The 245,583-nt window shown below is 37.9% G+C and overlaps 9 protein-coding genes, 3 long non-coding RNA genes, 2 other non-coding genes and 1 pseudogene across 30 annotated transcripts; 4 read left to right on the top strand and 11 right to left on the bottom strand.

Annotated features, from left to right (window-relative positions):
* Window positions 1-6,143: 6,143 nt before the first annotated feature.
* mapk8ip3 (mitogen-activated protein kinase 8 interacting protein 3) lies at window positions 6,144-62,535 on the top strand. Of its 13 annotated transcripts, XM_052139120.1 has the most exons (35): window positions 6,144-6,241; window positions 6,355-7,102; window positions 26,074-26,194; window positions 26,317-26,387; window positions 27,018-27,106; window positions 31,172-31,195; window positions 31,484-31,535; window positions 34,015-34,243; window positions 34,517-34,619; window positions 34,967-35,085; window positions 36,213-36,224; window positions 36,943-36,960; window positions 37,439-37,496; window positions 37,618-37,770; window positions 38,048-38,105; window positions 40,188-40,336; window positions 43,351-43,407; window positions 43,698-43,868; window positions 44,791-44,950; window positions 45,698-45,748; window positions 51,755-51,841; window positions 51,926-52,078; window positions 52,623-52,788; window positions 53,315-53,509; window positions 53,701-53,857; window positions 55,521-55,640; window positions 55,840-55,920; window positions 56,095-56,162; window positions 56,304-56,452; window positions 56,668-56,839; window positions 57,245-57,358; window positions 58,154-58,192; window positions 58,675-58,836; window positions 61,239-61,388; window positions 61,466-62,533. In XM_052139120.1, the coding sequence occupies exons 2-35, from the start codon at window positions 6,803-6,805 to the stop codon at window positions 61,579-61,581; spliced, it is 3,924 nt and encodes a 1,307-aa protein (XP_051995080.1). In that variant the 5' UTR covers window positions 6,144-6,241; window positions 6,355-6,802; the 3' UTR covers window positions 61,582-62,533. The 13 variants fall into 13 exon arrangements, with proteins under 13 accessions (XP_051995080.1, XP_051995081.1, XP_051995084.1 ...); XM_052139121.1 differs by having other exon boundaries at window positions 6,151-7,102; window positions 40,206-40,336; window positions 61,466-62,534; XM_052139124.1 differs by having other exon boundaries at window positions 6,151-7,102; window positions 44,824-44,950.
* A 78-nt stretch (window positions 62,536-62,613) lies between these two features.
* Window positions 62,614-67,705, bottom strand: LOC127652767 (nucleoside diphosphate kinase 3-like). Of its 2 annotated transcripts, none has more exons than XM_052139133.1 (5): window positions 66,908-67,029; window positions 64,904-65,034; window positions 64,575-64,676; window positions 64,328-64,440; window positions 62,614-63,305 (listed from the first exon to the last, which is right to left on the bottom strand). In XM_052139133.1, the coding sequence occupies exons 1-5, from the start codon at window positions 66,984-66,986 to the stop codon at window positions 63,188-63,190; spliced, it is 543 nt and encodes a 180-aa protein (XP_051995093.1). In that variant the 5' UTR covers window positions 66,987-67,029; the 3' UTR covers window positions 62,614-63,187. The 2 variants fall into 2 exon arrangements, with proteins under 2 accessions (XP_051995093.1, XP_051995094.1); XM_052139134.1 differs by lacking the exon at window positions 66,908-67,029 and adding an exon at window positions 67,546-67,705 and having other exon boundaries at window positions 62,619-63,305.
* Window positions 67,706-68,658: 953 nt separating this feature from the next.
* On the bottom strand, window positions 68,659-70,594 carry LOC127652351 (28S ribosomal protein S34, mitochondrial-like; annotated as a pseudogene).
* A 4,722-nt stretch (window positions 70,595-75,316) lies between these two features.
* Window positions 75,317-86,107, bottom strand: LOC127652824 (SPRY domain-containing SOCS box protein 3-like). The gene is made up of 7 exons (XM_052139226.1): window positions 85,942-86,107; window positions 84,961-85,107; window positions 80,614-80,791; window positions 80,314-80,501; window positions 79,384-79,486; window positions 79,157-79,282; window positions 75,317-76,905 (listed from the first exon to the last, which is right to left on the bottom strand). Exons 2-7 carry the CDS (start codon window positions 85,084-85,086, stop codon window positions 76,544-76,546), a joined length of 1,083 nt encoding a protein of 360 aa, XP_051995186.1. The 5' UTR covers window positions 85,087-85,107; window positions 85,942-86,107; the 3' UTR covers window positions 75,317-76,543.
* Window positions 86,108-87,993: 1,886 nt separating this feature from the next.
* On the bottom strand, window positions 87,994-91,813 carry LOC127652851 (V-type proton ATPase 16 kDa proteolipid subunit c-like). The gene is made up of 3 exons (XM_052139260.1): window positions 91,554-91,813; window positions 89,302-89,485; window positions 87,994-89,044 (listed from the first exon to the last, which is right to left on the bottom strand). The coding sequence occupies exons 1-3, from the start codon at window positions 91,624-91,626 to the stop codon at window positions 88,837-88,839; spliced, it is 465 nt and encodes a 154-aa protein (XP_051995220.1). The 5' UTR covers window positions 91,627-91,813; the 3' UTR covers window positions 87,994-88,836.
* Window positions 91,814-93,780: 1,967 nt separating this feature from the next.
* Window positions 93,781-97,767, bottom strand: LOC127653261 (uncharacterized). Its single transcript, XR_007971787.1, has 3 exons — window positions 96,229-97,767; window positions 96,025-96,088; window positions 93,781-94,930 (listed from the first exon to the last, which is right to left on the bottom strand). It is a non-coding gene; the product is annotated as an uncharacterized LOC127653261 (long non-coding RNA).
* trnac-gca (transfer RNA cysteine (anticodon GCA)) lies at window positions 93,865-93,936 on the bottom strand. Its single transcript has one exon. It is a non-coding gene; the product is annotated as a tRNA-Cys (tRNA).
* Window positions 97,768-98,102: 335 nt separating the features above from the next.
* Window positions 98,103-120,267, bottom strand: LOC127653260 (LIM and SH3 domain protein 1-like). The gene is made up of 7 exons (XM_052139888.1): window positions 120,055-120,267; window positions 114,989-115,083; window positions 110,878-110,962; window positions 107,533-107,640; window positions 106,365-106,455; window positions 106,156-106,244; window positions 98,103-100,252 (listed from the first exon to the last, which is right to left on the bottom strand). Exons 1-7 carry the CDS (start codon window positions 120,121-120,123, stop codon window positions 100,079-100,081), a joined length of 711 nt encoding a protein of 236 aa, XP_051995848.1. The 5' UTR covers window positions 120,124-120,267; the 3' UTR covers window positions 98,103-100,078.
* Window positions 120,268-124,842: 4,575 nt separating this feature from the next.
* Window positions 124,843-124,914, top strand: trnac-gca (transfer RNA cysteine (anticodon GCA)). Its single transcript has one exon. It is a non-coding gene; the product is annotated as a tRNA-Cys (tRNA).
* A 7,957-nt stretch (window positions 124,915-132,871) lies between these two features.
* Window positions 132,872-137,415, bottom strand: arl5c (ADP-ribosylation factor-like 5C). Its single transcript, XM_052139765.1, has 6 exons — window positions 137,025-137,415; window positions 136,434-136,494; window positions 135,008-135,155; window positions 134,726-134,809; window positions 134,414-134,565; window positions 132,872-133,691 (listed from the first exon to the last, which is right to left on the bottom strand). Exons 1-6 carry the CDS (start codon window positions 137,068-137,070, stop codon window positions 133,643-133,645), a joined length of 540 nt encoding a protein of 179 aa, XP_051995725.1. The 5' UTR covers window positions 137,071-137,415; the 3' UTR covers window positions 132,872-133,642.
* Window positions 137,416-139,783: 2,368 nt separating this feature from the next.
* On the bottom strand, window positions 139,784-210,485 carry cacnb1 (calcium channel, voltage-dependent, beta 1 subunit). 4 transcript variants are annotated; one of them, XM_052138412.1, is made up of 14 exons: window positions 210,219-210,485; window positions 201,236-201,322; window positions 171,621-171,740; window positions 169,705-169,827; window positions 169,374-169,510; window positions 166,108-166,175; window positions 163,912-164,057; window positions 157,011-157,091; window positions 155,291-155,349; window positions 155,056-155,165; window positions 150,255-150,406; window positions 150,038-150,133; window positions 147,372-147,557; window positions 139,784-145,098 (listed from the first exon to the last, which is right to left on the bottom strand). In XM_052138412.1, the coding sequence occupies exons 1-14, from the start codon at window positions 210,309-210,311 to the stop codon at window positions 144,631-144,633; spliced, it is 1,926 nt and encodes a 641-aa protein (XP_051994372.1). In that variant the 5' UTR covers window positions 210,312-210,485; the 3' UTR covers window positions 139,784-144,630. The 4 variants fall into 4 exon arrangements, with proteins under 4 accessions (XP_051994372.1, XP_051994373.1, XP_051994374.1 ...); XM_052138413.1 differs by lacking the exon at window positions 163,912-164,057 and adding an exon at window positions 161,230-161,258; XM_052138414.1 differs by lacking the exon at window positions 139,784-145,098 and having other exon boundaries at window positions 145,106-147,557.
* Window positions 210,486-212,089: 1,604 nt separating this feature from the next.
* On the top strand, window positions 212,090-218,896 carry LOC127652273 (60S ribosomal protein L19-like). The gene is made up of 6 exons (XM_052138420.1): window positions 212,090-212,137; window positions 212,965-213,071; window positions 214,979-215,101; window positions 217,658-217,778; window positions 218,233-218,343; window positions 218,507-218,896. The coding sequence occupies exons 1-6, from the start codon at window positions 212,133-212,135 to the stop codon at window positions 218,628-218,630; spliced, it is 591 nt and encodes a 196-aa protein (XP_051994380.1). The 5' UTR covers window positions 212,090-212,132; the 3' UTR covers window positions 218,631-218,896.
* Window positions 218,897-221,003: 2,107 nt separating this feature from the next.
* On the top strand, window positions 221,004-226,435 carry LOC127652274 (uncharacterized). The gene is made up of 4 exons (XR_007971693.1): window positions 221,004-221,343; window positions 221,816-222,014; window positions 225,130-225,331; window positions 226,145-226,435. It is a non-coding gene; the product is annotated as an uncharacterized LOC127652274 (long non-coding RNA).
* Window positions 223,660-227,808, bottom strand: bckdhbl (branched chain keto acid dehydrogenase E1 subunit beta, like). The gene is made up of 7 exons (XM_052138418.1): window positions 226,959-227,808; window positions 226,444-226,544; window positions 226,013-226,336; window positions 225,481-225,759; window positions 225,108-225,386; window positions 224,723-224,813; window positions 223,660-224,582 (listed from the first exon to the last, which is right to left on the bottom strand). Exons 1-7 carry the CDS (start codon window positions 226,964-226,966, stop codon window positions 224,489-224,491), a joined length of 1,176 nt encoding a protein of 391 aa, XP_051994378.1. The 5' UTR covers window positions 226,967-227,808; the 3' UTR covers window positions 223,660-224,488.
* A 13,813-nt stretch (window positions 227,809-241,621) lies between these two features.
* On the bottom strand, window positions 241,622-242,940 carry LOC127652275 (uncharacterized). Its single transcript, XR_007971694.1, has 3 exons — window positions 242,846-242,940; window positions 242,535-242,753; window positions 241,622-241,883 (listed from the first exon to the last, which is right to left on the bottom strand). It is a non-coding gene; the product is annotated as an uncharacterized LOC127652275 (long non-coding RNA).
* Between the last annotated feature and the right edge of the window lie 2,643 nt (window positions 242,941-245,583).

Here is a 245,583-nt window from a genome sequence, read left to right as displayed (position 1 = left end):
ACATTTATGCATTTGGCAGACACTTTTATCCAAAGCGACTTACAGTGCATTTATTACAGGGACAATCCCCCCGGAGCAACCTGGAGTTAAGTGCCTTGCTCAAGGACACAATGGTGGTGGCTGTGGGGATCAAACCGACAACCTTCTGCTTACCAGTTATGTGCTTTAGCCCACTACGCACCACCGCTCCAGTCCAGTTATGCAGGTTTAATTTAAAGGAATATTCCAGTTTTAACTAATTTAAAGGAATATTCCAGGTTTAATACAAGTTAAGCTCAGTTGACTGCATTTTGAGGCATATGGTATAACGGGGCTAAAGGCACTCCTTAAAGAAAATGTGCTTATTTTTCTGGTCCTCAAGATTGAAAAAATTAATTTCTTATTGTAGAAAATTAGTTTTTTTTTCTAAAATAAAGGTGGCGAGGGAGCGTTTTACCCCACATTTGGGGTAAAAGGCCCCAGGGTATAGGGACAATAGTTATAGGGCAAATGCAGAAAGATGCATTTTGAGTAACAAAGATTTTTTTTTTTTTCATTCAAAATATATTTCATATATTTCTTTAAATATTTTTCATTCATTTTCTATTCATTTAAATCACATTTGGCATTTCATAACATCTGAAGTATTCTATAAACAAATTAATCTCCATTGTGATTGGATCAGTCAATGTAAGCTCACTTTGAACATTTTCACAATGTGCTTTATAAGGACCTTTAGCTCCGTAAACAGGTAGGCTTTTTACCCCAAAAACTACCCTTTCCCTGATTGGTCCTTTAAGTTATTAAAAAACTTTGAATCACCTTGAACAAAACTGAAAATTATAAGTATTTTGTCCAAAAATAAATGTGATAAATTCAGAGATAGAGAAAGCCCAGCAGCAGCTCTACTTTCTTCGAAGGCTGAGGAAAGCACATCTCCCACTCCCCATCCTCACTACATTCTATAGAGGGACTATTGAGAGCATCCTGAGCAGCTGCATCACTGCCTGGTTTGGGACTTGCACCGTTTCGGACCGCAAAGCCCTGCAGAGGATAGTGAGGACAACTGAGATGATCATCGGGGTCACTCTTCCATCTATCAAAGACATTTACAAAAAACACTGTATCCGCAAAGCAACCAGCATTGTGGACGACCCCACACACCCCTCACACAAACTCTTTACCTTCCTGCCGTCTGGCAAGAGGTACCGAAGCATTCGGGCCCTCACGGCCAGACTGTGTAACAGCTTCTTCCCCCAAGCCATCAGACTCCTCAATACTCAGAGACTGGTTTGACACACACACACACACACACACACACACACACACACACACACACACACACGTGTCCTGAGTTGCACTTTAATTACTGTCACTTTATAACTTTCTGCTACCTCAATAACTGCTATGTGCATAGAACACTATCTCATAGTATGTTATGTTTTCAGAAACTCATCTTTTTGCACTACTGTGTACTGGTCGGCGCTGCACTGTCTCTCACTGTGTCTATTGTCCTGTTCATTGTTAGAAATGTCTTGTTCTGTCCCGTACTTTTTGCACGTTTTCACGTGCACTTTATATAGGTATATATAGGTATTTTATTTAGTTGTGTAGTCTCATGTGGTTCTGTGTTTGTCCTATGTTGTTTTTATGTAGCACCATGGTCCTGGAGGAACGTTGTCTTGTTTCGCTGTGTACTGTACTAACTGTATATGGTTGAAACGACAATAAAAACCACTTGACTTGAGATTCTCATTAGCAACATAAATTTGCAACATTTTAAAAATGATCAAAAATTACATCAAATTACCTCGAAATCAAACTTTAGACACCGCACACATTGATCTCATGGATCAGGAATATTTTGCAGTATATAGAGACAAACAGGTGTTAAAGGGGGTAGTTCACAGAAAAATGAAAATTCTCTCATCGTATACTCACCCTCATGCCATCCCAGATGTGTATGACTTTCTTCTGTTGAACACAAAGTAATATTTTAGAAGAATATTTCAGCTCTGTTGGTCCTTACAATGCAAATGAATGGTGACCTGAACTTTGAAGGTCCAAAAAGCACATAAAGGACACATAAAAGTAATCCATATCTTCAGAAGCGACATGAAAGGTGTGGGTGAGAAAAATAACAATATTTAAGTCCTTTTTTACTGTAAATCTCAATTTTCGCTTTCAGATGTGAAAATGAAAATGAAAAGTGCCTGTTACCCTGCAGGACCTTTAGTCCTGTTGTAACATAATGTTTATTATCACACCAAAAATGTATTTTTTTTAAAGCAAAAAGCAAGTTTACAGTGAGGCACTTATAATGGAAGTGAATAGGGGCAATTTTTTGGAGGGATTAAAGGTAAAAATGTGAAGCTTATAATTTTATAAAAGCACTTACATAATTTTTTGTCAAAACTTGTTTATTATTTGAGCTGTAAAGTTGTTCAAAACGCTTTTACTGTCGTTGTAGGGTTTACAGCATTATGTTGTCATGGTAACAAGTTGTAAAGTTGGATATACTTTAGAAAGATAAGGTTAGTAAGCGATTTTATCACACTAAAATCATATTAACATGCATGTGGTTTAGGTCTTGTGATTATATATATATATATATATATTTTTTTTAAGTGGGTATTTTAACATTTTAGAATTGGCCCCCATTCATTGAACCAGGAATATTCTTGCAAGTGCGGCATGTGCAATCCCTATTCGAGACGCGTGGGGGTTAGCATATACTACATATACACTCACCTAAAGGATTATTAGGAACACCATACTAATACTGTGTTTGACCCCCTTTTGCCTTCAGAACTGCCTTAATTCTACGTGGCATTGATTCAACAAGGTGCTGAAAGCATTCTTTAGAAATGTTGGCCCATATTGATAGGATAGCATCTTGCAGTTGATGGAGATTTGTGGGATGCACATCCAGGGCACGAAGCTCCCGTTCCACCACATCTCAAAGATGCTCTATTGGGTTGAGATCTGGTGACTGTGGGGGCCATTTTAGTAAAGTGAACTCATTGTCATGTTCAAGAAACCAATTTGAAATGATTCGAGCTTTGTGACATGGTGCATTATCCTGCTGGAAGTAGCCATCAGAGGATGGATACATGGTGGCCATAAAGGGATGGACATGGTCAGAAACAATGCTCAGGTAGGCCGTGGCATTTAAACGATGCCCAATTGGCACTAAGGGGCCTAAAGTGTGCCAAGAAAACATCCCCCACACCATTACACCACCACCACCAGCCTGCACAGTGGTAACAAGGCATGATGGATCCATGTTCTCATTCTGTTTACGCCAAATTCTGACTCTACCATCTGAATGTCTCAACAGAAATGGAGACTCATCAGACCAGGCAACATTTTTCCAGTCTTCAACTGTCCAATTTTGGTGAGCTCTTGCAAATTGTAGCCTCTTTTTTCCTATTTGTAGTGGAGATGAGTGGTACCCGGTGGGGTCTTCTGCTGTTGTAGCCCATCTGCCTCAAGGTTGTGCGTGTTGTGGCTTCACAAATGCTTTGCTGCATACCTCGGTTGTAACAAGTGGTTATTTCAGGCAAAGTTGCTCTTCTATCAGCTTGAATCAGTCGGCCCATTCTCCTCAACAAGGCATTTTCACCCACAGGACTGCAGCATACTGGATGTTTTTCCCTTTTCACACCATTCTTTGTAAACCCTAGAAATGGTTGTGCGTGAAAATCCCAGTAACTGAACAGATTGTGAAATACTCAGACTGGCCCGTCTCGCACCAACAACCATGCCACGCTCAAAATTGCTTAAATCACCTTTCTTTCCCATTCTGACATTCAGTTTGGAGTTCAGGAGATTGTCTTGACCAGGACCACACCCCTAAATGCATTGAAGCAACTGCCATGTGATTGGTTGATTTTATAATTGCATTAATGAGAAATTGAACAGGTGTTCCTAATAATCCTTTAGGTGAGTGTATAATGTTGGGTATTTGCTAGAACCTTTGCGGTTGCCTCTGAAAAATGTCCTCTGATTATCCTCAGTTGGGAAGAGTAAAGTGTGATTCCCAGGGTGCCCCTGATTTCTCCTCGCATTCTGTTTATACAGTAGCCTATTGAAAGCTCGAATATAAATTAGCTATTGTAAAAACATTATTTTTTAACGCATTTCATTATTTAGCCTATCCCGTTGTCTTCATGGGTAAAACAATGAACGTAAACAATATCTAATTAATGTATGAATTCGCATTAATTAGATATTGTTTACGTTCATTGTTTTACCCATGAAGACAACGTAATAGGCTAAATAATGAAAACAGTGGTTAAAAGGAGGTTCAGGGCCTTAGATAAAACTTTAAAATACTCTAAACGCCATAATTCCCGTCGTTTCTGGTGCTCGTATCGAAGCCCTTTGAGTGCCATAAAGTCGGCTTGACGCAAATTTAGGGACTGTCTATAAAGTTGCATACGACGTTGGTGAACACATTTCTAACTTCATTAGCATTTGAAGTATATCACCTACAGTCACAAAACCAACTCCAACGTTTTCAGCAAGCCTATGTGTCAGCAATAATGCACACATTTTATATATTTTTTTATATTTATTCAAATTAACTGTCGAATAAACATTGCTGTACATCCCTACTGTATAGGCTCATACACAAAATATACCATAATTTGAAGCCCAATAGCATTTAAAGAGAATGACTTAAAGTACAACCAACTCCAGTGTTCATCTAGATGTCAGCAATAATGCACACATTTTAGATTTGTTATATCTATTAAAATAAACAGTCAAAATCATATGTAACAATGCTATGAACACGTTGTCTATTTGAACCATGTAGAACATGTTCTAAAAGACGTAACAGCCGTTCGTTCTTCGATTTCATAAGAAGTCGCCTATATGCAGGCCATGAGCGAGGAGGACATATGGAGTTAATTTTGTGCCATAATTAAACAAACAAATGCAGCATTTTGCAAACAAACTCAATCTGCTTTGCAAAGGAAAAACCGACTCGCAAACAAATGCGATCTGCTTTGCAAAGGAAAACTCGACTCGCAAACAAACAGAAAGCAATGTGCAAATACAAAGGTCAATTGGAGTGAAAATGAGCAGAGGAGTAACAAATATGTATAGTGTTTTACAAATATAAATCAACGAGCCAAGATCATATTTTACAAATAAATACAAACCATCCTACAAATTGCTTGTAACCTTTAAACAAATACCAAACCTATTGCATACAAATGCATACCTGTCTGTTACGACTGTGCAGATGGCTTTTTATGAGATCCCTCGGCTCGATTTTCTCACAAATGCATCCAGGCAGATTTTCTCACAAATGCATCCAGGCAGATTTTCTCACAAATGCGTCCAGGCAGATTTTCTCACAAATGCAGTAGATCCTCTTCCAAAACAGTAGATGAGCTATCGCGATTAATTTAGAGTTAGTCTCCGGTATGGAAGCATATGGGTAGCAATATTCAATTTGACATTTAATATGCAAAATGACAATGCAATATGTAAAATGGCAATGCATTCTGTATTTAAATTTACATTTTACATTACCATTCTAGCAACGTTTGGTGCAAAATGAAAATGAAAATGAAATTACATAATTTACATTTGCCATTTCATACACTCGTTTTAATATGCATTATTGAAACGCTTTATAAGTTGCAAAATTAAAATGAAAATGTATTACAGAAATGATTAGATATGTGTAACATGTTCAAGCAAAAACTGTGGCAAAATTATCATTCAAATGTTATTTTTCTTAATTGCATTTACACTCACAGTCAAGACACTGGCGATTGCTTTTTCATTAAATGTCCCGCAATGAATGTAGCAAAATTCAATGTGCACATTGAAAATGCATTCCGAGCCGATCATGCCCCTGCCCCGCCCTCTCCCGCTTGGCTCGTTGATTTATATTTGTAAAACACTATACATATTTGTTACTCCTCTGCTCATTTTCACTCCAATTGACCTTTGTATTTGCACATTGCTTTCTGTTTGTTTGCGAGTCGGTTTTTCCTTTGCAAAGCAGATTGAGTTTGTTTGCAAAATGCTGCATTTGTTTGTTTAATTATGGCACAAAATTAACTCCATAAGGACAGCGCGATGAGACGTGCGGGCGTTGTGACGTCAGCTGGCCCCTCCGTCAGCCTGCGCGAGTCACCACCGCTCGAGCAGCAACGGAAACAGCATCACGAAATCCCATGCTCTGTCATCCACTGTATTCAACGGCAAAAATGATCAATCTGCCATAATGCTCAAAAAAGTAATTGCCGATTTTCAATGACAGCGATCGTCCATTGGCAAAGAGTACGGTAGCTATTTATTTCCATATTTATTTATTTATTTTCCATTTTCTTCGTTGTTTTTTCTGTAAAGGCTGGGCTCGCGGACTGCGGCTGTTGAGAGGCAGGTGCAACGTTGTGCGTGATGGGATGTAATGGATTCCGCTCGAGCGCAGCGATGAGAGCAACGGAACCGAGATCAGCTTTTCCCGTCAACTGATTCAGCGGGGAATCAGCGAGGCGCGTCTGTTTGTGTTGCCGACACTGTGGCGCACGAGCACGGGCGGGGGAAGAGGGCTCGTCCCCTCGCGAGCGCTCAGTGTGTGTTGAACACATTGAACCAAATTTCAACGGTTTTTCAACCCCAAATCCGGCTGATGCTGGTGGCATCGGGCCATGGAGTGAAGTAGCGCCATGTACACCTGATGACATTCTCATTAATTCGTGGAAACCTTTGCCTTTGGGTGAGAAAACACCGCGAGTCGTGTCATCGCATCATTTAGCCTTTTTCAAATAACGAGCGTCGATCAAGCGCCGCCAAGATGATGGAGCTGGATGAGGTGGTGTATCAGGACGATTATGGGTCCGTTTCTGTCATGTCAGAGCGGGTGTCGGGCCTGGCCAGCAGCATTTACCGGGAGTTCGAGCGCCTCATCAAGAGCTACGATGAGGAGGTGGTGAAGGAGCTGATGCCGCTGGTGGTGAACGTTCTGGAGAACCTCGACTCGGTGCTGACGGAGAACCAGGAGCACGAGGTGGAACTGGAACTTCTCAAGGAGGACAACGAGCAGCTCATCACACAGTATGAACGGGAGAAATCCCTGCGCAAACAGGCAGAGGAGGTGAGATTGCCGCTGGCCCGCTGCTCTGTTTGTCTATTTGGTCATATGATGATAATGATATTATGACCGCATCTCCCAATCCCTCATCTTCGCTTTATATCTGTCCTATTCAACCAGGAGAGTTTTATTACACTATTTAAACGTAACTGGGTTCTGTAAACGTTTAACAAGAGCCCTGTAAACATTTACACTGGCTCTCTAATCTCTCTCTCTACACACACCAGTATTAAACGCTACCGTCTTGCTTTGAATGACATCATCTCATTTTGTAAACAGTCATGACTGGTCTTTCTGAATGAATAATGCCATGATTGTGCCAGTCTGCTTTCAAATATCTTTGCTCATCTAACTTATTTTTCTTAAAAGTTCGTAGACTAAAGATTTTAAAGGGATAGTTCACCCAAAAATGAAAATTCTCTTGTCATTTACTTCACCCTCCTGCCATCCCAGATGTGTATGATTTTGTCTTCTTCTACAGAACACAAATAAAGATCTTTAGGTCTATACAATGCAAGTGAATTGTGGCCAGAACTTTGAAGCACCAAAACACACATAAAGGCAGCATAAAATTAATCCATATGAATCCAGCAGTTAAATCTATATCTTTAGAAGCGATATGATAGTTGTGGGTGAGAAACATATCAATATTTAAGTCCTTTTTTTACTATAAATTCTTCTCCCTGCCCAGAAGTTGGAGATATGCACAAAAAATGTGAATTGCCAAAAACAAAAGAAGAAGAAGGTAAAAGTTAAAGTAAAATTTTAGATTTTTTTATGGAGAGGTTCTGGTAACCATTCACTTGTCTTGTATGGACCTACAGAGCTGAATTTTCATCTAAATTTTTTTTTTTTTGTGATCTGCAGAAGAAGGAAAGTCATACACACCTGAGTTGGTATGAGGGAGAGAAAATGTTGAGAGAATTTTCATTTTTGGGTGAACTATTCCTTTAAGCGTTAATAATTCAAATTATTGAGTACAAGATTGAGACAATGGGGAATACCCATAATACTTTGCGCTTGAATTATGTAATTATTATTTTTTTTGTCAAAGGGAGCATATAAATAGTTGTTATTAAGAATTTGTAGAGGTTTCAGCTCGTTTGTAGTATTATCTATGTTGTTATGTTGCAAATAGATGTTTCATGTGATGTCACCATAGGGTGATCTGTGTTCCCTTTTGGGGAAGATGGACCCTGTTAACATTATGTCAGTTGCTATTGTGCATGTGCAAATACGGTACAGGTGTCTATGCATTTCTGTGGAGAAGTAAGTTTATTTAACTATAGACCTAGAATCAGTTATAATCTTCTGTATTTATGCTGTGTTATTGTATGACCTAAAATTGAGTCCATTTAATTAAAATGAAGTATAAACAACAATAGTTCAATAGCATATCTCAGTTAAGTCTACTTGCACCTTAACTTAAATATAGTTAAGTTCGTTCATATGATCACCAAGTTAAGTGAACTTAATTAAACACGTTTTGGAGATTCTATTACTCAATTCACTTGATGGAACAAGTTTACTCAACCAACTGAGAAGAGTCAACTTAGTAGGGTTTTCAGTGCAGTAACAGCGAAGTAAGAAACTTCCCTCAATATAGTCACGTTTTTATAAAATGGGCATGAAATTAATTCAGTCCTGCAATGTGCACTCTTATACATTTAGAAACTGCTATGTGAAAGAGAAAGAGAGGGGTGAGAGAGAGAGAAAAGCAAAGAAAAAAAAACTCTGGTTCGCAGGGGCATGCTGCCCACCCGGTCCTCAGCTGCTCCTCCTCCATCTGGCAGCTGGCAGCATTTCCGTCGCCTCCCAGCAGATGGCAATGGGTCCTCCACTTCCTGCCGGATGGCAACGGTTCCTCCATCCCCTGGCGGATGGTAACGGATCCTCCATCCAATGGCGGCGGATGGTAACGGCTCCTCTGCCTCCTGACGGACAGCAGCTTCGAGGACTCCTGACAGCGTGCTCTTCCTCCCTTCCCAGTTTCGGCACCAGTGTAACAAGGTTCGCGAAAGGAGAAAAAGGGAACTGGATTAACAATTAACAAGACTTTAATCAACACAAACGCTGAACTGAAACGTAACAACAGACGTCGTTACGCACACGCACACTCTCCTGCACCCCCGGCTCCTCCTTTATCTCTCTCTCACTGATTGGGCAACTCAACACCGGCATGCATCCTCGTGGACCGGCCACACCCTCCTCCTCATCGCAGAGTAATACAGAAAGAGAAACCTGACATTTTTGGCCATATTTGATATCTAACAGCTATGAACAGGCAGCAGCTAATAGATAAGACTAATTTAAGACTAGTGGTTGACCAATACAGGTTTTTTTAAATGGCTGGGGCAGATCGATAGGGTCAATATACTGCAGATATATAGATAATACAATTTAATGATAACAAATCATGTGTACAGCAGATTTGACACCAAATTAAAATCTGAAATGTAATGAATGTACATTTTTTACAAAATGTACCTAAAATTGACTAAAAAGTATTTGAATACAGAGAGAGTCAATACACTAACTCTATCCATTGACAAGTCCGTTGCTAGATTTTAAAAGTGATAATATGCAAAATCACCACTAATATTAATCAGCCAATCAGCATGCTATCTCAAAATAATCTCAAAAATGCCAAATATCGACAGATTAATCAGACTGGCCTATCAGTGTATCAATGTTTAAGACCCTTCACCAATCACTGCATGCTAGCATTGCCAAAACTTTCTCCAAACATTGTAACTACATCAACACTATTGTGATTCTTGTTGTGTTTAGCATTGTATAAGAGTTCAAACAGTTGTACATAAGTAGACTGCAATCAAAAGGTTAGTGTGTTTCCTCTTTAGGTGTAAGTTACTGTTGTAATTGTACAAATTTAGTGTGTTAATTTTAAATGGAAAGGGTGAAAACCATTTTAAAAACCAAACAAAGTTAACTTGAAGAGACAGAGTGCAGTAAGTTTTGTTTATTTCAACTGGATACAGGAAATAGAAATATAGAAAATAGAGGCTCTTTCAGGTTTATTGTTAGTCATTGTAACTGCAGAGATGCTCCTCATAGCCTACCTCTCTTGATTACTTCTTTTTCCTCCTGGAATTTCAGTATGAAAGCCGGCCAAAGTATTTGCTGGCCATAAATTAATGCTGGGATTAGCTGCCATGATCCGCACATGTGTCTGTTGGTTTGGTATTGTTTGTGTTTTAATGCTGAGAGAAAGTGATGGAAAGCATTGGCCCATAAAAGTCTGTGTTTTTGAGGAGACAGATCAGCTGATTTTCTATGTTATACTGTACCATTTAATTTGTCAAAAAATTTTAAATGTTGTCTTTTTTTCTACCTCTATATATTAGAGGTAGAGTGATATATCAGTTTTACCAATTAATATGTGGCAATAGTTGCTTTGTGGAACTAGTTGCCAATGTTTTTTTTCCCCGTCCATGATCGTCAGTGGCTGGCTATGTAATCAAGTAATCTAAATTTAAGCAAGGACATACAAAGAAAAATGCGACTATATGGAAACATGCCCTATCAGCACATACATTGTATCTCCAACTTCATATCTTGTGAATAATAGTAAACCTTATTCCTCATGAAGTCTCATCTAGTGAAATATATATATATATATATATATATATATATATATATATATATATATATATATATATATATATATATATATATATATATACAAACTCTTCAACTGGTGAATATATATAGGCTATAAAAATCTTTGGTAACTTTTTAATGATTTTAACCCCATCATGTCAAAATAAGAAGTTTTGGGCTTGTTTACATTTAATTGTCCCACATTATGAATTATGTCATATATATATATATATATATATATATATATATATATATATATATATATATATATATATATATATATATATATATATATATATATATATATATAGGCAATCTGATTGGACGAGAGACATTCCATGAGTACTGATGGTCTGACACCATCAGCACTCAGTTGCTTCACTGTGTGTATCATTCCGCTTGTGTTCATGCCGTTCTAAACTAAAGTGTAAGAAAAGTGCAGATGTGTTAAGAGCCATCTGTCTCTTAATTTTTAATTTTGTGACATTACATATTTTGGCAGCAAAATAATTTTTGGTGTGTAATATGAGCCAGTTGGTGACGTGAAGTGGGTCAGCGTCACTCAGTTTTTATATTCAACAGCACTCTGTGATCGCTTGTATTAATACTACACTACTTAAACTAGGAAATAGCTTTAAACGGCTTTAACATCTTCAAAATTAAGGCTCATCACAACTGAGAGACACAGCAGACTGATTAATTACAAAAAAGGTGCTTACATTTTACCAGACTTTCCAAATTGGAGAGGACGTGCTGTTTAAAATAGTGGAGGAGACTGCAGTTTCTATAGTGTAAAACTCTTGCGCACCGGTTACTGTGAAATAGAGAGAAATACTCCCGCTTGGATGGTTACTTTTCCACTTTGAAATCTGATCTTCAGAAAGCTGACAGCATCTCTGCTTGGGTGTAGCAACAGGTGATCACACATGTTCCGTCTCTCACTCTCTCTCTCTCTCACACACACACACACTTCTCAGTCTCATAGTAACATAAAATAAAAGGTTGTGTTTTGCGCCAAACTCACGCAAATATAAACAAGGTATAAACGTATTAATTTTGTGAACGCAAAGCGCTCCAGTTTCAATTAACGTTTATGTAATAGCAAATGCTCATGGTCATTGTGGGTTTATTCATGCAAGGTTAAAGTGTAGCAGTGAGACAGAGGAGATGCCCTGCTTTATTTCTGTGGAGATGATAAAATATAAGAAACAGAATCTCAAAGAGAAATTCATGAGAAATAAGGGCTTGTGAGTTAATCAGAGAGCCTTAAAATAATGTGTGAAAGTGAAGAATTTATGGCAGAAATATTTTACTATTGCATAATATAATATAATAGCTATACACGTTGGCTGTGTTACAAAAGAAAACAAAACATTAAAAGTCCAATGGATCAAAAGTAAATCAGACAAATAAGAGATATATTTTAGTTATTTAGACATAATTTTATAATTAAAATATTATTTTAAATTGTACACTTTTATATTTGATTGTTATGTGTTTTTGAAGCCTGAAAAGGAAATCATATACCTTTATTTTGTGACCCAAGCTAAATTTGTATAAATTACTTTGGTGTGGTTGTGTGCATGAAGCACGCATAGTGAGTTTGTATGGTAATTAATCATCATATTCGTGAAACACATAAAACAGACAATTAATCATCATAGAAGAAAAAAACATTCTATATAAACATGGTGTCTAAGTTAAATGAGGCCCTGTGAGAGATTAGTTAGCACCACAGATTCTAGCTCTGAGTGAAAATTGTGGGTTGTGTAGTGTCAATCCAGCTTATTTTAGCAAATCACTTCCGGCGAGGCAGGCCTTGGCACTGTGAACTGTCAATTAAACCCTGGCTGGGGGTGAAGAGCATCATGTATTTGGGTAAGAATTGTTTAAAAGAGCACAACACTAGCCTCTGAATTTTGCTCTTAAAGTGCACCAGATGGAAGTGTTTAACTTTAAATAGATAAAATGTTCCTACGGGGGAGCATGCCCCGGACCCCCCTAGAGGATCGGAGGTCCACCTCCCATAGTATCACAAAATCCTGTGGGAAACACTGCACATACATCCTCGTTTATCCAATAACTTGTTAGAAACAGCCCAAGCCTTGATACTAGTTCTAAAGTGACATTTTGAATTACTAACGGAGGTTTGGATGCATCATTTGGTTTGAACCAGCAACGTCAGATTCTAATCCGTCGCATAAGAAAGTAGTTCCATGCACAAATCCGTTTTTATGACTGTACTCAGTTTTTCCCAATTGTTTTAAATTACTTGTTCATTGAACTGTTGTATATAAGCAATATCACACTCACAATCATGCTATATGGCACTACAGCCTACAGAACTTGGCCTGCTGTTGAATCACAGCAGTGCTGATGTAGGGCCATATCGCACTCTTGCTCATGTGATATTGCTTAAATATATATTCTATTCTATTCTAAAGAAACAGAATTTACAACTTGCAAGTAACCTTTTTTCAAACTTTTTTTATTCCAAGCTAAAAGTATTTAGGCACATGCTTAAAATTTGTATAAATAATTCTTGGAAATAACATGCCAATACTGTAAACAATGTACATTTCAGACTAAACTCTTTAATGAAACTCAAAAGTCCAAGGGTAATGTGAGGGAATTTTGCATGTCTACAGGCTTGTTTCTAATGTTGAAAGAAATAAGTAATGGTTTAAAATAGCTATTTTATAACAAATCAGTGTTATATGTTAGGTTTTCATTTGAGACATTTCATGTTAGCACAACACAAAAAATGTGAAAAAGACAATTTCACATTGCTGCATAATGTTTATGATTTCACGGTGAAGATGGGTCTACAGGTATCCTAAGTTTGTTTGGGGTACCGAAGACAAATGTGGGGGGAGGATGGGCAGGGCGGGTGTTTATGGGTAATCAATTTTCTCATAGAAGGAGGCTGGGTGATGCTGTAACCTAAATCTTATATTATGAGACAGACAGAAAGCACAGAGCGAGGGAGAGAGACTTTAAGGGATGGAGAGAGGGAGTAAACAGCATTCTCCAATTTCGTGTCCTGAGGGATTATGGCAGAAGACTATAATGGACACAGTGAAGACATCAATCCTCTCCGTTTCACTCTTGCTTCCTTTCATTCAGACCTCACTGTATTATAACAGACATTGTGTATATAAAACGACTTGATATAATACAAAAGTTATCAGTCCTCATGAGATAAATCACATTGCCTGGTGACTCTCAAATTGAACACCATTAAAATGGAACTTGAAGGCCCTAAGTGCAAACAAAAGTAATTTTAGCCATAGTATGCCTTTAGGATGACTGAAAACAGTACAACAGCATAATAAATATACCCTAGATCTTTTATGACATGCACGAGGCATAAGATTTGGGCAAGACAGGTGCACTTTGGTTTGGCCCAACTTGTCACGTGATTTAAAGGTGATGTGTGTAATTATTTTCTGTCAAAATATCCCAGCTTAATATGCAGAAACAACCACATGTCAGCCATTAGTAGTTTGCTTCGCCTGAAATTGCTATGGATTTTTCTGAGGATCCTGCCTTTGAGTACCTGCCCAGCATAACAAAACCTTTACATGCCTTTTAAAAGTTCGATTTCATTTGGCCTATGACACTTAAGTCAAAATTATATCTGTCCAATTTTTGCAAAGTCAGACTAACAGACCTAGATAATGGGATTTTAGCTTGGCTTCATCTAGCATGAATACAGTTAAATTAGATCATATCTTGCCTCAGTGTTTGGCGCATGCTTCGAAAGACAGAAGTGACGAACAATGTGTATTTAACAGCTGAAATATTCAATTAAGTATTGTGTCATGTATACTTGGATAGACAGACTAAGACTATAGCCAGTGCTAAACTCGTCAACAAAATCAATGATGAAAACATTAGTTGACGAGGGGCATCATGGCGATAATAAAACTATTTTATTAAAGCATACTGCTGACGAAAAAATTACAAGACAAAAATGACACTGCAAGATATTAACAGTGCAAGAAATAAACAGAAGAAGAAACATCTGGAGAATCTATATATAGAAGAAGATATTAGATATGGATTCATCTAATCCAATAATCCAGTATGTTGGGGATTTCTCCATTTGAGCTGCATGAGTTGAACGCTCTGAACACCGGTGAAATGAACGGCTTCAAAATGTGGTAAATACCTCTTTGAAACCCATCCTATTTATACATGAGATTATATCCACAACATACAGTATATGTAATATTATAACTTACATCTGCACACTGAAGCAAATGAACAGGTGAATGTGAACTAAGTGATGCACTAGTCAGAAAATTTGTAATTTGCACTGCGGAACTGTTTCAGTAAGAAACACGCTACACGCAATTCAATAGATCTCAACAGTGCCGGCCCACTTTTTAATCTGTATAGGTTCCAGAAGTATTTTTTCCATTAATTTTTTCCATAGCCTTTTAATAAAATCCTTCAGAAAAGAGTTTTAAGCCATGAACCAAACCAACCAGCTCTGAGGAGAATCGCAACATCATTAAACTTTGTTTTGAGGCAAAAAATATTTGAAAATCAGACATAAAGACAAAGGTACAAGGCTGTGTGCGCTTGCTGTCTTTCATGAGGGCACAAACTACAATCCCATGAAGCTTTGTGAATGATGTATTTGAATATATAAAACTATTGTTCCCCTTCTGTCGCTCTCTCCACGTTGTGTCGGAGAAGCGACACTAGGGGTCTCTCTTGAGCGCCGATATCCACCTCTGATCTATGAAAAAAGGCCAATGAGAGTTGGCAGCCAGTATTTGCATGTCCCGCCCCCGGACATACGGGTATTTAAGCGGCGCAAATACGGGAGTTCATTCAGAAAATTTCTTCGGAGCCGATGGTCTGTCTGCAGTTTGCTGCGAGTTACACGCCACTTAAATGTTCCTGTTTTCCTCTGACGATCTGCATGCTGTAGGATCTTGACGGCGCACAACAGCGGCTTTCTCCTTCTCAGTGCACGGCGTGCATTGTTGCCCCTGAGCACTTCGACAGCGCAGACACGTACACACACACACTGTGTATTAAAAGAGTTTTTACTAAAAGAGTAATTTTCTCTAAAAGAGCAAACACAGCAGCGTTGAACGTCCTTTTAAGGACGCGTCTTTTTCAAGATGCCTTTCCGCCCCTGTGTCGTTCCTGGATGCGGTAGAGTGCTCTCCGCTTCAGACGGCCACAGGCGCTGTCTTGTGTGTTTGGGCCGCGATCTCACCGAGGCGGCGTTTGTGGATGGTTCATGTTCTCACTGCGAGAACATGACCATGACCACGTTGCGGTCGCGGCTTGCTTTCAACAGAAAGCAAGCCACCCCAGCTGCACCCCGCATTGCTCTTTCTTCCCACGGGATTAAGGACGGTGCGGTTGGCGCTGAGGGCGATTTGAGGCGGCAGCGGGTGCAGTTTCGCCGGGTAACCCCCTCGAACCTCCCGTTCCCGACACGCTCGCTGGTCTCCGTCCACGCTCAGCGGCGATAGCGGCTTGCCTCACGGCCCAGCTGTCTATCCTCCCGAGTCCGAAGCAGATGAGCTCGCCGCTGCATCGGAGAGTCGCGGTGTCTGATGCCGAGGACTCCCTGGACTGCCGCCTCGGGCCAGCAGGCCCAGGCTGAGGCCGACAGCTCAGATGTCCGACATGCTTGCCCGGGCCGCCTTGTGCATGGGGTTGGACTGGAACCCTCCATCCTCCCCACAGCCTTCTCGGTTGGATGATTGGTTCCTGGGGACTGCGGCGCCGTTCAGCGGCCTCGCATCCCCGGTCCCTTTCTTCCCGGAGGTGCATGATGAGCTGACGTCTACGTGGAGAGCCCCACTCTCCGGCTCGTCTAGGTGCCACCCGCTCCACTCTCTCCACCCTCGACGGCGAGAGCGCCACGGGTACGACGCGATTCCCCAGGTTGATAGGGCAGTTGCGCACCATCTGTGCCCCGGTAGCCCTACCTCCTGGCGGGGTCGCCCGTACTCCCATCCAAGCCCTGTAGGACAACATCCTCGCTTAACGCGAAGGCCTACACTACGGCTGGACTCGCTGCCTCCGCCCTGCATGCGATGGCCCTCCTGCAAGTCCACCAGGCCAAAGCTCTCAGAAACATGCACGGGGGTGGACCTGATCCTGATGTGCTGCAGGAACTGCGCTCAGCGACCGACCTCGCCCTGAGAGCGACGAAGGCCACAGCGCAGGCACTCGGACAGACGATGGCCACCCTAGTGGTCCAGGAACGCCATCTTTGGCTCAGCCTGGTCGAGATGCGTGAGGCTGACAAAAATCACTTCCTGGATGCACCTGTCTCCCAGATTGGCCTTTTCGGTGACACCGTCGAGGACTTCGCCCAACAGTTCTCCGCGGTGAAGAAGCAGACGGAGGCCATTTCGCACATCATGCCCCGCCGCAGACCTGCCGCCCACGGGCCCTGCCCGTCTGCCCGCCGAGGCGTCCCCCTGCGAGGAAACCAGCTCCTGCTCCGCCTCAACCCGGACCCAGCTCTCAGCCCCAGCGTCGAGCACTCCGCAGGCGGCGCACGCCCCTGTCTCACGAACCCCTCCAGGACCCGGAAGGCTCCCAAGCGTTCCTGAGACAGCCGACCCAGAGCCGAAGACGTTAGCTCCGGAGGTGGTAAGACCGCTCCGTCCCCGGTGGAGAGCCGGGAGGAGAATCCTTTGTTTTTTAATTTGCCACACCCCCTGACGGGGGCTGTGGTACCCACGTTCTCAATAAAACAGCTATTTCCTTTGCCTCTGGGTCACCTGGCCCGCAAATGCCGTTTTCACGGCAATGTGCTTTCAGATCACAACAGTCCCGGTACACCGGACGCGGCGATCCCACCTTCCGCCTGCCCACGACTGTCCCCCAGTCGGCCGGTTCAGACGAGTCCAGAGGACGCCAACATCAGACCTCCTCCTCAGTCAAGAACCCGCCCCCTGCCAGGCGCGCGGAGCAAGGTAAGTGCTTTGAGTCTATTCTCAGCACCTCAGGCCGCAATGAAGCCGCCCGAAGCTGCATTACCTGTTCCGCCCCGCTGCGAGGCCCCGCCGGGTACGTCCAAAATACTCGTCCCTTTGGTGCCCCTAGTGCAGAGCTGGGAAGCGCGGCTTTCGCTTCCCAACGCATCACGCTGGCTGCACCGGACCATTCGACTTCGATTACGCCAATTCAGTTTGCCCGGCTCCGCCCCCTTCAGGGGCGTCCGCTTTCCGCAGTACACGGCGAGCACGGCAGTTCCCTGCGCACGGAAATCGCGACCCTCTTAGCCAAGGGCGCGGTAGAGCCCGTCCCTCCAACCGACATGAGGAAGGGTTTCTACAGCCCTTACTTCATTGTACCCAAGAAAGGCGGCGGCTTACGACCAATCCTGGACTTGCGAGTTTTCAATCGGGCCTTGTTAAAACTCCCGTTCAAAATGCTTACGCAGAGAAATATTCTGGCTGGCATTCAGCATCTAGATTGGTTCGCAGCGGTGGACCTGAAGGATGCGTACTTCCACGTCTCAATTCTGCCACGACACCGACCCTTCTTACGGTTCGCGTTCGACGGCCAGGCGTTTCAGTACAAAGTCCTCCCCTTCGGCCTGTCTCTGTCCCCTCACGTCTTCACGAAAGTCGCAGAGGCGGCCCTTGCCCCGCTACGAGTAGCCGGCATCCGCATTCTCAACTACCTCAACGACTGGCTCATCCTAGCACACTCTCGAGAATTACTATGCACACACAGAGACCAGGTGCTCCGGCACCTCAGCCGCTTGGGGCTTCAGGTCAACTGGGAAAAGAGCAAGCTCACTCCGGTTCAGAGCATCTCTTTTCTCGGGTTGGAGTTAGACTCAGTCTCAATGACAGCACGTCTCACGAGCGAGCGTGCTCAGTCGGTGCTGGACTGCTTCGCTTCCTTCAAGCCAGGCACAGTGGTCCCTCTAAAACGTTTCCAGAGGCTCCTGGGGCATATGGCGTCCTCCGCGGCGGTCGCGCCGCTGGGGTTGATGCATATGAGACCACTCCAGCACTGGCTCCAGACTCGAGTCCCGAGACAAGCATGGCACCGCGGCACGCATCGGGTAAGGATCACCCCCGCCTGCCTCAAAACACTCCGACCCTGGACAGACCTCTGCTTTTTACGGGCAGGAGTGCCCCTGCAGCAGGTGTCCCGACTCGTCGTGGTCACAACCGACACCTCCTGGTCCGGGTGGGGTGCCGTGTGCAGCGGGCACGCAGCAGCGGGCCGTTGGAAAGGGGCCCCGCTGCGTTGGCACATCAATTGCCTGGAGTTGCTGACCGTCCTTCTTGCTCTCAGGAAGTTCCTCCCGTTAGTTCGGGACAAACATGTCCTCGTGAGATCGGACAGCAACACGGTGGTGGCGTACATAAGTCGCCAAGGCAGCGTACGCTCCCGCCACATGTCACAACTCGCCCGCCGACTCAAGTCGCTGCGTGACACTCACATCCCCGGCAAGCTCAACGTCGTAGCGGACGTGCTATCACGACAACGCCTGCCCGGCTGGGAGTGAAGGCTTCACCCCCAGTCGGTCCAGCTGATTTGGGAACGGTTTGGCAAGGCCCAGGTAGACCTGTTCGCCACCCAGGAAACCTCCCACTGCCCGCTCTGGTACGCCCTAACAGAGGCTCCCCTCGGGACAGACGCGCTGGCACACAGCTGGCCCTTGGGGCTGCGCAAGTACGCATTTCCCCCAGTGAGCCTTCTTGCACCGGTGCTGTGCAAGGTCAGGGAGGACGAGGAGCAAGTCACGTTGGTGGCCCCCTACTGGCCCACTCGGACTTGGTTCTCGGAACTCAGGCTCCTCGCGACAGCTCCTCCCTGGCGAATTCCCCTGAGAAAGGACCTCCTCTCTCAGGGACGGGGCACGCTCTGGCACCCGCGCCCAGACCTCTGGAACCTCCACGTCTGGTCCCTGGACGGGACGCGGAAGAGCTAGCCGGCTTACCGGCGACCGTTGTGAATACCATCAACCAAGCCAGAGCCCCTCTACCAGGCACCTTTATGCCCTAAAGTGGCACTTGTTCGCAGATTGGTGTTCTTCCCGAGCCGAAGACCCGCAGAGATGCGCGATTAGGTCAGTGCTTCTGTTCCTACAGGAGAGGCTGGACAGGAGGCTGTCCCCGTCCACCCTCAAGGTGTATGTTGCCGCTATCGCCGCCCACCACGATCCTGTAGACGGCAAGTCTTTGGGTAAGCACGACCTGATCCTCAGGTTCCTGAGAGGCGCCCGGAGGTTGAATCCCTCCCGGCCAGGCCTAGTTCCCTCCTGGGATCTCTCGGTAGTCTTGGCAGGACTCCAGAGACCTCCCTTCGAGCCACTCGAATCAGTTGGACTCAGGGCCCTCTCTCTTAAGACGGCCCTGCTGATCGCGCTCACCTCCATTAAGAGGGTCAGGGACCTGCAAGCGTTCTCTGTCAGCGACACTTGCCTGGAGTTCGGTCCAGCAGATACGTCTGTGATCCTAAGACCGTGACCGGGCTATGTGCCCAAGGTTCCTACCACACCATTTCGAGATCAGGTAGTGAACCTGCAAGCGCTGCCCCGGGAGGAGGCAGACCCAGCCCTTTCGTTGCTGTGTCCAGTGCGCGCCCTGCGCATTTACCTGGACCGCACACAGAGCACCAGACGCTCTGAGCAGCTCTTTGTTTGCTTTGGGGGACGGCAGAAAGGGAATGCCATCTCCAAGCAGAGGCTCGCCCACTGGGTTGTCGACGCCATCACACTGGCTTATCACACCCAGGCCGTGCCCCTACCCTTGCGGGTCCGAGCTCACTCAACAAGGGGTGTTGCGTCCTCGTGGGCACTGGCCAAGGGCACCTCCCTAGCAGACATCTGTAGAGCCGCGGGTTGGGCACCACCCAACACCTTCGCGAGGTTTTACAACCTCCGCGTTGAGTCGGTTGCGTCTCGTGTTTTCTCAGGTCCAAGCCCGTAGAACTCGGTAACACGTAGACCGACCGGCCGGGTGGATCGCTTGCGCCCAGCGCCCTTTTCCTGACGTCAAGGTAAAGTCCGAGTCGGGCCCCTGGTCGATTCCTCCCCAGCCCTCCTGGTCCGCGGTTCAGTGGAGGAACTCGCCGACCCAAGCCACTGCGGGTACCCTGATGGCTACCCTGTACTGGTATAGGTGCTCCACAGGTAAGGCCTCCTGCTCGGACTCCCCCTTTGTGTAATTCCAAGGTTCTGTCCCCTTACGAGCGGACCCCCGTGTCTCCCTTAGGCAGTTACAGCTGCCTCGGTCGCCGTGCTGTAGCAACTCCCCCCTTTCGAGGCTGGATCTACCACTGCACCATACTTTCCACACGAGCCCTAAGACGGCCGTGTGACGTGTCTACCACTTTTCCTCCCCAAGAAAAAGGGCAGGTGTGGTCTCCGCAGGGTCTGGGTAAGACCCCCTTCCCTATATGCGTGTAAGGACCCCGGCCATGATTGCTCTATGCAAGAAACATAGAGAGAAAAGAGGCCCAGCCAGGCTGGCCCGTTCCCATGTTGGCAAACATCGCCTTGTTCCCCTCCCAGGGTAACTAGAAGGATCCCGATGTTCTTATGGGGCATTGGGGAAGGGTACGTGCAGCCAGGTACAGACGATGCGCGGCACTGGATGAAATCCCTGCCCGCCTCTGTATCGGCGGTTCACGTACACGGTTCAGCGCATGGCAAGATTGGAATGGGTCCCCTAGTGTCGCTTCTCCGACACAACGTGGAGAGAGCGACAGAAGGGGAACGTTTGGTTACGTATGTAACCTCCGTTCCCCGAGGGAGGGAACGACACGTTGTGTCTTTCCTCCGCCATGTCGCTGAACCGAGCCACTGTTGTGGCTGGACCATTTCCGGCTCCTCAGAAAAATCCTGAATGAACTCCCGTATTTGTGCCGCTTAAATACCCGTATGTCCGGGGGCGGGACATGCAAATACTGGCTGCCAACTCTCATTGGCCTTTTTTCATAGATCAGAGGTGGATATCGGCGCTCAAGAGAGACCCCTAGTGTCGCTTCTCCGACACAACGTGTCGTTCCCTCCCTCGGGGAACGGAGGTTACATACGTAACCAAACGATAATGGGTTGTCGATTATAAGTTTAGAAACAATATATTTTGTGCTTATTGCATAATATTCAGATATGTACAAATATATAACTAGTTTACGGGTGAAGGGAGACCGACTCAATTATGTAATTCACAGTGTGTCATGTAAGTGGGCAGTCGCACCGATGCATGTTTTGTAGGTTTCGTTGGCCGTGGTTCTCTAATTGGTGGATCTTCTCTGCTGTACCAAGTAGGGCTCCAGACTAAATAAATTACCTTAGAACTGAAACATTAAGGAGCCAAATGGCTGTTTTAGTAGCCAAATCACAGATTTTCTCGATTTAGATTGCTGTTTAGAAACAAGATAGAAAGCCAAAGAAAAAGGAAGTCAGATTCATCTAAGGTTTAATAAACAATATATATAATTGAGACGATAAGTTTTCATTCCCTTTTGTCTCATACACCCCTTTCATAATTTTGTCTCATAACCCCTTTCAAAAGCTTGATCTTATATATATATATATTAGGGCTGTCGATTTAAAAAAAATGTATGCAATTAATCGCAGCATAATAAGGAAGATTCCTGAGAAATGCAAGCTTGTAGTACCACCTGTTTACTCCAGAGGGCAGTAAGTGAAATTTCAGCTGTATGATATTTACATTTATGCATTTGGCAGATGCTTTTTATCCAAAGCGACTTACAGTGCCCTTACTAAAGGGACAATCTGGAACCTGGAGTTAAGTGCCTTGCTCAAGGACACACTGGTGGTGGCTGTGGGGATTGAACCAACAACCTTCTGCTTAGCAGTGCAGTGCTTTAGCCCACTACGCCACACCACTCCATGAGCAACGCACAGTTTATACAGTGAAGAAAACAACCCACAACACAAACATGTGTTACGTTCTTGCATTCAAAAAACTTGGAGTTTATATATATAATATATATAATATATATATAATTTTAATTGTTTTAAAATATTGCCTTATTCTTTCTTTACTGTTACTGGATGGCCCCAGGCACAGAGACTACAAGAGTGCAAATTGAATGAAATCCCAGATGCAGTTTATTGTGCTACTCCAATCTCAATCAATTAAAATGTGGTACACAATACCGGACTTTTAATTATAAAGAAGCCCGCAATACACATGGGACTCTTATTTTGAAATGTCTGCACTCCCAGTTGTGAGTTCACTGATGGATGATTCGCTGAGAAAGTGAGTCTGATTCAAACTGCTAAACTGAGCAGCTGGGCAGAGTTGCACTAGCTGTGCATAAGGTCTCACTTAAGTTGGGACGTAAAGTTCACACTACAAGCTTAGTAAATACTAGTTAGTTTGTTACTAAGTCAGTGCTTAATTTGGTTGCACCACCTGTTCTTGAGGCAAGACTTAACTAGTAGGTCGTAAACTCTCCGTAAAGTAATGCGTATTCTTATAAAATTATGTTTACCTGTATTGAGCCAATAAACAGCCTTCAAATTTGTGGACAGAAGTGTTAAAAAGTTTGAATTTCAATTTGATCTTGTTATGGTTGATGTTCAATCCTTGTTTGCTCACGTAACTGTCAGCTGTAATAAAGTATATCCCCATAAATATATGATACATAATAAAAGTAGACTTTATAGTATATTTGCCCTGTGTAAAAAACAATATATAGGAACTGTATGTGATAAATAAATACTAATACAACAGGCTGTAAAAATAGACTTTAATAGATTTTAATATCCTATATATATTTTGAATGTGTTGAAACTTGACACCAGATGACGCACCCTTAAAACTGCACAGTTAGAACAGTTTCATGCTGAAGAGCCACTTAAAATATTTTTTTTCTCTCTCGTAAATGTAAATGAGTGTAAAACTCAACATCGTACTGTATGTCGAAAGGATTGAAGCCTGTCATGCAAAACATGAGCTCATTGATTTTTTAGCTTTTTTTATTCCAACCTTTACTCCTGGTCGAAGGCTGCCGTAAATATTTAGTTTATATTTAGGTTTACGTCCTACCTAAGTTTAATAGTGCAATGCTCAAATATTTAGTAGTTCGTAAATTGTGACTTAGTGCCCATTTACGCCACAACTAGGCTAAGTTGTAACTTACACTTACTGCTGGTAAATTACTGCTTAAATTTCTTTTCAGGTGATTCATGAAAAAGATCTAGTTCAAAAGATTAATTTGTTCACGACTCTCTCGCACTGGGTTTGTTGTTGTGTGTGGTGCAACAATCTCGTCAGAAACAGAACAAGTGAAAAGTGGCACGAAACATACTGGATGTCTCGTGAGACATACTAAAAATGTATTCAATAACTCACGAGATGATATCTAATGAAACCGCATATTAATGCTCAGTGGCGACTAGATTTTAAAGTGTTGTCGCAATCAATTATTTTTGGTTGCATTTGCGACCATTTTAGTCGCAGTCTGGAGCCCTGCCATGGGTAATGTAGTTGTTTACCAGTAATTCTGCTATCAAACATAATTTTTAAACAATGAAATTTGAAATACGGATGGTTTCAATGGAAGCATATACCATCGATGAACAAACTTGTAGCTCACAATAGGTCTGTCTTTAATTTACTTTAAGTTACTTTAAGTTATCATCGAAAATCAATTAGTCGATGGGATAAATTAATGGGATTCTTACTTCTGGAACCAGACTGTTGCACTCTATATCCTTTCACAGAAAATGAATAAGCCTCTAACGCATGAAGAATTCAGAATACAGTAGGCTAACTTATAAAAAGTAGCTAATAGTTAGACTATTTATTATTATTTCAGGATTTCAGGTTTTTCACAACAAGGACAGTATATTTAAATGTTTGACATGTTTAAATTAGAAAATGTTTATAATAGTTTTTCTGAATGTTTGAAAATTTCATTATCATTTGGTCAGTTACAGTTTGACACACATTTTGCCCATTTTGCACTTCATCAACTAAAATATATTTTTGTTGACTAAAATTATGTCATTTTTTATCAGAGTAAAACTGACTAAAATTAATGAATATGACATGTTGAAATTTTGACTTATTTTAAAGGAAAGTTTTGTCAAAATTCTAAAAGAAAAACTGTATAAACATTAACACTGACTGTTGCGTTACTATGCAAAAACCCTCTGTAGCTCGATTATAACTGCATTTGTAAGTGTACTGATTGGCTCAACCAATGGCATAAATTTGGGGCTGGACTACCTGTTTGTAGTATCAGCCAATGGCAGAGAGTGGGAGTATTTGGGAAACCTGTTTGGAAACAATAATTATTTTTGCAATTTCAAAAGTGGAAACTGTGGAGCAAAAATGATACACTTTATTGACTGTTGATTATATTATTTAATCACAAAATTAGTATTGAATCAGGGATTCTATTGGTTGGAACAGAGCAATTGTTTGGACTGGCTATTTTCACTTATTAGCTAGCCACTGTTCTGTTGAGGTATGGTAAGAACTCTAGCATTTTGGTATTTTTTGTCATAATTACATTATGAAAAACATTACATAATGTCTTAATTTCTTAAAAATTCTAAATGTATATTTGCTGCTGCTTTGGGGTATGTACAGTTCTCTGTAAATTACTCTATATATCAAAACACTCATTGGAATGACATAATCAGTCCATTGCAATGTTTTAAATGAAGAGGTATTTAAAGTTTACATTATGTTAGATAGAGTGTTTTTGGCTGCTGGGTTTGCAGTGTTGAGATTACTGAATTCCAGGAGGCTGTCTGTGGCTGGGCCGCAATGCAGAAAGAGCTTATTGTGTTCTACTTAAATCCCTGCTGCTCAAAGTCACCATACTCGCCACTTGGAGTGTGTGTGATCGTGTGTGTGATCGTGTGTGTGATTGTGTGTGTGATGTGTGTGTGTGTGTGTGTGTGTGTGTGTGTGTGTGTGTGTGTGTGTGTGTGTGTGTGTGTGTGTGTGTGTGTGTGTGAAGTACCCGGGGTGACTGTTTGTGTTTCAAAATGTGAATGAATTGTATTCAAAGAACAATCCCTTCTCCAAACATCTCTTGTCTTTGACCTTGTACTATTCTGCTTCATGATGTGGCTATAGATTACATAGCACTGAGAGTCAGCACAGTTATATATACACACGCACACTGCAGTGTTATATTGTACATCTGAGAACACACACACAGTACACAGAGCTATATATATCCATCCACACATACATACATAGAATATGATGACTGTGCATATTGTTCTAATAATATTAAACATTGCCACAAGTACAAATTACCACTTCTTTCATTCCTGCTGTCACCTTATTCAGTCTGCAAGATAAAAGATCTGACCTTGTGTGAATGTGTGTTTGTGTTAACAGAAATTCATTGAATTTGAAGACGCTTTGGAGGCAGAGAAGAAGGAGCTGCAGTCCATGGTTGAGACTTTAGAGTTACAATCAAAACAGATGGAACTGAAGACAAAGAACTATGCTGACCAGAGTGAGTCCGACTGATGTTTTTACTCAAGCTCAGGCATGCATTTTACACAAGTAGACTTTTGAGTGCCTTGCTTTATGAAAACATATATGAATACACATAGAGTATGTGTTTTACCTCTATAGTTTCTCGTCTGGAAGAGCGAGAATCAGACATGAAGAAAGAGTATAATGCTCTTCACCAGCGCCATACAGAGGTTAGTGAAACTCCCAAAACACATTCAAAACACCTATTAACGAAGTCTCAGACATGTCAACATATATGGGTGTAGCTTTAATTTCAGGCACTTTTATGTCCCAGGAGTTGGTTTTTAACTAAAAAACGAACAAATGTTAGTCAAATTTGACTTTTTATTTAAAGATCTCAACTGTCTTGGAAATGTTATTCCATGATTTATATTTGCTGATTTTCAAATGCCTTAAATTTACAGTTTTGTCCCAGAGCCAGACTTTCAATCTTAAAATATGATAATCCAGCAAACAAATATTGTACATTTTAATATATATATATATATATATATATATATATATATATATATATATATATATATATAATATACAATATACAGTTTTAAAACGGTTGTAATCTAAAGAAATAATTAAATGAACTTAAACCATTTCAATATTGTGTGAAAATGATTTGTATAGATTTTTACACATTTCTGGTGTCATTTCTATCATGATCAACAGTCTTTTCCCTAATCAAGTGTTTTCAAAATTTAACCCCACAGAGTCGAAGTCAGTCTGGGATTGCATTATAAGTATATATGTATGTATATATGTTTATTAATTTTTTATTAATTTTCATGTATTGTAATTTTCTCTAGATGATACAGACATATGTGGAACACATTGAACGGTCCAAGATGCAACAGGCAAGCAGCAACCAGTCAGAGTCCAAAGGCTGCGGACGAACGTGAGTAACTTGTCAGATGTGTGTGTTTATAATTACCACAATATAGCCATTCCAAGCTCTTGCGTAAAGGTGAATGATGGAATGTGCATGTGGGATTTATTTCCTAAAATGTTGCATATTACTTTCATGTTGTGAAATATTGTTTTATGGGTAACAAGTTGAAAAATTCCCCTAAAATTCTGTGAATCTTGAAAAATTTCAGTTGTGAATTAAATAACCCATATTCACTGAAACATTTTAAGTGTTAATATTAACTTTATAAGAACTAGTGATGCACTGATGTATCAGCCACCAATATTTATCGGCCAATTATTGACCAAATTAAAACCATCAGCAAAATGGTTTTAAGGATAAAATGCTGATATGAAAAAACTTACCTATAAATGATAAGTTAAAATCATTCAAAACGCTTTGAAACCAGCAAACACTGACTTCTTAGACACTAGTATGGTATCCATTAAGGCTAATCGATTGAAAAAGATTGAAAAAGATTGATTGAGTTAAGATTGAAATGACAAAATGGTCTAGCATGATTACTAAACCCTGAAAGTTTAAAAATAGACCTTTTTCACACTCTTAGAAAAAAATCTACTATTACATTTGAATGTTCTTTTTTCTCGGCATGGAGTTCTCAATGACAGCACGCCTCACGAACGAGCACGCGCAGTCGGTGCTCAAGTGCCCGCTCTCTTGCCCGGCACAGTGGTTCCTCTAAAACAGTTCCAGAGGCTCCTGGGGCATATGGCATCCGCGGTCGTGCTGCTCGGGTTGATGCATATGAGACCGCTTCAGCACCGGCTTCAGGCTCGAGTTCCGAGATGGGCATGGCGCCAGGGCACATACCGTGTGTTAATCACCCCTTCCTGCCATCAGACTTTCAACTCTTGGACAGACCTCTGTTTTCTGTGGACTGGAGTCCCTCTACAGCAGGTGTCCAGATGTGTCGTGGTCACCACAGACGCCTCTCAACTGGGTTGTGGCGCCGTGTGCAATGGGCACGCAGTGGCTGGCTCCTGGATAGGGCCCCGGCTGCATTGGCACATCAACAGCCTAGAGTTGCCTGCGGAGGTTTCTCCCACTGATTCGGGCAAGCACGTCTTGATCCATTCTGACAGCACCGCGCCGGTAGAGTACATAAATCGCCAAGGCGGCTTGCGCTCTCGTCATATGTCACAACTCGCCCGACATCTCCTCCTTTGGAGTCAACAGCTACTCAGGTCGGTGCATGCCACTCATATCCCCGGCAGCCTCTACACGACAGTGGACGCACTGGCGTGACAGGTTCCTCCCCGGCCAAGCCTGTTCCCCTCCTGGGATCTCTCAGTGGTCCTCTAGGGCCTTCAGAGACCCCCCTCCGAGCTGCTTGACTCAGATGAGCTCAAGGCCCTCTCCTTGAAGACGGCCCTCCTGATAGCGCTAGCTTCCATCTGTGATCGTTTGTTTTCAAGTTTCCGTCATTTTTAATGCTGCGTTAGTACATAACATAACAATTGTTTATGCTTAACCAGATGTTCTGCCCACATCACCAGTAAAGCATCATGGGACTCAGGATTGTGGTTAGACTGCATTCAGCCATTCAGTCAGCACTTCAGTCAGCTTTGTGTAAGCAAGCGGCACCCTCTAGCAGTCTGGATGGCATTATCTATTATCCATTATACTGCAATAGAACTTAAAAAGCCTTTTTTAACTTTTTATTTTTCCATGATGTGGGTGGCATGTTGTAGAACTGCCCAACATATGCATAATATGAATTTGTGATGTTGTACTATATGCAGTACAAACATTTAAAAAGTGTGTTTTGTTGTTTTGATCTGCAAAAACAGTTGCAGTTGAATACAAAATGATTTTTTACATCAATCATCATGCTTTGATATTTAATGATTTTTCAATATTTTTTTATCTTCTTTTTATATTTTGGCTTGTCATGTGTTCAACAGATCCAATATATGTTCAATGGAAATTATTTATTTTTAGAATAATACAAATATTTTGTACTTCTTTTAAAACATAAATTCTGAGCAAAACAGTGATCTGATGACAAAATAAAGTAAGTGGCAAAATACTGCTATCGACTAATAGGTTTTTGTTAAAATTTGTATCTGCCAAAAATGTTCATAATGGTGGATCCCTAACTAGTATTCTCTTATTTACTGTTCTGATACTTGTATTAGGCTGTAGATGATGCAAAATGGCTCATTATTGGAACAGTTGGAGATGCTGTTGCTAGGCACTGGGTGATGATGCTCAGTGACAGTTTGTCATGTCTTGCTTAGTCAGAGCTAGTTGTGTCTGGCTTAGACTCACACCCAATTTTTTACATAACTGCACATATTCCATTCCATTTTCATTTCAATAGAAAGTCAGTAGATTTGAATGTGTATACACATTTCATAAATATACTTAAAGGAATATTCGAGGTTCAGTGCTAGCTAAACTAACACTTCAGATGCTGTCAACCACCATAGAACATTTTGTAATTGACTCAAAATATGCTGTAAATATTACATTATTAATTGATCAAGTAAGGACAGGCAGTGCAGTTTAAATAGCTTTTGAATGGGTCTTAAATACATCTTATGGATTGAATTGGAGTCTAATAGGAGTTTAAACTTGTAATTCAGTATCTGAGCTGAATGAGATTGCAGTGCAACTGAGTTCTCATTTACCCACAGAATATTACTAATTGGTTTGTAAAATAATATTTCACTGTTAAATATGATGGTAACACTTTACAATAAGGTTCTGTTTGTTAATGTAGAAGGTATTGTGAACTAAAATTCAACCATATTTTTAAAACATTTATTATTCTTAATGTTAATGAGTGTGTGGCAGGGTGGAGGGCGGGGCCGGGTCGTGATCATACACACCCGGTCCCTTATCAGGCAAATTAAGCCTCCGAGATGGATAAAGGCCGATGACAGACGGTGGTGAGATGAGAGAGAGATAGGTTACAGACATGTCCGTCATGTGTGTGTTTGTCTTCTCTAATGGCCCGACGAGATCGATTCCAATTCTGTCGCATGGTCCTCGATCACTCCTCCACCCTCTCAGGCGGACGACAGCCGCTTCTCCCCTGGCGGACCGGAGTCAGACTCACGACCCCCGGCGGTCAGAACACCCCTCCGTATTCTCTGCGACTCGTGGGGACACTCCTTCGCCCCTGGCAGCGCCCTACCGCTCCAGGCGGTCGGGGAACTCTTCCCTCTTCCCCTCGCGGACGGCGGTCTTCCTCTGACCCCTCCGCGTTTCTGGGGGATGGCAGGGCTCTCCTCCGCCCCTGGCAGCAGCTCCATCGCTCCAGGCGGTCGGGGAGTCCAGTCCCCACTCGCCTGGCGGACGGCGGCCGTTCACCGTGTCCGGGCAGTCCGTTTACTCCCTCCCCTGGTGGATGGCAGCGGCGCTCTCCTGGGTGGACGGCAGTGTCGAGGACTCTGCGATGGGCATCCCTCCTCCTTCCCGGGTTTCGGCACCAGTGTAAAGCAGTTAATGGAAAGGAGGAGGCGAGAACCGGCTTGACAATATAAATAATAGTTTTAATGATAAACTTAAAAGACAAACACACACATGACGGACATGTCCGTAAACTATCTCTCTCTCCGCCCTGCCACAGAGTGAAAATGCAATTGTTCATTGTGCATTGTATTAGTTTATATTAAAACTAACATTAACCAAGATTAACAAATGCTGTAAAAGTGCATTGTTAGTTCGTGTTAACTAATGTAGTTGACTAATGTTAACAAATGCAACCTTATTGTGAAGTGTTACCAATATGATTTATAAAAATTTAAAATCTAGTTAAAGTTATAACCTTTTAAACACATTCCCTCATCATTATTATTGTGCTTGATCAATTCGTTCTTTGCCATTTTATCATGTTTTCACTACCAACATGAGCTAATGACATGAATTCCATCTGTTTGTCAGTAATTTTTAACACAGTTTATAGATATAATGTATGTTCTCTGTAGGTATAGTGTGACTGTTATGTGTATGAGTGGATGTGTGTGTTCACTTTCTTTTTGTCTCTTTCTTTCTGTGCTTGTGCCGCTGTGTGTGTTTCTGAAGTCAACGACACACCTGGAGGAAAAGGTAAAAATTCCCCAGAATCTCTGACAGTCCTCCAATCCATTTTTCTCCTTTTACTTCTATAAGAAATTATTCTGAATTTTATCTCCCGCTCCATGCAAAAACCCTGCCCAATTTAGCAGTCTTAGAGTCAGAGACTGAGAAACCTATACCTCTTTCTCCTCTGTTGGTTTGTGTCTTTGTGTATATTCACCCTGTCCACAGAGTTTGAGTGTCCATTTTGGTGTGCCAGTGTTGGGTTAGTTTAATGTGGAAAATATTAACCTTCTCTCTCTCTCTCCCTCCCTGCAGTAAAACAGACCGACCCCCATCACTGAGCTTGTTTCCTGGTGGAGATGGCATGGTACGTTGGGATCCTGGGGGGGCTAGAATAGTTCTGTCAGATGTCTGGTATTCCAGTGATCTCAGCAGACGTGGTTATGGCTCTGGCTACCAGGTGTAACAGAATGAATTCATCCCCATAAGTTCTAGGGGAGGAGTCATGATAATCATCATTCTGTCAGCCACTCCCCCTTATGCCTGCATGTGTCAAGGTCTGGGCAATGGGTGGGTGTTTGCTGGACACCAAGCAGGCCTACAAGGGTCCATGATTTTGGTTTGGGCATTCATTCTTGGCTTTGTTTTGACATTTGTTTTTAATGGATTCAACAATCAAACATTTTGTTGTCTTATTTTAGCCATCTGATATGAACAGATGTGTTCTAAACAAGCTTATTTAATAATAATGTAATGACATCAAACCCACATGAAGCATCTGTCAGCTGTATACAAGTAACAAGAAACATCTGTTCTTTAGAGGAAGAGAAGAAATGTTATTCTTCACTTCTATTTTTCCAAGTGCCTCAAGACACATGAGGATGTGTAAGGCAGTTTGAGTTACATTCTGTTTGACAAAGGTTTTTATCTATGGCACTTTTCATTTCAGAGTTTTTTGTCCCAAATTTAAAATCTTCATAATGGAAGGATAAAGTGAATCTGCACTTTAATCTTTGTAAATGTAGACATTTATGGGTTAGCCTTTTTCTGAGAAGATCTTTTTTTTTCTGATCATGACTTGCGAAAAATTGTAAATAATTAATATGTTTCGTAAGTGTAATTTTACATTACATTTTTATAAATATAATTTTTTAATATAACATATTATATATATATATATATATATTAGTTTTGTTTATTATGCTTTAAAAAATTATATTTTGTTTTATATGTTATATATTATTTATATTATATATTTATACATACTTGTATAAATTTAGGTATTTGTTTTGTTGAAAACAATTACAACCCCAATTCCAAAAAGTTGGGACAGTATGAAAAATGCTAATTATATTCACCCTTTGCTATATTGAAAGCACTACAACTACACATTATATTGTTTTTCCTTGTGAAATTCATTGTTTTTTGAAAATGTATACTCATTTCAAATCAGATGATTGCAACACGCTCCAAAGAAATATAGACAGTCAAGGGTTTACCACTGTGAAACATCACCATTTAATCTAATAACACTTATTTAGCATTGGGGCATTGAAGATGCAAGTTTGTTAAGTTTAGAAAGTGGAATTTTCCTCCATTCATCCATTATGTTGGTCTTTAGCTGCACAATTGTACAGGGTCTTCGTTGCTGTATGGTGTGCTTCATAATGCGCCACACATTCTCAGTTGGTGACAGGTCAGGACTGCTTACACATCCATGCACTTTAAATCTGGGCAGTATGTGGTTTCAAGTTGTCCTGTTGAGAAATGAAGGGACATCCCTGTACAGACAGCATCTGGATGGTTGAAAATGTTGCTCCAAAATATTTGGTGTTCTCACAGATGTGCTAGTTACCCATGTCATGGGCACTGACACACTCCTGGCCCATACAGACACTGGCTTTTGGACCTGATACTAATAACAGCTTGGGTGGTCCTTTTCCTCTTTGGCCCGGATAACACGACGGCTGTGTTTTTCAAAAACGTTTTTAAATGTGGACTCAAAAAACAGTTCCACTGTTCTACTTTCCATCTAAGATGAGACAGAGCCCAGAGAAGTTAGCAGCGCTTCAGGACAGTGTTGATGCAGTGGCGAGTGGTATTGACTAACAAAGTTTTACCCAAGTTTTAAGTTATCCCAAGCCCATGTTCATTATATCCATTACAGATGAATGCCGTTTTTTTAAGACAGTGACATCTAAGGGATCAGAGATCATGCGCATTCAGAAGTGGTTCCTTGAATCTTTCTCAACGTTTTTGGAGTGTTAGATTACTGTACATAAAAAAACATAACAAATGAACAATGAAATTCACAAGGAAAAACATCATAATGTGTAGTTGTAGTGCTTTCAATATAGCAAAGGGTGAATATATTTTATTAGCATTTTTCATACTCCCAACTTTCTCGGAAATGAGGTTTGAATGGGGTTAAAACGTTCTTTAACTCTTCAGGGAATGAGGAAGTGGGAGATGGCACTCTCAGTCCAAATAACTTTTTATTAACAAAGATTTTCGCATTTCAGCGAACGAACGGACAGAGAATTTGGTTCTCTCTCCCTTCTGAGCTTGTTGTCTCCCCTTTTATCTCCCCAACGCCGCTCACTGAAACACAGAACAGCTGGTAGGGAAATTATACACAGGTCACGAGTCCTTACAATTAATTTCTCCCGGCCTCGCTCTCCATTCACAAACCAGCGCTTGGCCATGCCCCCGCTTCCACTGGGTTGTAGAACATTACCAACTGTACTGGTTTTGAAGATGATGAATATTGTGGAAATGTATATGAATGCAAAAACACATTTATTAAGATATGTTTGTGTGTGATATTTTAATCTCTCTGTTTTAAGGAGGATGGCTCAGATTCAGACTCTGTTGCAGCCACGCCCAGCAGCACAGGCAGCAAATCAAACACTCCCACTTCGTCTGTTCCCTCTGCAACAGTTACCCCTCTAAATGATGGGCTGGTGTCTGTTGGAGAGTTTGACATGTCCCGGGGGCGGGGCCGCAAGAATGCAAAACGTCTTAGCAGAAACATGGAGGTCCAGGTCTCTCAGGAAACCAGGAACGTCAGCATTGGTGAGAGAAAGAGAGTAACTAGAAAATGTCATTCAATTGAATAAAAGGAATAAAAAAAATCCCCTGGAAACCCTGTCAGGAAAAAGCAGACAATCGCATTCCATACAAAGAAACAAGTATGTTCTAACATTTCATGTTTTGAAAAACATATTGATCTGAAAATTCCAACATCAATAAAATCCAACATATTTTCAGATGACATTTCAAATATGTCATATTCGTCATTTAAATTTGGACAAAACAATGTATGTGTTTGTGTGTGTGCGTGTGTAGGTATGGGCAGTAGTGATGAGTGGTCAGAGTTTCAGGAAATTATAGATTCAACACCAGAGCTGGACATGTGCTTGGACCCTCGAATCTACGGAGGAGGAAACAGGTAAACAGATACACATCATACAATCCTCTCAAACACTCAATACACACAGAACACAAACAATAAACTATATAAAAACTTGCTTTATTCTAATTTAATATTGCACAATCATTAGAAAAGGGCCATCAAATTTAAAGTAATGTTTTACATTAAATAGAGTAAATTTAGGTAAATTTTGTCAATGTCATCTCAGTGTGTAAAAGTGACCCAATTTACTTGAATTACTAAAAAAATACTTTCGAGAAATTTTTTTTTCAAGTAGTGCAGTATAAAGTGGATTCAGCATCATTCAAGTAAGGAAGTGAAAAAAGTGACACAAATAATTACAGAAAAATCTTTACTCTTTGAAGTCCTTCTCAGGGCATTGTGAATGAGGCATTCGGCATCAACACAGACTCTCTGTACCACGAGATTAAAGACGCCAAATCTGACATAATTGGAGATGTGGACGCAGGAGCAGAACTTCTCGGTAAGACAGTTGGAATCATACATTTTTATTGAACATTTTACCTCTGACATTAAAGGAATAGTTCCCCCCAAAATGAAAATGTTGCCATCATTTACTCACCCTCATGTTGTTTCAAACTATTTCTTTCCTCCGTGGAACACAAATGTGATGTTAGGCAGAATTTGTGGGACTAATAGCCTTGGTCACCATTCACTTTCATTGTATGGAAAAAAGATGCAATGACAGCGAATAGCCACATTCCCACCTACAGTTATGGTAATTTACTCTAACAAACTAATTCTAGATGAGAACTCTTAAGATGAATGGGACTTTTTCACCCTTGCATTCACACTCACAAAAGTAACCACCGTAGTGATGTCATATAGTATCCAACATTTCTGATGTTGTTCTGATGAACAACAACAAAATCAACAACACCGATTGAGGATGCCAGGATCGGAGCTACACTTTTGTTAGGGCTGTTTTACACAAACTTTGGCTGTATTGCAGAAAAGTTCTAGTCCTGGGAAAAAAACGGGCTTTAGTCCCTGCAGTGGGAAAGGGCCTAGAAGTGACTGAGGTTGTTAGTCCCTAATATCTGCCTAACGTCTTAATTTATTTTCCACGGTTTTGGGTCATACAAGTTTGGGTGAGTAAATGATGCAGCCTTTTATGGACAGTTTCTTAGAAATACAGGGGTTACCATGTTTCAAATGTAACCTACTCATGATTTTTCATTGACTTTTTCACATTTAAGCATCATAGCTAAGTGTATGTTGGCTTAGGGGCTGTATGGCTTTTGATCTTTGCACTTTCAGCAGCATGCTCTTTGCCAGGGTACCCACACTGCAGGATATATTCCCAAAGCAAGGTCTTTTGCTTGCTTCATTGCTTCATCTCCACACATTTTGGTCTGATCAAGTGAAATTGTTTTATTTATTTGTTGTCCTGTTTATTTAGAATATTTCCAGTTATTCATTTCAGTGGTTTTCTAATTTTTTTGTTTCATTATCAAGGTAGAGCTTCAGTTGATTTGTTTATCTCAGTGTGAAGGTGGATCTTTCTTTTGATTGGCCGTCTCACTCACTGACCCTTGACCCCTCTCTGTGTTTCCTTCCTGTGTGTGCTTCTCTCGTCCATGCCCCTAGGGGAATTCTCAGGTGTGTATCTGATCTGATTGGTTGGTATTTTTTTATTTTTCTTTCTTTTTTGCTCCATACTCTTCTTGACCTTTGCATGGATTTAAAATTGACAAATGAATGTAGCACAGTTTAGAAAACAGAATTAGTCACATTACTTTAAAGACCACTATATTCAATTATAATAATACATAGTATTATTGATCTGCTGTGTCAGAACAAAACAGGGAACACTTGGAAATAACACTTGGATAACTAAATAACTAAAACACATACAAAGTAAAATAAAAACAAAAAGAAGATATTAATGGCAACATTTAAAAAATGTGAGTTGCTATTTTATTTATTAATGGCTAATTCTTTTTTAAATGTTCCATTTAAATGCTGGTACGTGTCTAAATAAAAAAATATAATTACTATAATTAATTACTATATATAACATAATAGTTAGAGTTGAAGAAATGTTTTTGATAGTTTTACTTTATGTTAGTGTTTTAGCAAATGAGTGCGTATATGTGTGTGTGATTAAAATGTATTTGTCTCCTATATCTAACATGTGCCTATCCATCTGTTTTCCTCTCTTCTTCTCTCAATCTCTATTGACCACCATTATCTCTCTCTTTTAATATTCTCTTCTGTCTTAACATTTAAACCTTATTCCTCCTCTCCTGTTTTTCATACATCTCCACTATCTTGCATCTCTCCATCCCCCTGTTTCCTCCTCGACTCTCTATTTCAGTCCGGGATGATTTCTTTGGTAAGGTTCATGGCCTTGTTTTTCCCTCATGTAGCTTTCAACAGAACATTGTGACAATTTACTGTGATGTCATTAACTTAGTTAAGCTTTGGTGAGATGTTCTCCTGTGCTTCTGCTGTTCTAACCCTATTAACTAAGGCTGCTCAGTGCTTTGCTTCAGATGCTTTAATGCTCATAATTATACTTTTTGTTTTTCTTCATTAAAGTCTTGAGTCAATGTAAATGTTTACAAATCCACTGACAAAGTAAGACTGTGCCCCTTAGAGTTCCCTTACACGAACCCTCAACAAGTAATTACATAATGTTGCTATCATGGACTGATTCCCCTGAAAAATCTACTACTAAAAATGTGTAACATTTCTTTGTGATTGTTGTGTAATTTTGAACAATCAATGGAACTTCCTCTTAGTATGGTCACATAAGACTTGAAAACAGTTCATGGTAGTCTGTGATCTGACTAATAGTGTGTATCTCACAGGAATGGGGAAAGAGGTGGAAAATCTACTAACAGAGAACAAACAGCTACTGGAGACCAAGTAAGGCATAGAGAGTGCTTATTTAAATGTGCGTACAACTATGCATCTCTGTGTATTTGCACATGTACATTATATACAGTATGCCTCTGCGTATATTGATGGAGTGATGTGCCGTGTATAGGAATGCCCTGAACATTGTAAAGAATGACCTAATTGCAAAGGTGGATGAGCTATCGAGCGAACAGGAAGTTCTTCGGGAAGAGCTGGAGACAGTGAAACAGTCCAAGATCAAAGTGGACCAGAGAGTTAAAGAACTAGAGGAAGAACTAAAGAGGTACAACCTGTGTCTGTAACTTTAAACACTAGCAATTATGTGCTTGTATTTGTTTCCTATGAATTTATAGACACATGTAAAGATGGGTGCGTAGCTACATGGATATTTGTAATCACCATTAATTCACTAACCCCTGATTATACACTTATATCCCCCAGACTTCTAATTGATGTGTGTTTTTATATCTTGAAAACGTTTGTTTACTCATCTGCAATATGCAATATGTAATTTCTGTGACAGTACTCCACTTTGAGTCTGTATTTCTCTTTAATTAAAGATTGAGAGCTGAAGCATTAGGAGCATCTCAGGACTCTAAAGATGAGGGTGGAGAGGACGTAAGTACAATATTTTATTCACATTTCAAACACTATGGTAGGGCTAGGCAATCAAACAATCGCAATATTGATTTAAAAAAAACTTTGATATCGATGATAAATTTGAGAGTAATTTTCTATATTTAGGCTATGTTCTACATCTAGACAATCAAGTTTGTTTTGCTAAAAACTAGAGCTGTCAATCGATTAAAATTTGTAATCGAATTAATTACATGATGTCCAGATTAATTAATTCCGATTAATCGCATTTAATCGCATATACAAATATTTGCTGAGAAAGCCCTCATATAATAATAATTAAATATATATTGATGACATTATACATAGTTATCTTTAAATATTTAAAAAATAATATATATAAATAAAAAATATTCATATAATTAAAATGCATTATATTCTTGTGGCAGAAGAGTTGATCAGTGATAAGACATTAGAAATACAATGTATTGTTTACTACCATATTATTGAACATAAGTCAATCATTGGCATACAGTTCACAGCAAACCATTTCACAAGTGAATTTGTCAATCAGTTCGAGATTTATTATGAGGGTAAGGACCCGTCAATGTACACCTGCATCAGACATGATTGTGTAGCGTCTCGGGTGCGTTGCGTCATAAACATAAACTATTTAGGTCACTGTGTCAAGTTAAATATAATTTAATACTTATAACACATGTAGTGGTCTAAAGCACATTACTGGTAATCTGGTAATCAGAAAGTCGCTGGTTCGATCCCCACAGCCACCACCATTGTGTCCTTGAGCAAGGCACTTAACTCCAGGTTGCTCCGGGGGGATTGTCCCTGTAATAAGTGCTCTGTAAGTCGCTTTGGATAAAAGCGTCTGCCATATGCATAAATGTAAATATAAATAACACATCTTGAGATTCCTTCGAATCGAATTTGCACTCCAACAACTGTTTTGAATGCAAGAACGTAACGCATGTTTTTTTTGTGCTGTCTGCTGGATGGTTGTTTTCTTCACTGTGCAAACTGCACGTTGCCCATACAGCTGAAATTTCAATTACTGCCCTCTGGAGTATACAGGTGGTACTACAAGCTTGCATTTCTCAGAAATGTTCCTTATTACGGTCCGGTGTCATTGCGATTAATTGCGTAAAAAATTGTACGCGTTATTTTTAATAAAATTAATCGCACTGAATTAACGCGTTAAATCGACAGCCGATAAAAACATAAGTAGTTCGGCAAAGTTATACACACAACAATCTAACTGAATCACAGTAATGGAATAAGGTGGTTAGGAAATATTAGCTGGCTAACAGCAGAGCTGGGGAGTAATGGAATACGTGTCCATATTATCCATAGCACTGTCACATCTGCTAATTTTTTGTTACAGGCAAAAAAAAATGTCTTTCAGTGGACGTGAAAACTTCTAGACTACAAACATTTCGTAATGTGCTGGTTGTCGGAAACTTTAAAATTAATGACCATGAGGAAAGTCAAAGTCTGCTGAAGACAATGAAATTGTGTCGAAAAGAGGTCACACACCTTATGTAGGATTAAATCTTAAACTGAGTATTTTTGAACTTCAAATTAAATGATAGCTTACTCTGTGAACAAACAAGTTATGTTTACATTCATTCTTGAGGTCTACCAAACATGTGGAATGCATTTCCTTCCTCATTAATGGAATGAAATATATATAGCAATAATTATTGATATTGAACTATATGAAAAAAACAATCATTTGCATGTTTGTGCCATTTGCACTGAAATACAATGCATCAAATTAGTGTAACTGTTAAGTGAATTTACCCCTTAATGTCTCAAATAACCCCACTACATCCACTTGCTGCTTTTTTTAAATATCATTAATATCATTAATATAATTTATAAAAAATATTTTACATGAAAATATTAAATTGCCAATAACATCTGTAATTCTTGCTGTGTTGTGCTCTAACGATTTTCTATTTAAAATATTACAGTCAATAAAGCTTAAATCTTCTTATCACAATGCTTCAATAGCCTCTTATTTCATGCTGTGTAATGTACTAACCTCTGCTCCACCGCTGCTGTGTTTTGTGGTGCTTCTCTGTTCTGTGTGGCTCTATGGTTCAGTACTCATCTCCGCTGCAGGATGATGTTACCATGACGCAGAGGCGACGGTTCACGCGTGTAGAGATGGCACGTGTACTGATGGAGCGGAACCAGTACAAGGAGAGACTGATGGAGCTTCAGGAAGCTGTGCGTTGGACCGAGATGATCAGGTGAGTAAGATGCTGTTACTAACATGAAAACATAATCACGTCCAAACCTAATCATATCCACATACTTATGATCTCTTTTTTACACATACACATGGTTGCATCTAAGCATTCATAAACAGTAACACATCTAAATGACTACATATCTGGTCAATAGGGGTATAAACATTAATTCAAACATTGAAATTCAATGCATCCAAAAAACTATTTTCAATTGTAAAAATCCATCAAATCCAGATCCCCTCAGAGTGGATGCTTTCAATTGTTCCTCACATTACATTTGTGTTTGCATTTTTTTATTATTATTTATTTTAACTTCTAGGCCTGGAAAGGTAATAAAAGTCATGGAAATTTCTATAGTGAATGTGCATTTTTCTAGTTACGCTCAAATCTAAAACTTTGTGAGGGCAATCTCTTGTTAAAAAATATACTTATCCCGTAATAACGAATGACTGTCATGGACAAGTAATAGAAATTAATTTGTCAAAGGATGTGGGACCTCTGATTATGAATCTTTACCTAAATAATTTAATTAAATTAATCTTGACCTCAGCTTTGACTGCATAGATTGTGGAGTGTTTTTGCTGCACAGCCACAGACCTGGACGAGCTCACAGATACTGTGACATCATATATCAGTAGCTATGAGGATATGTGCATCCCTACTTGGACAATATTATTATTCAGTAACGATGAACCATGGTTTACAGGAAAACTCAGACAGCTTTTTCATGCCAAAGAGGATGCTTACAGAAGTGGGGATAAAATCTTGTACAGCCAGGCCAGAAACACACTGACCAAAGAAATCAGAGTGGCTAAAAGGAGCTACTCTGAAAAGATGAAAAAAAAAACCAGTTTTCAGCCAACAATCCTGCATCTGTGTGGAAAGACCTGAAAAGCATTACCAAGGATAAGTCAACTTCCCCTCACTCTAGAATAAACAAATGGCTGATGAACTGAATGTGTTTTACTTCAGGTTTGAAAAGCCCAGTCTTACACCCCTCCCCCATCCTGATCTTCACTTCACACACACTCCAACACCTCCTGGAACCCCCCTCCTGCTACTCAACCTGCACTTATGGTCTTTGAGGAGGATGTGTGCCTGGTCTTCCAGAAACAAAAGACTAGGAAAGCTTCAGGCCCAGTGTCTCTCCTGCCTGTATGAAAGTCTGCGCTGACCAACTGGCCCCCATCTTCACACAGATCTTTAGTAGATCGTTGGAGCAGTGGGAAGTTCCCTGCTGGTTCAAACACTCTACCATCATTCCAGTCCCCAAAAAAAGCCAAAATCACAGTACTTAATGTCTACATCATTAAGTTATCTTAGAGACTGGTTTTGCCTACCTGAAGGACATCACTGGACCCCTGCTAGACCCCCTGCAGTTTGCTTACTCAGCAAACAGGTCTGTGGATGATGCTGTCAACATAGGACTGCATTATATCCTGCAACACCTCGACAGACCTGGGACTTATGCAAGGATCCTATTTTTTGGAGTTCAGTTCAGCCTTCAATACCATCATACTTGATCTTTTCTCAAACAAACTGACCCAGCTCTCCGTGCCAATCACAATCTGTAGGTGGTTCAACACCTTTCTGACAGAAAGGCTGCAGCTAGTGAGACGGGAAAATCACATCCGGGACCCTCACTATTAGCATTGGTGGTCCTCATGGATACGTTCTCTCTCCACTGCTCTCTTCCCTTTACACGTAATGACAGCACTACAAAGGATCCCTCTGTCAAGCTCTTGAAGATTGCAGATGACACCATGGTCATTGGCCCCATCTGTGACTGTGACAAGTCTGCATACTTGACACAGGCTGTCTCTGCTGTGCCCAACTCTGATAGGGATGTGGATTGGGGGTGAAAAAGAAAGTCTCAGCTTTCTAATGTTATAATTATTATGTTTCTATGAACTCTAAAGATCACTGAGAGAGCTCGCTATATGCAGCGTAGCCATTACCATAATTAGTCACCACATTAAGAAGCTTCAAAAAAACATTTATTGTTTGAATTTGGTGATAACATGGTTTACAAACTAAAAATAAATATATAATTAAACTCAAAACAGTCAAAAAAGTTTTTTAAACATCTTACTTTTTAGAATTTATGACAACTGTGAGGTTATCCTAATTTTAAGATGTTATTTAAGACGTTATTTAAGAAACAAAATTGTGAATTTGAATGCTTCTTAAGTTTTTTCTTAAGAACAATCATAAGAAAAAAGATAACTTTCTTAAGAAGTTTATTTGGGAATACTAAATATTCGTAACTTTTTTTAAAAGTTACAAATCAAGAAGATAATGGTAGTTAAGAAGAAATTTCTTCTTAAGGACGTTTCGTGAATCCGGCCCTGGGCTCTACCATCTCTCAGGACCTGAAGTGGGACACCCACATAGACTCCATTGTGATTCTGATTTCAGATTCTGATTTAAGTAAAGAATCATAATCTAATCAAATAATTGTCATAGCAAATGTCAAGTCATTTTTATTTGTATAGCGCTTTTCACAACACATGATTTCAAAGCAGCTTTACAGAAAATTATGCTTTAACAGAAAAAGCTGTAATATAGTAATGTCTTATAGTCTTAGAGTCTTAGAGTAATAGTGAGGTTTAAAAAAACATGGTTGTAAATTGCACCTTAAAATAAATTATAGGAAATATTTATATTTAGACCCCCCCGGGGAGAAAGCTAAGGCAACTGTGGCAAGGAACACAAAACTTATAAGATGTTGGTTAATGGAGAAATAACCTTGGGGAAAACCAGGCTCACTCTGTGGGGGCCAGTTCTCCTCTCGCTAAACAGCATGAATATAATGCCAATATTAGTTATTTAATGTTTAAATAAAAAGATTTTGTATTAACCGTAAGATATATGGCTAGTCTTTGAATTTACCTTCTTAATTAACTGCGGAAGTGCAAAAAGATGTACTGTCTTTTGTTATTTGGCTGATGTTATTTAGCATTAATTTGTCATCACAGACTTTCATCTTCTCTTTGTCCATTTCAATTTCACAGAGCTTCTCGGGAAAGCCCTCCACTACCAGAGAAGAAGAAATCTATTATCTGGCAGTTGTGAGTATTACAGCTGGAGTTTTTGACATTTTGACCATATAGCATTGTTTAAAATGTTAAATCAGTATGAAAGAAAAGATATTGACACACTGTTTATATGTCTTAATTACATTGGTACTGATATTAGAAAATTGGCTAGGTACACTGGATAACTACATTATCAGTTTATATTATCTTTATTGCTGATTTGAGGTGTATACATTTCAAAAGCATACTTGTAGATTGTTAGTAGATTAGTAGATTGTTTGTTTATCTACTAATAGATTTCAAACCCCTTTTTCTTTCTCCAGCTTTGCACGTCTTTTCAGTTCATCTGCGAGCCCTCCTCCAGTGAAACGGCCTTACACCAGTGTCAATATCCACTATAAGTCTCCATCTCCTGCTGGCTACAACCAGAGACGCTCTCAAACCATGTGCCAGATTTCCACCTCCAACTGCATACTGGAGTTCCTGCCTGAAGAGTGAGAATAAGCACTCTCATACCTTTCTGTCTCTATGTCCCATATGTCCTCATATCCATGTTTGTTCCTCTCTGTTTTCCCACGTTTATTCTCTCTCTTTTCTCGGCTTGGGCAAGCGACTCCCTCTAAATGCTGTGTGCTAATGCTGTATTTGACTGTTAGCTGTTTTACAATGACACATACACACAATCACAGATATATTTAGTTTTCTAAATGGTGAAATACCATAGACGTCTATTGTTTGTATATAAAGCTAATTATCAGGCTGTCAATTTTTTTTTGTTTTTCTAAGTTTAAAACTAAATTGAACTTGACGTCCTAAAAAAACCTGCAATGTTTATTACACGGCACTTCCAATGTGAGACACTCCAAAAGCAGCATGTGTATAAAGACTGATGCATGTGTATATAGACGCATCCTTATAAAAGCCCTTATTATAATAATGTTTGATAAAATTAATATAATTCATTTGATTAAAATTTTTATTTGATTGACAGCTCTACTATTTATTACTACCCAGAAAAATAACTTTTTGCAGTATTTGCTTTATTGTTCCATATGTTGCCAAAGGAAGATTTAGCTCACTTTTGGGGACAGTTTTGTATAGTATTTTGGAACTGATTAATGTGTACCTTGAATGCGTGTCTGCCAAATGAGTAAATACAGATATTTTATGATTTCATTACATTTTAATAATCAGAACATCTTAAAAATACTAGTTCATGAAAAAACAGATATTACTGATGAAGGCATATGTCTGATGGGCTTGCTTCAAAACATATGTGAAATATAACACTTCACATTTAACGTCGTTCTGTCTGTCTGTCTTTTTTGTCTGTGGCATTACTTTTTGGCCTTGGCTGGCTGGCTGGTTGTCTCGCTCTTTCGCTGACTGCTCCCTCTCTCTTTCTCTGTCCTGTAGACTGCCAAGTAATGGTATTGCGTCTCTCCTCAGTGATTCAGCACTCTGTACTCGCAGAGAGCAGCGTCGAGAACAATACCGGCAGGTACGTGAGCACATGCGCAGGAAGGATGGCCCAATGCAGACCTGCGGCTGGAGTGTCCCACCCCGATTCAAACAGGTATCTGCCCTTATGTTGACCCCTGACCTCTGCCAGCAATACATCTCCAGACTAAAATATATGGGGTTCTTATTTTCTTTTTGTTACAATAGCAATACAAATAATTATTATAATTTTTTTTTTTTTTCAAAAACAATCACTAGTAAATCACAATTTATTTACATGATAAAGAAATTGAGTTTTGAAATCGGAAGTATCAATATTTAAAGATCGATAGGCCCATCCCAAGAACAGGTTGGATGGGATGCCCACCACAAGAGAAGTAATAAAGCCTACTAAAGGAAGAAATTGCTAAATTAATATGCAAGATGTTCCCAATACATACATATAAGAATGGGTGTGTCTTAATTTAGACCCTCCGAAAAAAAGGGGATGGTCCTTTGATTCATGTTGGATGATGAAATAAAATGGTTTGTTGAGGATGTGTGAGATGTTTAAGACTATCATTAGCTATTATAATCCCAGTGCAATAGCAAACATTTGAATTCTTGGTAAATGTGCGTATTACAAAAGTAAAATCCTTGCCTAGACTGTTTGATTGTATCTGCCATTGTTTGGCAATTGCACACTGGTTATTCTGGAATAGTTTTTTTCAGATTTGTTTTTACATGGGAATAGTTAAGTGGTCCGTGTTTTGCTGATTTCTGGGGGACAACAGTGTGTGTTAGTGTTGCCATGGTGACCGTGTGTTAGTAAGGGATGCCGTGGTGACAGTGTCGGCGTGGCTCTAACTGTGATCTCCCACAGAATGGCTCCCAGGTGGACAGCACTCAAGATGCCACAGCAAAGAGGACGCAGGCAAGTCTGAGCAGCAGAGGACCAGCATGCACTTCTCCCACTCTGTCCCTTTAAATCCTGGCCCTAACTCGACTCAGGCTCAGTCAGCAAATCATTGCATAGATGCAGCAGAAAATTGCTATAGCATTAAATGCCTTTGCTAAGTTGAAAGCATGTTCAGGAATTATAACAATTGATGCTGTGATCATGCTTCTGAATTAAAAAGCACTGAGCATGACTTATGGTAGCATTCATGCTCACTATACTGGCAAGAAAAGTATGTGGAATAAGTTGGTTTTCTGCATTAATTGGTCATAAAATATGATCTCAAATTCATTAGTCACAAGTATAGACAAACAACAGTGTGCTTAAGCTAATAACACTCAATCAATTATAATCATTTATGTCTTAATTGAACACATCCCATTAAACATTCACAGTACTGTGAAAAAGTAAGTGAGCCCCTAGGCTAAACTTCAACAAAAGCTAATTGGAGTCAGGATTTGGACATTTTATTTTGTGGATTGATGAAACTAAGGATGAATTGTTTGGGAAGAACCCATAGCACTACGTATGGTTAAAAAGGGCACCGCATTCCAACATGAAAATATCTCGTAATGAGGAAGCATCATGATTTGGGGCTGCTTCAGGGCCTGGACCGCTTGCCATCATCGAGGAAAAATTAATTCCCAAGTTTATCAAGATACCCAACAGGATAATGTCAGGGTGGTTGTGCACCAGCTGAAGCTCAGTAGAAGTTGGGTGATGCAGCAGGACAATGACCCTAAACATCGAAGTAAATCTACTACAGAATGGCTTAAAAAAAGGAAATTCCCCTTTTGGAGTGACCCAGGCAGACCCCAGACCTTAACCCAATAGATATGCTGTGGAATAATCTCTAGAGAGCCGTTCACACCAGACATCACATTTTATGACCAATTAATGCAGAAAACCAGCTAATTTCAAAGTGTCCACATACTTTTTCTTACCACTATATGTGTTGCTAGCACCACCAAGCTCACACAAAAAGAGGAAGCATTTAGTGTATTTTACACATTTGGCCAACTTCACTGTTAAGCCTGCTATACACTGTTGGGTTTTCACAGTAATTTAAGCTTATTGCTTGTCAGACTGTACGATATTAACGCATTGATATCGCCATGGCACACTGTGCGACGTTACTTTATCACATCGTAAAATTACATTTACACATCGTAGCCGAATGTGGTCCCAATAGTCCTGATCAGTGAACGTGACTCACGTTACGGGATTGTTTTGCAGAATTGAAGCGAAACGGCGAGATTTGCCTGTCCCGGAGAAGCTTTCTTTTCCTGGCATTTCCGTTACTCCAGTCCCATTCCATCACGAGCATAGGCTAGCACATCAAAACAAAGATGGATTTTGTCAAATAAGCCTATAATAAGACAGCCTGATCACAAATACAAAAAATTAAAGATGATTAGAATGAACGTGAGTGCGGGAGGTAGCCTACAGCAATGATGAGCTTATACAAGCTTATTCATTGAGGAAATAAAAAACTTGTGGCCCAAAAAATGACAAACTTCTTCATTCACGTATGTGAAAACAAAAAAGGTGGGTTATAGTACGTCTTTCTCCTCTTTTAGATTAGTAAACTATCGGCCATGCAAAAAAAGTCAAATAGGCTGATAAAATATCTCGCTTGCAAATTTCCTATGGATAATGCACAAACATGACATAGATTCCTATAATTTCTATAAATTATTAGAACTTTTTTTTATTTGATAATATTGGAGTAGTGTGAATCTTAAAGGTGCTATATGCAATATTTTTACTGTTCATAAAATTACCATAATATGTCATTAGAGAATTAAGAAACATGCTAAGTTGAAATACTGGCTTCTTCGATAACAATGCTACATCCAGTATATTCTTATTTGAAGTTTCCATTCCAGCCAGAATTTCTGTTTATGTTTTGGCCTGTGTGATCCCGCCCACTGTCCACTCACCAATAGTATTTCGACACCGCCGGGTTGCCAGATTTAAACAAGTTTGCAGGTAAACAACACAGAGTGCTGCTGGATCAGGAAAAATCCACACGAGCTGGTTTATAATTTGCAAACAATAAAAGCATTGCAAAAATATACATTAGCTGATCAATTTACAGTGTTAAAGCTCGTCAGTTGACATTTTCAGTTCGCTCGTTCCTGTTGCGTGTCCTTATTCTGGCAACCTGCATACCCTTCGTGTCTGGGGCAGAGCAGACTACTCTCTGATATTTTAAATTTGGACTGCAGTACCCATTTAAACCGCTTGTTGTCAATCTCACATATAGCACCTTTAACTAAAAAAGTTGACAGATGTTTAAAGTACATTTATTCAAAGTAAAATAGTAATTAAAATGAAGTTGTAAAGAAAATGCATGATACATGTAAAGGAAAAAAACTTGCTAAGCAATTGCAATTTTTTAATTTTGTAAGCTCTGTATATACATGTATTTAATTCAAGGAATAATTATTTCATACTGCTGAATTGTTATACCGTTCTCCAAGTATTGTCTTATTTATGTATTAAATCTTTTGATATAATAAGAAAAGAAGAAAAAACATTGATAGAGCTTGAGTAGTGATACATGGGTACAAATGTTTCTATGGTGCAGACGCGGAACATGTTTCTTTGGGGTGCGAGAGAGGAGCGGAATATCTCATCTGGCTGTCGTAATAGCAGTCACACTATACGTCTGTGATGCTCAATTTCAGACACTGCCAGAACTTCGTCGGAGGATGAAGATCATTACAAATACTATTAATCAGCCGTCTGTGAACATATCACACTGAATGTTGTAAGATTGCCGAACGATTTTGCCCTGCGATGGGAGAAATTCTTTAGGTTTCCCGAAATTTGTCTCAGACGGCAGAATCGTGGCCAAAATCATACAGGTGAAACTCGAAAAATTAGAATATCGTGCAAAAGTTCATTAATTTCAGTAATTCAACTTAAAAGGTGAAACTAATATATTATATAGACTCATTACAAGCAAAGTAAGATATTTCAAGCCTTTATTTGATATAATTTTGATGATTATGGCTTACAGCTTATGAAAACCCCAAATTCAGAATCTCAGAAAATTAGAATATTGTGAAAAGGTTCAGTATTGTAGGCTCAAAGTGTCACACTCTAATCAGCTCAACACCTGCAAAGGGTTCCTGAGCCTTTAAATGGTCTCTCAGTCTGGTTCAGTTGAATTCACAATCATGGGGAAGACTGCTGACCTGACAGTTGTGCAGAAAACCATCATTGACACCCTCCACAAGGAGGGAAAGCCTCAAAAGGTAATTGCAAAAGAAGTTGGATGTTCTCAAAGTGCTGTATCAAAGCACATTAATAGAAAGTTAAGTGGAAGGGAAAAGTGTGGAAGAAAAAGGTGCACAAGCAGCAGGGATGACCGTAGCCTGGAGAGGATTGTCAGGAAAAGGCCATTCAAATGTGTGGGGAGCTTCACAAGGAGTGGACTGAGGCTGGAGTTACTGCATCAAGAGCCACCACACACAGACGGGTCCTGGACATGGGCTTCAAATGTCAAACGTCTTACCTGGGCTAAAGAAAAAAAGAACTGGTCTGTTGCTCAGTGGTCCAAAGTCCTCTTTTCAGATGAGAGCAAATTTTGTATCTCATTTGGAAACCAAGGTCCCAGAGTCTGGAGGAAGAATGGAGAGGCACACAATCCAAGATGCTTGAAGTCCAGTGTGAAGTTTCCACAGTCTGTGTTGGTTTGGGGAGCCATGTCATCGGCTGGTGTTGGTCCACTGTGCTTTATTAAGTCCAGAGTCAACGCAGCCGTCTACCGGGACATTTTAGAGCACTTCATGCTTCCTTCAGCAGACAAGCTTTATGGAGATGCTGACTTCATTTTCCAGCAGGACTTGGCACCTGCCCACACTGCCAAAAGTACCAAAACCTGGTTCAGTGACCATGGTATTACTGTGCTTGATTGGCCAGCAAACTCGCCTGACCTGAACCCCATAGAGAATCTATGGGGCATTGCCAAGAGAAAGATGAGAGACATGAGACCAAACAATGCAGAAGAGCTGAAGGCCGCTATTGAAGCATCTTGGTCTTCCATAACATCTCAGCATTGCCACAGGCTGATAGCATCCATGCCACGCCGCATTGAGGCAGTAATTAATGCAAAAGGGGCCCAAACCAAATACTGAGTACATATGCATGATTATACTTTTCAGAGGGCCGACATTTCTGTATTTAAAATCCTTTTTTTTTTATTGATTTCATGCAATATTCTAATTTTCTGAGATTCTGAATTTGGGGTTTTCATAAGCTGTAAGCCATAATCATCAAAATTATATCAAATAAAGGCTTGAAATATCTTACTTTGCTTGTAATGAGTCTACATAATATATTAGTTTCACCTTTTAAGTTGAATTACTGAAATTAATGAACTTTTGCACGATATTCAAATTTTTCGAGTTTCACCTGTACAGTGTGCACCGGGCTTTAGTTAGAACGTACAATGTGATACCTTTGCCAGACATCATAATTTAGATGCCTGTATTTTTTCTAAACAACCTGACATGTAAACACTTCAATTTACAATTAAATGGTTATAAATAAATTATAGTATTACCAGACTTTGTGAAAAAAAGAAGCTGCCTCTCCACAAATTTTCACTTTATTTTGCTCCGCTTCACTGAAATCAAATCCAAATGTCTGAAATGCATTTTGTGAATTGGCATGTTAAGATTTGTATAGATTCACATGGCAACCTTTAATTATTTGCAGGCATCACAGTTATAGACGAGAATAAATAAATTAAAATGATCAGAAATATAATGCTGTTATCAGCTGCATTATAATCTTGTTTAGTATTAACAACGCTGTTGCAAAGACCAGAATATCTAGTCTTTGGCAAATGTTGTCTTTTGGATGCTGGTGTTGCTACCAGGCTTCTTAATAATCTTAAAGGGATAGATCACCCAAAAATGTAAGTTCTCTCATTATTTACTCATTCTCATGTCATCACAGATGTGTATGACTTTCTTTCTTTTGAAGAACACAAAGATTTTTAGATGAATGTTTCAGCTCTTTAGGTCCACACAATGCAAGTGAATGGTGGTGAGAACTTTAAAGCTCCAAAAGCACATAAAGGCAAAAAGTAATCCATAAGACTCCAGTGGTTAAATCCATATCTTCAGAAGCAATATGATAGGTGTTGGTAAGAAACAGTTAAATATTTAAGTTATTTTTTACTGTAAATCTCGACCTTTGACAACGTGGATGTGAAAGTAAAGGTGGAGATTTATAGTAACACACCTATCATATCACTTCTGAAGATATGGACCACTGTCATGTGAATTACTTTTAAGCTACCCTTATGTGCTTTTTGGACCTTCAGATTTCTGGCCACCATTCACTTGCCAATGCACAATGGACCTATAGTGCTGAAATATTGTTCTAAAATCCTTGTTTGTGTTCTGCAGAAGAAATAAAGTCATACACATATGAGATGACATGAGGGTGAGTAAATTATGAGATAATTTTCATTTTTGGGTGAACTATCCCTTTAGCCAGCAAGAAGAATATCTTGTTCAACCAACTTCACTAGAAAGACCATGCTGGTTGACCAGCTTTATTGGCTTAATTTTGTTGGCCCACCAGTTAGACCAATCCCAGACCAGCACAAACCAGCATGGAAATTCAGCTGGTCTTTTCAGTAGGGAAACATTTCATGCCTGGTCCATATCAAACATGCCTTCAGCATAAAAACACTTGAATTAGGATCCATCGCTCCCTCCGTCAGATTAACTCCCTTCATTGCGCATGCATCTGCCTTTTAACCCTCTAACAGACTTTGATCTGCTGCTCTGGTTTGCTGTTCTTGGTTTCCCCCTTTCTCTGTCCATCTCTCTGCACTGGATCAAGGAAAGGGCATAATGGGGCCTCCAAGTTTGGCTTCTTTCTGCTTGTTGTGTGTGGCAATGATCTTCTTTAAAATGGCTTTCTGAAAATGACTGCTATTCTGTGTCCTCACAGGCCAATGAGAAAGAGGATAATCGCATGAAAAATGTCCCTGTGCCAGTATACTGCCGCCCTCTGGTGGAGAATGACCCCAACAGGAAGGTAACAGATGAACACAACTTGAGTAGTAACACAGGATTACTGGTTTTGATTTTTTTAAGGTTATGAATTTTGCTTTTTGCATAGCTGTGGTGTGCAGCTGGTGTGGATCTGACTGGTTGGAACACAGCCAATCAGGAGACCGCAGGTGTAAAGCCGTCCAATGGCTCTGATCCGTTGACTGTTGAGGATGAAGACAGAGACAACAAGAGTGAGCAGAGTTCTCCAGAGAAAAAGAAGGTAATCAGCTATAATAATAACAACACAAATACAGAGTAAACCAAATACCAAAAGTTTTTTGAGGAAATGTTTAAATGTTCATACATAAAGAGTAAACAGAAAGACAATTTATGGGCTAAAGCACATAACTGGTAATCAGAAGGTTGCTGGTTCGATCCCCACAGCCACCACCATTGTGTCCTTGAGCAAGGCACTCAACTCCAGGTTGCTCCGGGGGAATTGTCCCTGTAATAAGTGCACTGTAAGCTTTGGATAAAAGTGTCTGACAAATGCATACAATGTAAATATGTTTTACATTTTACTGCCATTACTCCATCTTTCGCTCAGTAAAAATGCTTAAAAGTGATTTTTGAGTATCACAATTATTTTCTGGTATGTATGCACACACTGCAAATGTAATTTTTATATATTGATGCCTCAACAATATATCAATAAAATAACATGCTGATCAATATCGATATATTGATTTCTTTTTATGACATCCCTAATGATTATACAGTATGTTTAAATTGCATCCCAACATTAATATGTCCCCCTCTTCCAGCCTAAGGAGCTGCATGAGACCGACTCCATGAGCAGCCGTGTTTGGATATTGACCAGCACTCATTCAGCCAGTAAAGTGGTCATCATTGATGCAAACCAGCCCTGCTCACTGGTCGACCAGTTTAACGTATGCAATGCCCATGTGCTCTGCATCTCCAGTGTTCCAGGTCAGTACAGGCCTGGTTCCAGATCAAAATCACTGAGGGTGCTTCTGAAAATTATGGGGGTGCTCTGTATAAAGTGGAGATATATCGTATTACACATTTATTTTAAAGATGAAAGAGTTAAAATGCTACTAAATCAATGTAAAGAAAATATTTTAAATGTACAAACATGTATTGCTTATGGTCTGCAATTGAGAGTGCTCTAATATTGATTTGAGGGTGCTTAGCACCCTCAAGAACCCCCGTAGAACCAGGCATGGGTAAGTATAACAATATATGAAGTGGCTTTGAATATACAGTAAATACATTTAAAATAATTATGAATTAATCAGCAACAATTAACAATGATGAACGTTGCCACAGATGCTGTTGGTTTTAAATAGAATTTTCTGATGGAGGATACCTGTACCTGGCACATTGTTCATTCCATATAAACACAAGCCTATACAGAAAATTCCAATGTTGCAGACTTATAAATGTTGCATAATTATCAATTGCATTAACAGTGCATGTTTGTCTGTTTATGTAGCGGCCAGTGAGAGTGATTACCCAGCAGGTGAGATCTTTCTGGAGCAGCAGAGTGGTGATGGAGCTTCAGAGGAGAAGGGTGGAGTGGAGGGCATGTTGGCAGGGATCACAATTGTGGGCTGCGCCACCAACTGCAGTGTAGTACGCAGCAACTGTTCCTCCCGCACTGATACACCTGTGCAGGACCGAAGTCATGGTTAGCAAACTGATCTGTGCAGAAGCGTTTTTGAAAATCCCAGAATCAACTGTGAAGATGAATAGGAATCATTGAGAATACACATTCACTGCACTCTTGGTTCTAGTAATCTTTCATCGCATGATAAATAATGCTTCTATATTTGAAACTGATTGGATTGATCATGATTTTATATGTCTGTCTGTGGATAGCTCCTACAGCTCCAGTTTGTAGAAGCTTGGCAGTTTCACAGTCTGCTGAAGAAGCGACAGAAGCCATTGAGGTGTCAGAGGAGGCGGAGCAAAGTGAAAACGCAGACAGTGCCCTCAGATCGTTTACTGAACATGTCTTTACAGACAACACACATAGGTACCTCACGCATACACTATATAAAACCACAGAAAACTGGTGTAAATATACTGTTGAGTTCCTGTTTTACTTAAATAATTAGTTTGATACTGGTTTAGTACTAACTTTTTTCATTGGTTGAAAAATGAGGCCACTCACCAGCCTTTAAGTCATCATGCGAGGGGTCAGTGGTTGTAGTAGTATTCCTCTTTAAATTTCCTTTGAGCTTGTGAATGTGTTGTTTTAGATATGTTTTGACCTAAGTTTTCCAATTATGCAGGCCAGGGGTTGGCAACCTATGGCACATGTGCCAATGCTGAGAGGGGTAATCACTGTCACGCCAGCAACAGCGAGAGGAGTAGAATATTTTATACTGCACCTGCATTCCAATCTACATCTTGATGTAAACCTTCCTCATGATCGCGCAGCATGTTTTCATGAGCTGAATAGGAGGTTAAACAAAAAAATGTAATGTGATGAGACCGCAGTATCCCCAACAGACTTGTGCAGCACATGCAATCCATTCGCGCATCACAAGCCAGCAGCACTTCACTTTCGGGTAATCGTGCGAGTAAATGCGCCCACTTTGCTTCGGTCAGGCTGCGCAGATGACAGCATGCATTCCGTGTTTGTTTTTGCTTTCAGAACAACATGGATGTAATAAGGAAAACACCACTATTAATCCTTGAGATTTCTAACCCAGCATACAGGTGCACCCTTCATAGTCACACTAAAAATGATATTAAACGATTCAAAGAGAAAACCTAAACCCACATCTTGTGGTACAAAAAATACGTTTTAAGATTTTGCAGGTGTTGCATATTCAAATACATCGTCAACCCCCACTGCTGAGCCAATTATGTAAAAGTAAACGCACCAAGCAGTACTGGCTTCGCATTCTTCGCTTTCCCCTCGTGTCTCGTAGTTGGAACATGTTTTTAGCTGGTCAGTTAATACTTAACTTTGCAATACTTTAACCTCAGAGAAGGTGATTATGCTTGTTTTCCTTTCAAGAAACCTGTGTTAGATGATGTCGTCAAAAACGGTTCAATTTTTGGCTGTACTTTATAAAATGTTAAGACATCCTTGACTAGCAGTTTTATTCAACTATTGTTTGTGTGTCTGCCTTTCAGGTCAGGTCGTGGAAATTCATTTGTTGAAACATGGAAAACGTCATATAAAATATATAGCTAAATTCAAATTACACTTCAAATGAAACAAAAAAGCTATTTTAATAATGAAGTGGGGAAATAAAATGTTTATAAAAACCTACCCGAATCGAAACATTTACTGTCTGCAGCCTCATTTGCTGTGAAGTATCTATTACAGGTGGAAAATTACCAATAAAAATGACGATTATAAAGACAATTATAAATGTAAACATAATAATAATAATTGAAATAAAAAAATAAAAAACATTACCTCAAGAAAGTTCAACACAACCTACGTCATTTCTATTTGCATAAAATGGCTACAACAGTTTGTTTAATTCACTTAGTCTGTGTTTATACAAATGGTGTATGCCTAATAAATTCCCTTGTGTTCCCCAAATAATGCTGCCCAATAATTTCCGTCTATCCACTTTAAACTGGGATTGGAGAAGGTATTTTAACATCAAAAACATTGCACATTTCACCTTTAAACGGTCCATTTTGTTTTGATGTGTGCAACTGTGAAACATCAGTGAGGCAGGTGTACCCAAGGAGCAAGTGACGTCAGCGCCAACAGACTCAGAGGAGGCAGGAGATGACAGTTCAGGAACAAGTGCTGCACCCACCATGTGGCTGGGAGCCCAGAACGGCTGGTAGGCATCATAGTTGCCCCCCCCCCATCTCACTTATCAGTACAGAAAACATTCCATTATCACATCCCATTGTAAAGTCATATTTCCTTGACACCATTACTGTGACACCGAGCTCTCACACACAGACAAAAATTAAAAAAAAAACTCATTTGTCATTTGTCAAATCAAAAAGTCATTTGTCTTTAAATTTCCTTCACAGGCTTTATGTCCATTCTGCAGTGTTAAACTGGAAGAAATGCCTCCATTCCATCAAACTCAAAGACTCAATACTGAGTTTGGTGTAAGTAGAATCAGAATGATATGTCAAATGTTATAAAATGACTGATTAAAAATAGCAGGTGTAATACAGATTGGAAAGAACCGTAATAATATATCTTTCAATTCATAAAATTTGTATTGTGCAATGTGTCAGAGCAGCTTTACAATCCCCCATGTTCATCTCTGTCACTTTCAGGCACGTGAAAGGGAGGGTTTTGGTCGCATTAGCTGATGGCACTCTTGCAATCTTTCATAGAGCTGAAGGTTTGCCTAGTCTCATTACAACCAAACTGTAATTTATTGAGGACTTGTGTGTAAATATTATTAGGATAGGATGACACTAATGGAATCACACTTTTTATTTATTTTTTGCTCTCTGTGTTTGTGTGTGAAATGTTCACACAGATGGACAATGGGACCTATCAAACTATCATCTAATGGATCTGGGTCGACCCCACCACTCCATTCGATGTATGGCTGTGGTGCATGATAAAGTGTGGTGTGGTAACAAGAACAAGATCCATGTCATCCAGCCTAAGAGCATGCAGATTGAGGTGAGACTCACACTGACCATTATATCAAGTTTTATCCCAGGTCAGACTAATATCTATTTATTTCCTCATTATAACCATTATTTTAAGATGACAGTGGTTTATTTCATTCTATCTTTCTTTAGCCTGATTTCTCTCTTTTCTATCTTCCCTCACCAAATATCACTCTGTAAGTCTTTTTTTTTGCTCTTGGGACTTTTTGTCTCTGCGTCATATAGAAATCATTTGATGCTCACCCACGCAAGGAGAGCCAGGTGAGGCAGCTGGCGTGGATCGGTGATGGCGTCTGGGTTTCAATTCGATTGGATTCCACGCTCCGCTTGTACCATGCGCTCACACACCAACATCTACAAGATGTGGACATTGAGCCGTACGTCAGCAAGATGCTAGGTAGGACAATGACAATAACACTAGGGACTCATCCAAGTGTAGAGTGGTGACCTAGTTAGGTGTTAGTTTAGTAGTGGTTAGCTTTCTTGGCTAAGTAACTAAGCATAGCTTGGCAAGTGTTGTGTATTTCAACCATTGATGTTATTCTTAATGAGATTAGTCCATTTTATTTTAAGTTGCTTTGGTAAGAAAATGACTGCTAAAAACACAGGTAATGCAAACGTTAGACCCTAAAAAGCTAATAAAAATTATCCAAATCAGTGCACTAAAATAAAAATAAAAAATTAGTTTGAAAGATGTAAATAAGTTGTTAATTACTTTATTCATTGATTAATGGCAGCATGTTGCCTATTTTATAAAAATGTAAAAGTTTTACCTATCTGTTGTCTTGTTTATGATTGACAGGTACAGGAAAGCTGGGGTTCTCTTTTGTCAGGATAACTGCCCTGCTGATTGGAGGAAACCGGTTGTGGGTGGGAACTGGAAATGGTGTCATCATCTCTATTCCTCTGACTGAAAGTAAGTCTTTAGGGGTGTGTGGTATGCACACACACTCCACACACACCTAGAAGTAAACAATGTAAAGTGTAGTCTCTATCCAGAGAACTATTTCAAAGTATTTCAGAGACATAACTATGACAAGAATAAACAAAATGGAAACAAGAATGTACAGATTTGTTTGGCAAACTTCAATAGGATAGTTCACCCAAAAACAAAAGTTCTGTCATTTACTAACCCTCTTGTTGTTCAAATCCTGAATTACTTTCTTACATGTTAAGCAGATTGACAGTCTCAGTCACCATTCATTTTCAATGTATGGAAATCAAATGCAATGACATTGAACGGTTACGTTAAGGTATGTTCCAAGCCATTTTCGGTTCTTGCAAAACTCTTTTTTTTTCAAGGCACAATGTCATAAACGTTGGGTGTGTCTGAAGCAGATAATTGAAGCTGATGGAAGTATTTGTAGTATTAGCTCCAGTAACATGGAATGATTTACTTAATACAATGAATCCTGACAGATGTAACATATCAAAATCTATTTTAAAGTATATCACATTCCAATATTACATCAAAAGATGGATCGAGACTGACCCTAGAACTGTCCCTGCGATCACTCCAGATCATAAACCTCTAGGCTACTGCAACCTTCCATAACTCTTTTAACTTCCCAACAACCCGTGTGCCCCCCTTTTCACATCTCTTGCTTTACTTCTCTATTTCTTATTGTCTATTGTAATGTTACCCTCATTTGCTTTGTCTCATGCTCTCTTGTCCTACCATGTTCCCTTTCCCGCTTCCTCCTCCCTGTAGCCGTAGTGCTTCATCGAGGTCAGCTCCTCGGACTGAGGGGTAAGTTTATAGCGTTACAACTGTAAATCTTATGTCACGTCACATTTCTGGTCATTTATGCCATCATTCACCAAAAAAAATGTTTCAGTGGTTTTAGTATGGCTTCATCGTGGTTGAACTTGAATTATCTCTTATCTTTGGCTTGACAAAGATCTTACTGTAAGGTCTGCTAAACCTTCAAAACCCAAGCTTATAACACTTTTTAAACTTTTAGGCTAGGCTTTGTAAAGCCAACATCAAAGTTTGTCTACAGATGTTATTAATCTAGGTGGTGTGGTCATAAATGCCATTATGTTTTTGTGTTGTATCTGTATGAATAGCTGTGGTGGGGTTGTAATATATCTTGCATGCTGTGAAAATCATATTTGTTTTTCTTTTGCAGCACCTGGCACATGTGTACCTTCACTAATCATAGGCAATACCTATACGTTTCTGTGATTGGACACTGAATTGTCTGATTGGTGTTTTCCATATGTTTGCAGCCAATAAGGTGTCACCAACGTCGTCAGGGGGTGTGATCCATGTATATGCGGATGACAGTAACTCTGAAAAGAGTAGCTTCATACCATACTGCTCCATGGCTCAGGCTCAGCTCTGTTTCCATGGACATCGAGACGCAGTCAAGTTCTTTGTGTCAGTGCCAGGTTAGTGTTAATTTTGAGTTCTCAAATTTTTAGTTTTAAAGGGGTAATATCATGAGAAGTTAAACTGTCCTTGTTCTTTTGAGATAATGAGTTCATTGTACTGTGAAGGCATAATACATTAACTTTCAAGTATTTTATAACAGATTAGACCCAACAGCAAACCTGCAGCTCGCAAGCATGTGCATTTCACATTCGAGGAGTGTTTACACTTTACATAGAAGGCTTAAAAAAATAGTTCACCCAAAAATGACATTTCTGACATAATATTACTCACCATTAGTGTAGTCAAAAATACCGGTACTTTGGTACCAAGTCGATACTAAAATTTTAAAAAGATGGTACCGGTTGTCAGGGGCACATTAACGCACTGACTTATTAGGGCTGAAGCCCAGGGGCCTGCAACTCCCATGGGGATCAGCAGGAAGAGCGTGTTTAAACACTTTCAGCGGGAGACGCGGTTGTTGACATGGTGACAGTCCGCAAGCATTAAAGGCTAACCTTCCAATACTGATCTGGTATCAAGTATTGTTGCATGTCACCAGAACTATTTTTTCTTCAGCTCATCGTGATGCACAGAAATGCTAAAATACACTAGCAGTCACAGACAGCGCTCACTCTTTCAGTCATAGCACTGGTTTAAAGAGGGAGCAGTACTTTGCAGAAAGTCTTAGCAATCGTTTAAAGAGGGAGCAGATAATGACAGAAAAACCACATCTGGAGTTATTCACACTAAGTAATGACAAGCCTAGACATGACATGTATTATAATGGGCTCATGTGACCATTTTAGCAGGTTTATTTAAATTCAGAGTTGTTAAAATATTGAAAATTATCTTTAATCCTCGTTAATAAATAATACCCTTATGAAAACTTTCCATGGATTTACTGTAGTAATATTGTATTAGTAACATTGTCTGTTGTAAACATGTCTTTGTTTTCCCCCTATTTGGCAGTAACAAATGTTTTGATACAATTAACCATGGTTTTACTATAGCATTATTATGGTAACTTGGTTTTAGTAAAAGTAACCCTATAATAATATCTATGGTTAATTATGAGGTTTTATATGTGGAAACATGGAAACTCCACAGATATTGAGAATCATTCACGTTGTATCAGATGACAATCAGAGCACCAGCCAACTGTAAAGTGCGTATTACATGTTGACTATATATTTATATAATTAAATCACAGCAATTGCACTTTAATTAAAAACAAAATTTTATTTATATTGCATTTAAAACAACAGAGTTTAACAAAGTGCTTCAAATACATAAGATTTTTTCAAATTATCAATTATCACAAACACCAGTAATCTACATCTACTTTACATGTATGCATTTATTAATAATAATAATAATAATAATAGGGGGGCCTGGGTAGCTCAGCGAGTATTGACGCTGACCACCACCCATGGAGTCATGATTTCGAATCCAGGATGTGCGTGGTCGCTATAATGTGGTTCTTGCTCTCGGTGGGGTGCGTGGTGAGTTGTGTGTGGATGGCGCAGAGAATAGTGTGAGCCTCCACACGCGCTACATCTACGCGGTAACACGCTCAACAAGCCACATGATAAGATGCGTGGACTGACGTCTCAGGCATGGAGGCAACTGTGATTCGTCCTCCGCCACCCACATTGTGGCGAGTCACAATGCCACCACAAGAACTTTGACATTCCAAGGAAATTGTGCATTCCAGATTGGGGAAAAAATCAAACTACTCACCATCATGTTATTTAAACCTGTATGACTTTCTATCTTCTGCAGAAAACAAACGAAGATTTCTAGAAGAATATCTCAGCTCTGTAGATCCATAAATTGCAAGTGAATGGTGACCAGACCTTTGAAGCTCCAAAACAGTATAAACATAATCCATATGACTCAAGTAGTTAAATCTATATCTTCAGAAGCAATATGATAGGTGTGGGTGAGAAACAGATCAATTTTTAAGTTTCTTCACATTTTGATATTGATCTGTTTCTCACCCACACCTATCATATTGCTTCTGAAGATATGGATTTAATCACTGGAGTCGTATGGATTACTTTTATACTTTATGTGAGTTTTGGACACCATTCTGGTCACCATTCACTTGCATTGTATGGACCTACAGAGCTGAGATATCAGAGATATTCTTCTAAAAGTCTTTGTTCTGCAGAAGAATGTCAGTCATACACATCTGGGATGGCATGAGGATGAGTAAATGATAAAGAATTTTCATTTTTGGGTGAACTATACCTTTTAAAAGCAAACTTTGTTTTGGTGCCAAGAAATTAACTAACATTACAAGTGAACATTGGGGAAAAAGATTAAATAATTAAAAATATTTTACATCCAATTCTGTTAACTTCTAATTCTGTTAACTTCTATTTCTGTTAACTTCAAATATCTCATCTTCTTTCAGGAAATGTGTTGGCCACCCTGAATGGTAGTGTGCTGGACAGCCCATCAGAGCCGCAGGGGTCCTCTGCCATCCCAGCAGAAACAGAGGTACAGAGTCTTCTGAATGTGCTGGTGCTGAGCGGAGGAGAGGGTTATATCGACTTCCGAATTGGTGAGAAGCACTCACATTTCTCTCTCTTACACATCTTAACTGGCCTTCTATTCATTTACTAATTTTCTCTTTCCCAGGTGATGGCGAGGATGAGACAGAAGTAGATGGTGAAGCCCCTCAGATGAAGCCAGCATTGTCTAAAGCAGAGAAGAGTCATATCATTGTGTGGCAGGTGTCTTATGAGCCAGAGTGACCCATACAAACTCCTCCCGCTTGCCCTCTACCGCCCTATAACTCCGCCCAAATGAAACCTTATCTTTCTGTAACTATGCCCCAAAATCTGTACCTAAGCTATGTAACTACCACAGCCTTGTAATTACCCCTTTAAAAGTCCTATATTGCCCCCTTTAGCCTGTATTTTCTAATCATACATAACTTATCAGATCCTTCATATCACTTTGTAACTTTCCCCTTCCTACAAAAATACACAAACCTCCTGCATCTCATGATTGAATGATATTGAATTTCAGATGAAATACATGTAAACAACTTAAACCACTACCCAACTACGATCCTGAAAGAACTACCCAGTTTTTGCCAGATACTTGACAACCTTTACCTTTATGTTCCTCAGCACACAGCTCACTGAATGGTGACAGGAACTCATTGTGTAGGGTTTCAGAGAGAAGCAGCTGGTTGAACTGAACAATTTTGACAAAAACGACTAGTTCGTCCTGATTAGATGTGTATACACAGAATGTATGTAAACAGTATGTAAATACTGGAGTACTGTATGCACTGAAGAAAGCAAAGGAAAAAAATTTGTGAATAAGTGAGATAATCAAATAAAATGGTCAGAATTTGTTTTGATAATCTAGCACTACCCACAAGAGTGTTTTAATGTCATTTATCTCATACTTAAAAGTAAATAAGTATTAAAAAAACATTAAGATCATTGGATTCAAGAACAAAATCACTTTAACCAATTGCAGCTAGTAATTTTTCAATCTCAGTGAGATGTGTGCTGATTGGACCAGACAACCTCCCCTTTGAGATAATGCATGAGGTTGAGGCCTTATTTTGGCTGCCGGTTTGACAGATGGACGTCCCACCCAGTCGCCTTGTTTGTAAATCATCACTCTGTGTTCTCTTGTGTGGTTAAGGATTAAGTAATAAACATGTTTATGTGCTGAAGAATTCTCTGTCTTACACGTCATAGTAAGTGAACACTTTTAAAATTACAACACAAACCTTGAAAACAAGGAAAAGTTTAGAAAATATTTATTTGTAATATAAGGTGCCATTTGTTCGAGTTCCATCCAGAGGAAGACAAAACATGATATTCAAGTCAGTTTTTCACAGCACACTGGCCCTTTTTAATTTATTATTGCTTTTCTTTTGAGCTATGATAAAGAAATGTATCTGTCCCATAGTACATTAAAATGACCAGAAACATGCCCTATTCAAAGGTTTGAAAATTTAAACTATGTATTTCAAGTGTGTGTAAACAAGTAAAATAAGAAGAACTTTAAAGTAGTGCATTTAAGATCCCATAAGTGCATGATTTACCTATCCAAACTAGAGTACATGAATATCTGTAGGGATTAAATATATTTTCAAATAAACCCATACAACCCCCAAATAAAAAGCAAAAGAAAACATACAAGATAGCTTGACCAATAACTAGATTTCATGGAATCCATTACCTAATTCACAGTTTTATATAAAACTGTGAATTATTTTTGGTCTCTTGTAGCCGAGCAGAGTTTACAGGAGCATGAATCATACTGCCAGAGTTACATTCAGCCACAAAAGCTGCATGTTACAATGAGTTTAAAAGTGTGTGAACAAGATGGCTTTCAAGTATAGATCCAGTGCTGACTGCACTCATCCCAGCAGAACAGTTCATTTTGCTGGAACCACAGCAAGATCTCTCTCTGCGCACTTTCAACTGAATCACTGCCATGGATGACATTCCTGCACAACAAGTAAAACAGAACAATTGAAAAAGTGTTTAGAGCAGGGGTAAAGAACCTATGGAGTGGTAATCACTGGCACACCAGCAACGGCAAGAGGACAGACGAGAGTAGACTTTTAATTATATAAATTCCGTTCATGCATTCCAGTTTGCATCTTGATGTAATCCACATGATCACGAAGTGTGTTTTCATCACCTGAATGGGAGGCTAAACAAAAAGTTAAAATGTGACGAGACTGCAGTATCCCCTACTGACTCGCAGCGCGTGCAAGCCATTTATCCAAAGCGACTTACAGTGCAATTATTACAGGGACAATCCCCCCAGAGCAACATGGAGTTAAGTGCCTTGCTCAAGGACACAATGGTGGTGGCCGTGGGGTTAGAACCTGTGACCTTCTGATTACCAGCCCTGTGCTTTAGCCACTACACCACACCACATTACATCAAAACCTCATATAAATAAAATAGACTGCTCCGATCTCACTGTTGCTTGCGTGCAGTGATTACCCCTCTGTGATTTAGTAAAATGTAGTATGACATCATATCAGAAATATTTAAGATTCCACACAATTTCGTTATCAGTAGTCTAATCAAATAAGCAGATTTGTGACATTAACTATTGTAGCAATCCAACAACAATGTAAAATTCAAGTCACTTTCAGGAGGAATATCAAAACATTGTGCAACCTCGAGTTTAGCAGTCCACTAGTATAATGACCACTAAACTGTAATTTTGACCGTTGTCCCTGACAGCCAATTTACAACACTGCTAGTTTCTTGTCTCTCACAGCACTTCGCTGTCTCTTCAAACATAATCAACACATTTTAACTCCAATCAGTATTTCATGTCAATTTATTGATTATTTTTTTAGCTCAGCTTTGCATTGGTGTCCTCATCGCCCTGTCAGGGTTTATTTTGCAATAGTGACCGGCTGACTGTATATCACCCCTTACCTGTATTTAATCAAACATCACTTTAAATGTAGTTTTTACAATATTTGCCACACACACACTCACAAACCTGCCCACTTCCATGCAGTAGTCTCCTCTGATAGTCCCTGGGAGAGAGTCTGCTGGGTTTGTCTCTCCAAGCATCTTTCTGGAGGTCTTCACCACATCCAGCCCCTGCCATACCTAGTAAAACATGCAAAGGCACACACAAGTATTGGACTGCATGGCATACAGCTACAAGCCAAACATCACATCAGCATAAATGCAGAAATCTGGCAATTTTTGGGCCATAATGCAACAATGCTTTTGCAACATACCATTGCAACAATGGGTCCGGAGCTCATGTATTTGACCAAGCCATTGTAGAAAGGTTTCTCCCTCAGATCCCAGTAGTGCTGTCTGAGCTGCTCCTCAGATGCCTACACACAAATAAATAAAACTGTGTAAACAAATATATGCATAAAATCAACAACAACAACAACAACAATATTCCCAATGATTTTACCTAATTGTGTATTTTCTTTACTTGGGACTAAAGGAGAGGTATCTTTCTAGCCATCTGACATATTCCGTGTAAATATTTGTCATTCCCTCAGTGAAAGGCTTATTCAGTAGGAATACACAGAGCTGTTTTCGATGCTCTCACCTGCAGAAACTTCATGGCGACCAGTTTGAAGCCCTTGCGTTCAAAGCGGCGGATGATCTCGCCCACCAGTCTGCGCTGAACACCGTCTGGCTTCACGGCAATGAACGTGCGCTCGTTCACACCAGTCCATCCTGGCATAAACATACAATAAAATTATTTAATCATTTACTCACCCAAATTTACTTTTTTTGCGTTATGATCTACTTTTAAATGACCATCTCATTAAGATCTACCAACTAAAAAAAAAAGCACAGTTTTGTTTATAAAAAAATAAAATTAAAAAAAAGCTTGTTGGGACTACTGCATTTATACGGAAGAGGATTAGGGCCAAGCAATAATAAAAAAAAATTAAGCCATCTCGAGATTAAAGTCATTATAATGCGAGATTAAACTCGTTAAATTTCGAGAAAAAAGTCGAAATACAATCTTGAGAATAAACTCATTAAATATCGAGATTAAAGTCATTATAATACGAGATTAAACTCGTTAAATTTAAGCTCGCATTATAATGACTTTATTCTCGAGATGGTTTTATTTTTTTATTATTGCTTGGCCCTAATCCTCTTCCATAAATGCCTACATTGGAATTCATCTTCTAATTAATAAAAAGATATAATAAATGTTCAATGTTGATATCATTCAGTTTTAACACTAAACCCAAAACACCTACAGCACAATATAAACAATAGCCAGGGCATTTACCTCATTCTGATGATTTGCACGGAATTTAATCCGACAGTTTTGTACAATCCCGGCATTAGCTGCTGGTAGCTAGCCTTATGTCAAAAACTGCTAGCTTCGCAATTTCATGCTCTTTTCCAAGAAGCCCTTGGAAGGCGCGAACCTAGTTGTCATGGCAACTGAATAAACAAATCTCGCCTGGTCAAAATGTACTCGTCAAGTGCAAGTCAGAGAGAAACTAAATTATGGAAAAACATATTTATTTGTATTAAAATATAACGAAATACATTTAAATTTTGTGCGATCTACCAGCATTGCCTTTGCGATCGACTGGTAGATCGCGATCGATGTATTGGGCAGCCCTGCTCTAGACATCCCAGACGTGCATGACTTAATTTCTTCTGCAGAACACAAAGATTTTTAGATGAATATTTCAGCTCTGTAGGTCCATACAATGCAAGTGAATGGTGGCCAGAACTTTAAAGGTCCAAAAAAAGCATATAAAAGGCAGCATAAAAGTAATCCATGACTCCAGTGTTATATAATAGGTGTGGGTGAGAAAGATAAATATTTAAGTCCTTTTTTTACAGTCCACTTTCACATTCATATAGCCACCTACTAGGCAGGGAGAATTTATAGTAAAAAATATTGATCCGTTTTTACTCACACCTATCATATCACTTCTGAAGATATAGATATAACCACTGGAGTCTTATGGAGTACTTTTATGCTGCATTTATATGCTTTTTGTACATTTACAATTTTGTACCCATACAGATCTGAAATATTCTTCTAATAATCTTTGCTTGTGTTTCTATTTTGGGTGACCTATCCCAAAAATGCGCGTTGTGTGTGTGTTTATAGCAGTAGTTTGGCAAACATTAATTAATAAGCAAAATACACGGATTTAACCGTTACAAGTTTGCGTGTGTATGTAATAAAATGTTATATGAAATTATACAGTAATATCACTACAAATATATAGTATAATTTACGTAAAACTTTTTACAAATTGCAGAATCATAAACTAATAAATCCTAATAACAGATAAAGGAAATGCCCTTTTCATATCCTATTACCACCTAAACTATAATCCTACGCCACCGATCATCTGTTTAGGTTACAAAAATAACCGACGCCGACTGAGAACGAATGCCTAGCATTTAAAATATATTATTTTGTATTCCAATTAGAATTTCCCCATAAATCATGTAATTCTAAATAACATTGATTTAATCTCTGTCTGCTCGAGGTCCCTTCGCCATAGTGTCCAGTTCATGTGAGCTGAAGTTTGCTCGAAAGAGCTGCTGTTCTTCTACATACCAGATCTAACAATTCGCGCTTGTTTTGCCGCCAAATCCGTGTGTTCTCTTTGGTCGGACAGTGATCGTTTAGAACCCATTTTGAGTGCAGCCGTCTCGCGCAGTACAGCACACCAACTGGACAATCACGGGTAAGCATGGCGCAGGCAAACGTTCAAGAGCCAATCGCAGGACCGCAAACTGGCCGCACTATTAATAGGATCAAGACTACAATATAGCAAACAGCATGCATGCAAACGATACAATGTGTTCACGCATTTTAAATGATACATCTTTGGGGTTGGGAATAACCACAAATGCAATTCCGTAAACATAGTCATTAGTCTACTATGACCCACACATTTCTAGGAGGTAACCTACTTAGGAAAGACAAATTGCGTGACGTTAACGGGTGTGTTCAAGCGAAATGCTTAAATTAATACAAGTTGTTTTTACTTCGTATGCTTTAACCCTAATGCAGTGTCATCGAAAAGATAAGGGCATTACGTCCAAGACTAGCTCAGTGACTCATACAAGGTCTGGATATTCAGCCTAGCAAACAAGGACTTACTAGATGAGTCGCTGGAATGTTTGAGACATTCAATCCCTTTAATGTGAATGATCAAAAACGACTACAAATACGTATACGGCGAAACTTACCGGTCTTGAAAACGTTAGCTATTATCGTTAAGAAAAGTATTATCATCTTCGAACAGCAAGACACCCGAACTGTCTCAATACTTTTCAGGGGAGGGAGGGAGAAGCGCTAGAAATCTTCTACACCCTTAAACAGCTTCCGCGTGCGTAATGTTAAACTAGCGTGTTACGACAGTAAGTCACCGTCTGCGGGTACCATATAAACCAATGGGGAGAGCCGTAAACTGACATCGACCTGTCGCAAAATTTTGCGTGGCTTTTCTTATAAAACAGCGATTTTATAGTATTAAACTCCATACATGGTTCACTCCAAAAGTAGAAGAATAGTTGACAGGCTGTCAATTCATTAAGTGATGAGCTGTTCCCTCACAAAAGCAGTTTATTCAACGTCGGGAAGCATCTCCTCCATAAACATCCATTAAAAAAAAAGAACAGCCTCGCTTGTAATCTCCACCATGTAGCAGGGTTCTGGAAGCGTGCTCAATGAGTGTCGGTTGATGACATGCGTGTTCGTGTGACACACACTTAGGAAAGGCACGTGCACTACTAAAAACTATTTTTGTACGAATCTTAAGGAAACATTTCTGCTATCGCAAAATTGCGCTAATATTTAGAACCATATTTTGTTACATAAACCTAAAGCATAAATGAAAGGCACTACAACAATGATGTATAAATACTTGATAGTATTGCGTTATTTAAATACAAAATAGTTTTTCAAATGGGAATTGGGGGGTTAATTGTCGTGAAAATAATGTCACACTGCAAAAATAACAAAATACATTATATAAAATTCAATAAATTTTTTTTGGGGAGAGAAGACATGTTCTTGGCAGATTACAGTTCCCCATTTCACTAATAAAAAAGGGGATGTATTAAAAACAACTAAAAACCTATTTAAGATGTTTAAGATCCATTTGTAGTAAAAACTCTACAACTGATTGTGAACTTCTGTTAAATAACAATATAAGATTCAATTGTTGCACATAATGCAAATAACATCATTTTACGTTTAACTGACACAATGTAAATAATATTACACCGATATTTTGTCTCTTGACGAAAGGAAAACATAAAAATAAAAACACAGTCTCTCCAAAGAGGGTTATCCTTTTGGGTTAGGTCACCTGTCCTGCAGGAACCTCCAATTAGATCATCTCCCCATCATTAGCCACCAAATTCCAGGAAAATGGATGCAAACTAGACAATATTTTGTTCTCACAAAAATGCCATTAATTATAAACCAGTGCTTATTGCGAGTTGTACCTAATAAACAAGGAACAGGAGATCTCACATCTCTTCACCATGACCTTAGCATCAGACAGGTGTACCCTCCTTTTTCTTCTTCTCTTCCTGACTCCTAAAATACTCATTACTAAGCAGCACATCCCGGTTCAATGGAAGCGATGGCTCTGGAATAGTGCTCACATCCAAATCCTGCTGCTTTGCTTGGTGGGCCAGGATCACAGCGCACAGGAGGGGCAGGTATCTTGCATAATGGACAGAGGTCTCAGAGACGTGTTCACAGCGTTTAAAGACCTCTTCCTCATGTTTGGGCACCAGACGCCAGTCATGGTACATCACCTTATCCACCTCACATTCTGTGGTCTCCTCTTTACCTAGAGACACATCTATACATGTTTATTTAGACAATTTACAAGTAAAATTTATTTACAACAGAAACAAAAAAATGTCACAGATGTGACAGCAAATAACAGATTTGAACCATTGTAACCACTAGGTCCTAAACATTCGTAAAAGTTTTTTTAGTGATTTAAATCTGAACTACATTTTCCATGAATGTATGCATAACAGCACTGTCACAGTTCCTCCACTAGAGATCAGTATCTGAAGTGCAACTTAAAAAAATAAGCCTTACCTCTAAATGTAAGTAACGTCCCATGCTTTCCCATGGTCCATGTTCTGAGGATGGGCCAGGTGTTGAAAACTGTTGATACTAATTTTTGTCAGCAAAGTAAAGTTTATTCAAAATTGCTAGAAATTCTGATAGTCTTAGAAGCATCAGTAAGGCTGGGTAGAAAACATGCATGTCCAAGATGTCTTTTTAAGAGTGTTTCATCTGGAAAGCATCACATTCTAATTAACATCTAATAAACATCTTAAAAAGAGCAAATTTACATACGTTCTAAATTAAAAACGTCTCAAGGACATCTTCTGAATGTCCTTTGGAAATCAGAATCTTATAGACTGAAACAAGGTTCTTTGTTGGGTGGAAAGCTGGGACCCAATGAATAACCTACATCAATCTTTTATTAATGTGACTTTTCAGCCTAAACACAAGTTTGGCTTTTCAGCACGACTCAGGTTGGTCTTTACTCTGGTGTTCTCTTTATAGCTCTCTCCAGCATTTCTGCAATGAGACACAGCAGTTAATCGTCAAAAGTGCACTCAGGTGTGAACGTTACCGCTCTCTCTCTCTGGACAAATGCTCAACAACGCCCCCACCTCCACATACTCAGGCCAGGGAGCCATCCGGCCTGTCCCCTACTCTCCCTCATTTGGAAAGTCAGTAACAGCCGGAGGGTGAGAATGGCCCATTTCATGGCCAGACAATCCTTCTCAATGGTGCTGTGCTTAGTCTCAATCAGCGATAGCTTGCGAGTAATGTACAGCACCGGACACTCCTCCTCCACCACCTGCGAGAGCACCGCCCCAGCCCTGTCTGAAGCGTCTGTCTATAAAACATATGGGAGAGAGAAAATAGGTGCATGTAAAAGCAGCCAGATGCAAAGTGAAGCTTTGTAAACGCCTGTTGACCCCGCTCCGTCCACTGGACCGGGTCTGGAGCTCCCTTTCTAGTGAGATCAGTCAGCGGGCTGGTGACATTCAAATAATTAGGCACAACCCTTCTATAGTAGCCAGCAAGCCTCAGGAACTGTCTCACCACCTTTTTGGTCTTGAGCAGGTCGCTGTCACCACAGTCATATCAATTTGGGGACGCACCTGTTCGTGACCCAAGTGGAACTCCAGATACCGTACCACCACCAGTCCATTTGCTCACTTCTTGGAGCTTGCCGAGAGTCCCACTCATTGCAGCGAACTCAGAACAGCCCACAGATGCGGCATGTGCCACTGCCAATCGTTACTGTATATAATGATGTCATCCAAATTGGCAGCGGCGTAAGCAGCGTGGTCTGAGGTCCATAAACTGCTGAAACGTAGCCGGGGCCCCAAACAAACTGAACGGTAGTGTCATGAACTGGAGCGACCAGGCTGGACCAATCACTGTGGGACTCTTCTATTACTCCTATATCGAGTGTTGCATCTAATTCTTCCCAAAATACTTTTTTCTTGTGCTCAGGAAGTCGGTAGGGACGTCTACGTACCACTACCCTGGGCGTAGTCTCAATGTGGTGCTGAATGAGGTTTGTACTGTAATATTTTTAGTTAAGAAAACTTAACATAATGATTTTGTAAAAATACATTTAATTGATATTTTTTTTGTGAGGCCAGTAAACTTAAGGTTGACCCCTGGGTAAACTGAACTAAAAAAAAAAAAGAAATTCTCATCCTGCACTGAAAACAACAAATAAAGGATGCAGGTTCAAAGTACCATAAACAAAGAACCATGTATTATTATATAAATGTGATGATATGAGGAATCACATTTTTCTTCTATATGATCTATATTATATGATCTTTTGACATATAAAAGATCATTGTACTGTTAAAATATACTGTACGTTTCAGAACTCGAAACTTCCTCCTCACCACAAAAAGAGCATTTGTTGAAACCAAGCTACCAAAACCTCACTCTTTAATAATTCTCTCACTGTGGTAGGAATTTGCATCTGACAAGCCCTAACACATCAACGCCTACTTTAACTTTAATCACCGCCCTAGCCTGCCCAGTAGCAGTGAGATGGCAAGAAGAGAGCAGGTCAGTCGAGAGCAGAGAGTCAATCATAACAGTGGGCTTTTACTGTCAAGTCTTAAAAACAGCACCAAAACCGAGCATTAAAGGTGCACTCAGTAACTTTTGTCTTTTTGTCATCTTGGACTTACACTGACATGTAGCGGCTTGGATGAAGTATCATTTAAAATCAAAAGATTTCTGTTTCAGATGCCATTGTAGTAATTTAGTATTCAGTCAGCCATGATTACTTTAATCAATGGGAGAAAGTGTCAAATAACAGGACAGTTACTGAGATTAATCAGCTGGTCATGTCAATGCAACATGGCAGCCCCCATGTGTGGACCCTCTGCGTGTACAATAAAACAGCTTTTATAAGGTTACTGATATAACTGGAGTCTTCATCACATTTAGAGTGCTCATGATTTTATACACATCTTTAGGAGTTAACATTTTATAATGTGGAAAAAATGACTGAGTGCACCTTTAAGTAACATTTAAAAATAATAATGTCATGATCTCTTTAAGTCTTTATGAACCCCCTTTTTGATAAAAGTCTACTCCAAAACAAAACCTAACTGAAGTCCCAATGATGAAATAGCCCAGTTAGTTTTATCAACACAAATTAACTTTTCCAGCCAAAACGGAGAATCATTAATGGAATTAGTTAATGATACTAATTTGATTAAGTTCTTGCAAAGCCTGTCCATTGTTAGTAGAGAACAGAACTTAAGTACAGTTGTTGCTGACTACATTGACCTCTGATGCAGTGTTTCCCAACATTGTTTCTGCCACGGCACACTTTGTACGACTAAAAAATTCTAAGGCACACCACTATCCCATAGTTTATAGGCTAACCATTGTCAATATTTTTCCTTTTCAAGAACTTGTCCATGTTTTCTCTCCGTCTAAGTAGCGTGTTTACTTGTAATGTTTAAAATTCGGCTATGCAAAAATTTCTCAAAAATTAAAACTTCTATAATAAAAAAAATTCAAATAATAAAAACTTCTCATCGTTTCTCATCATTCAAAATTCCGTCATAATCTATTATTACCCGTCATTACAATTTTAATGATAAGACATTTAATAGCTTTTTTTAATCATGAATTTACAGGACGTGCGTATAGCACATTATGCATTTATTTATTTATGAAATGAACAACAGAAACCCCAAGGACATCAAGGCAGACTGATGCTGAGGCAATGTCATTCGATTTTGCGTCTTTGCCTCGGACAGACGACTTCTCGTGGCAGTTTTAATTTGGTTGTGGAGGCTGAACCCAGCGTCAAGCACCTCATCGCCCTCCACGTGACAAGAGTTGCAGAAAGCATCACAAAGGGGCGATTTTACGAGTTTGCCGTGTAAAAAAAGCGTGAGGTGTGCAAAATAAACATTGAAAACATGTATTTGGAAGAGATAAAAAAACTTGCAGTTGCTTTGATAGCAGAAACTAATAAAAGGACTCTTTTATGTTTAGGTCTAAGCGTTTTCTTGTTGAATTTAAATTAGTTTTATAATTGGGGTCTCTGATATTCGTAAACGATAAGGTAATATTTAATTAAAATAAATTACGAGACATTCAATGTCTCTTCACAAATTTGGACAGTTTTTAAATGTTTCTTGTTGCTTAGTACTCTCAAAAACATTATTGGTGAAGCAAAAACGTGTGTGTGAAAAACACTTTTGGGGTGTTTACTCACCCTCAGGTCATCCAAGATGTGTCTGAGTTTCTACATCAAAACAGAATTTAAGACTTTTAGAATTTCATTAAGGCCTCCTCCTCTAAACAATGCAAGTGAATGTACTCCATTTTTTGATGGTCCAAAATGCATATTTATGGTGCATCAAAATAATCCACACGACTCCAGTAAGCAAATAAAGTTCTTCTGAACGCAAAGGATTAATTATTTGACATTGACCTTACCAATGAGCTTACATCAGAGGTGTACAGAAGCAAACATTTGTAGTTATTTGTACTTTGTTTCTCAAAATAATTAATAGTTTGCGTTCAGAAGAACTTTATTTGGTGACTGGAGTCGTGTGGATTATTTTGATGCACCATAAATATGCATTTTGGACCATCAAAAAATGGAGTACATTCACTTGCATTGTTTAGAGGAGGCCTTAAAGGGGTCATATAATGGTACATGCACTTTTTCAAGTTGATTGTACTGAAATGTGTGTTGGCTGTGCCTGTACACAACCATCCTATTATGATAAAAATCCATCCAGTGTTTTTGTTTTAATCTCCTTATATATTTTCCCCTGCCTCAAATCGAGCCGTTCGACCGTGTGACGTCACACGGTCGGACGCTCCCAGGATTGTTGATTGACAGCAGTGTTTCAACACAGACCGCCCTCGCTCGTGAGCGAGCTGTCAATCATAGTCCGTCATCATTGTTGATACACTGGAGCAGAATGGCGCCTAAGCGATTGTGGTGTTCTGTTCTTCGGTGTAATAACGAACACAGCAGTCATTTTGATGTTCCTAAATCTGAACCGCTGAAGACGCAGTGGCTGAGTTTTGTTTACAATGGGAATATTCCCCACGAGCAACGTCAATGCGTTCATGTTTGCGCGAATTATTTTTCACCAGACTGCTTTATAAACGAGGGTCAGTATAAAGCTGGTTTTGCTAAGAAGCTGCTGCTGAAAAAGATTCGGTACCAACTATTTATATTCCCTCTGCACTTCCAGAAGAAGTAAGTGTAACGTTTTATTAACCTTTATATTAATCTTTGCAAATCGCTTGCACGCTTCACAATGAATGTGGCTAATGTTTACACTCAGGGTACATTACGGCATGTTTTCCATAACGTTACGACGTTCTCAATATAATTCATAATCCCACGTTTATAATGAACAACGCGTTATGGTTATTGTGTTATTAAAAACTGTGTACGGAGGGCGGGGTGACCAAAGCTCATTATCATTTAAAGTCATATGCACTGAAATGGCGTGCTGAAAACAGAGCTGTTTTTGAGCAGGTAAAATTAGTGTTTTCTTAAAATACTAATGAGAATTTTTAATAAAAGTATATTACAAAGTTTTCATTTAGACCCTAAAAATTCATATTAACTTGTACAAAAATGGCATTATATGACCCCTTTAATGAAATTCTAAAAGTCTTAAATTCTGTTTTGATGAAGAAAGAAACTCAGATGCATTTTGGATGGCCTGAGCAATTATCAGCAAATGTTCCTTTTTGTGTGAACCATTCCTTTAAAGGAATATTCTGGGTTCAATAAAAGTTAATCTCAATCGACAGCATTTATGGCATAATGTAGATTACCACCAAAAATTATTTAGACTCGTCCCTCCTTTTCTCAAAAAAAAAAAAAAAAAAAAGAAAAGAAAATCGAGGTTACAGTGAGGCACTTACAAGTGGAAGTGATTTGGGCCAATTTTTGGAGCGTTTAAAGACAGAAATATGAAGCTTATAATTTTATAAAAAGCACTTACATCATTTCTTCTGTTAAAACTCATGTATTATTTGAGCTGTAAAGTTGTTTAAATCATAATTTTAGGGTTTGGTGACATTACATCATGGCAACAAAATTGTAAAATTTGCTATAATTTTACACAGAAAAGGTTAGCAAGCGTTTTTATTTAACACTAAAATAATGTTAACACACATATTGTTTGCATCTTGTGACTAAACTTTTGAACAGTGAGTATTTTAATGTTTGAGGATTGACCCCATTCACTTCCATTATACGTGCCTCACCGTAACCCAGATTTTTAACCCATCCTGTTTTCTTTTTTAAAGAAAAGGAGGGACGAGTCAATATTAATTTTTTCTGGCAATTTTTCATGCCACAAATGCTGTCGATTGAACTTAACGTGTACTGAACCCGGAATATTCCTTTAATTGGACCTTGTACTTCAAATTAATTGCAGTAAGAGGAACATTTCAATTGACTCATGGAAATCTTTATTAAGATCTCAGAAAGAAAGGCAAAATCACAACCAACCTCTTTTTCAATGCATATATAATTTCTCATTTTTTTATGATTCAAGAGAGAAAGAGCGAATGCAAGCGTTTATGACATACAATTTGCGTTGAGCACAGTATACAGGACCTGTATACATTTCTATACATACAATAAGCCAGAAAGTGCTTTTATGCATAACAAAAACATGATTTGCTTTCTTTACAATGAATTACAAAACCTGCGATTTAAAAACCCCATCTGAATTCAAAATGAACCTCATGTAGAGATGTTGCACAGATTGAAAAGTGATTTAACCTCCACTTCAGTTCAGATCAGTCAGTTTGACAACTGCATCATAGTTTTTTCATGGAAATTTCTCTGGAAATACTTTTCAAATATACATACTACACGTATACACACACGAGCAATGACTAGGGCCCAAAGTATTTCCTAGAGAGAGAAAAAACTGTCAGAGGCATTTTTCCTAAAGATTTCATGGTATAAAAAAAAACTTTTTACAGACAATATTCATTATGATGTCACTGTTATCAATTTCCTAACTCTCTGTTGGTAACTTCAAGTTGTTTGATAGAATAAGAACAAAATGATTGACACACAGACTCAAACATAGAGGGAACAGACCATGGCACGTGCCGAGATGTTTCACTGGCCTGTACTAGAGAATGACACTGTGTGTCACTTCCTATGTTCAAGTAACATTTTCTGCCCCAGATGATGGGAGGAGAACACAAAGAGCATTTTACAGTTCACTAAAAATGATGTGATTGTTGTGTGTGAATGGGTCTTTTTTTTGCAAGTACACTTTTTTTTTGCCTGCATTTTAAATGGTAACATGTTTTTGTTTCCCACATGAAAAAGAGCTGATGAACTTCATTCCATTGTGTATTGGGAGCATCACAACAGAATAAAACTGACTTTGAATACTGCTATACAGTACATCTCAATTTTAACCTGAAAGGCCAAACTATTTTTGGACAGCAAAGAATGAATACTTACCACCAATACAACTAGTTAAACTGGCTCAACTGACCTTCAAGTTAGTCATCAAACTCTATCGTCCACCTTTGTACGAGACGGCACACGTCCAGTGTTAATGCATGGATTCTTTTTGTTTGTGGAGACATTTTAATGGTTTCATAAGGGTGAGTGGATGAGGCATAGACATGGCCTCAGGTCCAGCGGCAACGTTTCCGCTGGCAGGCTTCCGGGTCTGATGAGCAGCCCTCGGAGTCACTACCCGAGGAGGGCCCTGGTGAGGTGTGTGCCTTCGAGTGTGCATGTGGATGCATGTGATCCAGGCTCAGCACCCATCCCAGTTTGGTGTGCAGAAGGTGTCTGAGGCCAGGTGGGAGGGGCAGAACTCTAAGTGCATCAACTCCAGAGGGGAGCAGCTTACGGAGGCGAGAGCAACAAAGGTACTGTAGAGAGGTGGGGGCAGAGACGGAGCGAATCACCTTCATGCTGCTCTTGGCAGCAGTGGAACATGCCATTGGAAAAACACGCTTATTCTTCATCTCTGCAGCTGCAACACCTAAAAAACACACATCCACAAATATTACATGTTATCAAATGTGTGTTTTTATTACATGTTTTCAAATGTGTGTTAAATTGTATTTTCCTTGATCATTGGAAATAAAACCGTTACATTTACTTAATTTTAATTAAACCTACATGAGTAGGGTTGCACTGATATGAAAATTGGTAATACAATTACAATAATGTTCCATTTGTTAATGTTAGTTAATGCATTAGGTAATCTTTGTTAATGTCATTTAATAAACAAACAATTGTTTATTTTTAGTTTGCATTAGTTCATAGTGCATTAACTGATGATAACAAACACAACATTTGATTTTAAAAATGTTTTGAATGTTGTGAAATTAACACCAACCAAGATTAATAAATGCTGTAAACGTATTGTTCATTGATAGTTAATGTTAACTAATGTTGTTAACTAATGGAACCTTATTATAAAGTGTTTCCTTAATTTTTTGCTGATATCAATTTTAACAAAAAAGTCCAAAAACTGTTTTATGGTTCTAACAATAAATAATTGCCATTGAACATGGATTAGCTCTGTTCAACAAGAGATTAAGGAGAGCTACAATGAAAGATAAAAAAAAAGATTTATGTGGTGAAAATGTTTATTTTACACTTCTAAAAGATTTATGCCGTTCTAAACAATAGAACTCAAATTTGAAGACATATTTTGATAGAACATTACATTTATATTATGTATTTTCAACATGCTTTTTAGATTTTATTTTGGTAGGTATTTCTTTAAATAACATACAGAAAAATTATTGTAAGAAGAAGTGCACAAAATTAATCTAATTAATTATGAATAAACCATATCAGTGTTCATTGTTCATATCAGTGTTTTTATGCTCATTACCAATATGATGGTAATGTGGTTTTAATTTAGTCAATAATTGGTGCCTGGGTAGCTCAGCGAGTATAAGATAAGTGATAAAATGCATGGATTGACTGTCTCAGACATGGAGGCATCTGAGATTCATCCTCCGCCACCCAGATTGAGGCACTACGCCACCAGGAGGACTTAAGAGTGCATTGGAATTTGGCATTCCAAATTGGGGGGAAATAAAAAGAGGCAGTTTATGTAGAAGACTTAAAGGAATATTCCAGGTTCAACACAAGTTAAGCTCAAAAGACAAAGAACTCTGCGAGAACCAACATCATAAACTCCTACACAAATGAGCATCTCCACCGGAGTCAACGCATTCTACTGAGCACGGACCATAAAACACAAATCTCACATCTGACCTCCATCTCACCTCAGGCCAATTTAGGCCTATTCTCCTAAAACTCACTTATCTGTTCTCTCTCTCTCCCTCTTGTCTCCCCCACAAGGCACACACACACAGACACACAAAATGTACATGTGAAAATGGAACAAAGAAAACCATGAAAACAAATAATGTAACTAGGCATGTTTTGTATCATGTAAAATGTCTCAGTGCGACTGGTATAATGTCTCCTTCCCATGTTGATAAAACTAATGGTAACAAAGTTATAAGGTCTTTGCCAAATACTGTATAATTCTGGAGGTAGGTCCCCATCCCTGCCTGTATGTTAATGAGGTATGACCCAGGGACTTCCAAACCTAACCACTCCCAAAATTCCCGTAGTTTATGGTTTGAGTATTTAAGGAAATGTGACACATTGTTCATGGTTCTCAGTAGTCAGATGATCCCACACATTAATGTGTGTAACTTAAATAATCGGAATCTGCATTCAGATCTCCCATGCTTTGCAATTGCATGTAGTTTTCTCAACTGCCAGGTATGTTCTTTGACTTGTTTCTTTTTTTTAGGAATGTTTGTTTATTCATATAAACTATCAAGCTTTGATTTGAATATCTGTAACTTATGTTTTAAATCCTAACTGGCAAATAATTTTTTATTATTTTATTTATTCTATTATGCTTTTTTTTTTTTTGTAAAGAAAATGAGGGACAAGTCAAAATAATTTTTTGTAGTAATTAAAATTATGCCACAAATGCTGTCGATTGAGCTTCACTTGTATTGAACCCGAAATATTCCTTTAAAGGCAGCAAGAAAAAAACAGCCCAAAATCAAATTATGACTAACATTATAAGTAGACCACAGGGAAAAAATGTAAGATGAAAAGTGTATGATATTATTTGAAAACTACTATCCAGCTTGTATTCAGTAGTGTTTGACCTAAAAAAAAAAACATGTTTTTCTGGTTAATAAAACAGCGCTTACATTTTTTTTGACACGTGTCAGTGTAAGTCTTACCAATGCACTTGCGATTCTTATAGAAGGTGAGCGTTCCATGCCAAGTGTCCAAGTGAACACCAATAATGGAACCCTGGCCGAAACGTGACGAAAAGCTCATTTTATCACCATTATGATGCAACAGACCTGAAAAAACAAACATAAATGACAAAAGAATCCTTGGGCACTTTGCAAGGTATGGATGTGTGTGAACTTAAGCATGTGTCTATGAACTGAACTTGTTTTACCTGTATATGACAGACCCCAGCTGTCTTCATCTTTACCCAGCAGGCTGCAGAACGTGTGTCTATATTTGTCCAGATTCACATCTGATGTGCCAATACCAACCATCTACATAAATACATACACATAGAATTTCACCAGACAACTTAAAAAACAAATAATATCACATACACGTATTCAAAGAGTAAAACTACCCAACATAGTTTACCTCAAATCTTGGAGAATTCACTTGATTCAGCAAGTTATGTTATATTTAGCTATATGCTGACAGTTATGCTTTGGTGTGCTGAATCAGTTATGCTGCTAAATGTCTGTAACAAAGTTTGGGATCTACTGTGCATCAGCCCTTTTTTAGATGCACAAAACTAGAAGACTGTTTCCAATTCACACACACAGAGAGTTCATAAACACTTTTCACCCTGGTCCATAAAACAATGCTATCTTATGACATTATAGTAAGTGTTTTAATGATAGCTTAATTTGCATTATATAACCAACTGCATTTACAAGCTTGTGCGGGCATGATCAAATTGTGCATTAGCTCAACTGATAGTGTAGGAGTTCCAATGTAAAGGACTGGGGTACAAATCCCAAAGAGCATGTTGGTCGACACATAAGTCACATAAAGAATCATGGAAGCACCACACAATAACGTGGTTGAATTAGAAATTGCATTTTTTGCACATTTGCTTTTATAACACTGTTGGTTAGGTTTAAGGTTTAGGATAGGGAGATCAATCAAGCAATAACCTTCACAAAATTTTACTTGCGTTTAGCACCACAGTAGATATTTCAGCTCTGAACTGCTACAATATGTACAATGAACCATTTGATATAATTCTCAAAAATTACGCCATAGTCACGTAATTTTATTGATATCAGGCTGACCAAGGCAAAACATACACACGGACCCACACACATAGAACATGTCTCACCATGTCAGTGCCGTACACTGGGGAAGTCATTTTAATCTCCCAGAAATGTTGTCCCTCCGTGAGTTCTTTAGAGCCACGAATGGCTGCTGTTCCACAGCTATATTCCGAATGGAAGCTCACTTTTCTGTTCTCACAGCTTAACAGTGTTGCAGAAGACCGGCTGCCCTCGTCCCACACCCAGTCAAAATCTGACAAACATGTAAACAGCCAATAACATGGTCACAATTTATCACAATATTCAAAATCAAGGTATGAAAAAAGAATCTTATATAAACTTAATATATACTTTGGTACTACTACCTTGGTCATCTTCTCCACAGTGGCAGTCTCGTAAGTGTGTGTAACCTCGGAGCCGTGGGTTACAGCTGAGCTCCATCTGTGAGTCACAGCTGCAGTATGACTCTCCTGTAACGGGCACGGCACTCGGAACTGCCGGCACAAGGGCTGGGTACTCCGCTTCGGAATCAGAGTCACTGTACTGCAGGACACATACAGTGTCAAGAAAAAGCATGGGAAACATTTATGTATAAATTTGTCTTGCAATCTGGTTGGTCCTTCATCTAAGTTACAATAATGAACACAATCTGTTTGAACTAATAACAAATGATTGTATTGTTCTTGTAGATTTTGAATACAGCATTCAAATATTCATAGTGTAGATTGGGAAAAAAAAAAAGAGATCTCAGAAGAACTATGATCAAGAATTGTTGCTTTGCATAAAGCTGGTCAAAGTTATCTCGAAGAGCTTAGACAAATTGTCTATAAAATGGAGATGGTTTAATACTGAGCTGAAGCAGTTCTATAAGGAAGAACAGTCCAAAATTCCTTCTGAACGTTGTGCGGATCTAATTCACAGCTAATGGAAACACTTGGTTGAGGTTGTTGCTACCAATGTATGCAGAAAACCAGCTAATTCCAAAGGGTTCACATACGTTTTCTTGCCACTGTACATACATGCATAGCCGCTGTCGCCAGTATTACCATGGCAATACTACTTTTATTTAAATTATTGCCAGGAATACTACTTTTCTCTATTCGTACAGCTTCATTAACCTGCATTTTTAGAGCCTCTCTCTCTCGTGCAACATTCCACAGCTCATTGGAAGCTTGTCAATTTTAGAGTGAGTGCACATTGAGCAAAGTAGTTACACATTTGCTGAACTTTTGCATTAAACCTATATAAACCTGCTAATTTGACATGAAATGGTGTTATATCCCATCTCTGCAAGCAAGAGATGTGACAAAATAATCGCTCCTGTTTATACGGTGCAATCGCGCAACATTGGAGCGATCTAGTTTTGTCTCATCATATCGTCCTGCTAGCTCATAAAACAGCACCTTTGATAAGAAAGGCAGAAACAGCAAAAAACATTTTGTGTGTAATACTACCAGAACTACTCAAGAGTGAAGAGAAATATTTCAAACAGAATTCATCACCCTACTATACACCGGTTACGTTCCTCATCTCCATCATCTGACATACCTTTAGAGCCTATTTTCTCTGGCTTTGTGAATTAGTCATGTTTATTAAAATAAGTAGGCCATATGTACCAGTAATAGTACACACAATATAACACAAACACTATAATGTTAATACTTAAAAAATACAGTATATGCATAATATTCTAAATATAATTGCATTATATATATCTTTAATACATATATTATTGTCTTTCAGTGAACATCATTGATTTGTAACAAGGTCCCCTCTTTTAGGATTTCATCTGTTAAAATGTTCATTGCTTTTTGTCTACTTTAAACTTGTGAGTATTGACTGTTGAAGGGATAGTTCACCCAAAATGAAAATTCTGTTATCACTTCACATTTTTGCAAACCCATTAATTTTTTCATTCTGTGGCACTCAAAAGATGATGTTAGGCAGAATGTCATTCTCAGTTTTCACTTTCATTATATGGAAAAAAGGATGCTGTGAAATAGAATGTGACTAAGACTGACATTCTGTCTAGCATCTTTAAGTTCCACAGAAGAGACAAATTAATCTTGGGAACAACACGGGGTTGAGTTATGATGACAGAAATTACATTTTTTATCTTTTTAACTATCCGTTTAATTTTTTTTTGAGGTATCTGCCAAGAACAATAATATAAATGTTAGTCAGCACATGATGGCATTGTGTCTTTCTGGGAAACAAGTGACTTATGCCATAACGTAGGCTGTAAATCTTTCCATCTGAATAAAATTGGAGGCAAGAATTGAGAAAATTAGCACCCTATGAGATTTAGGTGACTGTTTCTCACGCAGTAAAACAGTTTTGAGATAATGAGGAACACAGTGAACAAACAGTGCTGGATGGAGTGGATATTTATCTACAATCATTTAAAACAAAAGGTTAATTTTTGAAAGTTAACTTTGAGAAACTTCAACTAGTGCTGTATCACGTGAACAAGTATTTAAGAAATGCTTTGTTGCAAATAGTTACAGGTGAAACTCGAAAAATTAGAATATCGTGCAAAAGTTCATTAATTTCAGTAATTCAACTTAAAAGGTGAAACTAATATATTATATAGACTCATTACAAGCAAAGTAAGATATTTCAAGCCTTTATTTGATATAATTTTGATGATTATGGCTTACAGCTTATGAAAACCCCAAATTCAGAATCTCAGAAAATTAGAATTTTGTGAAAAGGTTCAGTATTGTAGGCTCAAAGTGTCACACTCTAATCAGCTAAACACCTGCAAAGGGTTCCTGAGCCTTTAAATGGTCTCTCAGTCTGGTTCAGTTGAATTCACAATCATGGGGAAGACTGCTAACCTGACAGTTGTGCAGAAAACCATCATTGACACCCTCCACAAGGAGGGAAAGCCTCAAAAGGTAATTGCAAAAGAAGTTGGATGTTCTCAAAGTGCTGTATCAAAGCACATTAATAGAAAGTTAAGTGGAAGGGAAAAGTGTGGAAGAAAAAGGTGCAGAAGCAGCAGGGATGACCGTAGCCTGGAGAGGATTGTCAGGAAAAGGCCATTCAAATGTGTGGGGAGCTTCACAAGGAGTGGACTGAGGCTGGAGTTACTGCATCAAGAGCCACCACACACAGACGGGTCCTGGACATGGGCTTCAAATGTCAAACGTCTTACCTGGGCTAAAGAAAAAAAGAACTGGTCTGTTGCTCAGTGGTCCAAAGTCCTCTTTTCTGATGAGAGCAAATTTTGCATCTCATTTGGAAACCAAGGTCCCAGAGTCTGGAGGAAGAATGGAGAGGCACACAATCCAAGATGCTTGAAGTCCAGTGTGAAGTTTCCACAGTCTGTGTTGGTTTGGGGAGCCATGTCATCGGCTGGTGTTGGTCCACTGTGCTTTATTAAGTCCAGAGTCAATGCAGCCGTCTACCGGGACATTTTAGAGCACTTCATGCTTCCTTCAGCAGACAAGCTTTATGGAGATGCTGACTTCATTTTCCAGCAGGACTTGGCACCTGCCCACACTGCCAAAAGTACCAAAACCTGGTTCAATGACCATGGTATTACTGTGCTTGATTGGCCAGCAAACTCGCCTGACCTGAACCCCATAGAGAATCTATGGGGCATTGCCAAGAGAAAGATGAGAGACATGAGACCAAACAATGCAGAAGAGCTGAAGGCCGCTATTGAAGCATCTTGGTCTTCCATAACACCTCAGCAGTGCCACAGGCTGATAGCATCCATGCCACGCCGCATTGAGGCAGTAATTAATGCAAAAGGGGCCCAAACCAAGTACTGAGTACATATGCATGATTATACTTTTCAGAGGGCCGACATTTCTGTATTTAAAATCCTTTTTTTATTGATTTCATGTAATATTCTAATTTTCTGAGATTCTGAATTTGGGGTTTTCATAAGCTGTAAGCCATAATCATCAAAATGATATCAAATAAAGGCTTGAAATATATTACTTTGCTTGTAATGAGTCTATATAATATATTAGTTTCACCTTTTAAGTTGAATTACTGAAATTAATGAACTTTTGCACGATATTCTAATTTTTCGAGTTTCACCTGTACATGAATGTCACACATGAAGAAGATATCAATGCTTCTCTCAAAGTCACCAGAATTGAATACTTGGTGTTGTTTTTGCAAAACAATTCTCACTGGGGTGCATTCCCCAGATCACCTTAGACAATAAAGGTACACTTCAGTACTTGGTCAGGTTTCTCTGCTTACCCACAGATGCAATCCTGCAGGCAGCCCAGCTAACATGTATATGCAAAGACATTTAAGTAACAGATAGTACATTCATAAAAGTATACTTGTATACAAGTATGCAGTGACAATATGCTTATGTAAATTCACACAAAATTGAAAAGAAAATAATTATTTTATAGCAGATAGCCCACTTACGTGCTATCCGTCTTGCCGTGAAAATATGGCAATACTACTTTGACACGTGATGCACCCCTGTATACATGTACACACACAGAATAAATATAGGTCTAAGAAATGTAAAGCAGGATCTACAGTCATTTACCTTGACCTGACTTTTTCGTGGAATTATGCTTGCCATCACTTACAAGAAATGATGTATGAATGGGAAAAAATGGGATGCTATTATGATGTCATTTTATCACATCTAATTTAGAATAACATCTGCAATATCTAAAGGTCTTTTAACATCAGATAAGCTCTGTGTTCTGCATCTCCATCACACTCACCTGCTGCTGATCATAACTCCAGTCCTCACTTTCGGAAGCAAGCACTAAAGCTCTTGCATCTGCATCCCGTCGGATTCCACTCCACACGTACCTCCACGCTCTACTGTTTCTGCTCCGCCTCGACATGCCAACCAGGGGCCTCCTCACCTGTCAATAACAGAGAGAACAATTGTTTGTTTGTCATACAACACAAACAGAGAGAAAAAACAGCCCTAGTAGAGCTTATTTCAAATTGGTCAAATACAAATATGGTAAAAGGCACGCTCATTTTTTAATTTATATTTTAAAGGTAACTAACAAATGATGACTTTGTTATGTACTGGTTTGTAATCCTTCACAGTTCTCCCAACAATAAGCATAAACAAAGTTTAAGGAAGAGATCGTGCGTATGCAGTGTACAAATACATTCATTTATCAGAACTCATAAACAACTGCATAATTATTTCATGATTGATTTATATGTTTTGTCGCGAGGAGTGAAGCTGAACTTTCACGTCAGAATTTCAGGCGCGAGATGAGTAAACACTGAATGGTAACACGCTCAGTTGAGCCACAACCTAGATTAAATGTAAATACGACGTTTGCATTCGCGCGCCAGTTATTTCAGTTCCCACAACCAGTCATTTGAGAACTAGCTGACATATCGACACAGCTCCTAAACATAACATGTTCTCTTGTTAGGCCTCGCAGAGTGGCCAACGAGCCAGGCGAATGACTTTGGCCAGACACCTTAAATGCCTGTAGAGATGAGGGCTTATTAATTTACGAGAGCATAAATTACTTGCAATTCCCTTAACACCACAGATTACGGATTTAAATAGTATACCACGCCAGTATGAAAATAATTATAAAAGTGCAACAGGCTCTGCCACAATCTAATCTTGGCGCTAACGGAGGCTCGTGGACTTAGCAGGAGCTACATCCTGCCTGCCTGCTGCATTCACTACGACAGTTATTTTTTAGAGGCAAAAGCACACTTACCAGTCTATCAGGGGTGCACTATAGATCGTTGGTGTCTCTTATATCTAAAGATACTAGTATGACACAGTGAACTATGTATCTGGGGAAAAAAAATCGGATCCAGTCCGCAACTGTCACATTTTACTGTGACCTACTTCTTTAACGACAGACGTAAACAATGCTTTATCAAGCCCCGCCTCTCCAGTTCAATTAAGTGGGCGCGGTTTATTTTCAAGCGTGCATAACTACAGGACTAAACAGATGTCACTTACATGTCAGGTTCGTCCCAAGACTGAACGCTAAACCCCTTTCTGACGTTTACGCTTTCTTATTCTTGCAAGTGTAGCGACAGTACTAGTAGAAGATAAGCTATAAAGGCAGGTGTTCCATTGTCATTAATGAACCTATGTAGTACATAAAGTCCGATTCTGTGAAAACAATGTCAAAAAGTTATGTGCACTGATTTAAAGGGAAATCTTCGTTTGAACACAAACGAAGATTTTTAGAATAATATTTCAGCTCTGTAGGTCCATACAATGCAAGTGAAAATGGTCAGAACCCTGAAGGTCCAAAAAGCACATAAAAGCAGCATGAAAGTAATTCACACGACTCAACACATCAGAAGCGATATGATACGATATGGGTGGGTGAAAAAAACAGATCAACTTTTAAGTCATTTTTACTCTAAATCTACACGTTCACTTTCACTTCCAAATGCTTCTTCTTTTGTTTTTTGGGAATTCGAATTATACGTGCATGTCACCACCTACTAGTTGGGTCAATGGTTGAGATGTATTGTTTTATGCCTAAACGTTTATTGGATGTTTATAGTTTGTCTTCTTGATTAAAAAAAAAGCATAATAAACATGTAAGGCAATTGCTGCATAACATGCTCTTAGTCTTAACATTCCCAAAATTCTAATTTATTGAAATTTTTTATTTATTTTTTCACTGAAAAAGAGCCTGGTTACTACATAAAAATGTTGGCATTTCTGAAAAGTAAATTTTTAGATACTGTAATCTATCCAACAAATTGTCTAGATGCTACTTTTGCTGATATATCCAATTTATGTGTATTCTGTAAGATGGAGGAAGAAAGTGTACACACGTACAATCCCTTTGGGAGAATTTAAGTTTTTGTTTCTATTTGTCTCCCTTTATAAACCGAGAGTTAATCTTATAATTGAAAGATAGATTAATTTATTTTTAAGTAATAACATGCTGTTGAACTCGTTTTTTGTTTTGCATTGTAAATACTTTATTCATAAGAACAAATTTCCAGATACTTTGCACAGATTTGAATTATTTATAATGTTAAAATATCCCATATTATAAAATCTCACATTTCTAAAGTATTTTGACCTTGAGTTTTTATCATTTATTTTCATTTGAATTCTTATTCATCTTATTTATTGTAAACGTATGATATCTATATCTCTCTCCTCTCTCTTTTTTCAATGCAGTGCTAGTTTATAAAATGCTGTGGCCGATACATTATACTTATTGACCAGTTTGATTCTGTTTTAAAATAATCCTTTTTGCGTGCCCAAAACTAAAATTGTCTATCAGAGTTGAAGTGGTATTGTGTTGTAACTCTTATAGCGCCCCCTCGCTCCTATTCGAGTGATTGCAGCATGGAGGAGGTAGTGAGAGGGTGAATGAGGCTGCAATGCAGTAATTATGACAACCAGAAGGTAACATAATAATAATCCCTCTTGCTGTAATATATCAGTGGCTTGTTGTCCTGACTCTGCATGACGTGAGAGCATTCTGAACTATGTATTTTTCATTACTATACATAAAACATGTACAAATGTGATTTGCACACTAATGCCATATTAATGGTAATACCTGTAATTCATAATAGGTTGCAATTTGTGCAAGTTATATGACTGAATAAGTGACAAACCAAGGAACAAAGTGTAGTGAATATCATGTAACATTTTGATTACTTAGAAAATTGAAATTTCTATTTACATGTACCGTTTTGTTATGAATACCTGCGGTGCATTTGCATTATCTTGCACATCCTGTATGCCTATGTTTGAAGAAAAGAGAAACTGAAACTAGGTTGAGGAAGATTTATTTCGAAACTGGATAAGCTGCACTGGTGTTTACCCATTAGTGGAACCAGAAGTAACTAATTAAAATGCTACACGTCTGAAGAATGTTATGTTAAGAGCTAAAATACACACACACACACACACACTCACAAACATACATGTGTATACATTCTTTTCACACTCACACCTAGTAAACTTGCACATCAATACCTTGATAAGACAACGGTCTCCACAAATTTCCCACAGTGCAATTCAACTACCTATACAGATATATATATATATATATTTTATACACACACACTCACATATTGTATTTATATATTCAGGATTTCAATAAAGACTTTGATCCATTTAAACTGTTTAATGAACATTTCAAAATCTTCATAAATAATCAGCAGAAAAAAAAAAAAAAAAAAAAAATACAAACAGCAATAATCCATCTTTATTTTACATTTAGGTCCTCAACATCAGTGTCTGAATTTTAATGGTCCCAAAAGTGAGAAAAAAAACAAAAAAGCAAACAGTTGATTTTTTTTCTCCAAACAAGAATAAAATTATGACAAAATAAAAGATGACAAACGGATGTAGCTTAGGAGGGCATCTATCTGAACACGCACACAGGACGAGAGCAATATCTATATAGCGCATTTACATGGGGAACGCACATCAGGCTACTATACACAGAGAGGAGAATTCAATCATACATTCATTTGCAAACAGCACACTCACAACAGTACACGCATGCACGCATATTCCTCTCTCGTCGTTTCTCATCATTTCATTAGGAGGATGTTTGTGTTGGTGCTTGTGTGTTTGATGGTTGTTCATATGTAGAGAAGATACCAGCAAAAAATTAACCCTTGGTGGAAAGAATCAGAGCGACAATAAGCCCATAGAGCCCCAGAACCTCAGCAAAAATGAGGATGAGGATCATCCCCACAAATAAGCGAGGTTGCTGGGCTGTTCCCCGGACTCCTGCATCACCCACAATACCGATGGCAAAGCCAGCTGCTAGACCACTCAGACCAACACTCAGCCCGGCACCAAGGTGCAAGAAACTCCTAAAGAGAGAAAGAGACATTAAGACATTGTTAAATCTGAATGACTCATATGATGTGATCTCATTGTCAGAAATAACCAATTAATCGTAATAACACAACTAGGTCACCAATAAAATGTTAATTTTTAAATGATGACTAAAATATGTGCTATTTTTGTTTAGAATATTAGAATGACTTAGAACTAGGAAAATGCAACTAGGGCCTACATTTTAAATGCAAAAAAATAGACAAAAACAGAGTTGATGCGCATGACTCACTTGTAGAGCGTGACTGTTTCAGAAATGTTGTTGGCAATGAGAACAGCCACCACCAAGCCGTAGATGGCAATGATACCTGCCATGACCACAGGAATGATAGACTTCATGATCAGCTCTGGCCGCATCACTGACATGGCGGCAATCCCTGTGCCACTCTTGGCTGTCCCATATGCAGCACCCAATGCTACAAACAGTGAAGAGGAAAATGAACACATGTGGGGAGACAAATGAGGTTTGGGGTTATTAAAGTACCATGATATGATGCTGTGCATCAGTGTCAGGAATTAGCTTTTCCATTAAAGGGATAGTTCCCCCAAAAATAAATTCTCTCATCATTTACTCACTCTCATGCCATCCCAGATATAAATGACTTACTTATAGAATAACATCTCAGATCTGTAGCTCCATACAATTGCAAGTGAAAGGGGTCAAAAACTTTTAAGCTCCAAAAAGCACATTAAGGCAGCATAAAAGTTATCCATATGACTCCAGTGGTTTAATCCATGTCTTCTAAAGTCATCTAATATTTTTTGGGTGTGAACAGGCCAAACTGTTACAATTGTACTATAAATCTTGATATCTGCAGTCTCCTTGGCGATCATTAATTCAAGCCTGATTACACTTCCTAGCGCCATCTAGCGCTCTGCGCATGCTTCAAGCTCTAGGAAGTTTAATTGACTTTGAAATCATGATCGTGCCTCGAGATTGCAATGGCAAAATGAAAAAGTAGTTATATTTTGTTATGTTCTCTCACACGATTCATTAGATTGCTTTAGAAGACATGGATTAAACCACTGGAGTCTTATGGATAACTTCAATGCTGCCTTTGTGCTTTTTTGGAGTGGCAAAGTTTGGGTCACTATTCACTTACATTGCATGGACCTACTGAGCTGAGATATTCTTCTAAAAAAGAAAAATTTGTTGTGTTCTGCGAAGAAAGAAAGTCATACACATTTGGGATGACATGAGGGTGAGTAAATGACAACAGAATTTTCATTTTTGGGTGAACTATCCCTTTAATGGGCTTTATGTAGCTATTTTGTACTATTATGAGGGCATATTTTATTCTAAAATAATAATAATAATAATAATATATATATATATATATATATATATATATATATATATATATATATATATATATATATATATCCCTCACATTTTGAATTTTGGGGGCATTCTTGTCACTTCTGCAAATGAAAACAGGACAAGGCACAGGACACGCTGCATATACTGATGTGATCTGCTCCAGGGAAGTAATCGAAGAAGCAAATATCTACGTAACACAATTCTAACACCTACATCTTAAATAAATACCTTCTCTTCTGCACCTACCCCTCAACTACAAACAAAATGCTACAGACTTTAAAAAGCAAGGTCAGCAAAACATTGAGACAGTGGCCAATTTGCTTTCACTCTGTCACATGACTTCACCAGAGTCCACTTTGTTTGTATGAGACAGACGAGAGTTGCGTCAAATTTATTTGAATCATTCCTGGATGGAGGCCCGGTGTGCTGCCATAGCACTCGACTCGGCGTTAACGAACAGTTTCACTAAATAAGCAGAGACATGGCTCTCGTTTGGCTTTTTTTTTGTTGAGTATAGATAAAACTTGTGCCAGTGAGACAGCAAAACTGACAAGGACGGTACAGTCTTGGCGCGTAATTGTAGATAACTTCTAGAAAAGAAAGAAAAAAACTCAGAGCAGTCGCATTAGACAAGGGCGAACCGGTTTATGGTAATTAACTCATGCATTTCCTCTTAGGTAGAAAATCAATGACAATTAATTGGACGAAGCTATTTTTACTGCAAGTCTAGGCCAGTATAAAGGGAAACAATAACATTATAGGACAGAAATGCTCGTCATTTCATACACGTATGCTAAGAGGAGATTAAATAAACGACGTCCTTGTGTAAACATAAAAAATGAGAGGTTGTGTCGCAGGCACATCCGTCACGGCGGTGTCTTAAATTTGCCACGCAAAGATTTGGTGCGCCGTAATTATGGAGCAAATAATCAAACAAAATAAATAAATTATAGACATTACGTCAACTGAAACGTCATGTGCAGTGATGGATACCTTCGCATCCCTTTCCCTACTCTACTCCAGGTACCGTGCCACTCAATCGATGCCAACCGAACATCGCGTCCACACCGGATATAAATTAAACAAAGCATTAAAAAAAAAAAAAATCAATATTAAGGTAATGTTTCACAGTCGATCGAGGGATAAAATGACGCGTTTCTTACCACTGAACACCATTGCTGCTGAGGCACCCATCACTGCGAAGAAGGGAGAGTACTCGGGGCTCTGGGCGGACATTCTTCTGTGCGTTTAGGACACTTGAAAGTAAAGGTAGAAAAGTCTAAATGTTCAGTTTTAGGCACTAAAGGGTGTCTATTCCACGTTGACAGGTCTTGTAGTATCAGGAGCAGAGCACAAGAGTTGGTCACGAATCCGACAGGAGGCTGATCACCGGTGGAGAGCAAGAAAATGGCGAAATGGAAAGAGTCACATGATCAACCATGAGTGCAGGGTCCATTTCCGCTTCTCTAGGGATGACTTATGAAAATGCAATATCTTTTTTTCTAGAATTTTGCAATGACTTGGTATCACGAGATCGCAGAGAGGAAATTTGAATTTTATAGTGCAGTCAAATCAGCATTATGGATTTTTCTCGAGCAATGAGGCGTTTTGTAATTTGAAGTTAACCCCTATTTCACAGCTGGTTTGGTATATTCCATTGCAGACTTCCACTTCGAGTTGTGAAGGCTATCCTAGCCCTGTAAACCAGTATTGTCTACCTGGTAGAACAAGTTTTCATCCATAATAGCAAGACATTCATCACCTATAGCATAGCTTAAATGTAGACTATACAACAAACACTCATTTAGACTCGTTCATCCTTTTTTTTTAAACGAAAACATTGAGGTTCCAGTGAGGCACTTGCAATGGAAGTGAATGAGACCAATTTTTGTAGGGTTTAAAGTTAGAAATGTGAAGCTTATAATTTTATAAAAGCACTTACATTCAGTCTTTTGTTAAAACATGTGTATTATTTGAGCTATAAAGCTGTTTAAATCAACTTACTGTCAACTTTTACTGTCATTTTAATGTTTACTGCATTATGACATCTTCGTCAATTGTAAAATTGGATATAACTTTACACAAAAAAAGGTTAGTAAGTGATTTTTATCACACTAAAATCATGTTATCTAGCATATTTTTACATCTTCAACATTTGAAACAGTGAGTATTTTAACGTTTACACATTGGCCCCAGTCACTTCCATTGTAAGTGGATCCCAGATTTTTTCTTTTTTTTAAGAAAAGGACTGACGAGTCTAAACAAATTTTTGTGGTAATCAAAATTTTGACACAAATGATGTCAGCTAACTTGTTGCCAATTGAACCCGGAATATTCCTTTAAGGATAAAACTGTGAAATCCCGAGACAAAACACACTTAATTCCATCAATCTAATCCAATAGGCTGTCAACAAATAATCTGAGTGTATTTAATACAGTTTACTAGACCTTCTCCAATAAGATTGGAAAGAGGTTTATTGACATATTTATACATTAAATGTCATGGAAATGTGACAGCATGTGGAAGTCATTGAGGTGTACATTGTCATGTGCTTGGTCTCATGACTTGGAGCAGGAGAGTCAAGAGGGGAAGTAACTATATGATATTCATACACAGTGACACAGAAAAAGAAAGACTCACATAATACCAAATCCTACTTCACTGTGATTTACTATTGTTCCCTATTCCTTGTAAGAACTTCCTTTTACTTGTGGAGTTTTTGGTGTGAACAAAAATACAAGTTCCACACTGATGCATCCCATCATCTAAATGTTGCCATCTTATGACAGTCACATGAGGTTATAGTACCTACAATTTACACAGTAGTAGAATTTACAATAAAACCTCTAGAGGGAAGAAAGAAAGCTAATGTGGAACTGTTGAAAATCATTTTAATTAAACGCCTGTTTATGAATTGAGACTTTTGTGAAAGAGTCTTCTTACATTTCTTAGTCAGTGAGGTTTCATCATGATAGTGAAATGCACTTAGTCCAGTTTTGTCCCACGTGGGCTGAGGCTGCAGTAATGTAACAGTTTATCTTGCCTTAAACTTACACATCTTGGCTGAAATATACAACAATCTCATTCAAAATTCAATACTTTATAGCCATAACCACTCTAGGAAACAAAGTAAATTAATTCCTCACTAATAATTTCATACAAGAGTCCTACAGACAAACTGTCTTGTACACAAATACATTTTACAGGACATTCTGAGGTGACCTGAATGACTGAGAATTACAGTAGAATATTGTACCGATGGATGTCGCTGTAATTCTTTAAATTGTTGCTCTTTGTTTACGTGGCACTCACACATCTGGTGCCCAATACTGCTCCCTGTTGACAATTATATCAAGCTTCGTTTAAAACTAGCCAAATCACATGGTCGACGTTTAAATGCGTCTTCATTTTTCATGGTCTCGACATATCTATTCTTTCCTGTTGAATTGGTGTATTTTCAGCAAAAACCCTGTAGGGGGCATCCGGATTTGAACCGGGGACCTCTTGATCTGCAGTCAAATGCTCTACCACTGAGCTATACCCCCTATCCATATGGTTGAGACAGTTTCATCATTACAAATACTCTTTATTCTGAAAATCAGATTCAGTTATTTGCAAGTATCCATAGACTTACAATACATCCATTTAAAACTAGTGTCAGTAATACTATATTATTCAAACAATTATTTGAAGGAATTCAAAATTAAATAGGCTATAGACAGACAAATAGTGCATACTGTTTTATTTATAGTCAAACAGCATCGATTGTTAACCAAAGTATAATAGTTTAGGGAGTGTTTCAGACATCTTTGGGATATATAACGTTAAAATATTGTATTAAAGGGGCTATAAGTGATTTTCACTGGAATGGTATGAAGAAATTGTTCCTCATCCATTAAAGATATCATTGAAATAAGTGTCCTGAGATTTCTCACGGTCTCTGAGACAGCACTGGACTGTTTTGCTGTGTAAACAGACCCATTCTTTGATCAGCCAATCAGAAGACTTTGATGTGCCTGTCAATCATTTTGCACGTTCTCATTGTGTAGTATGAGAACAAGTATGAGAATTTCCAGTTTAATGTCACATTCAGATTCATAACAGTTGTCAGATAAGGGTGCTATTTTGCTACAGTTGTGTTTGATAACCGTGAGAAGATGAACTGTGTTTTGGAAGGGGGCATGTCAACTTTAACGGCTCAGTCTTGTGGAAGTTCCAGAATGGCTAACATTGCTTACAGAACCTTTATTAGTGTCATCTATATGCTAATAGTATCTTCTATAAAAAGAAAACTGTCTTAAGTAAAAAGAGAAAAAATGAGGGGTTGTTATGTTGTGTTAAGTGCTATGATATTTCTTTTGCATGAAGATACATATTATCAAAGGTTATAAGAACAGATTGAAAGAGGGATGAGGAGAAGGAGGGGTGATGTTTCATCTTGTAAATGTGTCCTGCGTCTTCCTGTTATTTGACATCAGAGCTGTTCATCATCTCAGAGTCCCGAGGCTTGGTGCTACAAACAAAGCTTCCTCCGGTAACCTACAACAAATTAAAGGGCATATAATAAAAAGCAATTCATGTCAATTCTTAATTGTGGTGTCTAAATAGGAGCTCTTTCACATGAACAGGCATAGCAAAATTGCAACAGCCCCGTCTGTGTGTTATTTATTGCATATATTTAGTGTTGGGAAGGTTACCATAAAATTACTCAAATTCAGAAATGTAATTTAAATACTTTGGATTAATTCTTCAGCACTGGCTATTTTTTCCACTTGTTTTGACTATAAACAAGTAAAAAAAAAAAAATGTGAAAATAAATATCTTAAGCAGTTTTGCAACTCATTTAAGAATACGATTTTTTGCAGTACATATTTCCTCTAGTATCAAAGGTCTACTTGATAAAAAAGTTCTGCTCCAACGTGAATTGTTAACATAGAATTCATTATAAAATATAATCCCACCTGGTACCAGAAGCATGTAAAGGCAAGAAATAGCATTTTAGCTTAGCATAAAGCTAAATGTTACATGGCGATTTACACAAGGTAAATCAACATATTTTTGCTGCTCCAAACGTCAAAACCCCACTGAGTGTACACATCGATATCCTTCTCTAATCGTATGTGGATTCAGTTCATAGAATGAGGCAGAACATATATTGTTAGTAGCTTTCTATACAATGTTAAAGGCTACATTAAGCCCCCAAACTGAAAGTTCCTCAATATGTCATATCCATTTTTTCACTCACAACAGTGTGAACTTGTATGAATATAACACACCATAAGAAAGTGTTTCACTGCTGTTCAAACGCTCCTCAGATTGCATATTTATATGAATAAATGTTTTCCAACTGTATAGTCTAAATATTAAATGAAACAAATGACAATAACATGCAAAGTAATCTCTTCAGTTATCAAATTACTTTTTGAATGTAACTGTACTCTGATTACCAACGATTGAAATTGTAACTGTAGTGGAACGCCGTTACTAATATATATAAAACGTAATCTCATTACATGTATTCCGTTACTCCCCAACCCTGCATATATTACAATTTGATCAGGGTCTGTTCAGACTTCAGACCGAACGCGTATTTTGTGCTATATATAAAAAGCGAAGAGCAGCAATAAACAAACCGGAACACGCAGATGTCTGGAGATGCTGAAAGAACAGTAAGATGCGAAGGTCGAAGACGTCAATCTAGACACAGAAGAAAAATATTTTAATATGCTTAATATTTGAATTGGTCCTTTCCAGTAACCATAAGTGGCTTAGCTGTATCGGCCCACAATTCCAACAACCCCAAGACACAATTTCAACATTTTAAATAGGCTACATACATCATCATATCGCCAACCTTTGTGATCCCTCAGATCCCTCTCGAGGACGTGAATCACGCTCTCACGGCGGTCCATTGATCCTGCCGTGTTTAAAGCATGTAGATGATGTAAGAGAGGAACACAAGCCCCATGATGGCAAAGAACATCAATAGCAAGACGTCCAGCATGTTTGCGTCTCTGCAAGGCAGAGCAGCGGGCCCGAATGATGCGGAGGATGCTCTGTGACCCTCGGAGGTGATTAGAGGAGCGACAACGGCTGTTCCGCTGGACCAGAGACCCCCTCCCCCGCCAGCTGCTGTCCACTATCCTCCCCTCTAGAAAGATAGTCACTTGGAAATGGGTTAAGCGCAGTTAACGGGTTTGATGATGTGCATCCTCTTTGCAAATTGCAAAAATTCTGAACGTTTGTATGTGGTAGACTGAAGTAGCCTACCTATATGGCAACTAGCCTATTATTTTTTAAGCAGTTCAATGGGGCTAAAGGCACCCCTTAAAGTAATATTCCTTACATTTATTTCGACTCGTTCCTCCCTTCCTTTAAAAATAGCAAAAATTGAAGTTCCAGTGAGGCACTTACAATGGAAGTCAATGGGCCCATCTATAAACATTAAAATACTCAGTTATAAAAGTATAGCCACAAGACTTTAGTGTGATAAAATCACAAACTATCCTTTTCTGTGTGAAGTTATATTCAATTTTACAACTTCGTTGCATTGATGATGTCATGTCAACAAACCATTAAATGACTGTAAAAAATACATTGAAACAACTTTACAGCTCAAACAAGAAATGTGTTTAAACAGAAGAATTAAGCGCTTTTATAAAGTTATAAGCTTCACATTTTTGTCTTAAAACCCTCCAAACATTGACCCCATTCACTTCCATTGTAAGTGTCTCACTGTAACCTCTTTTTTTTTTTAAGTCGGAATAATTGTTTGTTTTCTCAAAAAACATTTTCAACAATAATCTTTTCAACATTATGCCACAAATGCTGTCGATCGAGGTGTTGATGAGCTTAACTGGTATTGAACACAGAATATTCTTTTAAGGAAAATGACATAAGGGCAATATTTAAAGGGCAAAATGTGCAAATAATTTTGAGAAAGCAAAATGCTGCTTTATATATAAACAAATAAAGATAATGCTTTAAAACCAATTCTATCCTTTCACAGATTAGACAGTTATTCAAATAGGCTACTTTAGATTTAATTACCTTGAACAAAACAAAAAAAATCATAAATAGGTATAATTTCAGGGATTCTCGTTAGCTTCATAAATTTACTAAATTTTAAAAGTTACTAAATGTTAAATAAAATGGCCTCTAAATCATCCTTTAGGCATCGTGCAAAGACAAAGAAAGTGCTGTTGAAGTTTTTTGTTGCTTTTTAGTCTTTTGGGAGAAAATCAAAACAAAATGTTTTAAAAAAACAACTACGTCGCATATGGATGATCAGACATGATTTGCATCTATGTGAGTAAAAAATGCCTCAGCCTGATTAGTTAGACTCTTAATTGTGTTAAAGTTGAGAAGGATGTGTCTGCTTCTCAGGAGGTGGGGTTGACTCCAAGTTCATGTTTAGGTTCATTTAGGGAGAACTAAGTGTAGGCGTCACATTTGTCATCACAGCTTCCAGCTTTCAGTTCCTTTTTAATTTCCTTCCTCTTTATTCTGGTTAATTTATTCATATTAATTTATTTATTAATGACCATTACTAAAAGTAAGACATCACATCTCAGATGTTTATGACTTTCCTCTGCAGTACACAAACGAAGATTTTTGGAAGACTATCTCTGCTCTGTATGTCCATACAATGCAAGTGAATGGTAACCAGAACTTTAAAGCAAAAAAAAACAAAAAAAAAAAACACATGAAGGCAGCATATAAGCAATCTATTGGACTCCAGTTGTTTTATTCATGTCTTGTGAAGTGACCTAATAGATTTTTATGTGAGAACAGACTAATAACTAATGTTTTACTGTACATCTTGCCCTTGCAGCCTCTAGGCATGGTCATGCTTTCAAGCTCAATTACACTTCCTAGTGCTTAAAATCATGATTGACAAACCGCTGATGTCAAGAGTTATTGTGAAAAAGTTAGTTATATTTTGGCTTGTTCTTAGTACACTAGGATGTTGTGCATGATTCGTCATCAAATGTTATCAGATATTAATGAAATTCTTGAGAATATTTTTTCCCCCAGAAATAATTAGTGACCCAAGATATTACATTGTCCTTTGAAGTTACAATAGTGAGAATAGTGTCTTGAACACACAAAACACTAGTTTGAGCATTCTCTTCATCTATATTTTGGCATTTAAGAGAACAATGATCAGTAGAATCTCATCAGTCTTTAGCACAGCAACATGTAAAGACTGCATTTGTTTCCAGTTAGAAAGACAAATACATGCTAGGCTCTAAAACATTCTAATTCCATTAACTATTCCTTCCCTCTGTTTGACAAACCCACCTGCCTTGGTATACAAATAGATTTGTTTTATTCCACTGATATTGATAAATTGACATAAAAATTCTGCCTCATACAATACCAGCAAGGCAATGAGAATAAGCATGATATGAGGAAAAACAAAAACATCAATAACACGTTTTACAGAACAGTTCTGAGATACAGTTTCATACTATGCACATGGAATGCTCCAGAACCATAATGGAACAGAACCAATGGAATGATTAAAATTCAAAACTAAAACGGTCCTTAGAATTGTGCTTGGGCTCCTTTCCTCTAGCTGTACTACAATGTGGTTCTGCTCCTCTCTCGCTAAATGACCCCCTTTTAAAGAGTAAGGTACATCACTTCACAACTTCCCCGTCATTTAAAAAAAAAAAGGAGCAGCAGAACAAAAACAGGCTCATATATTTGAATTCATTCTGTAAAGAGCAGCATCTGGCGTAAAACCTGTGCCAAGTCAAAAATGCGGATCACGGATGGTCTGCAGTGGCGCAACCCTTAACGGGAGCAGCCGAAAGAAGAAGAAGATTTTGTAAAGAGCAGGAGGAATTATGAAGGAGAATCTTCAGTGAATATGTAAGTCATAACAAAAAGGCACCACCCCCTTTCATAATGTTTAAGTGTTGAAAAAGAGGAGCCTTTTTAGATTCCAGTTTCACAACATGATGCAAATGGTCAGACATATGGAATGATTGGAATGACCAGAAGTCTCATGTTCAAGCAGTGTTACAGACCCACAACCAATGAGATGTAAAACTGTACTGAATACATTACAATTACAGGCTGCAAAAAAGATAAGAAACAAAAAAGTTTTGTTTTGACAACTGAGGTTTGGACCAGATTCTTTCACTTACTGTCATGGCAACTGATAGATAAGTGTTTGAGATGTCTGTGAAGTGCTCTATAGCAGGCCCTAAATATTTTAAAGGCCTGTGTGGTTATGTGGTTTCTGTTTGTGTGTGTGTGCGCGCGCGCATGCGCGAGAGTCTTATTAAGACTTAAGTGCCACTTGTGACAGCACCTTTCCAGGACTGAGGAAACACTTAATAATAGACAAACAGTCAGACAGAAAAACAGACAGACAGGCAACAAAAGCTTTAGATAGGGAGGTGCATACAGAGAGAAAGATATGGGGAAAAGTCACAAATTGTAATTCACCATTTATGTGTATGTGTGTGTACTGTAGGTGTGTCTGATTATATAATGTGGTTACTGTTTGTTTTGGATTATAATTGGACCATAGGGGTTGATACCCTGGTAGAACAGTTAGTGCAGGAATAGAGGAGAAAAAGATGAGATCATCTTGAAAGGCGAGATGGCACTCGGCTCATGATCTGCTTCTCTAAAATCAGCCCCATACACCCCCCCTCCCCTTTCTAATTTTCAGATGGGCTCTACGTAGTTAGCCGGCAGCATCCCTTGCTGGCCGGTACGCTCCACTCTTCCATACATCCATCCCTCATCGATTTGTTGCACATCCAGAATCATGTCACCGTCCAGGAACGACACCTCATCTTCATCAGCTGCAGTGTAGTCATACACTGCTCGGTAGCGCTTCTGATACACACAAACACACACAGAATTGTTAAGACAGTCTGAATCAAGGGATGTTTCTCCAAGTTTTTCAATAAATGAACACAAGGAAGACTGACATTTAATACATTTCTTAAGTTAATAAACAACATTATTTACATTTATTTTACTATATGAAAAATGCCACATAATGCCAATGAAACGTTGAGTCTATGTTTGGAATTGATTCAATTTAAGGGGCAGTTTAAACAAATTCACCGAAATGAATCAAACAAACAATTTTCAGCTACTGCATTTTAAATCAGACACAATAATTAGAGGAATATTCCAGGTTTAATACAAGTTAAGCTCGGTCGACAGCATTTCTGTTATATACTCACTGTTTCAAATGAATAGACAAGATTGTAAACATTATGATTTAAAGGGTTCATTTCATGAGAAATCGAATTTTCCTTTATATTTTGGCATATAAGAGGTCATTCTACTATAAAAACCTCCTGTAAATTTCATAACTTAATACCCAATGCAAATTTAGATTTTATTAAAACCAAGCTACAAAAACGCCAACTTCCCTACGTCACTATGGGGCTTATTAATTTATGACCACCTCTACAGTTACAAAATCAATGCCTACTTTAAATCATCGCACACTTGGCCCCACCCACTGGTGCTTTGTTTATAAACAGAGAGAGAGTAGGACAGACAGGCATAGTGTGGCCTAACTATACCTAAACACCAAAGGAGACTAATCTGGACTATTTTAAATAATTTTTGTATACAAACATAAACTATACAGACTCTTTGATCATTGTCGTATATCTCATGCAGCTTTTCAAATATGCTGTGTCAAGGGACAACTCTGAAAAGGAGAAGCCATTCTTTTTCATTCAGCTGAGCTACATCTTGCTGTTTTGATCACAAAAAACTGGACGCAGAAAAGAAAATCCTGGATGCGTTCTTGCAACCATCTGCACTATTTTTAATTGTTTGTATATTAACATGTACTAGATCAGGGCAATTATTTTGGTAAAGGAGCCACATCAGGCTTTAAGTAGTGCATGGGAGGCAACATTGTACTCCTTTTGAGATACAATGTTCCGCATTGATTTGGTTCTTATATCTTTTAAGCACAGAAATAGTTGTGTACTCAATTTTCTGATCTTTATATGACTGATGGGATAATTCTGCAATTGCATTAAGTATTGTAATTCTCTACAAAAGGTAGATAACTTTCTACCTTGAATTAAAAAATGAAGAGAGGGTAAGCATAAATATAAATAACTGATTTACCATCACTACTTCCCTGGTAATTTATTATTCAATTTAACACTGTCTACATCATAGCCTTACGGGCTGTGCTCATGACATGTGGTGCTGATGCAACGTGGGTGACACGAGTATGAGTCCTGGCTCATGAAGTCCTTTCCTGATCCCATTCCCACTCTTCTCCCCTGTCATTTCTTGTCTCCTCTCCACTAAATCTGTCATTAAAAGGATCAAATAAATAATGAAAATTATAGAACTTTTAAGTTTGTCGCAAAGCGGGCCAGTTTACTTATTTTATTCCCAAAACATTACTCGTTTACACACTAAAAGGTTCATGATGCAGGTCTCGTCAGTGGTTTGGCATTCTATTCATCACACAACTGAATAAAACAGGCTGCATGACTATGATAAATTAATACTTACAAGAGTTAGATTAAGATACAGGTGTGAGGGACTTAAACATTTAGAAATTATACAAATAAAAAGACATATTCGTCTCTCACTTACTTTACCTCGCATGTCAGTGATTACCCATCTGCATGTCAGTAACCTAGTTTCCATCCAACTTTCGCACTATTTTGTTATCAATAAAGTGAAAATGCTTACACATTTTTTGCGACATTTGCCGTCTTCTGCCCGTTTACATTCAAATGGGCTTTTATCGATAAAAATGGTGTGCGTGTTGACTTCATGTCTAAAACACGTCATAAGTTTTGGTCTATCGCAAAATAAATCTGCGGTTTCCATTCAGAAATGTGTGTTTATCCTCCTAAGTAAAAATATTTTTTTCCTTGAATTGAAACAATTCATTGAAATTAGACAGCTTAATGTCATTTTAATTTCACAAATAAAAGCAATCAGAAGAGGAGGAATTGCAATCAAAAGGGAGCAGTTGCCCTTCTGATAGGACTGTAATATCGGTCCTTATGTTGCACCTATCACAGGTTGCCACCGGTTCTGACACGAAAGTGAATCGTCATGGCCCTGTTCAAGCTGGCAACCTGCACCAAGTAGTGAGGGAAACTTTCAGTCTTAGTATAAGGACCATCAATCGATGTGTATATGCTGTGTGCACAGCTATTAAAGAAAAACTGATGCAGTGTAATATCAGGTTTTACATTCCTGATATTCAATATGCTATTTTGAACAATCATCTAATATAAAGCATTGCCATCACAACTGCACTATGTCCCGCATATTTGTCCAGCAACTTTTAATGACCAACTGAACTCGATTATCATCTAAAATGTATTTTAGTGTCATAATGCAATTTACATTTTCTGAAGAAGCTCAGCAAATGTGATCCGAGGTAGCCTAAAGAGGGTTAGATTTTAAAATGTTCAAAAGCTCATTTTCTGGAAGTGATCTCAGCATTGGACAAATAGTTCTAGTTAAATTTGTGTAAAGAAAAGGCATATATAGGTCTAAAAAATATATATATATTTTTTCATTTGGTAATTTATTTGATTAATTTAATGCTTTTTTCATTTGGTAATTTATTTAATTTAATATAGGGAATTTTGCTGCCATTTTTCAAAAGCTAAACAATAATTTAATAAAATGTTAGTGTTCCAAAAAAGCACATTGATGTTTTCTCCAAGTATTATGTATTTATTTTAATTTAAAACATCTTTGTGCACAGAAATGATATGTTTTTTGTAATGTGGGCTAATTCTGTGACTGTTGTGTAAAAGCAACTTTAATAAATAAACGGATGTCTACCAGGATTAAATAATCGCAAACAGTGGCCATTCATTTGTTCTCTGAGCACTAGTTGATGTGAATATGATATGATATATTTGTGTTGGCACTCCTGGAGTGTCATGTTTGCAGTATCGGATCTATATGCCTTTAAGATCAATCCATAATCACATACAATAAATTGGCTTTCAAGGATGTATACCTTGTCATGATTAAGAGAGGCTAACGATTGGGGTAAATTCTGTCATGTGACACTATATTTTTGCTTAATTTTCTCAACAAAAAGTGTTTCCAAACCAGTTTTTACGTAATTTTATGTATCGACATAGAGTTTATGCGCTAGAGTTAAACGGGAAAATATCATGTCGACACTTGTGAAATTTTTGCATTAGGCGGAATATTTCCAATTTGAGCAATAATACATTTTTAATTTGGGGGTTTGCATCTTTTATCTGGCATCCCTGAGCATGTTAATTGCTTGGGGAGGCACATAGGGTCCCAAAGCAAGATAACTGAAATGTCTGACTTTTAGGATAAACGAGCCGTGGGCCAGATTAAACAATGTGGAGGGCCGGATCCGGCCCACAGGCCGTAAGTCTGCACTAAATGGACATCTTTTACCATTTTGCTGTATTTCAGACGATGTGCGCATCAGTGCTGTATGTGTATGCATCTTGCTTCATCGTGCTTTGGACTACGTACTGTATGTGCATTTTTTTCCACTCATATCAGCTTGGATTGTTTGTGAACCAGTTATAACATGCAAAGGAACTTTTATTGAAGGATGGGTAAGTTAAAAACACTATTGGACCTGATTGAAAATATTCATTCATGAATATTTTAAATGTCATGACTGTTTGATAAACTATGGCACTATTGGCCTTATAGTAAGTGAACAGTTTATTACATTCTGATGCAATGTGCTGAATGTGCGTTATGTGTAAACCCTGAAATTTAGATTTAGAACATTGTGGAGCTTGTTCATTCTCTTCAGATGGGTTTCAAATATATATGGATGTATTTGAGGGGCTGCACAATGTTAGCCAATCATAACAGTGGCTGTTTACGCTGAAGTTTTAAGGAGGTGCTTATGCCAAAACCAAGCGTTTCAGACAGAGGGATGATAATACAATTATATAAAAAAAAGACTATGTCACTCTAACCTCATCTGTGTAAAGTTATATCCAATATCAAATAGTAAATCCCTGACTTTATTACTCTAAAATCATGTTTACACGTATACATCTTGTTTCTATACTTTTGAAACACTGTGTATCTGAAAGTTTATGGACTGTCCTCTTTTAATTCCATTCTTAGGGCCTAACTGTAACTGCCGTTTTTAAATAAATGAGGTACGAAACAATTTTTTTTTTTTGTGCTAATGAACATTATGCCATTCTTGTATTGAACCTGGAACATTCCTTTAAACTTCATTGTAGGGCTGCAAGATATATCTAATTCATCAAAATAGCGCAAATGTACATATCGCATAATGCATAACACAAGGACTTGCGATAACGGAATCATTTTAATACAGTAATGGTCAAAGCCATGCATATAGCAGAGAATAGACTGGCCATGTGATTGTTAATTGGTGTGTGTGCATGTAGTGTGCACAGGCACTGACTCAAACGATGCAACAAGGTATAGCTGCAGGCCAGATATCTTCAAAAGAGGGCAGGTTTACTCCAGAAGGGGGTTGGCATCACTTCCACACATGTTAAGGTTTAATTTAGGGGCTCCCTTTATCTTTGCTGGTGGTTTAGAGCTCACAAGCCTTTTTGGAGCTCTGCCGGCAGCGATATCCTTCTCAAATTATGGAGTGTGTCACAATTTGTGCATGTAGCTATAACTGGCACTATCCTGTGCATTCACTCTGCATGTGTGTGTGTAGATAATAATGAGACCAGATGGCAGTAAACAAATTCAAACTTGGCTTGTTTATTGGCCGCAGTGGATCTGTGTGCATATATATATATATCAAAGGATGGGTTTCAATTAATGTATTGTCCCATGAAATAATTCCTCTGAATGTCAAGTTCAGTGCAGACTGACAACAAGCATGTTAAACCAAATCAGAAAGCGAATCTACGGAAAGTGCTTCTGGACATAATTAAAAAAAAAACTCCCATTTTTGAATTAATTCATTAATACAACGTGAATTACAGTGTAAAAATTAAATAAAATATTTGATAACAGATTATTTTCAGATATCCCACAATATGGTCAAATTTATTTTATATTTATATACTTTTTTTTTTTTTTAACCAGGGTAGCTCAGTGAGTAAAGACACTGACTACCACTACTGGAGTCATCAGTTCGAATCCAGGGCATGTTGAGTGACTCCAGCCAAGTCTCCTAAGTAACCAAATTGGCCCGTTTGCTAGAGAGGGTAGACTCACATGCTATAATGTGGTTTGCTCTTGGTGGGGGCACGTGATGAGTTGTGCATGGATGCGTGAAGCCTCCACATGATGTCTCCATGGTAACACGCTCAACAAGCCACGTGATAAGATGCGTGGACTGATGATCTCAGACGCAACTGAGATTCATCCTCCGCCACCCAGATTGAGGTGAGTCACTACACCACCATGAGGACTTAAAGCGCACTGGGAATTGGGCATTCCAAATTGGGGAGAATTTTTTTTATATCTGCTTCATAGCAGGTAAATGGTAGATTTTGCTCAGCCAATAAGCAATTTGGAACAAAACAACTATGCTTGTGATCTGTGGGATAGCAATTTTTATTCCAATAAATGTAACAAATTAAACCAATGTTCCGCGCACACCGATGACATCTTCATAGGATTAGAATATCGCATATCACATTTTCCAACAACTTATAGCATATCACATTTTTCCTCCATTTCATGCAGCCCTACTTCTCTGTCTTTATGCCACCAAGCCCTAGTATGCGTCCAGAGTTTAAGTAGTAATGTGTTTTAAAAGAGTTTGTTACCCCAGAGCTGGGAGGAGGGGCAGCAGCAGCATGACGCACAGGCTCAGGCTCATAGTGATAGTTCTGAGATGCTGCTGGGGGTTGATATGCTACGAGAAAGACGGAGAGAGAAATAAATGTCATTATTTTCTGGCCCACTGAAAACTGGAGCTGCTACGATCCATAACAGACCAAGAACAAAAGAAAATAAAGATGGCAAGATTGTGTACCTGGAGTTGTGATTTGTTGAGGTGTCTGTGGGTGGTGAGGTGGGGCATCGCCACCCATTCGGCTCTTCTCAAAATCCTCATGGTATTTAATCTAAAACACAAACACACAGTCAGATACACAGTTTAAAAACAGAGCAAGGGAGTTAACTATGGTGTTCATCTCAACCAAATAATGCTATGGGACCAGTATCATGAGCACAATCAGCTGTGGAGATCCAACACTAAATTAGTGTAAAACAATAGTTTTAAAGATTTATGTAAGTTTACGTGTTGTGAAGACACTTAGTGTGTATCTTTTTTTCTGTTGGCTGTGCACAGGAATCAATTCATAACACTATTTCTCTGACATCTTTGCAATGTAAAGAATTAGGCATAAATAGCTGTATGAAAAAAAAGATCTTGTTACAATGATATCATTGTTGGTTAGATTTTGAATGAAGAACATTCTAAAAGTGGAAGTTAATAGGAAATTATAAATGTTTTCCTTTTAAAATTGTTTAAAATGTATGAAGGTTATAAAACCCCAAAACATAGTACACTTAAGTCTGAAATTATCCACAAAACATCTGTAAATTGTGAAGTGTGTGTAGAGTACTTCAACTTACTGCCTTGTGCAAACAGTCCTTAATTTTGTAAAGTGGTTGTTTTAATTTAATTAAACAGTTTAATTCTGAGCCTGTAAGATAATTAATAGTAGTTCCTTTACTATCCACAAGATGTCTCCCTAGCCAAACTGAAGGGTGCCATCTTACTTGCTTTTATACCAACAGGAAATTACATTGCAAAAGGAAGTATTTGACCTTAGTGTTACTAGGTCGCATTAAGTGTACACTTTAGCAAACAGGTGTGGTATGAAAAAGGAAGGGTGGCCTTTTTATATGCTGAGGAGTCAAGGTCAAACTCCTTACATCTACTAAGTGACAATTCATTAATGAGCAATGAATGGAAAGAGTTCATGTTACATCTGTGAGTGTTATAAGTAGGAAACATATGTGGGCATAGAAAGGTGAGAGATATGGGAGAAAAAGAGAATGATATACGAGAGAGAGAGATAATAAAAAAAAAGAAACTTAACACCCTTGCTCAAAAATAATAAAATCTAAACGAACAATGCATCCACGCATGTCCTTTGATAGATAGTTGTGCATTTTGGCATTTTTAGACATACGTTGCTGATCTGGTCTTGTGTTTTCTTGATTCTCTGCATCTCTGGTGTGTCAGCCACAACACTGAAGCCTTTTCCTTTGCTCTTCTCAAATTCCTCCTTATAAAGCACCTGAAATACACACAAACACATAAATGAATAACAAAAAAGGGGATTCAGGAATCGAAAATCCTCTTTCCACATGCAAGAGATTCCCAGGTATGCAGATGTCTTTTTAGGTTATACAGAGACCCCAAATAGTTTCTGGACTCGTTTGGATGCTGTAGCTACACTTAAAAATGTATGCCTTTCATTGCAAATTATGCTTTTCTCTACCATTTTTTGCAATTACTTTTAACCAGCTGGTCCCAAGGTAATTTGTAGTGGATGTATGCAGTGTTTTCCCTCAAGAGGTGTACACAGGTGTTCACCACATTACCTACGTCAAACCTCTATTATTTCACTATATTAACCTCTACTACTTCGACATCTTTTTGTGAAATGTTTTGCTTGAAGTGTGCTTGTTTTATATTTCTTGAAAAAACTATGTATGACATCATGACATTTGGTCACGATGAGGTTTGATTTATCGACGTTGCTGCCATTTTGGATCAAGCGATGTTTCCATATGGTGCTTTTTCTTTACTTGTCAATCCTCGTTTCCTCGCTCCTCCATCCTCAGACCCGTGACCCGGAAACAGATCAAAGTCTGCCATCATAAAGGATGTATTAATTCTTTAAATCCACAGTGAGGAGGCAAGAACCCAGGATGGACGAAGCTTCCAGAAGATGCTTGAGTGAATCCTATGTGGAAGACTTTTTTGTTGAAACTCCTAACACCTGCCTAATAAATTCTCCTCCCCTTCACATCTGGCAAACAATTTTAATCCATGTTTCACCTTTGCAGTTTAAATAAACCATTATGGTCACTTACACTTCAACAGTGCATCTTAAATTATTGGTATTTTTTATGAATATATTAATAAATCAGTTTTCAACAACATAACAGCAAGCGCTTTTGAGGCTCTGAAGTGAACAGGACATTTCATTTTACAAAGACATCTTGCTTCAAATCCTCAGACCTTGTTTCCTAAGAGGGTGGAGCTAGGGAGCAAGGAAAGGAAACGAGGGTGCACAATTTCAGAAATGAGAAGTGCCCATAGTTAATCAATTATTTGCAGTGATTTGATTTTGAAATGTTTTTTTTCATTATACAAAATGATTGTATGCCTTCAGAAGACTTGGAATATGACACATGGACTACTTTTATGACACTGAAGCCCCCCACACACATGCAGCGACTTCCAGCGAATAGATGTGGGTGTAGCGAAAAACGCGTCAAAGTTAAGTAAGGTTTAACTTTATGCAAAGGAGGAGCGACTTTTGGGAGCAACAACCAATAGGACTGAAGAGGGTGGATCTATGTCAGTGGATCTATGTCACCCGTCTCCATTGAGATAATGGAGTCAAGAACAGGCAAGACAGAGGAAAAGTTTGTGTGAGTGATTTCACTCTCCTATATGATTCGTCTGTAACCACATACATTGATATGATAAAAAATAATGCGTGGAAAAGAAATTGTTGGCAGTCTGAGTGAGTTTGATTCATACATTGATAGATCATTCATCATATTAATGTTATGATGTATTGAGCACTGCTGCAGTTCATATAAAAACATCCTCTGCAGAATGTGCATTTTTTTGGGACAAGAAAACTGATTCCTCGTCAAATTAGAATTAAATCATAGTTTTACTAGGAAAATGCCTCAACTGTGATCAGATTTTCAATACATATGGCCAGATGTGCAGTCCACCAACAACGTTACAGCGACATCAGTAGGAACACCCACAAGCAACTTCATTGTACAGAGACTAGTGACATCAAGCGATAAATTCGCTGCATGTGTGAACAGGGCTTTAGGGTTTTACCATGTCTACATCGGAAGTGTCTGTTGACGTGAAGTGACACAACAGTTTGAGAAGGTCTACACTAAAAGCAGAGAAGTGAACATTCAAAATGACATGCAAACAGCACGAACCAATCAGCTGTGAGTTTGATTAATAAAGTGTCTGGAGTAGCTCTGCAGCGCATTAAAATAGTGCCAGTTATCCGTTTACTGTCAGCGCTACTTTTCTCAACAGACGTTTTCCAGTGCAGACAGCATCTTTGATAAGAATGGGAATGATATGCCTTTGACGCGACACATCCGGTGCAGACAGGGTGTTACGTTAGCATTAAAGTGAGTTGCTGTCTACTGCCATTTTATTGAATTAAAGAATTAGTTCACACAAAAATTATAATTCTCTCATGATTTACTCACCTTTAAGCCATCCCAGATGTTTACATCTTTCCTTCTTCAGCAGAACCGAAATTAAGATTTTTATTTGCACATCTCAGCTCTATATGTCCATACAATGAAAGCAAATGGGTGCCATGACGCTGCTGGCTGTTTGTCGGTCCAAAAGGCACATTTAGGCAGCATAAAAGTAATCTAAGTGACTCGATCAATGAATGTCAAGCAAATCGATAGGTTTGTGTAAGAAACAAATCGATAATTACCATATTTTTTTACTTTAAATCGTTGCTTCTGCCCACCACTATATTTCAGTCTGAAATGACCTAACTCTCATGTGACGTTCGTTCCTCTGCTGTATACAAAACGCACGCTTCCGACTTCTCACGTGAACGCGCTATTGCGCTTACATCACGCGACAGCTCCGTGATGGGTCGACTGGTAGCAGAAAGCATTTTTTTAAAGGTTAAATGTTTTAATTATCGGTTGATTATTTTACGCAAACCTATCGATTTGCTTCAGAAGACGTTCACTGATGGACTGGATTCATTTGGAGTTCTTTTATGCTGCCTAAATATGCCTTTTGTACCATCAAACAGCCCAGCAGTGTCATAGCACCCATTCAATTTCATTGTATTGAAATGTGCTTATAAAAATCTTCATTTCAGTTCTGCTGATGGAAAGACATGCACGTCTGGGATGGCTTTAAGAGGAGTAAATCATGAGAGAATTGTCACTTTTGGGTGAACTAATCCGTTAAGCAAAGAGGACTGAATTAAGTTTTCTCCATTAGTGCTCCACACTTTTAACATTTAACATTTTTCACCTTTGGGTGAACTATCCCTTTAAGTGTCAAAATACTTTTTGGGGCCACTATATCAGGTGGAGCTCTCAGAGAAGTTTATGATTGTGATTGTGATTCAGACATTGTTTAAATATTATGTGGCAAGGAGGAGATTGACTAATGCCACAAAAACTTGGCCAGACAAGAAACTGTCTACATTAATTTAAATGATCTCCACAGTTTAGTGTTAAAACCCATAGAGAGCTGAAATAAAGCACACTGTGTGATATACCTGGCTCTGCATCTTGCTCTGCTGTTTAAGGCGCAGGTTCTCTGGAGTGTCTGCAACACTGGTGAATGATGTCTTCGGATAGTGCCTGCAACACATACATGCAGCCCTTACAGTTAGCATCAAAATATGAACTGTATGCATTAAAATACAGCAAATGGCTTCTGCCTGTTAAATTAAATTGTTAAGCAGAACCTTATTCCATTTACCTTTAACCTATAAACTGTGGAAGCTAATTGCATGTTGGTTATAAATGGATTTGCCTCGTCAATGAGCGGAGATCAAAGTCAATGAGCGGATATCAAAGATATTACAAATACAAATCAATGTTTCTTAACAGTGTTGATAAAGACACAAAACCATGAATAATGCATGGCTGTTAACTGTGAATGGCTCATTTTACTCATCATTTGTCAGTGTGGGGGCACTGTAGGTTCAAGACTATAATTTGTGAGACCTAACAAGGCAGCTTAAATGTTGTATTTTACCAACTAACACAACACAGGATTAGGGTGACAGCAACAAACTCCACCACAATCAACCAATGCAAACACCTAATTAGGGCGTCAGCAATAAATGGAACTGTAACCAAAAATTTCCACTAATTACAAAAACACCAGCTGATCTCAGAGCTATTACACTAATCATTTAATTATAATTAATCAATAATTTAACTACATACCACATATTGTGCCATGACAAGACTCAAGAGGACTAATTCATTCAAATGAATAATTCTTAGCACAAACCACAATTGAGCCAATCAAACATATGTGCCAAAAGAGCAGACAGTGTTTTTGTTTAGTCTCCTCTGCATAATACACAGAAGCTGTGTTGCTGCTGGCCGCCACCACATGATATAGTAAAGGGGTTAGTCAAACTGGAAATACAGACTAATTTAGCACTAATACAAAAGACAGCACAATGTCATGATGTGGATTACAACCTTGGTTCAACCACATCAGTTGTGCAAATATGTAGTTATATATATATATATATATATATATATATATATATATATATATATATATATATATATATATATATATATATATATATAAATTTTTTTTTAAATCTTTTTTTTTAATAGTCATAGGTTGAAAGCAAATGTTTTTGGACAATATTATTAACTGACCAAATGATTAGTTATTATTATTAGTTGGTAGTCCAAAACTTCACTTCAAATCATTCAGTCAAAATCACATTTTAGTATCTGTTAAACAGATGTGCTCAGTAAACTGTTAAACCAAACAAACAGGCACAGAATGGAAAACAAACTTAAGAAACTTATAAATGGCACCAAGCTTTATTTCTATTTATATATCAGTTTTATATCAGCAGACAATCTCTACATGATCCAATCAGATGCTTTTTTTCTTCCATTGGACATGTTATTAGTCCTGTCATTCTGAGAAGTCCTTTTTATCTGTTGGATGCTAGTGGAAATTACTTTGCCATGCTCACTTACTCAGATAATCTCCGTGATAAGGACTGAGTAAACAGTGGAAGAAGCAGATCTAGACAGAGGAACAGACATAAATAATTTTCTAAATAAAGACAAAAATCCCTTGTGTATTACTTTTGAATTTGTGTGAAAGAGTGTGAAAAACAAGAATCTTTACACTTCAGGGACATTTGAAAGTTAGCAGATTTCAGCATAAATTCAGGATGTATGAAGGTATGTATTTGCATATTGTGTATGCCAGCTTGATATTATAATCAAGCAAATTTATTTTGGCCATGCCAAAGCAGCTAAGCCTAGTGGTCTGCATTTAAAGGTGCTGAAAGTGATTTATTTTGTATTTTATTTATGAAATGATATGCAGAAAACACCCCTATTACCTGTCAGACATCACTAAAATATGTGCCATGAAATATCACACCTGTCACTGTAACAGCCCTAGGCTGGGTTAACAGTAGAGGTGTGAATCTTCACTGGCCTCACGATTTGATTACGATTCATAGGGTCAGGATTCGATTATAAAATGAATCTCGATGTATCACGATGTATCTTGTCCATCAATATCTTTCTTTTTCAGTTTCTTCTAAATTAATTTTTTACTTTCTATTTTTTTCCCCTTTCAGCTTTTTATTTAACAGCTGTTATAAAAATCAGAACGAGTCACATTACATAAACTGGCCTTTTACATTCAGTTTGAGCTGTGAACAAAACACGGAACATCCACAAGATTAAATAAATGGTTCTATAGTTTAAAAGAGTATCTCAGTTTTTCAATTTCTTTCTTTAGTACCTTATAAAAAATCTCGGTTCTCCATCAAAACAGACTGAATACTATTACTTCAACTGATTTTATTATTATTTTTGTTTAAGCATTGAAAATAATTTAATAGTATTTAATTCTTATTTAAAATTAATCTATGCCGTGCTATTCATTTAAATTTTTAAGCACAAATGGAAGGTGCCGGTCCAGGATGAGAGATACTGTATATCTGGTTCTATGAGAGTGCAGCTGTCAGCTTTTCTCCTCACCTGCACAGGTTATAGTAAAGCAGTTTAAATAGCGCAGTTGTTGCTCAGAAATGTATCAAGCATCCCGTATGTGGAGTGGTGGTGGCGTAGTGGGCTAAAGCACATAACTGTTAATCAGAAGGTCGCTGGTTCGAACCCCACAGCCACCACCATTGTATCCTTGAGCAAGGCACTTAACTCCAGGTTGCTCAGGGGGGATTGTCCCTGTAATAAATGCACTGTAAGTCACTTTGGATAAAAGCGTCTGCCAAATGCATAAATGTAAATGTAAATGTATGATAAAGCCTTTATCATCAGGTATGCACACTGTCCTGACAAATGAGTGATCAGCAATGACAAAAGCCAATGAAATGGAGAGCGTGAAAGAGTAGAGAAAGGCATCGGGGGAGAAAAAAATTATTAAATGGAAACATCACCAACATCTCCCGAACCGCTGCCTCGTCATTATTTTGTTCTGTGTTTTTCCCCATTCGAATCAGTGCAATTATGGGTGCGAGATTGTCTTTCATGTTGTTTGTTGGCTTCTTCTCACGAATAAACTCTCCCGTTGCTATGTGCGTGGGTTTGTGAAAGAATTTCGGGATCGTAGTTTCATTCGGGCACAAATGGTCATGTGTTTGATACAGCTGGTCTGCAAACAGTTGTGTTTATGCAATTGACTTTAGTGTATGCACTTAACTCACGTCTTTGTTTCCATATCTGTCTTTGCCGTGATTTAAACTGAACTCAGAATTGATTCTGATTCTTTTGAGAATCGATTCAGACTTTCTACCTGTCAATCATTGAGCACATTTACGTGCACTTAAGAAAACGGTTTAACTCAGGGTTTTTGCAGTAACAAATATAAATGAATAACAAATGTCATAGGATGGAGCCCAACAACAAGTCAACACAGCGGAAAGAATTGAACATTTGTGGGAGTACAGTGGAAAAAGCACATTTACTATAAATTATACCAATTTATACTCACCAATGTAAACTATCGATGGTCCATCACGTTTGCGTTTATGCGCTCATACATTGAGGGAATCCTAAAGTTCGATCTAAGAGGGAAAGCCCACAATAGCAGCGCAATTCCACTGCAGGTCAGATAGAAAGCTAAGGAAACAAACACGGCAACAACTGGAATATCTGTATATAAAGCAAAGCAATGGCGAATAAAAAAGCAAAGTCTTTCTCGGATACCATGTTTGTTATTTACGCAATCGTTGCAGGGATATTACGTTGCTGTGGAGAAAGGTGCTTACGGACAAGCCTCATGTATATGGGAGTAAAGAGCATGCCGCATTTGCAGTGCAAGTAAACAGGAACGCTGCTTTCTCGCAATAACCCACTTTTTCGTAAAAAGCTGCTTTCTGGTGTCCATGTAAACTTAGTCATTGTGCTCCTTCACAGGGCAGCCCATATATGCTCGTATAAGTGCCCATATGGTGCCCTACTCCTACAAAATGCTCAGGGCAACCATCCGCCCTCCATCAGATCAGCACAACGGTCTCTAATGTTCTTGTGTGAGTGCTCGTGTCTTTGGAATGCAGAGTTTTGACATAAAAAAAGCATGGCAGTATTCAAATGCCAGTCCCTACAAAAATAAACACAAAGTTTACTCAAAGCAGGGATACTTACGCATTACAGTATGGTCTCTTCTCAAAGCCTTTGTAGTTCTTCATGTTTAGCGTCATCTTACAAACTTCACAGCTAAAGCATCCTTTATGCCAGAACTAAAAAAGAGAGGGGAAAGGGGTCAAGGATTAAAGGCATGTAATATGTTTGTTGCAGGGTGCATAAAAGAGATATGGGGAGATTATCTGCAATAGCGTAAGTACAGACAAAGACAAATAAAATGATCGATAACAAACTCATTCAAATCCCCCAGTCTGGCAAATTCAGTCTATGCGGTTCTCTCCTGAGGATTAAATGGGGTGAAAACAATGAAGTAATTGTTCTTGGAAAGTCCTTGGAAGGAAAGATGGGATCCAGCACCACATGTGTCGCATAAGAAGTCCAACTTAATGTTACTTGTACACTCGGACTACAAAAGTAAAAAAAATTCTGTGTTTGAATGTATTAATTTTAAAGACTTTCTGTCTGAGAGAGCTGTGAAAATATTTTATTGCATCCCCTAGAAGCACACTGGTTGTCAATTGGTTACATCACCATTTTCCCAGCTTCTTGCAATATAAGGGTAATTGAAAAGACAGCTCCAGAATCTGGGAAATAACTAGTCACTGCTGATATACTGGGCTCCAAATGCTAAACATCTAAATAAGCATCAAAACAAGTATTCATGTAGCTGGAATCTGTGCTAGACTTTGATCAGCAAGTTTCATTAATGTTGACTATGGGAGTGTTTCAGTGATATCAGAGGACACCCCCCACACTCACATAGAGAAAAATGGACTGGAGCGTCTGACCTGACCCACTACCCTACATTCCAACTATACATACAGTCAAGCATGCTAACTGAACATACAAGGCTTGAATGAGATAAAACAAATTGCTCTGGAAAAATCCCCATATGTTCCCCTATGATGGTTTCAGTTTAATCGGGAAGCACAGTTGTCACACAAAGTATTTTGAGTGGCCCACTACTCGACCAGCCCAATGGGATAAGTCCCTGTGCTCCTGATGGCCAGTGTATCCTTGTGCACACTTATAATTAAGATGTTTGACTTTCTATACAAAAAAATGATGTATATATGTATGTATAATGATGAATCAGCCAATAATATATATATATATATATATATATATATATATATATATATATATATATACATATACATACACACACACACACAGTATCTCACAAAAGTGAGTACACCCTCACATTTTTGTAAATATTTGATTATTTTCTTTTCATGTGACAACACTGAAGAAATGACACTTTGCTCAAATGTAAAGTAGTGAGTGTACAGCTTGTGTAACAGTGTAAATGTGCTGTCCCCTCAAAATAACTCAACACACAGCTATTAATGTCTAAACCGCTGGAAACAAAAGTGAGTACATCCCTAAGTGAAAATGTCCAAATTGGGCACAAAGTGTCAATATTTTGTGTTGCCACCATTATTTTCCAGCACTGCTTTAACCCTCTTGGGCATGGAGTTCACCAGAGCTTCACAGGTTTCCACTGGAGTCCTCTTCCACTCCTCCATGACGACATCACGGAGCTGATGGATGTTAGAGACCTTGTGCTCCTCCACCTTCCGTTTGAGGATGCCCCACAGATGCTCAATAGGGTTTAGGTTAATCAAATATTTACAAATATGTGAGGGGTGTACTCACTTTTGTGATATATATATATATGTATGTATGTATATGTGTGTATGTATATATGTATGTGTGTGTGATAATCATTATATATATATATATATATATCTACAGGGCCCTCAAGCTCCTGGGAATAAGGGGACTGCACAACAAGAAAGCCATCAGGAACATCACGGATGCCGCTGAGAAGGCATCTAGATGGCTGTGGATCAAAAGGGGTGATCTGTGGATCACACATGCTACCTAGTCACAAGTTGGAGACTAATCACCCCTGGCTGGGTCACCTGGGCGAGGGTGTATGATGTTGAAATAACCGAAACACCCGATGACTCCAGCTTACATCACTGATGATGTGTCTAGGTCGCACCTGCAAGGTGTATGTTAAATCAGTTCAGTCTGGCAGAGCCAGTGACCTCTGGGAATAGACCAGATGACTACCATGAAGAGAGTGGCGATGGGTGGAGAGACAGCGGACAGCTGGAGAGACAGCAACCGGGGCAGGGAGGGTTAGCTTCCCAAACTGCAGCACCCGTGAGGGGGCACCAATTAACAAGCTATGGAAAGCCCTAATGAAACATACCCTCATAGGTGCCCGAGAGGGGGGAGAATGAGCACCTTAACAGGACGGACACACAGGTATTGACCCAAGCTTATGGACACCAGACTACGAGTGCAGTCTGTAGATGCGGCAAAGTCTGCAAAAACCTGCATGGCCTTAAGATCCTGAAGGCCATAATGAAGTGCTTCTCTGGAAAGCAAGTGATGCAACGCACAGGTCAAGTACCTGGTGAGAGTCTAGGTAACATGCTCAACAAGCCGGCAACTGAGATTCGTCGTCCGCCACCAGGATTGAGGCGAGTCACTACGCCACCATGAGGACTTGGAGCACACTTGGAATTCCAAATTGGGGAGAAAAAAATATCAAAAGAATATGTTCACTTTTCGTGCGTCAGCACGCTGATAAATACGATGTCTAAAAATTTGCACACTGGCACCACATTTCCTCAAAAGTAGAAAAAAATGTTTTAATAACTTTCAACTCTAATAATAACTTTAATATATATATTGTTATGTTTAATTTTGTTAACATTGTGTAACTTTAGTAAATTCAGTCCTTTATGTTTACTGTGCATTTTCACATAGATAAATGAATAAATCCAAAAACTGAAAAATATTAATTTCAGAGGCTTTATATGGAGTTAGGATGAAAATAAAGTGGATTTTGGTCTGTTCTGAGCAGACAGACAACACACTGGAGGTTAAGTCATTCACCAAATAGTGAGCGAGAGAGCATCCTAACTTTTTATGCAGCTATGTGCACTTAATCCTAAAATCCAACCAAAATTTCAGTTTCAGGCTGCAGATGATGTTTGGACCACTCAACATTTTTGGCAGACACGGAAACATAATAAACAATTTTACTTTCTATAGCTTAGTGTAATTTAAAATTTCACAACATATTCTCACTGTCCACATATGTGGACATTAATTTAATTTAAAATATATTATTGACAAAGGTTTTCTTTTGTGTGATTTTCAGCAGATTCGATGGCTTAGAATCTCAGAATTTATCAAAATATATCATTAAACATTTTGAAAAGTTTTCTTTACAATGATACCAAACAAATGACTCTCCTTGTTATTTATTTATCTTTATTATTATTATTATTTATTTTTGCTGAGTTACAAGCCTTTAATTTTGGGTATGCCAACAGGAAATCTATAAAAACACCTTCAGAGCTTAAAGGGATAAGGTGCTTTTTGGAGCTTGACAATCTGAATCAGCAGTGACTTACATTGTATGGAAAAAAGACGCCTGTACATTGTCCTAAACATTTCCTTTTGCATTCCACAGGAGAAAGAAAATCCCATGGGGTCTCAAAAGACATTATTTTCATTTTTGGGTAAACATAAAGGTCACTGGTCACAGAACGTTTTTCTAAATCGACCACAAAGACCACCACTCTTGGGTGCGGTTGTTCAGAGACATTCTCCAGTATGACAGCTGATGAACTCAAGCTCTGAAGCAGAATGACAAGCGATGGTTGGCCCATCTTCAAGCTGAGGGAAACGTCAGCATGCCACAACCGAATGACTGTGTGAAGGAATGTGTGTGTGGCCTTTTTCTTAAGGCAGTGAATGGGAACCAAAGTGTGTGGTTTTGTAGGAGGTGTGCATTCACATGCCCCCCACGTTTTCAGTTATGTAAACTGCATCCTCATGTATGTACAATAGGTCCATCTTCAAGCGTAATAGCAATTCCTTACACTGTTTCGTCCAAGGCCATCAAGCCTGTCAGCAATCGATTAATGTGCTTAGACAGTCCATTATACACATTATCACCCTCACTCGCAAGCATTTGCTCTACATAGCAATACACCAAGGCGACCACGCCCTCTGAAGCATCTAACAATTCAAAACATTCAAGATTTCACCACATACTCAAAAAAGAGAGTGATAAGGATATGGGTTAAGAGTGGGGGTGGGGACTGTTTACAAAATGCCTTGCTTCACAAGAGTGTTGAGTAGCAACACTTCCTCTGGCCGGGTGGTAAACATGAAGAACAGACTTGCAAAACATGCCCACAATGAGAGTGCAGGACCCGCCTGATATAACTGTCAGTGCTGGGCAGGTATTTCAAGACAGTATGTGAAATGTCTGAAAAAATGCATGTTTACATCAAAGCGCTTCAACCCACAATGCTTAGGTACATACTATACGTAAAGATACTGATATTCGGAAAGCAAGAAATGTGGACACATATTATTATATCACCTACTACTTGGTATTTTATAAAACAAACAGGCCTAAACAACATGGAGCTGAAGTTGTACATCTGCAAACCTGGGTGGACAACAAAATCCCCAAGATCATGTATATCACCATGATGTACGGCTGTTATAATCTGTTTATTACGTGTCTCGAAGGGCGGGCTCTTTCAAATAAAGCATCGTTGCCATGACTTGTACTGTTTTGGGTTTTTCAGGTCCACCATTTCGACCACAGGACAAATTGACACGTCATAAACAAACCTCCTTGCGACCGAGGCCAAAAACAAGCTCATGCCGTTTGGTTTAGTCAAATAACGACCACCGCTACACCGATCAATCGATATCCGCCCAATATGATCTGTATTTCACACACATAAAAGCAAGTTCCTGTCGATACGTTTGGCAACTTGTAGCATGCTATGAAGTTGTCGCAATCTAGGCTCTGCATTACTAGCAAAAAGGATGCATTGCCCATTCGCTACACGCTTCCGTTCTGATCACAATCTGAATAGACACACAATGGGAAATACCCGTTTTAGGACACATTATGAAACATGTTTTTCAAATAAAAAAAACAGCGATGTATACCTAATATTCATAGCAAGAGGTGTGCGCTATGCTACCGTATGCTAACTTTCCACTAGCCTTACCTTGTCAAGACAATTCACTTTTTCCGTTGGGTACACCACTCGGTTACATCTGCCACACAATGGATTCATTTTGGAGGAATATAACGGCGCTGACAGAGATGAAAAACGATAAGCAGAATAAAGTGTGGTCGATACAGTGCGAGGTGTGGATCGCAAGCCGTTGACGAGTCCAATTCGCACCGCTGGCTGTCAGCGAACGAATCCGACGCGGAAGGCGCGCTCACGTAAGGCGCGCTCACGGCACTGCTGCTGTGTCCTGCTGCGCGGTCCCGTGCAGAGATAAAAGAGGGCATTCAGCGGTGGATTTTCACTTCCGAATAGAAAGCCTATATCATTTGAAATCAAAATAGATTATCCTGCTCAAATGGTCATATCTGAACGTACTTTTCATCGTTAATCCCTTATATTTAAAAGATTTTCAATAACAAACAGATCCTTTTAGAGGTGCAAATTGATTGATTGCTATTGAGTGTTGCTGCTGTCTTTTTCGTTAAACAATTACGTTTTAGAACACGCACTGAGTAGTACCTGTAACTAAGTAAGTGTTCTTTATATATTTATTCAGTTTTCAACACATTACCTCTTTTAAGATTAAAACAGCTGGTCTAGTTGTGTAAGTAGTCGTGTACACATCTTAGAGTTCATTTAAAACTGTTTCAAAAATGCCATTTACATTGTATCCAGAGCAGCATGACCAGGGGCTGACTGGGTCTAAAAAGTGGCCTTGAACTTTCTGGCCCAGAAAGTTCCACCAAACCTGGCCAGCAACACACCACACCATAACACACTGGCTAATTGATTTAATTTTCAGGCTCAGTTTAAAATTTTTGTGTTGAAAGAAATAAAGAAGACATTTCTATTGACTGCTTGACATGACTACAGGCCCCACAGTGCAAAACATTTCATAACTTTAAACATATAAAACCACTGTAAATGTGTTGAGTGGATTTTTTTATTTATTTAGAGAAAGCACTAAAATAAGCACTTTATAGCTAAGACAAATAACATGCCAGAAAACTTTTCCCCCCAACTTACAGATGTTACAAATGTAGCCTACATGAAAGTACAAGGGAAAGTGTGTATTTTAGGTGCTGTGACAAGTCAGCATTTCTTCAAAGTTTTTAAAGATCTTAATCACCATTCAACTTTTTATTTAGAAGTGCAAATAAACTATTGTCTTGGTTGATATAAGATTGTAGAAACAACATAACAATAATAATATACTGTGTATGTATAAATAGCTATACTAGATCATAAAATGTTGTTTAAAATAGTTAGATGAAAAAAGTGTCACACAGCTGGACACAGTGCTTAAAATGTCATGTCAATTACTCACATAACTGTGTAAATATTAATTTAAAAAAAATACATACATATATAAATATAAACAAATATAAATATATGTAAAACAAAATAAACATACATCTTAAAGTGTAGAAGATATTTTTTGAAGATATTTTGCAGATGAATTGCTCATATTTTCACTCTTATGTGAGTTTGTTGCATCTTTATATCTGCAGAGTTTTAATTCCTTGCCCAGATTATACTTGAAGCCCTTTGAAATGCTTTGAAATGATATGTGTTGAATTTCCGTTTTGAATTGGATGTGCCAAAATTCTTTTTTAGCAAGAGCTTCGGTCTGTGTCGCCCTTTGTTTAGGCGACATCTGTTGGCTGAATGTATTGCATTCCGCCAACAAGACAAGTTCATCTCATCAGATTAACACCAATCTCTGTCAGAAGAAGAAGAAAGCCTTTACTATTGTCACGCATTATACATATATACAGTGAAATTATGTTTTTCACATATCCCAGCTATGCTGGGATCAGAGTGCAGGGTCAGTAATGACATGGCACCCCTGGAGCAGATAGGGTCAAGGGCCCAACAGTGGCATCTTGGCGGTGTTGAGGATTGAACCCCCGACCGTCTGGTAGTAACCCAGAGCCTTAACCGCTGAGCCACCACTGCCCCAAAGTCAAGACAAAGAGACCCAATAGCAGATGAACAGTTCAAAAGGATTTATTTACAGTTCAAATAATAAATTTAGCATAGTTATGAGGAATCCTCCGTGAAAAGTGCTACCGCAGACGATCACATGTGCTGTGGCGGTGAGGAGCAGAGCTGCGAGGAAACCTCAGCTGTAGAGCCTCTTGCGCAGCAAACTGGAAGGCAACCACACTCCCGACACGTGGGTAGAGACGGGCAACCAAAGAGATACACGAGACAGGACCAACAAGGCAGAGAGACTGAGGTAAGTTACTTCACACAAACAGATTTCTATAAAGAATACATGCAATAAACAACAACAAACTACATTCAACAATCCAGCAATGAACATGACACACAAAGGGATTAAAATAAGCAGGAACAAACAAGGGACAGGTGCCGCTCGCCAGCTGAAAGTTGGCATGATCAGCAATCCCATGATTATGCGTGCCAGCAGTGCCTGAAACACATGAGGGAGAAAACGTCAACACAATTAGAACAAAACAAACAGAAAATGGAGCATGAGTGTCCTGATACCCGAAACCAAACCATACAGGAAGTCAGGATCCAGACACCATGCTCCGGACATGAACAAGACCAACCGAAGAGCGCACTGCAGTAACTCACACACCCCAACTATGCGAAACACAAGATATGGGATGATAAGGTCACAGTCCCATTAGATAAAAACCCAACCTGACAGAATGACAGGACCGTGACATCACCGAAGAGCTCACGGTGGTAACTCACACCAAGACCCGTACGCTCAACACGAAGACAGAACATGACGATGATGTCATGGTGTCATCAGACAAAAACCCAACCTGACATAACAGGACCATGACAATCTCTTTTTTTGTTGTTGGTCATATCCACGATGTAATAAATCAGGATATAGCTCAGATGATCAGAGAACTTGCTTGCAAAGTAAGTAGTCCCGGATTTAAAGGAATAATTCCTCCAAAATTATTTTTTTTTTTTCATCATTTACTCACCCTCATGCCATCCCAGATGATTATGACTTTATTTCTTCTGCTGAACATAAAGATTTTAGAAGAATATTTAAGCTCTGTTGGTCCATACAATGCAAGTGAATGGTGACCAAAAGTTTGAAGCTCAAAAAAGCAAATAAAGGCTCAAAAGTAAGGCAGATGCTGTTTGCATTAAGTGGAAATAGCCACAAAAAGCAAACAATACGTGCAAATAGTGTTAGATAATATTTTCACTCATAATGAAATACTAACATACAGTATCACTGCAGTGTGTTTAATGTCTTTATATAGAGTCCCACAGACACACTACACCAACCCCTACCTCTAACCCTTAACTTACCTTACACAAATGTACCATGGTTTTACTACTGTGACCATTTTATCATCATGATATTTTGTATTAAAAAAATCAAAGTCACCACAAAATTAAAATTGGTTACTATATTAACAGCATATTACTGTAGTAAAACCATGGTTAATTGCATTAAACTATGGCTTCTGCCAAACAAAACAAAAAACAAGATTACAACAATATTACTATAATAAAACCATGGTTATTTTTCTCTGAAATTCCTGACCTTCACCGTGATCAAATCACTGTCAGGAAATCAACCTTTAAATTATTATTATTTTATTAGTAGTAGTAGTATTAAAGGAAATGTTAAAACTGCAAACAGTGGAAACAGCAAACAGGATGAACCCAGGTCTTCTGCTGAAAAATGCACATCCACACCATCTTTACACACTACACCACTGCAGAAACAGTTGCAATTTATCTTCAATTTCTGTGTTTCCACCAGACTATTTGAGTGCAAATAGCTGTGCTGTGTTGCAGGTGCTATTTACACCTAGTGCAAATTGTCGCTCCGTAAAAGGTAATCCATCAAACTCCAGTGGTTTAATCTGTGTTTTCTGAAGCAATACAATCGGTTTTGGGAGATAACAGACCAAAATATAATTCCCTTTCACTATAAATCCTGACACCTGAGTTCAAGCTTGATTACTCTTCCTAGTACCATCTAGCACTCTGCACATGCGCCAAGCACTAGGAAGTGCCATCAATCTTGAAATCATGATTATGCCTAGAGACTGCAATGGCAAGATGTACAGAGAAAAAGGATTATATTTTGGTCTGTTTTCACCCAAAATCGATTGTATTGTCTCAGAAACTTAATTAAATCACTGGAGTGCTGTGGATTACTTATGTGCTTTATGGAGCTTCAAAGTTTTGGTCACCATTCACTTGTATTGTATGGACCAACAGAGCTGAAATATTCTTCTAAAAATCTTTGTTTGTGTTATGCAATAGAAATTCATACACACATGAGTTGGCATGAGTATGATGAGAGAAATCGAATTTTTGGATGAACTTTCCCTTTAATGGCAGACATACTTTCATATTTTTTCGGATTATATTTGTTGGCCTAAACAAGTAATTGGAGGCTTTGGCCTTACCAATCTGTAGGTACACAATGAAAAACAAAAAAATATATATATATAATGAATGGATTGAATCCTCATATGGCACCAAGATGTTACATCAGACTCCATTTTGTATTCTATTTCAGCATGGCACAACCACATTGAAAATCTTTTTAAACAAAAATCAATGCCCTCTTAGTACAATAATTACACGAGTATCACATCAAGAGGAGAACACAGAGTTACAGGCAAACAAAATACACAAATGAGATATATTTAAACATACAGTTTGATAAACACCCATTGAATACACAATGCTCTATCTAGCAAGACTGAACAGTATGTGACTAGCTTGTGAAAACAACACCTGTAATGCACTTTGAAAAATGGGGGTATAGCTCAGTGGTAGAGCATTTGACTGCAGTTCAAGAGGTCTCTGGTTTAAATCCAGGTGCCCCCTTGTTTTCAGAACACATACAAATTATAAAATGCCACTTACAACAGGTTTCACAAACGAAGCTTAAGCCAAGAGGTTCAACAGCCTCATCGTCTACACATTGACTAAAAAGTAATCATATTGTTATTTTGAAACCACATGACACAACAGAAGGGGAAAACATTGTCAAAACAATGAAGGAGTATTTAGAATTGAAATAAATCTGATATTAAGAAACTGACTCAGTTTCGTATTTGGAATCCATTTATGTATATTAAATGCTTTCTCTTTTTTTAAGAGTTCACATCGAGTCCAAGACAACTTAAACCAGTTTAAGCCAACAAACACAAGAGTAAAACTATAAAAATATTTGAAAGGGTGTCCAGCATTGAACCAAGAACCAACTGCTATGCGCACAAGTGCTCAGACCAACTGAACTATTTATTTGACCTTAGAAATCATGTAATAATTCTTATGAAAGGCTGATGTAATCATGTTCTGATTTCTATTTAGTTGTATACTTAGCCACCAGGTGTCGCCCAAATAAAGACAATGCATTTAATGACGTATCAAGAATTCTCCAGTTCAACTGTGTATAAAGACCTCGGATAGAATACCAAGTCGTTTTTATAATATTGTTTTCCCTAAAGTCTATTTATAATGTTAGTTAAGGTTTCTTGAAGAAGAACAGCCACAAATTAGTTTTACACAAAATAATCCAAATGTGCCAAACATACTGTTACAACAAACTCTTTAATTTCCACGAAATTCTTACTTAAAAAAATATGCAAGCAATGAGGCTTTCATTAATAAAATGTTTCTTACGCTCAGTGCAGTACCATTACTATTGGTGCACAGTGATGCATAATATCTTTATGACACATCTCATGGCAAATAGATGTAATTACAATTTTCAGAGTTCAAGAATAGAGCACAAAAAGGTAAGGACTTATATGCACTAAAAAATATTGTAGCCTATTTTTAAGATGTATTAATTTCAATTTAATAACACATTTCCATCTAATTGAATTGAATAGTCTTGAAGAAAATGTAATTAATAAAACTTGCATTTTCTATGATTTGTAAATTTGCATTTTGTTAAAGATTAGGCAATTCAATTAGATGGAAATTTGTTATTCAATTGAAATGGATACATCTTAAAAATAGGCTACAATATTTTTTTGAGTGTGGGAATGGGGAGATACTATGCAAGAGTAATTGTACTATGTAAAACAAATCAAATATTCAGTTATTTCACTGCTCTCTGGAATATTCGATTGTGATTGGTCAATGGCTCCATCTAGTGGTCTGATATGTTTGAGGTACAACCGAACATACGTGGATTTAGTCATATCAGACTGATATGGGTATATTTTAGATTTTTAAAGGGAGTGAAAATGAGACTCTGAGAGATAGACTTACCATCTCTTTAATGACATGAACTGTATAAAGTTATCAAAAAGCTCCTAGATCATATGACATTTTCCACAACACATGTTGTCTGGAGTTTTTTGTCCACTAAAAATTCATTGGAAAGATGCTTTTCAATGTTTCTTCAGTGGAACGATCCAAAAACACTTTTAACAACTGTACAACCATACCTCACAGCCTCATTGTCATTCCCATCAAAGATGGCGCTGCTGAGAATAAGGTCTATTGCGAGTCATCTTCCTACTTCCCTTATCACTCTGCAATCTCTACAGTTAAGCTAATAAAATTATTTGAACTAATTTCAACCTTTATTTTTTGGCAAGTTGTCTTGTAATAAGATGGATACTGAGCAGTCAACCATCAGAACTCTGTTACAAACCAGCCTGCAAATCAGCTGCTAAGTGATTTTTTTCATCTCACATATTAACATAATTTTAACCAAATGTATATTTCATGTCCTTTATATATTTATTACGTTAGTAGCTGTGTAATAAACAGGATAATGTACAGTCAGCCAGGTTCAGGTTTATGACGCATCGGGGTCCCGATATATACAGTGTATATCTTGATACTGGGGTCCTCATACCTACTGACTGTAGAATATCACTTACATAGTTGGTTATTTCCCTTCTCGAGGATAAGGCAGACTCTCAAAACTTTCAAGAGGTCTCTGAATGTAACTGGAATGTATTGTTCTTTTCAATTGTTTAAATAGAATCTGAGCATAGAGCAGTGTTCGGATGGAAGCAGGTTTCTTCATGTTTAATATAATGTGTAACTGTTGAGCAGCTCAATATGCAAGTCTGTCTTCATGGAACTGTTGCCATTTACACTGATCTCCATTAAGGGATTTGATTGTTGAATTCTTAACAGTTTTGCTAATTCTAGAGTCTTTAGACAACAGCTCATATGTTCCCGCTCTGGAAATGTGTGATTGGAAGATCCACATACAATACGGGTCTGCAGAACTCCAGAGAAAACTCTGCAGCTTTCCACAGAATTGGAACAACCGTCATTCTGAATGTTCCGCATTCCATCTAGCCTCATTAATTAGACATGTAACAACAGTCACCAGCAACCATTCTTAAAACAAATAAAATAAAGTATGATGAATTACGGGATTGGCTGTTAACATTAGCAAATAACATTATCTTTTTCATTGAATTACAACCAGATTTTCTCAATACTTGTCCAATCATAGAAAGCAGATGCCAACAAGACTTACTTAGTGTTTGGATTTGGTTTGTTGGTAAGCACTGCCGAACATGAAGTTGTACCTGTATTTTTCCTCAGTTATTAAGGTGCTAGTACAACCTAATATGTATTCCCTGCTGCCAGTATGTGCTATACTGTATGTTTTTACCTCAGTTAAATACTGGCAATGCATCAAGATTGAGGTCATCCTGTTTTTCCTGCCTGAAAACATGTGCTACCGATGCAGTCCCATCCAGAGAAAGAAATGTATTTCATCAGACAAGCATGACAACTTAAACTACCAATAGATAATTCTTTAAAGGTCTGATTTTCAGAACAATTGATCGCAATACAACAATAAATACATCTGTTCTTACAAGCTGCACTGATAAAGTGATTGAAAATTGATTTTCTTTTTTTATTTGTAACTTTTAATAGGAGGTGGTCATGGAGGCCCAATAATCAAGTGGCACAAATTGAGTATATAAAATGCAGCATTGAACGCCACTTTCCCAGAGCAGAGTCACCCACAGCTCAGGACTGACCAGCACAGCAACTAAGAGAGCTTAATCTGCATCCATTCTTTTATGCCTAGAATCCTGCACACTCACTTTGAAGCAGTGGTGTAGCCATGGGTGAGCCAGGGTGTGCAAATACCACCCAAAACATAAGGTTGCACACTCAAATGAAATCGGGGACTAAAACCGAAATGTTTTTCATTTCGGTTCGTTCTGAGCAGAAATGGAATTTTTTGTTTCTGTTCCGGCATTCAGCAGCCTCCTTTCCAAATAGTAACTGGTTTAAACAAAATAAAAGAATAGTTAATAATGTTCTATTTTTAAATGGCAGTACTCTGTGCTAAATGCTGCACATAATCACCCTTATAGCCTACCAGTTGCAGTGTTTCCAGATCTCACAAGAGAAAGGTGGAAAGTTTTACTGATTGTACGTGTCCACTGGCACATGGTGAGTGAAGCGGCTGTTTTCAATCCATTACAATGAAAATCAACCTTACGAGCGTGGTGCTCAACTCCCATAGGAATGAATTGAAACTGCTCAATTCAATACATGTTGTGTTATATTTGGAGAATACACTTGGAAAGTTAGGTGTGGCAGGGCAGAGGGCGGGGCCGGGTCATGATTCCATATTGAGGCCTGGCTTATCCATTATGCAGCCTCTTGTTCACAAGGGTTATGACATCATTGCAGCTGTTGCCTAGCATTCCTAAGACTCCCTTTCAAACTGTTGTACAAATGGCAAATTTTTTTTTTTACTTTTTTGCACATTGCTTCACAAATAAACAATTGTGGACAAATACTGGACAAATACGAGGAAAGGGGCTTTCACATTCTTCTTCTTTTGTTTATAGCGATTTGCATTATTTGAGCATATTACCACCTGCTGGGCAGGGAGGAGAATATATTGTAAAAAAGGACTTAAATATTTATCTGTTTCTCACTCACTACCATATCGCTTGTGAAGACATAGATTTAACCACTGTGGAGTCCTGTGGATTAATTTTATGCTGCCTTTATGTGCTTTTTGGAGCTTCAAATATCCTGCAACAATTCACTTGCATTATTTGGACCTACAGAGCTGAAATATTCTTCTAAAAATCTTTTTTTTGTGTTCAGCATAAAAAAGAAAGTCATATACATCTGGGATGGCATGAGAGTGAGTAAATTATGTGGGAATTTTCATTTTTGGGTGAATTATCGCTTTAATGTTCACTTTATTGTGCTTCAGTTCTTGCACACCCAGTTTTTCCTTGGCACACCCAGAGTCTTGTTTTGGCTACACCACTGCTTTGAAGACAAAGAAATATACAAAATAAACATACTTCTATGCACATACCCATTAAGCACACATTATTCTGGACTAAAAGCTAGATGGCAACCCTGTGAAAACAAAACCTTTAACATTACGTTGAGTGTGGGGATATAGCTTAGTGGAAAAGCCACTTAGTGGATTAATCTTAATAAACATCTTAATAATGTGTGTGTGTGTGTGAGAGTGTGTGTGTGAGAGTGAGTTGCTCTTATCAATTGTTTCACGTGGCAATGATTGACCTAATGCTGAATCACATGAAGACGAAACCCTGTCTGCACTGAACATTTGATGGTTGTGTATAGGCAAGGCCGTAGCTAGTGGGGTGAAATGTGGTAATGATTCTAGGGGCCTAAAGGTCCAGGGGGCCCCACAACAAATTAAAAACTGTATTTTTTAATAGGAAAGGGGTCCAGAGCAAGATGCAGCCAAGGGGCCCAGATGATCTGGCTACGGCCCTGTGTGTAGGCACTGTGTCTGACTATTTGATGAGAGATTTGGAAAATAAATGGTAAAGAATTTAATATTAACTGAAATTAATTAATCTGAACAATTTAACAGCAGAGAATTTTTATTCTGTCTCACAGCATTGAAGACGATAGTGCAGGTTGACCAATCAGAAGAAAGGGGCGTTTCAGGTCCACTAAAGAGTGCAAATCAAATTTTCAAGCCATATATTAGTGAAATCAAATAATCAAAGCACACAGTGTCCAGTGGTTATTTTTCCTGTTTCATATTTTTAACTTGAGCATTAAATCGAAATACAAAAAACAAGTCATTATTTGTTTTTTTATATTGGTAATGTAAACAAATATTGAAATAACAATAATTTTAGTTTTTCCGATATTTAATTCCTAATTGAAAATGAAATGAATGAATGATACACAGATTCATCACATTATAATCTAGCTGCATTAAGCATGCGTTCTCAAGGGACGAGCATCCACATGAGTGACCCCATGAAAAATGGCCGTTTCGGAGTTTGGAGTTATTTACATGATCTGCTTCCATATTATTTAAACTGTAATAAAGCTATAACGCATTAAATATAACTGCATTTAAGATGTAAGGCTGGGGTGTTTCCTTTAAAGAGTTCTCGCTCTGCTTATTCCTCAACCAGAGTGCTTCTGTATTTATTTATTTGGTATTTTTGTACCAAATAAGTACTGTTTGGAAAGTTTATAGTGTATCTGGACAGTGAGCTGTGTGTTCATCCTCTCCTCAGTCAGGGGTGAACTGCAGTGCTGCTCTAGTGCGCCGTCATTAAAGGGGTCATGACATGGGTTTTTTTTATTGTATTATTATGTTCCCTTAGGTGCAATTATAGTATTAATATATTTTTTTTTTAAGAAAAACTTTTAAAATCTAGTGATTTATGACCTTTTCCCACCCTGTTTCTCATCCTCTGATTCAAACAGTCTGTTTTGGGGGCGTTTTCCATTTAAGACTTCAGTGTTAACGCCCACTGTTATGATTGGCTAACGTCAGTGCCTATGTATCAATTATTGACGCCCCAGCCAGAACAATATGCAAGTAAACTAAGTAAAAACACTGTGATTATTCATAATGAATGAAATTGCGCTTTAAAAAGTAGTTTAAAGTTTAAAATAGATTACTTACAGTTTGCGTCGTCGTTGTTCCCAGAATAGTCGGCACGGACTTATCTTTGAGCAACAGTTTTCTGGCAAAGCCAGCATCATATTGAGATTTGTTCTCAAAACAGTCATCCTTAAAATGTACAGAACAAACGCTTAAGTTAACACTGCCGTGACTGGGACGTCCGCAAAAAATAAACTGCATCCATTTTTCCCTGACGCCTGGATCTTTCGGCAGCTTATTCACAGGTTTTGTTTGACCACAGCCAGGAACAGCACATCTGTGTGGCATCGTAATTTTCCTGTGCACAAGTAGTCTCTGTCAGAGCTCGCTGTCCATCGACTGAACACTTGTGAGGCGACGGCGATACTGAAATGAGCGTAGTTGTCTTGCGCTTAAAGCGTAGTTATCTTGTGCTGGAGGCGGTCATATGCAAACGCTGGTACGTCACTTCTAACCGATCACGTCACTTCTAACCATGAATCCAGAACGAGCTGTATTTTGAGCTTGATTAAATAAATGATTCGTTTAGAATGGGGAGGACGTCTTAAAATATTAAACTTGCAGGACGTTTTAATGATACAAAGACCTCTTATATACAAAAAGATCAAGGCAAATTTGGTTTCTCATGTCATGACCCCTTTAAGAGTTTAATGTGATCTCAAGTCACATTAAATGAGATCAAACGGCTATTCGACAACGGAAATTTTATTGTCGACATTGTCGATAACGTCGACTAATCATCTCAGCCCTATTTGTCATTTTGTAATTATTCAGAGCTCATCTTATACTTAATATGTTCTCTTTGGCTGTCACCATTATTGTGATTTGTATGTCAAATAATAAGGTCCACGCGAGGTATTGTGTTAATGCGCATATATGTGTAATTAATTTCAAAATAAAAATAATTTCAGTTTTTCAAAATAAAAGCTATTCATATATATATAATTAGCATTTGATGTTTATTCATCAACAACATCAAAAATAAAACCAGGCCAAAATAGTTAGCTGTGAATTGTGAAAACTAATAAATTTCAGTGTATATATGCAAAAGAATGTGTGTATAATGTGTGACCAAAACAAAGGATTCTTCTTCTAGCTTGGTACACAGGGAAATATAAATTTGACAAATTTAATTGTATCATTACTTCTTCATCATTTTGGTAGACAGTAGCCTGTGTTAACATGTATAAACAATAAACATGTACATCAAACTACATATTTTGTTAGGCCTGCATTATTATTTTTTACGTGCACAGTGCAAGTATTTACACTGATATGTGGAACAAATGCTAGTTCAAGCTGACGAGCCAAACAACCTATGGTTTGGAATTTTAACTTGCTTATGGCACCATCTAGTGGTTATTTGTGAAAAAAATGTGTTTCAATGTTCATTGATCTATTTAAAATGGCTGCGGACTTGTGCGAAAAGTGACACTTATGTTGGGATAAATGACAGCTTATTTTAATAAAGTAAAATTGACAGTAATGATTATAATGTTATTGAAATTTTAAAATGAGTATATTATACTGAATATAAGCAACTTGTGTTATGTTTTAAATTTGAATATTATTTGACTGAAACCCCCTCTTTGGTCTGTTGTAGTCTTTTAAGTACCACTAAGAGCTAATGCATTAGCATAAAAGGGCTACATGGGGAGGGGCAGTTTATCATCTGAATGGTCAGACTTTATTCAGCTATTTGATCTGACAATGGTCGCTTCTTTTGTGTAGCCAGAGTGCCTGTACCTGTTAAATGGGTGTAAACTGGTCTCTAATGTAACTGTTATACGTGCTCTACAGTTCAATACAATTTTCAGTCATAAACATTTCTATCATATACAGTATATACATTTCTATAAAAAATATAAATAAATACATTTAATATATATATTAAACAGGCACTTTTTTTAAACATAAACCAAAGGCAGTTAAGGCACATTTTTAATAGAGATTTTTATTTGTACAAAACCATTTTGTACAAAATTAAGAAAACATACTATGGATATCCAGTCTACTTTTAAAAATAAAATACTTGAACACTTTTCTCATTTCAGCATGCAGATATCTGTACAACATACATACAATACCATTTAAATACTTCAAGTAATGCTTGCTCAATAGCTTAGTGGCTCAGCACAATCAGTACAGGCATATGAACCATCCCGCATCTCAATAGCTGTCTGTAGGTAATTGCTCCACTTGTAAAGTGAAGCTGTCTGTACAGCCGTTGGTTTATAACAACCCAGAGGTGAATACTTAGCAGTGGCACCGACACATCATGATCAGATCAGATCATTTCAGAAGTCTGTAATGTAAACAATGTAGACCTCTAGAACGGAGTCACATAATACACAACATGCACATGTCCACACACATACACATTCAAGCGCGCTCTCTCTCTCTCTCTCTCTCTCTCTCTCTCTCTCTCTCTCTCTCTCTCTCTCTCTCTCTCTCACACTCACACTCACACACTCACACACTCACACACTCACACACTCACACACTCAGAGTATCCAGGATTCATCGGGTCTCCAGAGTATAATTGGTGATGGTGATTAGGCGTGTTCCTCCAGGTTTTAGAATTTGAAGGTTAATCTGGCTGATTCCCAGATCGAGGCACAGAGAGCTGAACAACAGTGTAAGTAGACCTAGGTCGCTCTTTCAACAGTTCCAGAGGTTAAATAGGCTTGGCTGCTGGAGTTAGTTTGCCACAACACGGGATTGCATCCAGTCTAGACTGGCTGGTAAACTGTAGAGTGAAAGAGAAAGAGGTGGTTACAATAAATTAAATAAACTTGGCCCTCACCCGAGTTTTTCTTCATTAAGCTTAAAGCTGTTTCAATGTTTTTGTCTTTCTTGAGACGGGTCACTCAAAACAAGTAGACAAATTTGCATAGTGCCACAGAGACACAGTGTTCAAAAAAATTAACCTATCAAAGGCTTAATTATGGGTGTCTCTGCATATTAAGCTTGAATAGAAGAAATTACTTTAACAATGAAAAACTTATCTACTTCTTATATAATCTTCTCTTTATTAGGAACTTGACAAACAGTCAAATAATAATAAAAAAATCTATTTGGTTTTAAATAAACCTTACCATAATGCTAAATTCCACATTATGCCTCATTCAGTCTTATCTTGTTCAGTATCATCACATCCAATGAAAATAAATGATTTCTTAATGATTTGTCATCTCTATAGAGAATATATGAATAACTATAAGCAGACATGACCGGTTTGTTTTCTAATATCTAACATCATTCGAACAGAATTTTATTAATGTTGATGTATAGTTTAAAAAAACCTGCATGACACATAATTGTTGCCACATGACACAGTGTTGGTAAGAATGTCGGGTAGATAAGATAATCCAAAATTTCTGCCGGTTGTCAAATTTCTACCAATATATCACCCACCCCTAACAGACACACATAGACTAGACACCTATATAACCTAAGAAACACACATACCCCTCTCCAGTGAGAGCACAACAAGCCTGGACATGCCAGGAACGAGCGTTGAGCGAGCTGAGTGTCAGACTCTGGGAGATCTCCGCAGCAGTCATACTGTTCTTCATATCCTGCTTATTCGCCAAAACCAGCACTGATGCATTCTGCAGATCCTGTGTGGATGAGTGAGTAGTACAAAAAGTAAAAAAAAAAAAAAAAAGGATAACAGCAAGAGAAATTTGTTAGGATCCAACACATGTGCCAAGTACTTGAAATTCCCTTCATGAAATATATTCATAACAAGTGTCATTAAGCAGCTACATGGAAACTAACCTCGTGTGCAAGCATGCGATGAAGTTCTTCTTTAGTCACAGTCAAACGTTCTCGATCAGTGCTATCAACCACCAGGATGATGATCTGTTTCAGTTAAGGAGAAAATTAGTAAATGTTCTAAAGATTATTCCTAGACACATGCATGCAAATGTTGTTCTTACACATCATCTGATATACTTTTACTGCATCTGTCCCTCAGAGATAGACACAACCGGTGCAGCAATCATTAGTTTTACATAACTTGTTTCACATCAGCAAAGTCCGCAGGTTAAAGATACACACCTCTGTGTTACAGTAATACGAATTCCAGCTTGCTCTGAGACTCTCCTGCCCACCAATGTCCCAAACGAGAAAGCGTGTTTTCTTTACGGCAATTTCCTCCACGTTGCTGCCAATTGTGGGAGAGGTCTGCACTGCTTCTTTTGTTAAACTAGAGAGAACCATAGTAAAATCACATAAGTTACCAAGAAGACAAGACATGCTTTAAAAATCAGCATGGTATATTATTATCAACGGGCAAATGGTTTATACACAGGGTTGGGGAATAACTGAATACATGTAACAGGATTACGTATTTAAAATACTAAATATTAGTAACTGTATTCCAAATTATTGGTAATCGGAATAGTTACATTAAAAATGTATTTTGATTACTGAAGAGATCACTTTTCATTTTATTGTACTTTGTTTAATTTGACATTTAATCTATTCAGTTGGAAAACATTTATTTATATAAATACTTTTTTATGATTTGTTTCATTCATACGGATATGACATCATTGAGGAATTTTCCCATGGGAGCTTAATAGAGGAGCTACATTGTGTTTTTACAGCTTAACAAAGAACAATTAGAAACGCTTTGACAGATGAAACATAAATCCATTAAATGCACTATTACATGTTATGTCAGTGTTTTTTATGTGGTTACGGTACTTTTACAAGGAGTGCTAATCAATGTAGCCTTTAACATTGTATAGAAAGCTACTAACAATATATGTTCTGCCTCATTCTATGAACTGAATCCACATATGATTAGAGAAGGATATCGATGTGTACACTCAGTGGGGTTTTGAAGTTTGGAGCAGCAAAAATATTTAACCTTGTGTAAATCGCCATGTAAACATTTAGCTTTATGCCAAGCTAAAATGCTATTTCTTGCCTTTACATGCATCTGGTACCAGGCGGGATTATATTTTATAATGAATTCTATGACAAAAATGTACATTGGAGCAGAACTTTTTTCTCTAGTTAGACCTTTGATACTAGAGGAAATATGTACTGCAAAAATTGTATTCTTAATGAAAATATAAATATTGTTTTTCTATAACAATACCTAAAAATCATTAAAAACAAGACACATTTAGTTGAGCAGGCAAAACTGCATTCGATATTTAGTCATTTTTTTTCTTCAGAGAAGTAGATTTTCTCACTTTATTTACTTGTTTATAGTCAAAACAAGTGAAAAAATCTGCCAGCTGAAGAATTAATCCAAAGTAGAATAGTCTGAATTTGAGTAATCTAATGGACTACATTACAAATGACCTTTTTCAGCATGTACTCTGTAATCTGTAGCAGAATATTTTTGAAAGTATCCTTCTGAACCCTGTTTATAAAGCACAATTGACTGATACATGGCAGCGTGACATTGCTGTGGTAGTATGAATGGCATGTGGTTATCCTGTTCATATTTTCAAGTTAAAATACTTACAATTGGTAAAGAATTGTGGTCTTCCCAGCATTGTCCAATCCGACAATAATTACTTTATGTTCTAGAAGGAAAGAAGGAGATGTCAGTGGACACAAAAAACACAGACACATTAGCTAATTACTTTGTACGACAATGTATATAGTTATATTTGTTGTGATAAAATACACGGCATGCATCTCTGACAAATCAGTATTTAGTGGTCTGTATTTGTTCAATTATTAGTTTGATTTCAAGAAAGTTCAAAAAAAAAATTGAGGACATTGGTAAAGAATAACAGTAGATAAGCAAAAAAATAAAATAACTGAACTTTGAACCTAACAGACTGCATGTATTGAGGCTTATCTGAAATTTAGGAACAGGACGTCTTAACACAAGAATTGCATGAACACTAGCAGAAAAAGTAGTTTTCCTGTATCATATTTTTCAATGGCATTTTCTCAACGAAGTTAAAACAAAGTACAGGATGTGAATCTTTTCAATAGACTTGTTACTTTTACTAATGTGGCTCAATACAAGTAAAGCCATGTTTACAGCATCTCGAAGGTAAAAAAGCAGTGAACAATATTGAAAATAATAAAAACATCCTCTTACCTCTATCCCCGAACACAGTCATCAGTTTAGCGAACAGCAGTCCCATTTCCGTAGACAGTCAATCTAAATTGTGGGTTTTGCCGATAAATCACAATGGGTTTTCTTAATTTGCCCGATAGTTGAGGTGGATTTATTAAACGGACTCCTTTGAATCTTTAAATCTGGCTTTGAATACTAAAACAGCTCAGTTAAAACAGTGACCCAACGATGGAACAAACGATAGTATTCCCTTTCTTGCTGGTCGGTATCGTCAAAAAATCTTTTTTGTTAAAATGTCTTTAATATGGACGCAATGATAAGAAATTCTTTCCTCGAGAGCCCGTTATTTAATTCGATTATCCCTGTGCTCTGATCCGCAAAACCGGGGCTGGAATACGAAATTTAGTCGTGTTTTCTGTGGGCGTCCGCATATTTAAACGATGAGTGATGACGCATAGGTCGCGTCACGCGTTTCAGGAGTAGTCGAAACGACAATCCCCATTGGACGCCTACGAAAATGACGCACGAGGCGGTGCTTGGGTTGTTATCCGGTGTGTTTTATTTTCGCACAGGGGAATTTTAGAGGATGTTTTAAGGAAATGTAGTTTTGACAGAAAGTGAAAGAAAGCCCTTGGAATTCCCTGGACTCTCTGTTTGGTTTCTGAACACTTGATTTATTACCATCAATATGGCATCCATACATAGGGGCCAGCGTACGAAAATTCACGAGAGTTCATGTCATCATTTATTCACCCTCATGTTATTTCACACTCTTATAACTTTCTTTTGTCCATGAAACGCTAAAGCAGATGTTAGCCAGTGTGTTAGTCTCAGCCACCATTCACTTTCAATACATATTTTTTACATACAATGAAAGTGAATGGTGATTGAGGCTAATGTTCCCTTCAAGTGGATTTGGAAATATCGTAATTATGATACTGAGTTGCCAAGATAGGAGGAGAGTATGGTTTATGTAATGAAATTTCTAAATACAGCTAATTGTTAGTGTTTGCCGTTTTGATCAAATAAATGTATGTATATCAGCAACCATTCTATGCATGCTGTACATTTTTACACCATAAAAATAGCTTGTATCTGAACAAATTATTATTATATTATTAAATTATCATCAGCAAGCTGAGTGATATGTATTATTGTGTCAATATAAAAGTTCATTAAGAAATATGAATGAATTAACCTGGCCTCGTCCATGTTTCCTGTTCTTCCCGACAACAAAGCATGTGAACACGACATAGGCCTACTCATAATTACACGTTCAGAAGTAGGAACATTCCAATAGCACAACATTTTACTTAACATCTGTTGTGTTATGTGGAAAAAAGAAATTCATACTGGTCTGGAACAACATAAGGGTGAATAAATAATGACAGAATTTAAATTTTCATGTGAACTATCCCTTTAACTAATCGCATGAGTTTGGAGTAAACTACTTAGAGTTTATTTTTGTGATTTAAACTTCATATTGAAAACATAATAATTGCACAAGAATTTAGCAACGTCATGGAACCACAACAGACTTTCATACATGCAATGTCACCCATTATACTCTTTCCTTCCCTCTTTACAGATTTGATCTGACCATGATGAATTTCCTGTTGTCACTGTCATTCTAAGAGCTTCATGCAATAATTTCCTGAACTGAAAAAGATTTCAAAACACACATTTACACCCCCACACTTTTTTTGTTTAGATTTTTTGTGCAAAGTATGCATCTATTTATTGTGTCTCATTTTGAAAGTTTTACTTCTGAAATGTCTTGGTATGTGTAATAATGAGACATATGAGAGCGGTTGGTACAGGAAGCACAGAAACATACAGTTTGCAAAGCCTATGTATGCACTGAAGTGTTTGTGCACGAGTGTGGTGAAGTGAAATTACACCTGGGCAACAGCTGCGTAAAGGCTTTGTTGTTGTCTCTTTTTGGTATTACTATGAGTCACCTGTGAACAAAATGAGGATATATTTCCCCGGTTTATGCAGACAATCAAATAGAGTCCTACTTGTGAATGTAATTTTTCAGGATTTTTGCAAATTAACTCAAAAAGTTTTAAAGGGAAAGGTCACCCAAAAATGAAAATTCTGTCAACATTTACTCACTCTCGTTGTTTCAGACATTCTTTTTTTCAGTGGAACACAAAAGGAGATATAAGGCAGTAAGTCTGAGTCACCATTTACTTTCAATGCAGCTTTGTTTAATACACTGAAAGTGAATAGTGAATGAACCTAACATTCTGTATAACATCTCCTTTTGTAAGTCGCTTTGGATATAAGTGTCTGCTCAATAAATACATGTAAAATGTAACTCATGTGAATTCTGAAGTTTGACTGTAAACCAAGATTGCCCCCATAAATGAGAGGTGATAAACATCTTTTCAATTATCTCCCACACCCTGTTGTCTCTACCCTCTATTGTTTCCTTGATCCTTCCTTTTTGTGTTCTTCCTGGCCCCCCACCACCAGATATTTGTTCTCACTCTTTCTTCCCCCTTCACTTGACACCCTTTACTTGCTCCCTCTCCATTCATGTCTTCTTTTGCATCTCAAAAGTCCTTTGTGAACTGTATTAAAGGGATAGTTCACCCCAAAATAAAAATGCTGTTATCATTTACTCACCTTATGTTGTTCCATACCCATGATTTAAGTAAATACATTTTTATTTTTATTTGAACTCTACCCCTTTACTCTGTATCAATTTTGCCCAGAGTAACTGTTAAGAAAATACAAACAGAACAGAAAACAGTTGATCCAGAGTAATATTTTTAATTAAAATATTAATTTATCCACAGATTAAAAACAAAAAGTAAAATGGAGCTACAATCAGGCACCAAAGAATAAGTTTTTCCTTATATTTTGAAACAATTGCGATAATGCAACAATAACATTATTTAGTAAGCTATCTACTTGTATATTTAGCAAACTTCTTTATGATAATCTTTTAAAACATAGGTGAGGGTAAAAAGAGGCTCAAAGACATTTACCAATGCTCTGGTTACAATAAAATAGTAAAGACAACAGGTTATCTCCCCTTTCATACAGACACACACACAAACACACACAGTCCTGGCTTATAAATTGGCCACAGAGATAACAACACAATAAGCAGCTGCAGGAGAGTTTGGCAGTCAGACATTATGTGGCCCAGCGGGTGTGTGGTTATGTCAGTGTGAGTATATACTTTCAGTGTGAAGTGAATTAAACTCTCATGCAATAAATACCTTTAACTCTAAATGATTAAAGGGATGGTTCACCCAAAAATGAAAATTGTGTCATCATTTTCTCAACCTTTATGCTGTTCCAAACCTGTATGACTTCCTTTTTTTCTCCAGATCACAAAAAGAGATGTTAAAAAGAAAGTTTTCACTTCCATTGTATTAAAAAAAAAATCAGTCAACAGTCTTCAACATTTCTCTTTTGTGTTCCACGAAATAAATTCTCCAGGTTTGGAATGACTTGAGGGTGAGGAAATAATTATATCACTTTTACTTTTGGGGGAACTATTCTTTTAAATGACTAGCAATGTAGTGCAAACATGTCGCTTTGGAAACTTGGTTAAATGGCAGTGTAGACCACAATCACGACACACAAAAACAACGACTGAATGTGTGGCACTGAGTTAAGACAACCCACCATGGTTGTAGTGGACATGGCCTGATGAAAGATTACGGCACTTGTGATTAGTTTGCCTGTAACTGACATGCGAATAAGGCAGAACATTTGGCATCTGAAGGCAGTGGTACATTAGCGGCACAATGCTAAAAGCCCTTGGACAAGCACAGAAGATGGGACAGAGCCGAATACACTCAACACAAAGCTAGTTCAAAAGTGGTCTCTAAAGTTTCATACTGATATTTAGTTTGAAAAATCTTTGAGTTTTTTGTTATTCTATTTTTCAAATACCTTATAGTTGCATATTAACCTTTTATAAATGCATATTGATATGGATTAACATTGGTGCACATTGTTGATGCATGTTAGCCCTATTAAACTACAGTCTGTACATGAGCACCACAGCGCCCCTCTCAGACTGGAGGAGCACACAGCAGCGGTGGCACTCTGGAGAGAGACAAGGTTTTAATAGGCTAAAAAGAGGATAGACCTTTTGAGACTCAATAAATAGAATTAAATATGCAAAAAACATGCTCTGCAGTAGTGTAGGCTGGGAAATTAAAATGGTGGAGTGCTCCCAAGACTTTTGTGGATCACAAAGAACCTGTTTAAGACAACAGAGAATGGACACACACACACACGCACCCAACGACCATACACACATACGTAAATTTGCAACATTTTGGTTATACATTCTGAATCATGTTTAATGCTCAGCAGGAACAGTTACTAACCTCATAATGATTAGGATTCATGCAGTACTATACAAAGTAAAATACAATGAAGATGAATTTGAAACAAACCAAGGGTTTTCTACATATCCTCCTTCAAAAACAGGATAAAACTAAATACATAATGGCAGAGTAATTTGTATAGGTAATGTGAATATTATGAGTGTCAGCTATACAGTGTTTTTCAATGATTGTGTTTTTCTCTGGGTTGTAAACAGATCCAACTTTAGAGATTCTACTTCAGTGTCATTCTACACAACTAATCACCCACCACCTGCTCATCTTTATGGTCTTCTACTGTATCCTCTCCTGGGGCTGTATTACAGAAACATTCTAAACTAGAATCCTATCTTATCTCTATTGTAACCATGGCAATTTCAGAATCCTATCTTTTACTTGTCATCTCATAGAGGCATGCCAACACTTATGTTTTCTTCTGAAAAAGCATATATTTTGCTACATTTACGCCTCTCATCCACACTAAAACGGTGGTTTCCTCCACCAAAATGGCAAAAAAAAAACTAAAAAGCATCAAATTTCAAGAACTGATTAGACTATGACTATGGTCACATTTACACAAATCCATTTAAAGCATGTAATTTCGGTGACACTAGCACCACCAAACAGAATTGCAAAAATGTACTTTGTTTTCAAATAAGCTTTTTGAATATGCCTTCCATCTGCTGTTGGTCAAACAAAGGAATAGGCTTGCATCAAACTCACACCATTGGTTCAGTAGAGCTGATGGGATGGGTTAAAAACAAAAAGCAGTTTTAATAGCACCACAGAAACACACTGTTTACAGTTTTCAAGAAAATGTACCTATGAATGGTTTACTAGTTGTCTCTGCATATTAAGCTGGGAAAAAAAATATATATATTGTAATGAGGGCTTGACATTAATGCTTGTATTTTTAAAGGGGCAAGTGAAAGAGGATTTTACTTGTCTTACCAGACAAGCAGCCTGATTAAAATGTCAATAACGAAAAAATAGCTGGCTATATTTGTGATGCAATTGCTGTTATGAGCGATGCAAAATCCTGTTTATGAACAACGAAGCAGATTATAGAGCTACGTCTACTTTATTCTGGTGAGCATTGACTAAAGTTTTAATACTGGCATAACTTACTCACCTAATGTATCACAAACACATATATAATTTATTCTTTCATCCTTGGACCACAAAAGGAAATGTTAGGCAGGGTGTTATTCTAAGTCACCATTCACATTCATTGTACTGAAAAAAGATGACTGACAGTGAATGGTGACTGGGGCTAACATTCTGACTTTGCATTTCATTTAAAATTCTCTCTTCTGTTGGCTTGGAACAAGAAGTTGAGTAATCGTGACAGAATTTTAATTTCTGGGTACTATCCTTTTAATGACCTGTATTTGTATTTGATTTGCAGAGAAAAACAATGTTAATGTAAGTTGGTACATGATTGTAAGTCTTGCTTGAATACAAGTGACTAAATATTGATGAGAATATTGCTTTGAAAAAATTATATTTACACCACAGTTGAAAAAATGTCCTTTTTTTACCTGGTCAAGTGAATGACCAATTTGCTTGTCCGAAGGACAAGCACATGACAATCCTTAATGTCAAGCCCTGTTTTAACACAGAAAAAGTTACATACACCTCCATTTTAAAGGTGCACTCAGTACAATTTTAGCTGGCTCTTTTTCCTCCCAATAATACCAGTGGTTTTGGACCTTATACTAATACCTATCATCAAAGATACACAAGTTTGTTTACTAACTGCTGATGCTTCACAACGAATATTGTTTATCTTCAGTTTATTTTTTAGTCTGTGTTAGTCTCCATCTATTCACTGGACTGTGACCGCACTGCTACGACTCATGAGGTTTCGGGGCTTGATGTTGAGAGCTGTAGGTCGTAGTGGTTTGATTCATCACTCAAGCTTTTGGACATTTTATATTTCCATTTTCACTCATTCTGTTTGGACTGTCTTCGGATCACACTCTTGCTGATCCACACCTCTGTTGTTGTCTGTAGTAAGTATATTGTGTTTGTTATTATATTGTTTGGTTTGCTTGTTTCGTTTACATGTATTTCTATGTTTGAGCATTGGCTAAAAGCAAAATGTAAAAGTTAACATGTAATTATTATTTTAGTAGTAGTAGTAGTAGTAACAGTAGCAGTAGTAATGAGGTTTTTCATGTGATGTCAACATGGCAGCATTGACCCACTCAATGTAAAATGAAATGGCTTTTAACAGGCTACTGACATAGCTGGAGTCTATTGTGAGTGCACATGAAGTACTATACTTTTATGTGTGAAACTTTTTTTAATTTGCAAAAACGTACTGAGAGCGCTTTTACGTTTCCAAACATCATTGTTTTATAAAATATACAGTTATTGTGAGCTGTTTTGAAATGCTCCGTTTTCAATTAAGAAAATGCTGTTTCTTTTTCTAGGCGTAAACATAGCTAAATTAATGCATTTTTACACAAGAACATTAGTGTGGACATTGCCTGAAAGGGATAGTTCACCCAAAAATTACAATTCGGTCACTTGTGTGACATTCTTTGTTCTGTAGATCAGAAAAAGAGACGTTGGGCAGAATGTTAGCCTCAGTCACCATTAACTTTCATTGTATGGAAAAACAATACAATGAAAGTGAATAGTGACTGAAGCTGTCTGTCTCTAAAATTCTGCCTAATGGCGCTGTCACATTTACCTTTGCAGGGCGAATTTCCGCAGGCAAAGAAGGAGTGGGCGGGTATGGAGCATCAAAATTACCAAGCAGTCTCTTTTTTTAATGCTGCACTTTAAACTCCAGTAAAGTTAAGTTAATAAGAAACTTGCCTTTAAAATTAAATCCTTGTTCCCTGTGAATATTCAATGTTCAGTAGCTGTGTACGAAGCACCGCCCACACAGAGGTCACTGCCAAACCAAGCAACATCCAACTTGTTAAAGCAGTGAAGTTCACCAGACTTGAACTCCACGTGAAATCCGTGAGGGGAAATTCTTAGCTTGCAGTAGTCAGTGCCAAACTCACAATTGTGAAGATTCCCACTGAGATGACAGTTTCACCTGTGGAATTTCACTGTGCAAAGGTAAATGTGACCGCCCCTTAACATCGCCTTTTGGGTTCCACAGAAGAAAAAGCCTTTTGACTAAGGAACAACATGAGGGTGAGTAAATGACGACAGAATTTTCATTTTTGGGTGAACTATCCCTTTAACTGAAGACATAAGATCGGAAGATTCTGTAATACAACCTCTGTTATCCAAGTAAACCTGCCCTAGCGGATATATACATCTCTGCTCCACTCCTCCTGGTTATGATTACGGCCAGTGGTCGCTCCTCCACCTTCTCCATCCTGACAGTAACGCTCCCTCAGCTTGCCTCGTCCGCGCTGGTGCTGACTGACTGGTGGTGGGACCACATTGAGGTTCTCCTGATCAGGTTCTGCCCCTTCATCCTCCCAGGAGGCTTGGCGAGGAGCGTGGTGGGCGGGATTTAGGCGGTAGCGACATGGGTCTGGTTCCTCGTACGGATCTGTCTCCATGTCATCTGTGTAGGCGGAATCACGGCTGCCCTGGGTCTCTGAATCAAACGTGTCCTGCCGTGAAAGACCCCGCCCCCCTGTAAGCAACTGGCTGCGCGAAGAGCGCAGGGGCTGCTTGCCACCCAGGTCACTCTGGTAGTCTTGGAGACTGCCACGTTCAGGCCCTCCCCTCTTCTGTTCTCCATGCACCAGGAATGGCCCCTACATCAAGCCACACCCCCAAAACACCAACCGGGCCAATGCGCATGCAGACACACAAAACAGAGCAAGCAGCATGTTAATGCAAAGGTTAGAGTTCAGCTTTTAGTTACAAAAGATTCAAAATAAGGTTAGCATGTTTTTTCAACACATTCCATTCAATACTATCGCCACATTACCATATGATATGATATGAGGTAAGATATGAATTGCTATGTTAAATGAGTCTATAACTTACAAACATTAAAATACATCCCTAATGCATGCTTTTTTGGGAAAAAGACCCAGCATACTGAAAGCCAGACACTCATTCAAATTTCATACATTGCATTATTATGTTTTTTGTGGTTGCAAAATGCTATTACAGTGAGTGTGTTTACATGCACACCAATACGCTGATAACTACCAAAAATCAGCTTATTCATAAAATCCGACAATGCAAGAAAAACATATTTTCATAAGACTTGAAATCACCAGATTATTAACTGCGTTTGATGTCAAAACAGCCATGCACACAACACTTGCACACATTGTATAAGCTGGTAAGAACGCAAAGTCGGGAGTATTGGGCAAAAATCGGTTTATGCTTAAACCGTTTATGACCTTACCCTGACAAAGGAATGCCGTTTATGGCATTTACATTAGAACACACTTTGTCGGCATAATCACATATAATGTTAATGATAATTAAATAATCCGTGTAAGATGTATGTGCATGTAAACATGCTCACTGGCTAGAAAAAACCTCAAATGTTAGTTACCTCTTTGATTTTGCCTGTAGTTTACTTTATTCTTGTTAAAATGCAATTTGTTTTTGCAATAATAACAAAATCTTCATTAAAAATACCCAGTAATAATATATATATATATATATATATATATATATATATATATATATATATATATGTTTTAAAAACATTACAATGTTAAATGCATCTGACAAACTCATTCAAAGCATGATGCACACACCAATGTACACCATGTAAAAAACAAACTAACTATAAGCGCCCTCTTGTGGCCATTTTAAATACATTGCTAAATGAGAAATCTGTGCAAGCTTCATATGTTAAATTAGCTGATGATTAAAAATCCAGTCATTGAAGCTAAATTTTTGGAGCCAAAGAGCATCTCTAATTGCAACCTCTGAAGAAAAATCTACTCTAAAAAATAAATAGAAATATCGATCAAAATATATTTGTATTTTTATCTGGAAGAAATCCAGTGAAATGACCTTTATTTGAATATTTGAGTTGTCCTTTGGCTATAAAACAATAAGTCCTAATTTATAAAAAGAGCATCTCACTGCCGTGATGGTGGCACTTTGGTCTCCTAGACAACCAGACAGTGGAGACTGAGAAGGATGCTCATTTCATCTTGTTCAGATTGCGATGAGATAGTTGTCAATATGCACACACTGACACACAGGAATTGATCCATCTCCTGTCTGCCTCACTCACAAAAAACACTCTCACTCACCGTCTCTCACTTTTGAACACAGACACACAAACACACACTTTTGTTGATCTTGGGTAAACAACACTGGCGTCAATGCACGTACACAAGCTCCCATTAGAATTTAGACTCGGTGTTAATAGGATAATGGATATGAGTGCATTTTGCAGGGCTGGTGCCATGGCAACCTGGAAGAGGGCAGTGATCTGAACTACGTTACCCAGACGACAAGAGGCTATTGGAGAGTCCGGGCAGGCATTTTAAATGAAAGGAGGGGTAATGTGTGTGTTTGTGTGGACCATGCTATGCAAGACTTATGATTATTTTGATCATGTTGTGTATGGGTTTGGGTGCATGTTAGATTACATTAACTACACGTATTTTTAAAATTGAGTTATGCTCAACTATGCTCAGATTTTAAGAAAACTGCATGTGAAAATTGGAATAACTACAAAGCCCACACTAAAACCAAGTAATTTTGAGGCTATTTTTCTCAGCTTCTGTGTTTGTGTAGTTGCTGCAATTTGTATGGCACTTTTTGTTTGTTTTTCTGTTACATTCCTTGTAATCATTGAGAGATCAGTCCAAGAAGAGGAGCAGAGACAGAATAGAGAATTACAGTTGAGCATTCTTTTCTCTTGAGCAGCCATCTGTATTTTTCTGTGATTTTGTTTGCCACTGAGGATGAGAGACCTTTCCCTTAGTCTCATCATAATCCTGGCCCCGCCTTAGAGGGCATGTTCCTCTTCCACATGCCCCTCCCCTTTCAGAGGGGAACCATCAAGGAGCTCCATGTTGCGACGAAGAGAAGTGAGCACCTGTACCTGCAGGTTGGAGACGGGTTCGGGTGAGGCAGCCAGGGCGGCTGTGGCCATGGTACGGTTGAGCAGAGGGTTGGGTGGGTTGCAGCTGGGAGGGTGTGTGGCTTTCCAGTAGGCCTCCAGGTACTCAGCCAGATGTTCACATGCATCTTCCAACTGATTCTCATCTAAAATTATGTCAAAAAGCTCCTGAAAGAGAGAAATTATAGTTATATGTAGAAGATAATACAAGTTCTCTAACTAGGGGTGTAGGCATTATATGCCATATGGTGGGCCTGCAAAAAAGTTTTGATCAGAATATAAAATGGGCTTCTCAGAGATATTTAATATTAAAATATGTCCATTGTGGTTGGGTGTGGATGTCAACACTTTGGTTTCTTACGTTCTATCATTCTTCAGATGATTTGAGCATTTTGAGAACCTTCTTTGCATACTGATCAGCCTACTTCTGTTTGTCTTCTCTCTTGGAGGGCTTGCTATTCTTTATGATATCTCAGAGTCTATTTAGCAGAGATGGGACACTTCTATTTAAATGAATGGGAGAAATTGGAACGCTCAGTCAAGAAGCTCTAGCACCCAACAGTCCCCGCCTGGAGCGGTCAGGGCCGCTGCCAGGGGCGGAGAAATTCCCTAACGGCCGCTGAAACGCGGCGGGGTTTAAGACCGCCGACCGCGAGCGGGGAGGGGCTCACTGCCGTCCGCCTGGAGCGAGAGAACCGCTGCGGGGCGTTCCGTCTGCCAGGGGCTGGAGGACTGCCTCTGATCCGCCCGGAGAGGCGTGGCTGTAGTCCGATATAGGGTGGAGGAGTGGCCGAGGAACAAGCTGCAGCGTATCGGAGAACTGGCGAGTAAGAGCTTTTTTTTTTTCATCTCTCTCTCCTCTCTCTCTCTCACTGTCGCTCTGCGTTGGCCTTTTCCCTCTTTTAAATTTTACAGTTTTTTGGGGGTTACTACACTGTTACAGGAAGTAATTTTAATAATTTTAATAATTTCTGTTTCCCTCCCCTTGTCCCCTCCCTCGTCCAGGTAGATGGGGATGACCTGCCGGCAGACTAGACGTAAAGCACGCCCTCCCCAGCCTGAGAGAACAATGGAGCAATGTGGCAGGGCGGAGGGTGGGGCCGGGTCGTGATTCTACACACCCAGTCCCGCTAATTATGCCTCCGTGAGGGATAAAGGTCAACTGCAGAGGATCATGCGGGAGAGAGAGATCATTAACGGACATGTCCGTCATGTGTGTGTGCTTATGTTGTCTTTTAAGTTTATCGTTAAACTATTATTTATATCGTCAAGCCGGTTCTCGCCTCCTCCTTTCCATTGATACCTTTACATATGCCCACTTGACAGTGATAAGGACATCCTTGTTAAGAAATCTAGCATACAGAAGTCATATCTCTACTGGCAGCACTTAACTAACCATTGACTTCAATTGTGTGGAAAAAAGATGCAATGAAAGTGAAAGGAGACCAGTGTTGGGTAAGTTATTTTAAAAAGTAATCCACTATAAATTACTAATTATTCTTCTAAAATTGTAATCAAATTACTTTACTAATGACATAATTGAAAAAGTAACCACTTACTAATTACGTTATATTTAAGTTACTTTCTAAAACCCTTTACATGTAATGCATTACACTACTTTTTTTGACAAAAGTAATTAGATTACAGAAACAAATTACTTTGTAATTGGATTACAACCAACACTGATGGTGACTGAGGCTAACATTCTGCCTAACATCTTTTGTGTTCCAAAGAAAAAAATAAAGTCAAAAGGGTTTGAAACAACAAGTGTGAGTAAATAATGACAGAATTTTCATTTTTGGCTGAACTATCCCTGTATAGACACCTATCTATGACTATTCTCTTGGCTACCACATTAGAACCAATAGAAAATTATAAAATCTTACATTTGTATGAATAAATAACTAAAATACTTATAGACAAGCACACACGTTTTCATACAGCCACAAACATATCCATGGCCTGAAATGAACACCTGTCAAATGTTTAAAATATTATATTATATTAAAATATCTCCATAAAATTCTTTAAAAAAGCAGTTACATTTTTGTTTTCTCCCCTTTTCTCCCCAATTTGGAATGCCCAATTTCCAATGCGCTCTAAATCCTCGTGGTGGCATAGTGACTCTCCTCAATCCGGGTGGTGGAGTACGAATCCCAGTTGCCTCTGTGTCTGAGACCGTCAATCCACACATTTTATCACGTGGCTTGTTGAGCATGGAGACTTCACGGTATTCTCCGCGGCATCCACGCACAACTCACCATATGCCCCAACGAGAGCAAGAACCACATTATAGCGACCACAAGGAGGTTAACCCAATGTGACTCTACCCACCCTTGCAACCAGGCTAAATAGTTGCTTAGGAAGCCTGACTAGTGTCACTCAGCACACCTTGGATTAGATCTTGTACTCCAGATGTGGTAGTCAGTGTCTTTGCTTGATGAGCTACCCAGGCCCCCAAAGAAGTTCAATTTTAAATACGCATACAGTATTGTTTATTTGTCTGTCAAATCCACTTGAAAAGCAATAGAACATTTAAACATCTGACTGGCTTTTTTCATCTTTCAGCCATCTTGGATGGTAGGCTGAAAAGTTAAGTTCGGACCCTGAACCTATACACATACATATACGCACACACAAATACTCACAGGAGGACATTGTGCTAGTTTATCAGCTGCCACCATTTGGACGTTGAGATGTTTGGCCTGAGATTTACCCCTAGACTTTATCAGCCTCTGCAACACCTGACAGAAAGGGAGATACCATAGAATAAATATGTGTATAAACAAAAGTGTGTTTTTGAGACAAATGTTTGAGAATCAGTTTGAGTTTGAAGTTTTTACCTTTATATTTTGTAGTATTTACCTTTGGAGAGGCGATCTTGATGTAGACTATGATAGGTGCTAGTGATGTCTTGGCCAGTTGAGATGGATGGTTGATTGTATCGGCATCCAGAGCCACTAACTGGAGTGTTCGAGCCAGCTCAAAGATTCTTTCTATCTCGCTTTGTACTTCAGCTGCCAGAAGGAGAGATGACAATCTACATTAACTCAAATAAATCTAAGCACAAAAATCTCCACTTTGTTAGTTTACACTACATGTTTGTTGACAAAAATCTATAAACTGAAAATTCCTATGCTAATAAGTATTTTGAAAAATATGTAGACATACTTTCATAAGATCTAAATAGAATTGTTCACCCAAAAATGAAATTCTCTCATCATTTACTCACCCTCATGCCATCCCAGATATGTATGACTTTCTTTCTTCAGCAGAACACAAACAAAGATTTTTAGAAATATATCTCAGATCTGTAGGTTCATACAATGCAAGTGAATGGTTGCCAGAACTTTGAAGGTCCAAAAACTTATAAAGGCAGCAAGAAAGTAATCCAGACTACTCCAGTGGTTAAATCAATTTTTTCTGAATATTTAATTATTTTTTTACTATAAATCTCAATTTTTATTTTCACTTTCACATTCTTCTACTTTTGTTTGTGATGATTCAGATTCTTTGTGCACATCGCCACCTACTGGACAGGGAGGAGAATTTATAATAAAAAATAAAAAAGGACATCAATATTGATCTGTTTCTCTCACACACCTATCATATCACTTCTAAAGATATAGATTTAACCACTGGAGTAGTCTGGATTACTTTTATGGTGCCTTTATATGCTTTTTGGACCATTAATAGTCACAATTCACTTGCACTGTAAAGAGATTAAATAATCTTCTAAAAATCATTGTTTGTGTTCTGCAGAAGAAAGTAAGTAATACACATCTGGGATGGCACGAGGGGGAGTAAATGATGAGTTTGACTTTTTGGGTTAACTATCCTTTAAGACCAGGAATGCCAGGAATGCATCTTCATTATTTTGTATCTTTCAATTAAGTTTTTTTCCACTAGTTTTAAACATAAATTTTACTAAATTAATTTTGTTTCTTATCTTCTAACAGCCACTTTTGCAGTACAGTGTATATCATAGAGACCAGTTCTGACAGCACACACATACACACTTCCAAATTCAATGAATAATGTGTATTTCAATAAAACTTACCTCACAGTTTTATTTCACAGTCAAACCTTCTGCTGTGTTAGCAGTTATCATGCACATGGGGGTAATTGCCACCTATTCGTGGTAATTAATAGAATAAATGCATGTGTGAATGTGTAGTTAGTTCCATTTAACTTTAAGTAAATGGAACGCTGAACGGCGTTTTCAAAAGAGTGGATGATGGCCAGAGTATCTGGTTATTTGCACTAATCCATGTGAAATCTCTTTAATTATGTAGGTCAGTGTGTATGAACATGTGTAGGTGTGAAAAGTTATATGTTAACTGGCATCACTTTATACAGTGACTCAGAACAAGTCCATTAATTCGATCACTTTTTAGAAAGGAATTCATCCCAATTTTCTACTGAAACTTGCCAAGCTACAAGCAACTCGTATTTAAAAACAAAAAGTTAAACTACAGTAAATTTAACCTCAAGATAAAGCAGTTAATTGCACTACAAAAAGTTGAACAACTACATTCAAGCTATTTAAGGGGTAACATCTTTTTAGGTTACATAATGTATATCAAGAAATCAGAGCAGTATTTTTCTGCAACAAAAACAACACAGATCTCAATTAAGGTGACTGCATCAAACTTGAACACATACATTTACACTAAACACAACAACAACAAAGAAACACCTTTATTAATGTAACTGAATGCCCTACTAATAGAACTGAATTAACCCTAACCCTAATTAATACAACTAAATCTCTTATCACAAAAACCACAAGGGGAACACCTGGGTCCCTTGGTGCATACAATGGGCAAGGGAGAGAGAGTTCAGCGTGAGTTGAACACCAAGGCCCCCATGCCCCTCCACATGCACAATACAACCTTGAGAGAATTGACCTTATTAACCCTAATTCTTGAAGGAATAAGACCATGTTCTCTCACTTCGTGAACATATTTGTGTAACTCTGCACCTCACAATTGAACTCCTTTCAAAATCTAAATTTGAATATCATTATTTGAATACTAATCTAATTTCTGATTTTATATATATATATATATATATATATATATATATATATATATATATATATATATATATATATAAATATATATTACAGCAATAATTTCACTTTTGATTGTACAAAATTCATGTAAGCTAGTATTTTTAGTCATCTAACATTATAATACCAAAACATGTGCCATTTTTTGTGCCAAATTGCTCTTGCTGCTTAATGTAGGGTAAAGGGTCTGCCACTAGGAATGGCGGTAGGGGGAACAGTTTGAGCAGCTCAATTCACTAAAATGAATTGGATTTGATAGAAAGGTTTGGTGTACAATACAATGTGATATTAAAAATGTAGCATTGTATTACACTAAATTACTGCTTGGAGAAAAAAGCCTGTTACCGGAAAAGCTACACTAGTGCAAGCAGAGCTACTGTAATGCTACTGAAAATGCAGTAAGTTGTTTAGTTAGTGGCATTAAAATTCTTCACTTCAAACTCAATGTAGAGGTCAGGAAAAAAGACAGACGGATGCATAGTTAGATGGATGGATGAATAAGTGAGATGTGATGATACGTACCCAGTACATCTGAGGTGGAGAGAAAGACAAAGGAAGTGTGTGGTGAGAAGGCGAGACAGGAGAGAGCAAGATGAAAAAGAGAATAGAGGCTAATCAGACATGACATAGAGCAAGAGAAACAGAGAAAATGTGTACTAGTGTACACTAGAGAAAACTGACAGGGCTTGAGAAGGTCATTTTTATTGTTTCACCCTCTAAGATAAGATGAAATGGAGAGGGATTTGAGAGGGAATTATTGCTGTTTAAAAACTAGACTTTAAATGCAAACAATGCATTCTTATGGACCTATTCAAACTGTGGCCAGACTTGAAGTCGACGTGAAATCAAGATGGATCCTATAGGTTGCAACGGCAATTCACATTAAACATTAGACATTAAAGAGGCCCTATTATGCTTTTTGGGATTTTACCTTTCCTTTAGTGTGTAACATAGCTCTTTGTGCATGTAAAAGGCTTATACTCTCCCACAGACAACACTGCTTAAGAACCACAAGAAATGGTCTGTTTGTAGTGCAGCCATTTCTTCCGTAAAGTATCTACGTCACTATGTAAAACATTTGCATAATGTCCACCTAAGGGCTATTTTGGCCCTCCCTCAAACAAACGTAGTTCTAGCAGAGGCCAGGATGAGTTGGGTTAGTGTTGTTGCAATGTTGAGAAGATGCAGTTTTCTTCATTGCAAAACGTCTTTGTTTGGACTTCCAAAGGCAGACGAATTGAAAAATCAGTGTTTAAAATCAATTTTACCAATATTCCTCAGCAGTAAAACCACAACCAATGCTGGATTTTCAACTCAGTTACTACTGACTGATGGTGCAGTTCCCACTTTGTTGGGACAATCTGGCACATCAGGATCACAACCTGTATGTATGCTTTATTATTTGTGGATTTATCTGCTACCGAGTGTTCAAATGCAGAGTTTTGTGTTGTAGCTACAGTGTACACCCAGTGAACTGCTGTAGGCCTTTGCTAACCTGATAGCTAATGTTATTGTGTTGAAATAGATTTGCTAATCAGCTGCAGGCCCACTTTTACCTACAATTGTGTAGAAATATGCAGATTGTTTGTCGTTCTTACTATCAGGAATAGTGATCAAGTGTGGAGATGGATTTATTTTCACAAACGGTAATTTTACGTCTGCAGTCCACGGTAGTGCTCGGCTAACTTGCTATGTAATGTTATTTTTTTGGTAAGGGTTTACTATTCAGCTGTGTGCCAGCTTTTACCTAAAATGTGTAACAAAATGGTCGATCTCAAGAGACCATCTTTTATATAATTATCTAATTACAAGCTGTAATGTTACGGCCGCTATCGGTAGTCTGTGGCTAACTTGCTCACTAACTCTAATACACCCGGTAATGTCCAACCGGGAGTAAGCCTCTGTTCTCCGTTCATCTCCGGCAAATTATTTTTAAAAACTTAGACGAACTATGTGCCTTTTACTTGAAGCTTTGTTAGGTTCACATTAATCAACAGTGTACTTGTAAGAAAGCTACTAAATTCAAACTTACCACTGTGAAATGTCCTGCTCAAGTCGTGCTTGCGAAGGTGGTTCGGGTTGATCAGCTTATTCTTCCAAGCTTTCATTATTTCATTCATTATCGGACTCGGGCTAGAGCTGGTATGGCAAAAACTGACGCTCTTGTTACAGTAGTGTTTACAGCTTCTCAGGAAGACTTGGGAGCTGAAACTCGGTTATGGTATGGGGCGTTAAATTTCTGACAAACGCTCTACACGGTTGACCAATCACAATAGACTAGGCCAGCTAACCAATCAGAGCAGACTGGGCTTTTTGGACAGAGTATGATGAGAGGGGAAAAGCAATGTACAATATGAGAAAAATTACGTGCTTTTTGAACATTAAAGCATGTAAACCTAATCTAGTAGATCCCCAAAATAAAATGATGAACCTGTAAATTAGCATAATATGGGCTCTTTAAAAGACCGCGCTAACATTTTCAATGTCTGTTGAAATAGGCTTTTGCCAAACCACATGTTTAGCTTGCATATTCTTTGATACCACACGAGGGAGCTCTCTGAGTTTACATCAGTGTGCATGTGTGTTTCCTACCCAGACTGGATCTAGTGCTGGAGCGCTCGATGATCGTGTGTTTGCTGGGGTTGTTTAGAATGGAACGTTTGGCAAGAGAGATGTCTGCTGTCACCCGGGTGATGGATATTCTGGAGAAAAGAAAAATAACCGTTAGTGTATTTGTATGCTGACAGTGATTGTGACATTAATATGACAACATAACTTTGCTATCAACACCAATACCACTTCATAATCACACCATTTTGATACCTACCTGCCCTCAAACTTGTGCTTTAGAAAGTCAAATAGAGCTTTCTGCATCATATCTGTCACCTGCAATGTAATAACACACACACAAGCTTTAAAATCTGCACATCAAGACCTTGTCCACAAAAGTATCTCTCAGCTTTTTGAAATGTACTGAACAATAAGGGAGAGTGGGGTAAGATATGTTAGTGGGTTTATTTGCTGCCCCCTTAAGCCCAAAGTATACTTCGGTTAGGCGTGATCACTAGGCGTCTACACACAGCATTTCCAAACTATATATGGGATGCATGAGATGATGAGAACCTGGTACTATGGTGGCAGATGAAGGACATTTATTGTTGTATTTTCCCTCAAGAGTTTCCCACTGTTAGCTCATGAAAGTCTGATGGCTCATGAAAGTCTTTATACTCCATCAACATTTGTTGGTTTGTTTTGGATTATTTTAATATAGTAATAAACACATGGTGGAAACTAGTGTTTACAGACTTTATTCTTTTAACATCCTCTAGTCCTACAAAACCTCACTGGTGTGATGATAATAATGCTGTGACTGGTGTGCAATAATGCCAGTAGTATTCTCGCTGGCTACAAATGTTTTGGAATTGTTAATTGGGCAACAGGAATATCGCAGCAGCTCTCAAAGGTTGCAATAGTTGCGTTCTACACCCTCCTGTCCTTCCGAGTTTGTTCTTCCAAAGTGGCTTGGCAAGACTGGTCTTCATGAGAACACAAGTCCGTTCTCTGCATTCTTAGCATTGACAATGGCCTATACTTTGGTTTTTACGTGTCTGTGTTCAATTGAACTAAGCCTATCAAAGTATACTTCATTTGACTTTGCGTGCATACACAGGTGGTTGGCGCATGCGCACTACGACTGCTATGAGATACTGGAATATTTCTTCTCAGGAGTTTAGACACATAAAGATGTCTTTATATTCCTCTTTAGACTTGAGTTATACAAATGCAGGTATCTCCAGACCTCCTCACACTCGCGCTCTTGACTTTTACATCCTCTGTTGTTGTTTCCACATTTGTTCCCTGTTGTCTTGCTGCGATTATATGTTCTTCTAGTGCTTCTTCGTTACAGCAATGGCTCAAATGTGAGTTTTGCCACCACATGGACACAGTAATTAGTGCAAATGGTTAAAATATGTGCAATTGGAAAAATGCTTGAGCACTCTGCTGATGACTAAAGATAGCGTTCAAGTCTGACCAAGGTATACTTTGGGCTTTTCTAACCGCACATACTCTGAACAGTTGGGCCATTGCTGTCACAAAGAAGAAGAAGATGTGAACGCCAGTAAACAACAGGAGAAGAAACTGGAAACAACAACAATGTATGTGCACATCAAGAACGTCTATTACGCCTAAGAAAGGGCCTATTATATACAGATGCCTGATGTGCATATGAGAAAAGTGATTAGCATTTTTATGTTAAAAAACACTTAATTGGAAAGCACAGATGAAAAAATGTTTTTTTGCATGTAAATGTAAATTATCTACATGGCAGGTGAAATGAATGTTATGTCAAAGCAACCTTAAACCTGGTCTAAAAAAATTGATATCATACATACAACAGTTATGTAATTTATTTAGCAAATGATTAGCCATGAATTATTAAATACCCCCCCCCCCCCACATTCACATTTTCTGAATATTGAAATGTGAACAAAGCGCAGCAAAATTCTAGACTATAAGTAGAGAGTTTGAAAGGTATATTGTCTCACCTCATAGCCTTTAAGTGATGGTCCCACCAGAATAATAGGTCTCATGGAAGGCACCACATCATAGGGAGGAACATGTTCCATCTGAAACACACAAACACGTGGTTAGCAATTTGCATAAATAGAACCTCTTCATTCACATCCCACACAAACAAATCTGTGATTGACTTGAAATACACGCATATCCATGCAAGCCGAATGAACATCTTAAATAATTGTCAAAACTGACCTAAAACATCTGCACTAATCTAAAAATAGCAGTGTTTCCTTAATCCTTGTAATAATTTCTTTTTTCCTCCATCATTTGTTTTCTTTTTGTTTCAAATCTTTTTTTACCACTTTCTTCCTAGTTTTCCCTCCCTACCTTACCTCTCTGCCATTCTTACAGTTTAATCTAAAATAAGACCTCTTCATGTTGTTGAGGGCCCTTCACTCTATCAAGAGTGAGACTGAGTGTGTGAGAGCTAAAGAGGGGGAGAGATGGGAAAATGAGAATTGATCCCCATTCACCATGGCCCCCTCCCACTTCTCTGGCTCTGTTTAACAATATCTGATGGATTAGAAATATAGACAACAGGAATATCTACAGTACAAATAACAGGAATTTCCACAGTGATTGTGATCATTTGGAGAACTGGAATGTTCTCAGTCAGGTGTTGGTTCATGTGTGGTTGTGTGACGGTAGCCACTGAATCAGAATCAGCTTTATTGCCAAAAATGCTTGCACATACAAGGAATTTGTCATGGTGACAGGAGCTTCCAGTGTACAAGAATACAAAAACAATACAAAAACAGCAGCAAGACATAGATAATTAAAAACAAAAAACACAAAAATAGAATAATAAAAATAAATAATTATACATATACATACATACACTCACCTTCATACATACCCACATACACACGTAGTGCAAATCTATTAAAAATCTGTTATATAAAGAACAAAAATACAGTATATTATGTATAGTGCAATGTATGTAATGGCAGAAGTGGATATGTTAGATAATATAAAAAGACTAAACTGTGTATTGCACATAATTATTGCTCAATGGGGCAGCTTTAACTGTTCATGAGATGGATAGCCTGAGAGAAAAAACTGTTCCTGCGCTTGACAGTTCTGGTGCTCAGAGCTCTGAAGCGTCGGCCAGAAGGCAACGGTTCAAAACTGTAGTGGGCTGGGTGAGTGGGGTCCAGAGTGATTTTACCAGCCATTTTCCTCACTCTGGAAGTGTATAGTTCTTGAAGGGGGGCAGGTGGCAACCAATAATCCTCTCAGGAGTCCAAACTGTCCTCTGTAGTCTTCTGATGTCTGATTTTGTAGCTGCACCAAACTCAAGTTATTGAAGTGCAGAGGACAGACTCAATGACTGCTGTGTAGAACTGTATCAGTAATGCCTGTGGCAGGTTGAACTTCCTCAGCTGGCGAAGGAAGTACAACCTCTGCTGGGCCTTTTTCACAATGGAGTCAATGTGTGTCTCCCACTTCAGGTTCTGTGAGATGTCAGTGCCCAGGAACCTGAATGACTCCACTGCTGCCACAGTGCTGTTTAGAATGGTGAGGGGGTTCAGTGTTGGGGTGTTCCTCCTAAAGTCCACAATCATCTCCACCGTTTTGAGCGTGTTCAGCTCCGGGTTGTTTTGACTGCACCAGACAGCCAACTGTTTAACCTCCTTTCTATATGCAGACTCATCATCATCTCGGATGAGGCCGATGACAGTGGTATCATCTGAAAACTTCAGGAGCTTGACAGAGGGATCCTTGGTGGTGCAGTCATTGGTGTAGAGGGAGAAGAGTAGTGGGGAGAGCACACATCCCTGGAGGGCACCAGTGCTGATGGTACAGGTGGTGGAAGTGAATTTTCCCTGCCTCACAAGCTGCTGCCTGTCTGTCAGAAAGCTGGTAATCCACTGACAGATAGACATGGGAACACGAAGTTAGTTTAACTTAGTCTGGAGTATAGCTGGGATGATTGTGTTGAAAGCCGAGCTGAAGTCCACAAAAAGGATCCTTGCATATGTCCCTGGTCTGTCCAGATGTTGCAGGACATGATGCGATCCCATGTTGACTGCATCATCCACAGACCTGTTTGCTCAATAAGCAAATTGAAGGGGATCTAGAAAGGGACCAGTGATGTCCTTCAGGTGGGCCAACACCAGTCTCTCAAATGATTTAATTCCCACAGATGTCAGGGCGACAGGTCTGTAGTCATTAAGTCCTGTGATTTTTGGTTTCTTAGGGACAAGGATAATAATTGAGCATTTGAAGCAGCATGAGACTTCACTCTGCTCCAGTGATCTATTGAAGATCTGTGTGAAGATGGGGGCCAGCTGGTTAGCACACGAACGAAGGCACGCTGGTGAGACGCCATCTGGGCCTGAAGCCTTCCTTGACCTTTGGTCCGAAAGACATGGCACACATCTACTTTACAGATCTTGAGTGCAGGTTGTGTAGCAGGAAGGGGGAGGAGGTGTTAATGTTTGTGTGAAGTGAAGGTCAGAGTGCGTGTGGGGTGTGAAATTGGGCCTTTCGAATCTGCAGTAGAACACATTCAGGTCGTCAGCCAGTCATTGGTCCACCACAGGGTTGGGGGTAGGAGTCCTGTAATTAGTAAGTTGTTTCAGGCCACTCCACACTGATGCAGGGTCGTTAGCTAAAAACTTGTTTTTCAGCTTCTCAAAGTAGCTTCTTTTAGCCACTCTGATTGCCTTATTCAGTGTGTTCCTGGCCTGATTGTACAAGACTTTATCCCCACCCCTGTAAGCATCCTCTTTGGCATGACGAAGCTGTCTGAGTTTTCCTGTGAACCATGGTTTGTCATTGTTGAATGATAAAAATGCCCTCACAGAAACTGATGTATGATGTAACAGTATCTGTGAGCTCGTCCAGGTAGCTGCAGCTTCAAAAACACTCCAATCAGTGCAGTCAAAGCAGGCTTGTAGTTCCAGCTCTGCTTCATTAGTCCATCTCCTTACAGTCCTTACAACTGGCTTTGTTAATTTTAATTTCTGCCTGTAGGTCAGAAGAAGATGAACCAGACAGTGATCAGAGAGTCCCAAAGGTCCGCGATGCGATCCGCTCTGAACAGCTGGAAGCCCGGCAGATGTAATGCGCTGTCCGGAATGGCTTCACTCAGCCAGGTTTCTGTGAAGCACATGTAGCAGAGTTTGAGAAGTCCTTATTAGTACGTGTGAGGACATGTAGTTCGTTAGTTTTGTTGGGAAGAGAGCGGAGATTCGCTAGATGAATGCTCGGCAGTGCTGTTCGAACACTGCGCTGACGGAGTTAAACCAGCGCGCCGGCTCCTTTCCCTCACCTGCGTCTTGTAGCGTGTTTAAACAACACAGCTGCGCCTTCGAATAAATGTCCAGCAAAACGTCTGAATATTCAAAAACCGGGAAAAGATTATCTGGTATGTGCTGCTGAATGTTCAGCAGTTCGTCCCTGGTAAAACTGACTGGAAAAAGATTACTAAACACAGGACAAAAAAACAAACAAACAAAAACAACAAAAGAATCGGAGAGCTCCACACCGAGGCGGCACCATGAGTGTCACGGACCTGTAATGGAAACGGAAACCGTGGAAACCTGTCAAGGTGTTTTTGCCTCATCTTGTGAGCATCTGCAAAAGGATGGCAGACATCCATGGCTGAAACTTTGTCAATTTAGAAGCAGTATTAATTAAAGGGATAGTTTACTCAAAAATGAAAATCCTGTCATCATTTACTGACCCATGTTGTTCCAAACCCATGTTAGTTTCGGAACAACAGGAGATGTTAATGAGATTGTTAGCTTCAGTCACCATTCACTTTCATTGCATCTTTTTCGCATACAATGAAAATGAATAGTCATGGAAGTTGTCAGTCCCTAAGATTCTGCCTTTATGTTACATGGAAGAAACAACATCATACAGACTTGTAAGAACATGAGGGGGAGGAAATGATGAGAGAATTAGCATTTGTTGACGAGATATGCCTTAAACACAAGACTGGTACCAAAAGACTGAAGCAAATATGCCATAATTTCTTTTAAGTATTCAGAAGATCAAACAATTGTTGACAGAAGAGCTTTCATTTGTCTTTTCTGACAAAGAATCTGAAATATGTTAATTTTTTTTGTTTGGCAGATGTAGGAAAACATTTAACTGACAATAGCCCAAAGACTCTGATATCTTCAAAACAAGTAGAAGACAAAAATACAAAAGTTTGTAGTTGGCATGACTCACCGATTTCTGTTTCTGTTTGGCAGGCCCACCTATCATTCCACACACGCACCCACGGCAAGAGAAAGAGGGCATGCAAGCAAACAAACAAACAAACAGCAGCGGTTTTTGTTAGTGTCAAATTGTTAATACATTTAGGATGCTGGGACAAAATTAATCAGAAAAATCAGAAAAGTTTTAAATTAATTAAGTCAGAGAAGATACTGTTATCTAGGTTTCTTGCCGATTCGCTGCTAGTTTTTCTAGCTTTGCAACAGCAAACCAGTGTCAGAAATTCACTTTTCTATTAGTTCAATACAAGATAAGCTCATTTGACAGCATTTGTGGACTTAATATTGATCACCATTTCTTGACTTGCCCCTCCTTTTCTTTAAAAAAGCAAATATCTGGGTTCCAGAGAGGCACTTACAATGGAAATATGTCAGATGAGATGTCACAAGTAAAACACCAAGGAATTCGTTCCAGGAGCTTTTTTTTGCCCACACATTTTGACTTTCAGTGGCATTTTTGCACGAGCCCCTTTTAATTTACCCTGCAACAGGCATATCTGGTCTTCTAAGTGCTTTGATAAATTAGGGCTTGATTGCTCAGTCATATTCATCTAAATCATTCTCCCAGTATAAAAAAAAATCACACCGGTTTTAACACTTTTGGATCTTTGAGCCGAAGTATGTTATTTCTGCCCCTCAAGCGGCAGAATTGTATATATAATGACTGTTTTCAAACATGTTTCCCAAACACTTCCCTCATTTGCTATTGCTCAGATAAACAAATAGTCCCGCCCCAAAGTCATGGCAGAGGTTGACACAATGTTGCTGTGTTGGGCTAGTCCGGATGCATAAAAAGAGAAATGTTTTGGGAGACTAAATGGAGATCACAATTATGTTTAATTTATGTATCATCATTGTCTTCAGATTTTTCTCTTGATATTCCTCAGGAGAATATAAATAGACACAAATGAGTCAGTTCTTGACATACAGTAAGAGTATAGGTCTACACTCACTGAGCACTCTATTAGGAACACCTGTACACCAACTTTTCATTCAATTATCTAATCCGCCAATCGTGTGGCAGCAGTGCAATACATAAAATCATGCAGATACAGGTCAGGAGCTTCAGTTAATGTTCACATCAACCATCAGAATGGGGGAAAAAATGTATTTCAGTTATTTTGACTGTGGAATGATTGTTGGTGCCAGGCGGGCTGGTTTGAATGTTTCTGTAACTGCTGATCTCCTGGGATTTTCACACACAACAGTACCTAGCGGTTACTCAGAATGGTGCCGAAATCCAAAAAACATCAATTGAGCAGCAGTTCTGCAGACAGAAACACCTTGTTGATGAGAGAGGTCAACGGAGAATGGCGAAACTGGTTCAAGCTGACAGAAAGTCTACGGTAACTCAGATAACCGCTCTGTACAATTGTAGTGAGAAAAAAACACATTGAACCTTGAGGCGGATGGGCTACAACAGCAGAAGACCATGTCACATTCCACTTCTGTCAACGAAGGACAGAAGTCTGAGGCTGAATTGGGCTCACCAAAACTGGACAGTAGAACACTGGAAAAATGTAACATGGTCTAATGAATCTCGATTTCTGATGAGGCACATAGATGGTAGGGTCAGAATTTGGCGGCAACAGAATGAATCCATTGACCCAACCTGCCTTATGTCAACAGTTCAGGCTGGTGGCGATGGTGTAATAGTGTGGGAAATGTTTTCTTGGCACACTTTGGGCCCGCTAATACCAATCAATCATTGCTTGAATGCCACAGCCTATTTGAGTATTGTTGCTGACCATGTGCATCCCTTCATGGCTACAATTTCACCACCTTCTAATGGCTCCTTCCAGCATGATAATGCACCATGTCACAATGCAAAAGTCGTCTCTAACTATTTTCATGAACATGATATTGAGTTCACTGTTCTTCAGTGGCCTTCCCAGTCACCGGATCTGAATCCAATAGAACACATTTGGGATGTGGTAGAACAGGAGATTTGCAGAAATTCCGCGATGCGATCCTGTCAACATGGACCAGAATCTCAAAGAATGTTTCCAACATCTTGTGGAATCCATGCCACAAAGAATTGAGGCTGTTTTGAGGCCCTACCCAGTATTAATATAGTGTTCCTAATAAAGTTCTCAGTAAAACTATAAAATTATAGTGGATAGCATAGCTCAGATTATTTGGTCTTTTATTTTGGAATTTGATGGGAAGTTCATAGTGAATTCTCAGACTTTTCGATTGCAGACTTTGGTATCTTGGCAAATCTGAGCACAGTTTGAAATTAAAACACTGTTGAGATCTATTCTGAAATGCCAAATGAGGCACGTTAGATTATTGGTTCCTTCTTTTTCATAGGAAAAATGTCTGAGAAGCATGAGACTTCAGCAAAAGTCTCTATTTGCTCTCCATGTAGTTTTATTGCTGTCAAGGTGAAACAACTGAGATGTTAAAGAAATTTACGTAGAACTTTAAGTGTATCCATGAAGTTGCGAGTCTTCTGGATTAAGTTTAATAAAGTATTAATAAAGTCTCTACAAACACAGGAACGCGCATAAACAGTAAAGACTTCTGTCATGGTTCAGAGACACAGGTGCTAGTTTTAAAAGTGAATCTGATTGTTAGTCACAATTGAAGGGGGTCATCTAGTGTTGCATTCTGGGGTTATCACCACGGTTACCTTCTTAAAGAAAGGGAAGCGGGGCAGATTGCCTTGAGGGGAGGTGACACTTCCGCCTACACCCTTATGGTCACGGGTGTCGGCAGGCTCCACCTCCTCAACATCTGAATCCAGAGCATCATCATAAAGCCCTGGGGACAAGTCAGCTGAGGAAAGGTACCGATTGGGAGGTGTGCAGGGTTTAGAAGGCAAAAAGAGAGAGAGAGAGAGAGAAACAGGGAAAAAAGGGAATGGAGAGAATGAAATAGAGAAAGAAGAGCAGTATGATACACAGATTTTACAGAGTCAGAAACATGATGAAGAGAACAAAGATGCTTTAGAATGTAGGAGAAGTAAAATTAAAAAAAATTAAAATGACCTTTTCAAGAAGTACAAAATAAGCAAAATCATGACACAGCAGATAAAATACACCACATTAATGGTCAAGAGAAAAATAATAGAAAAACATTGCTGGAGATAGACTCAAAGAATGAGTGATAAGAGTGGAGGGAGGAGAACAGAGGGAATCCTTAGGGGTATGGTTCTCACTACTTGTCCTTGAGTTCCCAGTTTGGAAATGAATGCGTTTTTGAGAGAGATAAGGATCTATACATGCCTTATTACACAGCTTACAAAATACTTGATCCTGATTGTTCAATTGTGAAATAAAGCGGTCAAAAGTTTCTGAATATCTATAATCCAAAAGCAACACTATAACTGAGTGGCTACAAGGTTTGACATTAACGTTTTGGCTCACTGGCCACTGTAGCTAGTGGTATTCTAAAGTCACTAGCCACTCAGCATTTTCACTAGCCAAAATACCCTGGCACACAAAAATTTATGAAACTAACTGGCATTTCATTTGAACAAGAATGATATGAGTTCAGCATGAGACAAGCCTAATGATTTAAATCATCTCTTAATATATCTGAAGGCAAACATGGCCAGTTAGAACAAGAGTAGGACAAAACAGAAGAAAAATTTTGTCAAATTTGATTTGTCCATATCCATATCCATACTTATTTGTCAAAAAGTCCAGATTTTACCCATTTTAACCTGTTTATCCATTCTAAATTGTACTTGCCTATATGAAAGTTTACCATTATTATACCATTGTTTAACAGTGGCATTTGTATTAATAAGGCCATAAGCACAGGTCAGACCATGGATTGCTCCACATTACTGTAGATAAGCTTAGTCTTTTATTATATTATTTTTTAAATAAACAGTATTTGTTATGAAAAACTAATAGCCTAAACACATTAAGAAACCTTTAAATACAACTTCACAGCTAATAATTCTATGGAGTACAAAACGATATGTTAGGTAGACTCAGTTACCATTTACTTTCATTGCACCTTTTTCCATAAAATAAAAAAATCATTAATATTTTTTCCAATCATGGAAGAAAGTCCTATGGGTTTTGATCAAGATAAAGGTGAGTGAATGATGATAGATTAGCCCTAATCGATTTTATATGCATACCAGTTACCAGTTAGTGTAATTTCAGGTAAAACATTTTAGTTTGGATGATGAGGTGTATTTTAAAAACCTCGTAATTGATGTTGATGGATGGCACACCACTGTCTCTTTAACTTGTCAGTTTAAAAGGTTCGACTTCAATATAGCACGTTAAAGTATAAGAAATCTTGAATTAAAATGGGTCACATAAGTTTTTAGGTCTCCACTGGCTGCCGCGATACCACACAAAGCCGTATTGAATCACGCAAGTTTCACTCTGTGCTGTCCCAGAGATCTGGCTCTCTCACTCTGATGCACACTGCGGCAGTTCGTGCAAAAGCACGGTTCATTCGCCCCACACAGACGCGCGTGTAAGTCATGAGAGTGAGTTAGTACTTTTAAATCGCTGAACCCGAGATTAATACAATTAAATATGCTTTGATTGCGGCCACCCATCAAAGTGGCTAGTACGGGTGATGGAGTTATTTGCCGATTTCTACCAGCATTTTGGTGGGTGGACGGGTATAAATGTCAAGCCCTGGCTGGCTGTACAATATCCTTTATATAACTCAAAGGAAGTAACCAACTATTCAGGATTGGCTGGGCAAATGTAAAGGTTTAAGAATCATTGTCAACCACTATTCTGAATATTAGAGGGGAATATTAGTGTCTCCCTTAATGTATATGGTGGTTACGACCCTGTCATATCACCATCACATTAGAACAACTATTACACTATTTAGTGTCCGATCAGACCTGTTCCAGGTGGGGTGGGCCTTCGGGCACCTGTGGCAACATCCAGACTAGAGCTTCCACCAGACTTACTGAGAGAGTGAGAAAGAGCAACAGAAAAAGGTCTTAACATGCATCAATGTGACTAGATGTTACATTGCTAGTGATACAACATAATAATGTATCAACAGTATGCCAACATTAACTGACCAATTAACCTCCATGACTTTTCCAGTTGTTTGTGATTACTGGACTTACTGGAAAATTAATGTAATTGAGATTGCACTCACAAAGAGCAATTTTTGGCCAATGTTTGTGGCTACAGTACAATTGTAAAAAAACATCAAAACAAAAAAAACACACACACACACACACACACACACACACACACACATGTTGTGTTTCCATGTTTTATGGGGACTTTCCATAGACATAATGGTTTTTATACTGTACAAACTTTATATTCTATCCCCTAAACCTAACCCTACCCCTAAACCTAACCCTCACAGAAAACTTTCTGCATTTTTACATTTTCAAAAAACATAATTTAGTATGATTTATAAGCTGTTTTCCTCATGGGGACCGACAAAATGTCCCCACAAGGTCAAAAATTTCGGGTTTTACTATCCTTATGGGGACATTTGGTCCCCACAAAGTGATAAATACACGCTCACACACACACACACACACACACACACACACACACACACACACACACACACACACACACACATATATATATACACAGTATCTCACAAAAGTGAGTACACCCCTCACATTTTTGTAAATATTTGATTATCTTTTCATGTGACAACACTGAAGAAATGACACTTTGCTCAAATGTAAAGTAGTGAGTGTACAGCTTGTGTAACAGTGTAAATGTGCTGTCCCCTCAAAATAACTCAACACACAGCCATTAATGTCTAAACCGCTGGAAACAAAAGTGAGTACAATCCTAAGTGAAAATGTCCAAATTGGGCCCAATTAGTCATTTTCCCTCCCCGGTGTCATGTGACTCGTTAGCGTTACAAGGTCTCAGGTGTGAATGGGGAGCAGGTGTGTTAAATTTGGTGTCATCGCTCTCACACACTCTCAAAGTGTAATTTCTTCACTGTTGTCACATGAAAAGATATAATCAAATATTTACAAAAATGTGAGGGGTGTACTCACTTTTGTGAAATACTGTATATATATATACAGTGAGGAAAATAAGTATTTGAACACCCTGCTATTTTGCAAGTTCTCCCACTTGGAAATCATGGAGGGGTCTGAAATTGTCATTGTAGGTGCATGTCCACTGTGAGAGACAAATCCAGAAATCACAATGTATGATTTTTTAACTATTTATTTGTATGATACAGCTGCATATAAGTATTTGAACACCTGTCTATCAGCTAGAATTCTGACCCTCAAAGACCTGTTAGTCTGCCTTTAAAATGTCCACCTCCACTCCATTTATTATCCTAAATTAGATGCACCTGTTTGAGGACGTTAGCTGCATAAAGACACCTGTCCACCCCATCCAATCAGTAAGAATCCAACTACTAACATGGCCAAGACCAAAGAGCTGTCCAAAGACACTAGAGACAAAATTGTACACCTCCACAAGGCTGGAAAGGGCTATGGGGAAATTGCCAAGCAGCTTGGTGAAAAAAGGTCCACTGTTGGAGCAATCATTAGAAAATGGAAGAAGCTAAACATGACTGTCAATCTACCTCGGACTGGGGCTCCATGCAAGATCTCACCTCGTGGGGTCTCAATGATCCTAAGAAAGGTGAGAAATCAGCCCAGAACTACACGGGAGGAGCTGGTCAATGACCTGAAAAGAGCTGGGACCACCGTTTCCAAGGTTACTGTTGGTAATACACTAAGACGTCATAGTTTGAAATCATGCATGGCACGGAAGGTTCCCCTGCTTAAACCAGCACATGTCAAGGCCCGTCTTAAGTTTTCCAATGACCATTTGGATGATCCAGAGGACTCATGGGAGAAAGTCATGTGGTCAGATGAGACCAAAATAGAACTTTTTGGTCATAATTCCACTAACCGTGTTTGGAGGAAGAAGAATGATGAGTACCATCCCAAGAACACCATCCCTACTGTGAAGCATGGGGGTGGTAGCATCATGCTTTGGGGGTGTTTTTTTGCACATGGGACAGGGCTGACTGCACTGTATTAAGGAGAGGATGACCGGGGCCATGTATTGCGAGATTTTGGGGAACAACCTCCTTCCCTCAGTTAGAGCATTGAAGATGGGTCGAGGCTGGGTCTTCCAACATGACAATGACCCGAAGCACACAGCCAGGATAACCAAGGAGTGGCTCTGTAAGAAGCATATCAAGGTTCTGGCGTGGCCTAGCCAGTCTCCAGACCTAAACCCAATAGAGAATCTTTGGAGGGAGCTCAAACTCCGTGTTTCTCAGCGACAGCCCAGAAACCTGACTGATCTAGAGAAGATCTGTGTGGAGGAGTGGGCCAAAATCCCTCCTGCAGTGTGTGCAAACCTGGTGAAAAACTACAGGAAACGTTTGACCTCTGTAATTGCAAACAAAGGCTACTGTACCAAATATTAACATTGATTTTCTCAGGTGTTCAAATACTTATTTGCAGCTGTATCATACAAATAAATTGTTTAAAAATCATATATTGTGATTTCTGGATTTTTTTTTTTAGATTATGTCTCTCACAGTGGACATGCACCTACGATGACAATTTCAGACCCCTCCATGATTTCTAAGTGGGAGAACTTGCAAAATAGCAGGGTGTTCAAATACTTATTTTCCTCACTGTATATATAAAACAGACATTTTCATCACTTATCCATGACTTTTCTAGCATGGAAAACTTCTGGCTGGATATCGCCTCACGATACAATACACAATACACATTTCACGATTCGATATATTGCTATACATATCGATATCAAAATTTGATTATAATACGAATCAATTCCAATTTCAACTCAAATGAATTTGGGTATATTTCAGTTAGAAACTGATGTCTGATGAAGAGCATGTAGCTTGAAACATCATGTTTTTGTCTCTTTGTGGGGTCATAAAATTGATTTGTAAATTTTTTTTAAATTGAAGTAACAGTGTGCCAACTTTGTTTGTTTACATGATATGTATACACAAATAGTTGAATAGAAATATTGATACATGGATCTAAAGTTTTGATACAATATCATGAGAAAAAGTATCGCAATATATCGATATTTGATTGTATCGACACTGCCCTATGGAAAACCCATTTTAAAATTCCCTGATACATGTTTTGTGATTGGCTTTCACCTGGAGCTAAGGCGGTTTTGTCTTATTCTCTGTTCTTGTAACTGACGTGTACTCTCAAGCTTCACAGGACTTGGGATAAACCCCACCTCACATCCCTCCTTTACCAAACGCCCAATCCACCAGTCATTATTATACTTCTGTTAACAGAAAAATACAAATAGACACACATGTGAACACTATGCTTTTGAATTCTAAACATACGCATTCTTCAATACTAAATTGATACTAATATAAAGAGGTAAAAGAAAGAAGAGCAAGATATGTATTGTATTTTTATATTTATATTTCAGTGATTACATAAAACATCAGACCAAAGGAAATTATGTCTGACCTCTTTGATATGCAGGAAGTCTTTGGGTTCAAAGGAGATGGCCATGCCCTGGACAGGCACATCATCATTAGGGCCTGGGTTATAGCCAACATTAGTCCTCACAGCAAATGCTACAGGCTTGGTCTTTAGAGAGAAAGGGAGAAATAAATGGAGGTGAAATACAGATCATGTGAGGATTTTAAAGCTCATATATGGAAGTTATCTCTTATACAGTGAAAAAGATGGACTAATTCTGTAGCATATTGCTTCCAAACTCAAATCCTGGAGGAACAGTAAGCAGAAGGTTTTGTGTGCCAAGCTTCAATCAACACATCTGATTAAGTGTGTTAATTCAGGTTTAGAACAAAAATCTCATCCAGGTGGAAAATCACTGGCATGGGAGCACAAAACTCAGGGTGGTTATTAAAATCGTCTATTTATGTTTGACTACTCTGTAAAAAACTTTCAAAGCAAGTTTAAGCACATTTCTTTATATCAATAATTGCCCTTAACCCTTTAAGCTCTGTGGGTGTTTAGAAAGATGTTTCTAGTTTCTGTGGCAGACCCACAATTAAAGGCTTGTAACAAAAAAGAAAAAAAGGGTCAAGTGTTTGGTATCATTTTAAAGAAAACTTTTGCATTTTCTAATGAGATAGATTATGATCAATTCTTAGACTCTCAGCCTTTGAAGAATAAATATATTTATTTTTTTTTTCCAGATTTTACATTATATATCTCAGGGTTTAAATAAGGTAGCTCTTGTTCCCAATCATGTAAACTGTAACTGAGTAAAAGTTTGTGATGATTCAACAAAGCAATCAAAAGTTATAGCATTAAAAAGTAATTTATCCTGGTGTACAAAACAGTCTCCACATGTCCAAAAGCCTCTCCAAACAAATAAAACATGGTTGTACATAATAACTAAATCCACATGGAAACACAACACTGACTTAAGGTTTGATAATATGTAGACATGATTTTATTAACAAGATTTTACAGAATGAGTTTCATTCTGTGGCATTTAAGTTGTCATTGAGTCTTGGCATCACTTATGACCAAGTGACGCTTCGTGTCACTTATCTAATGATCAATACATCTGATTACTTTGTGTGTGGCCTCGATTGAAAGATAATCACCTTCTCTACTTTATGGTCTGTTTATTTTTTGTTTATATTTTTTTCTGTAAGTAAAACAAATAGGCTGGTTGTATTCTACTCTGAGTGCTTTTCAATGACAAATGACGCATTTGATGAGTTTGTTGTTTTTATTGTTTATAATATGTTCAGTGCAGCTTTTTTTTTTTTTTTTTTATAAATAAAAACGGAACACTTCTGATTTGTCTGCAAATTTCAAAGCACTTGTTAAGTTTTGGTCATAATGCCTACATACATTGGGAAGTAGAGCTTCTAAGCTTTCAAACAATACCTATTTTGTGTTGGTCAAGACTGCAGTTATTAATGTTTTCACAAAAAGTATTTCTCGCAGGCCCGCCGGCAGAAAGAATGCTAAGACACTTTCTCCTGCTGACATGTCAACTTCTGGCTCAACCAGTGGCATGAGTTTGGGCCAGAACTAATTGTTATACTGGTTTCACTAGTGTTGTAGAAATTACCCACTTCACTTTTAACAAGAAAATCTGTGCTATTCAAAATAATTATAGTGTTTGCAAGTAAGCACTGTATTAATATTCTTCAAACATTCTAGGTTAGGAATTGTTAGCATTAAACTTTTAATTTTAAGAATATATTTCAGCACAAACTGCTTAATATACAGACTCTATTCAAACTTTTTTACACATAATTTCAGCCTTGGGTGTGCTATCTATAACATCAATATATTATATCATAACCATTCATGGCAGAGACAAATTCATGGAGAAATTCAGCAGAAATGTATAGAAAGAAACAGACATGAGAAAGTAGAGTAAGATTAGACACCTTAGCCTTCTCCAAGGTGGCAAGAGCTTGACTATCGGCTTCTTTCCTGAGAGCCTCAGGGTCCTCCTCCAGAGATACGTCAGAGTCTGAAGGACGACTGGTGTAGGAGTCTGCTGAGCCCTGCAAGAGAGGGAGCGAGTGTGAAGATGTGTTAACAGCTTTTCAGTTTCAATTTGTGTGTGTTTAAAAAGGATGAGCAAAGCTTAATTATTAGCTTGTAGTCTACATCTATTAGATTTGAAGACATCTACATGCTAGTGTTCTCCTGAAAATAGACTTTATTATCTTTTAGCCTATATACAAATTCTTTCTCTTCTGGGAAAATGGATTAAAACATAGATGACTCATCTTGCACTACACAGTTTTTTGTCCAATCAAGTGCTTTCTAGAATAAGAATGTCCCTCCCACTAAATTAAAGCCTATTGGCTCTTCATATATATATATAATATATTCCAAATATGTCCCATCCAAACCTCCCGTTCCAATAGGAAATACGTCAACACAGGAAAGAAAACTGCTCAGCAAGCCATTTCATGGTAGTTCTTTTCATACATCAACAAATTTTCATCTCTTTTTCCACCAGGTAAAAAAAAAGCAGCACAAATGACCACACAACATTAAAACAAACATTAAATAATTTGATGAAGAAGAGAACAAGATGCGGGTGGCAAGAAGAGTGTGGGAGGGAGTGAAAGAGAAGAAGGTACAAAACAAGTAAGAGAAGAAATAGGTGCTCATGTATATGGAGGATTTTGTGTGCTTGAATATGTTATAAAGTTCATGAAGATAATACAGTACAGTGCTCTGTACAGTACAGTGTCAGAGGCTTTATATAAGCCTCCCACTCCTCTCATCTCTCTTTTTCAGCTTCCTCTCGTTTTCCTATATTTTTCAGGTGTCGATCGAACTCTTATTTGTGGGAGGTGTGGACAGCCGTGCGGACAGCTGCAAGAATGACTCATTGCATGCGTTTGTGTATGTGAACATGAGTGCATTAGGTTTGTCAAATATTTGTGAGAGTGGAAGTGTGTATGTGTTTTAAATAGAGATGAGAATGTGTCAGGCTGACATATGCCATATGCAATTATGTTAAATTATTCATAGTGAAACACATAGTCACAGGAACCCAGCACACACAGAGATTAACTATCCTATCATGGGCTTCATTAAACAGCTGTGCATATATCTCTAAAGACTGCTAGACTATGACTTTTACAACAGAGATGTTGTATATATTTGCTGGCAAAGAGATCATATGTGTGGGCTGACTGAATCCCTTACACAAATCACTTTTAGACTTGGCACAGACACATACACACAGGAATGATTCAGGAAGGTGTTACACATAAAACAGGCAAACAGTTCCAGTTTTAAAAAGTAAAATATGATTCAGAATGCCCAAAAGTTTCCAAATGGCATTTTCCACAAGTGAGGACCCTTAAAATCTTCAACGTGAACACATAGGCGTGCATAACCATGTCATGGAATTATACATTATAATTTATACACCTATCTTTGCAGTTGTAACCATGTCATCATAAATGACAATAACAGAGTGTAAGCGGTGCATATTATGAATGCGTTTAGCGAGTTAGCGCATTAGTGTCATGAATTCAGAATCTAAACAAGACAAATTAAAATCGTCTACTGCATATACAGTATATTACTTTAAATCATCATTGAATGGTTAAAACAGCTTCTTTGACTGATCTAGTGTGAATTCTACTCATGGAATGAGGCATGAGGTAATTGATAACACATTTTAATGTCACATTAGTTTAGGTTTAACATGCAGCTTCCTAATATATAAATGCTCCTCTAAATGCCTCCCACAGCAGTGTGGCGGGTGTCTGAATGTTTGGAAACAGTATACTGTTGCTCGGCTGTTTAGAACGTTTTTTTTACCCCTGAACGAAGAATGCAGAAGAACTTTTCCTGAAGTATATCGGGGCCTTTAGTTTGATAAATTCTCTAATATACCAGTTGAAATCAGAAGATTTATCTCACAAGTTTGGTCATGCAAAATAGAGAATATGATATGAGAGTGGAAGATTATCAGTAAATAAATGCTTAAATTTCATTAAAAAAAATTATACAAATCATATGGTTTTGGAAGACTTGAATTGAACTTTAATGACACAGGTTTGGAATGACATGAAGGTGAGTAAATTATGGCAGAATAAAATTTTGGGGTGAACTATTTCTAAACCTAATTTAGATAAATCATAACAAGAAAATTGCCTCAAAGCACACATAAACACACATAACTATGTGTTTTTCTTACATAACAAATGCTTAATCACAACATTTAAACCAATTCATCACAATTGTAATTACCCTGCATTTCATTCATTTGCTCCTTGTTGTGGACTCAAGATTCTTTGTAAGCTTTATTATTGACCTTTTTAATTTTGGTATTTGCACTTTAGTCCTGTTTTATGTGTGTTGAAGCTGTAACTATGTATTTGCTTGGCAGTGTTCAAGGTCAGTAGCAGGCCACCTCAGTTAAAAATCTATGACATGCATTCCCCTCAAACAGTGCCTACAACAACTTGAGAGCACTTTCAAATATCAAAGGCCTTAATGTTATGAATTTTAAACCATTCTAGTAACAACGCATTAACAATAATATTAGCTCAGGCTCCGCAGAGCACATAAACAAAGTTGACATATTCACGGATGTCTTCCAGTGTGTAAAATTCCCCTGGCTGTGTAGAAAGCAGCCTGGGAACACTGTACACCAATTACACTGTCAGTCTCATGCTAGCCAACATATCTGCATCAGAACGACAAGAACACGGAGCGAGGAAAGAAACAAAAGACATGCCAAAAGATGACGACCAGTGGAGAGAGAAAGTGAGAAATAGGACGAAAAGAAAAAAGGGAGTGTGTGGGAGAGGTGGAGAGGAAGGATTAGTACAAGCTCATAAAACATTTTCTCCCACACACACACACATACACAAACGTACAAATACACACGTAAATATGAAACATGTGGGATGATTAATTGTAACAACTAGGTCTCTCTATCAGAAATGAAGATTAAAATGATTAAAATAATTATGGTGGTTCCCTCTGATGTTTTTCCTTAATTTCCTTAATTTTAAGAGTTAGATGAGGAAGACATAGCTCAGGGGTCCCCAAACTACGGCCCGCGGGCCGAATACGGTCCGCCCCCACATTTGGACCGGCCCTCTGAACAATGCCATGCAGAGAAATATTTTTACAATTTAATTTTAAATATGTTTTAATCATATCATATTTGTATTTGATAATACATATTGGCTTTCAAAATAAAATTTCCCTTAGTTATAATTATTAAAGTAGCCAAATTATTTGTTAGATTCACCCGGATTAAAGTTCCATCGTGATCGAGCGGGTGCACGCGATCCAGCAAGAAAATTTAAAGTGACAACAAAATGGCCAAACGGTTGGGAAAGAGAAAAGTTGATTCAGAATGCAGGGTATTTAACCAAAAGTGGACAAGTGATTATTTTTTTGTTCAATGCAAAGAAATGGCTGTTTGCCTCATCTGTCAAGAAACAGTCTCCGTGTTCAAAGAATACAATCTGCGCCGACACTATGAAACCCGCCACAGAGACAAGTATGCGAGTTTACAAGGCCAAATGAGAGCAGACAAAGTGTCGAAGCTAAAAAGTGGACTATCTGCTCAGCAAAATACGTTTGTACGGCAAACCCAGTTGAACCAGTCATCCATTCGAGCTAGCTTTCAGGTAGCTAAACTGATTGCAACCTGCGGTAGGCCATTCAGTGATGGTGAGTTCGTAAAGAAATGTATGAATGCTGTTGCTGCGGAGGTGTGCCTCGATAAGAAAGACGTCTTAAATGCGGTGAGTATGTCCGCAAGTACAATCACCAGACGAATTGAAGAAATGGGGTATAATGTATATGCCCAGCTGAAGGAAAAAGTGAAAGAATTAGATTTTTTTGCATTAGCGCTGGATGAATGTAGTGACGTGCAGGACACGGCACAGCTGCTCATTTTTCTTCGCGGAGTTAGCTCAAACTTTGAAGTGTCCGAGGAGCTGGCAGCCCTAAAAAGTCTCAAAGGTACTACGACAGGGGAGGATATTTTTGGTAGTGTGCCAAACGATAGAAGAGTTGGATCTAGACTGGTCTAAGCTGGCCAGCATCACGACTGACGGAGCTCCTAGTATGGTTGGCGCGTCAAGGGGACTGATAGGATGCATGAATAGAGAAATGGAGGAAAGAGGTCTCATGCCCCCTTTACAAGTACACTGCCTAATTCACCAGCAAGCACTGTGCTGCAAAGTTCTGAAGTGGGAATCGATTATGAAAGTGGTGGTGTCATGTATAAACTTCATCAGAGCAAACGGACTTAAACACAGGCAGTTCCAAGTCTTTCTGTCCGAGCTAGAGTCTTCTCACGGAGATGTGCTTTACCACACAGAAGCCCAATGGTTAAGCCGGGGCAGAGTTTTGAGGCGTTTTTACGAGCTGCTACCCGAAATCAATGTTTTTCTTCTGACAAAGGGCAAAACTGTCCCAGAATTGATCGACACAAAATGGAAATGGGACCTCGCCTTTTTAACAGATGTGACAGAAATGTTGAATGGCCTCAACGTGCAGCTCCAAGGCAAGGGAAACTAATATGTGACATGTATTCCCACATAAAAGCATTTGAGGTGAAACTAGCACTGCTTGTGGGACAAGTGCAAAAGCAAGACTTCACCCATCTCCCTGTTACCCAAAGCCTCTCAGCTGAGAAACCAGTGGTCCCATTCCCAGCTGAAAAGTCAGTGGAAGCGCTGGAAATGCTGAAGGCGGAGTTTGATGTGCGATTCCGTGAGCTACATGTCCACGCTAAAGAAATCTGCCTTTTTCAGAACCCTTTTGCTGCTGACATTGAAGAAGCCCTGCCTTCTTATCAGTTTGAGTTGGCTGAGTTACAGAACTGTGATGTTCTGAAAGACGCGTTTAAGCCCAACAGTCTCATTGAATTCTATACTGCCCTCCCTAACGAGACCTACCCAAACATCAGAAGGAATGCAATGAAGATGTCCACACTTTTTGGCACATATATCTGTGAGCAAACCTTTTCACGCATGAAACTGATGAAAAATCTGATGAGATCAAGACTCACTGATGAACATTTGCATCAGTCTTTGAGACTGGCTGTGACAGGAATGGAACCTGACATTGGACTTCTCACCAGCCAGAAACAAGCCCATAGTTCACACTGATTAGCCTAATACGCATGAGTAAGTAAATAATTTGATTTCAATAGCAATGAATATGAAAAAATGTCATTACGATAGTAATAATGCTCTTTTAATAGGCTATATATCACTTGATATGTATAGTGCATAAATAATAAATTAATCTAGCATTAGGAGGCATAATACTGTAAATCCATTTAAAATCATAATAAAATCTCCACAATAAATCACTCCGGCCCATGCCATTTTCTGTTAGACTACGGCCCTCCATTATAGAAAGGAAAAATGATGTGGCCCTCATAGAAAAAAGTTTGGGGACACCTGACATAGCTACTTAAACGGATAGTTCACCCGAAAATGAAAATTCAGTAACTGATTATCGCCAATTTGTTGTTAAAAAACAATATACATTTCCCTCTTTTTTTGGTCCACAAAGGGAGAAATTGTGAAAGATTTTACTCAGTGAAGTGATAAAATGGCAGTTTATGGTGACCACCTCTTTAAGCTTCAAAAGGACGTAAAAGTATCATTTAGAAGTCTAATAAATTAACCAGTAATTTTTAAAAATTTTCATCTTTTGTGATTCACAGAAGAAAGTAAGTCCTACAGTTTTGGAACGACATTCAACAATCATTTTTGGGTGGGGAGTCACGTGACGTCATGCGAGGTTCGGACATGTGAACGGTGAGCTCTGCGCACTTTGCAGGTTTTAATACTTTTTATGTCATAAACTGGTGAGATTCAATACACCATATCGTTCTAGGAAGACAATATGTCAAAGAATTTAAAATACTTGGGCTCTGGAGACATTAAAAGACACTTACGTGCTCCAGCTGCTGCCCCTGACAAGGCCTTGGACCAGGAAGCTGATTTGGCCAGAGAAGTGAGGGAAATTTGGTGTGAATTGTTGAACTTGTCGGTAATTCTGATGAAGGTTGTTGCTGACTTGTAGGATCTTGCTGTAATACATCAATCAAAAAATAACTACTATGGAGACGAAATTCACTGAGGTGGTTACAAGCAAGGGGAATGTCGAGAAATGGATCGATTATCTGGAGTTATTGGGGAGGGAATTAGCTGCTTATCCACTAGCAACCAAAGTGGATTTGGAGCGTCTGGGAAAAGTTGGAGGATATGGAAAACTGTAGTTGGTGGAATAATGTCTGGATTGTTGGAATTCCTGAGGCCGAAGAAGGTCAGGATATGATGAAATTAATGGACGAGCTCCTTCCAAGTCTGCTCGACATAACAGGCCAAAAGCAAGAAATTGACAGAGCTCACAGGGTTCCGGCTCGGTGATACGCTGAGGGAGACAGGCCCGATCAATTCTGGCCAAATTTCTGAGATCATCCGATAAAGATCTTGTGTTACGTGAGGCGAGGAGTAAAGGAAGGCTTTCTTGGAAGAACCACAGCATTTTCTTGTTACCAGACTTTGCAAATTCGACAAGAGAGAAACGTGAATGCAAGAAACACTTACATGAACGGAAGGTTGCTTTTGCACGGATGTTCCCGGCCAAATTGACAATAGATGCTAAGGATGGCTGTAAAATATTTACATGTCCCCAACAAGTGATGTCCTTCATAAAGTCAATGGACAGAGTAAGTTATTTTGTGGTTCTTCTCACGTTGCAGCCAATTGGACCGACTTACTGAACATTTACTTGACCGTCCGAGGAAAATTAATGCCTTTTTTGTTTCTTTTTGTGCTGGTTCATCCTAGCGGCTGAAGTTTGTTTTGTGTAGTTACACTCCTTTGGGACAGAGTTGTGGATGAATCTGCATGTTCTTTGTGCTTATGCCTCCTATTGGTTGGAGTTTGTTTTGTGGAGTATTTCTTGCAAGGCATTGGAGTGATTAGGTCATTTGTTGCACTCATGTAACAGTTGAATGGGCTGGCTCACTGAACATTCGTTTGACTGTCTGAGGAAACTGAACTGCCTTTTTTGTTTCGTTTTTTTGTGCTGGTTCTGCTAGCCGCTGGAGTTTGTTTTGTGGAGGAACACACCTTCAGGACAGTTATGTGGATGAATCTACATGTTCTTTGTGTTTATTCTGCCTATTGGCTGGAGTTTCCTTTATAGATTATCTTCTGTTTTGTAATTCAAAATTTGTATAGAAACACCAGACTTGAGCAATTCAACGGGAAGTTGTCACGGGGCTCACGTAGGCATACGTGGACTGTTTGAGTTTAGAGGAATGGACGCCAGTTGGCAATGTCATGCGCTGTGTTAATGCGCACATTTTTTTTCTGTTTGTTTGGTTCAGGGGAAGTTTGGGGTTTGATGTTGGAATGTGGTCTTTCTATTTTCTATCATTTTATTTTTGACACACAATCTATTTTTTTCTAATATGTCAGAATGTCAAATGTTAATATGAGTGGATTGTCTCTCTCCACGTGGAATGTGAATGGGTTGTGGCACCCCATAAAAAGAAGGATGTTTATTTCTCTTAAACATAAGAAATATGATCTTCAAGAAACACATCTTTCCCTGCAGGAAGCTGAAAAATTTGGGAAGATATGGGTTGAACATGTTTTCTTTAGTGCTGGCTAAAGTAAGAGCAGGGGAGTCATTACATTGATAAGTAAGCATCTGCAATTCAAATGTCTCAAACAGATTAAATATACATTAGGGAGGGTCATTATTTTTTCAGCAGAAATTCAGGTGCAAAGTCTTATTTTGGCTAATATTTAATGTACCTAAAGTTGATGATCAGGGCAAGTCACAGGCACCCCTCATGATATAATATTGGGAGGAGACTTTAATAATCTGATGGACTTTATTCTTGGTTTTACAGATATTTGGAGACTTTTGAAACAATCTGGTAGGGACTACACAATTTTTCATCAGTCCATAAGATTTATTCTAGAACAGATTTTGTTTTATATCTAAGTCCCTCATTTCATCTGTTGTTGATTGTTCAATTGGAAATATTTTAGTCTCAGATCACGCCCTGGTGAGTTTAGAGGTGTTGCCACATATGGAGAAAAGGAAATCATATAGTTGGTGCTTTAATGTCCAACAAATTTTAAAGGCTGAAATCAATGTTTTATATGGTTTTTATGGAGATCAACTGCTCCTCAGTTTCCTCTGTGGGTGTGGCTTGGGTGGCACTTAAAGCAGTTCTTTAAGGGGCCGGATCATACAGTATGCCTCATTACGCAAAAAATCCAAAGCACTAGAACTTGTGGAGTTGGAAGGAAAAATTAAAAATGCAGAGGTAGAGCTGTAGCGCCAAATGTCATCTGATGTCCTCAGAGAATTGCCTTGATTGAAATAAAGATATAATACTATTTTGTCACTTAAGGTGGAGTTTTGGATATTCAGGGCAAGACAGTCATATTTTGAGTCAGGGGACAAAGCAGGAAAACTTCTGGCTAGATATATAAAACAGAGACAGTATTTTTCAGGCATTCACTCAGTGAAATCTGCTGGTGGTGAAATATTTACACCATTGCTATTAATAATGCTTTTAACAAATTTTATCTTGATCTCTATAGTTACACATCTTCTTCTACTGATGAAGATATTATAAACTTTGTGGAACCATTAGAACTCACTAAACTGACGACTGAGCAAATAATTCTCTTGATTCTGAGATAACCTTGGAGGAGCTTGGCAAGGTATTTAAGGCCTTGCCTACAGGCTCCGTGGCCAGATGGCTTCGCCTCTAAGTTTTGTAGATCTTATGCTACAGAATTGGCTCCACTTTTGCTAGAAGTTTATACGGAATCATTAAAGAATGGAAAGCTTCTGCCAACCATGACACAAGCCCTAATCAGTCTGACTCTTAAAAAGGACACAGATCCAAGCGAGTGTAAAAGTTACCATCCAATTTCCCTGATCCAACTAGATGTTAAAATATTGTAAAAACTACAATATTTTTGTATAGTTATGAGATCTCATATACATATAGATCAGGTGGGGTTTATTCGGGTCCATAACTCTACTGATAACATTAGGCATTTCATTAATATCATGTGGTCAGTGGAGAATGATCAGACTCTGGTCGTTACCATCTCACTTGACGCTGAAAAGAAATTTGATATGGTAGAATGGGATTATCTTTTTAAGATTTTGGAATGGTACGGGTTTGGGAATACATTCATTGGATGGATAAAGTTACTTTATAGACACCCGGCAGCAGCGGTACAAACAAATTGATTAATTTCAGATTAGGTTGCAGATTAGGCTTTCCCCATTATTGTTCTGTCTTGACCTGGAACCATTAGCAGCTGCGATAAGAAAGGAGGATGATTTTCCAGGTGTGATATCGGGAGGTATGTCGCATAAGCTTTTGCTTTATTCAGATATTTTATTATCATCTCTGACCCTACTAGATCTATGACTTGCCTCCACAGAATTTTAGAACGCTCTGACAACGTACTGCCTGGTAATGGCTTTCAGTCGGACACCTTTCAGTGGCCCAAACAGGTCATTTAGTGTTTGGGTATTTTATTCCCAGCATTTGTGTGATTTAGTTAGAGATAATTTTGACCCTTTAATAAAAAGGTTATCAAGCAATGTGGGCAGGTGGGCTTCATTACATTTATCTATGATTGGGAATGTTAATGTTATTAAAATTAATTTTATAAAAAAATTCAACTACCTGCTACAGTCTCTCCCTGTAGATTTCCCCCGCTCTTATTTCAAGCTATTTGTTAGCATAGCGAAGTACTTCATTTGGAATGGTAAACATCCCAGATAAAATTTCAGTAAGCTGCATAGGCCGATTGACAAAGGTGGGCTGGGCCTAACCAAGATTATGTTTTATTATTATGCTTTTTGCTAATTGGTCGATTCCATCTGACAGAGCCCCTCCCTGGTTTAGTATTGAAGAAGAAGATCTTGCCCCTATTTCGCCATTGTAAAGCCTTTCTATCAAAACAGGAGAAGTTACGTTAAACCCCATTAGCTCGCATTTGCACTTGGTATGGACAAAAGTGTCCAGAGTGTTTAATTCAGACATTTTTTTAAATGTTGCCTTGAGAATATGGCTGAACCCAAAATTATGTATTAATAAATCCCATTTCTGCTGGTCAGAGTGGATTATGAGGGGGGTTACATCACTCTGTGACCTATATGAGAGTGGAGTGTTGAGATCCTTTGAAAATTTGGTTCAACATTTTGGGATTCCCAGATCTCAGTTGTTTAGGTATTTACAGCTGCACCACCTGCTATGTATTATTTTTGGGAGTAGCATACACCTCCCTAAAACAGTAGACACTGGTGGTGATTACTGCTTTTGAAAAAGGTCATGAGGCATCAGTGTATTACTTCCTGTTAATTCAGAGTCTGGGGGGCAGAGCTTTAACTTCTATCAAGAGATTATGGGAGAAAGATTTAAACTTGGTATTGGAGATGGGGGTGTGGGCTAGGATTGTAAAAATCATCAAGTCTACATCTAGAGATGCAAGGGTATGCCTCAAGATTTTACATAAATTCTATTGGACCCCCTCTAGATTGAATAGGCTTGGTCTAAAGACACACACACCTGCTGTTTTGGTAGTGTGTTAAGATTCAAGAATTTTGGTTGTAGGTTCAGAGTTTTGTGTGTGAAGTATTGGGCACTCTGGTTTCATTTTGCTCCAGACTGTGTATTTTGGGCTATGGGGCAGTCATTTATGTAGAGAATAGACCCATATAGAGTTGGGTCCAAACCAGTGTCATGATCGCCACACAGATAATTTGAAGGGGATGGATTTCGGTTGGAGTGCCCCCATTTCAGGAGTGGTGCTCGGATTTGGGGAGGGTGGTGGCTTTTGAAGAAGCCTCATCTAGAAAACTGGGAAAATTTAACTCATTTGTGGGGAAATGGGGCAAGTATCTGGCATTTTGGAGGGCTCTCGGGGAGAGGCAGTGGAGAGAGAGGTGTAGTTGTTAATATGTGTGATTATTACATTATTATTATTTTTTGTTGTTGGTGTGTCTATAATCATGTATGACCATTGAGATGTTGTTGAGGGCTAGTGTGGGGGTTAAATATTGATTATGTGTATATATGTTTTGTTTTTCTGTGTTTAATACATGAATCAATAAAAACAATTGTTAATCAGAAAATCAATCATTTTTTGGTAAATAATATTTTTGACCAGAATGAAACCAATTATTGTAGATGTTACCACAATTCTTTTTACCACTATCAATTGTAGATCAGCAGACTTTGAATGTAAATTCCCTATGAAACCAGACAATTTTTACTTCAATATCTTTTTTACTAAGCCACAAGATTCAGTCAAGCTTTAGTTAATATTACAATGATTTTCCCTAAACAAATACATAGTGAATTCCTTAAAGGATTAGTTCAACAAAAAAATGAAAATTCAGTCATTGTTTACTCACCCTTATGTTGTTTTACCCTCATATGTCTTTCTTTCTTTTTTTTTAACACAAAGGGAGAAATTGGGAAAATTTTGTTATTTCAAACAATAGCAGTTTATGGTGAATACCTCTTAAAACTTCAAAAGAATGTAAAAGTATAATTCAAAAGTTTAATAAATTATTCCATGAGACTCAACATTGGTATAAAAGCATACGATACACAGGTTGGGTTTGCTATCACTAGGCTGGGCATAGAAATGCATACATGTGTTGACTACAAACTCTTCAGACATGTTTAGTAAGTTCTGTTCTATGTTTTGTGTGCAGCTGTGTTAAGTTCTGTTGTTGCTATCACTATAAAGGACCTGTTTTTAGATAAACAAAACAAGTTTTAGCTTGAATGTCCCAATGTCACGAGGGGGCTGCGTGAACTGTTGCTCTCGTGCGCCATCATGACACATTGTATGACATCACTGAGCACAATTTTTATTTTCACAATTTCTTCCTTGTGTTAAGAAAAAGAAAGAAAGACTTATTGGGTTATAACAACACAGGGATGAGTAAATAATGACTGAATCTTCATTTTTGGTTGAACTGTCCTATAAAGGAATTCACCTGCTCTTTCACATTACATCACAGTCTGTGATGTAGTGTTGCAAACACATGAGATAGTTATGAAAGGCTCACTTTTACTAGACTTGTCTGACAAAGCACCAGGACACAAACAGAGATGTTTTAACTCTTCGGATTTTCAATCCTTTTCAGAATTTATTATTTGATTCATTTCCATGTCTTTTTCAGGCCTGAAAATCGCAACTTCCATGATATTTTTTTCATAACTGTGGGAATCCTGTGTCCCATGCCAAAAAGCTCCTTTAAGAGCCCTCAAACAAACAAATGCAAATACAATGTAATTAATTAATCACACCTGTTAGTGTTCTATAATGACCTAAATCAAAGGAAGCTGTATTTGTTGGCATATGTGGTTTTGTCTGAGAACCAGATGGTAACCAAGACTGGACAGAAACCCAAGGAAAGAGACCTGAGCCAGGGCAGCCAGTAGCAGCGAGGTCCCTGAGCAGAGCTGGAAATCTAATTTAAACCCAGCAGGCCTAAGCAGCTGCCCAGCCCAAAATGGAATCAAATGGCAGCAGAGAGCAAGAAAGAGAGGAAGAAATAAAAGGAGAGAGAGAGGTAGATAGAGGGCGGAATAGGAAAAAGACTGGATATTGAAAATATGCATGTGTCCTAGGCAGTTAATATGTTTTTTTGACACCAACGCAGTCTCATTAGTACACATAATTAATACCCACACAAGCTCACACAGACATTTCCGGGTCTTTCTTACCATTGCAGGCCTATGAATCCGTGCGTTCGTCTCCATGGCACTCTCTCCTTGCCACGGTAACACAGAGTCACACCTAAAGATCCGAATCCACACCAAACAAGATGTGTGTGTCACACAAAGTGTGTATTAATGTATGTGTAGCTGTGATGGGAGTGTGTGTTCAAAAAGTTAGCCAGGGAACTGTAAGTGTGTGTCACAGAGTGGCCAATTGCTCTGCTAACCTCAACCCCCCTCCCCAGCTACATTCACCTCATTCTGAAACACACATACATACACACAAATACACAGCTGAAACCTGTACTAAGTTTCTAAGCTTAAGGGGGAAATTACAGAGCGAGAGAGAGAGAGAGAGGGAGAGAGAGAGAGAGAGAGATGGAGAGTGAGAGATAGAAATGGGGAGGGGGTCAAATTGCAGGACTTGTGCTACATTTGCAGACTGGGGGGTTAAATTTAGCTGTGACAGGCAGGGGCAGATCTCTCTCTCTCTCTTTCTCTCTGTCTCTCATGTTTAGTTCCAGTATGAAGTGGTGAGCACCAGAAAGAGTTGGAATGTAAACGTCAGCCCAATAGAGTGTGAGAGAGACAGAGAGAGAGAGAGAGAGAGAGAGAGAGAGAGAGAGAGAGAGAGAGAGAGAGAGAGAGAGAGAGAGAAAGAGAAAAAGAAAGAAAAAAAAAGAAAATCCCCAACATAAGGACAGAAGGGCACCTGACTCAATCTACTTCAGTCACTTCACCACCTGAGGTTGACTCACTCTAGCAGAGCAGCTTATTTAGTTTAATGTCAACTGAATGTGTCATTATTAATATTGATAGACTGATATATCAGTCGTGCAATATTTAGCCATTTTGAGATGATGGCTGATAACCATGCCTGCTTGTCCGATAAACAGTAGCATTTTGTCAGTTCCAAAACCTACCAACAGCTGGGTCAACGGATAATGCACAATTTCTGACTTTCAGAATATATTTTCAAAATGTTCATCTTTGTAAGATGCTTTGGATAAAAGTGTCTAATAAATGGATACCTGTACCTATAAACAAAATAAATAATTACAGTCCTTGTCAATATACCGTCTGAGGCATATGCTGAAATCATCAAGTCGTATCTGGTTGTAAAAACCACTAGAGGACAACCTTACCTTTAACTCTCAAGACCCTCACCTATACCAGTGATTCCTAACATTGTCTGTCTTGTGTATTCCCACATCCCCTTCACAGAGGCTCAAGTACAGGCCTCTGCAGTCCAGAAACGATGCAATAATACGAAACAAATAATCAATGAATTGCCCTTTCACATTAAAAGTGAGGCAAATGATCGGCATTAGCACATTCAAGCCTTTACAGTAGGTGGCACTTATTGACAAGCAATTTTACCCTGGTAACATAGGTGGCACAAATGACCTTTCAGCTGGTCTGCCCTTCAACCATCACAAATGAGAAGAACTACCATGGAATCACAATACGAAAGACAGGCAAGCTAGTTCTCTAGCGAGACGAACAATAAAAATAAAACGCATCTCTCTACAAGCAGCTGTAGCGATGATGAGTGTTTTGTAGATTTGCTCAACAAGACAGAAAACATTCGAGACACTTTAACAAATTATTTCAGTTCACCTGCTGGACAAGTTGACAGAACATATATTATCATGCAGACAAAGAGGATCATTGCGAAATGCATCCACATTATGACTGTTAAAACAAATGTTGTCAGTTGGAACTTCTTGTTATGCATTTGCTCAAATAACTTGCATGTTGTGGCCTGGGAAGCTCAGAGAGAATCAACGCTGACTACCACCCCTGGAGTCGTGAGTTCGAATCCAGGGCATGCTGAGTGACTCCAGCCAGGTCTCCTAAGCAACCAAATTGGCCAGGTTGCTAGGGTGGGTTAACCTCCTCGTGGTCGCTACATTATCGCTATACAAAAATGTGTGATGGGGGTGTGGTGAGTGGTGCGTGGATCAACAAAAAAAAACGTATGTAAATAAAGCTTTATTGGCACACCAATGTTCGCTCCAGTGTGAATTGCTTCATAGGAATCCATTGTTTCTATTCAAAATATTAATTGCGGCGAGAAGGGGTGAGCGGATGTTGTGAAACCAGCAAAAATGAACAGCCTCTTTTTAAAACTGCACTATATGCTTTATGATATCCTTTTCCATTGTGAATATTCAGTGTAGAGTAGCTATGTACAAAGCACCACCACACAGAGGTCACTGCCAAAACAAGCAACTTCATATTGGTCAATGCAGGGAATTCACCTGTCGAACTTCAACTGAACTCCACGCTAAATCTGAGAGGGGAAATTCTTTGCCACCAAAATTAAAAATTGCGATAACAATCGAGATAACTGTATTTTGTCCGTGGAATTTCACCGTGTGAAGGTAAATGTGACCGCACCTTCACCCCTTTATCCACACAATCCAAAAATGAGTCTGCTATTAGTTTGATATTGGTTTGATTGATGAGACATTTGATGGGACGAAAATAGGAAAGAGCGTTGTTTTATGGAGCATTGTGAGTACAGATCACTGTTGCAGATTTCTACCTCTGTCTGGTGTTTTATATAGCCTAACTGTCATCCACAAAAATTGACAAGGCTTCCTCATATTAATTTTATTTCTTTCCTTAGAAAGTTTCTGAATGTGTCAAGATGTTGTCACAAAGATCAAAATCTTAAATCTTAGAGACTCCTTAAAAATGATTTTATAGTATTAATTTCTATTTGATAGTTTTAACAAATCAAAATCAAAATATTTCCAGGAACCTGCTTAACAGAAAATCTGTTACACCTGTTCTGTGTACCCCTGATTAGGAATCACTGGCCTAGATGAGCACTTATCCCAACTGAGTATACAGAAATTAGAAGTAAGCAACTTGTAGGTTGATTTTCACAAAAAGCGTAAACAATTTGACTCTGTGGCGCTATCAAATCATTGCTCTGTTTAAGCATCTGAACAGCCCAACATGGCAACATTGGCTCAACCAATGGTGTGAGTTTGGGGTGGTCCTGTCAATTTGTCAGACCAATTGTAGAAGGCAGTGCTCATTATTTTTGTAGTTTGATGACACAAGTGGTGCAGATATTGTACACTTCACCAGTGGACCTGACTAAACCTGACACAAAAACACTTTATAAATCCTTCTCTTCCTCTCTCTTACAGTTTCTACATTCTACATTTTAAATTTTTGGGACCACTACATTTTTCTGGTGACTAAAGCATAGAGATAAATGTAAAAAAAAAAGGCATCTAAACAAATAAACAGATACAACCCAGACTCATAAACACAGTAACCAAGCAATTGCATGCACAAACACACATGCGTGCACTGAAGCAACAAGCGGGCAGCAGATTTTGAGTGGCATCAGGTGTGACCGTGGCATAATAAATGTGAGGTGATGTTCTGTTTTGCAGCTGCCATTTAAAGCCATGATCAAACACACCAGCTAGTCCTCAGAAAGCCAAGAAGCACTCAACCTCAGAGCAAAAATGATGGAGCACTGATCTAATGGCACCAAAACTAATGGAAAATTAGAAACTGATCCATCAGGAGAGCCCATGGGGATAAGGGTAAATTATTCCAGTTCTCATTCTAATAAACACACCCATTAACTTACCGTAATACAATATTGTGCTTGTGTATGTCTGCCACTGATATATGACCCCAGCTGTTTGCAACCACACATTTTTGTCAGTAGATAACACATAGGCCTATACACTTCCAAACACACTAAACATTTTATTAAAATACTTACTTTGCTGAAATAAAAATAAAATGTAGCATAATTGGGAGAAAATTGAGATTAAAATAAATGTTTTTGATGACTCCAATACAAATAAAAATTACCATGATAATTGGTTTCGTTTTTCATACACAGTATATATTTTAAAATTTGAGACCTTTACAAACTCACCTTAATTAAACATGAAATACCACTAGAGAGTGAGAATACTTGATTGTCCTGAACAATGCTAAACATATTTAAATGTTATTAGCTAACATAATAACTTTGACAGCCCTAAAATACTAAAACTAAAACAAAACTAAATATACCGAAAGACTAAAGCTAAACTGAAACTAGAAAACACTAAAAAACTAAGACCACATCCACACTAATCCATTTGAACACTCTTGTTTTAAGTTTCCTAACTTGATCGTTTTCCAAATACACTAAATTACAAAATTAAAAACTATTATAACCTTTATAGGGCCTTTCCATTGACTCTTATTGTTTTTATATTATGCTTATATTTTCTATCCCCTACCCCTAACCCTTACAGAAAACTTTTTGCATTTTTAGTTTTTCATAAAGACATTATTAAGCATTTTTACAAAGTTGTTTTTTAAGTTGACAATATCAGGTTTTATTTTCCTTGTGTATACTTTATTATCCACAATGAAGGCAAAATCTGACCCATATATACACATGCAATAACACAAACTCATGCACATACAGTGCATTCAGAAAGTATTCAGACCCCTTCATTTTATTATGTTGCAGCCTTATGCTAAAATGTTTTAAAAAAAATCCCACCAATCTACACTCCTTACCCCATAATGACAAAGCAAAAAACTGATTTTTGGAAATGTATTAAAAATAAAAAAAACTGAAATAATCACATTGACATAAGTACACACACCCTTTGCTATGACACTTGACGATTCCACCTGTGTCAAATTCAATTGATTGGACATGATTTGAAAAGGCACACACCTGTCTATATAAGGTCTCACTGCATATCAGAGCAAAAACCAAGCTGTGAGGTCAAGGAACTGCCTGCAGAGCTCAGAGAAAGGATTGTGTCGAAGCAAAGATCTGGGGAAGGCATAAAAACAATTTCAGCTGCATTGAAGGTTCCCAAGAGCACAGTGGCCTCCATAATTCTTAAATGGAAGAAGTTTGGAACAACCAGGACTCTTCCTAGAGGTGGCCGCTCAACAAAATTGAGCATTCAGGGGAGAATTTCCTTTGTAAGAGAGGTGACCAAGAATCTGATGGTCATTCTGGTTGAGCTCCAGAGATCATATGTGGTTTTTAATTTGCAAAGTTATCAAAAATCTTTTTTTTTTCCTCTGTCATTATGAGGTATGGAGTTATCAATGATGTGATGTGAAATAAAATAATATAATAATTTAAAAATTTTTAGAATAAGGCTGCAACATAATTTTTTTTGAAAAGGGTCTGAATGCTTTCTGAATGCACAGTGTATACACAAGTACACCAATCCATTTGCCTCCTCTTCTGAATGTGCAGTGTGCTACGGGGAGATTCACAGCCCTGTCACCATGGTAACCTGGCTAGTATAAGAGCACAACCATGTATGTGTGTGTGTGTATTTTTGTTCAAATGTGTATATGCGTGGGTGTGAATGAGACCAAGGCCTACACAGGTTTTCATATTTTCAGCTGCCAAAGAGGGGGTAGACACAAGCACTATATGTAACGTGTACTATAAAATATTCAAACTTCTATTAATTTAATGTTATGGTACAAGCTACATCCTTAAAGCTCTAAATATTCTTCATCTTTCTTTCTTTGCACTTGGCAACTTGTCTATCCCAATCTTTCAAATTGTACAAACCCTAACCGAATCTAACATATGCTCACAGCATAATAGAAGTTTGTTTTGTGTGTCTATTTATATATTTTTTTCTTTAAAGGAATAGGCTAATTCAACCATTAAATGCTGTCATTATTTAATAAGGGTGTAATGGTTTATCATGGCACGATCAAAAATCTGAAAATGCGCATCGTGGAGAAGTTTTTATTATTTTCACATCTATTCTATATGTGCAACGTCCTACGCCTACTTCACCTGGGCATGCAAATGGAAATCGCTTCATTGCACACTAGCAGCAGGTGTTGTATGATGAGTGCCACTGAAACGGATGTGGAAAATTAGCAAAAATAAACTGATCATCAGCTAGTATTTTGCACTGCTCAGGCACACGGGTGCTTCGGAAGTGCATAACAGTTGGTGATCTGAATCTCCATACACAAGCTATGGAGGTTTGTGCTTTTTCAATTAAAATCAATATGATTTAATATGCAATGTCCATGAAAGCACACACTAATACAGCGTAATCATGCAACACCATATCGCCATTTTTAATGCAAATCATTTTGGAGCCTTCATGGTTACCAATATCCCAGTCATCAAAGTCTTCAGGTTTAAAGCATTTTAGATGTTTTCCCATGTAATCAAATGTAATACAAGTCTAGGAGCGAGAGACACAATTTTTCAGTTAAAAGGATCAAATGTCTACATGAACCGTGTTTACCGTGGTTTAATGATAGTGCTATATTAATCTTCTATATATAATGTTGAATATAATGTATAACAATGCTATGAGGAAATATAATCCTAATGTTAAATGTCATTTCTGGTTTTATTTGATCATTACATTTCGTTAGATCCTAAATGATTTAACTGGATAAGCATGGATTTCCATTAAAATGTATTTTTTCATTAAGATGTACTTTTTTTTAGAAAGTATTGATATAGATTGTCTTTTTAAATTTAGAATATTTTAAATGTATGTAATCATGCAAAAGCATATGTATCTAACATAATTCTGTATTTTCAGCTAAGCAGAATTATTACATTTGGTGTCACACCGTAGTGTTCTTTACTCCGCTCTAAAGAACACTTTATGCCAAAAAGGTTCTATTTACAAAGAATTACAGAAAAAAACAACTCTTTTTGCACAAAATGTATGTGTGTTTATGTATAAATTACATTATTGAAAGTATTCTTTATAAATTGTTTTGAATGCTACAGTACATTCCTTTTGCATTTGCATTTCATATTTAAGATTTTTTTTTTTTTACAATGTACTTCTACATCTTTGGGTTTGATAAGAAAATAATTTTGTTATTTTTATTTATTTTGACCTAACTCCTTGTCATTTATGACTTAAACATTTACTTTAGCAAGCACAAAGAATAAATGTTGACAAAACTGTCCAGGATATTCTCCACCAGGAGGTAAGTAATTTCCAACTTGAATCACTAAAATCTCTGTTGTGGATTGACTAGTAATCCTGATACCAGTTTATGTTATAATACAATTTTCTTTACATCTAGAAAACATGGGAAAAAATGAAACAAGTTTCCAGGAGTACATCACAGCATCGAATTAAGCTAACTGCACTGATTAATCAATCTCTATTCAAGAGTGTGAATATGTCAAATGTCCAAAGTCAAAGAGAGGAAGTGATGGAAATCTTGTGAGTATTTGGTGTATGTAGTTCTATTGTCATGAACAAAGATATGATAATTGTTTTTTTTTATTACATTAATTTAACATGGGTTTTAGCAAAGACCTTCAACTAACAGACTTCAACATCATCAGAGTCATGACAAGTGATAGTCATAGGGGACATCTGATTTCAAAACAATGGCATAAACAATATAACAAAAGGTACATATTTTTCTATTATTTCTCATTATTTTGCATTGCATTTAGGTTTTTATGATAATAAATAATTATTAATTTCTGTTTGCAGTGGCTCTGGAGTGCAGCATTATTAGTTTGACCATCTTCTTACAGATAAAACACAACACTCCTATTCATGTAAGTTTATTTCATGTTTCAGCACATCCATCCTCAACTTGATCTTTCAAATGGTGTCCAGACCCTTAAGAGAGTGCAGAGAGTCGGCATCAACTGATGACATGGAGATGGCTGAAGTGAAGTGAAGTTTTGTACAATTTGTTGTATCAAAAAGACCTCACTCAGTTTGTCAGACCAGCAGCAACAAAATTATTCTGTATCTGCCCCAGTGCTAAAATTGTTTAATAGCTTTTCACTGGTCATTTGTTTTTAGAATTTTTTTCTTAGTTTTTAACTTAATCTTACATGTGGTTATAATGTAATTTTATAGTTGATGTAAAATGATTTAATATGTATTATTTTTATATAAATATTACTACAAATTAACTTAACTTATTATTCTAAACCTGTGGATTTATTAATTGAATTAATTGCATTATGAATTGTGTTAATTATTGCTTGTGTTGTTGTAAATACAAACTATTAAAAATGCTTTCCCTAATAATACTTAAATGTCTTTTATATGGTGATTTCACTTTCTTAGTGATATTGTATATTAACTATTAAATTTGCATATCCATTAAATGTATCCTGGTAATAAAAAACAAAACTAAAGCCAAATGTCTAAATATAACCATTCATTTAATTAAAAAGGGTTCTATATAGAACCTTTTCTTCTAAGAATGCACCATTGCCCTGTGCTGGGCTGATTTTTAGTTTTAGTCAGATTTTTTTTTTCAAACATCTTAAAAGTAATATATAATAATAATAATAATAATAATAATAATAATAATAATAATAATAATAATAATAATAAAACTAAACTAAACTTTTCTTTATTCAGGCTTTGTTTAAAATATCATGAACTGAACCAAATCGTAAATTCAGTATCGTGAACCGAACTGAATCGTTAGGTGAGTGAATCGTTAAACCCCTATTATTTACATTTTCTTTTGAAACTTGTATGACTTTCTTTCTTTTGTAGAACACAAAAGAGTTCTTTTTAGCAGAATGTCAGAGCTGCTCTTTTACATACAATGAAAATGCATGGTAACCACTACTAACACGGTATGATTTCAGTGAATAACACCTTTCTGATTATACAGAAAAACAAAACATATATACACAGAATCAACAATTAACCCCCACTATTACCCCTCCCCTCCCAATCTCAAACCCCACCCTGGCCCTCAACAACATCTCAGTGGTCATACATGATTATAGACACACACACACACACACACACACACACACACACACACACACACACACACACACACACACACACACACACACACACATATATATATATATATATATATATATATATATATAATCCCACATGTTGACAACTACACCTCTCTCTCCACTGCTCCTCCCCGAGAGCCTTCAAAAAATGCCAGCTATCTGCCCCACTCCATCCCCATAAAACTATCTGTCTGGCAATCATGACACTGGTTAGGACCCAACTGTTTATGTTTATTCTCTACAACGATGATTGCCCCATCGCCAAAAATACAGAGTCTGGGGCAAAATGAAATTCAAGTGCCCAATACGTCACACACAAAACTCTGAACCTTCAACCAAAATTCATGGATCTTAACACACCACCAAAAGAAATGGGTTGTGTCTCCATCCTCTGATTGGCATCACCAGGAGGTGGGTGTGTCTTTAAGACCAAGCCTATACAATCTAGAAGGGTCCAATAGAATTGATGTAAAATCTTGAATTGCTTAAGGCACAGTCTTGCATCTCTAGATGTAGACTTGATGTTTTTTAGAAACCTAGCCAACACTCCCTCCTCCAATTCCAAGTTTAAATCTTTCTCCCATAATCTCTTGATAGAAGTTAAGGATCGTCCTCAAGACTCTGAATTAGCAGGGAGTAATACACTGATGCCTCATGACCATTTCCAAAACTAGTAATCACCCCTCCCAAAGTGTCTGCCACTTTAGGGGGGTGTATGCTACTCCCAAAAATAGTACAGAGCAGGTGACACAGCTGAAAATACCTAAAAAAACTGAGATCTGGGAATACCAAATTGTTGAACCAAATTTTCAAAGGCTCCACTCTCATAGAGGTCACCGAGCTAATACACTGTCAGAGCCAAAGCTTCGGATTTAGACCAATTAACTCTGTATCCCGAGAACTTAAAGGGGTCATATAATGGTACATGCACTTTTTCAAGTTGATTGTACTGAAATGTGTGTTGGCTGTGCCTGTACACAACAATCCTATTATGATAAAAATCCATCCAGTGTTTTTGTTTTAATCTCCTTATATATTTTCCCCTGCCTCAAATCGAGCCGTTCGACCGTGTGACGTCACACGGTCGGACGCCCCTCCAAGGATTGTTGATTGACAGCAGTGTTTCAACACAGACACGCCCTAGCTCGTGAGCGAGCTGTCAATCATAGTCCGTCATCATTGTTGATACACTGGAGCAGAATGGCGCCTAAGCGATTTAATTGTGGTGTTCTGTTCTTCGGTGTAATAACGAACACAGCAGTCATTTTGATGTTCCTAAATCTGAACCGCTGAAGACGCAGTGGCTGAGTTTTGTTTACGATGGGAATATTCCCCACGAGCAACGTCAATGCGTTCATGTTTGCGCGAATTATTTTTCACCAGACTGCTTTATAAACGAGGGTCAGTATAAAGCTGGTTTTGCTAAGAAGCTGCTGCTGAAAAAGATTCGGTACCAACTATTTATATTCCCTCTGCACCTCCAGAAGAAGTAAGTGTAACGTTTTATTAACCTTTATATTAATCTTTGCAAATCGCTTGCACGCTTCACAATGAATGTGGCTAATGTTTACACTCAGGGTACATTACGGCATGTTTTCCATAATGTTACGACGTTCTCAATATAATTCATAATCCCACGTTTATAATGAACAACGCATTATGGTTATTGTGTTATTAAAAACTGTGTACGGAGGGGCGGGGTGACCAAAGCTCATTATCATTTAAAGTCATATGCACTGAAACGGCGTGCTGAAAACAGAGCTGTTTTTGAGCAGGTAAAATTAGTGTTTTCTTAAAATAATTTTAATAAATTATATTACAAAGTTTTCATTTAGACCCTAAAGATTCATATTAACTTGTACAAAAATGGCATTATATGACCCCTTTAAAAAAGGAATGGATAATTCTGTGGAGGCAAGGCATAGATCTAGTAGGGTCAGACGATGAATAATAAAATATCATCTGCGTAAAGCAAAAGCTTATACACCACACCTCCTGCTATCCACCCTGGAAAATCTTCCTCATTTCTTATCATGGCTGCTAATGGTTCCAGGGCAAGACAGAACAATATTGGGGAAAGAGGGCAACCTAATCTGAAATTGATCAATCTCTTTGTACCGCCACTACTGGGAGTCTATAAAGTAACTTAATCCATCCAATTAACATATTCCCAAACCCGTACATTTCCAAAATCATAAAAAGATAAATCGCATTCTACCATATCAATGCCTTTTCGGCATCAAGTGAGATGGCAGCGACCAGAGTCTGATCACTCGCACTGACCACATGATATTGATGAAATGCCTAATGTTATCAGTAGAGCTATGGACCCGAATAAACCCCACCTGATCTATATGTATATGAGATGTCATAACTTTACTAAATTTTTGGACAATATTTTAACATCTAGCTGGATCAGGGAAATTGATAATAACTTTTTCCTTTTTAAGAACTTAAACTGATCCGGGCTTGTGTCATGGTTGGAGGAAGCTTTCCATTCTTTAATAATTCTGTATAAAATTCTAGCAAAAGTGGAGCCAATTCTGTAGCAAAAGATCTAAAAAAAACTCTGTGTCAAAGCAATCTGGACCCAGAGCCATGTCTGTAGGCAAGGTCTTAATTACCTTGCCAAGCTCCTCCAAGGTTATCTCAGAATCAAGAGGATTTTTTTGCCCATTCGTCAGTTTAGGTAGTTCTAATGGTTCCACAAAGTTTCTAATATCTACAATAGATGAAGACATGGAAATATAGAGATAAAGGTAGAATTCTTTAAAAGCATTATTAATATCAATGGCTGAGGTAAATATGTTTTCCCTTCATCAGTCAACTAACAAGGAAAATGCATCTATGTGAATTTCTGCAGTTAATCTGCTATGTGCATTTCTGCAATTAATCCAGGATGGACTTCAAAGACATTAGTCATTAATCTTACAGTTCATACAAAATCTTATCTTAAACACTGACCCTTAACACATACTTTGTTTAATAATTTAAAACCATGACTTGCACTATACTTAAGTAATATTGGCATTATATTAATTCGGCTGTTACATGAGAGCAACAAATTAACTAATCCCTCCAATGTCTTGCAAGAAATACTCCACAAAACAAACTCCAACCAATAAGAGGCATAAACACAAAGAATGTGCAAATTAATCCACAACACTGTCCCGAAGGAGTTGAAAACAAACTCCAGCCGCTAGGCAGAACCAGCACAAAAAGAAACAGAAAAGTTGCTCAATACAGTCAAGTGAATGTTCAGTGAGTTGATCCACTTGGAGTACTACAAAATAACTTACTCAGTCCATTGAATTTATGAAGGACATTGCTTGTTGGGGAAATATTTTGTGGCCATCCTTAGCATCTATTCTCAGTTTGGCCAGGAACTTCAGTGCAAAAGTGACCTTCAGTTGATGTAAGATTTTGGGAAGTCTGGGAACAAGAAAATGCTGTTGTTCTTCCAAGAAAGCAATCTTTTACTCCTCGCCTAGCATAACATGTGATTTTTATTGGATGATCTCAGAAATTTGGCCAGAATTGATCAGGGTCTGTCTCCCCCAGCGGATCGCCGAGCCGGAACCTTGTGAGCTCGCTCGATTTAAATCTTATGGCCTGTTATGTCGATTCTAATTCCCTCTCCGATGACTCCAGATAATCGATCCATTTCTCGACATTCCCCACTCTTGTAACAACCTCAGTGAATTTCGTCTCCATGCCAGTGATCGATCGACGTATTACAGCAAGATCCTCCAAGTCAACAAAGACCTTCGGCAGCATTGTCGACAAGTTCAATTATTCTAGCCGAATTTCCCACACTTCTCCGGCCAAATCGAGTCCTTGGTTCGCGGCCTTGTCAGAGGCATCAGCTTGAGCATGAAAGTGTCTTTTAATGTCTCCTAGCCTGAGGATTTTGAATTCTTTGACATATTGGCTTCCTGGAACAGTTAAGGATAAGGGTTTATCGAATCTCACCGGTTTATGTCATAAAAAGTACTTAAACCAGCAAAGTGCACAGAGCTCGCCGTTCACACGTCTAAAAACTTGCATAGCTTCACATGACTCCAGCCAAATAACACTTTTAATTTCTGTTTGCTCCTCGCACAAAGCTCTCATTTAAAAAAAAAATACATGGAATATAGTGCACTTATCATATGTACTACTTTTATGATGCTTGACCTCACCTGGTCACCATCACTTTCAATGTACGGAAGAGAGCAGTGTAAAACTTCTCCTCATGACATGAGGGTATGTCAATTATTACAGAATTTTCAATTTTAGGTTAACTGTCCCTTTTTGGTATTTTTACAATTTAAATGCCCATTTCATTTTCCTTTTGCACACAGTTGATAGTAACTATGGTAAATGACCACAAAAACATCATGTCATTATGGCTGTTATTTTTACATCCTGGGATGGAATCCACACACTATGAATCTACTGGGCTTTGTGTAGTAGTTGTAATAGGCTACACACTATATAATAATACTGAATTTTGTGAACATGCAATTTAGCTATGCGATTGCTAGGTTGTTCTGGGTGGTATGTGGTTGCTGGTGGACCAAGTCAGAACCAATAGTAAGTGAGGTTTTTTTCACCTGTTTTATCCTTTGCGAGACAAAAATTGTCTGAATGCTTAGAAAAGTAATATCACACCTTTTCTCAACAAGCATGATTTGAGTTATTATTCATGTGATTAGTACAAATTGTGTGGGATGAGTTATGTGACAAAATGTAACACTTGGATTAGAGTTTTGTGCAAATCCTACAGTTAAAGCTATCATGGCAAGCATCACTAAATACTTTACTAGCAATGTACTGTGGGTACAAAAATCTATTTTAATCACGTATATGTGTGTGACTCTGTGAGGATGGTGGAAGTCAACCTTTCTAGTCTGCATAGGGGGGTAAAGTTCCCCCTGCAGGCATGCAAGAAGGAGGTATTTTAGCATGACAACCCTTGCGGATGGGCAAATGTCATTCAGCAGGGGCTGAGAGGAGGGCTTTGGGAGAGGAGGACACATTTCAGCGTGACACAGGAACCATGTCTAAAATGTCATGTGTACATGAGAAGCAGAAAAAAAGATGATAACTATGTTCAAAATGAAATACTAGCCTAGTGCTTATATCAAACAATGTAGGCTACATTTAAGGCTGGGTGATATGGCAAAAAAACCCCAAAAAACATTTCACTATGTTTTTTTTTCTTCAAATTTTAAGTGTATTTTTTTTTTTCGATTCACATTCATGTTTATCGCCACCTACTGGGCAATAAGGAGAATTTGTAGTAAAAAAAGAACTGGAGTACTTGGACAGTTTGAAAAATGCTAATAAAAACAAAGTGATTTGTATATTATATTCACTCTTTACTATATTAAAAGCACTACAACTAAACATTGTATGATGTTTTACCTTGTGAATTTCATTTTATTGTTCAATATTTATATTTCAAATCAGATGATTGCAACACGGTACAAAAAAGTTGAGACGGGCAATTTAAGACTAATAACAATTTGACGAATTGAAATAACAAGGCAATGTGAAACAGGAGATGTTAAACAGGTGAGGCAATCATGTCATAAGGAGTCTCCAAAAACAGCCTAGTCCTTCAAGAGCAAGGATCGTGTCAATTTGCCAACAGATACTTCAGCAAATAATCCAGCACTTTGAGAACAATGTTCCCCAAATACAAATTGAAAGGGCTTTGGTCATTTTACCCTCTACAGTGCACAATATATTTAAAGATTAAATTAATCTAGTCAAGGGCAAGATGAAAACCCTTTCTGATTGTGCATGATCTCTGATCCCTCAGACATTCCTGTCCTAAAAAACATAATTTATCTGTAATGTATATCATGAACATGGGCTTGGGATAACTTTAGTAAACCTTTGTAAATAAACACCACTCGGTGCTGCATCCACAGATGCAAGTTAAGACTTTACTATGCAAAGCAGAAGCCATACATCAACACTGTCCAGAAGCACTGCCGACTTCTCTGGGCTCGGTCTCATCTTAGATGGAAAGTAGAATTTTGGTCCAATGAGTCCACATTTCAAATAGTTTTTGAAAAACACAGCCGTTGTGTTCTCCAGGCCAAAGAGGAAAACGACCATCCAAGCTGTTATCAGCATCAGGTCCAAAAACCAATGTCTGTATGGGCCAGGAGTGTGTCAGTGCCCATGGCATGAGTAACTTGCACATCTGTGAGGGCACCATTAATGCAGACAGATATTTACACATTTTGGAGCAGCATATACTGCCATCCAGCACCCTCATTTCCAGGGACATCCTGGAATTTTCAAACCACTTCAAACCACAACTTCAAACCACATACTGGCCGAATAAGCAGAGAGTGCAGGTGCTAGATTGGCAAGCTTGCAGTCCTTACCATCTCCAACTAAGAATGTGTGGTGCATTATTAAGCAGATTAGATGGCAATGAAGACCCAGTACAATTGTGCAGCTGAAAGACCTGCATAATAGATGAATTGGGAAATTCCACTTTTTAAACTTAACATGTGTCTTCAGTGCCCAAATGCTTAATAAGTGTTATTAGAAGAAATGGTGATGTTTCACAGTGGTTAGCACTAGACTGACCCAACTTTTTTGGAGTGTGTTGCAATCATCTGATTTGAAATAACTGTACTTAAAAAAATAAAAATAACATTAAATTCACAAGGTAAAATATAATGTAATGTGTAGTTGTAGTGCTTTCAATATAGCAAAGGTTGAATATAATTTACAAATCAATCCTTTTTGTTTTTATTAGCATTTTTCAGACTGTCAATTGGGGTTGTACTTTTATGCTGCCTTTATGTGATTTATGGTGCTTCAACGGTCTGGCCACCATTCACTTGCATTGTATGGACCTACATAGCTGAGATATTCTTCTAAAAATCTTTGTTTCAAGAATGTCAGGGATGTATGTGAAAATAGTATTATTATCAAATGAACACCTTAGTAGAAAAAAACTTTTATACTTTTCACCACAACTTTAGGCGAACTAAAAGAAGCCTGTTTGTCCAGTAAGAATAAATTAGCCTCAAGCTTCATCTTGCACTGTAGGCTTAAAGAATATAGATATTCTAGTGAAAAAGGAGAAGAACTGTGCACACACCCACAGACAAACTGCAGAGGCTACAGGCCAAAGCCTTTGACCTTTGACCGTCAGCACAGGCAACCTTGGTATGGAAATGACTGCAACAATTACATGCAGCTAGAAGTCATTATGTAATATACACCGATCAGAAACATTAAAACCCCCTGCCTAATATTGTGACGGTCCCCCTTGTGCTGCCAAAACAGCACCAACAATGCTATTCTTCTCACCACAATTGTGGAGAGCAGTTATCCGAGTTACTGCAGATTTTGTCAGTTCGAACTAGTTTGGTCATTCTCCGTTGACCTCTCTCATCAATAAGATGTTTCTGTCCACAGAACTGCTGCTCACTGGATGTTTTATGTTTTTGGCACCATTCTGTGTAAATTCTAGAGACTGTTATGTGTGAAAATCCCAGGAGATCAGCAGTTACAGAAATACTAAACCTGAGTGGTTTCAAATGGTGCCAAAAACAAAAAACATCCAGTGAGCGGCAGTTCTGTGGACAGAAACATTTTGTTGATGAGAGAGGTCAACGGAGAATGGCCTAAATGGTTCAAACAGACAAAGTCTACAGTAAATCTGATAACTGCTCTGAGCAATTGTGGTGAGAAGAATATCATCTCAGAATGCTATTCTGAGATGCAGGTTGGCACTGTTTTGGTGGCACAAGGGGGACCTACACAATATTAGGCAGGTGGTTTTAATGCTATGGCCGATCGGTGTATGTTTTAAAATGGCTGTTGGATTACATTCTGTTCGTATTGATTCAAAACTTCTGAAAAATACTGCTTTTGATGGAGTGAGAGACATAAGACATTTGAGAAGAAACTGTCCATCTTACCTGACGTACGAAGCTATTGGAGGTTGTGTCTGAGGAGGTGCTGCCATCTGAGCGCTTAAAACGGCTCTTCCTCTTTGCATACTTTCCCTGAAAGAGAGGAATTATGGTTAATTACAAAGAATGGACACTTTCATGCATGCATGTCCACTCACATACTATTAGTTCCACGTCCTGTCTCTGTGTCCAGATATGATTATCCATAATTACTCATGTCCGCTAGTCTTCTCTGGGATTTAGTAATCTGATTGGCCTGAACAGTGGCCAATTGCCTGGCTGCCCTCGGCAGGGTCCTCTGTGTGGGATGCATAGGCGCCAGACTCCATTGCCATGGAGATCAGAAGGCTACTTGGGTTTGGTGGCACTAAAAGAACCTGATGTAACAGGCAACACTGTAACAAAACCCGCACAAAATGGATCTGTTAATATTTGTATATTTCAGAAGATTCATAATAAGCACAATAAAATTAAGACTATTTAGCAGTTATGACAGGGTTAACTGTCTGAACCCTGTATAACCTTTGTATAATAACTATCCTCATTTAAACTGAAACTGTCTGCTGATTTTAGAGTAGAGTTATTGGAGTATCTGCATCAAATTGGAAAGGAGCAGGTGGGAGATGGAGAACAGTTTTGCAAGTGTTTGTGTCAGATAGCTTTGTGGATTGCTGTGTACTACTACACTAACAAGTCTCCTCCTTTTCTCATATTTCTCAAAAACACATAAAATGACTCGTAATTATAAACATTTCTACATATCCTAACCAGTTTCAGCAGAGCTACATTAATGCCAATGTAAATTATTCATGTAGTCTCAAAGCAAATGGATTTGGTAATCTTCTGTTTTACAAATTTAAAAGGATTGCACAAAATTACAACCTGACAACATGGTCTCATAGAATCACGTTATACTATACGAAATTTTGGTGCTACGAAAAAGTTTTATTCACTTTCAAACAAATCACAGTTAAAATGGCAAATTAAACACAAACCTCACCGACATAACCTAATGATTACAGCTCGCAAGTATAAATTGGAAATTGGGAATTATTTCATGCTTATTCCCAACAAAAGTACATAAATTAACCTACAAGGTCAAATCTTTGCCAATCATGGTGTTTAGCTCTTTTCACATGCCACTCAAGATGTTAAGCCCTTTTAATACTTGTAGGCCACTGTCTGACTATACAGACCTCTCTGTTTGTACAGATGAAAACATATAGCCTCTGTTTAACACCAAAGAAAAGGACAAAACTATATATGAATACTCTATTTTTGGATAGTCTGCAACTTTAAAAGTTGATTAAATGTCAAAAAATGGCATAAAAGAACACAAAAGTCTGTTTTCGAAATTAAAAATCCCATTCATTTTCCCCCAAAGGGTAACTGAATTTCAACTTAATTTATGAAACAACCGCATTTAATAGTGGAATTTGTGTTGAATAACTACAATCCCCATGATCCTGCAGAAAATCCACTGAACAGAGATTTATGGATAACAAAGTGCAGCAAAAGAGCTATGCAGTGACTGCCCACTCACATGACGTGCTGTGAATTACATACCGGTAATCGAATCGATCTCCAGGGATGGGTTAACCACCGGGCTGATTGGGCTGCTACCCAGGTGCCTCTAAACCCAAAGTGCCCCGTGCTCTAAATCAATGATTTATTTATGTATTTATTTTGAGACATTTATTATAAATCCACATAAATGTCAGCCTTATGTGAGACACCATTTGATCGGCTGAATGCGCGCTGGACTACAGCAGTGCCAGCACATGTGCGCTCAAATGCACTCGAGTGCGCGCTCTGGGAATCTGCGTCTAACAGGTGCAGCATGTTTATTTGAAGGACTACAGAGAACAGCGTCTGATTTACAAAACGCTTCCAAACACAAAGATAAGGTGCAGTTTACCGTTGCAGTGTACAAAGCTGATGGTTTAAATTCATATAAGCAACAGAATTTGTGCAACAGTATGGAGGACTTTAAAATGTTTAAGTCCTGCTTGCATTTAATGTTGAATGATAAACCAAAAGTGCCTTAATACCCTAAATATGTGCACGGTAACCCTTTGTAATAGGCTATTTGGTTAACCGCAAGTCAGGAATAAAGAAAACATTTTGCCATGGATGCGTCAAACACAATCTCAGATTAGCGGAGAATAAAGTGCACTGTGAGCTATGAGCCTAAATAGATCTTCAATTGATAAAATCACAATAAAGTCGAACAAAAATAATCTCTGTCACTGCCTACAACATAGTAGGTCTATTCTTAATCAATGGAAAATACGTAATTCTGCCCAGGCAGGTTCACTGTAAGGGTGGCACCAGAATATCTACACTCAAAAGGCACCATTTCCAGTAAAAGTCAAAGAACTATGTGAGAACCAACGTCATAAAACGCAAATCACACATCTGCACTCTATCTCACCTCAGGTCACTTTAGGATTACTTATCCTGTTCTCGCAAATCTCACTCACATCTGCTCTCTCTCTCACCTCAGGCCACTTTATGGACACCAAAAACTAAGTTATGACTTATCCTGTTCTGTAATGTAAAAGGATTTCTGATCATATATGTTTGGTATCATTCAAGAGGTCTCAGTGCAACTGGTAAATGGTCTCATTCCCTTTCAGCAAAGTCAAATCACAAGTAAGATTTAAGAACTTAGTAAAATACTGTATTCTATCAGGGGCATGCCACCCTCCCAGATCTCTCACAGACACCAGATTCTGTATGCAGATTAGGTACATTATTTGTAAACATCAAACAACCTCCTCAATCACAAGTTTCAAGGGTCTACTTACAACTCCCTAAATTGTAAACCAAATCCTGGATAAAATCAAACATACACATCTGAAATAACAATAGAATCGTTTGGCATTTAGGGAGAGGTGACGAAGGAATCAGGGTCTCTGTAGTCAGATGACCCACACAGAAAACATTGTGTGTACTTTTTCTCTACCAGGTAATTGCAATTTGAATTTCTTATGTTTGGTAAATGTTTGAATGAAATGCAACTTTAATTATATTATTATGCTTGGTTCATTGATAGCTTTGAGTTTTATTTATTATTTTACTTGGATTGTTCGAATGTATTACTATTACCTGGTCAAATATATTGTTATTGTGATTCATTCTGAAGGACTGTTTCCTTAGTGTATTTCTTATTAACTACAAATCTATGGTCAGAGTTGGCTTAACTAAGCTACTTCAGAAGTAACCCATTAGTTAAGTGTGTACTAAAAGGCTAAACGGCGAACCGAGAATCTATATGAACTTAGCCAAGTAGAATTAAACGGGAATACTAAGAGTAGGACAAAGAATCTGTAAAACAGGAATTAACTGACTGGGGCTAAACGGTGAGTCGAAAATCTATACTGAATTTAGCCAAATAAGACTAAACCAAACAAAAATGTCAACAAAAGTGGACGGGCAATATTGCGCTCAGACTATAAGTAAAACGGTTTGTGCACAGTGTTTCACATTGACTTTAACCTGTTATGTCAAGGATTGCTCACCTCAAAAGTAAAATTAATTATCATTTACTCACCCTCTGTGAGTTTGCTTCTTCCGTGGAACACAAAATGAGATGTTAGGCAGAATGTTAGCCTCAGTCACTATTTGCTTTTATTATTTTATTATCTTTTTTCCATACAATGAAAGTGAATGGTGACTGAGGCTAACATTCTATCTAAAACCTCTTTTTATGTTCCATGAAAGACAGTCATATTGGTTTGGGACAACATAAGGGTGAGTAAATGAAGACAGAATTTTCTTTTTTTGGTCAAATCAGATTTTCAGGGTGCTCCCTATTACTTTTTAACGCTTATATTTTCTTAAGAAACTGCACCCTCCTTTTGTCCTTTGGATAATTTTAGACCCATGTTGAAAACCATTCCAAATGCATACATTTTTTATTACTGTAAAACACTATACACCCCCCTTAGCGAAAATCTGTTGTTGTGGTCCCAAAGTGTATAGTGATTCTGAATATTAATGTAGTAACATCATTTTTAAAGAATAAATAAATAAATAAATTAAAAAAAAAAACATTGGCAAAGGATGTCTCAATTTATGTTTGTTTCAATCACATTTCATATTATCTCAACTATATTACAACCATTTCTGATTCATTCTGCTTGTAGAAAATTAAAAGCGTACATTTTAGAGCTACAACTTTAGTACATGCCTATTTCACAAATTAATCTCTATTGCCTTTTCCAGCATTTAAAATTAGCAATAAATCCATTCCTTTCCCACTAAATTAACAAATTTGTGGAAGTGTTACAGGGGTTTAGGAAGGTGCAGTAACTGTTCTAATGTTTTCGGGGTGGGGGGGGGGTCTTTATGCCCATTGAACCTTTTCATAAAAAAATAATCATGTAAGTAAACCTATTTACTAAATATTACCTTAAATATAAAATTATAGTTAAAAAATACTCTGTATGTGTTTATGGACATGTGCTTGTGTGCATAAACACCACTTTAGAGTACAATAATGCAATTTGTAGGAAAGATGCAGTACACAGTGAAACAGGTGGGGAAGTTAGTGAATAGTAAGGGGCTAGGAGCTGCATTTGAGAAAATGTGTAATATTTATGGTCAAATTTTATTCATATATATATATACATATATATATATATATATATATATATATATATATATATATATATATATATATATATATATATATATATATTTAAAGCTGCATAACATCAAGAAAGATCAAAGGTGAAAGTTACTGGTTTTTCCCACATGGGTCAAAATTGACCCGGTAAGACAATGAAGGAACAATTGGTTTTAAATAGCTATTTCACTTAAACAATTATGTAAAAAAAAAAAAAATGTATATACATATATATATATATATATAATGTATTCCAGAACTCAAAACTTAATCCACAATGCAATAAAAGTGTTTATTGAAACCAAACTGCCAAAATGCCCCGTTCTCTACTTCCGTGACAAATCTATGTCACTTGGGGTACTCATTCATTCAAGACAGCCTCTACAGCAACAACATCAACACCTATTTTAAAATCATCGCACCCATGGCCCCCGCCCACTGGTCCTCATTTGGCTCAAAAATAAAACAGAGAGAAGGACAAAAGGCCTACTGTCTGTGGCCTAACTACTCCTGAACAAAAAAGGGGACCCATCAGGTTTATTTAGAATTTTTAAATGATCTCGAGACACCTGTGTTCTGTTTCTACAAACATTTTTGTATACAAACATGTACTAAATAAACAGCTTTGACTGTTGTCATGTCTCTGGCAAGTTCTTAAAAGACATGGTGTCAAGATCCAACTTTGAAGGGAAGATGTGTTTCATCAGCTGCTGTGCCTCCTGTTGTTTTGTTGCTTAAACTGCTGAACAAACTGATCTTTTGGCTATCAGCACTATTTTTAATTGTTGGTGTATGTAAACATGCACTAGATGGACGTCTTTGACCACTTTGATTTTTTTCCGGTGATGTGCACCTCCGTACAGGATAATAAACTGGATGATGTGTGCGTGTTGTGAAGCAGTCATAAATCGAGTCTTTACCAAGGAATTGTCACTGAAGGATATGGGGCAGTTAATAACACTATTGGACCTGTTAAAAACTTAAGTAAACAGTTCCATTCATTAATATTTCAAATGTTATGATTGTTTATGATGCTAACACGCTGTGTACACCGGGTGCATCCGTTGACGCAACATGATGGCTTGAGGCTGTCTACATTGGGCGCATCGACACAAACTTTCTGAAACGTTTCTTTGTGTTGTTGGCAGTAGCAGCGCCAGCACAAAATGGAACGAGTCACCTGTTTGTTTACTGTTGAAATGACACGACGTTATGTTCGCTTCCATGGTAGACAGCATAACTGATTATAGCGTCCGATGTAGACAGGGTGTGAGTGTCATCAGTTGTGCTGAGTTGTGTGGATGCAATGTGTTGAATGTTCATTGTGTAAACTGTGAAATGTACATTTCTAGTGTTTTGGTGCTTGTTTATTATCTTCCGATTGAGTCAAAAATGGGCGAATTTGAGGGGCTGCACGCTGTTAGCCAATCATAACTGAGGTTGTTTACATTGAAGTTTAAAGGAGGAGCTGAGGCAAAAATAGATATTTTTAGTAAGATCGAAATGAGTCGAAAATGATCATATATAACAAAATTAAGACTGTTTTGGTGAAATATTTTTTTTACTTTACTAAGTAAAGTAAATTAGATTGATTAAGGGAAGATAATGAAACTATACAAAAAGAACATCTGATGACCCCTTTAAAGGACCATGAGTATGTAATTTTATCAATCAAACTAATTAATGATCATATCCATCTTTCAAAATGACAAACATTCAGGAAATAAACTTTTTCTGTACTTTACCAAACAACCTGCTCAAACACATACATAAGCACACTCCCTTCTCATCTCTCCGCCTCCTCACAGCTATGTATAGATATGATTCAGATAGAGCAGCTCTCCACAGCACAGGACACACACATGTTCATGCTACTGTGTATTATATAAACCCATTATATAAATACAGCACTAACCATCAAAAACACCATTGAAACATCCATCAACACACCACTAAAGAAAAAGCCATGCTGGAGCCCAAAGAGAAAAACTGGACAGGATGATGAGTGGCCTGTATGGCACAGGTGTACATTCATACATCATACATCAACCATCCTATGAAATAGTCCACAGAATAGAGAAAAGGGGCAGAACCAGAGAGCAAACGAAACCTAAAAATTGCAAGAAACAAAGAAAGAAAGAGAAAGAAAGAACAATGCTTGTATGTTTGTAGGCCTACAAGCAGTGCAATTTATTTAAAAATAGTAACTACGAATTACTAATTATTTATCTAAACTTATAATCAGTTTCCTTTACTAATTACTTCCTTGTAAACGTAATCACATAACTAATTATTTTAGTTTAAGTTACTTTTAAAAACACTTTTCTGCTCAACAAATTCAAAATAATGTCTGTGTTCCCTTCGCAATCGCTGTGATGACATCATATTCTACAGCATGTGTTGAAATGTCTTTCTCTTGCAAGAATTTTCAATACGTTTTAATAAAAATTAGCTTAAGGCATTTTGAAACCGTCCCCACAAAAGACAGTGCCTGGTTAGTTATTAATTTAAAGCTAATTTTACATGCATAAATGTAAATTTTCAACCAGTAGGCTAAACTTTTTTCCTATAATTTTTTTTGTTGTTGTTCTATTTTCGTACATCTTAACATTTCAATTTTTATTAATGTAATTTTGTAAAAAAAAAAACTAATTACAAAAATTATTTAGATGTAATTTATGAAATGTGTAAATCTTATAAAATAGGATAAAATATTTTTTGAGTGTAAAAGACATTAAACACTATTTTAATATTATATCACTCTCTAGTAGAAAAGCATTAAGAATAATTACCATTTGCTTTCCTTTTAGACCCTGCTGATGTATAAATTATTATATTATTTTTCTTTCTTTTTTGCATCAATCCTTACTATTTTATATTTCCTAGTTACTCATCTGGTATCTGTTGTTACTTTATTTTGGCTTGTCATGAATATGTACTGTGATGATTTCATTGTTTTATGCTGATTGTTATTGTGTTTTTCCAAGTTAACAATAAAAAGCATCTTTCTCTTGTGCATTCACAATATTAAAGTAATGAAACATGCAGGAACACATTAAATTAACCTAGTTCAAGGGATAGCTCACCCAAAAATGACAATATTTAACAATACTTAACAGAACAATATTTAAGCCCTTTTTAAAATAAGTCTCCACTTTCATTTTCACACAAAAATGGAGATATATAGTAAAAAAGGACTTAAATATTGATCTGTTTCTCACCTACACCTATCATATCGCTTTTGAACATATGATTTGTGGAGTCATATAGATTACTTTTATGTTTCCTTTATATGCTTCTGATACAGATCTACTCAGCAGTCATTTCTGGTTTGGTGCCGCTACTGAAACCAGATGTGTATATATATATATATATATATATATATATATATATATATATATATATATATATATATATATATATATATATATACAATTATATTTTCTATTCACTTTCTATTTAATTAAATTTATTTATTTATGAATTATCAGCGCTGTCTTTTTGCTGTATTATTTGTGCACTGAAAGCTTCTGTCTCAAAGACAAATTCCTTGTATATGTAAGCATACTTGGCAATAAAGCTGATTCTGATTCAGATTTTTGGATTTTCAAAGTTCTGGCCACAATCACTTACATTGTATGGACCAATAGAGCTGAAATATGTTTTTTTTTTTAATCTTCATTTGTGTTCAACAGAAGAAAGAAAGTCATACACATCTGGGATGACATGAGGGTGAGTAAATTATGAGAGAATATAATTTGTGGGTGAACTATCACTTTAATGCAGCTTATAAAAAAAGAGCACAGATTTGGTACAAGACATAGTTGTAAATGTTACAAAAAGTACTTGTTTATGGAATTAAGATTTGTTACTGATCAAAATCTTCTCAGATTGACAAATGTAATAATATTATCAAAATAATACAGTATCATAAATAACAAATAAAGGAACCTCATATAGGCCAACTGTCTAGAGACACATAGAAAAGTGGGAAAATATGTGACGAAATAATATTAAAATATAAAATGTGGTCCCTAAACAAATATCCATTTTCAGTAAAAAAAAAAAATTATCCATAATATCCATATTCAGTAAAACAATGTATCTCATAAAATAACTTTCTGTTGCTTTCCTCATATCACACTTATAAGAGACAATTGTGGCGAGCGCGCAGAGATGCAGTCTTGTTGCCAAGTAACGACAATACGATCAATAATAGCTGGTAACGTCTAATCTTTAAAATTAACCAAATCTGTGTTATTCATTCGCGACACTGACCAGTCGTTTTTACATAGCGGGCAGGTGTGTATTTCGTCTTTTCATTTGTTGAATGCAACTTAACTACGTATCTCTTACCTGAGCGTGAGAGCCGTGATGTTCGATCATGTCCATCTGGATTTCCTGGGTTGAGCTGGAAGGCGTCCTGGACATAATACCCTCCTGTACCATTGATTTAAACTTTAAATTCGGTTTCTACTGTTTCATTTGTAGTCTGGTTGAATTGTATTATTCATTGTCAAATAATTAGAGAGAAAAAAAAAAACAGACAAAGATGGTTTTCCTCCTTCCTATCCCTTACAGATGGCTTGTTACTACGCTGTTGCGCCTCCAGCACTCTGTGGCGTTGAGCAGAAACCCTCTCCCTATGCAAATACACCGAGCTCAGTCTCCAGCTGTTCAGCGGAAGGACCAGGCCACGCCTTCCTCCCCTAATCAGTCATTCCGCTCGAAATAGGGCGGGGCCTGTTGGCGTTCCCTGTAACTATTGGTTGATCGAATATCAATTATAATAAGATCGATGATGGAGTGTGATTGTCTGTTCTTATTCCCCTCTACTCTAAACAATAGCTTCGGCACAGTTTTTGTACAATAAAGCAAAGGAGGTTTCATTGTCCATCGAATATACCTATAAAGTTAGTATGGAAGATAACTCTGTTTATTGTGTTAAAATGACACTGAGACTATTAAAGGGACAGTTTACACAAAATACAAATTCTTTACTCATCCTCATGCCATCCCAGATGTGAATGACTTTCTTTCTTCTGCTAAGCACAATCAAATATTTTTAGAAGAATATCTCAGCTCTCTTGGCCCATACAATGTAAGTAAATGGTGACCAGAACTTTAAAGTGCCAAAAAGCACATAAATACAGCATTAAAGTAATCCAGGGGTTAAATCGATATCATCAGATGCAACATGATCGGTGTGGGTGAGAGACAGATCATTATTTGAGTATTTATTTATTTTTTACTATAAATTCTTCTCCCTGCCCAGCAGGTGGCGATATGTATGACTTTCTTTCTTCTGCTGAACACAAATTAAGGATTTTAGAAGAATATTTCAGCTCTGTAGGTCCATACAATGCCAGTAAATGGTGACCAAAAATGTAAAGCATCAAAAAGCACATAAAGGCCACAAAAAGGTAATCCATCAGATTTCTGTGGTTTAATCCATGTCTTCTAAAGTGATTCAATCATTTGGGAGAGAAACAGACCAAAATAAAACTCCCTTTTGACTATAAATATTCACATCAGCTGTCTCCTTGATCATGATTTCTAACTTGATTACACTTCCTAGTGCCATCCAGCACTCTGCACATGCATGAAACACTAGGAAATGTAATCAAGCTTGAAATCATGATCGTTCCTAGAGAATGCAATGACAAAATGTACACTGAAAAAGGAGTTATGCTGCATTTCTGTGTTTTTTTTATTAATTTTTTTAGCTTTAACATTTTGGTCACCGTTCACTTGCATTGAATAGACCTACAGAGATATTCTTCTAAAAATCTTCACCTGTGCTTTACAGAAGAAAGATAGTCATAAACATATGGGAAGGCATGAGGATGAGTTAATGATGAGAGAATTATCATTTTTGGGTGAACTGTACCCACTCTCATTCAACAGGCAGCTGGAGTGTGCCCTGGTGTGGCCATTTAATGAAACAGCAATCCTAAACCGGCTTACACCACAGGACTACAACACCCATCGTGCAGCATTTGTGGATTGTACCATTCCCGCTGTCTATGGAGGTTTAGCATACTATAAATAATTTTTTTATGATGATACATGACAGAGATAATATATTTTAAAGTGTTCAAAGTGTCTAGTGTTTGTGTATAATAGATACATTAAAATCACATTTAAATTATGTAACCCATTAAACACATCCACATGAGCTTTGTTATTACCGCCCTCCTCTTACACAAAGGTATAATAATAACCCCTTCACACTGCTGACGCATTTTTTATTTCCGCTGAGTGGCAGTCATGAGGTGAACTATTTTTAAACGTTTTATCTGGTGTCTGTTTAATTAATTTTCTTGTGTCGTTATCTAAAATATTTGCATACATTTTTAAGTAGCGACACACCGCGCGCTTCTTTAGAAAATGGATTCATGCGTCATAGGGATTTCTAATAATGATGCCATGTTTGCTGATATCGCCATGGTGTGTCAGATTTAAAAAAGTGTTGTCGCACAACGTAAACTGTGTAACATTGTATGTATAAAACGTTAAAAATTATAGCAAACATCGTTTCTCGTTATGTGGTGCATAAGATTTTCATGTTCTGGAGACTATAATGTACATGAGTGTGTTTGGCTTGTCCAGTACCGCTCGTCAAACGACTCGTTCAACATGCCCGGACATGCCCCATATATGGGCTAACGGCGTATTATCTATTATGAGAGCAGGAACGTTTACAAATAAACGTCCATATGACCACATCTGATAATATGTTGCCAAGTGTAGAATCTAAACAAGTTGAAATGTAATAATTAAAAATCATAGCTATATAGCGTAGTAGTATTCTACACTTCAGTTCTTTGACTTTAGTGCTTTTGCTATGTGAAGTTGTTCATCTAGTCATATAGATTTAGAGATTATGCCACAGTCCATAGTCAAGCGTGTAATATACCTTCTAATCCATTTAAATAAACATTAATAAACGTTGTTGCATGTCATCTGATATTGGAAACAATCAGAAGTGGCCTGTTGAGCAGTGGGGTTTACAGCAGTTAACATTGGTTAAAAAATGAAATGGTAATTACTGAATGTTGACCAGTAGATTTTTATTTATTAATGTGCTTTTTCTCTCTAGCATGCTCAGGCTTCAGAAGAGATTGGCATCCAGTGTTTTGCACTGTGGCAAGAAGAAGGTGTGGCTGGACCCAAATGAGACCAATGAAATTGCCAATGCAAACTCCCGTAAGCAATTCAGACCTTATCGAACCTAAGAGCGTTGTCACTCAGGCCGTTTTGGGCATGCTAGTGCATGCCAGGGTCAGTTGCTTTCCCACTGTCACTTCCGGGGCTTCATCCTGCCTCTTCAAGGCCAACGACCAAGCGACATTTGTCCGCTGATTACCTTCGTGCCAGAGAAGACCCACTGGGGATTAAGGTGGAGTTTCACTGAGTCAGGTCGTTTTCCACCAAGCAAATACCAAAATAAGCAAACAAAAGTCTTTCATTACCACCATGTTAATTTGTATGGCTAGCTAGTCTACAGTCTTCCCTCCTGCTTGTGAAATGGGCAGGGTTTGTGATGTTGGCACTAGGGTGGTGTATTAAGGGCGGGTTTTAGGGCAACTCTGCAGGGTTATTGCCCCAATGTTGGCAATGCTTTAAGAACACATGTACACCTACTTTTTCATGTGATTATCTAATCAGCCAGTCATGTGGCACCAGTGCATAGCATACAATTCATGCAGATACAGGTCAGGAGCTTCCGTTAAAGTTCACATCAACTATCAAAATGGGGAAAATAATTTAATCTCTGGGATTTCGAATGTGGCATGATTGTTGGTTCCAGAATGGCTGCTTTTGAGTATTCCTATAACTGCTGATCTCCTGTGATTATCACTCAAAATAGTCTCTAGAATTTACTCATAATGGTGCCAAAAACAAAAAACATCCACAGTGTGGCAGTTCTGCAGACAGAAACTCCTTGTTGTAGAGAGGTCAATGTAGAATGGCCAGACTGGTTTGAGCTGACAGAAAGGCTACGGTAACCCCGATAACCACTCTGTTCAATTGTTGTGAGCAGAATAGCCTCCTAGAATGCAAAACGCATCGATCCTTGAGGCAGATTGGCTACAACTGCGGAAGGACCAGTTCCTAATAAAGTGCTCTGTGAGTGTATATCTTATTGTAGAATAATCATTTTTTAGATGGTATAATAATCATTCTTAGATATCAAAATACTTGTATGAGTTTCTAGGCCTTTGTGTGAGCCAGGAGAGAGCATATGAGGTTACTAAAAGTGTTGATGCCGCAGAGAACACAAAGAATGGTATACAACCTTGAAATACAGGATGTACTTCTTTAATCAGTTATTATATGAATGGTGTCTTGTATTCTTGCAGCTGGTGTTTTGCTGTTTCTGTTAATTAGTAGTATTCTGACATATATCTTTGGTGTATTTCCTTTATGCTGACACATATCTCTAAAATATATGGTGTGTCTCATTAAAATACAGGATGCACTTCTTACAAAAACACTTTTAATAAGTTAGATATCTCTTATATGATATGTTTCTGGCATGGTGTTTTACATTGATGAGTTAAATATCTTTGGAGCTTGTATTTTCTTTCATTAATCAAATGATACTGTGTATGAACAAACAAGGCCGCCTCATTATGAGGGTACACTGAAATGTAGGGCAAAGGTGAAAGGTATGTGATGGGACATGGCTGTTTGTATCATACACAGGTGTTTCTAAAATTGATGAACTTTTATCATGAACTATGACTTATGTCAAAAAATAAGTGGAGTTACCAGTTGATGTATGTTTTTTAAAAATAATTAGATGGGGGATTTTCCACCAATATTTAATTAGTAAGGAAAATAGAACATATTGGTGGCGAAGGAAAGAGACAAGAGCAATTATTCTATTGGTCAGAGATAATGGGCAAGAAGATAACAAAAAGGTATATAACTGAGAACTCAGGAGGATAGAGTCGGAACATTCAGCTGATTGGTCTCTTGTTTGTTGGTGATCAATAAACTACAACTTTGGCATCTGGAACTCAAGACTCTGAAAGTTTTCTTCAACTTAGAGAAACTCGTCGCAATATTCCACGACAATCTTTGCAATGATTTCTTTCTACCCTCAGGGCAGCAGATTCGTAAGTTGGTGAAGGATGGTCTGATCATCAAGAAACCGGTTACGGTTCACTCTCATGCTCGATGCCGTAAGAATACACTGGCACGGCGGAAGGGCCGTCACATGGGTATAGGTGTGTACAAGTTTAATTTTGTTTATCAATTACAGCACTTAGGCTGCAGAGGTGGGTTGAGTAGCCAAAAATTTTACTTAAGTTAAAGTACAATTACTTTTATTAAAAAAAAAACTAAAAAACATTACTCAAGTACATAATTCACATTTAACGTGCATTACAGAATGATTCCTAATAAGACTATTAATATTATTGTAAATAATGGATAATACTAATTTTAATAATAATTTTCATAATTCACCACCATGTTGTTCCAAACACATATTACTTCTTTCTTCAGTGCATCAAATTAAAGGTATAGTTCATCAAAAAATGCTCAATTTCTCACCCTCATGCCATCCCTGATATGTATGACTTTATTCTGCAGAACACAAATTAAGATTTTTAATAAGAATATATCAGCTCTGTAAGTCCATACAATGCAAGTGAATGGTGACCAGAATTCTGAAGCTCTAAAAAGCACATAGAGGCAGCATAAAAGTAATTCACAAGCCTCCAGTTATTTTCAGAAGCAATATGATAGGTGTGGCTGAGAAACAGATTAGTATTTATAACTTTATCATAAATAAAGTATTTTGTTTACTATTAATTCCCCTCCCTGCCCAGTAGGTGGCGATATGCACAAATAATTTGATCACCAAAATCACAATAAGAATGTGAAATGGAGATTTATTAGTAGAAAACGATTTAAATATTGATCTGTTTCACACCCACGCTTCCCATCTTAAGACATAGATTGAACCAGTGTTATTTGAATTTCCTTAATGCTGCATTTGTGCATTCTGAGCTTTAAAGTTTTGGTACCCATTCACTTGTATTCTAGTATAAACTAACAGAGCTGAAATATTCTTCTAAATATCTTTGTTCAACTGAAGAATAAAACACACATCTGGGATGGTGTTAAATACATGATTCTTCTAAGGAGACGTTAGACCGAATGCTAATCTTAATCATTTAATTTTTACGATTAAATTAAACTTGAACACTTAAGTTTAGATAGTTTTTATAATTATTTTAATAATAATAGTTTAATAATAATTTTCCAGAACATGTTTTAAATGGCACATTATCATATTTTTGCTGTGGTTTCGAAATTGGTATCGAGAACCATGAAATTTCTCTGGTATCGACCACTGAAAATTTGGTACTGTGACAACACTACTGCTTGCCATTCACATGCCGGAGTTTCGATGACAGCTGTCTGGAATCAAATAAAATCTAAATCGCGATATGGCCCAGTGTGATTTATTAAGCCCCTAAAGGCTGCAGTTTAAACACTCAGCAGCTCGCAAACGGCAAATAGCCCACACAAACTCCATCCATCTCGGGAGTGCTCTGAGTTTTGTTTGCTATTAGTGCATTTTTCTTATAACGTGCACTGAGAGTGTAAAGTGCTGCAAAATAACTTTTTCACCTAATTCAAAACTTACTTGTAATAACGTGACGCTAGTACAAATAAGAGGTGGTGGTGGTGGTGGTGGCGGCGGCATTTCCCCATATTGTAAATAAGGAGCATGTTTATAAAAAAAAGAAAGCTTGAGGGTTTAGAACCAATTCTGTGTGAATGTAATGAAATTATGACAGAAATATTACTGTTGTACTACAAAAAACATGATTATTTTCAATAATAATAATAATAATCATTCAATATTACAGTAATATAATGCATTTAGCTAATGAAATCTCTCAAGAGTTATCATGTACGTCCCTGCATGATGATTTACATTAAATAGTTTATTATAATTTGTAGGTAAATGTTGTTGTTTATTCATTGGCTATGCATTGATATTTTTTCATTTACCAATTTTAATATGATTAACACAAATGTATATCTCTAATGAATATTATTCTTCCACATACTCATTAAGTGGAAAACTGAACAGCTTGTATTTTTCAAAGCAGTCTTTTAACCTTTATTCAGATAGCTGGGGACAAAATAGAATTGTAGAATTTGTGCTTTCATTTGAAGTGGAAAAAACACACACACTCGTACAAATGTTATTTAAAAATAACCAGATCCATTTGATATTTCTTTTAATTTTATATATTCAAATGAATAAGTACTGCAACTACTATAACTAGTATTTGTTTTCCCCCATAGTAAATCATGCCTTATATCGACCAGTGTTTATCTGTGTGTTAATGCAAAACGTTTGGTGTAATCATATTAAGGATTCCAGTCTTTGCTGTCTGTGTGTTTAAAGGAAATCTTGAAATTTTTATAGATTTGGCAGCGGATACTTTTTGATCATTGCATTTTTGTCAATTAACTTAGAATTGGATAATATTGAAAGCTTCAAAGTGCTTTAAAAAGTAGATTTAAAGTACCTTGAAAATGCTTGAATTTCACACTTAAAAAGCAGTACCAGCCCTGTTCAAGATTTCGAACTCCTAATTGAAGAATTTTCTGAAATGCCTGTGGAGAAAATTAATGGAAATACATTTTAGAATCCAAGGTGCTGCTAAAAAATGTGTTGAACTATATTCATGAACAGCCAAAATAGGCATAACCTGCTTGTTTTTGAGTGTGTTGTGATTGACCATATTTATGTGCAGGTAAGAGAAAGGGTACAGCAAACGCACGTATGCCTGAGAAGCTGTGCTGGATGAGACGAATGCGTATTCTGCGGCGACTTCTGAGACGTTACAGAGAGTCCAAGAAGATTGACAGGCACATGTGAGAGACACTTTATAAAGACAAACGCATCCATGTTAAAGCTGCATTTATATAATCGCACACATAAAAGATGTATGTAAATTCTTGCATTCAAGCCGGTTATTTGCGGATGATGGTTTTAAGCATTTTTACACAGAAAAAAATTTGCGTTGCATTTCTTGAATAAGGACCACTGTACCCCAAAAAATTACTACAATTGTATAAATTCCAAAGTGAGCCAAAAATGAGATACAGTTACTACAGTGTCCACAAAAGTTAATTTGCTTATTTTCTTTCTATGCAGTGATGCACATAACTGTAGTACATATTTTGTATTGACTCCAGTTGTAAATAATATATAATTGCGGATTTGGCTAGATCCACACAAAAACACACACTTGGTGTCCATACGGTGTCTGTGTGAGTATTCACAAAATGTTCAGTGTATTTGTTAACATTACTATTTTTCCTTCAGGTACCACAGCTTGTATCTGAGGGCAAAGGGCAACGTGTTTAAGAATAAACGTATCTTGATGGAGCACATACACAAGCTCAAAGCAGACAAGGCCCGCAAGAAGCTCTTGGCGTAAGTGCCCAAATGACATTATCCAGATGACAATGAGTGAAATGTTCTATGGCACTTATCTGTAAATATGATGAACACACAGGGTTTATACTTTGTGCTGTGAAGTCACTTATAAAACTGGGGGGCATTCTATGATCTAATCTGTGTCGATTTCTCCTTGTAGTGATCAGGCTGAAGCCCGTCGCACAAAGACACGTGAGGCACGGAAGCGCCGTGAGGAGAGACAGCAGGCTAAGAAAGAGGAAATCATTAAAACTCTTTCCAAAGATGAAGAGACCAAGAAATAAGATTATTTTTATCATGTTCTAAATGTTCTTCAGTTCACCAAGTGATGAAAATAAATATAAAATGTATTGTCTCATTGTAATTTATTGTATTGCTTAAGAGTTCCAGAGAGTGTGTGTGGATGTACAGCCGTGGCCAAAAGTATTGGCAGTGATATAAATTTAGTTTTTTGCAAAGTTTTCTGCTTCAGAATTTGTAGATTATTTTTTCACATGTTTCTATGGTATACTGGAAAACAATGATGGGCGTTTCATATGTTTTAAAGGCTTTTATTGGCAAAAACATTAAATATATGCAAAGAGTCAATATTTACAGTCTTGACCCTTGTTCTTCATAACCTCAATTAGCTCTGGCATGCTGGATATCAGCTTCTGGGTCAAATCCTGACAGATGGAGATCCATTCTTGACTTGTTAGTGCTCTGATTGACCACAGGTTCTCTATGGGATTACGATTCGTGGAGTTGCCTGGCCATGGATCCAAAATTTCAATATAATGATCTCCAAGCCACTTCATTATCACTCTTGCATTGTGACATGGTGCTCCGTCATGCTGGAAAATGCACGGATCATCACCAACTTGCTCCTGGATTGTTGGGTGAAGTTGCTCTTGCAGGACATTTTGATACCATTCTTTATTCATGGCAGTGTTTTTGGGCAGAATTGGGACAGCCCACTCCTTTGGATGAAAAGAACCCCACACATGGATGGTCTCAGGAAGCTTCACTGTTGGCACAACACAGGACTCATGGAAGCGTTCACCCTTTTCTTCCCCAGACCATTGATTTTCCAGATGTCCCAAACAGTCGGAAAGGGACTTCATCAGACAAAATATCTTTGCACCAGTCTTCTGCTGTCCAATCCTTGTACTTCCTGCAGAATTGAAGTCTATCCTTTGTTTTCCTTGAAGAGAAGTGGCTTCTTTGCTGCCCTTCATGACACCAGGTCGTTGTCCAAAAGTCTTCACCTCACTGTGCATGCAAATGCGCTCACACGAACCTGCTGCCAATAGTGAGCAACTCTGCACTGATGGTTACACAATTCATTAGTGAAATGTTGGCTGGTCATTTTGTGGCAGAACCAAAAAACTAAAATTTGTTCTTTTGTGATGAAGTAAAAAAAATTTGGCCAAAGAAGCTTTTTGCACAATAATCTAGAAACAATGAACCAACACGACTGAAGCAGAAAAAATTGCAAAACAAAATTTATGTCACTGACAATACTTTTGGCCACGGCTGTAAGTGCACAGAAAGCTGCCATTTTGTCAGCTCTGCAGGATAATATTGCTGTAAAGCGAAGCACACATTCTAAATTACTGATAACATAGAGACCACATTTCCACAGTAATTACATGCAAACCCTGAGATTTTAACATTGATTTTTGTAGCAATATTGGTAAACTATCAATATAAGTATTTTCATAGGTGAAGTTTATCAAGACTAACTTTGATGTTAACTTGAAATGCCTATCGCTAAAAGCTTGATGCTTGAAGGTTTTACAGGCCAGACAGACAAAGTTAGATAGATAGCAGGTTAAATATCTTGTTAACGTTTGAGTGGAATTTGAAATCACAAACATTATTTGGTCTGTTTGAATATCATGGGATTTTTATATTTGATCATCTGTTATGGGAATACCGTAAGTCAGATCAGTCAGAAAAATCATGTCAACCTAAGTCAGAACAGTCTGAATGTGTGCCAAATTAGATGGCTATAGCTTTAGGAAGAGGGTAACACTACAATAAGGTTCCATCTGTTGACGTTAGTTACATGACTTGAACTAACAATGAAAAATACTTTTAACAGCATTTATTAATCTTGGTAAAATGTTAATTTCAACATATAGGAATACATTTTTTAAATCAAAAATAATATTTGTAAAATCTGATTTAATTACTTGCAATTAATTGTGTGGACAGTCTGCCTGAAAAGATCTGATTTGAGAAAAAAATCTGATTTGCCTGCAGTCTGAACATAGCCTAAGAGCCAATGAAACTGCTTTGTCTCACTCAAGAATTAGGGTAAAACACACATTACATAATGAAAATATCTACTGGACTCTGCAGCAGGTTTGTAGAGCAATTAGTGGTGCTTGCTTAAGCAGATTGTAGTGAGACAGACTAATGTCTTGTAGCAGTTTCCCCCTTCCTAATGTTGTAATTTGTGTGTAACCGTGATTCTCCCAGTTATGCATAGCCTAATATTAACTTTTTAATGCGATTTTGTATTATGCAGCGTGCATAAGAACAGCGCATCTGTCTGTGTTTTATTATATCCCGCCCCTTATTCGGTGGTTTCGTTTATAGCCTATCAGCGTGCATTCGTGGGGTATATTAGGGCGGCTATGTGCCGCCTAGATGCGCGTCATGGTCTAATGGCCTCCCCCTTTTCTCCGGTATTGGGCGTTTCCGCTCAATAGGTTGTTGTTGTTGTTGTTGTTGTTGTTGTTGTTGTTGTTGTTGTTGTTGTTGTTGTTGTTGTTGTTGTTGTTGTTGTTGTTGTTGTTGTTGTTGTTGTTGTTGTTGTTGAACGTTAGGCTAACTGCCTGGCTCTGGTACCGTGTGTTAATGTTAGTTTCGTTATATGTGATTCAGCGTTTGTTTGCGCGAGGCTCGTATCGAGCTCCGCTGGCCAATTGCTGCCTTCATTCAGTCAGCTGTTCCATACAGCCGTGTGTGTGTGCGGCTGTAATTATGGCTGTAGCTTCAACACTTTTGGTAAGTGAATGCCTTAAATATGATGGTGAGTGAAACTCGTGTGGGTTTCATGTTAATTGTTTGTTCTTCTATAGATGATCTAATCTGCTCACCAGAAGGTGTCTGTCTGGATTTAAGCTGCAGCGCTGAACTACGCTGCTGTTTTGTTTTCTGTTTTGTTATACATTTTGTTTTTGTATGTTTACATTTATAAACTCTGTCTCTGGCTTCAGAAGTGCTTTTTCCTCTCTCACAGAGAAGTGAGATTCGTCCTCTGTGTGTATCCTGAGCCACAGAGATTATCAGAGTTTGGAAATGGTGTTTTGTATTCATTGAAACCATTTTAATTTGTTATTGTTTGTGTGAAGTTGGTTCTGTTATGGTGATTTGTCATTATCTCTGCCCTTCACTGACATATGTGTTGTATGTTGAAAATCAGTTTGTCTTTTTGTTTTTAGGTGTATTTAGTTAATTTCCTCTTCTGTGTTTTCAGGAGCTGAAGGCCTAGTGCAGGGGGCTAGCTGTTCCCTGCGCTAAATGGTGGTAGTGCCCCTTCTCACCTGTGGAGTGCTGTGTGTGTACAACTGACTCGCCTGTGTTTGTGTGTGTATGTGCGTGTGAGAGAGTGTACACTTGGGGGTGACGTGTCTTTATCGGGGAATTGCTGCCCCCGGCTAGCCTTCCTGCTCCTGGTAAGCCTCAGCCTTTGGCGTTAGTGTATAAGTTTATGGGTGTGTGAAGCCTACTACAAACTGTGCAGCTGATTGTGGTACTCATAATTTTAATACACTTTTAAAGCACGAAGTGAGCATTCAGTGCCCATTATGATTAATCTGTATAGATGAATAAAATATGTTGTACCTTGGTATTCACGTCTCTTGCCCTCTTGTCTTGAAACAACGAACCTGTGTGCCCTTTTCGATTTGGGTTATTATTTCCCTGTTAAATACAGGGTGGCGTAGTCTGCTCATTTTATTGTCGCTTTCGTGGCGGCATCAGCAGCGAGCGTCTCCCCATCGGCCGGTGCCGCCACCCTATCTATCCTTGACCTGCCGTACCCGCTACAAAAGCATCACTATTATCTCACGTACTATTTCCATACAAACTTTTGGCTCATTTCTCTTCCCACACCATTTGTCTTACATCCATGAAAGAGGTGTTAAATCGAATATATTTGAAATAAAATGCCACAGAGATTTCAGGGTTGGCTCTTTTGACTCTGATAGGAAAAAGCATTTTGGAATCACCCTGGCAACTGCCTAGCGAAACACACATCTCTGCCCCGGAATATTGTAGAGATGGGGGTGGGTTCTTTTGACTCAGGTTGGAAAGAGGCTTTAAGTATCACATTTGAAACTTCCTAGCAAACATGTAGGAAAGTTTTCCAGCCATATCTTGACATGGGGGTTGTTTCTTTTGACTCAGGCTGTCAAGCCACCTTTGTATTATCACTCTGGTAACTGCCTAGCAACCAGATGGAACCCCATAGCAACCGCATAGTAACACCCATATCTCAGCAACAGAACATCATAGAGACATGGGGGTGGGCTCTTTGGAATCCAGGAAGTGTAATGTGGTCATTGGTGGGACATTGTAGTGACTAGTTTTTTTCCATGGCAAGCACCACTCACATTTTCTTCAGGAAATCTAGTTGTTATTCTTCCCACACTAGTCCTTGAATGTTCTTTAATTGCTCTCTCTCTCGCTCACCGGCTCTATCTATATATCTATCTGACTTTAAGGCCTGTCAAACATTTAAAATTATTTTGAACTGTCATAAGGCTTTGTCAAGCCAACATCAAAGTTTATCTCTACAAACTTCTATCTAGTTATTTATACTACAATACTATACTTTAGTAGAAGTTTGGGGAAATTATACTTTACCAAGAGTACTACTACATGTACTCGGTGACATTTTCAAGGAAAAGAATAATTGCTTTTTCATTTTATAAAGTATGTACATATTCCACAGGTCATCACAACTTATTGATGACTTCAAGTTAATTTGATTATGTAATACCTGAATCATACCAATCTTAATAATTTAATGACTACTGCATGAAATTTGTTTCTAAACTGCACACACAAACACTAACACAAGTCATGGGACCCCCATGTTGGCATATGTCCTATGTTTGCAATCGTTGCCCTTGTGAATGAAGGCCGTAACCACCATAGACATTGAGAGGGACATATCCCCCCCAATATTCATTATATTTGTCTACTGACATGGGGTTATTCCATGGTTGATTATTAAATTATTACATTTTGCCTCACCCCAATCCTGAATATGTAGTTACATACTTGTGTGAATGTATTTTCCAGGCACCTCTGCAACTGGCAATACTGACCCTTCCCTGAGTAGGATAAGCTAAAACTCTGAATTCATTGATCTCAAAATTTGAGACTCAAATGTATTTTTGCTTTTTAAAAAGGTAAATCAATGAAAAAGCATAGACAACCTTTGCATTCATTAACAGTTTTTACTAAAGCCACTTCTATGTTGAATTTGATGTCTATAGCTGGTTTTGATGTCTCCCTCTGGTGGCCCTTTTCTATTGCTTTTATTATTTCATTCACACCAAACTGTCTTTTTGCCAACATAGCACTGGTTTCATAAATAAATAAATACATAAAATAAAACTAATTTAATTTTTGTTAAAACTTATGCAATTCAGTTTGATAGAATGTTGTTATTTAATTGAAACAACTAAAAAAAAATAGGCTTAAATATATAATATATATATTTTTAAGTGTTGAGCAAACTGGTAAAAGAATGATTCTTTTCTACTCAGAACCATTTTCTTACAGCACTTAAATGAAAGCACATTCCTGATATTATTACAAATGTATGGAAAAGATTTCTTACAGTGAGGATATGCTGCTGCTGCTGACATTTTTATGTTGAGATTTCTACCAGTTAACAACACTATAGAAGAATACCCATAAGAAATGACTGAATGCCAACAGTGAGTTTAATTAGAAAGATCAAACGATTTGAATACACATTTTTGCAATTGAACAAGTTCTTTCATGAATAGTCATTACAACAAAGATTTAAAAAAAAAAAAGCCAAAAAGCGCTTGATGTGAAACTATAGAGATTCCATTGATTTGTTGAAGATAATAATCTCAGTGTAATAGTGATGCATTCTCCAGCATTTGCTTCATGTCATGCTTACAGTGTCATGCTCAGTTTCTACTTTCTCTTCCAGCGCGCTGTATGTCTCTTTAGTTAGTCTCTGAGATTTAGTTCTTATCCTGGAAAAAAAAAATTCTGCTCTCAGTGCTGTAATGCATCATTATATTCATCAGATCAAATGGCCAATATTTATAAGCTGTTTAATGTTAGTGATAAGTGATGCACAGTCACACAAGACCAATTAATTAAAACTAATTACCAAATACACAGTGCACAGACAATCAGTGCTAGCAATAGGGCAATTGCAAGACCTCTGAAGGTCCACTTAAGGACATGTCCACTCTGGAGGCCTAGAGGAAAGACGAAAAAGAAAATACACCTTGCCAATGGAAGCTAATACAAAAATAGCTAATACACGTATAACACTTTAAGCAATTAACATTTAAGACTTCAGTTCTCCAAATCATTCTTAGATCAAGCAGCATGATGCTTCCCTATTACCACAAATGAAATAAACACACAGAGACACAAATATTAAGAAAATATGGAAGTCATGGCACTGAAATATGCCTCACAAGCCAATTTAAACCAATCATAATCCTCCATACTTGTTTTTATTCAGTGTCCACTACCAGCTAACTTACCTTCAATTATGTTCACTTTAAGGGTCTTATTTGCCAAGCCAAGGTCATTTCTGCTGATGCACATCACTGTGCTGTTGATGGTGAAGTCCACATCAGTCATAGTGAAGGTGCTGTTTACAGTGATGTGACCATCTGATGCTCTAACTGTGGTAGTATGATGATCGTCCTGTAGCAGAGGCCAGTGAATATCAGGCAAAGGCACACCCTGACTGACACACACACAGGTGAGGAGATCCTGTTGCAGAGTGCATGCAGAGCTGTTCAGTATCTGTGGATGAGCTTCATAAACATATAGACAAGTTACACCAATGTTAAACGTTATCAAAGAGAGTTCTGAATAATGAATTGTGATGAGAAATATAACTACACTCACAGTAAACGGTTAAAGTCACTGCTACATTGGTGCTCAGATTTCTTCCAAACGTTGCTTCACATGTGACCTCTTTTTGGTGATCTTCAGGGAAAGGTGTGTACAAGAGTTTTTCAGAATAATGTTTTGTACTGAATGAACCAAAAGTTGAAGAAAGTTGTTTTGAGCCAAGCCCTTTCCAGATCACTTCTGGCTTATTATCAGGACATGAAACTTGAAAACTGCAGGACAGAAAAGTTCTCTCTCCAGCTATGAGGACCCCAGTGCTTAGAGTAAGATTCGCTTTTGAAGAAAATACAATAAAAGATTAGAGGTTTACTGTTAGGGCTTGTATGGGATTCATAGCAATAGTCAAAATGTCAAGGCAATGAAGCTTAAGGCATTCTGATAATGTAATGTTAGTAAAAGCACAAATGCTTTTTTCAACATTCAAACCCTAGTTTACATACATCTAATCAAACTTTGGCACCTTTGGGAGGATATTGTTTACCATTTTATATTCTTGTAATTTTGCTTTACCTCTGCTCATACCTACCAGTAGATACTTTAACTCTCTCCGAAAAAATGTGTTTTTTGTCTGTTCCCCATTCTAACATGAGTCCATACTCTTCAGTCCTGTCCTGCCCAATAAGATCCCGCAGAATAATGCTGCATTCTAATTCTACAGATGCCAACATGATCAAGTTATCTTGTTTGTCTGCCTCTGGTGAGCTGAGTGGGAACTCTGGGCTGCCTCTGAACCAGACCTGTCGGCCAGAGTGTGCTCTCATTGGAGCAGTGAATGCACAAGGGATCCGGACACATCCACCCAGAGCACTGATGTGGTTCTCTTCCAGCCGCAAGGAGAAGTCATAATCACCTGCATATAACAGTTAACAGAAAATAAAGATGTTGTTTGGAGAAATTTAAACAAAATGGGATTGTTTAGAGATTTTTACTTCTCACTGAATGGCTGTTTGGTCTCACCTCCTTCAACGAGGCACCCATTAGTGGATCCAATCCATATGTGCAAAACACAGAGCAAAACCAGATACCACTCTCTCTGAACACCCACTGATGACTTCATCCTGTAATATTTCGTAAGAAGAGTATTGAAGACTCCATGAAATCAAATTTGGAGTGTATATGGTAAATAGGCACACATTTATATGGTATATACAAAATAATAATAATTATAATAAATAAATAAATGATGGCTTATCTTGCAGTACACAGATTTTTGGACAAGAATGTTAATTCCTTAAATACAACCTGCAACTGACTATTAAATACTGTAACAAGTCATTGTTTATTCCTGTACTGACAACTAAAAAGGGTGGCGAGAACTTTAATAGGTCCTGCCCAAACTTAATTTAAGAACAGGAAATATGTCAACACATGAAAGAAATATGGTCTTGTCAAGCCATGTAATGAGATCTTTAGGAGATTTCGTAAGGAATTTACATTTCAATATTGAATTGGATGTTTGAATGCTTGCTTACCATTGCATCTTGTATGTGTCAGTCTTGATGTCTCTCGAACTGCTCTTATACTTCCGTTATGCCATGTGTTTGAAAACTTCTTGTTCACTTATTTTAAAGGAAGAACTTCAGAGACCAGTTTCTAATAATAACTGTGCTCTCAGAAACACTAGAAAAAAGAACCTTCCCCAAACTGGCAAGCAACTTCATGTGAAGCTAAAGCAAGTTGTTCTGGATCAAACTGTCTGCTGCACTGCTAGTGACCCACTCAACAAAACTAGAACACTCACATTATAATCAATTAATATGTCTGCACTGTGAGTGTGTACATGCAATATACAGTAGATGTGGTGTAAAATATAAATTCTTAGAAATAGAGAGTATTTAAAGGGGTCATATAAGAGAAAAACAGATTTTCCTTTATAAATTCAGTGTTTTGTTCAATAATAAAATAAATAAATAATTCAATGTACTATGTAGACACACTGTATACTGTAAATAGGAAGAATCTTCCGATTCCTTTAGTCAGGCCAAATCATTCGTCCCACTAGATTTTCCGCCATTTTGAATTTTCAGACCCCTCCCAATGCTTTCATCGGGTCTTTTTCCAAATTTACCAAATTTGGAAATTAAATAACAGAATTCTAAAGCTCTGAATGCCAACAATGAGTTTAATTAGAAAAAGCAAGAGATTTTAAAGGGGTCATGAATTGGAAAATAAAACGTGCCACTATAGCGTAGCATTATAAAAACAGGCTACTGTAAATATCAGGGCCCAAAACTTCTTCGTTAGTCCAAAAATGGCTTTATTGAAACCAACTTGCGAAAATGGCTTGATCTCTACTTCTTCCTCACTAATACGTCAAATTGGGGTATTACTACATCAGCACAGGCCAGCCTCTGCATAAACAGATCAACCTACTTTATCCTCGACACATAGCCCCCCTACTGGTCTTGCCGTTAGACTAGAACGGTGCAGCAATCTCTTTCCTTTTTAATGAAAACATGACTCATTGTATAATGTTCAACTAATAGTGCGACAAACACCGGTGAATGCATCCTGTATAAATGTATATGTTGCACGGTAAGTGTAACCTTTCACAGTTAGAAATGTGATAGCAGCATTTACACTTTATTTGGTACTGTAATGCATTCCTCATTATTTGCAAAACACGGAAATATATCACCATTGGAAAATGCCCCAACTATGTAATAAGAAACACACCGTTGTGTCACGTCTTGGTTTAAACAAGAATAAAAGTAATACCTATTTCACAAATAGACAAGTAAATTACAGTGATTACTTACAACGCTGTCACAGACTGCAGTATCCGTGGTGTTTGTCAACAAACATCCTACATGTTTGTTGAGCCAGATCAGACTCTGGCTCAAACATGTAGGATGAATTCCTCCAGTTGACATTTTTTTAAACATCCTAAGTTTAAAAAAAAAAAAAAACACATGTGTGTAATTCCACATGCAAATATGTTACCCAATCACAGCAGTGGGCGTTTACACTAAAGTTTTCAAGAACATATGGATAGAAAATTACAAATTATTCCTAAATTTGTACTAATTTTAATGACAAAATCACACTAACATTATAAGTGGACCTCAAGGAACATTATATAAAAAATAAATAAAATCCCATTCATGACCCCTTTAAAACATGTATTAGATTTTATAATTAGTATAAATGGGTTTAATGTGAAATTACAGAGGTTCTGCCATTTTCTAGAAGATTTAGATTCAATACTGATTCAAACACAAAAATAATCAGTCTAGTGTTGCTTTATATAATCTTTATATGGATCATGGTGTCATGATCTGTTCTCTCATCCAGTGATTTGTATGGCACCTCTGCAGGGTTGGGGAGTAATGTAATACATGTAACTGGATTACGCATTTAAAATCCAAAATATAAGTAACCGTATTCCACTAAAGTTACAATTGAAATCATTGGTAATTAAAATACATTTACATTGATTACTGAAGAGATTACTTTGGCATTTTATTGTCGTTTGTTTCATTTAATATTTAATCCTTTCAGATAGAAAACATTTATACATAAATGTTACAATCCAAAGTGCATTTGAACAGCGGTGAAACTTTCTTATGATGTGTTGCATTCATATCTGCAGACAGAGAATTTTGAAGTAAGTTTGGAGCACAAGAAATAGAAATAAACCTTGTGTAAATTGTCATCTTTATGCTAAGCTAAAATGCTATTTCTAGCCATTTTACATGCATATGTTACCAGACACGATCATATTTTTTTATCAAGACAATTCACATTAGATCATAATTTCTAAATTATGAAAATCATATTCTTGAATTTGTTTTTATTGTTTTTTGTATCTAAAAATCCTTAAAACAAGATCAACTTTGATCTTATTTTAAAAACAACACTGCATACGATATTTAGGTTTTTCAAAGAATGTATTTTTAACATGTGTATTTTGTCTTACTGTACTGGCAGAGTTTTTCAAAAACAAAAACAAGTGAAAAAATCTACCAGTGCTGAAGAAGTAATCCAAAGTATTTAGAATACATTACTGACCTTGAGTAATCTAATGAAATATGTTACAAATGACATTTTACAGCATGTACTCTGTAATCTGTAGTGGAATACATTTCAAAAGTAACCCTCCCAACCCAGCACCTCTGTTAGTCTTAGATTTAGCTCTCATCCTGCAGAAACTGTGATAGATTATTATGTTTGAGTAGGTAGTTACAGTAAGTGTTGTAGTTACAACAAGCATTGAATACTTGGTAAGCATTTTGATAGACATGCACACATGCACACTTAACAGAAATATTGCCTCCATACAGTTATAAAAGTGCTGCAATATTATCAATATACTTCATCACAAGATCTTACCAACATCTATAAACTTATTTTATATATAATTGTGATTCACAGTCCTATAAGAGCATACAAATGAATTAAGAGTCATTACAAAATTGCTTATTTTGTCTCTTTATTGAGCACTTTAAAGTAAATACATTAGGAAAGTGTTTGCAAACTTTAAACTATTTGTTACTGTAGGAGAAATTTTGCACATTCAAATTTTCACACAGGCAGAAATGTTGAACATGGTATCAGTTCTCAAAATTATTCTTAAGATCATGCATCATCTTTTGCTTCTTCTTTTACCATAAATACACCAACCCAATATTCTAGGATACTGAAATATGTATAGCAACATACTTTGAACATAACTTCAACCTCCACACTTTTTTTTTTAACTTGTTTTGTGTCACCTTACCAAACTAACTTACCTACAATTATGTTCATTGGAAGGGTAATTTCTGGTGATGCACATCACAGTGCTGATGATCTTAAAGTCCACATCAGTCATAGTGAAGATGCTGTTTACAGTGATGTGACAGTCTGATGCTCTGACTGACTGTAGTAGGGTTGCAACGTTGCAGGGAAAGAACAATGCCATGGTTCTCCAATTGATGATATTTTGGCGGCCGCCCAAGTAATCTACTCTTTAGGAATGCTGAGGTAGATTTCATTATAATCTCGCAAACAGCTAAAGCAGACATGGGCAATTTACAGCCCGCGGGCTGGATCAGGCCCTCCACATGGTTTAATGTGGCCCACGGCTCATATATAATAAAAACGTTTTTTTGTTTTTTTTGCGATAAACGTTTAAATTTTTTTTTTTTTTTTTTTACGTTTTTCATTGGATATTTCAGTTAACTTGCATTGGGACCTAACATGTCTCCACAAGTGTTTAACGTGTTCAGGGTTGCCAGATAAGAGACACAACACCCCCAGTTTGAGATTTATACTTGCACAAATTGGAAATATTTGCCTAATGTTATATTATTTTGTGCAATCTGGCTACCGTGCACGTCTCGCTTTCCCCTTTGAACAAACTTAGTGATCTGTAGTGCAATATTCTGCTCAAGGGAAAGTGTTATAAGGCTACTCTGTGTCCATTCTTTAGGCTGCTACGTAAAACTTCTTGGTGATTAAATTAAATATAATAGTAGATCTCGGCATCATTGATATGCGAGCAAAAGCAAGCCAGAGACGAATATGTAAATGTATTTTGTATTTGTGCAATTTAGAAATATTGAAGTCCCTTCGCACCTGTATGTTAATCTAACTCTCGCAGTAATCATTTATCATAGTCATGCAGCCTGTGTTATTCAGTGGTGTGCTGAAAGTCAAACCATCCAGGAGACCCGCATCATGACCCTTTTAGCATGTAAACAGGGTAATGTTTTAGAAAAAAATTATTAAACGTGCACGCTTTGCGGCAAACATGAAAAGTTCTATAAATTTCATTTTTTCTATATATTAAAACAGACCCCTGATGTAGAGTTTGTTAAATTGAATAATAAATTAACAGGGAAGTAGAGATGGTAAAATACATTTATAAGCTGAGCCTTTATTCAGTTTTTTAATGCCTGATAGAAAAGTATTTATCTTTGTTGAGCAATACAATATTTTAGGCAATTGCAGAATAGTCCCACAAGTCACAGATACACTTCAGAAAATTGAGTACACAACTATTTCTGGGCTTAAAAAATACAAAAACCAAATCAATGCAGAACATTGTATCTCAAAAGTAATACAATGTGGCCCCCCATGCACTACTTACAGCCTGATGTGGCCCCTTTACCAAAATAGTTAACAATATTAATAATTACACACCATCACCTTTACAAATTTTCAGGATTTTACATGAGTAAAATATAATATTTTGACAAAATGTTATAGTTTCATATTAAATAATCTAAAGGTAGAATCTATCAGACCTCATTTTATATCAACAGATGTGTTTCAGCTAGTATTTATTTTTCATAAATACATTAATTTATTATTACTATTATTTAAGACTAGCACACTGACCTAATCATGGTAAAGAGGAGCCTTTCCTTCTGTGTAATATGTGTATAAATATGTAATATTAGGTAACAAACGGGATAATAATAGGCTCATATAAGTAAATATGTTTTTTGTAAAAATTGTACATTTTTAAAAGGGGGAGAGAAAACTTCCTGTAGATTTTGTTGTTGACATTAACAACAAAAATAATGTCACTTGATGCATGTCCTTGTACTGGAAAACCATTGACAAAACTATGCAACATAAAAGGAAATGCAACCCAGGATACATTAAATACAGGTTATGTTTAATCTATGGCAGGTCGACACTTGATGTCCAATGTAAAATCTGTCCTGAAGCAAAACCAGTTGAGAAATACTGAGTTAAAGGTGCAGACAGGAGCCGTCTGACCTCGCTGTCGTGCACCTACAGTATATGTTAACTGTTAATAATCATAGGACATTACTTTAAAGCTCACACAGCTGATGTTATTTTTCATTTAGTAGTTCATTTAACATACTATGTTAACATGTAAACTAACATGCTTTAGTTATATAACGTTATATTTACATGCTATTTTTTATCATGTTTATAATTCAATTTATTATTATAATTCTGTTAGCTTTCTTATTTTTTCTATTTATTTTCACACATACTTCAATAAAATAAATGGTTTCAAGTTTCAATTATAATAAAGTGTTTGCTAAAAAATATAGAAATAAATAAATAACCCTTCTGTTTTTACTTATAATACTAATTGTGTAATACCGTATACCATGATATTTTCTGAGACGGTTATCATACCGTGAAAATCTCATACCGTTGCAACCCTAAAGTAACATCAGGATTGTCCTGTAGAAAAGGCCATTGAATATCAGGCAAATGCACATCCTGACTGACACACACAAGTGAGGAGATCCTGTTGCAGGGTGCACACAGAGCTGTTCAGTCTTTGTGGATGAGCTGCTTAAACATACAAAGAAGTTACACCATCATCAAATGTTTTCAAAGGCCTTTCAGTTTAATAAATAATATGATTTGAACTGGACTCACAGTGAACAGTCAAAGTCACTGTCGCACTGACACTCAAATTTTTCCCAAATGTAGCTTCACATGTGACCTCTGCTTGGTGATCCACAGGGACAGGCATGTAACTGAGGTGTCCAGAGTATTTTAAATATACTAAAGTAGGCTAAAAGTGTTTTTCTCAGAGTCCCTTCCAGGTTACTTTTAGATCACTACCAAGGCAGAGGTCTGGAAGGCTGCAAGTTAGAGAAGTCAGCTGTGACAAAGTCCAATGACGGGAAGTGAGGAAGAAGTGGCAGATGGCAAGATCCAACTCAAAAGGTATTTTATTTTCTTAATTTTCTATTTTCTTTATTTTCCTGTCTTTAATAAAAGGTTTGCTGGTAACACCTTAGAATACTGTATCTTATTTAATGCATAACTAATAAGAAATTACTGCAGAACTAATAGGTAATTCTTCATTAACACTTAAGTCACTAATATTAACTACTAAGGAAGATGTGTTAACTAATCAGTATTTAATAGCATTTTATAGTTGTGTTAAGTAACAATTAGCTAATCAATAACTATTTAATTCAGTCATGCCTCCTGATTAACTACTTTTAATTATCTACTAATTCAGCTTCAGGAGAAATAACTATTAAGTAACTGTAAAGGGATCAATGGAAAGGATCCATTGCGTTTCAGCGGCCGTAGGCGACTCCTGCGCCCCTGGCAGCGGCCCTGACTGCTCCAGGCGGTCGGTTAGGAACCCCTTCTCCCCTCGCGGTCGGCGGCCATCATCCTCTTTCAGACGGCTGGGCTCCTCGTCCCCGGCAGATGGCCGCGGCTGCTCCGTTGGGGTGGACGGTAGTGGCGAGAACTCTACTACGGCGTATCCCTCCTCCTTCCCGGGTCTCCGGGACCAGTGTAAAGGGATCAATGGAAGGAGGAGACGAGAACCGGCTTGATAATATATATAATAGTTTTAATGAGAAACTTAAAAGACAACATAAACACACACATGACGGACATGTCCGTAAACGATCTCTCTCTCCCACACAATCCTCTGCAGTCAAACTTTATCCCTCTCAGGAGGCTTGATTAGCCTAATGCGGGACCGGGTGTGTACGATCATTTGCATGGCCCTATAATAGGAGGGAATCGTGCATCTGTCCATTCCGATTTTTTCTTCGGATTCGAGCGATTGTGCAATCAGCGATCTGAGATCATTTCTGTTCCTTGTCAAATATGGACTACTAGCAAGTAGCAAATAATTTTTCATGGCTGTAATTAAAAAATATTTTTATGGCTATTAAAAAAAAGAGGGATGAGCACTATAATATGCCCAAATTTCATTTATCAACAGAAAATATGTCAACACAGGAAAGAAATATGTTCTTGTCAAGCCATTTAATGAGACCTTTAGGAGATTTCTTAAGATTTTACATTTCAACATTGAATTCAAATGTGGATGTGTGAATGTTTCCTTACCAGTGGCATCTCTACATGAGGGGAAAGTGGGGCTGATCTCCACCAGATTGCTGTTGTACAAAATGCGTGACATCATCATAAATGTATTTTAAGAAATAAGATATTTTCTGTTTATTAAACTTGTTTTATGTGCATTATACGAGACAAAAGATAAATGTTATTAAGGTTTGTTGTGTTTAGCCATTTAATCATTCTCATTTTCTATGTGTGGGGGCTAGCCAGTCATCCTCAGTGTTTATCAAAGGAGATTTGAGAGAACACCACGCGCATGTGCAACGAGCCTTCAATGATGGCCTGAGGGGCACATTTGCCTTTGCCTTTGCCTCTTAGCCAATCAAAAGCTTTGATTATTTGTATGTCAAGCTGTTGACATGAGCCTCGGAAATAATGGCTCTTGTCTTGAGTAACCTAACTAGTGAAGTGAACTTCGTTGGTAAGTTTTAAAAGCAAATTGTATTCTAATTAGGGCTGTCGATTTAATGCGTTAATTCAGTGCGATTCATTTGATAAAAATAACGCTTAAAAAAAGATTACGTAATTAATCGAAATGCCCCGGACAGTAATAAGGAAGATTCCTGAGAAATGTACGGTCATAAAAACGCATTTGTGCATGGAACTACTTTCTTACGCTACGAGTCAGAATCTGCCATTGCTGGTTCAAAACAAATGATGCGTCCAAGCCTCTGTTAGTAATTCAAAAAGTTCACTTCAGAAATAATATCACGGCTAGTGCTGTTTCTAACAAGTTATTGGATAAACAAGGATAGATGGCTGGATGTGTGTGTGAGTGTGTGTGTGTGTGTGTGTGAGAGAGAGAGCGAGAGAGAGAGAGAGAGAGATGGAGTATGTGCGATAACCTGTTGCCACACCCAATCAACGATGCTGTCAGCTTTCTCAGTGGAAAATAGATGTCCAAGCATGGGTATTCCCCTCCATTTCACGGTAGCCAGTGCGCAAGAGTCATTCACTATAAAAACATCGATGTCCTCCGCCATTTTAAACCATTTTAGTATGTATCCAATGTGGAAACTCCGATAAAAGGTAAGCACTTGAGTTCTGTAATAAATCAGTCTGTTGTGTCTCTCAGCATGAGCCTTAATCCTGAAGTTGTCCGTTTAAAACCGTTCTATTTCCTAGCTTTGGTTATGTGTTAGTAATACGAGCGATCACGGAGCGCAGTTCTATGTAAACAATGACTAACAGATTCACTTTACATCACCAACTGGCTCATATTACACACAAAAATTATTTTTTGCCACCACCTGCTGGCTAATATATGTAATTTCAAAAATAAAGCCAGTAACTTCTAACAGATACACTTTAATTTAGAACAGCATGAACGCGGAGTGATACACACACAGTGAAGCTTCTGAGTGCTGATGCTGTCACACCATCAGTGCTCACGGAACGTCTCTCGTCCAATCAGATTCTAACTATGTATAATTATTTCATCATTATATATTGAATTATTGTTATATGAGGGGCTTTCTCAGCAAATATTTGTATATGCGATTAAATGATGTGATTAATCGTGATTAATTAATCGGGACATCATGTAATTAATTTGATTAAAACATTTTATCGATTGACAGCCCTAATTCTAATATGTTGCTGGTTTAGTTACAGCGCACCGCTCATCGTTTCAATTAATTGCATGCCATTGTTTTGAAGTTCTGTTTAATAAAAATGAACAGGCTCTCATTATTGAACAATTTCTGTGGTTTTGTTATGTTGTTCATGTGAGTTAGTGAGATAATATGCACAGCCTTTGACGATTTGCCTATATCTTATTGATTCACACATAATCTGTGAGCAAGGCGTGAGCAGTGCGATTTGTTTTCACATTGCAAGTGGGTGTCGTGAGGTGTCGTCACCAGACCTGGCAGTGAGCGGATAGTTTCAGCATTGAGGCTATTTTTGCTGCACTGCTAACGCTGACCTCAGCGGCTTTGGGTGGAGAAGAAAATAAAAATAATTAGGATCACATTCTGATTTAATCACAGCATGATTAAAATAATTACATTCAAATCACGTTTTATAGCATGATTTGAACTAAATCAGCATAATTTATGATACTATTGTTGTTAGATTTTACTGCTGATTTTAAACATGTTCTTTGATCGTAATCTTGACCAACAGTTTTGGACATTCAGGGATGTAGCATCCATTATAATAGCATATACATAACAGTAGATAGGCCCATATGATTTTTTGACTCCCTATGCTTGAGCCCGGTTCAAACAATGAGTTTAGGATGAAAATTCTACCTGTCAGTCAGCCGCTGCTCTAAAACACTTGACGGTGCCTGCTAATTCACTTCTTATTGCATCTTGATACCACAACACACAGCGGGAGTGTGAGAGACAGAGAGTGAAGTCAAAACTGATGCACTAGGTTAAAATGTTTTTCTTGTTTCTTTTTTAGACATTTGGATTTATCTGTCAATTTTTAAAAAATTTGTCAAATCTGATTAATTGATCGTTTGTGCCCAACCAGGATTAATTAGCCTGAGACGCCACTGTTACCATTGCTTCTTGTTTGTGTTGGTCTCGATCTGCTGTCGCACGATTAAACGTGATACTCCTCTTTCAGTTCCTCCTTCATACGAAGTGTTTGAAAAATTCTTGTCCACTTGTTTTAAAGAAAGAACTTCAGAGACCCATTCGTAATAATTACCGTGCACAAGAAATGTGTATTCTTGGAAACACCAGAAAAAAATACTGTCTTCCCTAAATTGTCATGCTACTTTATGTGGAAACATTTAAGTTGCTCTTAATCAAACTGTCTTCTCCCCCAACATGTCAAGAGACTGCTTAAACAGCGCTTTAAACGATCAAAATGTAGCCTCCTAAATCTAGCATAGAAATCACTCAGATTGTCTCTGTAAACCTCAGAAGAAGCTCAGAGATTGGCTTGGGACCTGATTCATAGGATTGGCACTCCATACTTTGGTGGTTCAAGCACCAGCAAACACTGCTCCAATTAAAGGACACCATAAGAAACTAGATAGATCAAATTTGTCAATACAAACTTTGACGCTGGCTTGACAAGCCTTGTCTGAAAGTTTAAACTATTATTTAAACATTTTGAAGTTTGTTTGAAATGAAAGGTAGTCAAAACAAATTTGGGAGAATAACAGTATGTCGGCTTCATCGAAGGAATGGAGAAATGTTTGCAGTAGTTGCCATGGTAAATTATTTTACATGCAAATATCTTCTTCTCGCAAATGTAAACACTTAAAGACAGCAGGCAGGGATATGTGACATTCATAATACAGTCCTGTGAGAAGACCTAATCAAGTTTCCTTATGGTGGCTCTTTTTTATTGTATTTGATCTTATATATATATATATATATATATATATATATATATATATATACACACACACCAAACCACTGTATATATATATATATATATATATATATATATATATATATATAAAAAAAAACGTTTTATAAGTTGATTGAACTGTCTAGTGTAGAAAAAGTTGAGATTTTTAAAAAACAAATCAATAAAGTTAACTTTTTTGCCATTTTAGTCAGAGCAACTTATATTTTTAAGTTATGTTGTGAAGCTTGAACTCAGTTTGATCCCTGATGCTCAGTCCTAAGGAAGCATTTTGTGGCAGAATAATATTACGAAATTTAAAAACTGTGATTTCGACTCATACCTGTAAGGATGTTATCCAGTAGTCATAAACATCTGTCACAAAATGCATGGGTCAAAATCTGTGGAAAGCTTGTAAGGCTAAGTCACTATGAACTTCATTATGTTGCATCAGCTACTGAGCAAGCCCACTGGAGAAACATTCTGGCGGAAGGCAAAACCTATAATCCCTTGCATTTGAATTTATTTATTGTTTGTTCAAATTGTGCCGACTTATGAGGACGTGTAAAACATTTGTAAATAATTTGTATTTAATTAATAAATATTTTGTGTGTTTTTATTGATGTTTTGCTGTAAAAAGTTGTGTTTTGTTGGTCACACTTTATATGAGGTGGTCTTAACTTCTATTTACTAATATTTAATACATACAAGACTATGTATTTACTGTGTAACTACATGTTGTTCTGAGGTTAAGGTACAGGTAGGTTTAGGTGTAAAGGTAGGGTTAGGGTTATTATTAGGGGTTAGAGTTAGGTTTTGGGGTATGGATTGTGTTAGGGGTAAAGTTAACCGTGTAAATACAAACGTAATTGCATGCAAGTCCTTTAAATGTAATTATAATGCAACAACATGTATGTATATAATAAGTACATTGTATCAAATGGTTAAGTACATAGAAGTTAAGGCCACCTTATATAAAATGGGTCCGTTTTGGTTTTTTAGTTTTTTTAGTTATTAAGACCAGACAGACTGGTTTGTATGGGATCAATTCCATGCCACATATATTTGCAAAAATATAAAGTATTGCAAAATAAAATAAAGTTTTGCAAAACAAAAAAAGTATTGAGCAAACAAAAAAAAAATTTTAAAACAAAAATTAAGTATCACAAACGTAAACTAAAGTATCGAGAGAAAAAAAGAAAGTTTTGCAAACAAAAATAAAAATTGCAAAATATAAATAAAATATAGCAAAAACCAAGATGTAATTAAATGCAAAAATCAATGACTGTTGTAAAATAATCTAAAGATCTTTTATCCTTTTTTATCTCTGCAACAGATTTTTAGGCAGCAATGATTTTGCCACACATCTTTTTCTTTGCAATGCCTACTAATTATTTTGCAATGCTCCTTTTAATCTGCATTTCCATCACGTGTGAGCTCGTGATACCGTTTTGCCTTTGCGCTTCACTTTTCTCTGCGTTTCACTTTATGGCACTGTTTTGACGTGGGGTGGAGTCAGGGGATTGGGGCGTGTACAACGGGCTCAGTGATGCCTCTCTGGAAGTTACGTCATTAGTTTGAGACACGGATCAAACATCATGGCTGAGCACAGGCATGCAGGTGGATCTCAGGTATATAAAGTTGATTGTTTCCTTTTATTTAATTAGCATTAAATGTGCTTTAACAGCGTTTGCTTCAGATAAAGAAGTCAGAGATCAGTTAAAGCGGTGGATTTATTAGCCATACTCGCTAACATAGCCAGCATCTGCATTTTTTTTTCTCTCTCAATTGATTGATTCTTATGTTTATTTTATAGATTATAATTGTCTATACCATAGTATGTTGTCTTCTAAAAAAAATGTAAACTCCATATTTAAAAATATATAAATAGATGTTACATTATCACGGTTAAAGGAGACAATAAATAGATTACAAATAAAAAGTTAAGCGATCGTAACAAATAAGCATCCCAGGAAACGATCTACAAACAATAAAAGAACATCACTTATAATGTTAATTGTGCAAAAGCAAAACAAATTTAACAGGTTGATTCTTAAGTATAGGTGCTGATAACTGGTTATATCCTGCTGAGTATACTCAAGGCAGAGAAACAGCAGGAGAAAGCTGTTGTTGTTGCTGCTGACCCGCCTGAATATGACCGAAGCTTTGAGTCAGAACATTAATAAGATTCGTCACGACATCTGGATATTCTCTCTGCTAAATGTGACATGGCAAATCATTACATGAGATGACCTTGATACACGTACATTTACTGTGAGCATTGTAAGAACTTAAGTAGCTTGTGAACAGGTTCGTTGAGCAGTGGAGGAGTCAGGAGACAGCGAAGCAGGTTTGAAATCAGCACTTTAATTTCTTTCACGAACATACGACGGTCACCGCCGTAGAAATGTAAACATAAACAAAACAATATCACAATCAGTCTGTGGAGCTTTCTGGATCCACTCTCTCTCTCCCTCTCGACACTTGGCGTCCCTTTAAATGACTCTCTCCGTATCACTACAACAAGACACAGGTGTTAGAGATAATTACAAGCCTTACCGCTCTCTCTCTCCAGCAGACCGACACGACCACGCCCCCCATGCCACATAGCTGTATAACGCCGGGTTAAGAATATAGGGGATGTGAACATTTTATATTTCAAAACTTTATTTTTAAAGACAGAACACATGCACGTTTGTTACGATAGTTTAACTTTTTATTTGTAATCTATTTATTGTCTCCTTTAACAGTGATAATGTTATAACATCTAAATATGGAGTTTACATTTTTTTTAGAAGACAACATACTATGGTATAGACAATTATAATCTATAAAATAAACATAAGAATCAATCAATAGTCCAATCAATTGAGAGAGAAAAAACTGCAGATGCTGGAGTTAAAGCACATTTAATGCTAATTAAATAAAAGGAAACAATCAACTTTATATACCTGAGATCCACCTGCATGCGAAGTGTCTCAAGCTAATGACGTAACTTCCAGAGAGGCATCACTGAGCCCGTTGTACACGCCCCAATCCCCTGACTCCACCCCCACGTCAAAACAGTGCCATAAAGTGAAACGCAGAGAAAAGTGAAGCGCAAAGGCAAAACGGTATCACGAGCTCACACGTGATGGAAATGCAGATTAAAAGGAGCATTGCAAAGAAAAAGATGTGTGGCAAAATCATTGCTGCCTAAAAATCTGTTGCAGAGATAAAAAAGGATAAAAGATCTTTAGATTATTTTACAACAGTCATTGATTTTTGCAATTAATTACATCTTGGTTTTTGCTATATTTTATTTATATTTTGCAATTTTTATTTTTGTTTGCAAAACTTTCTTTTTTTCTCTCGATACTTTATTTTACGTTTGTGATACTTAATTTTTGTTTTAAATTTTTTTTTTTTTGTTTGCTCAATACTTTTTTTGTTTTGCAAAACTTTATTTTATTTTGCAATACTTTATATTTTTGCAAATATATGTGGCATGGAATTGATTCTATAGGGGTTTAAGTATTCTGCAACTGCTGATCTTCTGGGCATAACCATCTCTAGAGTTTACTCTGAATGGTGCCAAAAACAAAAAACATCCAGTGAGCAGCAGTTCTGTGGACAGAAATGCCTTGTTGATGAGAGAGGTCAACGGAGAATTGTCAGACTGGTTTGAACTGACAAAGTCTACGGTAACTCAGATAATGAGCAAAATAGTATCACAGAATGCACAACATGTCGAACCTTGAGGCAGATGGGCTACAACAGCAGAATTTCTGAGATAAAACTATTGAAAAGGGGGTCCCTGCAAATATTCTGCTCAAGTTACATATTAAATAGTTTTAAAGAGACCAGACAAATGGATGCCCCTTATATTTTGACACTGAGATTTTTCTAGCAATATTTAAAACACTTTACAAACTCAACAGTAGTCTAAAATGTCAGAAAAAAAAAACAGTTTTATTATAGTAGGCGAGATATTTTGAAATATCTCGAAGATTACAAGAAGAGGTCTTGAGTCATTGTTAAATGTAGTAAAAATGTAAATGCATTTCAATTGAAAAGTCATTAAAACATGCATATAAAAGGGCTTCATGTGAAATCGCAGGAGTTCAGTCATTTTGCTGAAAGATCATGATCTCTATGCGATAGCACTGTAAACACAGGGAAAACAGTCCAGTGTTTGCTTTATGTTTTATTGCAGTTTATGTTGTTGCAGTTATAATTATTCCATTGAGCTGTAGGGCACCTCTGTTAGTCTCTGAGATTTAGCTCTTCTCCTGCAGAAACAATGAGAGATAATTATGTTTAAAGAGACAGTAACTATGAATGTAAGAACAAGCATTGAATACTGTACTTGGAATTTAATCTGATATAAGACATGACACATACACCTATCATTAATATTTCCTCATTACAGCTATAAAAGAGCATTATAATTCATCAGAAGATCCAATCAAAATCCATAAACTATTTAAAATATATTATAAGTCATGCACAGTACTATAAGTACATACAACTGAATTAAGAATTATTACCAAATTAACTATTTTGTCTATGTATTATATAAAGAAAACATTTAAAGTATTTGCAAACTTCAAACTATGTTTTAATGCAGAAGTATTTCTGGTTTCAGGGACACTGGTGGAGCATTAACAATCACTTTGAGTTTCACAAACAATTTTCACGCAAGCAGTAATCTTTCACAACATCAAAGAACATTTAAAAAAAGTGTTTGTCTGTTTGTGCGACGTCAGGTTCAGTTCTCAAAATTATTCTTAGATCGTCCATCATCTTTTGCTTCCTCTTTTACCATAAGCACACCAACACAAATATTCTAGGATACTGAAATATGCATAACAACCCACTTTGAACATAACGTCAACCTCCACAATTGCTTTTATTTAGTGTTACCTTACCTACTAACTTACTTTCAATTATGTTCACTGGAAGGGTCATTTCACAGTCATCACAGTGCTGATGCTGTTAAAGTCCACATCAGTCATAGTGAAGGTGCTGTTTACAGTGATGTGACAATCTGATGCTCTAACTGTGGTAATATGATGATTGTTTTGTAGCAGAGGCCAGTGAATATCAGGCAAAGGCACACCCTGACTGACACACACAAGTGAAGAGATCCTGTGGATGAGCTGCAAGAATATACAGACAAGTTACACCAACATAAAATATAATCAAAGGCTTTCAGTTTATAAATTAATTACATGATTTGAACTGCACTCACAGTGAACAGTCGAAGTGGCTGTAGCACTAGCACTCAGTTTGTTCTTCTCTGCCTCTGGTGGGCTGATGGGGAACTCTGGACTGCCACTGAACCAGACCCGTTGGCCAGAGTGTGATCTCACTGCAGCAGTGAATGCACAAGGGATCTGGGCACACCCAGCCAGAGCACTGATGTGTTTCTCTGTCAGCCTCAAGGAGAAGTCATAATCAGCTTCAATAACAAATATAATAACAAGCGATCAATAATTTTTTTAAGCAACTGAATCAATTAATTTATTTTATGAGTTGTTGCTTCTCGTTGAATGACTGTTAGGTCTCACCTCCTTCAAGCAGGCACCCTTTTGTTGATCAAATCCACATGTGCAGAGCAGAACCAGACACCAATCTCTCAGAACAGCCATTTGTGTGGCTCTCCCCTCGTACCAATAAACCTCTTTCAGTGTTCCTTGATGCTATACTAGAGTGCGATGTGATGGATAAATTCTTGTCTACTTTTTTTTAAAGGAAGAACTTTAGAGACCAGTGTCTTTATAAATAACTTGACTTGCGAATTCATGTTCTGTATCATCTGGTGCATACTTCAATAAATCAGTACTTATGTAAGTGCAAAGAAATCAGACCTTTACCCCTGCACAAGTAAAGCACATTTTTTAAAGTTGTCTCCATCTAGTGGCACTTTTGTTAATATATGGCAAGCCGATTTAGCTTTTAATGCACTCAGCATTACTCGTAATTGCATTTGTACTAGCAATATTTCAAATAGAGAGCTCTACAATATATTTTCTAGCTTTAAATTTAAGTTTTACTAGTGGAATTCCAATTACAGAGCTCTCTATTAGCATTTTTACTAGTTAGAATGCAATTACAGAACTCTACAAATGAATTACAGGGCTCAGCAATTACATCTTTTACTAGTTAAAATTTCAATTAAAGAGCTATGCAGTTCCATTCTTACTGGTAAAAAATAAATTAGAGAGCTCTCTCAAGAAAATTTTACTAGCAAAATTTCCAAATACAGAGCTCTACAGTTGCATTCTTAATAGTAAAACTTGTATTCATTAAAGGCAAAACAGAAGTGATTATATTTATTTCCCATTACAAATCCTGGAAAGGAAAGCTACATTCCAAAACAAAGGCCGTTTGGTAGCACAAAAAAGGAATGCTGTCTATGGGCGCTTTGCTCAAATTGAATTGAAACTGCCCAAAAAGTGCTATTTTTTTTGTTGGGTTAAAACACCCCATTTCACACAGATTTTGGAGATTTGGGTTTCTTTAAATTTCCACCAGATCGCTGCATCAGAAAAACATTAACATAAATGATGATATTTCATGTGTCTCCGTCAATGTTATTGCGTCTGATCTATTAGACACAACTGACCTCAAATGGCTGTTTTTAATTTCCAAAGTGCTGTCACTGTGACAGATGATCTTATATGATCAAGAGTACCATGTACAATATAACTAGAGGAACGATACCCGTCTCCTCCACCACTGCACATGGACTACAGTTTGTGAAAGGATAAATTAATAAAAATAATGTCCTATTGCTAAAATTATGCCTTTGCATTTATTTTGTATGCAGTACATTATATTATTCAACCAAAACAAATTTGTTATCATGTTTTGATATGGAATATGATCAAACTGAAGTTATTTGTTATTTGAATTGATTGTACAGTATGTGGGTTCATAATTTAAGTAGTTAAGACATATTGTATGTATGATGGTAGTATTCATTTTTAAGTACCCAAATTCTTAGGATTTAAAATTGTGTTAAATGTGTGATGCTGTGTATTCATCAACTTGTTACATATCTGACATAATCATACAGGCTCACTGAACCAAGATTAAACTTCTGAAATTTCAGAAAAGAACCCACATAATTTATTCACTGTAAACCATAGATATTCCTTTATAATAACTTTTATTAACATTAAAAGACATTAATACTTTTAATAAAGCTTAAAAGAATATTAAAATTGTAACTCTGCCTATTTCCATCATCTAAATCTGCCGCTCCATAGATCCCGGAAGTGGGTTTCCTGCAGTGTGATGTCAGAGTAATTTCATCTATAAGAATTATAATTACAGATCTCTAATGACATTATAAACATTTTAATTATATAATTAAATTAAAAAGCTTGTCAATTAAACATCTTTAATGGGAGTTTGTTCTAGTAAAACTCAATTGTAGAGCTCCGTATAACTGAAATTCTTACTAGTAAAAATTTAATTTAGAGCTCTGTATTGAGAGTCAATGGAAACATTGACATCCAGTGTTAGTTCTTGCATGTGTTATTATGCTCAGCCAACGCCCGCGCCTGCCACGGCCAACGAGCCAACGCCTACGCCTGCCACGGCCAACAAGCTGGAAGTCTCGTCCGTCCCAGAGCCAGCGTTGCCAGCATCGTCCGTCCCAGAGTCAGCGTTGCCAGCATCGTCCGTCCCAGAGTCAGCGTTCTCAGCCTCGTCCGCCCGGAGGAGGAGGAGGAGAAGAGGAAAGGCCTCGAGTCTGATTTAAAAGTCAAATAAAATATTCGGGAAAGAGATTCTAAAAGCTTATTTTAATGTTGGCCGCAAAGTGGATCTGTTTACTTGTTTTATTCTCAGAATATGATCGACCTGTTTACGTGCATGGGTCATGATGTGGGTGTTTGGCACCCAATTCAGCACACCACTGAATAAAACAGGCTGCATGACACTGATAAATTATTACTGCAAGAGTAAGCCTAACATTCA

The sequence above is a fragment of the Xyrauchen texanus genome, chromosome 12 (genome assembly GCF_025860055.1).
Source record: "Xyrauchen texanus isolate HMW12.3.18 chromosome 12, RBS_HiC_50CHRs, whole genome shotgun sequence".
Lineage (NCBI taxonomy): Eukaryota > Metazoa > Chordata > Actinopteri > Cypriniformes > Catostomidae > Xyrauchen > Xyrauchen texanus.
Note: the sequence above shows the minus strand (reverse complement) of the source record. Positions and strands in the feature narration are given on the sequence as shown.

Excerpts from the sequence above, each read along its gene's own strand:
- LOC127652767 (XM_052139133.1), bottom strand. The coding sequence starts at position 66,986 with ATGGGTTCTAAACGATCACTGTCCGACCAAAGAGAACACACGGATTTG. Across the intron at positions 64,677-64,903 it reads TCGCCATGAAGTTTCTGCAG|GCATCTGAGGAGCAGCTCAG; the intron begins GTGAGAGCATCG and ends ATTTGTGTGTAG. Across the intron at positions 64,441-64,574 it reads CCGGACCCATTGTTGCAATG|GTATGGCAGGGGCTGGATGT; the intron begins GTATGTTGCAAA and ends ATGTTTTACTAG.
- arl5c (XM_052139765.1), bottom strand. The coding sequence starts at position 137,070 with ATGGGACTGCTGTTCGCTAAACTGATGACTGTGTTCGGGGATAGAG. Across the intron at positions 135,156-136,433 it reads ACCACAATTCTTTACCAATT|TTTAACAAAAGAAGCAGTGC; the intron begins GTAAGTATTTTA and ends GGTTCTCTCTAG. Across the intron at positions 134,810-135,007 it reads CGTATTACTGTAACACAGAG|ATCATCATCCTGGTGGTTGA; the intron begins GTGTGTATCTTT and ends TAACTGAAACAG.
- mapk8ip3 (XM_052139120.1), top strand. The coding sequence starts at position 6,803 with ATGATGGAGCTGGATGAGGTGGTGTATCAGGACGATTATGGGTCCGTT. Across the intron at positions 27,107-31,171 it reads TCCAAAGGCTGCGGACGAAC|TCAACGACACACCTGGAGGA; the intron begins GTGAGTAACTTG and ends GTGTTTCTGAAG. Across the intron at positions 61,389-61,465 it reads TTATATCGACTTCCGAATTG|GTGATGGCGAGGATGAGACA; the intron begins GTGAGAAGCACT and ends TCTCTTTCCCAG.
- LOC127652273 (XM_052138420.1), top strand. Across the intron at positions 215,102-217,657 it reads GGGCCGTCACATGGGTATAG|GTAAGAGAAAGGGTACAGCA; the intron begins GTGTGTACAAGT and ends ATTTATGTGCAG. Across the intron at positions 218,344-218,506 it reads GCCCGCAAGAAGCTCTTGGC|TGATCAGGCTGAAGCCCGTC; the intron begins GTAAGTGCCCAA and ends TTCTCCTTGTAG.
- LOC127652824 (XM_052139226.1), bottom strand. The coding sequence starts at position 85,086 with ATGTCGAGGCGGAGCAGAAACAGTAGAGCGTGGAGGTACGTGTGGAGT. Across the intron at positions 80,502-80,613 it reads CTGTGGAGAAGATGACCAAG|ATTTTGACTGGGTGTGGGAC; the intron begins GTAGTAGTACCA and ends CATGTTTGTCAG. Across the intron at positions 79,487-80,313 it reads CAGTGTACGGCACTGACATG|ATGGTTGGTATTGGCACATC; the intron begins GTGAGACATGTT and ends GTATTTATGTAG.
- bckdhbl (XM_052138418.1), bottom strand. Across the intron at positions 226,337-226,443 it reads TGGGTGCCTCGTTGAAGGAG|GTGATTATGACTTCTCCTTG; the intron begins GTGAGACCAAAC and ends TGTTATATGCAG. Across the intron at positions 224,583-224,722 it reads GTCTGTGCACTGTGTATTTG|GATAAGAACTAAATCTCAGA; the intron begins GTAATTAGTTTT and ends TTTTTTTTCCAG.
- cacnb1 (XM_052138412.1), bottom strand. The coding sequence starts at position 210,311 with ATGGTACAGGAGGGTATTATGTCCAGGACGCCTTCCAGCTCAACCCAG. Across the intron at positions 171,741-201,235 it reads CCAATAGCTTCGTACGTCAG|GGCTCAGCAGACTCCTACAC; the intron begins GTAAGATGGACA and ends CCTCTCTTGCAG. Across the intron at positions 150,407-155,055 it reads CAGCACTAGATCCAGTCTGG|CTGAAGTACAAAGCGAGATA; the intron begins GTAGGAAACACA and ends TCCTTCTGGCAG.
- LOC127652851 (XM_052139260.1), bottom strand. The coding sequence starts at position 91,626 with ATGTCCGCCCAGAGCCCCGAGTACTCTCCCTTCTTCGCAGTGATGGGT. Across the intron at positions 89,486-91,553 it reads AGCAGCAATGGTGTTCAGTG|CATTGGGTGCTGCATATGGG; the intron begins GTAAGAAACGCG and ends CACTGTTTGTAG. Across the intron at positions 89,045-89,301 it reads GAAACAGTCACGCTCTACAA|GAGTTTCTTGCACCTTGGTG; the intron begins GTGAGTCATGCG and ends TTCTCTCTTTAG.
- LOC127653260 (XM_052139888.1), bottom strand. The coding sequence starts at position 120,123 with ATGAATCCATTGTGTGGCAGATGTAACCGAGTGGTGTACCCAACGGAA. Across the intron at positions 115,084-120,054 it reads AAGTGAATTGTCTTGACAAG|TTCTGGCATAAAGGATGCTT; the intron begins GTAAGGCTAGTG and ends TCTCTTTTTTAG. Across the intron at positions 106,456-107,532 it reads CACAAGACCAGATCAGCAAC|ATTAAATACCATGAGGATTT; the intron begins GTATGTCTAAAA and ends TTTGTGTTTTAG.